Here is a 243,793-nt window from a genome sequence, read left to right on the forward strand (position 1 = left end):
CACAAATGGACTCCACAGTGGGATTATCAAAAAATAAGTATTTTTATATCAGGCTTAGAACAAGACCAAATAACGATAAAAAGGCCCACAATACTATTGGCAATAAGCAGTTCTTTGTTACAGCGTGTTTAAAAGTTCTGTGCGCTTCGTTCTTCTTAGTTCGGCCCGTATGGGGATGAATTGGCCTACAGACTGAGTCTATACGCGTTGCGGACGCTCTGGGGCGAAGCGTACACCCTACGGTGCGAACGTACACAGTACCTTAACTTTGAAGAGTTTGTCACGGATGCTGCGGTGAAGGCAATGCGTTGTACGCTGCGATGTCGTCCTTTCGCGGTGCGAACTTACGGCTTGTGGGGCCCTGAGTCGCGTTGCTTGAGGGGACGGGACGATGTACGGTGCTTCGTTGTTCGTTGCGGCGTACAAGCCGTACTGCGGGAGCGGATTTCAGTCTTTGGCTGCAATGCGGAGCATACGAGTGGTGCGTACTCCCTCCTTCGGTGCAAACGGCAGTCTTGACTTCAGCGCAGGGCGCGGGTGGTACCCACCAAGATGGTTCGATGAAGCGCAGCGTTGTACGCGGCGAAGTCAGCTAGTCACAGTGCGATCTACGGATCGTAGTACGCGTTGTTCGAAGCGGACAGGCGGGGTACGGTGCGTTGCAAGATGCGATTTGGTGGTACGAAGCGTACCAAGCTCCCGGCCTCGGAGAATGCTAAAAACAGCGTTTCCAGCAGCGGATTTCAAGGCGGATGAAGTCCACTGGTCCTGGGACTTCGTTCAGGGGGCAAGCTCAGTCACAAGCCCTTGGAGATCTTAAAGCACAAGTTGAAATAAAGTTTCTTAGCAATCTTTCTCCTCTCCTTCAGCCCTGTCACTCACAGAAACCAGACAGGCAGATACACATCACAGCAGAGGCGGGCTGAAATGGTTAGGCAAGCAAATACCAGCTTTCTAAAAGCGGTATTTGCAAACACAGAATATTAAAATAAACTTTACTAAAAGATGTATTTTATTATTCTGAGTTCAGGCATACTAAACTCGAATTTCTACCATGTTCTCTGGGTCTGTTAGGATCATAGGATGTAACAATTCTAACAGCCCATTCTGGCCTATGAGAACAGGTAGCCTTGCAATAGTGAAAAACGAAAAGGGCTGTAATTCACTATTAGGACATGCCACACACATCAGGGCTTGTCCTACCTTATGCTTATAATGCACCCTGCCCTTGGGCCTACCATAGGGTTGACTCACATGAAGTAAAGGGAAGGTTTAGGGACTGGCAAGTGGGTGCACTTGCCCAGTCAGCATGACAGTCGCAGACTGCACGCAGGTTCTGCAATGGCTGACCTAGACACATTTTACCAGGCCGCTTCTGTGGGTGGCACAACCAGTGCTGCATTTGTATTTACAAGCCCTGGCACTCCTGGTGCACTTTACTGGGGTCTGACAGTAAACCAAATAAGCCAATCATGGAATCCAACCAACATATACATTTTATATAGGGAGCACTTGCACTGTGGCACTGGTTGGCAGTGGCACAGTGCTCTGAGCAGCCAACACCAGCAAAACACATGAGGCACAGCGACAAAAAAGTGGAAGGGAGACTCACGCCAAGGTGCCAGGTCTAACACGTGTCCCCTCCAGCTGAAATGTGGGGAGAACTACCCTACCCCAGGGAGTTCCTCATCACTAAGGCAGAAAAATCTGGACAGACCATCAGCATTGGCGTGATCTGTACCAGGGCGATGTTCCACCATGAAATCCATACCCTGTAGGGAAATGGACCACCTCAACAGTTTAGGATTCTCACCCCTCATATGAATCAACCATCTGAGGGGCCTGTGGTCTGTCTGAACCCGGAAGGGAGACCCAAACAGGTATGTTCTTAGCTTCTTCAGTGCCCAGACCACAGCAAATGCCTCACGCTCAATAGCACTCCATCTCTGTTCCCGTGGAAGTAACCTCCTGCTAAGGAAGGCTACAGGTTGATCTAGGCCCTCTTCATTAATCTGTGAAAGAACAGCCCCCACACCATGCTCTGAAGCGTCTGTCTGAACGATAAACTCTTTGGAGAAGTTGGGAGCCAAGAGCACGGGCGCAGTGCACATAGCAGCTTTCAGGGCCTCAAAAGCTTTATGACAGGTGTCAGTCCAAATCACTTTCCTGGGCTGCTTCCTGGAAGTAAGCGCTGTCAAGGGGGCAACAATGTTGCCATACCCCTTGACAAACCTCCTGTAGTAGCGTGAGCCAGCCCCAGTAGGAAGGCTCTTAAGCTCTGGGGTACCACCAGCACACGGGCTGACCTAGGCTCAGCAACCTTAGGCTCTGTATACAGCCTGCTGCCGCATACCCACGAGAGAAGAGCATTCTTTCTGCACCTTACAAAAGTCCTCCCTGGAGGGGCCTCCTTCTTGCTGCCAATGGGTCAGCTCAGGCAGGTCCCCCAGTTCAGCTATCTGTTCCCCTGTAGGCTCCAGGGCATCCCCCTCAAGGTTTGCTTCCTCCTGGACCGTGGGAACTTCAGGGGCCGGTTTCCCGTGCCCCCTGCCTCTTCTCTCTACGGCCGGTCCCTGGGCCTCCCTCTCAGGCTCCAGGACCTCTTGAGCACCTCTACTTTTGCCATGGACCGTGTGGTGACACACGCCCAATCCGGCATACCCAACATCTCCAGGTGAGCACTCCGCTCCACCTTATCCCAAGGTGAGCTCTCCAAATCGTTCCCTAACAGACAGTCTACAGGCATGGCGGGCCTCACAGCTACCTGAAGAGTACCAGAGACCTCCCCACCCCACTCAAAGGGAACCTGAGCCACCTTGCAGTGACTCTCGGTGTTGTCAGCGGCAACAACTGGATAGAATGCTCCTGGGACCACCTGCTCTTGAGACACCAGGTGACACTTGACAGCTGTCACGCTGGCTCCTGTATCTCTCAGAGCTTCCACTCTATGGCCATTGATGGTCACCCACTGCCTGTATTTTTTAGTGTTATCAGGCAGCTGGGTTTGGGGAACCATCTCACAGTCTCCTAATGAGACAAGGGACATCTCTGCGGGACCCCACCCACCTTGGACTGCCCTCTCCTCCCCCAAGGCTACACTAGCCATCTGCCGGGGTGGAGCACCAGTGGGTGCTGGTTTACCAAACAAGGGACACTTTAAATCAGAGGCAAAATGACCCATGTTACCACACTTGTAACATTTTATGGGTCCCTTTAGAACAGGTGGACCTGTCGGGCCCCGGTCGGTTTCTGGGGTGGGGGAGGCTGAGAACCTTTCCCTTGGTTCCCTTGGGGATTACTTTGGGTCCTTCTTGGGAACTCCCTCTGGTAACCCCTGTCCCCCCCACTCTTCTGCTGGGGACCCTGCCCACCTTTGGCGGAGTCTCCCATTGGACCCTTGTGGACCCTGGTACTGACCCAGCGGTCCGCCTCCTCAGCAAGCTTTCTAGGGTTAGTCAGCCTACTATCAATCAGGTGCTGGCGTAGCTCAGGAAAACAGTTACTGGACAAGTGCTCCCATGCCATTAAATCAAGAAGCCCTTGAAAATCATCAACCTTGCTACCCTTCACCCAACCATCCAGTGCTCTGCAAAAAAAGTTACATACTCAACATACGTACTGTTTGGAATCTTTGTGCAACCCCTGAACCTTTGCCTATACAACTCAGGAGTCAACCCATACCTAGTCATCAAAGCTGCCTTCATATGGGGATAAGAATTATAATCATCTGAAGGCAAGTCTAGCAGTGTGTCCCGCCCCTCACTAAGGAACCGTCCCCACAACCCCGCTCCCCAGTCTTTATCAGGGACCCGGTGGGAAGACATGGCTATCTCATAGGCTTTGAACCACTGCCCTATGTCATCATTCTTAAAAAATTCTTTTACCACATCCTTTGGTATGTACACCCTTGATTCTACCTGCACTGGCGGTGTGCTGCCACCAGAGGGAGTAGACTCTAAACTCTTAGCTTTTAGATCTAATTCCCTCAACTTCATGTCATGCTCCATTTGGAATTTCCTTTCTTCCAGAGCCATCTTTTTGCTTTCCAGCTCCAGTTGCCCATTCAATTTGAGCTTTGCCATCTCCATTTCATGCATCCTGGTTTCTTTCCTGTCTGCCAACTCTTCTGGCGACAGGTCTCTGCCAAAGCTATGGACGCTTTCTGCTGGTTCCACTACTACCACATCCTCAGGTGACCTTGACTCAATCCAGGCCCTCAGCGCCTTGAGTAGATCTGCCTTGACCTTGCATCCAGCATGGGGAACTTTGAACTTTTTGCAGAAGCCCTTCAGCTGGACCTTGGCGTAGCTCTCTAGTCTCTCCTCTTCCCATTCTACTTCTTCGCTTTCAGAGACTACACATGGTGCTTTCTCAACAATGACTGAGCCAGGCATGATTTTTCAAAAATTGAGATTTCTTGGCAACGTAAAAAATCAAAAAGTATGTGGCTGCACTATGGTCTGAACTCACTAAGTGGTGTTCACCAATCACTGTACATGAATCACAAATGCAAATTCAGAATCCTCACCGCTGACCACCAATGTTAGAATTGGGGATCTCTGGTTGGCACAGGTAGGTGACAAGCAGGGACCCTCTCCTCTAGTCAGGGTAAGGGGTTACACTCCTAACACAACCCCTGCTCACCCTCTAGGTAGCTTGGCGCGAGCAGACAAGCCTTATCTCAGGGCGTTATGGTTAAGCATTTGTGACCACATACAGTAACTCAGTGACAACCCCACAAATGGACTCCACACTGGGATTATCAAAAAATAAGTATTTTTACATCAGGCTTAGCACAAGACCAAATAACGATAAAAAGGCCCACAATACTATTGGCAATAAGCAGTTCATTGTTACAGCGTGTTTAAAAGTTCTGTGCGCTTCGTTCTTCTTAGTTCGGCCCGTTTGGGGATGAATTGGCCTACAGACTGAGTCTATACGCGTTGCGGACGCTCTGGGGCGAAGCGTACACCCTACGGTGCGAACGTACACAGTACCTTAACTTTGAAGAGTTCGTCACGGACGCTGCAGTGAAGGCAATGCGTTGTACGCTGCGATGTCGTCCTTTCGCGGTGCGAACTTATGGCTTGTTGGGGCCCTGAGTCGCGTTGCTTGAGGGGACGGGACGTTGTATGGTGCTTCGCTGTTCGTTGCGGCGTACGAGCCGTACTGCGGGAGCGGCTTTCAGTCTTTGGCTGCAATGCGGAGCATACGAGTGGTGCGTACTCCCTCCTTCGGTGCAAATGGCAGTCTTGACTTCAGCGCAGGGCGCGGGTCGTACCCACCAAGATGGTTCGATGAAGCGCAGCGTTGTACGCGGCGAAGTCAGCTAGTCACGTGCGATCTACGGATCGTAGTACGCGTTGTTCGAAGCGGACAGGCGGGGTACGGTGCGTTGCTAGATGCAATTTGTCGGTACGAAGCGTACCAAGCTCCTGGCCTCGGAGAATGCTAAAAACAGCGTTTCCAGCAGCGGATTTCGAGGTGGATGAAGTCCACTGGTCCTGGGACTTCGTTCAGGGAGCAAGCTGAGTCACAAGCCCTTGGAGATCTTAAAGCACAAGTTGAAGTAAAGTTTCTTAGCAATATTTCTCCTCTCCTTCAGCAGCAAGGCAACCACTGCAGGCCAGCCCCCCAGGTCAGGGACAGTACTCCTCCTTACAGCTTTCCCGGTTCCTTCTCCTTAGGCAGAGGTTCTTCTTGTCAAGCAGGATCTAATTTCTTGGGAGCAGGGTCCCAACACTTATACCCCTAATTCCTTTGTTCCTCTGGGGTAGAGGGGCCTTTGCCCAGCCAGAACCAGTTCTTGAGCACTTTGTTGACATGACTCTGACTTTCTATTCAGGGTGCAGGGCAGAGTCATCAGCCGCTCCACAGGGGGTGGAGCCATCATTGTGGTGGCAGAGCACAGCCCTATTCAGAGTCCAGGTGCACTTCTCCCACCTACCTGGATGTCAATCTCTCTATTCACCACCAGGCTACCTAGCCCTGCCCCTCTGGAATTCCCCAGCCCTGTCACTCACAGAAACCAGACAGGCAGATACATATCATAGCAGAGGCGGGCTGAACTGGTTAGGCAAGCAAATACCAGCTTTCGAAAAGCGGTATTTGCAAACACAGTATATTAAAATAAACTTTACTAAAAGATGTATTTTATTATTCTGAGTTCAGGCATACTAAACTCGAATTTCTACCATGTTCCCTGGGTCTGTTAGGATCATAGGATGTAACAATTCTAACAGCCCATTCTGGCCTATGGGAACAGGTAGCCTTGCCATAGTGGAAAACGAAAATGGCTGTAATTCACTATTAGGGCATGCCACACCCATCAGGGCTTGTCCTACCTTATGCTTACAATGCACCCTGCCCTTGGGCCTACCATAGGGGTGACTCACATGAAGTAAAGGGAAGGTTTAGGGACTGGCAAGTGGGTGCACTTGCCCAGTCAGCATGACAGTACCAGACTGCACGCAGGTTCTGCAATGGCAGACCTAGACACATTTTACCAGGCCGCTTCTGTGGGTGGCACAACCAGTGTTGCAAGCCCACCAGCAGCATTTGTATTTACAAGTCCTGGCACTCCTTGTGCACTTTACTGGGGTCTGACAGTAAACCAAATAAGCCAATCATGGAATCCAACCAACATATACATTTTATATAGGGAGCACTTGCACTGTGGCACTGGTTGGCAGTGGCACAGTGCTCTGAGCAGCCAACACCAGCAAAGCACATGAGGCACAGCGACAAAAAAGTGGAAGCGAGACTCACGCCAAGGTGCCAGGTCTAACACACCACCTTTAGTTTTTCTCAATGATCGACCCTACGTGGCACAGACATGAACAGACGTTGGTCTCATAGAGACCTACGGCAAAGGGACTCCTGCTGCTGCCCCCTGGTGAGGCTCATTAAGGCTGGAAACAGTTTGAGGTTACTTGGATTCTAGATCCTAGGGGCGTGGCCTCAAAGTTCAGGATCAAATGGACTTTGTGGGTTGAGGCCATGGTTCATAAACACTCAGGAGATAAAACACACTGAATGGAATGAGGCCACAAATAGTTACTAAGGAATGAAGTTAATTCAAGCTGAAACTTTTCCAGCATTCAGAGAGCTAATAATGTTTTTGCCCAGTGTGAGTTCTCTCATGTCTAGTGAGAGTTATTTTCTGACTGAAGCTTTTCTGGCATTCAGAGCGCTTATACGGTTTGAGCCGAGCATGCATTCTCTGATGTACAGTTAAACCGGATTTGTGATAGAAACTGTTTTGGCATTCAGAGCACTGATACAGTTTATACCCAGTGTGGGTTCTTTCTTGTACAGAGTGGGATACCTTTAAGGGTGTCACATAAGGCTTGTACATAAAGATGTAGCACGGTGTAAAACATGCCTTGTGAGCCAAGAACTTCTCCCTTGAACGAAAGATACGAACAGCGGAAATATATCTGGGGTAGCTGCTTGAAACGAGAACACAATCACCCCTCTCCGAAAGGAGTAAAGAGAAGCGGTGGTCAGACTAGGAACACTACACTATCAAATACTAGCATGGCTCCTAGGGCCGTTGACCCCAAAGACCCCCAGAAATGCCAGTAGATCCCCGGTGGGAGAGATATTGAATGTACAAGCAGATATAAACCAGGCTTTATCATAGTACCACACATCTGTCTACTGGGCCGAGGAGGGAGTGCGAGCTCCCCAACTAGTATTTGAATAGACTGTCGATTCCCAGACTTAACCCCCTTCAGGGACATACACCAGATGAAACCCTGACCACTGAGGAAATTGGATTCATGATTGACTAGATCACGTGCAACAAAACTCCTGGGATGATCGGGTTCCCGGTAGACTTTTACTTCACCTACAGAGCAACCCTCTCTCCAAAACTACTCCAAATGTACCAACAGGCCCGGCAGGAGGGCACATTGCTGGGATCCCTATGGGAGGCTGTTGGAAAACGAGGCAGTATCTGTGAGGCTTGCACAAATACCATGACTACATTTGTCCTTTACTGGGAACCAAGCAACGGCGCTCCCCTACCTCCTCTTCCACACATGGGACCTGGAGTTGGGATCCCGGGACCCTCCCCCTCACACATCTTCACGGGGAGCACGACGGCGCTTCCCGGCTTCACGTTCAGCGGGGGCCACGGTGGTCTGCTGGCACCCCGCGGGGGTACCTTCATGGGGTGCGGGACGGCACACCCTGACTTCATTTCTTTGGGGGGCAGCCCCCAGGACCTGACCCTCCCCAGGGGCATCTTCTGGAACGGCGGCGGAGCCCCACGCGCTTCGTCGTCTGTCATGGCAGAGGTCAAAGGTCGCCTACCTTCTGGGGGGCATATCTCATCCCCCAGGGGTCCGATCTTGGTGATCTTGGCCTCTTCTTGCTCCTGGTGGCTCACCCCAGCCACTGGGAGCACTTTCCTTCGCCCTCCTGGTCTCCAAGAGGGTGGATTCAGCAGGGAGCTGTCTTCACTGGCTCCCTGCGCCAGCCTTTCGCCTGTGTCGCCTCCTGGGATTCTCTTCTCCCTGCGCAGAGGCACCTGCTTCTGCGCACTGGTCCTGGTCTCTTCTCCTGGCACTGTTCAGGATCTTGGGACAGTCAGGGGGTTCCTCCTTCCAACAGCCCATTGCGCCCGGCTCCAGCACCCTCTGCCTCAGCAGACCACACCCCAGAGAGAGCTTCTCTTCCTTTGCAAACACTTTTAAAGAATTGGGGAGGGGGCTGGTAGGAAGTCTCTGTTTGCCCTATCACTAAGCGACACATCACTTCTCTGCCCCTGCTCCCTCCTTCCTGCCCAGGCCTCTGGGTTTGTTCAAAATGGCGTCGGCCAGGGTCTCCTGCCACATGGTTTATGAGAGCCCCTTCCCCCCAGGCTACCTTCCCTCCAGAGGGGCCTGGTGCCTGGCACCAGGTGTCAGCTACTGATGGATGAACCTGTAGCTCCACCCATCTTCTCTTCTGGGCGTGGAGGCCCTCGCCCTTGGAATGCTTGTTGTGCTGGACTGGGCCTCTGAGGCCACGGCTTGGAGAGGAAGGTCATTAAATCAGCCTGGCAGAGTTAGCCCCCATCCAGGCCCTGGTTATGAGCGGACTCAGAGAAATATAACATTTCGGGATGACCCAGAAGCAGTAAAAATATGACTTTGGACTCTGCAGAATACTTCTTCTCACACAAGTTGCAGTGGACTTTAGTGCATGTCTGCAATTTGTAGGCCTTAGGAAAGTGTCACTCGCCCATGGGCTCCACATTCCCGTAGGAGAATAATGAAGTGAAAACAGTAAAACACACTGACTTTCCCTGGCATGTTTCTTCCCAGTGTATAAAGCCTATTCCATGTCACCACCTAATTCTGCATAAGTCCTGCCACGCCATTCACTTTGTAGCTGCTCCTGGGCTGCGCACGCCAGGAATCTCCCCTGCGCAGCCCATACACGTGTGCCCACGCATGTACACATGTGTCTGCATGTAACTAGCCCGGTGCCCCTTACTCCCGCTGCTGTGCAGCGTCCTAGTCAAGCTAGGGGGACACCAGTAAAACCCACACGCAGTCTCTTTCATCATGAGTTCACTGTGGGTGAGTCCCAACTTATGAGGCTCTCCCACAGTAAAAGCTCAACAAATAGGTGCTCAAAAAGCGAAAAGTCCGGGTGGCCCAGAGTGTCAGAACCACCTTCTAACAGAAGCTATGATATTGGTCCTGCCCAAGACCAACTGGGACCCCCTGGAGCTACACTCCTACTGGCCACTGTTCACCGACCACAAGATTTGCAGAAAGGTCCTTGCAAACAGGTTGCTCCCCTGCCTCTCTACATTGGCACCAAGACCAGAATGGTTTTGTTCCTGGGAGAAAAACGTGTCTAAACCTATGACGCCTCTCCGGCTGATGGAAAAGAATCTTCATGAATTGCCTCCATACACAGCACTCTCACTAAATATAGAGAAGGCCTTCGACACCCTGGGGCAGTTTTACTTAACGAAAGTGGTGATGCACATGGAACTAGGCCCAGAAATACTGCACTGGATAAATCTCCTCTACACAAACCCGCTGGAACGCATCCAGACAGGCAGAGATCTCAGTTTCTTTTGAAGCATGCGGCAAAGATGCCCGCTGTCGATTACTTTTGCCCAGCCATGGATCTGTTTGATGGCCAGTTTTGTTGGCCAGACCCAGCAATCGGTATACCGAGTGAGTCAAATTGAGAGGCTGTTGCAGGGATTCTGCTCATGCACAGAACTATGCGCAGGAAACCAGGACCTCAGTGAATTGCAGTGTACCAAAAACTCACCTCAGAACCCAGAACCCCTATCCGACTAGCATCAGTGTCTCATTCGTTCTCCGTATCATCTCGAAGCTACCAATGATTAGACAACCCAGAACAAGCGACTTAGAGTACTCTCAGGAATGGTGGGAATCAGAAACACCTTTTCGTTATTATTCTCATATCAGTCCACAACAAGAGTAATCAGAGACACATTATAGTTTAAAATGTTTATTTTTAACTACGTGCCCTAAGATGCAGTACTTTGGCTAACATAAGCAGACAAATTATTAAAAATATAACCATCAGCATTGTTACAATACCATATAAAATGAAGGGAGAAATCATGTTATAAATGATAGTGGATTACAGTCACCCTCCCTTCATATGGCAGCTAGTTTTATTAACCAAGTTCATGTATTGTCCATCTATATAATTGGTAGTGAAAGTTCCAAAAAACTCGTTTGGAAAGTGAAACGAAAGAAAAAGAAAAAAGACAAGAAAAAAAATATATATTTATATATATATATATCCTCGCAAAGGATTGACAGAGCCGAGACCTGGAGTAAAAAAAAACTCAAAAACTTGTGGTTTGACCATTGGAAAATGGACAGCTGCCAAGTCAATCCATCAATGTGTAAGCACAATAAGTAGCAACAGCCTCCAAGAGGAAGTCATTATAACGGTCTGTAAAAGATTCCGCCATCCAGTCTAACAAAGTGAACGAACATACATGGTCATCCATAACTGGAGCCTCTAGCACAATCAGAGGACAACTTGCGTGTTCTTCAAGATAACTTCTTGCCAAGAAGTCATACGCTGCCGTATAGATATCCCAATTCCCTAGGACTCCATGTGCCGCTCCACAGGCCATAATCCCGATACGAGAACAGTCCAACTCATGAGCCACTAAGGGACTCATGAGTCGATCATAATCCGGGGCAGGAGACACCGAGTTTGACAGGCACAAACCCAGAGCCCATTCGAAAGGACAATATAGGCAATGAAAAACAGGTTGCACGCAAGTAAAGTAGGAAAACCGGAAGGACAATCCATAGGCTATGCTTAAAGTGGCCAGTGGTAATGTTCCATAATATTCAAGCATCCGGTCACGAAGTTGAAGTAGCCGGGGGAGGCTGTCGTGTTATACAAATTGCGCAGCCATTACACAGCAAGCAGACCAACAGGAGCACACCTGCCGTCAGGGCGAGAATCAATGGGAGGCCGCCGAACACTCTGGAAAAAATAGAATGAAAAATGTCGGTATTACACCAAATATTGTCTGGAAGGAGGTCAAGAGGCCGGAGCCCACGACTTTGAAAAAATGTGCCAAGACAGTTGTTGACGAGGCATTGAATATAGTATGAATCAGAGCCCTGAAATGAAGGGGGAGATCAGTATTTAAAAGAGCATGCACCTCGGTGCGAGTGTTAGCCAATGAAAGGACGAATGTTTCACGGGAGGAAGTCAGTGCGACTTCTTCTTGAGACAATAGAGCCCTTATTCTGCTCATCTTGTTGAACTCTGCTTTCAAGGTTGGGCTGGAAGGCCAGATGGATACATCCAGTCACCCATGTGATGGCGGGAAAAGCACATTCTTACAGCAGACTATGCGTTGTGAGACAGTTTCAATGTACGGGATTCCTATGTGCATCCCGCAGCATGCCTCATTATTTAAAAGCAAATAACTACCGTTAGATAATAATGTAAAAGTCGGCGTAATTGCCGGCACAGGATTTCCCTTCAGAATGCAAGCTAAATTCGGTGCCTGAACGTTGCATGCGCCATGCAATTGGATGTGCCTACAAACAACCGAGTGGTCAGGTGTGGAAGTGCATTCCTCTCCTTTCAAATAAACTTCTTTACCCTCTCTCATGCACCTGTACATAAATGGGAGTGACCAAACTTCATGCAGGAAAGCAGTACCTAAAGGTTCATATCTGCCTAGGGCATCATGTTTCATACATGAACCAAACTTAAACAATGGAAACGCCAAGCTTATTAAACCCTGGATAAGCCACACAGCTGAATTTGATTCGGCCACTGAGAAAGGTAAAGGCTCTAACTTTTCAATATGTAGTAATGAGTATGTTGCATCTTTCATGGACATGAACTGTTGTTTTGCAGTCAGATTAAACGGCAGGAATAAAGATGATGTATTCATGTAGTCCCAGGGAACTTTCCCAGCCTTCAATATTTGCAAAGTCCATGCAAACTGCATAATCGAACGCAATTGATTTTGACCATGGTATAAAACAGACACATCATCTTGTATAATATCCACAACAGATTAAACAATATCATCTAATGTATAAATTCTAGAAGAAAGGGTATTAATGCTATTATCAATTACAGCTAGCACTTTCTCCAGATTTGCCTGATCAATAGCTCTTACTCTGGAAGCGGCCTCAATTTGCGATAATTTCCACACTTCGTTATAAATAGCATACACCCATCATTTGGATCTGGCACCCACAGGACCCTTAAAAAAATCATTCAAATCTGTCATTTAATTTGGACAAATGAATTTTACCAGATGCTAAAGTGGAATGCTGCAGCCAATTCTGACATAACTTCCCGACAGAATAGGTAGTAACAGAATGAGAAGATTCAAACCTAGGGTCAACCCTAACCTCTGTATAGCCAGGATATAGACCCAGAAAACGCCGTTAACAGGAATCTGAGCTCGTCTGCCATATCAACGATCCTTCAGGATCTAAGTTGGAAATATTGAAGGATGTATTAGAGATATAGGACTGCAACGCATCGATGGACGGATCTGTGTGATTACTCCAATTTGGATAAGCACCCAGATCAGGAACACAGGGTGAATTCATCTTTTTAGAAGTAGCCAATCCAAAGCAGGTGGTTTGAAAAATGGTAGAATTCAAAAACAACATGTGGTTCGGGATAAGGCAAGCACGATGCAGAGCCTCTGTACCTTGCACCTGCCACGTTTTGGAACCCCAAAGTGATTTAAGATCAATGGTATCTTTCCACAGCTCATAGCCCCTTATAGCCAATGCATCCATGAAGGATTTGGAATATAATAATTTAGTGTGGGTCAGTCTAACCTTAGAAACCGGCTCCGCAGCCATTTTAAAATAAAAAGCTTCAGGTTCAGTTACACTGAAATCAGTAAAATACGTACATTTTTTCACTAAAGTTTTAAAGCTGCCTTCAATGGGCGCAGGGCAATGTTCCCATTGTGTGTAATTGACAACATTTCTAAAAGCATTCGCCTTATGCAGGAAATGATTGCCATAGTGTTGGTAGGAAAACAACTCTCCATAGTTAGCCGTGTCTAAATATAAATCTTCCGCATCAAAAGCAGCATAATATTTCAAATCAGAAAACAATGCCTCTATGGCCTGGACGTCCCAATCATCAGAGTGGATGTTTTGTTTCACAACATCCCCCATAGAAACACGAAGGACATTGGGGACAATAATCACCTCTGTGGGACCATGAATTTGAAATTTAACAGCATCCCACACAATCCCATCCAACACAGGCCAGACAGTAATATTCACAAAAGTCTGGTCCCTTTTCATGATGTGTGATGAGGAGTGAGGAGCCAAAGTTCCATCAATTAATCTAATCGCAGATCTTTTGGTGAGATAGTGTCCATTTATAAGACGAAAAAACACCACCACAAAACCAATGGACATAAACAAAAAGATACTTATGAGCAGCAGCCAAATGTAAGTCCAGGGGGGAATAAAAAAATGTCTGTTAAACCGAGCAGCAAATACAGAAATTTTCGAAGGGGGATCGGAAGTCATAGAGTTAGTGTAAAATGAAAAAAGTGACTGGACAACTGCGGTTGATTGTAAACAAGGCAACGACACATCTGTGGGAAAAGTATACTCAGTATCTTCAGGTGGACCACCAGCCGGTGGTGGCAACAAAGGATTAGTAATCGTACACATCTCGATGGCACAGTCAGGCCCGGTGGTAGATGCCGGAGCCAAAACAGAATTTCTCAGCATCGCTGGACAAGAAACCGCTGGAGTCATACTAAGAAGAATCGGCCACTCGCTGTAGTTTGACATTGTCAATGGAGATGTACCTGTTATCCTTGCGACCAGGAAGTGGAGGTAAAATGACTGTTCTTGTACCCTGCACGCCAAGTACTGGTACTGGAGCACGATAAGAGGGGCCGAACTCCTTCTTGTTCTCCACCTACTCACGGACCAGATCACCAACTCGAGGTAGCCAGCCGACTACCGAGATCTGAAGCGCAGCATCAGTCGTGGAGGGCAAGTGTCCCTTTGCAAGACCGTCTCTGGTCTCTTGTAGAATCTGTAATACAGCACAGTGACCATCTATGTCAAAGGGTGCGGCCGAAGCCGCCATGTCTAGACCATCGAGGTTCGGGACAAACATCTTTATGCCAAAGAGCATTTCGTATGGGGTCCGCCCACCCAGAGACCTTCTAGGGAGATTATTAAGTGCACGTTGAACGTTATACAGATGGGCTAACCAGTTCCTGCCAGTGCCTAAAACCCTAGCTGTGAGGGATTGCTTTAAGTCACGGTTCATTCGTTCCCTCAACACTATTGCCCTCAGGCCGGTATGGAGACGAAAATTTGACTTGGACCCCCAAAGACCTCATGGCTTCTTTGTACGCCTTAGAGGCGAATGCAGGACCTTGGTCAGAATGAAGGGTACCGCATGCGAAAATTCCCACAAAGACACGCAAATCCCTGATGACAGTTCGAGCATCAGCACTCCTTTGTGGCCATACCCAAAGAAAACGTGTGCACGAATCTACTGCAACTAAGATGTACTTATACGCAGTATCACAGGAGAAAGGATCGCAGTGATCGAAATAAACGCATCCCCACGGTTTATTAGATATGTACAACTGCGTTTGTGGTGGGCGCGCAGCAATCGAAGGTTTAATCTGCTGGCAGATGTCACAATTAAGAACATAAGTACGAGTCTGTTTATACAACCCGCGCCTCCACTAACGTTGTTGTAGGAGAGTAACAGTCGCTGAAACGCCGGCATGTGCAGATGCCATGCCTTCGTGAGCCGCTGTTATCAAGGAAAGTCTGCAGTCCGCATTGGGAATCAATCTGTCACCAACGTTGTTAATTCACACATAGGGAACTTTATCAGGACTTAAATGATAAGAGTACTTAGAAGGGAAACCTCTCGGGTAATTACTTCCCTCCTCGGTTGCCATGATGTCATCATCAATCTTACTTTTGGATCTTGTAACCGCTGCTACTAAAGTTTTCGCTGCCTCGTCAGCCAAGTTGTTACCGACAGCATGGACACCAACACGCTGGTGCCCAAGAGTATGAATTACATTCACGAGAGACAGATTCTGTTTAAGTTCTGCAACTCGAACCCAAAGCATTTTATGCTTGATTGTGCTACCCTTAGAATCTCGATATTCATTCTGAGACCAAAAGAATAAATTGTCGTTAAAAGACTGAACACAGTAAAATGAGTCACTCACTATAAGAGTTGTAACTCGTGGATCAGCAAACTCCAGTGCAAGCACCAGAGCACGAAGCTCTGCCAACTGGGCGGTACAATCACCCAATGACTGCGTATGCACGACATCAGACTTGAATTTACCATTCACCAAAGTACCAGCCACAATTGCGCATTTCGCTGAATAAGCTTGCTTAGATTCCGTCGCTGGTTGCGCCGAACCGTCAATATAAATGACACTATGGTAATCTTCAAGCGGGCGCAAAGACAGAGGAGCTGGATGAACGAATTCATTCTGCAAATACTCCTGAGTCTGTAATGAGGCATCCAAGATGTAGGTGACATCTGGTGATGTCAAGGAAGTGGTCCATTGTATCCAACGGGGAAGCAAAGCTTTAGAATTAGGGACACTGGCCTTCGTCACTGCCTCTAGGGCAGGATAAGGTGTCACAACCAACATGCGTTTCCCTTGCGACAGCGCTCTCTCTCTCTTTCAGAATCGCCATCTGAACCGCAGTCAAAACTTTCTCGACAGTGGAAAAGTGCATTTCAGCCGAAGTGTACAAGTGTGATTTGTAAGCAATGGGGACTGTGTCGCCCTCATTGAACGTTAGGTATGTGAAACCCACTGCACCAGGCACAATTCTTATCACCAAGTTAGTGTGTTTATCACATGTCAGTAAGTATTTCGAAGCAAGAAGATCAGCCTGCAAAGATTGCAAGACAGCTGAATGTTCTAGCAGCCAGCTCGATTTGGAAAAATTAGGTTGTACCAAGGCATATAGTGGCTTGATATGCTGGGCATAATCAAGAATATAAGTACGTCCGAAATGTAAAAATCCCAGCAAAGATTGTAGCTTCTTCAGTGTTGTCGGAGCACACAAACATGCGCATTTCTCCAGGAAATGTGGGGCTAATCCTCGACCTTCATTGTTGAGTTCATAGCCCAAAAACAACACTGTATACTCTGCAATGTGTGATTTTGCAAAGTTGAATTTGTTACAGAAGTCCACAAACATGACAATGATGTGGTCAACACTACACAGATGCGGCCATAATTCGTTGTCTGTGAGATAGATATCATCAACATACGAGTACGCATCAGGATCAATGCTCTCTAACAGAGAGACTACACGTGCGGCAAAGACGCCTGGACTGGTTTTATAGCCCATGGCCAATCTTTTAAATTGTTTTTGTTTGCCGCCAGAAGTAAAGGCTATCCACTGACTACTAAGTGAGGACAGATTATGGCTATAAAAGCCATTAGATATGTCAAGTGTGGTCTTAAACCTTTTTCTCACAAGACAATCAACGAGGGCAGAACTGTGGGTATTCTGTATAGCACAGGTCCGACAATGAAAGTTCAAATGGCGGTAATCCAAAACTAGGCGGTATGACCCATCAGGTTTGGATACAGTGAATAGAGGATTATTCATGGGTGACACACATGTTTCAATAACACCTTGATATTCCAATTGTTCAAGGATGTCCGCGACATGAGATCGAGCTTGGCGGCGCATGGGATATTGGGGTTGCGGCTGCGGCATAGACCGTAAAGGAATCTCGTGGCTGGGTGACAATTTATCCCACCCAACCTGAGTACGGTACAGAGCCGGAGCAAGCACCTGAGCCCACTCCTCTGCAAAGTTCTGAGCCTGATCCTCCGGCACTGTGTGCGCAAAAGATGGGAGGATTACCTCTTCCCTTCTATGAGCGGCTAAAATGACAGCCGGGGGCCAGTCCGCCTCTCCCAAAAGAATATCATATGTAGAGGTCAGATTTTCCCCAAAAATCCCTTTTATGGTACGTTGTATGTCACCTTCAATTAAAAGGACTATGTCATATAGTCTGTCAGGGGGAGCCACTCTGTTGTCCGCAGTTTCTACAGTAATGAACGTGTCAGTTGCTGTCACCTCCAGATATGCAGGCAGTGCTTGCCGCACTACTGTAACCTCCGCCGTGCTGTCGAGCAGCGTTAGTGCCCATGTCAGGTTCTGAAGCTGCGTTCTCACTATCTGTGGCATACCTCGCTGTTAGTGCAGCAACTTTCTTCTTCTGAAACGGGGTCTTTGGCGTGCAAATTCATCCTGCTTGCCTTTACCGTTAGGCAGACGGGGCTGCTCACGTCCTTGTTGGGCACCCCGACCCTTGCCATGTTCTCCTCCACCGGACTGTGAGGCCGATGGGTCCTGTGAAGAATGAGGAGAACGTTGTTCAGTAACCAGAAATCTATCAGGAGACCTAATCCTAGTTCGATCGCGCAAGTAATATGTGCGCTCACCAGTCGACTGTATAGGCGACGTCGGACGAGACCTCTGTTTCTGTTGCTGCTTACCCTGCTTCTTAGATCGCCAACTTTGTTTAGGAGCAGCTGGACGATCGTCTTTGAAAGACGAGGCACCTTAGTTTGCTGTTGCACATCTGCGGTCTCAACCGTAGGCTTAATCCCTAAACTACTGCGGCCAATTGTTCTATATGCTGCCGCAATAATTTTAAGCAACTCCCGGGGTTTATCGACGTCGTCTACGAGGGCAAGACCATTTGCCACTTGAAATTGGACCGCATCTCCCTTGAGGTTACCAAGGATGAGAGTGGCAACCACGTCGAACACACCGACAAGCCTCATACCCAACTCGACCATCACCTCTGGACCGTGTTGATCTTGAACACGTTTGATCACGGAGGGCAGTACGGCCATAGACGGGGTGCCGAAGCACTTCGAGTAGACAGCTGCAAAAACCTTACCACAGTTATCACAATCGGCAATTTCTGGGACCAAGTCTTTCTGTAAACTGATGGTGAGTATCCTGTGTTTCTCCACGGGAGTGGAGTTTGGAAACACAGCTTCCAGCTGGTCAAATTTCTCAGCAAGCCAATAAGGCAAATCGTCCTTATTCTGGGGGCGCATGCCCATTACCGAATTAACCATGACGGGACTAATAACTATCCCGGCCGGGCCAGCTGGTTGCCCCTCAACAACAGGTGCCCCGACCTGTACATTGCGTGAAACGTATTGCACCAAAGCCCGATTTACTGTAATCAGCGCTGCATGCAATATACACAACTCATCCACCGTGGAATGTAAATACGAGGATGAGGCGTAAATCCGGCCAACACCGGCCAAGTGGCCCCGGCAATGGACACAGGGCCCATTCGAAACGGTTTAACCGTGTGGGGGAGGGCGCCATTAAACCAAATACGATGCTGCCAAGCGGAAACAGGAATCTCCTGCGTCCTATATGGCGTATAATTCGCCGGGACTGCTGTAGGAGTGTACCAATGAAACGTGTTATCGTCCGCATTCACCGCCGGCAAAGTAACCCAAGAGTAAAATAACTCATAGGGATAAGATGCATATGCACTCACTACAAAGATAATAGACATCCCATCGTCAGGCACTCCAAACTGAGTCAAATGATGCCGGAGAGGTGTGCGGCTATGCGCCGCGATACCGACTTCAGCCATAAGGACACAGAGAAGAAAAACAATTTTTATTAACAGTAGCACAAAAAGGGTATATATAAAAAACCTTTTTAATGGACAAGCTTCCTCGAACCTATAGTAAATATTAGGTAGGTTAAAGCCGTCACTCCCGTTATCCGGAAACAAGAGTGAGGGCGTTGTGGACTTAATATAAGCACTACTAAGGTGCGTCAAATCATGAACGTTAGGTGCGCCATGTTGCAGGGATTCTGCTCATGCACAGAACTATGCGCAGGAAACCAGGACCTCAGTGAATTGCGGTGTACCAAAAACTCACCTCAGTACCCAGTGTCATGCTCCTCCCCCCTCGAACATCGTACGTACCGTGTAACCCTCGACCTCGCTGAGTGGTGGTGGGGGCATCCATCAGGAAACCAAAGCAAAGGTCCTTTGGGGGTGGCTGACCGAGTGGTGGGGGCGACTCGAGGAAACAACGGAGACGGAAAGCCCGGACGGGGACAGGCGCCACTTAACCGAACTACAGTTCCCAGGTTTCCCGGCTCTCCGTTACTGACGCCGATCACGTGGGCGTAACCCGGAAGCAGCTCCAGTTCAAAACGCCGCTCGGCGTTTCACTCGCTGCTGGTTATTCTCCGAAGCAGCCGAGGACTTCTAAGCAGCTATTGATTTCCAGATCTCCACGCCGCCCGTGTAGGGTAAGGGTGCACCTGCACCATTGAGAACCTTGTGAGCCGTCCGGCTCTCGTAACTATAAGCGCGGAATAACGCGTTTGCTCTTAACAATTCATACGCTATGGGCGTTGTTCGTATTCCTGTATTTTGAGAACCTAAACCTTGTAAACCAGTTTGAAGTACCGATGCAAGCCTTGAGGGGGTTAGGTGATTAGGAAACCAGTACCCAGCAGATGCATCGTGACCCCAGTGACAATTGCAACGTTCATGGAGTTGAAAGATGTATTTTAACTCACCTTCCTTTGTGTGTATTAACAGGGGGTTTAAGAGGCGGCAGTCTGCTCTTCCCCTGTGACGTGAAGCACGGCATTAATTCTGGTGTGTATGGTTACCGGGCGAGGCTGAGAGTTGTTGCATGGGGGATGTGTGAAGGGAGCAAGTACTTACAAGGCCTCCTTTTTCTCCGTAGAAGCCATAGTGGCATCCAGAACATATTATTGATTGTGTGAAGTCCAGGATGATTACACCTGGAGAACAAGAGTTTTATTGATTTACAGGTGTGTTAGATACCATATCCCTACAGGCTTGAGTTACCTCCACAGTGTTCAAATGAGGCTAATGTATTAGTGTCTTTTCTTTTCAGATCTCCCTCCCTGCTGTTCCCATCCTTTCCTTCCCCCGCTTGACCATCCCGCTCTCCTGTGCTTTAACAGCATTCAGGGTTGGGGCTGTCGAGAGGTGGACCCCCTTTGGCATCGATCCGCTCCCGAGGAATCTTTGAGGCAACACCCAGAACCCCTATCCGACTAGCATCAGTGTCTCATTCGTTCTCCGTATCATCTCGAAGCTACCAATGATTAGACAACCCAGAACAAGCGACTTAGAGTACTCTCAGGAATGGTGGGAATCAGAAACACCTTTTCGTTATTATTCTCATATCAGTCCACAACAAGAGTAATCAGAGACACATTATAGTTTAAAATGTTTATTTTTAACTACGTGCCCTAAGATGCAGTACTTTGGCTAACATAAGCAGACAAATGATTAAAAATAAAACCATCAGCATTGTTACAATACCAAATAAAATGAAGGGAGAAATCATGTTATATATGATAGTGGATTATAGTCACCCTCCCTTCATAACAAAGCTAGTATTATTAAACTAATAGAAGGTCTCTAGGTTTGAATGGGGAACCCCATACCGTAAAGATCAGCATAGGTGAATCACATCACAGGATCAGCTCTGCTCTGTGTCTGGAAAAAGTTTTCTCCAAAATGTCTGAATCATGCATGCAAAATGCAATATTAAAGGCACTTGAGTTTCAGATATTTGCAGCTGTGTGCGTGTTATGTATAGAGTGTGGGTCGATCAACATGAATTCAAAAGCGTACATTGTTATTTGACCCTGACGGCTTCTGCACACAGTGTTCAGTCCAAGGTCACGGTGCACGTCTAGGGATGTGAACAACAGACCTTTCTCTTGTGAAGAAAAAGCAAGCAAGCAGATTTTCTTATAATAACAGCTACCTGCAGTGTCGTGTGCAAAAGCAGCAAAAGTGGCAAGATGGCGTTTTAAATCTAAGACACTTATGCTAACATAGCAATGTGTGTACCTGGAACTCCGTCTCCACTACAAGGCCATATCACTGTATGCTGATGATGCATTTGTGTACCTCAGGAACGTGCAGCCGTATCTACCGCAGGTGATGGAGGTTCTAGATGATTTTGGTAGGGCTTCTGGACTGAGGCTAAATTGGACCAAATCCAGCTTATATCCCATGCGCAAACTCACAACTTAGAACAGGAAGTGCAGCCCCAATTAGCACGGGGTGGCACCATGACATCTTCAGGTATTTAGCGGTGAACTTACCACACCGATGAAGAACTTATACAGGGCAACTTAGGTGATGTCCAATGTTTGCAGCTCCCTGTCGTTTTGGGGCTCGCTGCCACTATCGACCCATGGGTAGAGTGGAGTTGCAAAAATGCTGTTAATACATTTATACTGCTTCTTGACCCACCCCCCCACTTTACTCGCCCCGGCGCTTCTTCAGGAAATTGAACTCTGTTTCTTTTCTTTTGGACTTAATCTGGGGAGCGGGTCACAAGAGAGTCGCGCTTCGCAAACTATACTCTACCTTGGAAAGGGATGGAGGGATGTACATATAAAAGACTAATAAAGAACTACAAACTACTGTGTGACTTGGAAGCCTATTATTTCTCAATACAGCCCTTGTTTGTGATCTGGTTACAGTTCTCACATTATCATCCGCACTAGAAGAAATGGGAGCCTGGGGTGTCTGATCATAGATACTCATTTACATACAAAGGGGGGTGAAAGCCTGCTCACAAAGCACAACACAACTTGTTTATGTAAAAGTTTATACATTGCACAGGGAGTGTGATTCAGGTAACAGTGTGAGTGTTGTATGACAGGAGCGGGCAGTCTTAGTTGCTGAGACATGAATGTCTGAAGGGTGCATCTTTAGCTCTTTCAACTGTTTGAGAGTGTGGCAGTCTCAAATTCGGGGGGCACAGATACCAACAGCTTCCCTCATAATCTTTGCTTTTTGCATCTACAGTTGGTGCAGATGCCACCTAAGAGAGTAACCTTTCCAGCTAGGCAGTGTGCTTTCTGGAGTCAGCCTGCTTTGATTTTCCCAAACTTTGGTCAGCAAAGGTAAATGTGTCTTCAACTAAAGTGTTCTTAGGTCGCTTTTGGTAACGTGGCTTGAGCAGTATGGCCTAAGGCACGCTCGAAGGTAAAGCAAAATAGTGGAAGTCACAAATTTCAATACAGTTTATTAAAAATAGACAAGGAACTTTAAGATTTAAACCAAGTTTAGATAAAAAAGAATATGTAATAATTATTCAGAAGCAAAATCTAAAGGAGGGCTGTGATTAAAGGATTATTAATTAGCAAAAACACCTGTCAAAACCAAACAAAAAGGTAAATGAATAAAATAAAAGCTGTTCCACTGAATCAATCAGGAAGTCACATACAAAACTGTATCTGACTTCGCTAGCTATGCTCGAGGAGACAAAGGTAAGTTTAGTCTCTGGAGATGATCAGCAATTGAATTTGATGCGAGGTTTTTAGCTGAATCAGTCGTAGAAGGTGATGAGCTGCACAGAAGTGGCTTGAAGTACAAAATTTCCGCAGAGTAGAGTTTGGTCATCAATTTGAACCTGAATCTACGGCCATCAAAATCTAGGAAACTTTAGGCAGTTACACACAGCTGCGATCATCCCATTCACTCTAATAAAAGCCCAAGTGCCCGCATCCACTTGAGCGTTACCACAAAAATGGAATACTCAGGTCGAGATGGATGCCTCGAGGGCTATTCACAAAGGTATCTTACACCTGTGAGTAATCTATACGTGCAAGAAAGCTCTTAGAGTAACTTTGCTACTTTTAGCTATCCACCATTACATTAAAGTTACTCAAGTGTGGACTTGCACGTCTGCACACCCTTAAATAGATGTGGAGCAAAATGTACAAATGTAACTTACTGAAGCAAAAATGAACTATGGGCGGTGCTACATAAATGCAGCACCACGCATAGCCGAGCACTGGTAATGCCTTCTAAAACTGCATTTAAATCCAAACGATTGTTACAAAATTACCTATATTTTAAAATTAATTATTTCATGATAAAATTTGTTAACCTTTTAATAAATAAAATGTTTTAACTATTAAATAAATAATTTCAATTAATTCTATCCATAACTTTTTGTAAGGCAGTTCCGCCTCTGAACAGAGTTGCGAAAGGAAATTTAGTAATTATGAGTACATAATAGAAAAAACAAGGATTTTAGTTTAGATGGGATTTTTCATACAAACCTTTGAAAAAACATGTTTCAAATAATTAAATTTCAAGTTTGTATGGTCTGACCACTATATGGTGACCTTCTCTGTTACCATTAGCTGTCCACCGAATATTTTCTCTAATTCTACAGAATCTAGACTATCTAGAAATTGGAATAATTTGGACTTTAAGAAACTTAATTCATGTCTTGAGAATTCTAGACCTTTTTCGGAAGTTACTAGTATTGACGCAGCTGATGCTGTTAAAACCTGGTTGGCACATGCTGCCGACGCTTGCATACCGCAGCGTTTGCAAAAACACAACTCTCACCACCCGCCTGCGCCCTGGTTTACAGCTGCTCTAAAAAAAGAAAAAACCATCTGCAAAAACCTCGAGCGCAAATGGCGTATAAAATATGATCTGTGTTCCAAGCAAATTTACAAAGCTGCCTTAACTAAATACCATTCCTTATGCAAAACTGCAAAAGCTGAACATGTCAATCTAACTATCCTTGAGGCACAAAATCGTCCTAAAGCACTTTTTAAGGTAGTACAAAAACTCTCGGGTGCCTTGTGTCAGCCTAAACCACCTTGTCTCGATACCGCTCAGTGCAACTCTTTGGCTGAATTTTTTATCGCCAAAATTGATACCATATATTCTGATTTTGAAAAATCTGTTCCTCCTCCTTTTCCGTCTCACTTACCAGCCTTAACTACATCTTCTGATCGAGTGACTCCAAAGGATAGGTCCTATTTCCCTGCTCAGCTGACCCCCCCACAATACCTAACCTTACGACCCCCTGTGATTCAGGGGTCCTACGAGATACCTGTCCTCCTGCTTCACAGTTGATCGATACTTGGGACCCTCTTAATATCAATACTCTCTCTGATATTATCAGTAAAATTAAATCCGGCTCTCCATTGGATCCTTTTCCCCCTCAAATATTACAAATGTTGGACAATTCGTCCCTTGAACTTATTATGGATCTTCTTAACTCCTCCCTTAGAGAAGCTATAGTACCCCCTGCATGGAAACATGCGATGATAGTGCCTTTGTTAAAAAAGGCCAATGCCGACTCTAGCATTCCATCCAACTTCCGTCCTATTTCACTTCTCCCAGTTTTCTCTAAAATCATGGAAAAGCACATCAACTCTCAACTCTCCTCCCATGTTGAGTCAAGGGGAATTCTAGTCGCCGCTCCTACACGACGGTGTTTGCTACTGCGCTGACGACTCCTGTAAACGGAATTGGAGTTACGTCCTCTACTGAGTAAGTTTACGTCAGTACTTATCCGGTTTTCTAACTGTTGGAATAATACAGATTGGACTGTTCTGAAAAACCAGTGTCTTTGAATCACTTGTCATCGTTTACGCTTGTCCACCGGCCTTTTCATAACATTTCGACAACTCCGGCAAAAATACTCTGAAAAACAGAAGGTCTTTAGTGGTGGAGATTACAGTATACTCTACTACATAGACGACATGCTAGTTTTTAAAGACTTTATATATCGGGAACTCTCTGCATTGCTGTAACTGAATATCTCTGCGCCACTCAGTTCGACAGTTTGAATCTTTGCCTTGAAGAAGCCCATGTTTGGGCGAAACGCGGTGGCTGTGGATGTGACAACATCATTGTAATAAAGAAAAAACCTGAAAAGTTTACTAGTTCTGTGTGTATTATAAAATCTGTTTAGTACCACACTGTATTAGCTAATTCACTCTTGCGTTGCCTCTCATATCTCTTGTTTATCATTATTGTCTATGGTCTTTTAAGCGGCTGGCCATTTGAGGTGGGCAACACACGTATTACTCAAAAGTGACATGTTCAGGCAGTGCATATGTGCTTAACCTAGCTGCTTACTTCTCAAATTTCGAATTCTACACCCATCCCAATCCGGTTTTAGGTCAGGTTTCTTGACGGAATCCACTTTATTGGGGGTCTCTGAAAACATACGATGCCGAGTGGATGGGGGGAAACCGTGGCACTCATTTTGCTTGATCTGAGTGCCGCATTTGACACGGTTTCCCACCCCATTCTTATTAATGCCCTTAGATCATCTGGCATCACCGGCTCAGCCCTCAACTGGTTCGTTAGTTTTTTATCTAACCGTACTTTCCAAGTCTTCTCTTCCTCATCTGCCTCCCAAATTTATACATCGACGTACGGTGTTCTGCAAGGTTCCATCTTGAGCCCCTTGCTCTTTAATTTGTATGTCAGACCTTTGGCTACTATTGCGGAGCAAGCCGGGCTCACTATTTACTCGTACACCGATGATACCCAGGTCATTTATTCTCTTTCTACGGGTTCACATTCCTCCCCCTCTTCCCTCTGCTCAGGACTCAGTAACATCGCTGCTTGGATGCATGATAACAAACTGAAACTGAACGGGGGGAAAACAGAGCTACTTCTGTTTGGCCATAACACCACCTTATGGGGACCCTAACATTGGCCCTCTCAAATGGGCACTTTACCTATTCCATCTAAAACAGCACGCAACCTCGGCGTCATTTTCGACGACCAGTTATCTATGAAAAATCATGTGGTTAAGACTTCTTCCACTTGCATCACTATCATTAAGTGGTTGCGTAAGATCATCTGGATGCTCCCCCAGGATACTCAGAAAACCGTGGTCCAGGCCTTAATCACCTCTAGACTGGACTACGGGAACATTCTTCTCCAGGGAGCTTGTAAAGAGGTGACTCGTAAACTACAGACAGTCCAGAATATGGCAGCGCGACTGCTCTGTAAACTCCCCAATACATCCCCTAGCTCCAACTCTCTACGCACTCTGCATTGGCTCCGCATTGAAAGCCGGACAAAAGTTAAGGCCCTTTGCTTCATGTACAGAATAAATGCTGGTCTGGCCCCACCCTATCTTAACTCCTTGGTACAGCACTACTGTTCCCCCCGTACTCTGCGATCATCTAATCAGCATCTGTTCTCGGTCCCTTGAATCAAAAGATCCAGAATGGGTGGCCGCTCCTTCGCTTGGTTGGCCCCTTCACTCTGGAACTCCCTTCCTCTCCGGTTGCGAACTGAACCCTGCTACCTTAAGTTTCGTAGACAGGTAAAAAACTGGTTATTCAATATGTAACAGCCTTCCTTTCTGACTCTTCCCCTCTCATTTGGTTTCTAGCGCCGGGAAACCTACGGGTAGCTGAGCGCTTTATAAACTTAAATATAATAATAATAATAATAATAAGTTAATAGTGTTGTATCACTTTTATTTGTTATAAAATAAATTTACCTTTATATTTAACATAAAAATATTTTATTTTTTTCAAGTTTGATAAACTTATAAAATGTACCCTACATTTTTTACACAGGGTGAGCTTCACCCAAGTTGAATATATAAAAAATGGTATTCTAAATCCTAAATTAAAAGTTAAGTAATATTTTTATTATGTATTCATAATTATTAATTGTAACAAATGTAATTATACCTTATTAAAAATGAATGTTATATCAGTGTTTAAATGAAAAACCATATGTTTATTAAAATAATAAAAGGTTTTCTTTTGAGATTTTTTTGCAATTGAATTTGTATTTTTTATTTGTAACTAGTTGCAGTTCCAGTGGATGGCCATGTGTGATGTAGGATTTACTCCGGCTCTGAGCAGGAGTACATTTACGACTGTTTTAGGTACATTATGGCTGGAAAGATTTTATAAGTGGGGTTCGTAAATAGAAATGGGCATACTCCTTAGTGGGTGAGTGCCTGTCCTTCCCAAACCGCTCCCTATACTCCTCTTCACTCCTGCCTTAGCCCCTCCCCTTTATTCTTAAGTATTTCATATTTTGCAGGCACTCCCCTCTGTCACTGCCACATTTACTACTAAAAAGTATACTAACAAGTGCGGAATCTCTGCAGTCGGGGCAGACAACTCCACAAAGAAAAAGACAGGAGAGGCAGAATGAATGCACGTAGTTTGTGAATCGCATTTTCTTGTATTTTAGTTGTCCTATTGTAGTTTATGAATAGGCCTGATTATCTGTGAGACTCTCTTTGGTGTATCTGACGAAATTGTAAAGCTGGTGAAACTGTCCTCAGCAGATGGGAAGCAGGTTCCATTTGTAGCAAAAAGGACATGAAAAGAGGCCGCTAAAGTGGATCTTTGTAATACGAGGCTGTGTCCCATTGGAACAGAAGTCATTAGGAAAATCTAGGGTGGTGCCAAGAATAGTTTCCATATGGTTGGCCTCGTCTGTAGTAGTACAAAGACTAGAGAAAGATGGGGTGGTATGTTACTAAGATCAACTACCAGTCATTCCATCACCTTTAGTTTTTCTCGATGATCAGCCCTACGTGGCACAGACATGAACAGATATTGGTCCCATAGAGACCTACGACAAAGGGACTCCTGCTGCAGCTCCCTGGTGAGGCTCATTAAGGCTGGAAACAGTTTGAAGTTACTTGGATTCTAGATCCTAGCGGCGTGGCCTCAAAGTTCAGGATCGAATGGACCTTGTGGGTTGGAGCCATGGATTATAAACATTCAGGAGAAAAAACACACTGAATGGAATGAGGCCACAAATAGTTACTAAGGAATGAAGTTAATTCAAGCATTTCCATCCCTCGCTGTGCGCTTTTCTCAGTAGAGTTTGCAGGACAATCAATGGATTGATGTCTTTGTGGCTGCTTCATCTGAAGGTTTTGCGGTGCTGAAAGCTCCTCCTCAGGATTTACAGTGAGCACCTTTTATTCTCCCACATTGTCTCTCTCATGTAGAGAGGTTGCATTTACAACTGAAGTTTTTGTCACATTCAAAGCACGGATCATTTTCTTTTACGTTGTGGGTTCTCTCTTGTTGAATCAAACTGAATCGCCAGCTGTCGCTTCCCTGGCATTTAGAACAAGGACAAGGTTTTTTCCAGGTAAGTTCTTGCAGGTTGAGCTAGACCAGATTTCCGGCTGAAACTTTTCCAGCATTCAGAGAGCTAATAAGGTTTGTGCCCAGTGGGAGTTCTCTCATGTCTAGTGAGTGTTATTTTATGACTGAAGCTTTTCTGGCTTTCAGAACACTTATACGGTTTGAGCCGAGTATGGATTCTCTCATGTACAGTTAAACCGGATTTGTAATAGAAACTTTTTGGGCATTCAGAGCACTGATACGGTTTATGGCCAGTGTGAGTTATCTCATGTTTAATTAAACTGGATCTCTCATAGAATGTTTTCGGGCATTCAGAGCACTGATACGGTTTATGCCCAGTGTGAGTTCTTTCATGTACAGTAAGGCTGGATTTATGACTGAAGCGTTTCCAGCATTCAGAGCACTGATAAGGTTTTTGTCCAGTGTGAGTTCTCTCGTGTTTAATTAAACTGGATCTGTCATAGAATGTTTTCGGGCATTCAGAGCACTGATACGGTTTATGGCCAGTGTGGGTTCTTTCATGTGCAGTAAGGTGGGCTTTCTGACTGAAGCTTTTCCAGCATTCAGAGCACTGATAAGGTTTTTTTTCAGTGTGAGTTCTCTCGTGTTTAATTAAACTGGATCTCTCATAGAATGTTTTCGGGCATTCAGAGCACTGATACGGTTTATGCCCAGTGTGAGTTCTTTCATGTACAGTAAGGCTGGATTTATGACTGAAGCGTTTCCAGCATTCAGAGCACTGATAAGGTTTTTGCCCAGTGTGAGTTCTTTCATGTCTAGTGAGACTTTTTTTCAATCTGAACGTTTCCCGGCATTCTTTGCATTGATAAGGTTTTTGCCCCGTGTGAGTGCTCTCATGGTGAGTGAGAGCTATTTTCCGACTGAAGCTTTTCTGGCATTCAGAGCACTGATACGGTTTTAGTCCAGTGTGAGTTCTTTCATGTTGAGTGAGACCATATTTATGACTGAAGCTTTTCCAGCATTCAGAGCACTGATAAGGTTTTTGCCCAGTGTGTATGCGCTCGTGTTGAATGAGACTGGCCTTACAACTGAAGCTTTGTTGGCACTCTGAGCACTCATATGGTTTTAGTCCAGTGTGAGTTCCCTCATGACGAGCGAGACCAGATTTCTGACTGAAGCTTTTCCAGCATTCAGAGCACTGATAAGGTTTTTGCCCAGTGTGAGTTCTTTCATGTCTAGTGAGACTTTTTTTTCAATCTGAACGTTTCCCGGCATTCTTTGCATTGATAAGGTTTTTGCCCCGTGTGAGTGCTCTCATGGTGAGTGAGAGCTATTTTCCGACTGAAGCTTTTCTGGCATTCTGAACACTGATACGGTCTGAGCCCAGTATGGATTTTCTCATGTACAGTTAAACCGGAATTGTGATAGAAACATTTTTGCCATTCAGAGCACTGATACAGTTTATACCCAGTGTGGGTTCTTTCATGTACAGAAAGTTTGATTTTCTGACTGAAGCTTTTATAGAATTCAGAGCACTGATAAGGTTTTTGTCCAGTGTGGGTTCTTGTGTGTATAGCGACACTTGATTTGTGACTGAAGCTTTTCCAGAATTCAGAGCACTGATACGGTTTATGCCCAGTGTGCGTCCTTTCATGTACAGTAAGGTCGGATTTTTGACTGAATCTTTTACAGCATTCTGAGCACTGATAAGGTTGTTTCCCAGTGTGAGTGCTCTCATGGCGAGTGAGAGCTATTTTCTGTCTGAAGCTTTTCTGGCATTCAGAGCACTGATAATGTTTTTGTCCAGTGTGGGTTCTTTCATGTACCGTAAGGTGGCATTTCTGACTGAAGCTTTTCCAGCATTCAGAACACTGATGAGGTTTTTGTCCAGTGTGGGTTCTTTCATGCACAGTAAGGGTGGATTTCTGACTGAAGCGTTTCCAGCATTCAGAGCACTGATAATGTTTTTGTCCAGTGTGGGTTCTTTCATGTACCGTAAGGTTGGATTTGCGACTGAAGCCTTTCTGGCATTCAGGGCACTGAAAAGGTTTTTGTCCAGTATCAGTTCTATTATATTTAGTGAGGTGGGATTGATAACTAAAGATGTTCTCCCATTCATTGCACTTATTCGAGTTGTTTGTTTCTCCAAGTTGGGTTTGTTCCTGGATACATGTCATCTTAAGACTGAATTAGATTTCTGATTGTGTACTTGTTTATGTTACAACTGAGTATTAACTTCTAAACTACACTGCAGATGCTCTTCTTAACATATGTATTTAACTAATGATAGTTTTTACCTGGAGATCATTTTCTTACCTTTAAAGGCACCTATCTCACTTGTCTTATAAACTTTCACTGAGGAGCCCTTGTATTTACTAAGAGGCCTCCCATGGATTCATTTTCTCCAAGTTATTCCCGGGTGAATTCTCTCAAGTTTAATTAGTCTCATTTAGTGATTCTAGTTTATCACATTTGATTTAGGAGTTTTAAAAGCACTGATAAGGTCTTTGGGCTTTAGTGTTTGCCTGTTCGGTATGATTGTTCATACAAGTAATGACAGATGATTAGGGCAAGCCAGGGTGGTTTATGAATTATCAATAGCATAACAATGACTCCTTTAATACTTTCTGTGCCAGTCTATACTTTTTTGTTCAGTGGTTAAGACAGGTACATGATCCACTTTGAAGTTGCAGGACACTTCGAAACTACTCGGATCAACCCAAGAGACAGAGTTGGTGGGGGAAAATCTTCCTATATTGGAAATGATAATCCAGCATCTTTGCCGAAACGACATCTGAGAAAGAGTATTTACAATTTGTTTCTTTTAAACAATCTTTTCTTTCCTCTGAAACACAGGAGACGGAGACAAAAGCTTGAGCTTGTGAACCGGGGATATTAGTCTTTTTGACGGTTCTGTCACATCACAACACATCTACGGATGCTGATCTGTTGGGGAGGGTTTGGGTCTCCAAAGCATTTCTCATGAACCATCAAACAGAATTTACAGCACTGAGTTTTCTCAAGTGCCCGGCGTGGGGATCAATTGTGGCCAATATTCTCCTTAATCTCAGTTACTGACACTTGGTAAACATTTATGGTCATTTTCATTTACGGATTTGACAACTTTCACATTCACCAGTTTCTTCCGCTCCAACATCCTCACCATTCCTGCCACATAGAATGTGTTTCTTTTCTGGAGCTCGAGAATGTTTTAACTTTCCTTGAAATAATCCATTTCGTTGTGTTTCACTAAATTTAAACCTTCTTTTTTCTGTTCATGCTTCAGTCACCTGTAGAAATGGAGTCAGAGATTGTAAATGAACACAAAGAAAAATTATTTATGACCGGATAATTTGCACAAGAAAGTATTGACAAAAACAAGCTAGGAAATCAGTTGAGTAGCATTTCTGATAGTGGTGAAACAACTCTGGGACACTGTGTAGATCGGGAGCTTCGGATCACTGGAACTCAAGGACGTGAGAGCAAACGTAATTAATATTTAAGAAAGAAACACAAGTTGCACATATATTGTGGCACAGATTCTCAGAAGCAGCCAACACTATCAATTTACAAATTCTGTGGCAAAGGCTGGCATCACAATGAGATATTCGTAATACTTTTAATGAATTATCAGATGTTATTTACTTCTCTACCCACATAAACTGTTCATCAATTCATTTTCCCAGTTATTTATGAAGGTACATTTTATTGAACAATGGAATTGGCCTTGTTGCACTCAGTGCTTTAAATTAACCCTGGGCGTAGTTTGCGAAGTAGCGCTATGCGTAGCTACGCAAAGTGCACTTCGCACTACGCGAACTACGCGTAGCATTTCGCGAACTGCGTAGTACCCTGTTCACACTGCGCAAGATGCCGTTTTCATTGATTGCACAGTGCGGACAAGCATCCGGCACTGTGCAATTATTGAAAACGGCATCTTGCACAGTGCGAGCTGTAGTTTTCTGCCGCTCGAGTAGATTTTTACTCGAGCGGCAGCTTTCTCAATGCAAACTGGTAGTTTCTCATCGCGAGCGGTCGCGAGCATACGCGACCACTCGCAATGAGGAACCTGACCTCCCCGCGTTGAGAATCTCGCCGGGATGTTTATGATAACTTGATGTTGCTGATCGCGAACGAGGAAAAAGTCTCGCCGGGATGTCATTTTGCTTGCTCGTGGTCACCAACTTGACGTTGAGGACCGCGAGCAAGCAGAAAATGACCGCTGCACTATGCTACGCGTGTTTGCACTGTGCTACGTGCAATTCGTGTAGCGCAAAGCAGCGCAAACTTTGCAAACTACGCGAGCGTAGCGTAGTGCTTTGCCCAGGCTTACTTTAAATGCCACCGTAGACTGAGGCTGTGTCCAGTTAGCTCAGTGGAATTCACTATTTCAAATTTTGCGGATAATATTGGACTTACTTGGTGGTCCAGAACTCATCACGCTCCTCCGACAGGACCTGGGCACTGCAACGCCTGAAAAAGAGAAAAAAACAGCACAACCTTAAAGGAAACCAAAAAGGGTCAAGAAAAGAATAACACAAAACAGAGGAAAGAGAAAAAAAGGCTATCTTCCATTCTCACCACAGGGTCCAGCACAGGAAACTCTGCAGCAGATGCTTGTAAACCCATAACTTACTTCTAACCACAGTGCCCCCAAGGTCATCACCAGGTGCAGCTCCACCGGTCGCACCACCCTAAAGCAAGCCCTGTGTCCACGCATATGTACTGTGTCTTTTGCTTTTAGTAGACAAGATAGAAAAGGATAGGAGAACGCAAAAAGATGGAAGTCAGATCCAGAGAGAAAAGATGCCGAAAGAACAGACCGAGGGAGGATAGTATTATGTGGTGTAGAGGAGGAGACAAATGTGCTAATAGTTAAGGAACTGCTGGGCAAAACTGACCTAAAAAGGAACTGAGAATGATTTGCGCAGCTCAATGCAGGGGAGAGCGTCCCCAATCGCACTCCTTGGATTTGTTCAATAAACTTTAAACCATTGGTAAATGTTTTCAAAGCGCCAATTTTTATTTATCTTCTTTTGTTCTTGTCAATTACTTTCATCATTGACCTTGATAATGTGATATTCACTATATTTTTTGTTTTTGTGCCCAATGCATTTCGGGCCTCGCCTCTTCATCAATCAGGGGCTTAATCTGAAAACATAAAGGCAGATATTCACCACAGTCTACATTCAATATAAATGTGTGGTTGGTATTCAGTTAAAAGAATGGTTTATAACTCGATCAAAGACTGGGTAAATTACTTTCAGATTAAGCCCCTGATGAAGGGCGAGGCCCGAAATGCATTGGGCACAGAAACAAAAAATATAGTGAATATCACATTATCAAGGTCAATGATGAAAGTAATTGACAAGAACAAAAGAAGATAAATAAAAATTGGCGCTTTGAAAACATTTACCAATGGTTTAAAGTTTATTGAACAAATCCAAGGAGTGCGATTGGGGACGCTCTCCCCTGCAGGGAACTGCGCAAATCATTCTCATTAACTTTGTTCCCCAAACTCAGGGGGATAACCAATCACCACCAATCACACCTATACCTTTGAGCATACAGAATAGCCAGGAGTGCGAAGGTCCTTCCTCCATTTGGATCTAAAAAGGAACTGGACTATCACTACACCCCAACATGTTCCAGGAGGAATGTGGCTCCATCAGGTGATTATCAGAAGTTTGATAACAACAAGAATAGTGCAGAGAGGGAGTCAAATGTTAAAGCTGAAGAGACAAAAAAAACAGAGATCAAGAAAGGGAATAGAGAAAGAAGAAACCGGGGAAAAGGAAACTTGGAGTTATAAGAATCCTTACCTGACAGTTATATTATTTTTTGTTCCACCAAGGGTGGCAGCCACGTTGCACTGCCTGGTCATCCCAGAATACCTTGAAAGGAAGTAAAGAAATAGTTGAGCATCAGACGACAATCACACTTCATCCCATCTTCCAAATAACCGTCCTGAACTTCCAAAACAAAAGAATCTCTTGTTCTCTGGAGGCCATTGTCAAGCAACTCTGGTTATGAATAAATACTTTTTTTGGTTCAAGAACCACGATCCCTCGCTGGAAAAGGTCTCTGTGAATATGCAGTGCACCCACAGTCTCAGAGAACAGACCCCAACAACCCAGTCCACGTCTTCATAATGCACATCTTCCCATTTTCAGCCCATGAAACTTGCAAATCAAAACAATCTGGTTCACAAAAGGCATGTTAAAGTCCTTGTACATACTTCTGTGCACCGTTCATAAATCAGTCAACCAGACTCTTAGATTCATACAAACCATGTTCTCGGAGCAACAGCAGTTCAAGCTCAAGCTGGTGCAGAGTTCGAATGCTGAGCAATGGAAGCAGCAAAGCATCAATGTGTTGGCGCTTTTTATTTATAAATTATCTAAAGGTGTAATGCAGCGGGTCAGTGTCTTGTGAGCTCTATAGGGCGGTGACCCAAGGACTAGAATTTGGAATAAATCCTTGCAAGACAAAGCTTAGAACATTGGAATGTTGAAATCTCCACTGAAGACAACGGAGCAGCAGCGGCCTCTAAAACCTGATATAGGCCCGCTGCTCTCAACATTACAATGTCCTAATACACAGCCTCTGCCTCTCTCTTTCCCCTGCCTCTCCAAAATATATGGGTTGGGCAGGAGAAGGCAGAAGATAGAGCCAGCAGCAGGGCACACAGGAGCCTCCCCCCTTCTTCCTCCCGTAGCTCGCAGTGTAACTGGCATCTCAGACGGAAGAGGGGGGATTTCAACTCAGCTCCTGCATCTCCCTGGCTCCACTGAATGATGAAAAGCAGTTTAGCTGAGCTCAGGGAGAACCAGGGGCTGACTTCAGCCTCCTTTCACAGCTATTGCTGTGAATGTTCAACAATTAACCCCCGTGGTCCTGCATGCGGCTGGTAACGGTTCAACATTCACAGCAACAACTGTGAAACAAAGGTTTTGAAGAACCAGAGGTGTTTCAACCCCCTCGGTCTCTGGGACATCTTTGTTTTATTAATTAACACATTCTGCCCTCATGGGGCAAATGTTGTAATGACCTTAAAGTCAGCCTTAGCAGGTAATTATGTCCATTAAAGGATTGCCCTCTTGGTAAAGGCCCTTGCCTTTGGAGCTACAACAAGCTATAAGGCTTTATTAAAGGTTTAAAATAATTACTGAAGGCATAAACATGGTTACTCAGTCAGAGAAATAATCATCATAATATTTTCAGGAGGATCATATACAGTTAACCTCTAAAGTATATCAAAAGCCAGAATCAGAAATTACTACATAGACAGACCAAAAAAACAAACGTGTGCTAAGAAATAAGAAAACGTTTTTCTATAATATCAAACAGCAAACTGACATAGAATCTGCTTAGTTAAAAATCAAGGAAAAGTTCTTGAGTACAAAATCAGTAAGAGGACTGACATGTAGTCTGCCTTTTGGAAAAGGGTAAAATAAAACAATTCCAGCAAATATCGCAAAACAGTACATTTTATAAGTTTTTAGACGGAGAGAACACATTATTTGTAATGTAATGTAAGTAGTTTATTGTCTAGTTAACTAAAACTTTACAATTCCTCATAAAAAGAAAAGTTATAGCAGCAAAGTCAATAGTTTGAAACTAATTAAAAATAATATGCCATAAAATATCCGTGCATTATGCTAAAAGTAATGATACAATTATAAAAATTGTAGTCCAATACAATACAAGAAGACTTAAAATTTGATAAAACGAGTACTCAGTTCTCAGTGGAGGGGTAAGTGTGCAATTGTCAGTTGCTTTGTGGGCAGCGGCAGCAGTAAATTGCTGTTGACTGTTTGCTGGAGCTTATGTCATCCGGGTGAGGGGTACCCTAGGTATATGTTGTTTGCTGTGAGGTGTCACTGGAATATCTTTTTATTGCAATGGTGAAGTGTTCAATGATCCAAGTTTCTCCCCTACCGCTTCCATAAATTGCACAAAGCGGCACGCTAGCTGAACGTCTCCACCTCAGAGGCTTGCCATCACAGCTTGTCTGCAGGTTCTTATCCCCATCCTTACAAAGACTGGCTTCAGTAACTGACAACGTTCAGCTTGTAGTTCTCTGCAGATGCATAAAAGGTGTAATACACTTTCATTGGCTCCCTCACATAAACGGCATCTTGACTGACCCGGCGATCGTTTCCAAGGGGGAAGGTGCGGCAGTGCTGGTAAAATACCCATTCGAAGATGAACATATTTTTCTTTCTTCCTCCTGTTGAAACCTACGCCTAGGTAAGATTGCAGAGAAGACTTGACATAGCTTTGCACAACAAACCATCCGTGGTTTCTTTCTGTTAGTACCGCCTTGTCTTCTAATAGGGATAGGTTGTTCACTGTTTTGTTTACGATTTGTTTAAAACAATTGTAAGACCCTGAGACATTCCAAAGTTCCTCCAGACCCAGGCGCTCTTTTGATTCTATCAAATAGGTCATACCTGGACAGTCCCTCTTTCGATGTATTTCGTTCCATAGGTAGGAATTCAATGTTCTTGTACCAGTTCTTGGCATACGCTCCTTTGCGGGCCAAATCTTGGCTTTGTAGGCCGAATTCTAACCTTATTTGGACCGGTGAGACGTACATGGGTAGATTAAAAATCATTCTGGCTGCTCTTGAAACAGTGCTGTCTAATATGGCCGCATCTCTTCCCCTCAGGCACTCGCTCCCATAAGTAATTGCCGGAATGGGCTTCCCTTGCCAGACTTGTAAAAGTGGAGTAAGATTTGGGCCGGTGATTTTATGTTTGATAGATTTCATTGCTGCCGCAATAGAGTTGCCTCTTCTTTTGATGACATCTTTTTGTGAGTTAAGTGTGCCTCTATTGTCTATTATTACTCCTAAGTATTTGCATTGGTCAACTACTTCTATTGTTGAGTTAGCCAGGGGCCAGCGGCAGTTAGAGGTTTTCTTTCTCGGATGAATCCTCATTACCTTCATTTTGTCATAGTTGATGGTTAAACCATTGTTTGCTGAATATACTGGTTGTATCTAGTAGATGTTGAAGGCCAATGGGGGTTCGACTAACCAGAACGAGGTCGTCTGCATACAGGAGGTTGGAAAGTAGCAGCCCTCCTATTTTTGGAGCAGCGAATTACAGGTTTCCAGTTCTGATGATAGATCGGACATATACACGTTAAAAAGTGTCGGTGCCAGGACGCACCCTTGTTTGAGTCCCTTGGTTGTAGGGCTGTTTCGAGACAGGAACTTACCATCTCCTAGCTACACTTGTACCCACGTATTTGTGTGGAGAAAATTAACTAGTTTAGGAGAGGTGATGGTATTTACTTATCCTTGAGCTTGTGCCATAATTTGCTCCTGTCGATTTTATCGAACACTTACGAGTAGTCTATAAAACACATGAATAGGGGGTGTTTTGCTGTTTTCGCTCCATCTATCATTAGGGACAGGGCAAGTATGTTCGTTGTTGTACCCATGCCCTTTCAAAAGCCCGTCTGACTTACGGGTATAATAGATTTTTCATCTGTCCAGGTAATGAGATCTTCCAGAAGTAGACCAGCATAATATTTCACCTCGACATCGATTAAAGCCACAAGCCTATAGCTGTTTGCTAAGTTCTGGGCGTAGTTGACGGAGTACCATTACACGGAATTATGCAGAATTGATCAAAAACTCTGTGCATTCCGCTCTGCAACTCCATTCCGTATCACCACAATTTATAAAACAGAAACCTCATAAATAACTCTAATATTACATGCTAAAATGCATATAATCATCTCACAAAAGTAAAAATGAAAATATAGCAAGCAGTGAGAGAGGTGATGATTTTGATGTCCTCACAAACCTAGGGAGAGAACCAAGCAGATGCCTTGAACACAAAGATCACATCATGCTGAAGGATTGGTGGTGGTCCCAGCCCCCTAGGACCACCCCAAGCACAGTTATGGGCAAAAAAATACAATCCCAACCAAAGGCCCTGCAAAGCATTATGGGACGATATTCTAGAGTGCAGTGAATAATATAGTATGCAATATCAAAACATTCAAGGGGCAGGCTCTCGGGCTCAGCTGAGAGCTAATACTATAATATTCACTAAACTCTAGAATCTTGCCCCATAATGCTAGTGTAGATGCAAGATGTGGAAAATCCGTATTAATCACTGAAGGATTTTGTTGAAATCCTGAATTTGTTGAGAATTTAGCATTTTATTCTGTATTGGGCTGTGGGGCCATCGAGACTGAAGGAATGTTCCAATTTGACTGTCTTTGATTCTACATGCTCGTCACAGAGGCCAGTTGGGCTGGGACCATTGGCTGTGACATCCCATTCTGTGCCATCTGATTCATGTTCCCATTTACAAGTTTGCTGCAAGCATGGCAAAGAGTGTGTCTTATTCTGCACACTATTAATATTTTAGGTATTTATATTGCCATGGTTAGTAAAACTGATACCTTGAGAAAAGACATTTCTGGATGCAACGCTAAAAGACAGGCAGACACAAAACCACACGCGCCCTCTTTGTCCGGTCTTTGACTTTGCTATATTGTGTAAATCTGCACAAACTTGTGTCGCTCTCATTATTTTTAATCAATTGACTTGCTTAATCCTTTGTCTTTAAATTGAATGATCAACTCTTTATACTTTTGCACAACAATCTCTGGTTATTTTGAGGCGCTTCACTCTGTGGCTCCTCAACTGACCAGTTTACAACCAACTTTAAGTCATTCCAGAAATCTCTAGGGACAACAATTTCAAAGACCATATTCAAACCCATCCAAAGCACCTTCAAAACAGTTACAATCTTCCCCCTCTGAGCACCACTTTTCTGGCTGCTTCTAAGCTTGTGGAAATGTGTCCAGAATTTCAAAAGATCAGCTCTCGACCACGGCACATGCACATGCGCTCCTCCATGCACTTCTCAAAGGAAATTCTTTTACATCAACTGTTTCCGACTCTGAACCACATTCGTCAGCATTCCCTCTTTCTTTATTTTTCCTTTGTGATTTTCTCCCCTTCGTTGTAAATTTGTTTTTTATCTCTTCACATCATTCCAATCTCTTATTGTATTTATTAGTTCTCTCAGATGTGTTCTCAATGGTACAATTGTCACACTTCATATTGCTGAATTCACATTATGCTCTTTTGATAAATCCTCAAGTTTCTCATAACCGTAATGAGAAGCGTAATAAGCATAATGCTGTTCAAGCGGCAACCACAATCCTAGTCAGAGTAAGGGGCGCTTTCCCTCGCCAGTTATGTTGCAAGAGTATTCACTTTGTAGAGTTTTGGAGACTGTAATGTCCTCTCCTTGTTGTCACCATTATGTGCATCAGTACAGTGTAGTGAACCCGATTACAAAACATCACATTGATTAAAGTCTATGAAGGATACATCACCGTTTGTGTGTATCGGGCACAGTGCACAGTGAGGACTCGAGGGAACTGCTTGGATGACTCCTGCAGTTCTGTAGAGCTGGGTACAGAATCACCCATACTACTGGTTTTTACACGCGTTGTGCCCAGGATCAATGAGCCTTGAGCTTTAGAAGCACGCGGTCCCTTTTAATGTGTAAATGTAGGTGGCGGTACCCGTTAGTGGCTGTTATCCGGCTCTACCTTGTATCTGGGCGAGGAAGCCTCATGGGGTCTGTGGAGGAAGGCGGGTCTGTTGTGATGTAATGATCAGTGTTTGAGATTAGGACCTCAACTTCCCTGGAAATGGCAGCACATCCCTTTATGCCTAATGAGGTTCATGACATTACAGGAAATAATATCACACTACAATAGACCCAGTGTGGCTACAGTCGGCGATGACATCAGGAAAACAACATGAGAAGACATAGATTAAAGACTTACAAGGACTGCCTCAATGACACTTCCTTCACCAAGGTACGCGTGTAGTGAAGTGTTGGGAGCTTCAATAGCTGCGGCGAGGCAGGAAAGGTATGATATGGTGTGGCTCACTGGTTAGAGGCGGCAAACCCGTAAGCAGAAGTCGGCCCGGGACCACGGTTTGATTCCCGCCGCTGCAGGGTCTTGGGCCAAGGTCAGCGGACTCGATAATTCTCTCGGTGCCTACTCTAACCACGGATCCCACTCAGCAACTCTGGGCAATAGCTTGCTTATCTCCACTTACGGCCCCATCAGCGCCGGGGATGCTTGTCTTCACCTTGGAGATTCCCAGTAGGGATCATCTCACAGGGAAAGCCAGGATGGGTTCCCCAGTTGCGCGCAGCGCCGGGATACTCCTGAGTAACTGCGCGCTTTACAAATGCAATATAACATAACATAACATAACATATGGCTTTCTACTCTCCATTGCAGAGCCAGGCAAGGACCAGACTGCACAGCCCGATCTCCCTTCAGCGACATGGAAGAGATGGCAGTACAGCTGCACCAATATCTCTTCCGCTCCCTTGAAAGGCCTGATAAGGACCAGGATGCATTGCTTATTCTTTCACTCTTGCATGGCCTGGTATGGACCAGGATGCATTGCTTGTTCTTTCACTCTTGCATGACCTGGGAGGGCTAGGATGCTGAGCCAGGGCTTGGGGAGAACCAACATGTAAGCCAGGGCCTGGTGGGGACCAAGATGTGAGCCAGAGGCTAGTGACGACCAGGATGTGAGCCAGAGGCATGTTGGGAACCAGGATGTCAGCCGGGGCCTGGGGAGGATCATGATGTTGCTGGGGCTGGTGGGGACCAGGATGTCAGCCGGGGCCTCCTGAAGACCAGCGTATGAGACTGGTGAGGAGCAGAGCATGACCAGTGGCCTGGTGGGGACCAGAATGTAAGCCGGGGCCTGGTGAGGACAAGGATGTGAGCCGGGGCATGGTGGGGACCAGGATGTGAGCCAGGGTGTGGTGTGGACTAGGATGTGAGCCAGGACCACAATGTAAGCCAGGGCCTGGTGAGGACCAGCATGTGAGCCAGAGGCTGGTGACGACAAGGATGTGATCCATGTGATATGTAAATATTGAGGTACCCTGAGTGGGTATGTGCTGCGACTAGATCACAGACTAGCCAGAAGGGAAAGGCTGGACACTTGGACCCTGGAACAAAGGGCCAAGCATCCAATGACAAGGGTGTTGGGCCTTGTGAGCCAGCCCAGGGAGCTCCAGAGGTGCAGGAGGAAACTGACCCTGATAGGGACGATCTGGCATCTGAGGGAGGGACTCCATCCCTGCCAGAGCTGGCAGATTTGGCAGAACTGACAGGAGCAGGTGGGCCTTCCGGAGAGGAGTTCTGTAAGGGGCAGAGAGACTGTCCCGCCCTTGAGAGCTTGAGGCAGATTGCCTCTAAGCCGGAAGAAGGGGATGACAGTGAGTTTCACAGAATCTCCTGGGAAGATGGACTGCTTTATACTGAGGCCAGAAACCTCAAGGAGGGGGCCACCAGGAGGTTGATGGTGCCCCGGAAGTATAGAGAGTTCATCCTGACTTTTGGTCATGATATCCCCTTGGCAGCACATTTGGGACAGACAAAGACATGGAACTGGTTGGTGAACCAATTCTACTGGCCCCATATGTCTGCTCCTATGTCACCTGTCAGGCCAGTGGGAAGGCAGGGGGCGAGACAAAGGCTCCCCTAATACCGCTGCCAGTGGTTGGGGTTCCTTTTGAAAGGGTGGAGATGGACATTGTTGGTCCCCTGGACCCACCTACTGCATCATGGAATAGGTACATCTTGGTGATAGTGGACCATGCCACTAGGTACCCTGAAGCAATCCCTCTTAGAACCATAGATGCTCCTGAGGTGGGTAGGGCACTGCTTGGTGTGTTCATCAGAGAGGGTTTTCCTAAATAGATTGTGTCAGATAGGGGCCCAAACTTTCTGTCTAGCTATCTGACTGTGATGTGGGATGATTGTGGTGTCAACTACAAGTTCACCACCACATATCACTCCCAGACTAATGGTCTGGTGGAGTGGTTTAACAAGACCATGAAGGGCATGATCAATGGGTTGTCTGAGAAACTCAGGAGGAGATGGGATGTTCTCCTCCCATGCCTACTGTTTGCATACAGGGAGGTTCCACAGAAAGGGGTTGGTTTTAGTCCCTTGGAATTGTTGTTTGGACACCCTGTCAGGGGTCCATTGTGCCAGCTGAGAGAGCCTTTAGAGACGCCTCTGCAGAAGCAAGGACAAAGTGCTGGACTATGTGCTAGGCCTGAGATCTAGAATGGCCTAGTATATGTACAAGGCAAGCAGAAAACTGGAGGCTAGCCAGAGGCTCGCGAAGCACTGGTATGATCAAAATGCTACTATGCTTGAGAAGACTCCTGGACAGTTGACGCTGGAGTTGGAGCCTGTGGCTCCCAGGATCCTTGATGACAAATGGAGTGGGCCCTACCCAATCTTAGAAAAGAAGGGTGAGGTTACCAATGCGGTCGACATTGACAACCACAGGAACCCTCATAGGGTCCTACATGTGAACAGATTGAATCCCCACCATGACAGGGCAGATATGACCATGTTACTAGTCACTGATGAGGTAGTGGAGGAGGAAATCGAGCCAGTGCCTGACCTCCTCTCCAATAAAGTGCAAGATGGGTCAGTGGAGGGAGTGGTACCCTCTCCCAAATTGACAGGCTAGCAGCACAGAGACTGTAAGCAGGTGCTGGTGCAGCTTGCTGGCCTATTCTCTGTTCACCACATTGACACTGGTGACAGCCCACCTGTCAAAAATAAACTGTACAGGTTGTCTGACCATTTCAGTGCCAGCATTAAAGCTGAGGTAGGTAAGATGCTGGAGTCCAGGGTAACTGAACCTTCTGACAGTCCATGGGCCAGCTCAGTGGGGCTGGTGCCCAAGCCTAATCCACAGGGTGGAGGGGCAAAAGTGTTAAGGTTCTGTGTGGACTACAGAGGACTTAATGCAATCACAAAGACAGATGCTCACCCTATACCTAGAGCTGATGAGCTCAGTGATAGGGTAGGGGCTGCTAAGTACCCGAGTACATTTGATTTGACTTCAGGCTAATGGCAGATTGTCCTCACTGAAGGAGCGAAGACGAGGTCAGCATTCTCCACCCCAGAGGGACATATAAGTTCAAAGTAATGCCCTTTGGCTTAAAGAATGCAGCTGCCACCTTCCAAAGGTTGGTGAACAGGGTCCTGTCTGGGTTGGAACAGTTCAGTGCAGCTTATCTGGATAATATAGATGTGTACAGCTCCACCCGGGAGGATCACTTAAGCCAACTGAGGGAAGTGCTTCAGGCCATGCAGCAGGCAGGCCTGACTAATAAGGCAAGTAAGTTCCAAAAAAGGGCAGAGTTATGTGGTGTACATGGGTCACCTGGTAGGTGGAGGCCATGTACAGCCTCTCCAGGCCAAAATTCAAACTATTCTGTATTGGACGGCTCCTCTCACCCTGACACAGGTCAGGGCATTCCTTGGACTGACTAGGTACTATAGAAGGTATTTTCAGAATTATGGGACAATTGTGGCTCCCCAGACAGAACTTACTTAAGAAGATACCCAAGAAAGTGGATTGGACCCCAGAGAATCATAAGGCTTGTGACACTCTGAAAGCTGCTGTGTCCAGCACCAGTGCGGCTGACCCCTGACTACACAAAGGAATGGGTGGTTCAGACAAATATTTCAGAACATGGGATTGGGGCAGTGTTGTCACATTTAAGTAAAGAGGGCTTTGATTAGCCAGTTGCCTTCCTTAGCAGGAGGCTTCTTCCCAGAGAGCAGAGGAGGAGTGCCATTGAGAGAGAGGCTTTTGCTGTGGTTTGGTCCCTGAAAAAGCTGAGGCCATATTTGTTTGGGACTGACCTTCGTGTTCAAACTGACCACAGGCCTCTCAGATGGCTCGTGTAGATGTGAGGGGAGAATCCCACGTTGTTAAAGTGGTCTATTTCCCTAAAGGGAATGGACTTCTCTGCGGGACACAGACCTAGGGTTGCCCATGCCAATGCTGAAAGACTTTCCAGGTTTTTCCACTCAGCTGATGAGGACTACCAGGGTGTAAGTTAGTAACACATCACTTTTCCTTTGGGGGAGGGGGGCTATGCCGCAAAGTCATCCTGTGTCCTCGGCACCCCCATTCGTTTTGCTGACTGGTACTGGTGGTAACTGACTGTCCCTGGGCTTTGCCTAACCGGGCCCAGGGCCAGTGCTATGATGAAAACACAATAGGAATACAATGAAAACACCTACTTACACTAGGGCACACTATGGGTTAGGGTGCCCCTATGATTGGCATGGCCTCCCCTATAAGGCCCTAGTACATAATAGGGCTGGGGATTAAAACTACCTTTAAGTCCCTAGTACATAATAGGACACGGCACTTTAGAGGCCAGCATCATGCGTGCACTGCTGGAGCCAGAGGTCAGTTTGAAAGCCGCCCTGTGTTGCAGGTCAGTTTTTAACATGTAAATTGTGCCCAATCTCGACTTTGGTATTTTGGGCAGTGAAAAACAAATAAACTACAATATTTTGCCATATTAGGTACCCCCAGGGCCTCCCCTAGGTGTCCTAGAGGTGGGGGTGGGGTGGGGGCGGTCAGGTACTTATAAGGAGGACCCTTATTAAATAGGTTTTATATGCCTTGGGGTTAGTGAGATTGCACATTTCATTTCCACATTGTAGTAAAGTGCTTCTCAAAATCGACTTTTCTGCTAGGAGCACTGTGGAGTGAAGAGCTGCAATATTTGTACATATTCAGTACCCCTACAGTCTACCCTGGGTGTTCCAGGTGTGGGGGGTCATGTAGATATAGGCAGGGTCCTTATAAAAGATGTTTTATAAGCCCTGGTGTTGGAGAAATTGCCCAGTTCATTTGTCGTATTGCAGATCTCCAGCCACACAGGTTAACGTGGCATTCAGTGATTAATTATAATCTCCCGCACGGAAACAGAGATAAAATATCATTCAAGGACTCAATAGAATGGTAATGATAAATCCAAGAATATCCTATTGTTGGATTTATCCTAAAATGTACAGGCAAGAAGTTACACGTCGTTCTTGTCTGTAAGCCAACATTCAGCCCGCTAGTGCTCTCACCTGATTGGCCAGAGTTAAGTGGGTTAGCCAGGCTGCTTTGATGGAAGTGATAAGTAGCCCCTGGGGTGAAGGAGCCATTCTGGGAGGAGAGGGTTCTGCTGCATAGGAATGCACGAACAAGGGGGAGGGGTTGTAAACTATGATCTTCAAAAGAAGGAGAGGACAGGCAGAAGAAGCCACTTTCATTTACACCCCTACCCTCTGAACCCAGCCAGGTGGCAGACTTAAGGAAGGAATGTGCAGATGCCAGGGGGAGGGAGAATATGGAGATGAGCCATCCTGGAGGGTGGTTTAGTCAGCTCATGTCTCTCTTCAGAGACTTCAGCCATATTGAATTTTGGAGAAATAATGCTTTCTGGGAGACCATTGCGCCACACTTTGGAGGAAATGGTCATACACTAGGGCGTTGCCCTGCACCTCATTGGACAGGAGTGCCCTCCTGTACGACCCCAGAGAACACTGAATAAGTATCTGGTGCCACTCAGCTCTGCTGCTTGAAACTGAGAAAAGAAGAAGGACAGCCAAGCTGGACACTTGATTTGCACCATCAGGCCCTGCATTCTAAATGACTGCGCCTGCTGCATTACCTGAACTACAGCCCTTTGGATGTAGCTTGTTTCAAGAGGAATAAAGAGTGTGCTCCCTACAAGCTACAGGTTAACAGAGCTCACCTGCATCAACACCACCAACAGTCCCCTGCCTGGAGTGTATCCAGTGGACTTTTAATGGTGCTGTCCAGGTGCATTGTGGGAATTGTGGTCCCAACCTTTCAAGGACAATTTTGGAGATTCCAGACCCTTGGATTGTGTTTTGGACACTTTGGACCAACAAGAGGAACTTCAGGATGAAGTTCCAGACGTTTGGTGAACTTTTGTGAGATAGCTCCATAGGGAGACCAGACTCTCACAGAAAGGCAATCCGGCGAACCCTCACTGAATCCGGACTGCTGGAGGAGGTTGCACGACGTCTGGTGAGAAATCCTCCAGAAAAGTTTCTAAGTGTGAAGGTAAAATCTTGACCGGGGCCTCCCGCTTAGTGTATCCAACCAGGGATCCATCTCGGTCGGCCTCAAACTTTGACCTTGTCCCGGTCAGAGGCAACCAAATGTCCAGAAGTGACTATTGGTTTCTAAGCACTAAAAAGTGTTTAATCTTTAAAAATTTATATCTCTGGTTCCCTACATTAAACATTTTTTTGTTTTGATGTTATTTAAAACATAAACATATTTTCTATTTTTATAAATTGGTGTTGAATTTTTATTGTGGGTTGTGTCTTAATTAATTACTGAATTGGTGTTTTTAAATTCTTTACATACCTGTCCCAGATGTTAAGCCTGCCTGCTCACAGCCAAGCTACCACGGGTTGAGCATCGGAATACTCTTCTGAGACCTATTCTGAGCCCTATATCGTGTCCGTGGTATTATTGTCAGTGGTAGATATATATTAACCACTATTAATAATCCACTTTCCAACAACAGGCCTCACCTCCCCTGCCTGCTCTGGAGAGACCTCCTCCTTTCTGCACTCCCCTCCCCGTTGACAGGCCTCACCTCCTCTGCACCCTCCAGACAGGCCTCACCACCTCCGCAACCCTACTGGACAGACCTCATGTCCTCTGCACTCCTCCTAGAATCACCCCACCTCCTCTGAACCCCCCCAAGCACGGGACAGGCCTCCCCTCCTCTTCATCTCCTGAACAGTCCTCACCTCCTCTGCACCTCGTTGGATAGGCCCTACGTCCTCTGCAGCACCCGGACAGGCCTCGCCACCTCTTCACACCTTCTGGACAGGCTCCAACTCCTCCGAACCCCCAGTTCAAGACAAGCCTCCACTCCTGGACAGGCCTCATCTGCTTTGCACCCCCTGGACAGGTAAGGCCTCACCTCCTCTGCACCCTCCTGGACAGGCCTCACTTCCTCTGCAAACCCTGGACAGGGCAGGTCTCAACTCCCCAGACCAGACCCCCACCTCCCCCCCTGGACAGGTCTCCGTTCCTCTGCACCCCCAGGACAGGACAGGTCTCATGTCTGCATCCCCTCTGGACAGGCTGCACATTATCTGCACCCACAAAGCACAGGAAAGGCCTCACTTCATCTGCAACCCCCTGGATAGACCTTACCTCCTCTCCACTCCCTGGACAGGCCTCACCTCCTCTCAACACCCTGGACAGGACTCACCTCTGCACCCCCTGGACAGGCCTCACCTATGCACCCCTTAGACAGGTCCCACCTCCTCTGCACCCCGTGGTCAGGGCTCACCTACTCTGCACCACAGGACAGGCCTCACCTCAGCACCCCCTGAACAGGCCTCACCTCTGCAGTCCCTGGACAGGCCTCACATTCTCTGCACCCCGTGAAAAGGTCTCACCTTCTCTAAACCACCCCTGGACAGGCCTCACCTCCTCTGCACCTCCCTGGACAGGCCTCACCTCCACTGTATCTCGGACAGGCCTCACCTCCTCTGCACACCCTGCATGGGCCTCACCTCCCCTGCACCCTATGGAATGGCCTCACTTCCTCTGCACCCACTGGACAGACCGCATGCCTTCTCTGCATTTTCTGGACAGGCCTCACCTCCTCTGCACTCCCCTGAACAGGACAGGACTCACCTACTTTGCACCCTCCTGGACAAGCCTCACCTCCTCTGCACCCCACTGGACAGGTCTCACCTACACGGCACACCCTGGACAGGCCTCACCTCCTCTGCACTCCCTGGACAGGCCTCACCTCTTTGGCACCCCCCTGGACAGATCTCACCTCTTCTCTGCCCTTGTGACAGATCTCAGCTCCTCTGTACCCCTTGGACAGGCCTCACTGTTATGTTCTATATAGGTACCCTAATATAGGCCCGGGTAACATCATATACCTTCACCTACATTATTTCCCCTACACTACACAATAAAAAAGCTTTTAGGATTGAACCTTTACCTAGTTCTAGTCCTGGGTGCAAAAGGAGGGTGTTTCCCTGAACAATAGCCTCCTATAACTTCATCAATGGACTCACACAGTATGAATGAATATTCATGAGGGTTCTTGGAAACCAGGCAGAAGCTACACCACCTGCATAATATCTACGTGCAAGGTTCATCCCCTACGTCATCCTTAAATCCAACAATGGCTAATACAAGGGACAAGGGACAAAGAAACATTAGCTACTTTCTGTAGTTCTACAGCACATCAGAGAGAGGAGATCAGGACTTCCATGCCGACACACTGACGCGAGACGCGGAGGTTCCTGCATGCAGACAATCCAGCTCGCAGTGGTCTGAACATCCTTCGCGGTCCAGCTCAAGACCAGAACGGGGGTCCCACAGTCTCTCAATTCAGGTAATGGGGTTTGACTTATCCTAGGAGGATTCTTGGCTTAACACCTACACACATGCTAGGTACACTTAGATACATCTAGTTAGGATTACATCGTAGGAGTACACATTTATTACTATCATGTATTTTGTATGCTTGTATGCATTCATGATTTTAGCAGAATGATAGAAATCTATCATCCTTTTACGTTTCTAGTGCTTCTAGTTGTCTATATCCTGCACTGTCTATTGATTGTCTCAGCACATCTATTTTACACTAGAATAACGACTTTTCAATAAATACTTATTGACAACGTCCCAACCATTTACTCTGTGTATCTATCTGAACGAAAGTGAGCACGAGTGACTGAGTGAAAAGTGGTACATTATTTCCACGGTCCTGAGGGATCGGGGTGGTCATGTTCGCTAGTTGCCAGGAACTATCCCCTCCTTGGTAAGAGGAGTTTCTTGTGGCACTGTGAGCTAGCTGCTATACAGGCCAAAATACCCGATAGAGGTGTCCAGAATCAGTCTGACACCAATCCTATAGTCTATGTTGTCTAAACGTGCAGAACCTATAAAGGGATATAGGAACTACACAACATGGCGCCGCAAACGTTGGTTGGGTACTTATTTATTAATAGAATCTGAGTAGTTCAGTCGTGCTAATCTCAGAGACCCTTCTCACATATTCCAGAGACGTCTGGAGTGGGAGGGCACAAAAATTCCGGCACAGCTGAGTAGTCTAAATACTATTTATTGGCTGCTGGTTAATCAAGCTTGAAGGACACATTGCTCCTAGAATTGTGTATAAACACCTTATCTCAAAGCCTAACAAGGCCCTTCTTAATAAAAGCATTAAAAGGAGAGGCAGTGGAACAACAACTGCAGTTCAATGCCACAGATGATGAAAATTATGCAGATGCAATTCAAATGACACCAAACGTCAGAAATGCCGTCACCATAAAATTGGGTGCGTATGGTTTCACATCCATGGGTGGAACGGTAACATTTGTGATTGAGGTACACAAATCCTATAGAACAGAGGTATTCTATTCATGGGTTACAGTCCCAGCAGCAAATGCAATAACAAAAACATTTCATTTCTACACAGAAGATGAAGTGCCAAATGACTATAATCCTTACGAATATATTGAAATTCCACTAATTTACCAGGAACACCTATACTGGTTTAAAGGCGCCCTCCCCCATACTAGGAACAGAGTGAGACTGGGTCCGCTCGGAAGAGACAGAGCAACATGGACAGTATTAGCGGCCTATACACCACACCCTGACATTGAGACAATGCCAGCAGGAGATTTACTTATACTCCACAAAGAACTAATAAGACTATACAGAAACATGACAATTTGTAATGAGAACACTCACACTACAGCCAACACCGGCTATAACAACAACAGGACCAGTCCAGACTTCTAAAACCAAGATCACACCACAAACATGACATGCAGTAATGGACAAATTCCCACAAAACGTGAGCAAATGCCTTTCTGGATAGCTCAGAAAATAACACGGCTGGAGGCAGTGTTTCCACACACTACCCCGCATGAAAAACACAGAATGTTAACAACCTGCTTGCCAATGGGAGTAGCTCCCCTGATAGAGGTTTGTACCTCTTGGGGTACAGTTTTCGCTGCCATATATTCCAGAACTTATGGTAATCCCTCCTCAGCTGTAATACCAGATGTAGAGAGACAGATACAGAACGAGTGCGGAGCAGAACCTGCTCTGAATTTGGGGATGAAATTACTGGGTAATTATGCCCGGGTATCAGCTATATTATTAGCAAATATTAAAGGTGAGGCAGCATCAGTGGCAATATAATATAGAAAGATAAAACAAAAATATTAGAGCAAGAAAACGTAGCCACCAAGGGAATTAACCTAGATTGTCCCAATCCTTCTGTAGGACAAAAAAGTAGCGTAACAGAATCAACACCCACACTGATTAAACTTACCGAGTACCCATACTTAAGCTACCAAGTGTTCCCGACAACTTAAGCGCCTAGGATTCTCCATCTCAAGATCAACACAATAAATCATTGGAAAGACAGCTAAAAGCCCCTACGATTCTATCAAAGCGGAAACGTAAATGACTGAGAAAATCCAGAAAGCGCAAATAAACAAGCCAGGTATCAGATCAGTCCCTGGCAACATCAATTCAAACACCGCAAGAAGATATCGTAACCCATAGCAGTACGGAAGCGGCAACCCCCAAGGAGTAATCAACTTTTTCCCCAAATTTGCCTGTCACGTTCAATACCTCGAACCAAAACTTAAGGGAGTCGCCTCCGCCAAGGAAATTATATAGTTTATTCAAATCTGGAGCTGGGAAGGGAAAATAAAATTCTAAAACTCAGGCAACACAAGTATCAGTGAGATGCCTCAAGTCGGCAGCAAGGAAAATAAACCAGGGCGCGCCCACCTCGGTTGAAGAAACCGGTACCGACGTAAGGCGACCTGCGGAAACAAATGGGGGAGGCGCAAACCACCAACAAAAAAACAGATCAGAACCTCGGGATCCATCCCAGACCCCACGAGAGCCAATGGTGGCGAAATACACGGAAAAGATTTTGCATAATGAATTGGAGTACGATCCCCCAGTTAATAACAAAGTCGTCTTCAATCCACAATACGCCTCAAGGGGAACGCACAACATATTAAATAGAAATGTCTTGCTAAAATTATTCCAAGCTCTCCCATCCCTAAATCACATAAACACCAACGACATCGAAAGTATTGAATTTAATCAAAACCTGAGTTTCACCGGTCACGAAGTTACAATAGCCACATTTTCCAATAAAATGCACATCGACCTCATTTGGCAGCAGAAGGACACGTTTGCCAAATGGGGAATTGAGTTAAAAAAGATAACTCCCCCGCGTTATCCCAGCCCATTACAACCACTCCCTAATACCACGAGTCTCCTAAAAGGGGCAAAAGGCCCAGATCATCAAAGTCAAACGAGGGATAAAGAGCACCAGGCCAGGAAAACTACTATCACTCTTGATTACCCCGAAGCCGGGAAGCTTTCGACCCCTTGGGTATTAAATAGAGAAGGCACATCCTTGGGAATGGCATGAACATCTTCAACACTAGCCTCCCATTCACACCACGGATGTAACATCTGCTCCTGGAACGTGCACGGCCTTCACTCAAAATTAGAAGACCCAGATTTCATGGATTTTATCACACAATATAACATTCTCCTTTTTCAAGAATCTTGGCGGACAACTCCATCCCCAATAATAGGTTTTAAGGAATTTCTGAACCCAGCTAAGAGAGCCACCAAATACGGAAGAGCAAAAGGAGGTCTCTCTACTTTTATTTCTACAGAAATTCCATGGCAGGCTTCCATTGTAGATTTAGATTGCTCCTGGATGTTGTGCGTCAAAATAGACGTCCCGGAGACCTACACCCTGCTCATCCTCAACATCTATATTCACCCTGCATCTAATCTAAAGAAGCTAAGAATTGAACAATTAATTACTTCATTAAAAACATTAAAACTTGCCTATTTAGATGCTAAAATCATTCTGTCGGGCGACTTTAATATGAATTTACAATACGATAGGAGTAAGGGAAAAAAGGGCCCCATACAAGCCCCCAACCGACAGGATACTTCCTGCAAGAAATGCGCATCTCGCTTGAAAGACCTTTCAATGCGCATACTCAATGGCCAAGGCCCGGCCGACCGGCCCGCAGCATACACCAGGGTTACACAAAAAACACGCTCTACTATAGATTATACCTTTACAGATTACGACCTTTTTCCATACATCGCGAATTTTCAGATAAAAGATAGGGCAGAAAGTGATCATCAGCCACAATCTTTTACATTAGTAATATCTTTCAAAACCTCAGCGAAAGTAAATGCGCTATCATCTTTAACACAATGTTATAATTTAAAACGCCTCCGCTGGAATAAGAACAACATCGAGGCCATCGCAAACACTTACACCAGTCTTTTGGAAAAGTCCAATCCCGAAACACTAACCATAAAAACTTGGGAGTTTTTTATATATGAAATTAGCAATATATTTTTTAAAAATACCCATGCCCGCAAAGCTGGAAATTCAAGAGGGGCCGCCTGGTTTATCAATAATCTGAGGAAACAAAAACAACAACTAAATAAATACCTCAGACAATTACAATCTCGGGGACCAGAATGCCACCAGGAACTTCTACTGTTAATCGCAAAAACTAGAAAACAGCTAATAAATTACATAAAACTCACAAAAAAAGAGCACCAAGAACATATCTGGGCCAAACTTCATTACGCTTGCAAATTGGGGGATTCCAGGCTTTTTTGGGAACAAATAAACCAACTAACCAATGGCCGGAATCAACATCATCATTCGGATATACTGGAGGCCACATGGAGAACCTACATCGAACTCCTATACAACGGAGCTGCACCTCGATAGGCTTCAAACTGTGAAGCACTAACAGTGAAGGAGGCTGGAGGCCGAGATAAAGTTAATGGTATCAATAACCTCGAACCACTTGAGGATTCAGTGTTGTTCACAGAAATTCAAGTGCTAAAAATGATAAAGAACTTAAAATCGGAGGGAGCCCCAGGTCCGAACGGACTACCAAATGCCCTGTTTCGACATGACCCCGCATTCTGGTCCCAAGTTCTGACTCCTCTTTTTTCCAAAGTTACAGCAGATTGTTTGATCCCTGAGTCCTGGAGAGGAAGTGTCCTTAATCCAATCTATAAGTCGGGTTCCCGTTCGGACCCCTCCAACTACAGACTGATTGCGTTGATCGATGTAGAGGCGAAAATTTACGCATCTAATCTCTTAGTAGAATTAGAGGCTTGGGTTAGTCTAAAAAACCAAATACCTCCCACGCAAACCGGATTTCGGGCGGGGATGGGCACCCTAACGAACATCTCTGCAGTCACTCTTTTAGCTAATCAGGCCTTCATAAAACCAAGGCCCATGTATGCCTGCTTCGTGGACCTTAAAGCGGCCTTCGACAAAGTTTTGAGAGCCTCTCTATGGGCTAAGATGCAGGCCTGGGGGGTCCCGTCTAGACTCTTGGAGGCCATTATCAACCTGTACTCTCACACCTGGGCACAAATCAAGAAAGGAGACGGGTCCAGTGCCACCGGCAAGATCCCAACATTAAATGGGCTAAAACAAGGTTGCGTATTAGCGCCTTGTTTGTTCAACATTTATACGTCAGATCTTGACAAGTGCCTTCAGTCAATTCCAGCTGACCCCCCAAAACTGGGCAAATAACCAACGCCATGCCTTCAGTACGCAGATGACATAGTACTGCTAGCACAAACACCAGCTGGCCTGCAGAAACTGATCACGGGACTAGGAGCCTACACCACCTTAAACCAGCTTACGATCAATCACCAAAAGACTAAAGTAATGCGTTTTTCAAAACATAATAAAACACCGTCCAGGTATACCTTCTCCTGGAAATTGGGCGAACAACCATTGGCCCGCGTTACCTCCTACAAATATCTAGGCTTCGTGCTAGATAGCAAGCTTAACTTTAAACAACACGTGGAACAAGGAAGTATAAAAGCAAAACAACTGTTGTTCGCCTTCAAAGTCCTGAAAAAAAAGCTCATAGGTTGTTCTACCAGTCACCTGCTACAAGTGATAACTGCAAAATTTCTACCCTCCATCTCGTATGGCTCAGAAATCTTGAACACCAAAGATGCCACCACCTTAAATACAGTACAATCCATATTTTTCAAAAGACTGTTCTCAATCCCGTTACACATCTCACAAGACCAAATCCGTTTAGAATTTGGATTAAAAAAAACAGATTATGGCCAGACAAGGTGCTTTAGTGAAGTACTACTGGAGGATGAGGGAGGCATAAGATAACACTCTAGCCCACCGTTGTTGGGTTGAGATTGAAAGTCAAGCTCGACAAGCTAGCTCGACGACGACAATCCTGCAGGAATCCTTGTCGGCGTTACAGCTAGAGGAGTTCTGGTCAATACCAGTAACGTATTCTGGATTAAAAAACGCAGTGAATTACGCAATTAAGAGGAACTCCCTACTAACTGATAAAAAGACTTTTTCAAAAAACATACTGTTAAATAACACACGAGGTAAGTGAAGTTGGAAGCGTTGTTTATTCTTGTTCAAAGCACCCACGACCGGAGCCATCCAACCGTGAAGAAACCAACGTCCGGAATGACGTTAGTAAGGAATCTTCACAAGTGGATGACAACGATCCAGAATGCAGGCAAAGAGAAAACATGAGTCGCGTGAACCCACGCGACTCTAAAAGACATAGCATGAACATAGTAAAACATCTCTATAACACCTTCCCCTCTTTGAGGAACAATAAAAATAAATAAATGAATAAATATGTATAACATTATTCCAAAACATAGTCTGTCAATCTACACGAAATTCTTCTGAAACGTGATGATCTTTTTGCCGTTGCCACCGAAAATTCACCAGCCCCCATGGCACTGGGCTGAATTTCAGGAGACAACGGCAAATGTTCAGAGATAGCAGATTGAATCAGTTGACTCCCAGATGGTTCCAAAACACAACTTGAAGAAGGTATAGACAATGAATCACTGTCAGCAACAACAGGTTGAGCAATTTGTGTACCAGATGATACTGAAATACCAACAGAAGTAGGTTTCTCATAGGTCAAATCAAACCAGTCACAATGTTCAGAATCTGACTCTGAACAGGTATGTTGTCTAATAACATCAGCTTGAAGGGGAGATACCTTAACCAGAGCTCTCTTGTTCCACCATCCTTTGTTGTCAAGGAGAGCGGAACCTCTACTAACATGAATGACTAATGTAGGCGAAGAGAACTTAGATTGCCCCTTTGGAATCCTTTTGGGATTTTTGATGAGTACCCAATCCCCCCTTTCCAAGGGTTGATCTACAGAGTGTTTGCCAGAATCAAAACGTGCTTTCATAGCATTTTGCTTTACCTTAACATGCTCTTGTATGAAAGCAGGCTTAAGTGAAACACTATCATCTTTGTGAAGCCAAGTGGGATTGAGATGAGTATGCACTCTCCTTTTCCTAAGCAATGTAAAAGGCGCAATGCCAGTGGTGGAATGTGGTGTGGTGTTATACGCCCAGACCTTATCATGTACAAAAGACAAAGGATCTAATCTAGAAGATATTGCAGTCTGAATGCCCTCCTTAATTATCCGATTGCACCTCTCCACCAAACCATTGGAAGAAGGCGAGTATAAAGCAACCTTAAAGTGAGCAATGTCATGAATCTTGAGAAAAGAACACATCTTTTGTGACACAAAGTGTGTACCATTATCAGTGACGATGGTTTTAGGAAAACCTTCAACATCAAACACTGTTTGCAAAAATTTCATAGCATTATCAGTTGACGCTGCATTGCAAAAAGAATAGTATAACCATTTAGTATAGTAATCAATCAAGACAATGAGAAACTTGTTTTCATTAGGTAAAATATCATAAGGTCCAGAAAAGTCTAAACCAACTTTGTCCCATGGGCCTACCGGAAGAGGAACAGGATGCAACGGAGTGGAAAGAGTCTTCCAATGTTTGTCAGAAAGAAGACATTGAGTGCAATTGTCAATCATTCTCTTGACATGCGCATCCATGGAAGGCCACCAATAAAATTGTTTGATGCGTTGACATGTCTTGACAATACCAAGATGTCCTTGATGGGCCGAACGAATAATTGAATTTCGCAAAGATTCAGGTGGAACAAACAAATCATGACGCATAATCATATTGTTGACTAAAGAAAGTTCTTCGGAAACATTCGCAAAAGCTCTTAAATCTGGAGATAGATTTCTGCGCTCAGGCCATTTGTTTACAATAAAACTCTTAACCTTGGAAAGTGTGACATCATCATTATAGGCTGAATTCCACTCAGACTCAGATATGGGTGGACATTCCGCAATAGCATCAATCGCAGCGACAACACATTCAACATCGTCATCAACAACTGAATTTTCCTTCAAAGACATTCTTGAAAGACAATCCGCTCTGAAATTTTTTCCCCCAGAAATGTGTTTTATAACAAAGTGAAATTCATGAAGTTTTGAAAGAAGTCGAACAAGCCTAGCAGAAGCTCTGTTCGAGGTGCTGCTTGAAAGCATGTGCATGAGCGGTTTGTGATCCGTGTAAATTTCAAACTCACAGCTTTTTCTGTCTATTGTGTTGTGGCTCACTTGCTCTCAGTTTTCAGTCCTGCAGCTCAAATTTTTCAGCGATAGGCACGCTTTCATCTTTGCCTATTTCTGCAACATGGTCACCCCCAGTGCAGTTCAGTGCATATTGTATTCAGCGATCTGCACGTTCTTTACTTATTGAATCTTTATTGCGATTATTTTTTGCAATTGGTCAGTTTTATTTATTTATTTATTTATTTATTTATTTTTTTTCCTGTTTCTATCATGGCTTCATCCCAACAATTCCAAACACCAGCTCCATTTTTACAGACTCCCGGCAAACCATCTTTGGCATGGCGCCATTGGCTAAAGGGTTTCGAAAACTATTTGGTTGCCATTGATGCGGTTAAATATCCTCCTGCTCGCAAGGTTGCCATTTTATATGGTTGTCTAGGAGTCGCAGCTCAACAGGTATTTGAGAATCTTCCACCTATTCCTTCTCCTTCAGATTCAGGTGATGGTTGGGACACATACCAAGAAGCCCTGAGTCGTTTGAAAAAACAATATGATGATGAACCCAGTATTGTTTTGGAGCGGCATAACTTCTTTAAGCGTAAGCAGAGTGTTGATGAAAGTGTGGAAGATTATATTGCTCAACTCAGAATTCTCGCTTCCACTTGTGATTTTGGTCAAAGTACAGATACTTCAATTAGAGACCAATTCATTTTTTCTTGTTCGTCTAAAAAAATACAAGAACGTTTATTAAGTTGCAAAAACCCCACTCTTGCTGAAATAGTGGTTATTGCTAAAGGTATTGAACGTGCTACAATATCTTCAAGGATTTTACAAGAGAGTCAAGCCGCTCAAGTCAGCGTACACACGGTTGATGGAGTGGCTCCATCTGCTTCATGCTCTGTGAATCTCGTCAGTAAGCCTTTTAGACAATCATCCAGGAAAATCACCATTTGTTATAGGTGTGGGTCAAGAAATCATCTGGGAAATTCTCCTAGTTGTCCTGCATCTGGGAAAAAATGTTCCTTGTGCAAAAGAATTGGTCATTTTCCATCTGTTTGTAGAGGCGGAAAAAGGTTCACCAGAGTGAATAACCTTGAACTTGATGAGAATCTGGAGTGGTGTTCCAATAGACTCAACGATGTTTCACTGTCTATTGAATGTGATTCTATTGATTGTTCTAAAATCAAGGGTCCATTGTGTGAATTAATTGTTGGTGCTATTCCTTTACAGGTCAAAGCTGACTCTGGTTCACCTATCACTATTTTGTCAGATATTACTTTTCATTCAAATTGGGGTAGTAGCGTGTCTCTTTTTGTATCTGACGTCAATCCCAAAGCTTACGGCGAAAAAGATATTGACATGTTGGGATACTTCCATTCTAAGATTGAATGCCTTGGAAGAAAAACTTTTACTAAGGTGTATGTCGCCCTCAAAGGCAGAAATATCTTGGGTTGGTTGGATCAAGCAAAAATGGGTCTAATGCTCAAACCCGGGTCAGATCAACCCATCACCTTGGGTGATATCCCGGATGATTATTACTCTAATCTTGAAGCTGAAAACATTCAGGTTTCTGAATTATCTGTCTCTACTCATAAAGTTGATCATATACTTGATCGTTTTCCAAACGTTTTTCAAAATAAAATTGGTACAGTTTTGGGTTTCAAGCATGAAATCCGTCTTAAACCCAATGCCCAACCAGTCGTTCATAAAGTCCGTTCACTCCCTTTGAGTGCGAGGGATGATTTAAAAAAAATGTTGAAAAATTTGTGTGATGAAGGGGTTATTACACCTTGTGATTCATCTGAATGGGTTTCCCCCATAGTTTTAGTCCGCAAAAAGTCTGGCGAGATCAGATTATGTGCTGACTTGCGCTCGTTAAACAACAATATCATCGTTGATTGTCATCCCTTACCCAAGATTCATGACCTACTCGCTAATCTGGGTGGGTCTAAATTCTTTTCTCTTTTGGATCTTAAATCGGCCTATCATCAAATTCCATTGTCTCCAGAGTCCCAAGAATTAACAACTTTTGTTACACCATTTGGGGCGTACAAATATTTGAGGCTTCCCTTTGGTTTAGCCTCAGCTGCCAGCATTTTTCAAAAATTAATGGATAATCTATTCCGCGACATTCCTGGGGTACAGGCTTACCAGGATGACATTTTGATTTTTGCCAAAAATATTGCGGAACATAATCTAACTCTCTCTAGAGTGTTAGGGGTTTTAGAGAAAACTGGGATGACAGTTAGGCATGATAAATGCAAATTTGCTGTCCAAGAATTGGACTACTTGGGTCACACACTTTCGCCTAATGGCATTAAACCCAAATTTTCTTTGATAAAAGCTATTAGAGATGCTGCCCCTCCCAAAGATAGGGATGCACTTCGCTCATTCCTTGGCCTGGCAGAGTACTATGCCAGATTCGTTCATGGCTATGCTCAAATTGTTGAACCTTTAAGGAATCTTTTGAGAAAGGGCGTGAAGTTTGTTTGGTCACATGACCTACAATTAGTTTTTGAGCATGTCAAGAAACTCATTGAGGACTCACCAGCTCTTCATCCTTTTTCTGATGGTTCAAAATGTTTTATTACTGTAGATGCTAGTCTTACTGGCTTGGGGGCTGTCTTAGGACAATGGGTAGATGGTCTTGAACACACTGTTGCCTTTGCCTCTAGAACTCTTTTGTGGTGGGTGCCGGAAGAAATCCCGCTCGTCGCCAAGATGTTAAATAACACACGAGGTAAGTGAAGTTGGAAGCGTTGTTTATTCTTGTTCAAAGCACCCACGACCGGAGCCATCCAACCGTGAAGAAACCAACGTCCGGAATGACGTTAGTAAGGAATCTTCACAAGTGGATGACAACGATCCAGAATGCAGGCAAAGAGAAAACATGAGTCGCGTGAACCCACGCGACTCTAAAAGACATAGCATGAACATAGTAAAACATCTCTATAACACATACCACGCCTGGGATGTGATACAGACATATCAGAGGCTAAAACCGCAAAGGTACCTGATTGAACATATCTCTTATCATAAAAAGCATTATCTGATGTTGCTACGACTGGGATCATTCCCCTCAAAAGATTTAACCCCGCAGTGGAAATTCGTATGGCCATCGAAGGAATGTCGCCTTTGCTGTCAAGGGGAGGAGTCATCATTACATTTATTATGCATATGCCCTTTTTTACTGAAAACACGCAAATCCATTCTTCGGGAGATTTTAAGGAATGAGCAGATCAGAACATGTAGAGCTGCGGTCATTAGGTGTCTTGGAGGGCTCTCGACTCCACTCTCCTGTAGCGCCATAAAAAATTCTGGAAAACAGCAGCAAAAGAATTGGACACAATTTCTACAAGCCAAGTAGCTATTATACAACCCGCTGGCTGACTTCTTATTGTGGTCATGGTTCTTTTAAGGTTTTCTTTTTTGATTAATGTTTTAAAAAAAAAAAAAAATCATAACAATAATTTTTATGCACATATGCTCATTTTATGTTTAGAATCAGTACTTTATGATGGTTTGCCATCCTTTTATGATTTTTAAAGAATCAATAAAAGTATTTTTTGACTTTGACTTTGACATACCTGGTATCACCATGGTTGCAGCTGTGGATAATTACTGGGGTTTTATTCTTTCTTTTGTGGTTAGGCTTAGTTACTGTTTTCTACTTGCTTATTAGTTGTACTTATCTTAGACAGAGCTCTGCAGCTTCGAACGTGAACTTGATTTTAAAACCACATGTTTCTTCACGCCGTGAACAAAGAGACTTGTCCAATGTGAACATTACAGCGATTCCTATTCCTGATGGGATAGTTTGGGACAAGGTTGGCTATGATGTATTCGGACCTACGGAACTTTTAAAAATAGCACAAGTATTTAAAATTTTGTTAAATTACATCATTACCTCCAGTACATTTTCTGATGATTGGGACTCTGAAACTGTTAATAACATGTTGTCTGATTTAGAAAAAAAATGCCCCATTTCCGAACACCGAAATGTTAGAAGGTACTTCAGACTATGACACTTTGTACGGTTACCGACATTATGGTCATAATTTTTTTCACAAATCTATATCACCTAGAAATGATTTCGAGTACCACCAGTGGGAACATTGCCTTACACCACCAAAAAGTAGTTCGCAAACATTTGCACAGAAATGTTCATATTTTACAAGGTTTAACACTTCTGACCCGACCTCATATTATTATATAGTTGCACCCACATCGGCACTGAAAAATATGTTGACAAACACAAAACAAATTTACTCTGCTTCCTTTATTGCCCAACTGTCTGAACAGGGTTTCGACCTATGGAAGGACACAATAGACTTAAAATCAGTCCAGGGCTCTAGAGTCTGGCAAGTCCAGGAAACAGAAGCGCTATTTAGAGCATGCCTCATTCCACAGCAGCTGATGTTTCTGAATAACACCGTGCAACAGACATCCTGTCTTGGACTAGCCAAGAACAAGGACCTGAACACACCTCGGTTTCCAACACCGTCACAAATGGAGGGGGGAAAAATTCAACATCACAAGAAGGGGCAAAAATAGATTACATTTTTCAGTACAATAGATCAGACCCTGATTGGAAAGGATGGTTGGTTTGGCCTGTAGACACGAACAGATGTCAAAAAAGATTCTGGGGTACCACCGAAGGTTTCAGTAGCCATAGGTCAGACCCACGCTACGAAAAAAGAGAACATCCGGGGTGGTGACATCATACAGTGTTGGGAAGTTGTGCCTTGATTGGTTGAAAACACTCACACAGGTGAAACATCTCTTATCCCTACCGTCAGATGATGTGGACCTACGGGATTTTTTATCAGGTTCCAGAAAGCCATGTGACAAACGTTTCTTATATGATCTCTTTAACGAAATCTGGAAAATCTCCCAACAAGAAGCAGCAGAGAGACTTAGAGAAATAGACAGGATGAACCTAGAAAAGGCGTTAGCTGTAGTTGACAATGCTATGACGACATTAACATCCAGGATTTCTTTACTGGGCAACATTGCATCTTCAGCTATTGATGTACTAGAACAAGACTTGTCCATGTTACAACACGGGCAATCACAGCTACGTTTTATTATGGGTAAAGTCATAGCTCTATAAAAATGCATTAAATAAATAAATAAGCCTCCCATGCACCCCTAGACAGGCCTCACCTCCTCTGCATGCTCCTGGACAGGCCTCACCTCCTCTGCACCCCTGGACAGACCTCACCTCCTCTGCACCCCCTGGACATGCCTCACCTCCTCTGCCCCCTGGACAGGCCTCTCGTCTTCTGCACCCCTGGACAGGCTTGACCTCCTCTGCACCCCCCTGGACAGGGCTCACCTCCTCTGCCCCCCTGGACAGGTCTCACCTTCTCGGCCGACCTGGACAGGCCTCTCCTCCTTTGCACCCCATGGACAGGCCTCATCTCCTCTGCACCGCTGGCCAGACCTCAGCTCCTCTGCACCCCCTGGACATGCCTCACCTCCTCTGCCCCCTGGGCAGACCTCACCTCCTCTGCACCCCCTGGACATGCCTCACCTCCTCTGCCCCCTGGACAGACCTCACCTCCTCTGCACCCCCTGGACATCCCTCACCTCCTCTGCCCCCTGGACAGGCCTCTCCTCTTCTGCACCCCTGGACAGGCCTGACCTCCTCTGCACCCCCCTGGACAGGCCTCACCTCCTCTGCCCCTCTGGACAAGCCTCTCCTCTTCTGCACCCCTGGACAGGCCTCCCCTCCTCTACACCCCTGGACAGGCCTCATCTCCTCTGCTCCCCTGGACAGGCCTCACCTCCTCTGCACCCCTGGACAGCCCTCACCTCCTCTGCACCCCTGGACAGGCCTCTTGGTGCTTCTCACAGGAGCTCTCGGTGAAGGATTCTCATTAAGGACAGAGGAGTCCAGAGTTCATTCCACCACATACAGCTCCTCTGACTCCGCCCTGAGCCTCGGGGCGCAATGCACAGGCCCCGAAGAGAGACACTGCTCCCCTGGACAGGCCTCTCCTCCTCTGCACCCCCTGGACAGGCCTCACCTCCTGTACACCCCTGGACAGGCCTCACCTCCTCTGCCTCTGGACAGGCCTCACCTCCTCTGCACCCCCTGGACAGGTCTCACCTGCTCTGCACCGCTGGACAGGCCTCTCCTCTGCACCCCTCACCTCCACTGCAACCCCTGGACAAGCCTCTCCTCTTCTGCACCCCTGGACAGGCCTCCCCTCCTCTACACCCCTGGACAGGCCTCACCTCCTCTTCACCCCTGGACATGCAGGCCTCACCTCCTCTGCACCACTGGACAGGCTTCTCCTCCTCTGCTCCCCTGGACAGGCCTCACCTCCACTGCACTCCTGGACAGGCCTCACCTCTGCACCCCTGGACAGCCTCACCCCCTCTGCACCCCTGGACAGGCCTCTCCTCCTCTGCACCCCTGGACAGGCCTCACCTCTACTGCACCACTGGACAGGCCTCACCTCCTCTGAACCCCTGGACAGGGCTCTCCTCCTCTGCACCCCTGGACAAGCCTCACCTCCTCTGTACACCCCTGGACAAGCCTCACCTCCTCTCCACCCCCTGAACATGCAGGCCTCACCTCCTCTGCACCACTGGACAGGCCTCTACTCCTCTGCACCCCTGGACAGGCCTCACCTCTGCACCCCTGGACAGGCCTCACCTCCTCTGCACCCCTGGACAGGCTTCACCTCCTCTGCCCTGGACAGGCCTCACCTTCTCTGCACCCCTGGACAGGCCTCACCTCCTCTGCACCCCTGGATAGGTCTCACCTCCTCTGCCACCCTGGACAGGCCTCTCGGTGCTTCCCCAGGAGCTCTCGGTGAATGATTCTCATTAAGGACAGAGGAGCCCAGAGTTCATTCCACCCCATACAGCGCCTCTGACTGCCCGGAGCCTCGGGGCGCTATGCACAGGCCCCGAAGAGAGACACTGCTCCCCTGGACCTGCCCAGAGGCGCCGGGGGCAGGACTGTGGCTCGGACCGAGGCGCTTTAATACCACACACCAGGCACTAGGCGCTACACAAGAGGCACGTGTTCATCCCTCAGAATAAGGGAAATGACGGAAATGTCCTGATCCATTTCGCATCTTTCAGCCCCGGGACCTGGTTCCGGTGATGCTGCTACCCCCCCCCCCCCCCTCCACCCCCGTTCCAAAAATTGACCTTTAACCCGGAAGTGTCCTCTCTTGGAGGGGGCAGATCTCCTGTGGTATTTATGACTTGTGGTGATGATCGTGTCTTGTGCAGCTGACACTGCACCCCACTGTACCCCACTACTGATGTCTGTCCCTCTAGGGGTGTTATACTGTGTGTATCTCTTCTTGTGCTTAAAGAGGCGCCTTGATGTTATAGAGATGTTTTACTATGTTCATGCTATGTCTTTTAGAGTCGCGTGGGTTCACGCGACTCATGTTTTCTCTTTGCCTGCATTCTGGATCGTTGTCATCCACTTGTGAAGATTCCTTACTAACGTCATTCCGGACGTTGGTTTCTTCACGGTTGGATGGCTCCGGTCGTGGGTGCTTTGAACAAGAATAAACAACGCTTCCAACTTCACTTACCTCGTGTGTTATTTAACATCTTGGCGACGAGCGGGATTTCTTCCGGCACCCACCACCTTCTTCGAGCTATCTTCAAGAATTTCTACCGTGTTCCTCCGAGCAGCTGATCTCTTCTTCCTTCCACGTCAAGTCATCTTCAAATCAAGAGACTCTGCTCCACATCGTCCCTCACGACTTCGCACTGCTCAAAGGTCGTATATACATTTGGTTTTTTCCCTTTACTTTTCTGCATACGTCGGTTCGAACTCTTCCGGCTCCTCGCGCTGTGTCTGTTTCAATACTCCGCCTGCACGCACGTCTTACGTCAGGCCACGAGACAACTCCAACTCGTCACAGAAATCACGCACAGCTGTAACCATGGCCACAGCGTCAAGCGTCCATATTTGACCACAAGAAATGCTTTCCTGCCTACCGCGATAGACACGCTGGCACAAATGAAGCTGTCTTCTTCCTACAGCGATAGGCACGCTTACATAAACAAAGTGTTTTTTGTCTGAAGGAAATGCTTCCAGCCTATGATAGGCACCTTTTTACAAATTAAGCTTTTTCTGTCTATTGTGTTGTGGCTCACTTGCTCTCAGTTTTCAGTCCTGCAGCTCAAATTTTTCAGCGATAGGCACGCTTTCATCTTTGCCTATTTCTGCAACATGGTCACCCCCAGTGCAGTTCAGTGCATATTGTATTCAGCGATCTGCACGTTCTTTACTTATTGAATCTTTATTGCGATTATTTTTTGCAATTGGTCAGTTTTATTTATTTATTTATTTATTTTTTTTTTTTTTTCCTGTTTCTATCATGGCTTCATCCCAACAATTCCAAACACCAGCTCCATTTTTACAGACTCCCGGCAAACCATCTTTGGCATGGCGCCATTGGCTAAAGGGTTTCGAAAACTATTTGGTTGCCATTGATGCGGTTAAATATCCTCCTGCTCGCAAGGTTGCCATTTTATATGGTTGTCTAGGAGTCGCAGCTCAACAGGTATTTGAGAATCTTCCACCTATTCCTTCTCCTTCAGATTCAGGTGATGGTTGGGACACATACCAAGAAGCCCTGAGTCGTTTGAAAAAACAATATGATGATGAACCCAGTATTGTTTTGGAGCGGCATAACTTCTTTAAGCGTAAGCAGAGTGTTGATGAAAGTGTGGAAGATTATATTGCTCAACTCAGAATTCTCGCTTCCACTTGTGATTTTGGTCAAAGTACAGATACTTCAATTAGAGACCAATTCATTTTTTCTTGTTCGTCTAAAAAAATACAAGAACGTTTATTAAGTTGCAAAAACCCCACTCTTGCTGAAATAGTGGTTATTGCTAAAGGTATTGAACGTGCTACAATATCTTCAAGGATTTTACAAGAGAGTCAAGCCGCTCAAGTCAGCGTACACACGGTTGATGGAGTGGCTCCATCTGCTTCATGCTCTGTGAATCTCGTCAGTAAGCCTTTTAGACAATCATCCAGGAAAATCACCATTTGTTATAGGTGTGGGTCAAGAAATCATCTGGGAAATTCTCCTAGTTGTCCTGCATCTGGGAAAAAATGTTCCTTGTGCAAAAGAATTGGTCATTTTCCATCTGTTTGTAGAGGCGGAAAAAGGTTCACCAGAGTGAATAACCTTGAACTTGATGAGAATCTGGAGTGGTGTTCCAATAGACTCAACGATGTTTCACTGTCTATTGAATGTGATTCTATTGATTGTTCTAAAATCAAGGGTCCATTGTGTGAATTAATTGTTGGTGCTATTCCTTTACAGGTCAAAGCTGACTCTGGTTCACCTATCACTATTTTGTCAGATATTACTTTTCATTCAAATTGGGGTAGTAGCGTGTCTCTTTTTGTATCTGACGTCAATCCCAAAGCTTACGGCGAAAAAGATATTGACATGTTGGGATACTTCCATTCTAAGATTGAATGCCTTGGAAGAAAAACTTTTACTAAGGTGTATGTCGCCCTCAAAGGCAGAAATATCTTGGGTTGGTTGGATCAAGCAAAAATGGGTCTAATGCTCAAACCCGGGTCAGATCAACCCATCACCTTGGGTGATATCCCGGATGATTATTACTCTAATCTTGAAGCTGAAAACATTCAGGTTTCTGAATTATCTGTCTCTACTCATAAAGTTGATCATATACTTGATCGTTTTCCAAACGTTTTTCAAAATAAAATTGGTACAGTTTTGGGTTTCAAGCATGAAATCCGTCTTAAACCCAATGCCCAACCAGTCGTTCATAAAGTCCGTTCACTCCCTTTGAGTGCGAGGGATGATTTAAAAAAAATGTTGAAAAATTTGTGTGATGAAGGGGTTATTACACCTTGTGATTCATCTGAATGGGTTTCCCCCATAGTTTTAGTCCGCAAAAAGTCTGGCGAGATCAGATTATGTGCTGACTTGCGCTCGTTAAACAACAATATCATCGTTGATTGTCATCCCTTACCCAAGATTCATGACCTACTCGCTAATCTGGGTGGGTCTAAATTCTTTTCTCTTTTGGATCTTAAATCGGCCTATCATCAAATTCCATTGTCTCCAGAGTCCCAAGAATTAACAACTTTTGTTACACCATTTGGGGCGTACAAATATTTGAGGCTTCCCTTTGGTTTAGCCTCAGCTGCCAGCATTTTTCAAAAATTAATGGATAATCTATTCCGCGACATTCCTGGGGTACAGGCTTACCAGGATGACATTTTGATTTTTGCCAAAAATATTGCGGAACATAATCTAACTCTCTCTAGAGTGTTAGGGGTTTTAGAGAAAACTGGGATGACAGTTAGGCATGATAAATGCAAATTTGCTGTCCAAGAATTGGACTACTTGGGTCACACACTTTCGCCTAATGGCATTAAACCCAAATTTTCTTTGATAAAAGCTATTAGAGATGCTGCCCCTCCCAAAGATAGGGATGCACTTCGCTCATTCCTTGGCCTGGCAGAGTACTATGCCAGATTCGTTCATGGCTATGCTCAAATTGTTGAACCTTTAAGGAATCTTTTGAGAAAGGGCGTGAAGTTTGTTTGGTCACATGACCTACAATTAGTTTTTGAGCATGTCAAGAAACTCATTGAGGACTCACCAGCTCTTCATCCTTTTTCTGATGGTTCAAAATGTTTTATTACTGTAGATGCTAGTCTTACTGGCTTGGGGGCTGTCTTAGGACAATGGGTAGATGGTCTTGAACACACTGTTGCCTTTGCCTCTAGAACTCTTTTGCCAGCTGAGACTAGATACAGTACTATCGAAAGAGAGGCTTTAGCCTGTGTTTGGGCCATACAGAAATTTAAACCATATATTTGGGGTCGTGAGTTTGAAATTTACACGGATCACAAACCGCTCATGCACATGCTTTCAAGCAGCACCTCGAACAGAGCTTCTGCTAGGCTTGTTCGACTTCTTTCAAAACTTCATGAATTTCACTTTGTTATAAAACACATTTCTGGGGGAAAAAATTTCAGAGCGGATTGTCTTTCAAGAATGTCTTTGAAGGAAAATTCAGTTGTTGATGACGATGTTGAATGTGTTGTCGCTGCGATTGATGCTATTGCGGAATGTCCACCCATATCTGAGTCTGAGTGGAATTCAGCCTATAATGATGATGTCACACTTTCCAAGGTTAAGAGTTTTATTGTAAACAAATGGCCTGAGCGCAGAAATCTATCTCCAGATTTAAGAGCTTTTGCGAATGTTTCCGAAGAACTTTCTTTAGTCAACAATATGATTATGCGTCATGATTTGTTTGTTCCACCTGAATCTTTGCGAAATTCAATTATTCGTTCGGCCCATCAAGGACATCTTGGTATTGTCAAGACATGTCAACGCATCAAACAATTTTATTGGTGGCCTTCCATGGATGCGCATGTCAAGAGAATGATTGACAATTGCACTCAATGTCTTCTTTCTGACAAACATTGGAAGACTCTTTCCACTCCGTTGCATCCTGTTCCTCTTCCGGTAGGCCCATGGGACAAAGTTGGTTTAGACTTTTCTGGACCTTATGATATTTTACCTAATGAAAACAAGTTTCTCATTGTCTTGATTGATTACTATACTAAATGGTTATACTATTCTTTTTGCAATGCAGCGTCAACTGATAATGCTATGAAATTTTTGCAAACAGTGTTTGATGTTGAAGGTTTTCCTAAAACCATCGTCACTGATAATGGTACACACTTTGTGTCACAAAAGATGTGTTCTTTTCTCAAGATTCATGACATTGCTCACTTTAAGGTTGCTTTATACTCGCCTTCTTCCAATGGTTTGGTGGAGAGGTGCAATCGGATAATTAAGGAGGGCATTCAGACTGCAATATCTTCTAGATTAGATCCTTTGTCTTTTGTACATGATAAGGTCTGGGCGTATAACACCACACCACATTCCACCACTGGCATTGCGCCTTTTACATTGCTTAGGAAAAGGAGAGTGCATACTCATCTCAATCCCACTTGGCTTCACAAAGATGATAGTGTTTCACTTAAGCCTGCTTTCATACAAGAGCATGTTAAGGTAAAGCAAAATGCTATGAAAGCACGTTTTGATTCTGGCAAACACTCTGTAGATCAACCCTTGGAAAGGGGGGATTGGGTACTCATCAAAAATCCCAAAAGGATTCCAAAGGGGCAATCTAAGTTCTCTTCGCCTACATTAGTCATTCATGTTAGTAGAGGTTCCGCTCTCCTTGACAACAAAGGATGGTGGAACAAGAGAGCTCTGGTTAAGGTATCTCCCCTTCAAGCTGATGTTATTAGACAACATACCTGTTCAGAGTCAGATTCTGAACATTGTGACTGGTTTGATTTGACCTATGAGAAACCTACTTCTGTTGGTATTTCAGTATCATCTGGTACACAAATTGCTCAACCTGTTGTTGCTGACAGTGATTCATTGTCTATACCTTCTTCAAGTTGTGTTTTGGAACCATCTGGGAGTCAACTGATTCAATCTGCTATCTCTGAACATTTGCCGTTGTCTCCTGAAATTCAGCCCAGTGCCATGGGGGCTGGTGAATTTTCGGTGGCAACGGCAAAAAGATCATCACGTTTCAGAAGAATTTCGTGTAGATTGACAGACTATGTTTTGGAATAATGTTATACATATTTATTCATTTATTTATTTTTATTGTTCCTCAAAGAGGGGAAGGTGTTATAGAGATGTTTTACTATGTTCATGCTATGTCTTTTAGAGTCGCGTGGGTTCACGCGACTCATGTTTTCTCTTTGCCTGCATTCTGGATCGTTGTCATCCACTTGTGAAGATTCCTTACTAACGTCATTCCGGACGTTGGTTTCTTCACGGTTGGATGGCTCCGGTCGTGGGTGCTTTGAACAAGAATAAACAACGCTTCCAACTTCACTTACCTCGTGTGTTATTTAACACTTGACTTCCCCCGGCCTCGTTCACGCTTTATAGACATCCTAAAATAAATACAGAAGAAACCCCTCCCTGGGGAGACTGCTGCTGCCTCTCCCTGGTGACCCCTGTAGTAGGTTAGAAGGGGCCCCTCTGCTTCTGCTTGTGGGAGGGGCCCCTCTGCGTCTCATGTGGGAGGGGCCCCTCTGCGTCTCATGTGGGAGGGGCCCCTCTGCTTCTGCTTGTGGGAGGGGCCCTCTGCTTCTTCTTGTTGGAGGGGCACCCTACTTCTGCTTGTGGGAGGGGCCCCTCTGCGTCTCATGTGGGAGGGGCCCCTCTGCTTCTGCTTGTGGGAGGGGCCCCTCTGCGTCTCATGTGGGAGGGGCCCCTCTGCTTCTGCTTGTGGGAGGGGCCCCTCTGCGTCTCATGTGGGAGGGGCCCCTCTGCGTCTCATGTGGGAGGGGCCCCTCTGCTTCTGCTTTTGGGAGGGGCTCTCTGCTTCTCCTTGTGGTAGGGGGCCTCTGCTACTCCTTTGGGAGGGGCCCCCTGCTTCTGCTTGTGGGAGGGGCCCCACTGCTTCTCCTTTTGGGATGGGCCCTCTGCTTCTTCTTGTTGGAGGGGCACCCTACTTCTGCTTGTGGGAGGGGCCCCTCTGCGTCTCTGTTGTGGCAGAGAGAATGCGAAGTAGTCGGGTTTAGCTGGAACACTTTATTTCAGTCCGTAAAACAAGGGCCCACGAGCAGCCAGCAATCGCTTCAACGGCTCGCCGCGATCTGCCGGGCGTCCACTCCCCCCTCTGACATCACATCTACACTCTCCCCTGATTTGAGGATGAAGTCATGTGACATTAGGGAAAAGAAAGAACAGACTATGCCCGAGTTCTCTATGGCTCATATATTACATACTGTACATGTACAACATCTCCCTTCCTTAACAACAGAAACAATAAAACTTTTCATTCCATAACATACTCTTCATATGGCCTAGGCGCTCTTATTTCTCTTCCTGATCTACTAGAGATATAAGACCGTGGACATCCTACCGGGCATGTGTTGCTGTTACTTTGACTCGTGCCATGGGCACCCTGCTCGCTAGCCTGCCCCTTCTTAAGGCTATTCCCATTCCGCCCATTGATATTACCATTCTTTCTCACAACACAGTCACTTCCAGCACCATTGTCGTTCCCTGTCCCTTCAGTGATGGAGGTGCCCACGCCTCCCTCCATATTGTACACACTCCTGTTAGTATCCTCATCTTCTTGCCACTCTAGAATACTGTCGTCACCACTCGCATCGCGCTCAGGACTCCCTTTCATAATTATTTCTTCCTGGCCTGTTTTGAGCTTGACTACATCGTCCTTGCTACGCCATCCTTTACCTTCTAGACGTACTGCCCCTTTGGTCGCTTCTTGCACACGTACAGGAAGGCTAAACACAGACTCTCCTTTCGCCACTTTGTGCGGCTTCTTTACCAACACCCAGTCTCCCTGCTCTATTTCCTTCACCTTGGCGTCATTCGCAACATCAGCATACCTCTTTGTACTCTCTTGTTTGGATACAATTCGCTCCCTGACTCTTAACAACTCATCTTGTACCATCTCCGTTTTCTCCCTCACGTCGTACCACTTGTTGTACTTGGGTGTAAGTTCACTAGTACACCTTCTCCCTCTCATCAGATAGAATGGCGTGTGCCCTGTGACTTCATTCGGGGTGTTATGGTAAGTGCACGTCTTTTCAGCAATGAACTCTTTCACATCCAGATGAGACGCAATGGCAAGCTGAACACCCTCTTTGATAAACTTGTTCATTCTCTCCACCTGGCCATTACTCTTTGGGCTATACAATGGAGTTTTCTCCTGCTTGATCCCCAACTTGGCCAGGAAATCCGTCATCTGCCTGGACACTAGCTGAGTGCCGTTGTCAGAGACCATGATCTTTGGTTGACCTTCCAGTGCGAAGACCTTCTGTAGAGTTTTAATCACACGTTCAGTAGTAACAGCACAAACAAACTTATAATGCACCCATTCGGAATAGTAGTCAGTAAGCACTATAAGATATCTGCAGTCCTCCGGCAACAGGGTGAACGGGCCCGCAAAGTCAATAGCAATTTTACTCCAGGGGCCTATCGGTATGTCCACCAGCTGCAGTTCTCCCTTGCTGGTTTTCCAGTGCTTGTCGGCTCTCAGACACTGCTCGCACCAGTCTATGAAATGGCAGACATCACTGTTCATTCCTGGCCACCAATAATACATCTTCAGAAGATTCTTGGTTGCGGTGCTGCCCGGATGGCCCTTGTGAGCAATCTTGATTAGTTTCCCTCGCAGCCCCGCCGGTGGCACAAATAAGTTGTGTCGCTTCAAGAATCCATTTTCATTAGTTAGCTCTGCGCTCACTTGCTGGAAACATTTTAGCTCACTTTGTAAGTTACGAACGGGAGGCCACTGGGATGTCAGGTGATCCATCACTTTCCGAATAATCGTGTCCTCCTTTTGACTAGCCAGCCACTCATCTTCGGCAATGGAGCCATCACACATGACCGTTGCGTCCACCAACGCCACCACGCACTCTGTGTCGTCTAGAGAAGCGTCTTCCTTCCCACTCACCGGTAAGCGCGATAGGCAGTCCGCCCTGCTGTTGAGGCCGCCCTTTATGTGTCAAATCGTACAGTGATACTCCTGCAACTTGGACAGTAAGCGTAGCAGCCTCGAACTGGCCTTTCCGTTACCACGGCCTTCTCCATCCATCATGTACACCAACGGCTTGTGGTCCGTAACAATCTCAAACACCTTGCCCCACAGGTAATTTTTCAGTTTCTCCACAGACCATACGCATGCAAGCGTCTCGCGCTCAATTGTACTGTAGTTTCTCTCCGCGTCGCTCAACATTCGCGATATAAAAGCGATGGTATTCTCCTTCCGCCCTTGAAATTGACAAAAGACGGCTCCAACACGCTGGCGTCGACGGTGATCACGTTCCGTAGATCTTTATTGTAAGGCTGCAGTACCGGCACCACGGCGATGGCTTGCTTGACGGACTCGAATGCAAAGTCCTGCTCAGCTGACCAGAGGTACTTTTCATTTTTTCGCAGCAATTTCCGCAACGGTTCTACTGTGGTCGCGTACCCTTGCAAGAACTTCGAGTAGTACTCGCTGAGCCCCAGGAAGGACCTCAGAGCATCTTTATCGCCTGGACGCGGAGCTTCTCGGATCGCTTTCACCAGGTCGTCTTTCGGTGCTATGCCATCCGGAGTCAAGACGTGACCCAGGTATTCTATCTTGCTCTCCATGAACTTGCACTTGTCTTTGGATACCGTCATACCCTTCTCACCCAGAACCTCCAACACCTTGCTCAGCAATTTCAAATGCTCAGATTCGTCACTCGTGTGAATCAAGATATCATCTTGGAACGCCTCGAGACCCTCCATGTCGCAGAACAGCAGGTCCATCCGTTTCTGAAACGCCCCTGAAGCCGAGGCAAGCTCAAAGGGTAATCGGACGTACCTATATGCTCCGAACGGGGTAATGAAGGTGGTCAGCTTTTTAGAACCTTCGGTCAGACATACCTGATGGTATGCCGATTTCAAATCGATCAATGTAAAGTATCTGGACCCAGATGTGGACGACAGGATCTCTTGTATGTTAGGCAGTGGATGACAGTTAACCAGGATATTCTTATTGAGAGACCGTAGATCCACACACAGCCGGATGTCTCCTGTCTTCTTCTTTTTAGAAACGACAATTGCGGACACCCATTCTGAAGCACCCGCTGCTTCTATCACTCCTTCCAGTTTAAGTTTGTCTAGCACAGCTTTCAACTCAACCCTAACTGACAGGGGCACTGTCCTAACCTTATGTTTCACTGGTATCGACCCTTCCTTCAATTGTATGTCGTGCACAAAACCTCTCACACATCCAACTTCATTCTTGAAGACCGCATTAAACTTGTCTAGGACTTCTGACAAATCACCCTGCTCACCATAGTTGACCCAATCTTCGCGCAAGACGATGGGATCTGCAGCCCCTGGGACCAAGATCACACCCAATTTCGCTAGGTCTTTCCAGCCCACTAGGTTCCTCCCTTTCTCTGCCACATAAATCTTCGTATCGATCGTCCTACCTTTGAAGGTGAGAGTATCGCAGAAATAGCCTTTCATCTCAATGTCCTGCTCTCCAAACGCTTTCGGATTCACATCAGTCTCAGTCAACCGTACATCGCGCCATTTCACATCAAATGTTTTGTCGGATATCAATGTAATGGGGGAACCTGAATCAGCAGTAAACAGCAACTCCACCGCCCCAATCATTACCGAGCCTATGGGCCCCTTCACGCGGCCATCAGCCATATCAATAGATAGCACAATGTTCGCACACATTTCCACACACAGTAGCATAGTGACCCAATTTTTTACACTTAGTACATTTTTTGCTGAGCGCGGGACACGTTTTGCTGTCTGCCAGGTGATCCTGCGCCCCACAACTAAAGCAAGTAAGGGGTCTCCTGCCCACCGCTCTATCATTCCACGCCCTGTCAGGAGGCTTATGCTCATTCTTTTTCTTGACTGCAAATAAAACACATTCGGGTTATTGCTAGTACACGCAAGTTCTTTTGTAGACAAAAGTGACCTCTCAATGGCTTTCGCAATGTCCACCACTTCTTTGAGCGTGGGGTTCCTACACGCTAATAACCTTTCCTGCACCTTTTTAGAATGGCAGTAAAACACCACTTGGTCTCTAATGTACGTATCTGCCATATCTTCGAATTCGCAGTCTTGAGACAGGACGCGCAAACATGCAATATATTCCTCAATAGTCTCTCCCTCTTCCTGCTTTCGCAAAGCGAACTTATGGCGCCCCATGATAATGTTACTTTCTTCAGAGAATTTCGCTCAAGTCTTTTCACAGCCTCCTGGTACTCGTTAAGCGGAATGAACACCCCCGGCTGACTCTCATACCCAGGTAAGCTGTCGAAAATCTCCTGACCAGCCTTCCCAGCAGTCCGAACAGAAGCGCTTTTTTACGTTCCGCATCATATTTCTTGCCATCAATGGAAACTATATAGTTCTCGAAAGCCCGCAACCAGCTCTTCCACTTCGTACATGGCTTGCCAGGGTCTTCGAGGAAGAGGGGCGGCACACAGATATTGTTACTCTGCGCCATAGTAAGAATAGCACTCACTAATCGCCGCAGGGGCACTGGCAACCAGCAGACCGATGCACTTATCTCCCCTGACTTGCCGCAGAGCCAGGCAGCAGAGCAACCAACCCCCGGAGGAACAGTGCACCCCACTTGCAGGAGAAATCGATGCTCGAGGCTCCAGCACCTACAGGTGAGACATCAGCATTAATAGGGCATACCTGGACTCCCACGTGCTACACACGTGCAGCTCCCGCCCAGACAAACCGGCTGCACGTTCCTCGGGGCGTGTGGAAGCTGGCACTGCGATGCAGGCACAACCTGAATCGGGTCGCTGGAATCGTACAGCATGCAGAATGGAGCTCCCCAGCGGTAGCGCTCCGGAGGGCCGACGAGAAGAGTGCCCAGTACGCTGGAGAACGCCCCTTCAGGGATTTTCACGTGTGCTGGCAGTTGGGACCCCGCTCGCTCAAAATGGCGGCAGGCATTTGCGGCGCCGAAAGGCATCCACTCACGGTCGGGTCGTAGACCGGTGACCTCAATCCCGCTCCCAAATGCAGGATCCGTAGCACGCCGCCGGTTACGGCTCGCCTCCCACGCGGCTTCAGGACATGCCGCTCAACCACCCGACGGCCGCACGCCGTCTCGGATCGTCGCAAGATCACTCGTGGGCGCCTGGACACATTAGACCCTCGTCGCCATTTGTTGAGAGAATGCGAAGTAGTCGGGTTTAGCTGGAACACTTTATTTCAGTCCGTAAAACAAGGGCCCACGAGCAGCCAGCAATCGCTTCAACGGCTCGCCGCGATCTGCCGGGCGTCCACTCCCCCCTCTGACATCACATCTACACTCTCCCCTGATTTGAGGATGAAGTCATGTGACATTAGGGAAAAGAAAGAACAGACTATGCCCGAGTTCTCTATGGCTCATATATTACACACTGTACATGTACAACAGTCTCATGTGGGAGGGGCACCCTCTGCCTCTCCTTGTGGGAGAGGCCTCTCTTCTTCTACTTGTGGGAGGGGCCCCTCTGCTTCTCCTTGTGGGAGGGGCCCCCATTTTCTCCTTGTGGTGGGGATGGGCCCCCTGCTTCTCCGTATGGGAGGGGTCCCTCTGCTTCTCCTTGTGGGGGGAGCCTCCCTGCTGCTTCATGTGGGAGGGGCTGCTCTGCTTCTCCTGTGGGAGGGGTCCCTCTACTTAATTTTTAATTTAATTTAATAACGATTTCTAAAGCGCCTGGTGACCCAAGGGCATCCCCGCGCTATAAGAATTGTGATCCTGTTGAGGGGGAGGGAGAGAGGAGAGACACTAATTGAGGGACTCTATTTCGGGAATAAGTGTGTCTTTAATTTTTTGCGGAATACCAGGTAGTTGTGTTCAAGTCTGAGGGAGCGAGGAAGAGCGTTCCATCCAGCAGCTGCTTGAACGGAGAATCGTCGTCCTCCTGTGCGAGTCCTTTTGAATCTAGGAGTGTTGGCCAGGTTCTCATTCTGGGATCGTAGGGATCTGGGTGCTGTGTAGGGGGTGATCATGTTGCTAAGGATCGCCGGGCCAGATCCGTTGATCAGCTTATGTGTCCTCTGCTTCTCCTTGTGGGAGGGGCCCCTTGGCTTCTTCTGTGAGAGGCCCCTCTTCTTCCCCTTCTCATGTGCAAGGAGTCCTTGTCAGTCACACCTCAGACATGCTTCTGCCTCCCATACAAACACCTTTTACCTCATTCTACCAAAGGCCCTCTTCACAACCACCCAACCTCATCCACAACCACACACCAGACAGGGAGAACCACACATAAGACAGGGACAACCACACACCAGACAGAGAAGACTAACCACCAGACAGGGAGAACCACACACCAGACAGGGAGAACTACACACCAGACAGGGAGAACTACACACCAGACAGGGAGAACTACACACCAGGCAGGGAAAACCACACACCAGACAGGGACAACCAAACGGACAGCCATACACCAGACAGGGACAACCACATACCAGACAGGGACAACAACTCATTAGACAGGGACAACCACTTACAGGGACAACCACACACCAGACAGGGATAACCACAGACAAGACAGGGACAACCATACCCTGGACAGGGACAAGCACACATCAGACAGGGACAACCACTCACCAGAGAGGGACAACCACACAACAGAAATTGAGAACCAAACACTAGACAGAGAAGACCAACCACCAGACAGGTACAACCACATACCACACAGCGACAACCGCACACCAGACAGGGACAGCCACATACCAGACAGGGACAGCATACCAGACAGGGACAGCCACACACCAGACAGGGATGACCACCCACCAGACAGGTACAACCACATACCACACAGCGACAACCCCACACCAGACAGGGACAGCCACATACCAGACAGGGACAGTATACCAGACAGGGACAACCACACACCAGACAGGGATGACCACACACCAGACAGGGACAACCACACACCAGGAATGGACAACCACACACCAGACAGGGACAATCACATCCCAGACAGAGACAACCACATATCAGACAGGGACAACCACACACCAGACAGGTACAACAACTCACCAGGCAGGGTCAACCAGTCAGGGGCAACTACATACCAGACAGGGACAATCATACACCAGACAGGGACAACCACACACCAGAAATGGGCAATCACATATCCAACAGGGACAACCACACACCAGACATGAACAACCAGACAGGGACAACCACAGATCAGACTGGGACAGCCACATACCAGACAGGGACAGTCACATACTAGACAGGGACAACCAGACACCAGACAGGGACAACTATATAGAAGTGCAGAGCAGACAAATGAACATTCAGTAGCAAATGTTATGCTTTGTGTCCAGTCCACACTGCCTCAGAACATCTTTCACATACAGAAGCCAGTGTTTGAATTCATTCTCAATCAGCTTGCACATGCCACTGTTCATTTGTTTCCAGGGACACACAGGCTCTCCTAGGCACACAGAGGTACACAACTCACAGGCACTCAAAGGCACATACATGCACACATGCACATATAGAGGCACACATAGGCACACACAGGCACTCATAGGCATACACAGGCACACACAGGCTCTCACATGCATGCACAGGCACACACAGGCACTCATAGGCACACACAGGTACAAAACTCACAGGCACTCAAAAGTACATACAAGCACTCATAGGCACAAACAAGCACTCACAGGCACACAGAGGCACTCAGGCACTCATGGGCAAACACATGCACCCATGGACACACACATATGAATACACAGGCATAAACAGACACAAACAGGCACTGGTAGACACACACAGGCACACTCAGGCACACACAGCCACTCATAGGCATACACAGGCACTCATGCTCACACACAGGCACTCATAGGCATAAAAAGGCACTCATGGTCAAACACAGGTACTCACAGGCACGTACAGGCACTCATAGGCACAAGCAAGCACTCATAGGCACAATCAAGCACTCATAGGCATAAACAAGCACTCCTAGGCACTGCTGTTCAAAGGCATGAGGGCAGAACAGACACGTCAATAAAAAGCCAGGAAACACATTCTTGGTAAAAAGAAATATGAAATGAAACCAGAACAGTGTTGTATAATAGAATATAAAGAGCAGAAGATTAACAGCTTCCACATTGCACCATTCCTGAGCTACCTATAATTATGCGGTGACATTGTGTTATGTGGATAAATGAACTGAAATGCAAGAGAGTGCCTTTGGGAGTCAGTGGGAGGGGGCAGAGTGAGGAGGAGACGAGCTAAGAGGTGGGGGGGGCCCACAAAAGCAGATGTTTCCATCATGACGCCCACACTGCAGCAAGAGGAAGATGAGCGCAGATGAAGAGCCGCAACCACCCAACAACGGAGCCAGATAATGAAATAAATATCACAGAAAACATTTCAGAAGTGAGACGTCACTCAGGGTCTCAGGGCACGCGTTAGATACATTGACAAGGGCGTGGGATGTGCCCTTTATGATTGTAATAAAGGAAGGATGCAGAGAACCTGCGGTGGCTGCCATGATCCAAGGAGGAGGAGAGTCAGAGGACAAGGGAAAGAAGCGCCTGGATACCCTCACGGGTGACAAGAAGCGCTCTACGAATCTACAAATCTAATGATTGATTGAAAGAAGCTGCCGGGACCAGCATCAGCCACCAGAGGACAAGGGAACGAAGCGCCTGGATACCCTCATGGGTGACAAGAAGCGCTCTATAAATCTACAAATCTACCGATTGATTGATCGATTGAAAGAAGCTGCCGGGACCAGCATCAACCACCAGAGGGGAATTGAACAAAGCGCCTGGATACCCTCAGGGGTGACAAGAAGCGCTCTATAAATCTACAAATATACCGATTGATTGATTGAAAGGAGCTCCAGGGAACAGCATCAGCCACCAGACGACAAGGGAACAAAGCGCCTGGATACCATGATGGGTGACAAGAAGCGCTGTATGAATCTACAAATCTACAGATTGATTGATTGAAAGGAGCTGCCGGGACCAGCATCAGCCACCAGAGGGCAAGGGAACAAAGCGCCTGGATACCCTGATGGGTGACAAGAAGCGCTGTATGAATCTACAAATCTGCAGATTGATTGATTGAAAGGAGCTGCCGGGACCAGCATCAGCCACCAGAGGACAAGGGAACGAAACGCCTGGATACCCACACGGGTGATAAGAAGCGCTCTATGAATCTACAAATATACCCCTTGATTGATGGAAAGAAGCTCCAGGGAACAGCATCAGCCACCAGACGACAAGGGAACAAAGCGCCTGGATACCATGATGGGTGACAAGAAGCGCTGTATGAATCTACAAATCTACAGATTGATTGATTGAAAGGAGCTGCCGGGACCAGCATCAGCCACCAGAGGGCAAGGGAACAAAGCGCCTGGATACCCTGATGGGTGACAAGAAGCGCTGTATGAATCTACAAATCTGCAGATTGATTGATTGAAAGGAGCTGCCGGGACCAGCATCAGCCACCAGAGGACAAGGGAACGAAACGCCTGGATACCCACACGGGTGATAAGAAGCGCTCTATGAATCTACAAATATACCCCTTGATTGATGGAAAGAAGCTCCAGGGAACAGCATCAGCCACCAGACGACAAGGGAACAAAGCGCCTGGATACCATGATGGGTGACAAGAAGCGCTGTATGAATCTACAAATCTACAGATTGATTGATTGAAAGGAGCTGCCGGGACCAGCATCAGCCACCAGACGACAAGGGAACAAAGCGCCTGGATACCATGATGGGTGACAAGAAGCGCTGTATGAATCTACAAATCTACAGATTGATTGATTGAAAGGAGCTGCCGGGACCAGCATCAGCCACCAGAGGGCAAGGGAACGAAGCGCCTGGATACCCTGATGGGAGACAAGAAGCGCTCTATGAATCTACAAATCTACAGATTGATTGATTGAAAGGAGCTGCCGGGACCAGCATCAGCCACCAGAGGGCAAGGGAACGAAGCGCCTGGATACCCTCACGGGTGACAAGAAGCGCTCTATGTATCTACAAATATACCCCTTGATTGATGGAAAGAAGCTCCAGGGAACAGCATCAGCCACCAGACGACAAGGGAACAAAGCGCCTGGATACCATGATGGGTGACAAGAAGTGCTGTATGAATCTACAAATCTACAGATTGATTGATTGAAAGGAGCTGCCGGGACCAGCATCAGCCACCAGAGGGCAAGGGAACGAAGCGCCTGGATACCCTGATGGGAGACAAGAAGCGCTCTATGAATCTACAAATCTACAGATTGATTGATTGAAAGGAGCTGCCGGGACCAGCATCAGCCCCCAGAGGGCAAGGGAACGAAGCGCCTGGAAACCCTCACGGGTGACAAGAAGCGCTCTATAAATCTACAAATCTAACGATTGATTGAAAGAAGCTGCCGGGACCAGCATCAGCCACCAGAGGACAAGAGAACGAAGTGCCTGGATACCCTCACGGGTGACAAGAAGCGCTCTATGAATCTACAAATCCAACGATTGAGAATTGAAAGAAGCTGCCTGGACCAGCATCAGCCACCAGAGGACAAGGGAACGAAGCGCCTGGATACCCTCACGGGTGACAAGAAGCGCTCTATGAAACTACAAATCTAACGATTGATTGAAAGAAGCTGCCGGGGCCAACATCAGCCACCAGAGGACAAGGAAAAAGCACCTGGATACCTCACGGGTGACAAGAAGCGCTCTATGAATCTACAAATCTACTGATTGATTGAAAGAAGCTGCTGGGACCAGCATCAGCCACCAGAGGACAAGGGAACGAAGCGCCTGCAAACCCTCACGGGTGACAAGAAGCGCTCTATAAATCTACAAATCTAACGATTGATTGAAAGAAGCTGCCGGGACCAGCATCAGCCACCAGAGGACAAGGGAACGAAGCACCTGGATACCCTCACGGGTGACAAGAAGCGCTCTATGAATCTACAAATCTAACGATTGAGAATTGAAAGAAGCTGCCTGGACCAGCATCAGCCACCAGAGGACAAGGGAACGAAGCGCCTGGATACCCTCACGAGTGACAGGAAGCGCTCTATGAATCTACAAATATACCCCTTGATTGATGGAAAGAAGCTCCAGGGAACAGCATCAGACACCAGACGACAAGGGAACAAAGCGCCTGGATACCATGATGGGTGACAAGAAGCGCTCTATGAATCTACAAATCTACAGATTGATTGATTGAAAGGAGCTTGAAGTACCGGGGATTTTAGGACCCCAGCGGTGCCAGGGGTAGCACCCTATGACTTCGTTTTCCATGTTGGCGTAGTATTATAAAATTCCACTCCCATGGTAATGTAACAAAGAACTTGGCAAAAGAAGCTGAAATATGAAAAAGACATCTTTATTAAACTCAAATGAGTGAGACTACGTCGCACAGAAGCCTTAGCAACTGAATGAGGCAGTCTCCAGAACAAAAACCGGTCTTCTCTTTTATACAGAATATTACGCTCTGGGCAACACCGCCATTCTCTTGCAGTTGGTCATTCACATATTTTACTTCAAAGAACAAGCAGAGTCATGATTACAATCCCACATTTCAGTTCAGCCAGCCCGCAATTATTTACCCAGTGAGGCTCAGATCCCTCATCAGATATCAGCAGGCCCCAATAAACACGGGCACCTCCTGTTTGTAAAACAAGCCATAAAGCAGGAAGAGTCAGGTGTGAAAGAGATTAGTCAGGGTTCGTGTGGGAAGAAGGAATTTATGATGCCTCGGGCCCTGATGCTAATCCCATTTGGCCGCAGTAAAAGGAACCGGCCGGACAGGGCTGACCTCGGGCAGTGGAGTCAGTTTGCAAAGGTCACAGAGAAGTCAAAGGAAGGCGCATGTGTTCTAGAGGCCTGTATTTGTTCTTAAAGTGTAGCCTATGTGAGGGCAACTATAAGATGGCCACCGCTCCAAGATGGAACCCACGGAGTCAATGTATAATAACTGTTTGAGGGAGGCCCACCGGGTAGTCGGGGAGACTATTCCGGGGCACCTTCCTACCGCAAAGTTATAGCCGAGCGCCGCTGAGAAGCCCCCTCGGGGAGGTCTTTCTCCTATGATCGTACTAGGCCCAGTAACACCACCACACAGGACTCAATATCAGTTGCGTGACTTGGTTCTTTATCAGTAGTAATACGTTCAATATTTACAGTGGGATCGAGGGATCCTATAAGAGTCTCAATGTCTGTTAGAGGGATAGGGTAGCGGGACAGTCTTAGTACCAACCAGGTACGGGAGGGCTCTGCGCCAGACCTTGAGTGCTGGTCTCAGAGCGGCTCGGACGAGGGGAGCCGCGACGGCGTCTGCAGGGCTCGGGTGGTAGTTCCGCTTAGGTCGAGCCGCGACGCAGTCAGCAGGGCTCCGGTGGTAGGTCCGCTTCGGTCGAGCTGCGACGAGGTCAGCTGGGCTCTGATGGTAATGTTCAACAAGGTCGGGCCGCGACAGCGTCAGCAGGGCCCCAAAGGTTCGTGAAGTTCTTTAAGCACGGTGGAGCCGCGACGTCGTCAGCAGGGCTCAAATGGTGGGTTCAGGGTGAGTCTTCTTCCGTAGGGTCAGCCGCGATCCGATCAGCAGGGCTCTTGACTTCAGGATACAACTACTGTCCTGTTGTCGGGTCGCCCCAGATATAGGACGGGAGCCCTTTGATGTCCGGACCCTTGCGCCCGGAGGGGGCGGAGAGGCCGAGTAGGGAGCGGCCAGACGCCCAGCAGGAGAGGCGCCAGGCCCCAGAGAGCTGTGGGGCGATCGCACCTGGGTGTGGAAGGACGGTTGGGGGTCCCATCGATACTGCCCTCCGCCAGGAGTGGGAAGGCTCACGTGGTATCCCCCGGGCCAGGGGTTGGCGTCTCGATGTCGGGCCTCGCTGGGACCGAGGCCGGGTAGAGCAGGGTCACGCAGGTGGTCACGTGGAGTGACGTATAATCCAAAATGGAGGAGCCCCGATGTGCATGGGACCTCGTGCGGCTTAGCGCAGGGAAACAGGACCACGCCACGAGGCCGGCTTCCACATGCGTCCTGTCAGCTGAAGGCAGGGAGAGTCACCCATCTCCTTGGGGGTTCTCCTCGCCGAGGCAGAAGAATCGGGACAGGCCGTCAGCATTGGCGTGGTCGTTGCCGGGCCGGTGTTCTACAGTGAAGTCCATCCCTTGCAGCGAGATGGACCAGCGTAACAGCTTGGGGTTCTCGCCCTGCATTTGCATGAGCCACCGCAAGGGCCGGTGGTCAGTCTGGACCCTGAAGTGGGTGCCGAAAAGGTAGGGCCGGAGCTTCTTGAGAGCCCATACCACAGCGAAGGCCTCCCGCTCGATGGTGCTCCACCTCTGTTCTCGCGGCAGCAGTCGGCGGCTGATAAAGGCCACCGGTCGGTCGAGGCCCTTGGCGTCCAGTTGAGAGAGGACCGCCCCGACCCCGTACTCCGATGCATCGGTCTGGACTACAAATTCCTTGCTGTAGTCGGGGGCCTGTAGCACAGGGGCAGCGCACATGGCCGCCTTGAGAGCATCAAACGCGGTCTGACAGCGGGGCGTCCAGTGCACCGCCTTGGGCTGTTTCTTTGAAGTGAGTTCCGTAAGGGGGCCCACAATGCTGCCATAATCCTTGATGAATCGTCTGTAGTAGCCGGTGAGGCCTAGGAAGGCCCGGACAGCGGTTTGGGTTGCGGGGGGCTCCCACGCCTGGATGGCGTCGACTTTTAACTGGAGGTGCGCCACCTGGCCACTCCCCACCTGGTGGCCCAGATAGGTCACAGATCCTTGACCGATCTGGCATTTACTGGCCTTAATGGTGAGCCCGGCTCTTTGGAGAGCGGCCAGGACTTCCCCAAGGTGTCCTAGGTGCGCGGCCCAGTGGTCGCTGAAGACAGCAATGTCATCGAGGTAGGCCGCGCTGAAGGCTTCTAGTCCGGCCATGACCTTGTTTACTAGCCTCTGAAAGTTCGCTGGGGCGTTCTTCGTACCGAAGGGCATTACCCGAAAGTGGTAGTGCCCATCGGGGGTGGAGAAGGCTGATCGTTCTTGGGCGCCGGGAGTGAGCATGATCTGCCAGTACCCAGCGGTGAGATCAAAGGTGCTTAGGTAGCGGGCGGCCCCTAAGCGATCGATCAGCTCGTCGGCTCGTGGCAAGGGGTGGGCATCGGTCTTGGTGACTGCGTTCAGGCCCCGGTAGTCGACACAAAATCTGAGTTCGGGGGCCGTGCCGGGGGCGGCGGCCTTCGGCACCAAGACTACCGGGCTGGCCCACGGACTGTCGGAAGGCTCGATGACTCCGAGGGCGAGCATCTTGGCGACCTCGGTCTTTATGCAGGCTCGGACTCGGTCAGGTACTCTATAAGCGCGGTGTTGTACAGGGGGGCTGTCCCCCGTGTCAACGTCGTGGACGCACCAGGGGGTCACCCCGGGCGTGAGAGAGAAGAGGGCAGCGAAGGGTTGCAGCAGCTTCTGGCAATCATGGCGCTGTTCTGGGGTCAGGGTGGCAGAGAGGCGGACGCCCTCCAAGGAGCCGTCTTGGCCCGAGGACCCCAGGAGGTCTGGTAGGGGCTCGGAGTCACTTTCGCCCCCATCGTCGGTAGCCAGCAGTAGGCTTAGTTCAGTTCGGGCAAAGTGGGGCTTGAGCCGGTTGGCGTGCAGGACCCGGAGGGGGTTCCTCGGGGACTCCATGTCGACCAGGTAGGTGACGGGGCTCTTCCTCTCAACTACCTTGAAGGGCCCGGTCCACTTGTCCTGCAGGGCGCAGGGGTCCACGGGTGACATGACCCAGACTTGCTGGCCCGGCTCGAACTCGATGGCTGAGGCATTTTCGTCATACCAGCGTTTCATGTCTTCTTGACTGGCTTCGAGGTTGGCTTCTGCCAGGGCCCGGAACTTCCGAGTCTGGTTCCGCAGGGTCAGGAGGTACCGGTAGACGTCGGGGGGGGGCATCTTGGACGTTCGCCTCCCAGCCCTTCTTGACCAGGCTGAGGGGCCCTCGGACGGGGTGCCCATACAACAGTTCGAAGGGGCTGAAGCCCAGGGATTTCTGTGGTACCTCCCGATAGGCGAACAGGAGGCAGGGCAGCAGGACATCCCATCTCCTCCTTTGGGGCTCTTCCAGGCCCTTGATCATCCCCTTCAGGGTTCGGTTGAACCGCTCGACCAGTCCGTTCCCCTGGGGGTGGTAAGGGGTGGTGAATTTATATGTGACCCCACATTGTTGCCAGAGGGATCTCATGTACTTCGAGATAAAGTTCGTACCCCTGTCGCTCACCACTTCTCGGGGGAACCCCACCCTGGAGAAGATGCCCATCAGGGCCCGGCCCACCACTGGAGCTGTCACAGTTCGGAGGGGGACGGCCTCCGGGTACCGGGTGGCGTGGTCGACCAGTACCAGGATGAAGCGGTGCCCCAGGGCGGTTCGGGGGTCGAGGGGCCCCACGATGTCGATTCCCACTCGTTCGAACGGGGTGTGGACGGCTGGAAATGGTTGGAGGGGGGCTTTCACTCGTCCCCCAGTCTTCCCGCTAGCTTGGCAGTTCGGGCAGGACCGGCAGTGCTGGTCCACGTCTCTTCTCATTCGGGGCCAATAGAAATGGGTCACGAGGTGGCTGTAAGTCTTGTCCCGCCCGAGATGTCCGGCGAGGGGCACGTCATGTGCCAGGTTCAGGAGGAACTCTCGAAATCGGAGGGGGACCACCAGCACCCGGCCGGCCCCTAGTTCGGCGACTTTCTGCTCGCTATACAATAAGTCATTGTCCCAATAGACCCAGTGGGTTCCCGTGGGGTCCCCCGCAGCCTGGGCGGCCGCTTGCTGTCGGGCCCCCTAGAGGGACGGGCAGACCTTCTGCTATTGCTGGAATTGTTCGTGGGTGGGGCCCCCGTCGTGGCGCCACTGGGCCAGCTCGGGGATCTCGCTGAGGGGGGCAGCCTCGTTGGGAGAAAGTTCGGATGGCCCGGCCTCCTCATCAGGTTCCTCCGTGCCGGAGGAGGTGGATAGTTCGGGGCCCGTCGGCTTGTCGGGGGCCGTGGCAGCGGCTGGTTGGGCGGTCATGGACCGAGTGGTGGCGCAGGCCCACTCGGGTAGTCCTAGCATCCCCAGATGCTCTCGGCGTTCCACCTGTGCCCAGGGTGAGCTCTCTAGGTCGTTCCCCAGGAGGCAGTCCACCGGGGCGTCGTCGCGGACAGTTACTTTTAGGGTGCCGGACACTCCTCCCCACTCGAAGGGGATCCTGGCCATCCGGCACATGCTCTCGGTGTTGTCCGCGGTCCGGACAGGGCATAGGACATGCGGCAGGATTTGTTCGGGGGTCACCAGATGGCAGCGGACAGCGGTCACACTGGCCCCAGTGTCCCGGAGGGCCTCGGCCCGTCGCCCGTTGATGGTGACCCACTGTTGGTACTTCTGGGTGTTGCTGGGGATGGCGGCTCGGGGCACCATTTCTCGGGCCCCCAGGCATACAAGCGACATGGCAGCTGGTTCCCACTCGGGGGACCCGTCGTCGTGGTTTTCCTCCTCGTCTTCTCCCTCCCCCAAGGCTGCGGCGGCTATTTGGCGGGGAGGGGGCCCAGCGGTCCCGTTCCGTCGGTTCACGGGGCATGCCGGGTCACTTGCATAGTGGCCGGTCTGCTGACAGCCGAAGCAGGTCACTGTCGGTCGTGGTCCAGGCCGTGCGATAGGGGTCCCCCTTCGGCCCTGGGTCGGGGAAGTGTGGTTGGTTGCTTGACCTCGTGGCGGGCTTCTGGGCGGCCCGGCTGGGAATTCTCGACTGCGGTGGGACCCCCCTCCTCCGCCTCGCTGGCGGGGAGGTCCCGTGGTACTCCGTGTGTAGTCCCCCACGGGGTTCCGGGGGACCCGGGTGTTGACCCATCGGTCCGCTTCGGCGGCGAGCTTCCGGGGCTCGGTCAGTTTACTGTCCAGGAGGTGTTGCCTTAGTTCCACAAAGCAGTTGTTGGCGAGGTGCTCCCAGACAATGAGGTCGAACAGTTCATTATATGAGGTGACCTTGCTTCCTTTTATCCATCCTTCCAACGCTCGGCTGAAGAAGTCCACGTATTCGACCCATGTGGTACCGGGGAGCTTCTTGCAGTCCCGGAAGCGGTGCCGGTACATCTCGGCTGATAGTCCGTAGCGTGTGAGTAGGGCTTCTTTCATGTGGTCGTATGAGGTCATCACCGCGTCGGGAAGTTGCAGCAGGGTATCCCGGCCCTCGCTGAGGAACCTCCCCCATAGGCCGGCACCCCAATCCTTCCGGGGTACCCGATGGGAGGTCATGGCTACTTCGTACGCTTGGAACCATTGCTGGATGTCGTCATTTTTATAGTACTCCTTGGGGATGTGAACCTTTGGCTCGGTCAGGGGAAGAGCGTCCCGGGCTCCGGGGTTGCTGGTCTCCCCTGTTTTAGCTTTTAGTTCAAGTTCTTTAAGGCTCCTCTCGTGCTCGAGGGTTAGCCGTCTCTCCTCTAGTTCCCGATGCCTTTTCTTTTCCTCGATTTCCTCTTGCAGCCGTAGTTGCTCCAAGGCTATCTTCTTCTCCGCCAGTAGGAGCTCACCGTCCAGCCGGAGTCGGGCGAGGTCCATTTCGTGTGTTCGGACCCTTTCCCGTTCTCGTATTTCTTCGTGGGAAAGGCTGGTGTCTGGGACGGTTCGATCCCCATCTGTCGGGGTTGTGGTCGGCAGGTTTCCGTCCCGGGCCGAGGTCCCTTCGGCTCGGGGTGGAGGGGTCTCGGGTTCTGCCCAGGCTTTCAGGGCTTTCTGCATTTCCTCCTTGGTGCCCAATCCTGTGGTTGGGATCCCTTTGTCCTTGCAGAATTGTTTGAGTTCTTTGTGGATGTATTCTTCCAGTTTTTCCAACTGGAAGGTTGCGGCCACGGTTGCTTCTTGGCCATCCATGGTTCCCTTTTTCTTTTCCCGTCTGGTCAGGTAGTGGGTGCGTTACTTGCCTGTACGATTGCGTCTGGCTCGGATCCCGTCGCTGGCCACCAAATGTTGGAGGGAGGCCCACCGGGTAGTCGGGGAGACTATTCCGGGGCACCTTCCTACCGCAAAGTTATAGCCGAGCGCCGCTGAGAAGCCCCCTCGGGGAGGTCTTTCTCCTATGATCGTACTAGGCCCAGTAACACCACCACACAGGACTCAATATCAGTTGCGTGACTTGGTTCTTTATCAGTAGTAATACGTTCAATATTTACAGTGGGATCGAGGGATCCTATAAGAGTCTCAATGTCTGTTAGAGGGATAGGGTAGCGGGACAGTCTTAGTACCAACCAGGTACGGGAGGGCTCTGCGCCAGACCTTGAGTGCTGGTCTCAGAGCGGCTCGGACGAGGGGAGCCGCGACGGCGTCTGCAGGGCTCGGGTGGTAGTTCCGCTTAGGTCGAGCCGCGACGCAGTCAGCAGGGCTCCGGTGGTAGGTCCGCTTCGGTCGAGCCGCGACGAGGTCAGCTGGGCTCTGATGGTAATGTTCAACAAGGTCGGGCCGCGACAGCGTCAGCAGGGCCCCAAAGGTTCGTGAAGGTCTTTAAGCACGGTGGAGCCGCGAAGTCGTCAGCAGGGCTCAAATGGTGGGTTCAGGGTGAGTCTTCTTCCATAGGGTCAGCCGCGATCCGATCAGCAGGGCTCTTGACTCCAGGATACAACTACTGTCCTGTTGTCGGGTTGCCCCAGATATAGGACGGGAGCCCTTTAATGTCCGGACCCTGGCGCCCGGAGGGGGCGGAGAGGCCGAGTAGGGAGCGGCCAGACGCCCAGCAGGAGAGGCGCCAGGCCCCAGAGAGCTGTGGGGCGATCGCACCTGGGTGTGGAAGGACGGTTGGGGGTCCCATCGATACTGCCCTCCGCCGGGAGTGGGAAGGCTCACGTGGTATCCCCCGGGCCAGGGGTTGGCGTCTCGATGTCGGGCCTCGCTGGGACCGAGGCCGGGTAGAGCAGGGTCACGCAGGTGGTCACGTGGAGTGACGTATAATACAAAATGGAGGAGCCCCGATGTGCATGGGACCTCGTGCGGCTTAGCGCGGGGAAACAGGACCACGCCACGAGGCCGGCTCCCACAATAACGTATACATAGTGCATTCATAGCTAAAACGTTACACAAAGCACTTGTACATACTGCATTGACCATTCGCGGTTCGCTAATAACGGGATAGACAGGGGTAGGGCCCTGCCTCCTACGCGGACCAGCATCAGCCACCAGAGGACAAGGGAACGAAGCGCCTGGATACCCTCATGGGTGACAAGAAGCGCTCTATGAATCTACAAATATACCCCTTGATTGATGAAAAGAAGCTCCAGGGACCAGCATCAGCCACCAGAGGACAAGGGAACGAAGCGCCTGGAAACCCTCATGGGTGACAAGAAGCGCTCTATAAATCTACAAATCTAACGATTGATTGAAAGAAGCTGCCGGGACCAGCATCAGCCACCAGAGGACAAGGGAACGAAGCGCCTGGAAACCCTCACGGGTGACAAGAAGCGCTCTATAAATCTACAAATCTAACGATTGATTGAAAGAAGCTGCCGGGACCAGCATCAGCCACCAGAGGACAAGGGAACGAAGCGCCTGGATACCCTCACGGGTGACAAGAAGCGCTCTATGAAACTACAAATCTAACGATTGATTGAAAGAAGCTGCCGGGACCAACATCAGCCACCAGAGGACAAGGGAACGAAGCGCCTGGATACCCTCATGGGTGACAAGAAGCGCTCTATGAATCTACAAATATACCCCTTGATTGATGAAAAGAAGCTCCAGGGACCAGCATCAGCCACCAGAGGACAAGGGAACGAAGCGCCTGGAAACCCTCACGGGTGACAAGAAGCGCTCTATAAATCTACAAATCTAACGATTGATTGAAAGAAGCTGCCGGGACCAGCATCAGCCACCAGAGGACAAGGGAACGAAGCGCCTGGATACCCTCACGGGTGACAAGAAGCGCTCTATGAATCTACAAATCCAACGATTGAGAATTGAAAGAAGCTGCCTGGACCAGCATCAGCCACCAGAGGACAAGGGAACGAAGCGCCTGGATACCCTCACGGGTGACAAGAAGCGCTCTATGAAACTACAAATCTACTGATTGATTGAAAGAAGCTGCCGGGACCAGCATCAGCCACCAGAGGACAAGGGAACGAAGCGCCTGCAAACCCTCACGGGTGACAAGAAGCGCTCTATAAATCTACAAATCTAACGATTGATTGAAAGAAGCTGCCGGGACCAGCATCAGCCACCAGAGGACAAGGGAACGAAGCGCCTGGATACCCTCACGGGTGACAAGAAGCGCTCTATGAATCTACAAATCTAACGATTGAGAATTGAAAGAAGCTGCCTGGACCAGCATTAGCCACCAGAGGACAAGGGAATGAAGCGCCTGGATACCCTCACGAGTGACAAGAAGCGCTCTATGAATCTACAAATATACCCCTTGATTGATGGAAAGAAGCTCCAGGGAACAGCATCAGCCACCAGACGACAAGGGAACAAAGCGCCTGGATACCATGATGGGTGACAAGAAGCGCCCTATGAATCTACAAATCTACAGATTGATTGATTGAAAGGAGCTGCCGGGACCAGCATCAGCCACCAGAGGACAAGGGAACGAAGCGCCTGGATACCCTCACGGGTGACAAGAAGCGCTCTATGAATCTACAAATCCAACGATTGAGAATTGAAAGAAGCTGCCTGGACCAGCATCAGCCACCAGAGGACAAGGGAACGAAGTGCCTGGATACCCTCACTAGTGACAAGAAGCGCTCTATGAAACTACAAATCTAACGATTGATTGAAAGAAGCTGCCGGGACCAACATCAGCCACCAGAGGACAAGGAAAGAAGCGCCTGGATACCTCACGGGTGACAAGAAGCGCTCTATGAATCTACAAATCTACTGATTGATTGAAAGAAGCTGCCGGGATCAGCATCAGCCACCAGAGGACAAGGGAACGAAGTGCCTGCAAACCCTCACGGGTGACAAGAAGCGCTCTATAAATCTACAAATCTAACGATTGATTGAAAGAAGCTGCCGGGACCAGCATCAGCCACCAGAGGACAAGGGAACAAAGCGCCTGGATACCCTCACGGGTGACAAGAAGCGCTCTATGAATCTACAAATCTAACGATTGAGAATTGAAAGAAGCTGCCTGGACCAGCATCAGCCACCAGAGGACAAGGGAACGAAGCGCCTGGATACCCTCACGACTGACAAGAAGCTCTCTATGAATCTACAAATGTACCCCTTGATTGATGGAAAGAAGCTCCAGGGAACAGCATCAGCCACCAGATGACAAGGGAACAAAGCGCCTGGATACCATTATGGGTGACAAGAAGCGCTCTATGAATCTACAAATCTACAGATTGATTGATTGAAAGGAGCTGCCGGGACCAGCATCAGCCACCAGAGGACAAGGGAACGAAGCGCCTGGATACCCTCACGGGTGACAAGAAGCGCTCTATGAATCTACAAATGTACCCCTTGATTGATGAAAAGAAGCTCCAGGGACCAGCATCAGCCACCAGAGGACAAGGGAACGAAGCGCCTGGAAACCCTCACGGGTGACAAGAAGCGCTCTATGAATCTACAAATCTACAGATTGATTGATTGAAAGGAGCTGCCGGGACCAGCATCAGCCACCAGAGGGCAAGGGAACGAAGCGCCTGGATACCCTGATGGGAGACAAGAAGCGCTCTATGAATCTACAAATCTACAGATTGATTGATTGAAAGGAGCTGCCGGGACCAGCATCAGCCACCAGAGGGCAAGGGAACGAAGCGCCTGGAAACCCTCAGGGGTGACAAGAAGTGCTCTATAAATCTACAAATCTACCCCTTGATTGATGAAAAGAAGCTCCAGGGACCAGCATCAGCCACCAGAAGACAAGGAAAGAAGCGCCCGGATACCCTAACGGGTGACAAGTAACGCTCTATGAATCTACAAATCTAACGATTGATTGAAAGAAGCTGCCGAGACCAGCATCAGCCACCAGAGGACAAGGGAATGAAGCGCCTGGATACTCTCACAGGTGACAAGAAGCGCTCTATGAATCTACAAATCTAACGATCGATTGAAAGAAGCTGCCGGGACCAGCATCAACCACCAGAGGACAAGGGAACGAAGCGCCTGGAAACCCTCATGGGTGACAAGAAGCGCTCTATAAATCTACAAATCTAACGATTGATTGAAAGAAGCTGCCGGGACCAGCATCAGCCACCAGAGACCCTTACAGGTGAGTAGCGCGTTTTACAAATGTCTTGATTGATTGATTGATTGATTATGTCTGCTAAATATTGAAGCAAAGCTTTTAGCCAAAGTACTGGCAAACATACTGATCCCGCACCTCACAGACTTGATCGATCCCGACCAGGCTGGATTCATGCCTCAAAGATCGACCCGACAAAACATCCGTAGACTCCATAATGCCATTGCTTCTATTGATCGTATAGATGCCCTGCTCTGGTATACATGGACAAAGCATTTGATTATGTGAGTTGGACTTATAAGTTCATCTTATTGAGGCATTTAAACATGGGTCCCTGCCTCATTGCATTGATTAGATTGTTATTCACAGACCTTACAGTATCTGTGCGGGTGGCCGGAACTACATCAGTCCATTTTCCTATTAACCATGGCACCCATCAGGGGTACCCCTTTTCACCTCTAATATTTGCCCTTGCCATCAAGCCGCAAGCAGCCTGGGTACGACGTGATGCACTCTATCGTGGGCTCGAGTTGAATTCGGACATTTCGGATCGTATAGCTTTATATGCAGACAACAACCTATTCTTCTTGAATGATCCCCACCGGACAGGGCCCCGAATACTCCAGGTCATGTGCATCTTTGGAGAGACGTTGGGCCTACACATGAACTCTACTAAGTCTCAAGTATAGCCACTCAGAGGGTCTCTGGGGAGCGGGAGATGGGCCGATGGTCTGAAAATCTGGAGTAACTACAACCAAAGTCAAAGCTGAGATGAAAACATGGGCCTCACTCCCCCTCTCACTCTATGGAAGATCGGCCATCTTCAAGATGGTCTCTTTGCTGAAATTACTATATCAATTACAATCTCATCCTTATCCGATTCCTATGACCTGGGTTTGGCAAATTAATGCAGCATTGGGTCAAGTTATGTGGGGTAGCACGGCTAGAGTCACCCTGCGCACATGTATGCAATCTACTTACTGCGGCTGCATCGCCACTGCAGACATACACTCCTACCACGCAGCATCACAACTACAGGTCTTGAATGAATGGTGGTATGGGCCTAGGGATGAACCTGCATATAAGATCGAACGGCGGATTATCGGAGAACCATCCCTATACCCACTCCTGTAGCAGATCGGCCCCTAAACTCCTTCCCCCGTAACACAGGTGATAATCATGTCCTGTCAACAGATGTTGCGTCGCATGGGTTGGTGGGGGTGCCTTACGCAGGAGACCTCATTGTGGCAAAACTGTCTACTCCTTCAGGTAGCAGACCTACAGGGGTTCAGCGGCTGGGATCGCATTGGAGTATCAACTCTTGGGGATGTCATGAGGGGTCACACCCTAAGGTCCTTTCATGACGTCCAGGGGGAGTTCTCCATTCTCAATTCTACAAATCCCTACAATTCAACCACAGAGTCCTGGTTATCTTGATTTTCATCATCTGACCCAGACACTGTAATTGACCCACCCCCTGATTCAGACCTATTAGCTCCTAGAGCTAATCTAAGATCATCTGCTGTCAGCAGATCTATCAGGTGTAGTGTGGAGGGACTCTGTCCTAGCTTCAGGTGCCTTGCAGCACACATTGCTTTCAAGTCAAAGAAAGTCATGTCCTTGTACTGAGGCTGGGTGGACCCACTGGTTCCAACCCTTAAGGACATTCTAGTGTTGTGCAGTGTTGTACTACCTACACTAGTTTGTGGCCTACTGATCCTAGCTTGAGCTGTAGAGAGGGTGTGCTATCCCTTGACACACAGCTCTAAGTTCAGTAGAACTTATTGATACTAAGCTTGACTTTATATGTACCTTGAGTACCTATAGTGGTTTTCAGTTAGTAATTCAAATAGAGATTTTCTGGTAAAACAATGGCAAGCTGGAATCCCACACGCTGCCCACCAATGTGAGAAGTTGGCCTCGTATATGCTGTTCACTAGTTAAAGTGGACACCTTGCCCCAGTACAATTCGACTCTTATGGTAGTAGGTTTAAGACAACCTTTCAAAGAAAGCTATCCTAGTGGTAGCTGTGGAGAGCATCCTTCAGGCTAAGTCTTTAGAGGAATGTCAAGCAGCTTGTTTTACCTTATAATCTCTTGAATTACTAAATGAAAGGACACCACACATTTATCTATATCAAATATATATTACTAGACACACTACTAATATCTTTATGAGATTTGAAGTCAGGAACATATGCACAAATCAACGTTTCACAATAAATTAAGCACAAATATGGCTGGGGCCCTAGGGGCGTACCAGACCATATACTTAAAAAGAGACTTAAGAACAACAACTTGAGAAGGGACAAGGCCTAGGGCCTTCAGAAGCGCTGGGGCCTCACTAATCCACCCAAGGCAGGTAAGTAAAGGACCCACGGTAGACGCGTGCAGTGTGAGAACACAGCCGCGGATCCCAACTGACATCAATGAAGCAAGTCGCGGTTGGAATTTTAGAGTTTTAGGATACTTCGGGAGAGTCTACAAGCAAGTCACTTACAGGGTATGTAGTTCTAGAGCCAACACACACAGGAGCACCGTAGTACTTGAGTTACCGCACCCTGGGAAGCCGGGCGCATAGGTGTCTTTTGGTGTAGGGCTGCGGCGTCGTTTTCAGTGGGAGCCAAAGAAGACTTGCTGCTTGTGAAGACAGGACAAGTGTCCGGTGGAATCCAAGGCTGGATTTAGAAGAAAGAAGACCTGAAAGCAGAGGTGACAGTGTTCAAAGTCACTTGGAAGTGACCCGGGGCAAGGAAGATGGATGCCCAAAGTCGTCGGGTGATTTCAGGTGATCACATGTGTCTTGACTCTTCAGTCACGAGGTCCAGGAGGTGTTGACGATGACCAGGAGCTGGATTCGGAGTGTCCCATGAGTCTTCAGCTTACTGCGGTGTCGGAGACCAAATTGGAGCCAACAAGCCTTGGTAACAACAAGTCTCGTGGAAAGGAGAAAAAGTCAGCGGTGCAGACCAACAAGGTCTGAGGGACTCACCCAGCAAGGGTAAGTCAGGGCAGGCCTGGTGCAACCAGGGGAGCCATTTGGAACTGTAGAAAAGTCTTTTGGGGACCCACAAGCCAGCCGGCAAGGGATCGCGAAGACGCCTCAGGAGGATTCGCTCAACAGGGGCCCACGGTCACTCGGGATGGGGTAGGCCTCTGATCTTCGGTGGAAATCCTGCTGGAGGCTTGGGCCACACGTGGTTCAATGCACAAGTTCGTAGAACGTCGTGAACGGGTTGCACTCGAAAATAGTGTACGGTACCCAGGGATTGCGGTTCCTCATCACTCGTGGGGTCCACTTGCCTCACCGTCACTGGGGACTCACGATGGCCTTGGAGAAGTCAGGAAATCCTCTTCCTGGGCTGCAGGGACTTCGGACTCCGGCAGGAGCGGGAAAGTTTGTGATCGTTGATGCAATGTTTTGGTGCCTGCCAAGCGGGGGAGTCACTCCTTGACTCCAAGGGAGATTCTTCTGTCTTTCAGAGGTAATGGAACGTCGATGGTCCAGGATTCTTCTTCAGAGCGTCATCCACGGATATCTAGTTTGCAATGGAAAGGGTTCCTAACTTATACTAGAAGAAAGGGAGGTGCTAGCTCTATGACCCCTCCTATGGGAGGGTCAGGGGAGTGGGTGGTTACACCTACTTCCCTTTGTCCAGTTTTTGTGCCAGAGCAGGGGTAGGTAGCCCCGGAGCCGATTTGAACTGGCATATGCACAGAGGAGCCTACTGCTCCCCCATTGCAGGACTTCAAAGCACTCTAGGAGTGCACCCACCCAGCCCCAATACACTAAACCCTGTCTGGGAGGTGGTCTCACCTCCCTGTGACAGGAAATCTATTGTTGGGCCTCCTCCACTGTGAGTTTCGGTCATCAGCAGGAGGGCAGCCCAGTGTCTGTGACTGGTGGCATCCATTTTGTGATGCCAGGGCTCTTCAGGATTTTACCGTGTTTCCACAGTAGCTACATGTCTATCCCTCTAGAAGGGTGGGATCATACTCCCACACCAGTTACTGGTGTGCAGGTATGATTCCAAAGCATTTGACACCAAACACAACATGTTTTGATGCACCCACCCCTAACCATTATACAATTCATCATTAGAAAATGCAGCTGATTGCTCTAGATCTGAAAGCAAATTATGCACAGTTTCAATGTCCCAATCATCAGAGAAAGTATTAGAGGTGATGATATCATTTAAGGAAATTTTAAACAAATATGGAATTTTCAATAGCTTATTCGGACCGTATACATCATATGATACCCTGTCCCAAACTATTCCTGCCGGAACTGGAACTGCTGTATTCGTCACCAGGGACAGGTCTCACGGTGCGATGATGTATGTGGTTTCAGAACCAAGTTCACAAGTTGTACTGCAGAGCTTTCTGGGAGATAGTGTCCAATCTGGATCAGCAAAAAGACAGTCACCAAACCAATCAAGAGGACCAGAAACAGTAAAGTGATTGTTATCCAGAGATGTATCCATGGAACAACAAAGTATGTCTTTTTGAGCCAAAGACAGAGAGTATCACTCGTAGCATGAAAAGGAGAGGCATTGGTGGCAGTTCAGAATCCGATGAGAAGTCGCCATAATGCACAAAGTAGCCATACGCCGCTCTGACTATTTTAGGCAGCTCAGCAGGTTTTGTAGAACTGGGAGATGGCTCGATCTGTGGCATGTTCACATAGACGTCGTCAATTTTTAAAATTGACATTTCAGTACTCGTCGACTGTACATTTTCAGTTGTTTCAACTGGAAGAAGTATAATTTTATCATTGTGTACACCTTCTCTTTGCAGAGGGGAATCTTCTGTAGTTATTTAAGATTCCATGTGAACTTCCTGAATGGTAGCGAGAGGAGTGTGGTGGCTACCCAGGAGCCCAAGCAGCTTATTGTTGAGAATCAGCCACATAGTGTGGTTTGATCAGATCAATGAGACAAACCTTTTGTCTCTGCGAACGGCAAGTGGACGAAGAAGTACAGTTACAGTACCTTCGACAGCCAGGACAGGTACAGGTGCTCTGTAAGATTGCCCAAATTCTTTCTTGCTCAAAATGTTCTCTCTGACTAGGTATAAATCTTCGGGATCGAGGCTGGTCTTGCCGGTACAACCTTCACTTCTCCAGTGGCACTGCATTTTTCTTGACGTTGCTTTGTGCACCCCGGAATTCATTGAGTTCCTGTAAAACAGCCAAACGTTCATTGATGTCAAATGGTGTTCTCACCGCCACTGTGCTGATGCTAAAAGGTCGGGTTTCCACATTCTCACACCGAGCAGGAGTTCGTAAGGAGTACGACCCCTTAGGGATTTTCTTGGCATTTTATTGAGTGCCCTCGGGACCCCATATATGTAATTGAGTCAATTACCACCTGAGCCTAATACCCTTGCTGTTAAGGACTGCTTTAAGTCATGTGTTTTCCTCTCAAGTACAAGGATGGTAGGGGGAGGAGTACAGCAAGGCCACACCCATACTTCCCATGGTTTCTTTGTAAGCCAGAGAGCTAAACGCTGGGCCCTGATCAGAATCTAGTACGACAATTGCGCATGTAAAAATGAAGATTCGCAAATCCTTTATAACAGTTCGATCATCAGCCAAGTGCTGTGGCCAAACCTACAGGAATCTGCATCATGGATCCACTGACAACAAGATGTACTTGTAAACCCCGTCTCAGTGTAAGGGCCGCAGTGATCCAAATAAACAACCGCTAAAGGCTTGTCTGAGATCAGTAAGGGTGTCTGAGGTGGACGTGCTATGGTTGAGCATTTCATCTGCTGGCAAATGTCACATTTGAGGACGAAGTCCTTGGTCTATTTTGTAAGACCATGCCATCAATAGCGATACTTCAATAATTAAACTGTATCTGCGACCCCTGTGTGTGCTGACCCCAGACCCTCGTGAGCAGCCAATATTAAACCCAATCTGTGAGCAGTGTTTGGTATTACTCTATCCCGCACTCCTTGAATTTCAGTATAGGAAAAATTTGGTGCATCTAACTTGTGGAGTACTTGAGTGGAAAGCCTTTCGGCAAGAGGGTGTCATTACGAGCAGCATTGACAGCCACCATGATGTCTCTGTCTATTCTCGTACTCGAACCAGTGATTTCAGCAACGACAGTAGTGCAAACTGCTGCTTTAGTAGCTTCATCAGTCATGGAATTCCCTGCAACGTGAACGCCAACATGTTGATGAGTCAATGTATTAATAACATGAGCCCGCGGCAGGTCTTCTTTCAGCATTGCCACCTGTCCCCAAAGCAGCTTGAGCTTGATAGAACAACCTTTGGAATCTCAAAATCCAATCTGGCCCCAGTAGTGAAGGGATTCATTATAGGACTAGACAGAGTAAAATGAATCACACACTATAAGTGTGGGGAGTTCATGATCCGTAGTTTGTAGTGTCATAATCAGAGCTTTGAGTTCTGCCAGCTGCGCTGTACAGTCCCCAAGGGACTGAGTGTGTGTTTTTTTAGGATGTAACTTTCCATCATGCATGCGCCCCTTTACAATTGCACATGCCGCAGAATATTGCTATTGTGTTCCTACGGCAGGCTGGGCCATTGGTATAAATAATATATATATATAGCAATATAGAGACATTCTTTCATTCGGCAGAGGATATTCTTGTTCATTCTGCAGAAATGCTTGTGTTTGTAATGTAGAATTGAATCTGTAATCTATATCTGTTGCAGTGAGAGAGTTGGGCCATTGTATCCATCTTGGATGTAATGCTTTGGCATCTAGAATGCTTGCTTTTGTCAAAGGCCTTGAAAGTCGGTACTGGGTTAATGACTATTACTCGATTATCCTGAGCCAGCGCTCTCTCTCTCTCACTACAGCAGTCTGTACCATGGTGAGGATTTCCTCAGTACGTACAAAACGCAATTCAGCGTTCTTGTACAAACGTGATTTGTATGCAATCCGTACGGTATAACCTTAATTGCAAGTGATATATGTGTACCCATTGGGTTCAGCGACTATGTGGATCACCAGGTTAGTTGTGTTTACACATGTGTGCAAATGTTTGGAAACTATCATTTCAGCTTGTACAGAACGTAAAATGTTTGTATGGTCCTGTGTACAATGGTTGATTAAAAAATCAGGTCTAATTAAGTCATAGAATGGTTTTACTCGTTCTGCTTAATCCAAAATGTATGCTCTGCCAAAATTTAAAAAATCCTAAAAAGGATTGTAATATTTCTAAGTTGTTGGAGGTTGGAGCAGTGCACATATTTGAGAAAAATGTGCTGTCAGGCTTTTGGCTTCACTTGACAACTCATTTCCCAGAAACAGGACATTGAGGTGGGCAATTTTAGATCTTTTTAAATTAAATTTGTAACCCAGGTGAGCGAACCCAAGGGTTATGTGGTTCACTCTAGCCAAGTGTTCCATTAGCTCATCGTCCATCAGATAAATATCCTCTACATAGGACAATGCTTCCTCATCTAAATTTTGAAGTAACTCAATGACCCTGGCTGAAAACAGCCCCGGGCTTTTCTTATATCTTTGAGATAAACGACGAAATTGATGCTGTGAACCTAGCACTGAAAATGCGGTCAAATATCTGCTTTCAAGTGCTATATTCCGGCAGAAAAATCAATTTGAGATATCTAGGGTTGTTTTGTATTCATTCCGCAAAAAGTTATTCATTAGCATGGCACTATGTGCATTTTGCACTGTAAATGTGCTTGTGGAAGTGTTCAAATGTCTATAGACTAGACAGTATGAATAGTCTGGTTTCATTATGGGAAACAAGGGATTATTCATGAGGCAGGTGCAATTTTCTATCCACCCTGATACTAAAGTTGTTCTAGGATTTCCCTAACTTGCATTTTAGCTTCATGTTTTATTGGATATTGTCTCTGCAGCTGAGGAACAGATTTTAATGGTATTTTGTGAGGAGGAGACTCATCATCCCACCCAACATGGTACCGGTGAAATGCAGGAGCTAGCCCTAATGCCCACTCCGGCGCGTATGACTGTTTGACTGATTCTGGAATTCCATTACTTACTCAGGAGGCCAATCCTTTTCAGGCAAAAGAAAGTCATAACCATGTATCGGGTTCTCCCAAAAGAGAGCCTTAATCTTCCTGGGTATGTCCCCCTCCATTTGGAGCATTATTTTGTATAAACGATGTGGGACACTTACCCTTGTATCAGGCATTTCCACCGTGATATGCTCATTCAGTGTTACTATCACCAGAAAATCCATCAGGTTCTGGAAACCTATTGCGACTTCTGCCGCGCTGTCCAGCATCGTCAGTTCTCACTCCCCATTCAGAAGAAGAGTCCTCAGTAGTCTGGGCATGTCTTATTTTAATTCCTGCTACCTTCTTCTTTTTTAATTGAGGTTTTTGAGTCTTTTGTTTGTCCTCTTTCAGGATGTAATCTGAAGTGTGAATCGTTTCCCTTTTGGCTTCACATGCTCTTCTGATCTGTGCTCTGACCGTCCACCTATCTCCGAACCTCTATCGGATGAATCCTGAAAGGAACCAGAGGATTGTGTATCAGTATCCTGATACATGTCAGGTTTTTTAATGTTATCACGGTTTCTCAGATTGTATTTTTTGTCAGTGGATTCATGCTGAGGAGACCCACCCTGTGATTGTGTGTTATTCTGTTTATTTTTTTAATCAATGTATCATTTCTTCCTGGAAGAATTGGGTGCTTGCTTAGATTTATCCTTTTCAGAATTACTCTTAACTTGTGTTTTCCCAGATCTGGCTCCCAAATTATCGCTGTCTAGCGTAGCATAGGTTTCCTCGATAAGTCTAGGTAATTCCCACTCCTGCTCTGCAGGAGTCAAATCCCTCAGGCATTGGTGTATAGCCGATGCTGCTGCTTCCCCTTTTATGTTACTTAACATAATGGTCGATACTGCAGAAACATTTCCATCAGTTTCATCCCTAAGTCCAGGGCGGGTCCTGCCCCGTACTCATTCTGTACCTGTTTCAGTACATCAGGTAGAACTGCTATTGAAGGGGTACCGTGAGTTCTGGTGTAGACTGCAGCGAAGACTGCACCCCAAGTGGCACAATCCTCACCAGAGGGGGCCATCCTCATTGACAAGCCAATTGCTAATATTCTTTGTTTATCCTGTGGTCCTTTATGGGGACAAAACACTTCAAGCTGGCTTGTTCTCTGTGCAATCCAGAATGGAATTTGCTCTTGACTGGTGAGAACTTTTCCCATAACGGCATTCAGCGTTTCAGGGCTGATACCCGTAGCAACCAATTGAGGTTGTGCAGCTTGAGCCATCCATGCAGAGGTAACTGTCAGTGTTCTCATGCTGTACTGTGTGAGATTTCTGTAAATCTTTACTAAATCTTCATATAGTGTTGTTATTTCTGCTGCATCTAAATTGACAAGATTAGGATGTGGTGTATAAGCAGCTAGGACCGGCCAAGTCACTCCTTTACTGAGCGGACCGAGGTTCACATCTTCTATGGCATGGGGGTGGGCGCCTTTAAAGTTTTTAAATCAATTTATATGTTCTTGGTAAGTTAACAGAATTTCTATGTCCACATGTGGAAAATATTCCTTGGTATCTCATTCAATGTAAGTGTGAATCAATTTCGAGCGAGCATCCGCAGGTGGGAATTTAACCCAAGACTAGTATACCTCTGTTCTGAATGCTTCATGTGCCTCGACCACGAAGTTAACGTCACCACCCGTTTCCGGGGGGCCGTAGTGTAATAATTTCAGAGTAATTGCACGACTACAATTTTCTGTAATATTTTAAGTTACTACATCCTCTCCACCGGCCATTGTGTGAAGAGAGTAGAATTTTATGGAGGTTAATTTATGGAGATAGTGTTTTGCACAATATGGGAACATTTTATCCTACAAGCTTGAATAACCTACAGTCAATAAATAGGGTATACCTACTCAGCTGAGGCAGATTTTCCTTATCACCACATATGTCTCCGGTTTGGAGGTGAGTAGTATTCACTGAGAAAAGCACAACTGAACTACTCAGATAGACTGTTAAATAAGAGCCCAACCAACATTGGTGGTACCATGTCGTGCAGTTCCCACCAATCCATAGTAGCTGCGCGTTTGTTCGGACAACATGAATTTTGGGCGAGGTGCCCAGACTGATTCCGGGCACCCCCGCAGGATATATTGGCCTAGAGACCAGCTAGCTCACAGTGCCACCATAAACCCCCTAAACCTTACCAGGGAGTGAATAGTTTCTGGCAACCACTGAACGTGACAACCCTGACCCCTCAGGGATAGTGGAAACAGATCAGAACCTTTCGATCAGTCACTCGTGCTTACTAGTACTCAGAGAAATATACAGAATACACAGTGGGACGCTTTCAATATATTTATTGAACCAATGTTATTCTTGTATAGAATACATGTGCTGCGATAATCAGTAGACAGAAGATCAAAGTGATTACAAGCACCAAAATAGTAAATAGTAGGTACAGCTCTACCATGGTGCTAAAACAGTGTATGTATGCAGGCATATAAACAAGGCAGCAATCAGGCACAATCCTACTATGCAAAACCCTACCAAGTCCAAGACTCATCTGCAACCACCGCACCCAATGGCTCTAGTCCCCAGCAGAGTTTGACCACCCGGACCACCCTCACCTCTGACGACACACTCAGGATCATGAAGAGCCTCCACTCCAGAGCCCCCTCGGACCCCTGCCCTCACCACATCTTCAACAGAGACTGCACCTCCATAGCACACAAGCTCTGCTACACCATCAACTACTCTATCGAGTCCGCCACCTTCCATGAAGACTGGAAACATGCAGAGATCAACCCCCCTGCTGAAGAAAACCTCTGCTGACCTGACAGACTTCAAGAACTACATACCCAACTCTCTGCTCCCCATCCCAGCCAAAGTCATTGAGAAAGCCATCAACACCCAACGCTCAGAGTTTATCAAAATGAACAACATCCTGGAACTCACCCAATCGGGCATCAGAAGCAACCACAGCACCGAGACCACTCTCCTCACCACTACAGATGACAGTCACACCCTCTTCGACCGAGGCGAGACTGCTGCCCTCATCCTCCTAAACCTCTTGGCCGCCTTTGACACCGTCTCCCACCACAACCTCTGCGCAAGACTCCATGACGCCAGCATCCGCAACAAAGCCCTAGAATGGATCCACTTTCTTCCTTACCGGCTGAACGCAACCCAACAGAGATCACCTGCGGAGTGCCTCAGGGATCCTACCTGAGCCCCACCCTCTTCAATATTTACATGGCTCTGCTTGCAGCCATCTTCAGAAGCCACAGACTCACCATCGTCTCCTATGCTGACGACATCCAGACGATTCTCTCCCTCACAGATGAACCCACAGCTGCCAAGAGCAACTTCCACAACGGGGTGAAGGCAGTCGCCACCTGGATGAAGGACAGCTGCCTCAAGCTTAACTCAGACAAGACAGAAGTCCTAATCCTGGGCTCCTCTCCCTCCACCTCGGATGGATCTTGGTGGCCCACAGCTCTCAGAATCCCCCCACACCCACAGACCACGCACGAATCCTCAGCATCATCTAGCACTCCTTGCTTTCAATGAACCACCAAATCAACGCTGAATCATCCTCCTGCTTCCACACGTTCCGCCTCCTTCGTAAGATCTTTATGTGGATCCCCACTGAGTCCAGGAAAATGGTCACCAATGCACTCGTCAGCAGCAGACTAGATTACGCCAACGCATTCTACGCCAGCATCACCCAGAAACTCCCAACAAAACTGCAGACCTCCCAAAACGCCTCCGCCAGACTCATCCTGAACATCCCATGCTGCAAGCACATCACTGGCCACCTCAGAGACCTTCACTGGCTACCTGTCAATAAAAGAATCACCTTCAAGCTTCTCACGCATGCCTACAAACCCTCCACAATACCATACCTGCATACCTCAACCACGGCTGGAGGAAGTTCCTTCTCCTACCTCGCTGCGAAGACCTGGAGCTCTCTGCCTCTGCACCTCAGGCAATCACCGTCACTGCCGCAATTCACAAAGGACCTCAAGAGCTGGCTCTTTGACTGAACTGCAGGTCCACCCCCTCCCACACACACTCAGCACCTTGAGACCCTCACGGGTGAGTACTTGCGCTTTATAAGATTACTGATTGATTGATTGATTGATTGATTAATATACCTTGGCAAAGCTGTGATAGAGAACAGCCAAACACCGAGGGAAGGTACGCTGTGCGATCCATCTTAAGAAACTCGATTCCCAGGGTTTCTATGTGATGCTTGTGCTACGTTTTAGCATAGAGCTTGGAAATAGATCTAGGGTGGTAGGATGAAAGAACTTTCCAGCCATATTAGAAATGTTCATATTTTTTTCCCAGACCAAGTCATGCACTACTACATTTATTTTCGCATTCTGTGTGGTTACCGTTCATATTTTATGCACAACACTTGGGTTTTACAAGTACATATTTTAAAGCATATCTCATGCTTCTTAATGCAATTTTGAGTGTTATTCACTTATGAAAGAGGGTTTGGAGTTTCACTTTGTCCCTAAATCATCTAGTGGGAATGCTAACGACCGGAAAACACTTCCTGCACAGCACTGCACAGTGGGAAGTGTATGGACACAGTTCAATGTGGTTTACAATTTGTATTGGTGTCCTGAACTGAGTCCGTGCCCAGGGAGTTTGAAATTCAACCCTTGCGAGCCATGGGAGGGTGGGGGCAAGACTGTGACACTTTCATTCTTGGAAGTTTGAATGTTCAAAGCATCACTCGACTACGCTTTCCTGTTACACACTAAAGGGCACATTGATCTGCCTAGGGTGTTTACCAGCCAGGACAGAAAGTGTGGGTGTTGGAGCCTGTGGTCCCAGCAGTTCTCCAAGACAAATGGGGTGGACCCCACAATATTGTTGAACAGAAGGGAGAGGTTACCTACTTAGTGGACCTAGGAACTCCCAGAAGTCCCCATAGGGTTCTCCATGTCAACAGGCCAAACGCATATGTAGACAGGACTGACATGGGCTTGCTCATGGCTACTGATGAAGGACAGGAGGAAGAGAGTGACCCACTTCCTGACCTACGCTCACCGAACCCTGATGATGGGTCAGTTGATTGTGTGTCCTTGGCAGGCAGCCTCACTGCCCAGCAACAAGCTGATCGTAGACAGGTGCTCAATCAGTTCAGAAACATGTTTTCTCTGACTCCATGTCAGACTACCTGGAGCACTCATGAAGTGGACACTGGAGACAGTCTGCCTATTAAAAATAAGATTTATAGGCAACCTGACCATGTCAGGGACTGTATCAGGACAGAAGTCTAGAAAATGTTGGATTTGGGAGTTATTGAACCCTCAGATAGCTAATCCAGTGGTCCTTGTGCCAAAACCTCACACCAGTGGTGGGAAAAGAGATGAGGTTTTGTGTGGACTACAGGGGTCTCACTACAGTCTCTAGGAAGGATGCCCATCCAATTCCAAGGGCAGATGTGCTTATAGATACTTTGACCTCAGCCAAGTACCTTAGCACATTTGACTTGACAACTGGCTACTGGCAGATCAGATTAGCTGATGATGCAAATCCAAAAACAGGATTTTTGACCCCCAGTGGGCATTACCAATTTTTGGTGATGCCCTTTGGTTTGAAGAATGCACCTGCCACTTTCCAAAGGTTGGTGAATACAGTTCTCACAGGTCTGGAAGTCTACAGTGCAGCTTATCTAGATGATATTGCTGTCTTTAGCTCCACCTGGAAGGATCACCTGGTCCACCTAAGGAATGTTTTGGAGGGCCTGCAAAAGGCAGGCCTTACTATCAAGGCCACCAAGTGCCAGATAGGGCAGAGTAAGGTTGTGTACCTGGGCCACCTTGTGGGTGGAGGACCGGTTCAACCATTGCAGAGCAAAATCCAGACCATCATGGACTGGGTTGCTCCAACCACCCAGACTCAGGTGAGAACCTTCTTAGGCCTGACTGGGTACTATAGGAGATTTGTCAAGGGGTATGGATCAATAGTGACACCCCTGAATGACTTAACTTCTATGAAAATGCCCAAAAAGGTTCAGTGGACTGCTAGCTGTCAAAAGGCATTTGATGACCTGAAGCAGGCCATGTGCACTGCTCCCATTCTACAGAGTCCTGATTACTCAAAGAAGTTCATTGTCCAAACAGATGCATCTGAATTGGGGGTAGGGGCTGTACTGTCATAATTGAATGATGAAGGTCAGGATCAACCAGTAGATTTCATAAGCAGAAGGCTGACCCCTAGAGAGAAACGTTAGTCAGCCATTGATAGGAGGCCTTTGCTGTGGTTTGGGCTCTGAAGAAGTTGAGGCCATACTTGTTTGGTACTCACTTCCTTGTTCAGACAGACCATAAGCCCCTCTTACGGCTAAAACAAATGAAGGGTGAAAACCCCAAAACTGCTTAGGTGGTTCATTTCCCTACAGGTGATGGACTTTACAGTGGAACATAGACCTAGGAGTTGAAGAAAATGAGTTTTTACTAGGTTCCATTAATTTCCTTACATTCCTCCATTTCCTTGCCATCTTGTGACAAAACCCTGCTTACAGCCTCCATTTCTGCTGACGCTCAAAACTATCGCATACCCAAATCCCCCTGTTCTTTACAGATAGCAAATTCATCAACAGAAAGCCATGAGACACCTACGCCCTGTGTAAACAAGCTTGTTTTTCATCTTCTGCTTCCTGCTTGGTAAACATCCTTGACACCTTGATCAGGTTATCTGGACAATGGTCTGACTGACCGAGCCTTGATCAAGCTGATTGAACAATGGTCTGAATGCCGAGCCTTGATCAGGTCATCAACTACAAACACTGCGTTGATCAGGTCATCAACTACAAACATCGCCTTGATCAGGTTATCAACTGCAAACACCCCCCTGATTGAACAAGGGACTGAATGCCAAAAGAGTGGAGTAAAAATGTATATAAGGCTTGTTCGCTGTGGAGTAAAGCAGCAGCCTACTGGGTTTTGTCTCTGACTAGCTTGGGACTCTGTTCCATAGCCCGGGCTATTGTAATAAAGGAGGTTCTCTCTGCAGACGAAGGTTTCCGGGTCCACTTTATTATATAAGGAGGGTAAGAGTAGGCTCGGGTGATTCCTGCACCGCCAAGCCCCCACTCCTCCTTGGGGTGGGCTTTTCTTGGTTCTACAAATGGCGCTTGAACAGGGACACCACGGGGACGTAGGTCTGGCCCGGTGGTCGTGAGGGGGCCTGTGGTGGAAGTCCGACGGAGGTACCCTACCCAAGGGACCATTTTGAGTCCGGTAGACCAGAAGTCTTGCACATGGTCTTCCCCATCCGGTCTGGGCCACCTGACTGCGTCCCGCTGGTGTCCCCTTAAGTGCGGTCTCTGTCTGAATCTGGACTCGTGCCTACGTCTGCAGAAGAGAACAACATTTTCGGGTGAGGGTGGACTGATCATCCACCACTTGTGCTCTGTTTTCTGTCTGTTTTGACTTTTGCAAAAGCCAAGCCAGTGAGGTGAGTGTTTTTCTCCCACTGTTGTCTGCCTGAAGTAAAAATATGCCAGTCAGTAGTAAGTTCCGAAAGTTATGTTGTTGCGTATGTACAGAGGACTCCCTTCTGGAGGCAGCCTGCCCGCTTCCTCCAGAAGGAACTCCAAGTTATGAGATGTATGTTAAATATGGGCCATCTGCTATCATGTTTTCTTCCTTATGGGTAAGATATACGAAACGAAGCAATGTTGAATTATAGTGGGCACAATTTGGCTCCTTTGATCTCCAGGCCCTTTCGAGCCTGGAGGAGCAGCTGCTCCGCAAATGGTCTCGTCAAGCCATGTTTGATGCCACTGTGTGTGGAGGAAAGAAATAGATCAAAGAATAAGAAAAAAGCAAGCGTTGAATAAAAAGAAAGGGAGGATGTCTATGGCTGATCATGAGAAAGCGCATTTAGAAAATAAGGTTCAGGAAGGGGTTGAAATCGCAGATAGGCATCATAGGGCTAAGGCGACAAAATGTTACTCCGCTCGTTCTCCCAGGGACCTTGAGGTTGAAGGAGAAGAGGGGAACTCATTGTTGAATGCTATTCTTGAAGGTCCACCTCCTGCCTATGCTCCGGCTCCTATGTATCCCGCACTTCCTCAAAATGTTCCTAACGCTCCACCCCAACCAAAGGTGGTTCAGGCTGCCTCACCCATTGTACCACTGCCTGATCCTTTGACTCCCGTCATCCTGCCAGCACCCCTCCCTCCAACAGTTCATACCGCCCCACCTATTGACCCAACCCCGACCATACATTCCCGTCTGCTTGATAATCAGTCTATTGGTACCCCTGTTGGTGACCCTTATGCCACCCCGGACCGAACGAGACGGTCCTCTCTTATGCCCAATACCCTGTTTGGATTCTCCAGAACCCCTGGGAAGGAGTCTTTGAGGTCTGCTAAACTCGCTGGGGGTAGTGAAAGGGACGCTATGCGAAAAAAATGTGCACTTTGGATAAATAATGGTAATATTTATGGCGTTAAAGATATCTGGCCGACGTTTAGACAATGGACGGCCATACAACAAACAGACATGGCCGAGTATATGTGCACACTTATAATGAAGAGATAGGAAGCATTGTTCATAGATACTCCCCGGGGATTGATTGATTTAAAACTAACTATTGCCAAGGGTCATGTTCAGGGAGATGATATGCATGAAGCTCTTGTTACGATGAATGCGTTCAGAGACACAACGGCTTTTCTGCCACCTCCGAATGACAAAGCCATGCCTATGAGAGAGACAGCTCCTGTCTTTATCCCTGCAGTGCTCGCCAATAACCAGGGTGTTAGAGCAGCCCCAGCCCACTGGCGTAGGATGTGGGTGCATGTCCCATGGAAAAGAGCGGATGTTCTTCAATTAAAATCCCAAATACCAGACCCCCGTAAGAATCCAGCTCTTTACTATCAGGAATTAGGTCAGATTGTTTCCTCTGGTGTCCTTACCTTAGAGGATATTGACTTATTGCTCAGGTCAGTAGTACCACCCGACATATGGGACAAAATACGCCATGTCAACCATAATGCTGCTTTACATGTTGACTGGCCTGACTTTGAGAGGATGAAGAATGACAGAGAGGGAGGGACTAAGCCCGATCCTGCTATTCTGGGTCTCCCAGGCCTTCTGTTGCAACCCATGAAGACCCTTTTGCCCGAAATAGCTGTTAATTGGGATAAGATAAATGCATGTAACCAACGTAAGGATGAGTCTGTTGCTGATTTTTTCACCCGCTTCGAAACTGAGTACAAAAGTCACAGTGGATTGGACCCTAGAGCCCCTGGCTCGGGTTCAGTGTTTATTGATAAATTTGTATCTAATTTATTACCGGATCTCTCGGCCCGCCTTAAGAAGGTTGAGAGTACATGGTCAGCTCAGACTATGGCAGGCATCCTTGCCATGGCTCATTATCATGAGAATAGAGAGAATGAAGATAAAGACAAAGAGGTTAGGAAGAACAAGGACCTTAAAACGAAAGTTTTGGGAGCGCTAGGTGGCGCCTGACCGTCATGGACGCCTTTCACTGAGGCTCCCGGCATCGGTCCCCGCAAATCCTGCTGACTCCTCTCCTGCACTGCCCTGGCCGGCTCGCTCGGAGTGCGGGGGTCCGTGAAGCTGCCCTGCTGCTCCACACCGAATCCTGGGGAGCTGCGGGCACTGGGAGCCTCCCTAGCCGTCGTGGAACCGGACCGACGGCGGGACGTGGCGGCCGTGGAGCCGCGGCTCGGGCGAGCTGAGAACTTTAGCCCGCGGCGCCCACGAGGGGCGCAGGCCTGATCCTGCTGGAGCGGAAGACGCGGTGGCCGCGGGGTTGCCGCGGGTGCTGCTGGCGCTGCCCGGATGCTGTCAGGAGCCCCGGGAATACTGGAACGGACCCCCCCAAGCGGCACGGAGCGACAAATCAGGCGGTGAGTGCAGCTGGCTGCGACCGCTTCAACGGGGCTACTGTGGGGCTGGCTGTGCAGGGGAGTCCCCCCCATCGGGCCGTGTATCGGCGGCCGGGGGGCCCGGGCCCCCAGCCCCCCCCCCTTTTCTCCCTCCCGGCTCCATCAGCCCCAGACTGACCGCGGACTCCGGGTGCGGGGGGGCCCTCCCTGATTCGGGCCGCATACCGGCGGCCGGGGGGTGTGTCTGCTGTCCCCCCCTCTCCCCCCCCTCCATCACTTGGGCTCCCGGCTGAGGACCCCGTCGAGTGGCACCGTGCCCCCCCCTGGGGACTGCGGGGAGACTGGCCTGGCGAACTGTCCCCTTGGAGAAGTGGGCCGCGACGGAGGTTGCGGCCTCGCGACTACCGGCTGGGGGGCCCCCCGAGTGGCGGACCAGTGGCCTGGAACTTGAAAATACATTGCTGGACCTCGCTTTGCTGAGGGGAGCCTGCGGGCGCCCCTGCGACCAGGGGTTGGACGAGCGGTCCCACTGAGATGCCCGGCGGGGCTTGACCGTTGAGGCTGGTGCCACCCAACCGCTTCCAGCCGCGGGACCTCCCGGACGGGCCTCCGCTGGCCCGACTGCCCGTTGCAGTCCCACAGGTGTATCGCCAGCCCGTTGCCCTCCTCCGCTGACGGCCGCTCCAGAAATGGGTAAGGACAGGGCCGCCAAGCCGGCGTCCGGGGCCACCCAAACCAAGATAGACAAATTTACGACCTCCGACAAGGGGCCCGGCCCCACGGGCAAACAGGTCCCGGCCCCCGCTGCAGACCTGGCTGCCATCCTGCAGGCCATCAACTCGTCCCGCGCCTCACTCGAGGGCATGGTGGGAGAGGTCAAAGTGGACGTCGCTCTTCTCCGGCAGGATTTGAGGAATGCCACCGCCCGCATTTCGGAAGCCGAGTCCCGGATCTCCACGGCTGAGGACGACATCCGCCATCTACAAGATCAGGTTCGGTAGCTGACCACCCACTCTAAGGAGTTGCACCGCCGGGTCGAGGATGCAGAAAACCGCGCTCGGCGCAGCAACCTGCGCTTAGTGGGATTCCCGGAGGGGGTTGAATCGGGCCGGGCGGACGACTTCATGGAGCGTTGGTTCCGATCCTGGATGCCGGCGGACACCCTGTCGGCTTCGTTCGTGGTGGAGAGAGCGCACCGCTCCCTGGCCCCCAGGCCCCCAGGGGCACCACCCCGGCCGTTCATCCTCAAGCTCTTAAACTTCCGTGACCGCGATGCCATTCTCCGCGAAGCCCGGCGCACTGGTGCCCTCCACTATCAGAACCACAAAATCATGGTATTCCCGGACTACACCCGCGAAGTCCAAGAGCTGCGTCGCTCCTACACTGAAGTGAAACAAAAGCTACGCTCCCTGGGACTCCAATACCAGCTACAGTTCCCGGCCCGCCTCCGGGTCGTCTTCCAGCAAAAGACTCTCTTCTTCGATACACCGCGGGCGGCCTGGACCTGGTTGACGGAGGAGCATCCCCTGCAGCGCTCTGGGCACGGATCGCCTCTGGGTGCACGGGGGAGGCGGGGGAGACCCCGGACATCGAGGACCCGTCGGCGGCATCGCACATTACCCCGGGAGCGCACAACGGGGGAGGCGACCACAACGCGCTCTGGGGGCCGGCCACGCCAGGGATCGAGACCCTCCTCTGCCTCTTCGGCTGCACACGCCAGTCCCGTGGCGGATGGGCGGCGGGCCGCGTCACCTCTGCTCACGGGCCCTGCAACCCACCCGGTCGAGTTGGTGGACACTTCGGACCTCTCTCGCAGCCCTACCATTTGACTTTCTCTGCCTTTTTTTTTTGGGGGGGGGATGGGAGGTGCCTGGGCGGGGGTGGAATGCTCCGCTGTCAGTGTAGCTCTGGGCCAGGGCAGGTAAATCAGGCTTGACTTTTGTTGTAGTAGGGGTCCCCTAGCGCTCAAGCCCAAGCGTTTTAGTTTGGTGGTTCTTCCATTTGGTTCGGGCGACAGATGCTTCCGTTTTCGAAGTATAGGGTGGGGGGTGGGGGGTTGGGGTTGGTTTGGGGTTGTTTCTTCCTCGTTGGGGGATTCTGTTGGTGGGGGATGACTCCCTCTTATCTGTTGTGCTAAGGTATCATGTACTGTTTGTCCTGCTCTCTCACCCGATGCTCCGCTGTCCTTCCTCTCTAGGAGCCTGCTCAGACGCGCCTCCACTGGCCCCCTCTTCTGCCCTCGACTATGGCTGACCCACCTGTCCCTAGGGCCGCCATGCGCATACTTTCCTGGAACGTCAATGGTCTTCTGGACCGTTTTAAACGCATGGCGGTCCTCAAATATGCACAACGTGCAGAGATCGATGTGCTCCTCCTCCAGGAGACTCACCTGTTGGGTAACAACTGCCCCTTCCTTGGCCGTTACGGTTATGACAGGGTATGGCATTCAGGTTTTGCTCGGGGATCCCGGGGGGTGGCCATATTGCTTCGCAAGTCCTTCCCCTTTGTCCTGACCCGGGTGCTTTTAGACCCCCAGGGTATGGTAGTGGTGGTAGGTGGCACTCTGGAGGGGCGACCCCTTACCCTGATGTCCCTCTACGCGGCGCCGTCCCTCCTGTCGTCGGCCCTCTCCCACGCAGCGACTATCCTCCCGACATTCCCTGCGGGTGCCCTCATTCTCGGCGGGGACTTCAACGCTGTCTACTCGCCCCACCTGGACTCGACGGGTCCGGTCTCCTTGACCCGCGTCGCCCGTGCAAAACAGCTCTCATCTTGGGCGGAATCACAGGGCCTCTGCGATGTCTGGAGGATCTGGCACCCGCAGACGCGCCAATACACCCACACGTCGGCGGCCCATCACTCCCATGCCCGGATCGACCTCATCTTTGTGCCCTCCACCGAGTCCGCGGGGGTGCGGGACGTACGCATTCTCCCGAGGGGCCTCTCGGACCACTCGCCAGTGCTCCTCGCTCTCGGTCCCCCCCCCCTCTCCGCCCGTCCGATATGGCGTATGAACGCCTGGTTCCTCCACGACAAGGCTTTTCGGAAGGCGGTCGGAGGCGAGATAGCCGACTACTACTCTCATAATGAGGGCTCTGTCATCTCCCCCGCCGTCCTATGGGAGGCCGGCAAGGCGACTGTTCAGGGCGCCGCTAAAGGGCATCTGCAACGCCAACGGCGGGCTCAATCCCAGAAGCTCGCGGAATGTGAGGCCCAAGCCTTAGAACTGGAGCGTAGTCTGGGGGACTTAGATGATGCCGCACGGTCTCGTCGCTTGGCCTTCCTGCGGGAAGAGATTCGCCTACACTCCCTGGAGGCGGCGAAGATCCTATGGCGCTCCTCGGTGGCCCGGGTGTACGGTTGGGGAGACAAAAACGGCACTCTTCTCCACCGCCTGGCGACCTATCCCCGGGCGGGCAGGATCATTCCAGCCATCGCGGACCCTGCGGGTGGCGTCCGCACGGTCTCGGTGGCGATAGCCCAGGCATTCGCTGACTATTATTCCCAGCTGTACCGTCTCCGTCCGTCCACGCTCTCCCTGGAGGAGTTGCTGGGGACGGGCGGGGCGACGCTTGCGCGGTTGCCGCCCGAGGTCTCTGAGACCCTTGACTCACCGATCGAGCTGCAGGAGATTGAAGAGGCGATCGGCCGTCTGGCACCTGGGAAGATCCCGGGGCCCGACGGGTTTCCCCAGGAGTACTACGCTCACTATCGGGAGACTCTGGCCCGAGGCTTCGGGACCTCTTTGCGGCCGTGGTGGAGACGGGTTCGTTCCGGCCCGAAACGGATACAGCAACCATAGTTGCCCTCCCCAAGACACAGCCTCCCTCGCGGTCCTGCTCCGACTACCGGCCGATATCCCTTATTAACACCGAACTCAAAATCTATGCCACGGTCCTGGCACAGCGGTTACGCCCATCGCTCGCCTCCCTGGTCCACCCGGATCAATGTGGCTTTATGCCGGAGCGGGGGACCAGACACTGCCTGCGGCGCCTCCACCTCGCGATGGCGCACCGCGGCCGCCTTTCCCCCTATCTGGCCCTCCTCTTGGTCGATTTTGAAAAGGCCTTCGATTCCGTGGGATGGGCGTACTTAGGTGATGTCCTGGAGCGTATGGGCTTCGGTCCCCGGTTCCGGGCCATGGTAATGGTCCTCTACGCGCACCCGCGGGCCCGTGTGTTGGTCAATGGGGCACTATCTCGCCCGTTTCCCATAGGTCGGGGGACGCGCCAGGGTTGTCCGCTCTCGCCCCTCCTTTTCGCTCTGGCGATGGAACCCCTGGCGGTGCTGATTCGCGCGGACCCCGTTCTTCGCGGATGGGAATGGCCAGATGTGGCCCCCGACAAGATCGCCCTGTACGCGGACGATGTCCTCCTTTATCTCTCGGACCCAGCGACCTCGGGACCCCGGGTCCGCCGGATCCTCCATCGGTTTGGTCAAGCGTCGGGTCTTCATCTGAACCCCAAAAAATCCGTTCTAGTCCCGCTACACCCGTCGCGGGAATGTTTCGACTGGCAGTCGGACATTCCCCTCCGGAGACTCTCCTTTAAGTACCTGGGGATCTGGGTCACCCTCCTTCCGGAACTCTGCTGGGCCCTCAATGTGGCTCCAGTAGTTAACAAAACCAGGTCAGATATGCTCCGGTGGCAGTCCCTCCCATTGAATCCGCTGGGGAGAGTCGCTCTATACAAGATGATGATCCTCCCCAAGTTTCTCTACATGCTACAAAATACTCCATGCCCCTTTCCGCGCCCGTGGTTCCGAGACCTGGATAAAATGGTGACCAAATTCCTCTGGGGCGGCGGTAGGCCTCGGCTGGCCTTGGACCGCTGCAGGGTCCCCTCCTATGACGGCGGCCTGAGCATGACCAACCTTTATCTTTATTATCTGGCCACCCAATTACTGGTGATCCATGACTGGTTCTCGGGAGGCTGGGGCGACCCGGCTTATCGACTCGAGGTGCACTGCCTCGGGTTCTCCTCCATCCAAAACATGCTCTATGGCACAACGGTCCCCCTATCACTCCCCGACGTCGTGCGGGCTCCCTTTCTCGCGTGGCGCGCGGCCCTGCGGCACACTAGATGGTCTGGGACATCCACGCAACTCACTCCGCTTTGGCACGGGACGTGGCTGCGGGAGGTGGTGGGACTAGCGGGCTTTCGGCAGTGGGATCTTCTTGGTATCTCCTGTCTGGGCGATTTATGGCGCGGGAGCCGCATGTGTTCCTTCCAGGAGCTTCAGACCCGCTTCTCGCTGCAGCCCTCCCAATTCTACCGCTACCTTCAATTGCGCCACGCGGTCCGGGCTCACGTCCCTCTAGACTCCAGACTGCCTTCCCATAGCCCACCTGAGGCTCAGGTGATGTTAGGGTATCTGGGGAAGGGGGGTATATCCCGCATTTATAAATCCCTGATTAACAATACCCCAGTGGACTGGAGCGGGCTCAAACAGCGATGGGAGGCCTGGGTGGGACCCCTGGATGAGGCGGACTGGAGGGACGCCCTTATGGGCCCTCGGTCGCTTACCACCTCCGCTAGGCTGCGGCTCATCCAAATCTACTACCTCCACACCGCCTATCTGACTCCGGACCGCCTGTATCGGGCGGGCCTCCGTATGGACGCCTCCTGCTCTCGTTGTGGGGTGGCTCCGGCGGATTTTTTCCACATGGTGTGGTCTTGTTCCCATCTAGAAGACTACTGGGCAGCGATCGAAGCCGAGCTAGCGGAGGTCCTGGGATGGGAGGTTCCCCACGAGCCTAGAATGGCCCTGCTGGGCATCATGGACGGGATGGACGGGTCCCGTAACGAGAAGTACTTCCTCACCACTGCTCTTATGGTGGCTAAGAGAGATATAGCGGCAGTATGGTCACAACCGGACCCGCCCAGAGTGGCTACCTGGAGTAGAGGGGTGGATTGGTGTGCGGCCCAAGAGCGGTCGTTGTATGCTGCACGGGGCTGCCCCAACAAATTCCGCAAGATATGGGGGAAATGGCTGGGGGGCCTGGTTTGAAGGGTGGGGGCGCAGAGGGTGGGGACGGAGGATGGGGAAGGGTGGGAGGGTCTTTGCAACTGTTTATTGATGCTTCCCCGATTGACGTTACTGATGCCTTGTTCAATGCACTGCTGTATATCATTCTTGATACTGTTCTCTATGCCGCAAAACACAATAAAAATTTGTTTATCAAAAAAAAAACGAAAGTTTTGTTACAACAAGCTTATCCACCCCGGGGACAAAATGCTAGAGGCCAAGGTCCGCCTTCGGACCAGTTCCAGAGGCTGCCCCAGCGCCCCCTTCAGTCTCCTTTACAGAAGTCCATCAGTTCGGCAGGTCCCGTTGATAAAGACCAGTGTGCCTACTGTAAGGCTTAAGGCCACTGGGTTAGTGAATGCCCGGTATTAGCCCAGAATATTCAGTCAGGAGAAACTAGGCCCCAAACCCAAAGGGAAGGATATATGGGACCTCCTAGCCAGAGACGTGCACCAGATCCTAATGTTCGACCCCGTATGGGTCCGTCCCAGGGTACAGTTAACAGATTTGACAACAGGTATGAGGCCACTAGGACATACTTTAACGATGAATATGATGAGACCGATGAGACAGGTTTCTACCAGCCATAGGAAAGCCAGGAAAGGGGTAATGTAAGAGTGCCGATTCCTGTGGATCAGCGAGGTCCTTATGTCCGGATGTCAGTTGCAGGGGATAAAAAGAAGTTTCTCCTAGACACCGGGGCTACTAGATTCTCTGTTGCGCCCACCTTGATACCGGAGGCACCCCTTTCTGGCTCTCTCAATGTCTCCATGGGTTTTTCTGGGGTACCTGTCACCAACCCCGTCTCTAAGCCTCTCCCGCTGGATCTCGGTCCAGCTCATATGGATGCTCCTTTGATTCTCACAACTGGATGTAGTGAAAGTTTGCTGGGTATGGATTTGTTAAAGGCTTTACATGCTACTATTTCTTGTAGTCCTGATGGCGTGTCCCTTACCATATCACCAGATTTCTCTGCCACTATGTTCCTCTCTGGACCCCTCCCTCCCGTTCTGCAGGCCATACCCTCATCACTTTGGGCCACTTCTGACACTGATGTAGGACTTCTCGACATTTCTCCGCATACTGTCCGTATCCACCAAGGTGCCCAACTGCCCCGGCTTCACCAGTATCGCCTTCCCCAAGAAGGTGAGGCTGCCCTATTATCTATAATATCAGATCTCGTGAAGATGGGAGTAGTTGAGGAGACACGTGGTAATAAGTGTAACAGCCCAATTATTCCAGTTCTTAAAAAATGTATTGATCCCTCTCCCGCGGCCCCCAAAATCTATCGGTTTGTCATCGATCTGCGGGCTCTCAACAAAATTACGGTCTCACAGTATCCCATTGTCCCTGATATCACAGCCCTCTTGACCATGGTCCCAGCGACCGCCACTCATTTTTCTGTTATTGACCTAAAGAATGCGTTTTTCAGCATTCCCATACATCCGGACAGTAGACATCTTTTTGGTTTCTCCCTTGGAGGGCGGAGTTTCCGGTTCTGCCGCGCCCCCCCAAGGTTTTACTGAAAGCCCCAGCATCTATAGTCAGGCTCTCAAGAATCAGTTGGACTCCCTGATGCTCCCAGCAGGAGCCACTCTGTTGCAATATGTAGATGACCTTTTAATTGCAGCCACTTCTGCTTCACTTTGTGAACAAGCAACAGTACGTCTGCTTCACCATCTTGCCTCCCACAATCATAAGGTTTCCTTGAACAAATTGCAATTTTGTCGAGAGAAAGTGACCTACCTCGGCCACTTTCTCTCGAAGGAGGGAAGACAACTTACCGCTGACCGAGTGTCCCTTATTACCTCCATGCCTTCCCCTTTGACACAGAAACAAGTACGTGCCTTTATAGGCCTCACTTCCTATTGCAGACAATGGATCCCTAACTTCTCAGCCATTGTCAAACCTCTTTTAGCTCTCACTACTAAAGATATGCCAGAACGAGGTTTTCCATGGACAACTGAACATGTGGCTGCCTTTCAGACACTCAAAGATGCCTTATGTACAGCTCCAGTGTTAAGCACCCCAGACTATGGCAAACAATTTTTCTTTTTGTCCATGAGACACATGGCTGCGCTTGCGCGGTCTTAACTCAGATTTTTGGAGACAAACATCGCCCTTGTGCTTATTTCTCGGCTACACTTGACCCAGTAGCCCGAGCCCTCCCTGGATGTTTACGCGCAACTGCTGCTGCTGCACTTATGGTCCGCCAGAGCGCAGGTATTGTTATGTCTTCACCCTTGACCTTAATGGTCCCACATGCAGTAGATACCTTGTTCACCAAGACACAACACCTTACCAGTGCACGACTTACAGGTTATGAGCTCACTCTTTTTACCAGTCACATTGACATTAGGAGATGTAATATTCTAAACCCAGCTACACTACTCCCTACTGAGACACAAGGGAAAAATTCTGACCCTCATGACTGCATATTACGGACTGAAGAAGAGACAAAGGGTCATGTGGATCTACAAGACACCCCCCTAACAGACGCTGAGGGAACACTGTACATAGATGGTTTATGTCTTAAAAGATCGGATAGAACTACATCTGCTGCATATGCCCTCGCCACTCTTGTTACAGTAGTTGAGACAGCACAAATTCCACAGGCATCGGCCCAAGCGGCTGAATTAATGGCCTTGACACGAGCTTGTGAAATCAGTAAAAACATGACTGTTAATATCTATACAGACAGTCAATACGCCTTTGGGGTGGCTCACAATTTTGGCAGACTCTGGAAAGAAAGACATTTTCTCACCTCACATGGGACTAGAATACAACATGGTCCCCTGATACACATACTTTTAGATGCCTTGACACTACCTAGACAAGTTGCAGTGATTAAATGTAAAGCCCACCAGAAAGTGACTGATGATGTAGGGGAAGGTAATGCCCTTGCAGACCAAATAGCAAGACAGACTGCTCTAAGTAAATCAGATCGAATGTTTGTGACAGGACCAGCCAGATGGGTGGTGGAAGGAGAAATGTTGGAAAATACTAGTCAGAGTGTGGTCGAGATTCAATCTCATGCCACTGCAAAAGAACTGCACACGTGGGAGGAACATCTGGCAGAGAAAGAGATAGAGGGATGTTGGGTACGTATATCCGAAGGAAGGCAATGGATGTTACCAGACAGTCATGTCCCCCCGGTTGTCACTATGGCCCATGGCCCTGCCCATATCAGTGCGAAGGGAATATGCAAGTTACTAGAGCCAACATGGTATAATGAAAAAATACCGCTATATGCTGACCGAGTGGTTGTCATGTATGATCTGCCTTATGCACAATCCAGGAAAAGGTACAGTTACCCCCGCTGGTGGCTTCTCCCCTCCTACGTTTCCTTTTGAGGCCATCCAGATGGATTATATCCACATGGACAGGTGTGCGAATTTGAAATATGTCCTTGTAGTGGTCTGTGCCTTCAGCAGATGGGTGGAGGCCTACCCCACCAAGGATTGCACAGCTATTACAATGGCTAAAGTTTTGTTGAAAGAATACTTTCCCCGATTTGGGTTGCCCTGTTTGATTTGGAGTAACAATGGCCAACATTTTCCAGCCAATGTGGTCCAGTTTGTGTGTTCCGGGCTTGGTGTCAGACAAAAGTTTCATACTGCTAATCACCCCCAGTCAGCCGGGTTGGTGGAGAAATACAATGGGGTACTTAAATTAAAATTGGCCAAAATAGTGGCGGAAACAGGTGTTACCTGGGTAGATGCCCTACCCCTTGCTCTCTTGTAAGTAAGGACGACTGCCCACTCAAGGATAGGATTATCTCCCTACGAATTGGTATTCGGTAGACCAGCTAATGTATGGGGTGTACCAAGGCCAAAGAAATTGTCTGATGTTGAGTTCCCAGTATTGACCGATTCCTTTCGAACTCTTTATCATCAGGTACACGCTGCTATCCCCGACAAGAGCGAAGGTCCGGGTCACACCATCCAGCCAGGTTATTGGGTGGTGATCCGAAATTTTCAGCGTACCAAGTGTCTGGAGCCCCGCTGGTCGCACCCCGACAGGTTCTTCTGGCCACCCGCACTGCTGTAAAAGTCGAAGGAAGAAAGAACTGGATTCATGCTACCCACTGCAAGAGAGTGCCTCTTCCCCTTCCGTACAACCAATGGGTGAAAGAAGGACTGCCAGATTGCGACACAGAAGTAGTATCGACCTTTATCCCTTTCAGTGATGCTTGACTTCATTACACCACTACGGAAGCCGAAACTGATCGAATCTTGGGGGGTCCAGTCGTCCCTCCTCTGCAGGATCAGGGGAAGGAACTAGAAGCTCTCTTTCCAGACCACTCCATACCTTCTTCCACTCGCTACAACTTTAGACCAAGAAAAGGGGATGGCCCTTGACTCTGTTTGGTGTCTATAGGCTGTAGGGCTGTGATACCCCGGCTGAGACCGGTGCTGGTATGCTGGACCAAGGGGATGTCCATAGGACTCTTGGTATCCACATCCAGTGAAGCAACCACCAATCACAGACAGCCGCTAGTGAAAACAGGCAGAGCACAATGGCAGCAGTCCGAGGATCTGAAGCGCACAAGAAATATGTTAAACTTCTGAACAATAAATGTTTCCTTTCCACAATAGTTATACTTTTTGCCCTCCTCATCCTGCTTGTTGTGGGATGGCTTCTGTTACTGACCTCTCCCCCAGCTCCTCTGGCTACGACACCGACACCTGCGGAACATCTCCACGCCACCTTGTCACCCCATGAACTACCACGACGCCTGGAATTCATGAACAATATTTTTGTACAATTATTGCACCAGCATCAGCTTGTGATTAATACTTCGAACTGTTGGGTATGTGGGCTAATGCCACACTCTTTGACACACACTGTCCCCTATTTCGTCTATCCATTTTCTGTTTTTGGGTCCTGTCTGGCTTGGAGGATGCTCATCACCGATGCATATACGATCAATGGAACAACGAGCTCCATCATTGGCGATTTTTATGACACTTTCACCCGAAACAGAACAGGCAATGTCAGTAATCCTTTCTGCCCTACTACGACATCTGGAACATTTCTCGTGCTGAACGCAATGAGATGGTTGTGTTCAACACCTCGAGTAGAATCATCTTTTCTCGCTTCCGGTCCAGACACAAAGTTCCCACCAAATTGCAGGCTTTCAATGTGATCAGCACGCATGGCCAGGTGTGCCTGAAAGGATTGGGGACCCGGGAGGTAGGAGTCAGTGACTGCGCAATAGTCAGTACACCAAATATTACCTCACCACCACTCCTAATCGCTTCTCTAAATACATATTTTGTTTGTGGACAGTCTGCTTATACCTGGCTTCCCGGAAATTGGTCAGGTGTGTTTTATTTGGCCTTTCTACTCCCCCCTACCTTTACTGCTGTTGGGACGCATCACTTGACCAATCCCCACCTCCACCATCGTATGCCTAGGGGAGTAATTGAAGCCGATGACACTGCAGGACAGGAGGCGGGGGACTTCTTCAAAGGTTTTCTGCCGTTCTTGGGTCCTATGGTCAACAGCCGCAACATACGACACCTTACCCGAGTGGTGAAGGCAACCATGAATGAAACAGCAGGAGCGTTGGACAACATCACCGCGGAGCTTCAGGCGGACCGCCTGATGACGCTACAACATCGAATGGTGCTTGACATCATCCTTGCTGACCATGGTGGTGTATGTAAACTGATCGGCTCCAGCTGCTGCATTTACATACCTGATAACGCTCCATCAGTCTATCAAGCTATCCAACGTCTGCATAAACTTTCCTCTGAAATTAATCAACAACAAGACGACTGGTCCCTCATGGGCTGGATTTGGGGCCTCCTTTCCAGATGGGGATGGGGTTCCTCATTTTTCTTGTCTTGTGAATAGCAGTCATTGTCTCATGCTGCCTGTGTATCCAGTGCTTGCCTATGCTTTGTGCTATGTGTACACAGGCCCTTAAAAGTTCCCCGGTGAGTACACGTGACACCAACGTAAGGATAATGCTTCAACAAGACATTGGCGACCTAATGCAGATAGACATTTCCTAAGAAACATGTCTTGCCACTCAATGGCAAAAGGAGGGTCTGAAGAAAATGAGTTTTTACTAGGTCTATTAATTTCCTTACATTCCTCCATTTCCTTGCCATCTCGTGACAAAACCCTGCCTACAGCCTCCATTTCTGCTGACGCTCAAAACTATCACATACCCAAATCCCCCTGTTCTTTACAGTTAGCCAATTCATCAACAGAAAACCATGAGACACCTACGCCCTGTGTAAACAAGCTTGTTTTTCATCTTCTGCTTCCTGCTTGGTAAACATCCTTGACACCTTGATCACGTTATCTGGACAATGGTCTGACTGACCGAGCCTTGATCAAGCTGATTGAACAAAGATCTGAATGCTGATCCTTGATCAGGTCATCAACTACAAACATCGCCTTGATCAGGTTATCAATTTCAAACACCGCCCTGATTGAACAATGGATTGAATGCCAAAAGAGTGGAGTAAAAATGTATATAAGGCTTGTTCGCTGTGGAGTAAAGCAGCAGCCTCCTGGGTTTTGTCTCTGACTAGCTTGGGACTCTGTTCCATAGCCCGGGCTATTGTAATAAAGGTGGTTCTCTCTGCAGACAAAGGTTTCCGGGTCCACTTTATTATATAAGGAGGGTAAGAGTAGACTCGGGTGATTCCAGCACCGCCAAGCCCCCACTCCTCCTTGAGGTGGGCTTTTCTTGGTTCTACAGAGTAACCATGCCAATGCAGATGGACTCTCTAGGTATTTCCACTTAGAACATAAAGACTCAACAGGTCAAGGTTAGTTTAATGTCCCTGCGTTTGGGGGGGGGTGTTGTGTAGGAGAGTAGGATCTGCTTCACATGGGTACCCCCACTTTTTGCTGGTGTTACACTGTTTATCGACCTTAGTCTGGCTGTGGCCCTGCTAATCAGGACCCCAGCCTAGCTGCTTCCTCTCTAAAATGGGTTCCATGTACATTAGGTACATTTCTAATTGGATTCTGGAGTGCCTTATAAGCCCCTAGTATATGGTATACTATGTACCTAGGGCATAGATACTCAGAGGCCTACCAGGGGCTGAAGCATGTATTATGCCACCCCTGGGAAGCACTCCAAAATGACACCACAAGTCTGCTACTGCAGCCTGGGTAAGGTGGTGCCTACACCCCTTACTGTGGTATAAGCTACCTATATCACTACCATTGCACACATATATAAAAGTCACTCCTATGGCATGCCTTAACAATCCTGAAGGCAGAATGCTTGGTTTTTATTTGAGAGGGTGCCCCTGCATGAGCATAGCCCCTCTGCAGCGTTCGGAGTATCTCCTCTGATGCTGTTTGTGGTGCAGCCTGACCATATACTCTTAAGTGCATTATAACCTCGCGGTAAATGCTAACTGTGGACTGGCTTCACGGAAACATGTTGTGTTTGGTGTCAAACGCTTTGGAATACTACCCCCCTGCCAGTTCTGTCGGCGTGGGTAGCATTCCACCCTTCTAGAGGAAGTGACATGTTCACACTGGTCTATCCCGGTAAAGACTTTCTACAGCCCTGACATCACAAAATGGATGTCACTGCCACAGACACGGGTCTGGCCTCCTGCTGCTGACCAAAACTCCGGCAGGGGAGGCCTGGACAATAGGTTTCCTGTCCCAGGGAGGTGTAACTACCTCCCCAGACAGGCAGATGTGTATTGGGGCAGGGCAGGAGCACTCTCTGGTGCTTTGAAGTCCTGCACTGGGGGCACATTTGGTGTCTCTGTGCCTAGTCCAGTTCAAACCAGTTGCAGGGGCTACCTGCCCCTGCTCTGGGGCAAAACTGGACAAAGGAAATGGGTGTAACTGCCCCTCTTTCCAAACCCTCCCATAAGTGGGTCCCTAGAGTATGTCCAACCCCCAATCTTTGTATAAGTATAGGAACCCAGTCCTTGCGACTTTAGATTAGCGTGGACGAAACTCTTCAACATATAACCTGGACCTTCGACGTTCTACTTTAACTAGAAGACTGAAGAAATCTCCCTTGGGGTCAAGGAGTGACTCCCCTGCTTGGCAGGCACCAAAGAAGCAACTGACCGGTCTGCAATTCTGAAGATCCCGCCGGACGCCGAAGTCTCTGCATCCCCAGAGGTGGATTTCCAGAGTTCCCCGAGGCTACCCTGAGTCCACAGCAAAGCTGAGGCCCGTGGCTATCGTGGGTGACTTGGAACCGTGACCCCTGGACACCGTGATCTTTTGCTGATCCATCAACTTCCTGGTCTTCCTTGAAGTTGTGCTTTGGGCTCCGAGTAGCACCAGCCTTGAGCATCTCCTGCACCGAAGATTGCTGGCATACACACCACGAGTGACCTGTGGGCCAGTTTCAAGTGCGACCACTCGAGGCTCCTTCGCCATCGCTAGCCCGTTGGCTAGTGGGTCCCCACGAAGGTGACTCCTCTTCTGATTGGGCTTTCCTGGTTGCTCCAGACGTGCCCCGACTTACTCTCACTGGTGAGTCCCCCAGACCTTGCTGGTCTGCACCGACGTCCTTTCTCTGTTTCCTAGTGACTTGCCGTTGCCAAGGCTTGTTGGGTCCAATCTGGTCGCCGACACCGCAGCACTCAACCGACTTCGTGAGACAGCTTTAATCCAGCTCCTGGTTGTCGTCGACGCTTCCTGGACCTCGTGGCTGAAGAGTCAAGACACCCGTCAACTCACCTGAAGCACCCGAAATTTGTGGGCATTGGACTATCGTGCCCTTGGTCACTGGTAAGTGACCCAGACTCTGTCCCCTCTGCTTTCCGGTTCCTTCCATCCTAGATCCGGGCTTGGATCTCTCTGGACACTTCTCCTCTTCACAGCAGCAGCACTTCCTGAGCAGCTTCCATTGAAAACAGCGACGCGACCCGACACCATTTGACACTTATGCACCCGGCTTCCCTGGGTGAGGTAACTCGAGTACTCCAGTGTTCCCGTGGATGTTGGCCCTAGAGATCTCAAAGTCCAAAAGGGTTCACTCGCAGTCATCCTCTAAGTGTCCTTAAACTCTTAATGTCCAACCGCAACTTTCCCCATAGAAGTTAACGGTGATTCGCGGCTGTGTTCTGACACTGCACGCATCTCCCGTGGGTCCCCTGTGTCACTACCTTGGGTGGTTCCTTGTGGTCCAAGCACTTCTACAGGCTCTAGGCCTTGTGTCTAGTTCAGTCGTGGTTCTTATACCATTTTATTGGTATATGCTTTGGTACGCCCCTAGGGCCCAAACGTGTATTTGTGCTTTTACTGTTGAATACTGACTTGTAACTTAAGTACTTCGAACTCCAGTCTCATAAAGAGACTAGAGTGGTGTGTTTTATCTTAAATACATTTATTTTGATCATATACCTGGTGTGGTTGTCCTTTCATTTGATCAATCAAGAGATTATAGACTGGTAAAACAAGCTGCTTTACATTCCTTCAAGACTTAGCCTGAAGGCTGCTCTCCATAGCTACCACTAGGATAGCTTTCAATAAAGGTTGTCTTTAACCTATCACCATAAGGGGTTGTTTAGACTGATACAAGGTGCCCACTATAACTAGTGGACAGCATATATCAGGCCAACTTCTCACAGCTATGAAGAAGTTTCTCCCTTCCACGCTTTCTGGATGACAGGGGTTGGGGTCCCATTCCACCAGGGAAGGCTTTCTGCCGTTTTACAGAGTGCGAACCAGGTGGAGGGAGGCATGGGCTTCCGCTCGTTGTTCAGGCATTTCAAAGAGCAGAAGATAAAAAAATACCCAGAAAAAAACAGGAGGAGGAAGCTCAAAAACGTAAATTGCACTGGGTAGCAGCGCTGAGAAAAGCAAGCACTGCTACCTTACAGGAAGGCAGCCGTGGAAGCTCGGCTGGACTGCCAACAAACACCAGGGCGCACACGTAGGACTCCGAGACACATGCACCCCGTCACTGTGACCCATAGATCAGCTATGCTCTGAAAGGGAAGTTACCAGAGTGATCATTTAAAAGCACGCGCTCTGTGCCCGTCATCATCCCATCACAGCTTCTCAACTCCTACACCAGTTAAACAGTGGTATAAGACGCGCACATTCATCTGTGTGCCTTTAGATATTTCTGCCAATCTGTTGCTGTGTCGGTATGCACAGCCCCCCGCCAGCATATGCGTTGCCATTCTTGAATGCAGGTACAGGCTGCAGAGGCAGGCAGGCAAAACGAAACGGCTCGGCAATAAAAAAGAAAAGAAACATGACAAAGTTATCAGGTTTATGTAGCAAACCTTTCAAATGTGGCAGGTCCGGAGGTCGTTTAGGAATGTTTCCAGTCTGAATTGCACGCATTACGATCGCCCAAGGAACACCGCATTCTTTCCTTATGAAGACAATGGTTTACCGCCCCTCGCTTCGCAGCAGCCGCACCATGCGCTGCGGGAGGTGAAGCATTTTGTAATGGCTTGAGCTGGCATTCACTGAAGCGTGGCAGCCATGGTAGTGTGAGAAAACAAGAGAGGAAAGCCAGATGGAGCCTGTGCGAGAGGAAAAGCCAGATGGTGCCTGTGCGTGTAACCGCGCACGTAACCGCACGCTTTAGGCCACACAAAAAGCGTATGGTCGGATTTTTGAAGCCCAGTTACTAAAAGTCTCGCCAGACAGCGCATGCACTGGCTCAGGCGAGACTTAAAAAGGCGAGACTTAAAAAGGGAAGGTTTGTGCCTGGCAAAATGGTTATTTTGCCAGGTCGACATGTACACAGAGTCTGTGCAATGGCAGGCCTGAGGCATGGTTAAGGGGATACTCAAGTGGTTGGCACCTTCAGTGCTGCTGGCCCAATAGTGGCATTCAATTTACAGGCCCTGGGTACCCATAATACCACCTTACTAGGGACTTATAAGTAGATGAAATATGCCAATTGGGGATAAGCCAATGTTACCATGTTTCAAGGAGAGAGCACAAACACTTAGCAATGATTAACAAGTGCACAGAGTCTCAATAACAGCAAAAACGAGGTCAGAAAAATGGAGGAGTTAGGCAAAAAGTTGGGGGGAAGAGTACCCTAAGGCTGTCAGCTCTAACACACACCAACCCACATACAACTTCGTAACCTGGAATGTCCGGGGCATTGACACTACTAGGCAATGTCATTTAATACAGTCAGACCTACAGCGCAGACAGACCCACATTGCTTACTTGTAAGAAACACATATGTTCAGACCCCAGCTCAAGATGCTGACCTATGCTACAAGGCCCTACGCAACGAAGGACCACCATACATTAACAAACGCCTGACTCTCCACCAACCGACCAGACACCTTCGACCAGCTACCCTCTCCCTCGCAGACACCCTACGATCCGTCGAGCCACCAGCTGAGAACGCTTCTTCTCGCACCTGGCAGCTAAGGCTTGGAACAAACTCCCCCTACACCTCAGGATCACACCGTCGCTCCAGCAATTCAGAAGAGAACTAAAGACCTGGAAGTTTGAATGATCAAACCTCCACACAGCAGCAAACAACTCTAGTGGGTCAAGACCCTCGAGGGTGATTTGCTGCACTCTATAAATGTTTGATTGAGGGATTGATATGTCCACCACAGAACTCGCCATGGTACAAGATAGGTGAAGAGGCCAGGTCATTGGCATTTCATACTCAACATACACAAGTGGGAGGTTCTCATATGGATCACCCTAACAGTACCACTGATCACACAACGCACAGTAGTCGACCCTGAGAGTAAGTATGTAGCAGAAGAGGGTTTACAAGGCGGGGCGCCAATCAGCCTGCTTGTGCTATATATGCGTAATAGCAACCCGCACCAATTTCTGCTGAGTAGCCTCGCCCACCTTCAATCAATCAATTACACATTATAAAGCTCAGCAAATCACCCTTGAGGGTCTTGAGGCGCTGGAGCTGTTGACTGCTGTGTGGAGGTTTGATTGGAGAGTTGATGTCCTGAGGTGCAAGGGTAGGTTGTTCCAAGCCTTTGGTTGCCAGATGTGAGAAGGAGCGCCCTCTGCTGTTGGTGCAGCAGATCTGTGGGGTGTCTGCGAAGGAGAAGGAAGCTGATCGAAGGTGCCTGGTCGGTTGGTGGAAGGTCAGGGGTTTGTTGATGTATGCTGGTCCTTCGTAGCGTAAGGCCATGTAGGCATGATCCAGCATCTTGGACTGGCATCTCTTCTGAATCGGGAGCCTGTGTAGTTTGAGATGGGGTGTGACGCGGGTCCTTCTGGTAGGTTGAGTATGAGTCTTGCCACTGAGTTCTGTATTGTCTGGAGTCTCATCTGGAGGCGTGCAGTGATTCTTACGCAGATTGTGTTTCCGGAGTCCACTCTGCTGGTGATGAAGGCTTGCATGATGGTCCTTCTGGTGTTTGCCTGGAGCCACCTGAAGATCTTGTGGAGCCTGCAAAGGGTGGGGCAGCAGGTGGATGAGACGCCACTGACTTGTTTCTTCATGGATAGCCTGCTATCCAGAATGATGTCGAGGTTGCGGGCATGGTATGTTGATGCGGGGGGAGGGGTGCCGAGCTCCGTGGGCCACCATGTGTCGAAGTAGGAAGTCTCTGTTTGCCCTATCACTAAGCGACACATCACTTCTCTGCCCCTGCCCCTGCTCCCTCCTTCCTGCCCAGGCCTCTGGGTTTGTTCAAAATGGCGTCGTCCAGGGTCTCCTGCAACATGGTCTCTGAGAGCCTCCTCCCCCCAGGCTGCCTTCCCTCCAGAGGGGCCTGGTGCCTGGCACCAGGTTTCAGCTACTGATGGATGAACCTGTAGCTCCACCCATCTTCTCTTCTGGGCGTGGAGGCCCTCGCCCTTGGAATGCTTGTTGTGCTGGACTGGGCCTCTGAGGCCACGGCTTGGAGAGGAAGGTCATTAAATCAGCCTGGCAGAGTTAGCCCCCATCCAGGCCCTGGTTATGAGCTGACTCAGAGAAATATAACATTTCGGGATGACCCAGAAGCAGTACAAATATGACTTTGGACTCTGCAGAATACTTCTTCTCACACAAGTTGCAGTGGACTTTAGTGCGTGTCTGGAATTTGTAGGCCTTAGGAAAGTGTCACTAGCCCATGGGCTCCACATTCCCGTAGGAGAATAATGAAGTGAAAACAGTAAAACACACTGACTTTCCCTGGCATGTTTCTTCCCAGTGTATAAAGCCTATTCCATGTCACCACCTAATTCTGCATAAGTCCTGCCACACCATTCACTTTGTAGCTGCTCCTGGGCTGCGCACGCCAGGAATCTCCCCTGCGCAGCCCATACACGTGTGAACACGCATGTACACATGTGTCTGCATGTAACTAGCCCGGTGCCCCTTACTCCCGCTGCTGTGCAGCGTTCTAGTCAAGCTAGGGGGACACCAGTAAAACCCACACGCAGTTTCTTTCATCGGAGAAGTGTGGCTCAGGGGTTAGAGGCGGCAGACCCAGAAGCTGAGATCGGTCCTGGATCAGGGTTCAATTCCCCGCCTCGGCGGGTCTTGGGATAAACAAAATTCCACGGACTCGATAATTCTCACCCCGGTGCCTCCTCGACTCACAGGTTCACACTCTGCGACTCTGGGCAATAGTTTGCTTAATCTCCACAACGGCCCCTCGCGGCGGGATGCCTGACTTTCACCTTGTGGATACCCTGCTATCTCACAGGGGAATACCAGGACGGGTTCCCTAAGCAAGCGCCGGGAAACCCACTGCGGGTAGCTGTGCGCTATATAAGCTCAACTACATTTACATTTACATGAGTTCACTGTGGGTGAGTCCCAACTTATGAGGCTCCCCCACAGTAAAAGCTCAACAAATAGGTGCTCAAACAGCGAAAAGTCCGGGTGGCCCAGAGTGTCAGAACCACCTTCTAACAGAAGCTATGATATTGGTCCTGCCCAAGTCCAACTGGGACCCCCTGGAGCTACACTCCTACTGGCCACTGTACACCGACCACAAGATTTGCAGGAAGGTCCTTGCAAACAGGTTGCTCCCCTGCCTCTCTACATTGGCACCAAGACCAGAATGGTTTTGTTCCTGGGAGAAAAACGTGTCTAAACCTATGACGCCTCTCCGGCTGATGGAAAAGAATCTTCATGAATTTCCTCCATACACAGCACTCTCACTAAATATAGAGAAGGCCTTCGACACCCTGGGGCAGTTTTACTTAACGAAAGTGGTGATGCACATGGAACTAGGCCCAGAAATACTGCACTGGATGAATCTCCTCTACACCAACCCGCTGGACCGCATCCAGACAGGCAGAGATCTCAGTTTCTTTTGAAGCATGTGGCAAAGATGCCCGCTGTCGATTACTTTTGCCCAGCCATGGATCTGTTCGATGGCCTATTTTGTTCGCAGGACCCAGCAATCGGTATACCGAGTGAGTCAAATTGAGAGGCTGTTGCAGGGATTCTGCTCATGCACAGAACTATGAGCAGGAAACCAGGACCTCAGTTAATTGCAGTGTACCAAAAACTCTCCTCAGAACCCAGAACCCCTATACGACTAGCATCAGTGTCTCATTCGTTCTCCGTATCATCTCGAAGCTACCAATGATTAGACAACCCAGAACAAGCGACTTAGAGTACTCTCAGGAATGGTGGGAATCAGAAACACCTTTTCGTTATTATTCTCATATCAGTCCACAACAAGAGTAATCAGAGACACATTATAGTTTAAAATGTTTATTTTTAACTACGTGTCCTAAGATGCAGTAGTTTGGCTAACATAAGCAGACAAATTATTAAAAATATAACCATCAGCATTGTTACAATACCATATAAAATGAAGGGAGAAATCATGTTATAAATGATAGTGGATTATAGTCACCCTCCCTTCATATGACAGCTAGTTTTATTAACCAAGTTCATGTATTGTCCATCCATATAATTGGTAGTGAAAGTTCCAAAAAACTCGTTTGGAAAGTGAAACGAAAGAAAAAGAAAAAAGACAAGAAAAAAAAAATTATATATATATATATCCTCGCAAAGGATTGACAGAGCCGAGACCTTGGGAAAAAAAAAACTCAAACTTGTGGTTTCACCATTGTAAAATGGACAGCTGCCAAGTCAATCCATCAACGTGTAAGCACAATAAGTAGCAACAGCCTCCAAGAGGAAGTCATTATAACGGTCTGTAAAAGATTGCGCCATCCAGTCTAACAAAGTGAACGAACATACATGGTCATCAATAACTGGAGCCTGTAGCACAATCAGAGGACAACTTGCGTGTTCTTCAAGATAACTTCTTGCCAAGAAGTCGTACGCTGCCGTATAGATGTCCCAATTCCCTAGGACTCCATGTGCCGCTCCACAGGCCTTAATCCCGATACCAGAACAGTCCAACTCATGAGCCACTAAGGGACTCATGAGTCGATCATAATCCGGGGCAGGAGACACCGAGATTGACAGGCACAAATCCAGAGCCCATTCGAAAGGACAATCTAGGCAATGAAAAACAGGTTGCACACAAGTAAAGTAGGAAAACCGGAAGGACAATCCATAGGCTATGCTTAAAGTGGCCAGTGGTAATGTTCCATAATATTCAAGCATCCGGTCACGAAGTTGAAGTAGCCGGGGGAGGCTGTCGTGTGATACAAATTGCGCAGCCATTACGCAGCAAGCAGACCAACAGGAGCACACCTGCCGTCAGGGCGAGAATCAATGGGAGCCCGCCGAACACGCTGTAAAAAATAGAATTAAAAATGCCGGTATCACACCAAATATTGTCTGGAAGGAGGTCAAGAGGCCAGAGCCCACGACTTTGAAAAAATGCGCCAAGCCAGTTGTTGACGAGGCATTGAATATAGTATGAATCTGAGCCCCAAAATGAAGGGGGAGATCAGTATTTAAAAGAGCATGCACCTCGGTGCGGGTGTTAGCCAATGGAAGGACGAATGTTTCACGGGAGTAAGTCAGTGCGACTTCTTCTTGAGACAATAGAGCCCTTATTCTGCTCATCTTGTTGAACTCTGCTTTCAAGGTTGGGCTGGAAGGCCAGATGGATACATCCAGTCTCCCATGTGAGGGCGGGAAAAGCACATTCTTACAGCAGACTATGCGTTGTGAGACAGTTACAATGTACGGGATTCCTATGTGCATCCCGCAGCATGCCTCATTATTTGAAAGCAAATAGCTGCCGTTAGCTAATAATGTAAAAGTCGGCGTAATTGCCAGCACAGGATTTCCCTTCAGAATGCAAGCTAAATTCGGTGCCTGAATGTTGCGTGCGCCATGCAATTGGATGTGCCTACAGACAACCGAGTGGTCAGGTGTGGAAGTGCATTCCTCTCCTTTCAAATAAACTTCTTTACCCTCTCTCATGCACCTGTATGTAAATGGGAGTGACCAAACTTCATGCAGGAAAGCAGTACCTAAAGGTTCATATCTGCCTAGGGCATCATGTTTCATACAGGGACGCAGCCGACCGGCGAACGCAGGCACGGGAAACAGGGCCTCAGAGACACCAGGCTGGTCTCACCGCCGCAGGGCCTCCGCAGTGGGACCTCGGCGAGGGCTGCATGTCGCCTCTCCGGCCGGGGAGGGGAGGGAAAATCGCCGCACGTCAGCCTCCGCGCAGTGCCAGCGTCCAGGGCCCAGTCAGCCCGGCATCCACGGTGGGCTGAATCGTCGCTCAGGGGGCAGGTATGCGAGTCGCTCTTCCCGGCACCGCGACACCCCAGGGGGCCCTAGGTCACCGTTTCCCGGTGCAATAGAAACACAGCTGCAGGATATTGGGCGGATAATGTGGCGGGCTATCGGAGCGCTCAGTTCAGGCAGCCATCTTGGTCGCGCGCTAGCTCCGCCCCCGAAACGGCAAGGTTATTAAACCCTGGATAAGCCACACAGCTGAATTTGATTCGGCCACTGAGAAAGGTAAAGGCTCTAACTTTTCAATATGTAGTAATGAGTATGTTGCATCTTTCATGGACATGAACTGTTGTTTTGCAGCCTTCAATGTTTGCAAAGTCCATGCAAACTGCATAATCGAACGCAATTGATTTTGACCATGGTATAAAACAGACACCTGGGTGCCGATCACAATCCGGTAAAAACCGGGTACGAACCGTCGGACGGAGCATATTCTCCGTCCGACGCGTACCCGGTCGTCAAAATATACAAACATGGAATTACGATTCGCACGGGTACACCATTACCGTACGAATCGTAAAAAAGACCGACCGAACAAAAAACACCTACCAATGCGATCCGGGAAAGCGCCGACCTGACGTCGGGACGCACGCAGCCAGCCATTCACGACCCAGGAATCACGATTCGCACCGACGTCACCCCGCACGGTGAATATTTTGCGGCAGCCAAAAACTGCCGGGAAATCAGGACGACGCGAACAAGGACCACCAGTACGCGACGGACAGACGACGACGCGAACAAGGAGGACCAGTACGTGACGGACAGACATGGACCCGAACCTACGAGTCATCCCTGCCCTCATAGCAGTCCACCTCCTCTACAGGTTACGACGCAGATGCCGCAGAAGGTCAGAATAACTAAGGGAGGGGGGAAAGTGGGGTGGGGTGGGGGTGGCACTACCAGGGCAGGCCACAAAACAACCACATGAGTGACACACTACACATGGCCTGGACATACCTGACTCCCATGCCCTGGTCACCACGAGGGGGTGGGGGCGTGTCCTGATAATCCAGCGACCGCCACAACGGAAGTCCGTCACCACGCGAACCGGCAACACAACCAGACAGGTACGTCCCGTACCCACGCCTGAAGAGCGTGGGTACGAGTCGGACCACGCCCACACACGTCACCCCAACAATGGCGGGACGGATCGCACCCACGTGGCAAAGGCCTGGGTACGGGCCGCACAAACATCACATAGCGTGGGGATGGATATGTACGGACCCTACCCCCACCCCGTATGCAAGGAGCGTACCCCCCACCCCAACAGTGAAAGTACGACCCGTACCCCCACCCGCGTATGCAAGGAGCGTACCCCCCTGCCCAACAGTGTAAGTACGACCCGTACCCCCACCCACGAATGCATGGAGCGTACCCCCCATGCCAACAGTGTAAGTACGACTCGAACCCCCACCCACGAATGCAAGGAGCGTACCCCCCAGCCCAACAGTGTAAGTACGACCCGTACCCCCACCCACGAATGCAAGGAGCGTACCCCCCACCCCAACAGTGTAAGTACGACCCGTACCCCCACCCGCGAATGCAAGGAGCGTACCCCCCTGCCCAACAGTGTAAGTACGACCCGTACCCACACCCGCGGACGTACGGAGCGTACCCCCAGCCCAACAGTGTAAGTACGACCCGTACCCCCACCCGCGGACGTACGGAGCGTACCCCCAGCCCAACAGTGTAAGTACGACCCGTACCCCCACCCGCGGACGTACGGAGCGTACCCCCAGCCCAACAGTGTAAGTACGACCCGTACCCCCACCCGCGAATGCAAGGAGCGTACCCCCCTGCCCAACAGTGTAAGTACGACCCGTACCCCCACCGACGAATGCAAGGAGCGTACCCCCCACCCCAACAGTGTAAGTACGACCCGTACCCCCACCCGCGAATGCAAGGAGCGTACCCCCCACCCCAACAGTGTAAGTACGACCCGTACCCCCACCCGCGAATGCAAGGAGCGTACCCCCCTGCCCAACAGTGTAAGTACGACCCGTACCCACACCCGCGGACGTACGGAGCGTACCCCCAGCCCAACAGTGTAAGTACAACCCGTACCCCCACCCGCGGACGTACGAGCGTACCCCCAGCCCAACAGTGTAAGTACGACCCGTACCCCCACCCGCGGACGTACGGAGCGTACCCCCAGCCCAACAGTGTAAGTACGACCCGTACCCCCACCCGCGAATGCAAGGAGCGTACCCCCCACCCCAACAGTGTAAGTACGACCCGTACCCCCACCCGCGAATGCAAGGAGCGTACCCCCCTGCCCAACAGTGTAAGTACGACCCGTACCCACACCCGCGGACGTACGGAGCGTACCCCCAGCCCAACAGTGTAAGTACGACCCGTACCCCCACCCGCGGACGTACGGAGCGTACCCCCAGCCCAACAGTGTAAGTACGACCCGTACCCCCACCCGCGGACGTACGGAGCATACCCCCAGCCCAACAGTGTAAGTACGACCCGTACCCCCACCCGCGAATGCAAGGAGCGTACCCCCCTGCCCAACAGTGTAAGTACGACCCGTACCCCCACCGGCGAATGCAAGGAGCGTACCCCCCTGCCCAACAGTGTAAGTACGACCCGTACCCACACCCGCGGACGTACGGAGCGTACCCCCACCACACCAGTGTCAGTAGACTCGTACCCTCACCTCTAATGCAGTGTGCGTAACCCCACCGTGTATGTGCCAAGCGCACATATCCAGAAATCGGAGGTGTGTGTGCAGAGTCCACCCAGCAGTGCCCTGAGACAGGAGTGGTGGGTGTGGAGTCCTCCCAGCAGTGCCCTGAGACAGGAGGGGTGGGTGCCCATCACTCCCAGCAGTGCCCAGAGACAGGAGGGGTGTGTGCAGAGTCCTCCCAGCAGTGCCCTGAGACAGGAGGGGTGGGTGCAGAGTCCTCCCAGCAGTGCCCTGAGACAGGAGGGGTGGGTGCCCATCACTCCCAGCAGTGCCCAGAGACAGGAGGGGTGTGTGCAGAGTCCTCCCAGCAGTGCCCAGAGACAGGAGGGGTGTGTGCAGAGTCCTCCCAGCAGTGCCCTGACACAGGAGGGGTGGGTGTGGAGTCCTCCCAGCAGTGCCCTGAGACAGGAGGGGTGGGTGCCCATCACTCCCAGCAGTGCCCAGAGACAGGAGGGGTGTGTGCAGAGTCCTCCCAGCAGTGCCCAGAGACAGGAGGGGTGTGTGCAGAGTCCTCCCAGCAGTGCCCTGACACAGGAGGGGTGGGTGTGGAGTCCTCCCAGCAGTGCCCTGAGACAGGAGGGGTGGGTGTGGAGTCCTCCCAGCAGTGCCCTGACACAGGAGGGGTGGGTGCAGAGTCCTCCCAGCAGTGCCCTGACACAGGAGGGGTGGGTGCAGAGTCCTCCCAGCAGTGCCCTGACACAGGAGGGGTGGGTGCAGAGTCCTCCCAGCAGTGCCCTGACACAGGAGGGGTGGGTGCAGAGTCCTCCCAGCAGTGCCCTGACACAGGAGGGGTGGGTGCAGAGTCCTCCCAGCAGTGCCCAGACACAGGAGGGGTGGGTGTGGAGTCCTCCCAGCAGTGCCCTGAGACAGGAGGGGTGGGTGTGGAGTCCTCCCAGCAGTGCCCTGACACAGGAGGGGTGGGTGCAGAGTCCTCCCAGCAGTGCCCTGACACAGGAGGGGTGGGTGTGGAGTCCTCCCAGCAGTGCCCTGAGACAGGAGGGGTGGGTGTGGAGTCCTCCCAGCAGTGCCCTGACACAGGAGGGGTGGGTGCAGAGTCCTCCCAGCAGTGCCCTGACACAGGAGGGGTGGGTGCAGAGTCCTCCCAGCAGTGCCCTGACACAGGAGGGGTGGGTGCAGAGTCCTCCCAGCAGTGCCCTGACACAGGAGGGGTGGGTGCAGAGTCCTCCCAGCAGTGCCCTGACACAGGAGGGGTGGGTGTGGAGTCCTCCCAGCAGTGCCCTGAGACAGGAGGGGTGGGTGCAGAGTCCTCCCAGCAGTGCCCTGAGACTGGAGGGGTGTAACACATGTGTGTGAGGCCAGAATTATCCACATGCATACTGGCTACAAGGGAACATGTCCCCATGAACTCATGTCAACAGACTCCACACACAAGTACAGTGATCACCAAGGATGCCACGATTGTCGCAGGTGGAGACATGGCCCTGCATGCATGGCCAAAGTAGAAGGGCTCCGTCACACACACAGCTCATGTAGACACAGCTCTGCGCTAAACATTGGGAACACCCTGCAGGGAAGAAAGCTGGGTACACAGAGGAAGGAATACACCCTTGGACAAGTGCACCATGCAGTAACTGCCTACATGAACAAAGAAAGTTAGCCAACACCTTGTGATGGCACACAGATCACAGGGTCCCACCAATGAGCAGTACACTACTACATATCCCACACACCCAAACCCTTACACACCACCCAAAACCATGTAGCAGCCCCACCAACACCAATACCAGCATAGCAGTAGTGTGATAATGAAAACAAAATTAAGCTTTATTCTGCAGGAGCACAATGTCCGTGGATCGCAGGCAGTTCAATCTTCACAAAGCCCATAGGGCAGTCAATGATTCTCAGCTGGATGGGGGACACAGTGGGATGCGTGTCCCCTACCTTGCCTGCACAGTCAAATGGCATCGTCTTCCACACTGGTGAGGGCATCAGGGGGGGGGGGAGCAACAGGCACCGCAGGGACATCAGGGCAAAGGGGCGGCGTTGTGGGTGCAGGGATGGAGGAGTCCACCACAGGGGGTGGGTCAGTGCCAAAGGCGGAGGCCAGGATGGCACTACACACCTTTGCAAGGTCATCCAGGGAGTCCCCTGCACCCGAAGGGACCTCAGGCCCCAAGGAGGGGGGGGGGTCAGAGGGATGGGTCGCAGCGCCACCGGGGGAGGGTGGAGACAGGGGGGGAGACTCAACCACCCTGACCGGGGACCTCCGTGACCGCTTGCGTGGTGGTGTAACTGTGGGGCTCAGGGACAGAGCGGCCATGAAGGAGTCCTTGGGGGAGATGTGGCCAGGAGAGCTGAGGGGAGGGGATTTGGAGGGAGTGGACTGGGTGGAATGCGGACTCCCACTATGGCTGCGTGTCACACGTTTGCCCCCCGACCCAGTGGGTGTGCCTACCTCACCCTGTGTGTGCGTGTCAGGAGGAGTGCGGTGGACCTTCCCTGCTGGTGTGGTGCCCGTGTCCGTTGATGTGGGTGCATGCCGACGTCTGGGTGTACGTGTGACAGGCATGGGAGTGGGAAGTGTGGATGGGGCAGGGGTAGGTGGGGGGAGGTCGCGCTGCAGGAGACCCACTGCTGCAGTCAGTGTGGAGTCGATGGACCTCAGCAAGTTGCGTTGGTCAGCCTGCGATGAATGAATGCCCTCCAAGAAAGCCTCGATGTTGGTGAGGGTTTTGCCGTGGGCATGGAGGACATTAAGGATCGCAGCCTGACCAACCTGCAGTTGCCGCTGGATGTCCACAGACTCTGCATTGGCGGCAGCAGTGGAGACAGGGGCAGGGGGCGCGGTGCCTGGCAGGAAGGAGACATGCTGTGACCGGGCACGCTGGGAAGGGACACGAGCAAGTGGGAGGCGGCTGGTGGAAACTGAGGGGGCGGTGCGAGGTGTTGTTCCGCTGTCAGCTGCTGGTGCAGCCTCCGCCCACTCGGAGACATCGTCCCCGGACCTGTCAGCTTCGTAGTCTGATGTGCCAGTCGACAGGTCCTCGGCCACACTCTCCTCCGCCTCTGTCCCACTCGATGTGCCAGCCCCGATGTCACGGCTGGCACTGGTGCTCGGTCCCTCCGCCTGGTCTGTGTCCATGTCTCCCTCTGTGTCCCCCGACGATGCTGTGGGCAGGGTGGAGAGACAGAAATTATTCAGACACCTGTACACATCTGTCACATGAGTCCAATCTACATAGGTAACATTGCATGGCCTGAAAAGGAAGATCCCTAACATCTACTGAACAGGGTACCGATGTAGGGCATGCAACACACAGTTGGTTGAGCCACCATGCCACTGAAATACCATGGAGAGCATGAGACAATAGCGAAACACAGGAAAAGGAGTCTGACATAGCACCCAGGTCCTGGGGACAATCCAGCACTGCATCTGCACCACACAGCGTTTGCGAAAATACCGATGACCAGGGACCATATCCATGAACTTGAGACACATGCTGCATAGGTAATGCTGAAAACATGCACAACATGACTCGGTCACTGCACATTGCGTGTGTGTCCAGGCACATCACACACTGCCCAGACCCAGCAAGTGGTAATCAGGATTTAACACATAGGCATTGCCCGCCCCAACAAGACCCTACACGAGGCAAATTGTGGAGACACAGGTGGCACCAACATCTCATGGTCTGGGTGATACACACAGGGGCAGGCAAAAAGCAAGATTGGACGCCAAACAGCCAAGGTGCGCCTGTACAAATAATGAGGTACCAGTGCCCATCCTCAGATGAGTATAACAAGACACACAGGCACTGGCAACTGTGAGTATGAAGAAGGACAATCAGGTCAGGCTGCACAGTGGACACCTGTACAAATTAGCACGTCTATATACATGGTGACAGGGGACAATGGCACAGAGCACAACTTACGCTGTAGACACTGACAGTGGCCACGTTCATGATGACACATACACCACTGAGGAAAAGGTGCCCCAGGGGACAGTAGTGGGCACGCAACTACATGCTACTGAATGGTAATGACAGCAACACACGTCACCATCCCTGCACTATGTGTATCGCACAGTCATGCACATCATGTCACAGGCCACTACATAGGACATGCGCGCTGTAAGGCATGACACATGAGAGACCAACTCCCATGTCTGGAGTCAGCATCAGTGCCAACTGACATGGAACCCACATGCAGTGAACTTGACAGTGCACAGGCAAGGTCCCACAACCTGTTACACACCACCCCCACACATGATGCTACAGACATTGTTCCCGTGGACAAAGCGCCAGCCTACATTACCCTGGGAAGGAGTGACTACACACAGACCAGGGAACACATTGCAAGGAGGGGAAGGGTGGCAGGGGCACAGCGCTATACTGGGCCAAACAGGATCTGCACAGCACCTTTAAACCCTGCCAGTGGATTCATGCTACTGTGCCCTTACAAATGCCGGTGACACACAACAAACACACATGTACCTACCCCCTTCCGGCTGCTGCATCGCCTGTAAGCGCCTCTCCAGGTCTGGAAAGACCACCGGCAGCACACGCCTGTGGAGGTGGCTCAGACGGCGGCGGCCGCGGTTCTTGTGGCTCTCAGGTGAGTCCCCCAGCAGGAGCCGTGCAATCCTCCGCGTCCAGCACCGGATATCCTGCCAGCGTTTCCTCACCTGGGCCAGGCGCCGCCTCCGACCATCCACACCCCTCACGGCACTGACGGCGGTCAGCCAGATCTGCTCCTTGGCAGTGGCGCCTACCTGTGAGGAGGAACAAGTGACACCACATCAATACACCAGCCACATGTCACAGAGAGACATATGGGTACAAATTAGCTGGTAACAACAAGGCATGTCATGCAGCCAACGCATTGCACCTTTGTCATAGGGACATCATCCCCTGGTGAGGGAAAAAGCAGTACGTGCCACAGTGGGTACACAGGTGGAATGATGGCAATGTCACAATCAATGATCTAGGCTCACACTGTGCATCACACCCACCCCTCCTGGCTCAGGGCACTGCTGTGAGGACTCCACACCCACCCCTCCTGTCTCAGGGCACTGCTGGGAGGACTCTGCACCCACCCCTCCTGTCTCAGGGCACTGCTGGGAGGACTCTGCACACACCCCTCCTGTCTCAGGGCACTGCTGTGAGTGATAGGCCCCCACCCCTCCTGTCTCAGGGCACTGCTGGGAGACATCAGGCACCCCCCCCCCTGGGACCCCCCCCGACAGTACATGGCATGTGTGTTACACCTGGACGCAATGGCAGAAGTCACAGTCACCACATAGGGACAGTCTGTGGCAGTGGCCTATGCACTCACCTGATAACCTGGTCGCCCATACAGCATGGAGTACTGTGGGAGGATCACATCCAGCAGAGCCATGTTCTCCTCCAGGGTGAATGGCTGTGTCCTCTCCACAGCCCTTGACATGGTTCCAGGGAATCAGTAGCAGCAGCTGGGTCGACGAATGCAAAGATGTGCAGGCAAGTGCTCCCTCATGGGACCTGGCTGCCTTATATGTGCCCTTCTGCCCAGTCTCATGCACAGGAGTACAGAGAGATTGGTCACTCACATTTGCATCCTATGTTTCCACCAATCCCTTCAAACCTAGCAGTCTGTGGGTTCTCTATCGGTTTCATTCTCCTGCATGATGTCAGCCCCACAAACACATTGCAACAAAGTAGACAAATCCCAACTGACTTCTGCTGTGCACCTTCCAGAACAATTTCCAATTTTGAACTTGGTCTCCATGACAACCAGCATGCATGTAGGCCTTAATACTTGTCCCCCATGTAATTTGGAGCATCACACACAGGTACGGTGCGTGTGGGGGCCCTAGGGCACCCCAAATGCATGGCAACGGCCCGTACATGCATGCCTACGCTCTCCATCACTTTTGGTCTGCACGCGTATGCGTACTCGTAGTGGTACGGACCGTACACTCGCATCTACGCTCACTATCACTATGGGTCTGCACGCGTATGCGTACCCGTAGTGGTACGGACCGTACACTCGCATCTACGCTCACTATCACTATGGGTCTGCACGCGTATGCGTACCCGTAGTGGTACGGACCGTACACTCGCATCTACGCTCGCCATCACGATGGGTACACATACGGCAGCACTCCCACAGTGATTTGGGAACATGCACAGGCCCTCTCAGCAGCAGTACGGCGGATTTTACACATCACTGTGGTGATAGGCGACACACATGTCGGAATAGGGCGGACATACTTGTCCATGGATGGACATACTTGTCCAGGAATGGACACCAAGGCATCGTCTGTGCATTACCACATGTGTTGGGCACAGGTGTCACAGGCTGTGATGTGGAACATGCCTCCTGAGTGGAGAAGGCACCAGATGTATGATGAGATGTGTACATGTGTACTGTGTGAGGGTGCAATGTGTGCCAGGCATGCCCTTGACTCCTTTGACATGTGTGCATGTGGGACTGCGCACTTGGGGTGAGCGTCACTGGCATGGCACGGACACCAACACACGGAAGTGTCCCATGATGCCCGGTACAGGGGTCATGACACATGACTCATCACTACCCACAGTGCACAATGTGACTATGCCATATATGTGTCCGGGATTTACATCGGGTTGATGTTGTTGCACCCTCAAAAGCTGCAGCCGTTGCAGCAACCAACATGTGGCTGTGTGTAGATTGTCATTGCACACTGTTCCCAACACCATGCCACATGTGTTACCGGATGTGAGGTGCACATGTATGCAAGGGACACGGAGTAGCGTGACAAGGCCATGTCAGCAAACTCACAAGGAATGTGTGGGGAGTCATGACATGTGCACCTTCATGGCAAGGTGTGTGGGCTGGACTAGTGTAATGTCATGTGACCTGTGGCTCAAGTGTTCCGCTGCCAGTCTCTGCAATCAGCATCACACTTCTGCTGATGTGTGGGTGTATGTCACTCCTGTCTTGCGTCGGGCAGTGCACTTGCACTGGGACACAGCTATTCCCATGGCGTGGCATGGGGAGGTTCTCAATCACCGTGTGTAGCTGGGTCTTGGAAGGAGTGTCACCTTGCATCCATACGTGTCCTGGGCATGTAGCACATGCCTGACTCCCTATGTGGCATGTGTGTATTGGCAGATTTACATGTGCTCAGTAGACATGAGTTGTTCTCGTAGTGCACTCACTCTTCCTTGTCACTTCCAAATTACTGCAGAGCGCCTCCTGTTGCCCGAAGAATTCCAGACTTGGCCACCATGCAGGAGAATGACAGGATCCGGCTCTACCGCTTCACCCAACCGTTGATTCTGGAGCTGACGGCGAGACTGGCACCACACCTGCAACCGCAGCACAGGTATCCTACGGCACTGACACCCCAGCTGAAGGTAATGGCTGCCCTACATTTCCTTGCCACGGGTACCTTCCAATATACCATAGCTCATGTTGGTGGCATGTCCCAGAGCATGTTCAGCGGTGTGCTGCATGATTTCTTGGAGGCCATGTTGATTCACCTGGATGACTTCATCAAGTTCCCAACCCCTGAACAGATGACTGAGGTCAAGCGTGGTTTCTATGCCCTGGGAGGGATGCCCCATGTCATTGGGTCCATAGATGGGACACATGTAGGTTTGGTACCACCACACGCACGGGAGGTGGCGTACCGCAATCGGAAGCACTACCACTCCATTAATGCCCTTGTGGTGTGTCTGTCCAACATGGTGATTTCACATGTCTGTGCTCGTTTTCCAGGATCAGCACACGATGCCTACATCATGAGGCGTAGCGGGATGCCTGATATGATGATGCAGCTGCGCAACGAACGTGCATGTGTTGTTGGTGGGTACAGTCTGTCTGTCCTGTATTCTGTTTGGCCGAGCAGCACTACCGCTTCGCCAGTTCTAACGATATCCATGTGCTTTCCATTTAGGGGACGCTGGCTATCCCAACATGCCTTGGCTGCTGACACCTCTCCGCAACCCCATCACGCCGGCCCAGCTCCGCTACAACACCGCCCATGGCCGGACAAGGCGAGTGATAGAGAGGACGTTTGGCATGCTGAAGAGCCGATTCCGGTGCCTCCACAAGACCGGCGGCGCACTCCCATATGCCCCGGCGAAGGTCTGCAAGATCTTCATGGTCTGCTGCATGCTGCACAACATGGCAGTTGAAAGAGCTGTGCCCCTCATCCTGGATCAAGATGACGAGGACCATCCACCCGTGGAGGACGAAGGGCTTGGCAATGGGGCTAGTGATGTGGAGGATGTGGAGCCACAAGAGGACATCCGGACTCGGCTCATACGCGACTTCTTTGCTTAGTGGTGAGTACCAGGGTCTGAGTGTGCACGCATTGGTCCCCGTGTGGCATGCGTTGTGATGTGTGTCTCCACCTGCATGTATGGCACGTGGGTCAGAGGTGTGTGTGGGTGTGTCACTGGAGTGATGGTGGCAGTGATGGTAGTATTTCCCCAGGCATAATTGTGACCTAGCATGTTGTCATACATACATGTGTCGAGTAAATGCACATGCAAGTGGCTGTGCTTCTTGTGGCTGACTTCTTGTGTGTCTCTCTTCCCCAGGTACCTGCGCATGCCGTTTGCTGGTTGCATTGTTGTGGCACTGCTATTCCTCATGGACATGGCATCGTGGGCTGACTCAGCGTTACAGGCACGGACACGTTTGGAAGTCTCCATGGGGTAAGGGATGCATCTGGGGTGTATTGGGTGTGGCAGTTGTTCACGATGTGTGCACACTGCCCCGGTCGGGGTTTGGGTCCTCTGCAGACATGTGGCATCCCCATGGGACACGACATGCAGCTGGGTACACCTGAATAGATGGGCTGCCTGGTTGTCAGTCATCAGTGATGGGATGGTGGATTGTGATGAAGGCATCAATGTGTGTGACACTGCCCTCGGACACATACGGTTAACATTGTCTTGACATGGCGTGGGACTTCCACATCAGCGGATGTATGGTGTATGGCAGGCTCTCCGTGAGCAGCTGTGGGTATTTAGCTATTATCCGACACTTGTGTGCCAGTTCCATGGCTATCACGCATTTGTGCTGCAGAAGGGGGGTGCCAGTGTTGGAGCCACATGTTACTCCACATGATGTGTTCATGTGTACTTCAAGTTGCCTCTGCAATCCCAAACACATGACTATTAAAGGTGTCCCTATGCCTCCAAGGTGCCTCTTCTCAGTCAATGCTGGTGTGTTGGCACGGTGCATCCTGCATGTCTGGCATGGTATTCCCTGATTGTGGCTATGTGTCAATGTGTCGAGTGGCAAGATGCAAGCTGTGTGTGTGTGCTGAGACTGTGTAATGGGCATGATGTCCATGACTGTGTGGGTATTGTGACATGTGCCATCCCCATGCATCCAACGTTGTCCATGACCCCATTCTCTGCATCCACCGGACTCAAGCTTGCAGGACATGGTTCTGCCACCTGTCTACACGTACCTGGGTGCCCCCCAGGACACGGGCCAGGATCCCTGACCTCTGCGCATGAGTGTTGCTGTACTCAATGTGTCTGTCAGCACGGTTGTTCGGCCACCCCCTCAGCTGGTTCTGACCATCACGGGTGTGTATGGTGCTCCATGTCTGTCTTGCCTAGAAAACTGTGACCCATGTGTCCTGTGCCAGACTCAGGCCCCAGGGTGTGGATGGTTGAAGTGAACAGATGACTCAGGCATGTTTAGACTGTACAAGACACATGTTAGGTAATAATGCTACCAGCAGGCATCTACTCTTAATAGTGTGATTTATTATTGGGGGGGGGGGGCCAAGTGAGGGCCTTTCCGGGATTAGGGAATCCAAAGTTCAGTAGGGGAGTTGGTGTCCTTGCCATTGGAAATCCTCAGAGTCCATGCCACAGTCTTTGTCAACATTGGTCAGCCAGTGACCAGCAGGGCCATGTGGCAGAGAATGTCTCTTGATGCTGTGATGCTGTTGCTCCAGTGGGCCAGGTGCCAGGCCAGGTGTCCTGGGAGATGGTGATGTAGCAGCCACCCTCACGGTCCTTTCCGTGGACGACCCGGCTTCCTGCGGGGAACCTCAGCAGCAGGCCGTGACGACGTCTGGGATGCTCCGTCGGATGTTTCCTCCTCCTCCTCATGATCCCTCCCTGTGGGTGGTGATGTTCTCCGCCTTCTGGCACAGGGAGGGTCGGCCATGGTGTCGGCCATCCGACGGAGTTCAGCGTGAATCCCCTGGGACGCCGTCACTTGCTGAGCCTGTCTGTCCTCCATCCTCCGTTGGTGTAGCTGTAGACAGGCTATTAGCTCCGCATGTTGCTGGGCCTGCTGGACCTTGATCCCCTCGAGGACGGACACAACCTGGGCCATGCCCGTGGTGTCCTGCCGGTATGAGTCCAGGATGTTACGGACATGGGAAAATACCGGATCCCCAGCCAACTGGTCAGGCTCGCGCCTCCGCCGCTCTCCACTCCCACCACCCCTGCCCACTTGCGTCTGGCCTGCACTTGTGGGCACATGGGGTCTCCGGGACCCCTGAGGGGTGGCATTGGCGTTGTCGCCTGCCTCCTCCTGGGTGCCCGGGACACCGTGTCCCTCCTGGCGAGCCTGGCTGCATTGTGGTGTTGGGGCAGGGATCCTGGGTGTCTCCTGGGATGTGGCAGGAGTGGGGGTGGTGGTTGGCACGGTTGTACCTGACGCAGGTGCTGCAGGTGGTTGGACACCAGAGGGGCCAGGTCGGTCGGGGTCGTCCGCAGAGTGGTGAGAGTGGTCGCTGCCGGTGGGATCGGTCTCCTGCAGATCCGGGTCCTGTGAGTGTTCCCCCCCAGTGTTGGGGGGTGCAGCACGACGTTGACCTGTGTGTGAGAGAGACAATGTTAATTTTGATCCATGCAACATCCATGTTTCATCCGTTACAAAGTTGGCACATTTCCTCTTGGAATTAGGATCTGTCTTGCATTCCACTCACAGTGCACTTGTGCATGTGTGTGTCCCTTGGGCACCAATTTGGCCCCTTTAACTATGTGTGGCACAGTCTTACTTGCTGCGTCAAGTGTGACTGCAGTCAGCAGTGGAGTGTGCATGTGTGCCGAGCTATGCGTTTGCGCCTTCCTTGTAGCACTGTACATGTGCACATGGAGTGGATCCACACACTCATATGATGCAGGTGGCTGTCCTTGTGCTCGTGTACAGGTTGTAACATGGCCCTGCGTTTTGCCATGATGAAGAGGGGGGGTTCTGGCACTGGGCACCCTTGTCTACATGCACGCAGTCCACCTGCTGATGAGCAGACATTCCCACACACCAAAGGACTGATTTGCTCTCCCTGTGTCTCCCTCCTTCTCTGTCCCCCTCTCCCTCCCTCTCTGTCCCCCTCTCCCTCCCTCCGTGTGTCAGCCTCCTCCCTCTGTCCGTCTCCCTCCCTCTCTGTCCCCCTCTCCCTCCCTCTCTGTCCCCCTCTCCCTCCCTCTCTGTCCCCCTCTCCCTCCCTCTGTGTCCCCCTCTCCCTCCCTCCGTGTGTCAGCCTCCTCCCTCTGTCCCCCTCTCCCTCCCTCTCAGTCCCCCTCTCCCACCCTCTGTGTCCCCCTCTCCCTCCCTCCGTGTGTCAGCCTCCTCCCTCTGTCCGTCTCCCTCCCTCTCAGTCCCCCTCTCCCTCCCTCTCTGTCCCCCTCTCCCTCCCTCTGTGTCCCCCTCTCCCTCCCTCCGTGTGTCACCCTCTGTCCCCTTGGCCCAGCTTCCTGGGCACACACTGTTAGCAGATCTTTGAGTGGCCCTTGGCCTGTTGATGTGAGTTTGTTTCTGATCTCCAGGCACCCATTTTGTCTGCTGTGTGTCTGTGCGCTGCTGCTGTGGTGGTGTGTGCTGCCACTCTTTCACACTGTTGGCTGTTCATTAGCTGCTGGCATGTGCAAAACAGTGCCTTCACCCCCATGTGTTGATGCAAGGCGTCCGCCATTTGCTGGCAAGTCATTCCTGTGTTGGGACACAGTGTTTGTCTGGCTGTGACCTAGGCCATATGGGCAGAGGGCATTGTTGTCTGCTTTGGAGTCGCACTATGTGATTCTTGGTGCCCAGCCTCCCGCCATCCGGGTTACCGTGTCATGTGTTGTTGTCTTCTGTGGCCTGTGACTTGACATTGTCCAGCTGGGTGCATGGGGCATGGTGGCAGCAGTGGCATGTGCCTGCTCATGGAGTGTGGTTGAGTAATGCGATGGCTTGTGGTGGTTGCGTGCCTGTTATTGATTTTGGTTGTGGTTGCAGTTCCCCCCATGTGAGGTGCGTTGTTTGTGTACTCACCCGGGTCTCGGAGTCCTTCTACTCCTTCAACTGCCTCCACCGGCAGTATGGCCATCACCCTCTCCTCCCAGGGATGGTACTGTACGGCTCTGCGGGAGGGCCCTCCTCCGGTGGCGTTGGCCTGGTCGTGTTCCTCCTGCCTCTTGGCTCTGACCCTCCTCCGCAGATCGTACCACCTGTTCTGGCAATCCTGCTTGGTCCTCCTGGTGTCCGCAACAGCATTCGCAGCATCGACGATGGTCTGCCACATGGCTGTTTTGGCTGCCTGGCTGGTGCTTCTGACCAATGTTCCAAAGATCTGTGGCTCGACTCTGAGGATTTGATCAACAAGGACCTCCAACTCTCGGTGACTGAACTTTGGATTCTTGGTAGTGGGCATGGTGAGGGGTGTGGGTGGGGATGGTGTGGGTGTGGGGGGGGGTGTGGATGTTGGGGGGGGGTGTGGATGGTTGTGTGTGTGTGTGAATGTGATGAGAGGGTGTTTGTGAGGGTGGTCGTTTGAAGGTGTGCAAGTGTAAGGTGTGGTGTAGCTTGTAGTCTGGTTCTGTGGTGTCTGGCAGCAGTGAGTCTGTTGGAAAGGCTCATGGTTTGTGTGTGTGGGCCCTTTTTATTGGTCCATGGGTGGGTGTGGCAGTTTTTGAATTTTGGGTGGGTGTGTTATAAGGAGTGGTGGTGTATTGGGCCTCTGTTTGTTTTTGGCAGTTGCAGGTCAGTGATTGTGTTATTTAAGTGGTTGTTGGCCATGTTTAGTGGCTGTGTGCCTTTCGACTGGTGTATTCTTGTGTTGTTTTATTTTGTCCTGGTTGTGTACGTGCGTTTTGAGCGTGTGTACGGTGTGTACATGGGCCATTTGGTTGTACGATTTTGTCCTTGTGTGTGGCTTTGTAAGACTCGTACATGCGGTTGTGATGTTGGGGCATGGGGTGCGCTCCGTACTTAGGAGGTTGTGTTGGGGGTGCGCCAGGAACGTACTGGGGTGGGGGTACGACTGGAACGTACTGGGGTGTAGGTACACGGGGGGTACGACACGTCCTGGGGTGGGGGTACGACTCGAACGTACTTGGGTGTAGGTACACGGGGGGTACGACACGTCCAGGGGTGGGGGTACGACTGGAACGTACTTGGGTGTAGGTACACGGGGGGGTACGACACGTCCTGGGGTGGGGGTACGACTCGAACGTACTCGGGTGTAGGTACACGGGGGGTACGACACGTACTGGGGTGGGGGGGTGTACATTGACGGTGGTACGACACGTACTGGGGTGGGGGTACGACTGGAACGTACTGGGGTGTAGGTACACGGGGGGTACGACACGTACTGGGGTGGGGGTACGACTGGAACGTACTGGGGTGTAGGTACACGGGGGGTATGACACGTCCTGGGGTGGGGGTACGACTCGAACGTACTTGGGTGTAGGTACACGGGGGGTACGACACGTCCAGGGGTGGGGGTACGACTGGAACGTACTTGGGTGTAGGTACACGGGGGGGTACGACACGTCCTGGGGTGGGGGTACGATTCGAACGTACTTGGGTGTAGGTACACGGGGGGTACGACACGTACTGGGGTGGGGGGGTGTACATTGACGGTGGTACGACACGTACTGGGGTGGGGGTACGACTGGAACGTACTGGGGTGTAGGTACACGGGGGGTACGACACGTACTGGGGTGGGGGTACGACTGGAACGTACTGGGGTGTAGGCACACGGGGGGTACGACACGTACTGGGGTGGGGGGTGTACATTGACGGTGGTACGACACGTCCTGGGGTGGGGGTACGACTGGAACGTACTTGGGTGTAGGTACACGGGGGGGTACGACACGTCCTGGGGTGGGGGTACGACTCGAACGTACTGGGGTGGGGGTACACGGGGGTACGACACGTACAGGGGTGGGGGGGTGTACATTGACGGTGGTACGACACGTACTGGGGTGGGGGTACGACTGGAACGTACTGGGGTGTAGGTACACGGGGGGTACGACACGTACAGGGGTGGGGGGTGTACATTGACGGTGGTACGACACGTACTGGGGTGGGGGTACGACTGGAACGTACTGGGGTGTAGGTACACGGGGGGTATGACACGTACTGGGGTGGGGGTACGACTGGAATGTACTGGGGTGTACATAGACGGTGGTACGACACGTACAGGGGTGGGGGGGTGTACATTGACGGTGGTACGACACGTCCTGGGGTGGGGGTACGACTGGAACGTACTTGGGTGTAGGTACACGGGGGGTACGACACGTCCAGGGGTGGGGGTACGACTGGAACGTACTGGGGTGGGGGTACACGGGGGTACGACACGTACAGGGGTGGGGGGGTGTACATTGACGGGGGTATGACACGTACTGGGGTGGGGGTTCGACTGGAACGTACTGGGGTGTACCTAGACGGGTGGGGGTATACATACACGGGGGGTACGTGTCGGACGTACGGGGGCTGGGGGGAGTGTTGGGCGCGTATGCGGGCACATGTCTCCATGGTTGCTATGGGTGTTCGGTGCGGACGGTGTTTTTTCCATACGGTTGTACGCTCGGACGCACGGGATGGATCGTGATTCCTCGGTCGGACTTGGCTTTTCACGTTTGTAAGGTAAATCGTCCGAGGACGTGTCGGACACATTTTCCGACCCGAGGACGTGTGGGGAATGATTCCCAGTGCGGTTCGTATGGACTTTTTACCATGCGAATCGTGATTGCCAGTTCGTACGGCACTTGTACGATTCGTACGGTAAAAAGACCCGATACGAGTCGCACGGGGGAATTTTTTACCGGATTGTGATCGGCACCATCATCTTGTATAATATCCACAACAGATTAAACAATATTATCTAATGTATAAATTCTAGAAGAAAGGGTATTAATGCTATTATCAATTACAGCTCACACTTTCTCCAGATTTGCCTGATCAATAGCTCTTACTCTGGAAGCAGCCTCAATTTGCGATAATTTCCACACTTCGTTATAAATAGCATACACCCATCGTTTGGACCTGGCACCCACAGGACCCTTAACAAAATCATTCACATCTAATCTGTCATTTAATTTGGACAAATGAATTTTAACAGATGCTAAAGTGGAATGCTGCAGCCAATTCTGACATAACTTCCCAACAGAATGGGTAGTAACAGAATGAGAAGATTCAAACCTAGGGTCAACCCTAACCTCTGTATAGCCAGGATATAGACCCAGAAAACGCCGTTGACAGGAATCTGAGCTCGTCTGCCATTTCAACCATCCTTCAGGATCTAAGTTGGAAATATTGAAGGATGTATTAGAGATATAGGACTGCAACGCATCGATGGACAGATCTGTGTGATTACTCCAATTTGGATAAGCACCCAGATCAGGAACAGAGGGTGAATTCATATTTTTAGAAGTAGCCAATCCAAAGCAGGTGGTTTGAAAAATGGTAGAATTCAAAAACAACATGTGGTTCGGGATGGTTGTATGACATAATTTCGACAGACAGAAAATCGACCTACAAATATATCGCAACAAAAATATCGATGTCAAGAATATCGACATCCTATCTACAACATGGTAAGTACAAAAATATCGAAATTTAAATATCGATGTCAAAAATATCGTTATTAAAAATATCGTTTTTTTTTTACTTTAAAATATATGTAAAATAAACCAAATAATACTTAGAAATTAAATAAACATAATTAAATATATTGTATAATATTTAAAATGTATAATTAATATATATAATTTAATAAAACTTTAATTAAACAGATACATATAATATATAATATATATACTTACTTAATAATTAATTTTAATAATAATTTCTGTAACGTATAAATTATTAAATGTTTTTAAAAATTACCAATACATCTATACACATAAAACAATAATATCAATAAATATTTAATAATTACATATAGCAAATAGTAATCAATATTTTTAATGTGAATAATTTTTATTATTAATGATATATTACAATAGCTAAAATAATACAAAACATATTAAATATCAGACACAATAAAACTACTAGTCCAACTCCAACAAAAACAACAGTAAGGAAAATGTTGGATAGCGTAGGGGTAAAAATTACTATTCCAACTCCAAAGAGTCCAACAGTAGGGAAAGCGTTGGATAGCGTAGGGTTAAAATTACTATTCCAACACCAGAGAGTGCAATAGTAGGGAGAGTGTTGGATAGCGTAAGGGTAAAATTTACAATTCCCACTCCAGAGAGTACAAGAGTAGGGAAAACGTTGGATAGCGTAGGGGTACAAATTACTATTCCAACTCCAAAGAGTGCAACAGTAGGGAAAGCGTTGGATAGCGTAGGGGTAAAAATTACTATTCCAACTCCAGAGAGTGTAATAGTAGGGAAAGCGTTGGATAGCGTAAGGGTAAAAATTACTATTCCAACTACAGAGAATGCAACAGTAGGGAAACCACTGGATAGCATAGGGGTAAAAATTACTATTCCCACTCCAGAGAGTGCAACAGTAGTGAAAACGCTGGATAGCGTAGGGGTACAGATTACTATTCCCACTCCAGTAATTGAAACAGTAGGGAAAGCGCTGGATAGCGTAAGGTAAAAATTACTATTCAAACTCCAAAGAGTGCAACAGTAAAGAAAGCGTTGGATAGCGTAGGGGTAAAAATTACTATTCCAACTCCATAGAGTGCAATAGTAGGGAAAGCGTTGGATAGCGTAAGGGTAAAAATTACTATTCCCACTCCAGAGAGTGCAACAGTAGGGAAAGTGTTGGATAGCGTAGGGAAAAAATTTACTATTCCAACTACAGAGAATGCAACAGTAGGGAAACCACTGGATAGCATAGGGGTAAAAATTACTATTCCCACTCCAGTGAGTCCAACAGTAGGGAAAGCGTTGGATAGCGTAGGGGTAAAAATTACTATTCCCACTCCAGTGAGTGCAACAGTAGGGAAAACGCTGGATAGCTTAGAAGTATAAATTACTATTCCCACTCCAATGAGTGCAACAGTAGGGAAAACATTGCATAGCGTAGGGGTAAAAATTACTATTCCCACTCCAGAGAGTGCAACAGCAGTGAAAACGCTGGATAGCGTATGGGTACAAATTACTATTCCCACTCCAGTAAGTGAAACAGTAGGGAAAGCGCTGGATAGCATAGGGGTAAAAATTACTATTCCAACTCCAGAGAGTGCAACAGTAGTGAAAACGCTGGATAGCGTAGGGGTACAAATTACTATTCCCACTCCAGTAAGTGCAACAGTAGGGAAAGGGCTGGATAGCGTAGGGGTAAAAATTACTATTCCAACTCCAAAGAGTGCAACAGTAGGGAAAGCGTTGGATAGCGTAGGGGTAAAAATTACTATTCCAACTCCAGAGAGTGCAATAGTAGGGAAAGCGTTGGATAGCGTAAGGGTAAAAATTACTATTCCCACTCCAGAGAGTGCAACAGTAGGGAAAGTGTTGGATAGCGTAGGGGTAAAAATTACTATTCCCACTCCTGATAGTAAAACAGTTGGGAAATCACTGGATAGCATAGGGATTCTATAAACATAATAACCAATTGAATAATTAGTTATAAAAAAATAGCATGTTAATAATAAATTTACAAAATAATAATTATTAAATACCAATTATTTAAAAAAAATATTTACATAAATAACTTTGAATTACATCCCACACTATTCCCCCTTTAACACACAACACACTACACATACAAAATACACAATACATTTAAATATCAATGTATCTATTATTTACAATTAATAATACATTCTTTATAATTAATATAGTTATTATTTACTAATTTATACATATTAACTACCAAATTACAATTATTCACAAATTAATTATTAATTAACAATACATTAATTAGCAATAACAAATAACATGAAATAATAAAATATTTATATTTACTATATTTAACGTACTAATAACAATTAATTACCAATTAATAATTAATTAACAATTAATTATTATTAATTACAAATAAATAAAAATTATCATTAATTATTTTAATTTAATTACATCCCACCCTATTCCCCTATAAACCCACAACCCACTACATATAAAAATTCACATAATTAATTTAATCATCAATTAATCACCTAATAAAATTAAATCACCAATTAATTAGTAATTAACAATTAATTAATTAACAATACCAATAAATAAATATTAATATTAAACTAATTACAACTTATATAATTAACCAATTAATAAAATTAATTTACAATTAATAATTAATTAACAATTAATTAATCAATTAATATATTTAATTTACAATTAATAATTATTTAACAATTAATTAATCATAAATACCAATTAAACAATAGATATTAATTCATTAATTATAATTAAATTACTTCCCACCCTATTCCCCTATAAACCCACAACCCGCTCTGATACTAAAACGCTAAATTAAATCTTAAATAATTATTAATCTCTAAACATTTATTTTTAAATGTATTAAAATACATTACAATAATCTTTAACATACAAATAAAATACATATTAAAATACATTACACCAATAAAATATCTATATTATTGACCGAAATTTTTGCTTACGATATTACTTACATCTATATTTATGACTTCGATATTATGAACTTCGATAATACTTACCTTGGGGTCGATATTCTGTCCATCGATATTCTTGACTTCGATATTCTTTACCTACGATATTAACAACTCGATATACTTGTAGGTCGAAATTTAAAACTCGATATTTAGACTGCTCACCGTTCGGGATAAGGCAAGCACGATGCAGAGCCTCTGTACCTTGCACCTGCCACGCCTTATAACCCCAAACGGATTTAAGATCAATGGTATCTTTCCACAGCTCATAGCCCCCTATAGCCAATTCGTCCATAAAGGTCTTCGAATACAATAATTTAGTGTGGGTCAGCCTAACTTTGGAAGCTGACTCAGCACTCATTTTAAAATAAAAGGCCTCGGGTTCAGATACACTGAAACCAGTAAAATAAGTAAATTTGTTCACTAGAGTTTTGGAGCTGCCTTCAATAGGCGCTGGGCAATGTTCCCATTGCGTGTAATTAACAACATTTCTAAATGTAATCGCTTTATGAAGGAAACGATTGCCATAGTGTTGGTAGCAAAACAACTCCCCATAGTTAGCTGTGTCTAAATATAAATCTTCAGCATCAAAAGCAGCATAATATTTCAAATCAGAAAACAGTGCCTCTATGGCCTGGACGTCCCAATCATCAGAGTGGATGTTTTGTTTCACAACATCCCCCATAGAAACACGAAGTACATTGGGGACATTAATCACCTCTGTGGGACCATGAATTTGAAATTTAACAGCATCCCACACAATCCCATCCAACACAGGCCAGACAGTAATATTCACAAAAGTCTGGTCCCTTTTCATGATGTGCGATGAGGAGTGGGGAGCCAAAGTTCCATCAATTAATCTAATCGCAGATCTTTTGGTGAGATAGTGTCCATTTATAAGACGAAAAAACACCACCACAAAATCAATGGACATAAACAAAAAGATACTTATGAGCAGCAGCCAAATGTAAGTCCAGGGGGGAATAAAAAAATGTCTGTTAAACCAAGCAGCAAATACAGAAATTTTCGAAGGGGGATCGGAAGTCATAGAGTTAGTGTCAAATGAAAACCGTGACTGGTCAACTGCGGTTGATTGTAAACCAGGCAACGACACATCTGTGGGATAAGTATACTCAGTATCTTCAGGTGGACCACCAGCCGGTGGTGGCAACAAAGGATTAGTAATCGTACACATTTTCATGGCAAAGTCAGCCCTGGTGGTAGATGCCGGAGCCAAAACAGAATTTCTCAGCATCGCTGGACAAGAGACCGCTGGAGTCATACTAAGAAGAATCAGCCACTCGCTGTAGTTTGACATTGTCAATGGAGATGTACCTGTTATCCTTGAGACCAGGAAGTGGAGGTAAAATGACTGTTCTTGTACCCTGCACGCCAAGTACTGGTACTGGAGCACGATAAGAGGGGCCGAACTCCTTCTTGTTCTCCACCTACTCACGGAGCAGATCACCAACTCGAGGTAGCCAGCCGACTACCGAGATCTGAAGAGCAGCATCACTCGTGAAGGGCAATTGTTCCTTTGCAAGACCATCTCTGGTCTCTTGTAGAATCTGTAATACAGCACAGTGATCATCTATGTCAAAGGGTGCGGCCGACGCCGCCATGTCTAGACCATCAAGGTCCGGGACAAACATCTTTATGCCAAAGAGAATTTCTTATGGGGTCCGCCCACCCAGAGACCTTCTAGGGAGATTATTAAGTGCATGTTGAACGTTATACAGATGGGCTAACCAGTTACTGCCAGTGCCTAAAACCCTAGCTGTGAGGGATTGCTTTAAGTCACGGTTCATTCGTTCCACAACACTATTGCCCTCAGGCCGGTATGGAGACGAAAATTTAACTTAGACCCCCAAAGACCTCATGGCTTCTTTGTACGCCTTAGAGGCGAACGCAGGATCTTGGTCAGAATGAAGGGTACCACATGCGAAAATTCCCACAAAGACACGCAAATCCCTGATGACAGTTCGAGCATCAGCACTCCTTTGTGGCCATACCCAAAGAAAATGTGTGCACGAATCTACTGCAACTAAGATGTACTTATACACAGTATCACAGGAGAAAGGACCACAGTGATCGAAATAAACGCATCCCAGCGGTTTATTAGATATGTACAACTGCATTTGTGGTGGGCGCGCAGCAGTCGAAGGTTTAATCTGCTGGCAGATGTCACAATTAAGAACATAAGTACGAGTCTGTTTCTACAACCCACGCCTCCAGTAACGTTGTTGTAGGAGAGTAACAGTCGCTGAAACGCCGGCATGTGCAGATGCCATGCCTTCGTGAGCCGCTGTTATCAAGGAAAGTCTGCAGTCCGCATTGGGAATCAATCTGTCACCAAGGTTGTTAATTCACACATAAGGAACTTTATCAGGACTTAAATGATAAGAGTACTTAGAAGGGAAACCTCTCGGGTAATTACTTCCCTCCTCGGTTGCAGCAATAGCTGCCAAGATGTCATCATCAATCTTACTTTTGGATCTTGTAACCGCTGCTACTAAAGTTTTCGCTGCCTCGTCAGCCAAGCTGTTACCGACAGCGTGGACACCAACGCGTTGGTGCCCAAGAGTATGAATTACATTCACGAGAGGCAGATTCTGTTTAAGTTCTGCAACTCGAACCCAAAGCATTTTATGCTTGATTGTGCTACCCTTAGAATCTCGATATTCATTCTGAGACCAAAAGAATAAATTGACGTTAAAAGACTGAACACAGTAAAATGAGTCACTCACTATAAGAGTTGTAACTCGTGGATCAGCAAACTCCAGTGCAAGCACCAGAGCACGAAGCTCTGCCAACTGGGCGGTACAATCACCCAATGACTGCGTATGCACGACATCAGACTTGAATTTACCATTCACGAAAGTACCAGCCACAACTGCGCATACCGCTGAATAAGCGTGCTTAGATTCCGTCGCCGGTTGCGCCCAACCCTTCAATGTAAATGACACAATGGTAATCTTCAAGCGGGCGCAAAGACAGAGGAGCTGGATGAACGAATTCATTCTGCAAATACTACTGAGTCTGTAATGAGGCATCAATGATGTAGGTGACATCTGGTGATGTCATGGAAGTGGTCCATTGTATCCAACGGGGAAGCAAAGCTTTAGAATTAGGTACACTGGCCTTCGTCACTGCCTCTAGGGCAGGATAAGGTGTCACAACCAACATGCGTTTCCCTTGCGACAGCGCTCTCTCTCTTTCAGAATCGCCATCTGAACCGCAGTCAAAACTTTCTCGACAGTGGAAAAGTGCATTTCAGCCGAATTGTACAAGTGTGATTTGTAAGCAATGGGGACTGTGTCGCCCTCATTGAACTTTAGGTACGTGAAACCCACTGCACCAGGCACAATTCTTATCACCAAGTTAGTGTGTTTATCACGTGTCAGTAAGTATTTCAAAGCAAGAAGATCAGCCTGCAAAGTTTGCCAGACAGCTGAATGTTCTGGCAGCCAGCTCGATTTGGAAAAATTAGGTTGTATCAAGGCACATAGTGGCTTGATATGCTAGGCATAATCAGGAATATAAGTACGTCCGAAATTTAAAAATCCCAGCAAAGATTGTAGCTTCTTCAGTGTTGTCGGAGCACACAAACTTGCGCATTTCTCCAGGAAATGTGGGGCTAATCCTCGACCTTCATTGTTGAGTTCATAGCCCAAACACAACACTGTATACTCTGCAATGTGTGATTTTGCAAAGTTGAATTTGTAACAGAAGTCCACAAACATGACAATGATGCGTTCAACGCGACACAGATGCGGCCATAATTTGTTGTCTGTGAGATAGATATCATCAACATACGAGTACGCATCAGGGTCAATGCTCTCTAACAGAGAGACTAAACGTGCGGCAAAGACGCCTGGACTGGTTTTATAGCCCATGGCCAATCTTTTAAATTGTTTTTGTTGCGCGCCAGAAGTAAAGGCTGTCCACTGACTACTAAGTGAGGACAGATTATGGCTATAAAAGCCATTAGATATGTTAAGTGTGGTCTTAAACCTTTTTCTCACGAGACTATCAAAGAGAGCAGAACTGTGGGTATTCTGTCCAGCACAGGTCCGACAATGAGAGTTCAAATGGCGGTAATCCAAAACTAGGCGGTATGACCCATCAGGTTTGGTTACAGTGAATAGAGGATTATTCATGGGTGACACACATGTTTCAATAACACCTTGATATTCCAATTGTTCAAGGATGTCCGCGATGTGAGATCGAGCTTTGCGGCGCATGGGATATTGGGGTTGCGGCTGCGGCATAGACCGTAAAGGAATCTCGTGGCTGGGTGGCAATTTATCCCACCAAACCTGAGTACGGTACAGAGCAGGAGCAAGCACCTGAGCCCACTCCTCTGCAAAGTTCTGAGCCTGATCCTTCGGCACTGTGTGCGCAAAAGATGGGAGGATTACCTCTTCCCCTCTATGAGCGGCTAAAACGACAGCCGGGGGCCAGTCCGCGTCTGCCAAAAGAATATCATATGTAGAGGTCAGATTTTCCCAAAAAATCCCTTTTGTGGTACGTTGTATGTCACCTTCAATTAAAAGGACTATGTCATATAGTCTGTCAGGGGGAGCCACTCTAGTGTCCGCAGTTTCTACAGTAATAACCGTGTCAGTTGCTGTAGCCACTAGATATGCGGGCAGTGCTTGCCGCACTACTGTAACCTCCGCCGTGCTATCGAGCAGCGTTAATGCCCATGTCAGGTTCTGAAGCTGCATTCTCACTATCTGTGGCATACCTCGCTGTTAGTGCAGCAACTTTCTTCTTCTGAAACGGGGTCTTTGGCGTGCAAATTCGTCCTGCTTGCCTTTACCGTCAGGCAGACGGGGCTGCTCACGTCCTTGTTGGGCACCCCGACCCTTGCCATGTTCTCCTCCACCGGACTGTGAGGCCGATGGTTCCTGTGAAGAATGAGGAGAACGTTGTTCAGTAACCTGAAATCTATCAGACCTAATCCTAGTGCGATCGCGCAAGTAATATGTGCGCTCACCAGTGGACTGTATAGGTGACGTTGGACGAGACCTCTGTTTCTGTTGCTGCTTACCCTGCTTCTTAGATCGCCAACTTTGTTTAGGAAAAGCTGGACAATCGTCTTTGAAAGACGAGTCCACCTTAGTTTGCTGTTGCACATCTGCGGTCTCAACCGTGGGCTTAATCCCTAAACTACTGCGGCCAATTGTTCTATATACTGCCGCAATAATTTTAGGCAACTCCTGGGGTTTATCGACGTCGTCTACGAGGGCAAGACCATTCGCCACTTGAAAGTGGACCGCATCTCCCTTGAGGTTACCAAGGATGAGAGTGGCAACCACGTCGAACACACCGACAAGCCTCATACCCAACTCGACCGCCGCCTCTGGACCGTGTTGATCTTGAACACGTTTGATCACGGAGGGCAGTACGGCCATAGACGGGGTGCTGAAGCACTTTGAGTAGACAGCTGTAAAAACCTCACCCCAGTTATCACAATCGGCAATTTCTGGGACCAAGTCTTTCTGCAAACTGATGGTGAGTATCCTCTGTTTCTCCATGGGAGTAGAGTTTGGAAACACAGCTTCCAGCTGGTCAAATTTCTCAGCAAGCCAATAAGGCAAATCGTCCTTATTCTGGGGGCGCTTGCCCATTACCGAATTAACCATGACGGAACGAATAACTATCCCAGCCGGGCCAGCTGGTTGCCCCTCAACAACAGGTGCCCCGACCTGTACATTGCGTGAAACGTATTGCACCAAAGTCCGATTTACTGTAATCAGGGCTGCATGCAATAGACGCAACTCATCCACCGTGGCATGTAAATAACGAGGATGAGGCGTAAATCCGGCCAACACCGGCCAAGTGGCCCCGGCAATGGACACAGGGCCCATTCGAACCAGTGTAACCGTGTGGGGGAGGGCGCCATTAAACCAAATACAATGCTGCCAAGCGGAAACAGGAATCTCCTGCGTCCTATATGGCGTATAATTCGCCGGGACTACTGTAGGAGTGTACGATTGAAACGTGTTATTGTCCGCATTCACCGCCAGCAAAGTAACCCAAGAGTAAAACAACTCATAGGGATAAGATGCATCGGCACTCACTACAAAGATAATAGACATCCCATCGTCAGGCACCCAAAACTGAGTCAAATGATGCCGGAGAGGTGCGCGGCTATGCGCCGCGATAGCGACTTCAGCCATAAGGACACAGAGAAGAAAAACAATTTTTATTAACAGTAGCACAAAAAGGGTATATATAAAAAACCTTTTTAATGGACAAGCTTGCTCGAACCTATAGTAAATATTAGGTAGGTTAAAGCCGTCACTCCCGTTATCCGGAAACAAGAGTGAGGGCGTTGTGGACTTAATATAAGCACTACTAAGGTGCGTCAAATCATGAACGTTAGGTGCACCTTGTTGCAGGGATTCTGCTCATGCACAGAACTATGCGCAGGAAACCAGGACCTCAGTGAATTGCAGTGTACCAAAAACTCACCTCAGTACACAGAACCCCTATCCGACTAGCATCAGTGTCTCATTCGTTCTCCGTATCATCTCGAAGCTACCAATCATTAGACAACCCAGAACAAGCGACTTAGAGTACTCTCAGGAATGGTGGGAATCAGAAAGACCTTTTCGTTATTATTCTCATATCAGTCCACAACAAGAGTAATCAGAGACACATTATAGTTTAAAATGTTTATATTTATCTACGTGCCCTAAGATGCAGTACTTTGGCTAACATAAGCAGACAAATGATTAAAAATAAAACCATCAGCATTGTTACAATACCATATAAAATGAAGGGAGAAATCATGTTATATATGATAGTGGATTATAGTCACCCTCCCTTCATAACAAAGCTAGTATTATTAAACTGATAGAAGCTCTCTAGGTTTGAATGAGGAACCCCATACCGTAAAGATCAGCATAGGTGAATCACATCACAGGATCAGCTCTGCTCTGTGTCTGGAAAAAGTCTTCTCCAAAATGTCTGAATCATGCATGCAAAATGCAATATTAAAGGCACTCGAGTTTCAGATATTTGCAGCTGTGTGCGTGTTATGTCTAGAGCGTGGGCCGATCAACATGAATTCAAAAGCATACATTGTTATTTGACCCTGACGGCTTCTGCACACAGTGTTCAGACCAAGGTCACGGTGCACATCTAGGGATGTGAACAACAGACCTTTCTCTTGTGAAGAAAAAGCAAGCAAGCAGATTTTCTTATAATAACAGCTACCTGCAGTGTCATGTGCAAAAGCAGCAAAAGTGGCAAGATGGCGTTTTAAATCTAAGACGCTTATGCTAACATAGCAATGTGTGTACATGGAACTCCGTCTCCATTACAAGGCCATATCAATGTATGCTGATGATGCATTTGTGTACCTCAGGAACGTGCAGGCGTATCTATCGCAGGTGATGGAGGTTCTAGATGATTTTGGTAGGGCTTCTGGACTGAGGCTAAATTGGACCAAATCCAGCTTATATCCCATGCGCAAACTCACAACTTAGAACAGGAAGTGCTGCCCCAATTAGCACGGGGGTGGCACCATGACATCTTCAGGTATTTAGCGGTGAACTTACCACACCGATTAAGAACTTATACAGGGCAACTTAGGTGATGTCCAATGTTTGCAGCTCCCTGTCGTTTTGGGGCTCGCTGCCACTATCGACCCATGGGTAGAGTGGAGTTGCAAAAATGCTGTTAATACATTTATACTGCTTCTTGACCCACCCCCCCCCCCCCCCAGTTTACCCGCGCTTCTTCAGGAAATTGGACTCTGTTTCTTTTCTTTTGGACTTAATCTGGGGAGCGGGCCACAAGAGAGTCGCGCTTCGCAAACTATACTCTACCTTGGAAAGGGATGGAGGGACGTACATATAAAAGACTAATAAAGAACTACAAACTACTGTGTGACTTGGAAGCCTATTATTTCTCAATACAGCCCTTGTTTGTGATCTCGTTACAGTTCTCACATTATCATCCGCACTAGAAGAAATGGGAGCCTGGGGTGTCTGATCACAGATACTCATTTACATACAAAGGGGGGTGAAAGCCTGCTCACAAAGCACAACACAACTTGTTTATATAAAAGTTTGTACATTGCACAGGGAGTGTGATTCAGGTACCAGTGAGAGTGTTGTATGACAGGAGCGAGCAGTCTTAGTTGCTGAGACTTGAATGCCTGAAGGGTGCATCTTTAGCTCTTTCAACTGTTTGAGAGGGTGGCAGTCTCAAATTCAGGGGGCACAGATACCAACAGCTTCCCTCATAATCTTTGCTTTTTGCATCTACAGCTGGTGCAGATGCCACCTAAGAGAGTAACCTTTCCAGCTAGGCAGTGTGCTTTCTGGAGTCAGCCTGCTTTGATTTTCCCAAACTTTGGTCAGCAAAGGTAAATGTGTCTTCAACTAAAGTGTTCTTAGGTCGCTTTTGGTAACGTGGCTTGAGCAGTATGGCCTAAGGCATGCTCGAAGGTAAAGCAAAATAGTGGCAGTCACAAATTTCAATACAGTTTATTAAAAATAGACAAGGAACTTTAAGATTTAAACCAAGTTTAGATAAAAAAGAATATGTAATAATTATTCAGAAGCAAAATCTAAAGGAGGGCTGTGATTAAAGGATTATTAATTAGCAAAAACGCCTGTCAAAACCAAACAAAAAGGTAAATGAATAAAATAAAAGCTGTTCCACTGAATCAATCAGGAAGTCACATACAAAACTGTAGCTGACTTCGCTAGCTATGCTCGAGGGGACAAAGGTAAGTTTAGTCTCTGGTGATGATCAGCACTTGAATTTGATGCGAGGTTTTTGGCTGAATCTGTCGTAGAAGGTGATGAGCTGCACAGAAGTGGCTTGAAGTGCAAACTTTCCGCAGAGTAGAGTTTGGTCATCAATTTGAAACTGAATCTACGGCCATCAAAATCTAGGAAACTTTAAGCAGTTACAAAAGCTGCGATCATCCCATTCACTCTAATAAAAGCCCAAGTGCCCGTATCCACTTGAGCGTTACCACAAAAATGAAATACTCAGGTCGAGTTGGACGCCTCGAGGGTTATTCACAAAGGTATCTTACACCTGTGAGTAATCTATACGTGCAAGAAAGCTCATAGAGTAACTTTGCTACTTTTAGCTATCCACCATTACATTAAAGTTACTCAAGTGTGGACGTGCACGTCTGCACACCCTTAAATAGATGTGGAGCAAAATGTACAAATGTAACTTACTGAAGCAAAAATGAACTATGGGTGGTGCTACATATATGCAGCACCACGCATAGCCGAGCACTGGTAATGCCTTCTAAAACTGCATTTAAATTCAAACGATTGTTACAAAATTACCTATATTTTAAAATTAATTATTTCATGATAAAAGTTGTTAACCTTTTAATAAACAAAATGTTTTAACTATTAAATAAATAATTTCAATTAATTCTATCCATAACTTTTTGTATGGCAGTTCCGCCTCTGAACAGAGTTGCGAAAGGAAATTTAGTAATTATGAGTACATAATAGAAAAAACAAGGATTTTAGTTTAGATGGGATTTTTCATACAAACCTTTGAAAAAACATGTTTAAAATAATTAAATTTCAAGTTAATAGTGTTGTATCACTTTTATTTGTTATAAAATAAATTTACCTTTATATTTAACATAAAAATATTTTATTTTTTTCAAGTTTGATAAACTTATAAAATGTTCCCTACATTTTTTACACAGGGAGAGCTTCACCCAAGTTGAATATATAAAAAATTGTATTCTAAAGCCTAAATTAAAAGTTAAGTAAAATTTTTATTATGTATTCATAATTATTAATTGTGATGTAGAGAATTAATTGTAATAAATGTAATTATACCTTATTAAAAATGAATGTTATATCAGTGTTTAAATTAAAAAACATATGTTTATTAAAATAATAAAAGGTTTTCTTTTGAGATATTTTTGCAGTTGAATTTTTTATTTGTAACTAGTTGCAGTTCCAGTGGATGGCCATGTGTGATGTAGGACTTACTCCGGCTCTGAGCAGGAGTACATTTACGACTGTTTTAGGTACATTATGGCTGGAAAGACTTTATAAGTGGGGTTCGTAAATAGAAATGGGCATACTCCTTAGTGGACGAGTGCCTGTCCTTCCCAAACCCCTCCCTATACTCCTCCTTACTCCTGCCTTAACCCCTCCCTTTTATTCATAAGTATTTCACATTTTACAGCCACTCCCTCTGTCACTCCCACATTTATTACTAAAAAGTATACTAGCATGTGCGGAATCTCTGCAGTCGGGGCAGACAACTCCACAAAGAAAAAGACAGGAGAGGCAGAATGACTGCACGTAGTTTGTGAATAGCATTTTTTTGTATTTTAGTCATCCTATTGTAGTTTATGAATAGGTCCGATTATCTGTGAGACTCTCTTGGGTGTATCTGATGTGATTGTAAAGCTTGTGAAACTGTCCTCAGCAGATGGGAAGCAGGTTCCATTTGTATCAAAAAGGACATGAAAAGAGGCCGCTAAAGTGGATCTTTGTAATACGAGGCTGTGTCCCATTGGAACAGAAGTCATTAGGACAATTTACAGTGGAGCCAAGGATGGTTTGCATATGGTTGGCCTCGTCTGTAGTAGTACAAAGGCTAGAAAAAGATGTGGTGGGATGTTACTGAGATCAACTACCAGTCATTCCATCACTTTTAGTTTTTCTCAATGATCAGCCCTACGTGGCACAGACATGAACAGATGTTGGTCCCATAGAGACCTACGACAAAGGGACTCCTACTGTAGCCCCCTGGTGAGGCTCATTAGGCTGGAAACAGTTTGAAGTTACTTGGATTCTAGATCCTAGGGGTGTGGCCTTAAAGTTCGGCATCGAATGGACCTTGTGGGTTGGAGCCATGGATTATAAACACTCAGGGAAAAAAACACACTGAATGGAATGAGGCCACAAATAGTTACTAAGGAATGAAGTTAATTCAAGCATTTCCATTCCTTGCTGTGTGCTTTTCTCAGTAGAGTTTGCAGGACAATCGATGGATTGATGTCTTTGTGGCTGCTTCATCTGAAGTTTTGCGATGCTGAAAGCTCCTCCTCAGGATTTACAGTGTGCACCTTTTATTCTCCCACATTGTCTCTCTCATGTAGAGAGGTTGCATTTACAACTGAAGTTTTTGTCACATTGAAAGTATGGATCATTTTCTTTTACGTTGTGGGTTCTCTCTTGTTGAATCAAACTGAATCGCCAGCTGTCGCTTCCCTGGCATTTAGAACAAGGACAACGTTTTTTCCAGGTAAGTTGTCGCAGGTTGAACGAGACCAGATTTCCGGCTGAAACTTTTCCAGCATTCAGAGAGATAATAAGGTTTGTGCCCAGTGTGAGTTCTCTCATGTCTAGTGAGAGTTATTTTATGACTGAAGCTTTTCTGGCATTCAGAACACTTATACGTTTGAGCCGAGTATGAATTCTCTCATGTACAGTTAAACCGGATTTGTGATAGAAACTTTTTGGGCATTCAGAGCACTGATACGGTTTATGGCCAGTGTGGGTTCTTTCATGTGAAGTAAAGTGGGCTTTCTGACTGAAGCTTTTCGAGCATTCAGAGCACGATAAGGTTTTTGTCCAGTGTGAGTTCTCTCGTGTTTAAATAAACTGGATCTCTCATAGAATGTTTTCGGGCATTCAGAGCACTGATACGGTTTATGCCCAGTGTGAGTTCTTTCATGTACAGTAAGGTTGGATTTATGACTGAAGTGTTTCCAGCATTCAGAGCACTGATAAGGTTTTTGTCCAGTGTGGGTTCTTTCATGACTATTGAGGTTGGATTTGCTACTGAAGCTTTTCCAGCATTCAGGGCACTGATAAGGTTTTTGTCCAGTGTGAGTTCTCTCGTGATTAATTAAACTGGATCTCTCATAGAATGTTTTCGGGCATTCAGAGCACTGATACGGTTTATACCCAGTGTGGGTCCTTTCATGTACAGTAAGGCTGGATTTATGACTGAAGTGTTTCCAGCATTCAGAGCACTGATAAGGTCTTTCTCCAGTGTGAGTTCTTTCATGTCTAGTGAGACTTTTTTTCAATCTGAACCTTTCCCGGCATTCAGAGCACTGATAAGGTTTATGCCCAGTGTGGGTTCTTTCATGCACAGTAAGGTTGGATTTCTGACTAAAGCTTTTCCAGCATTCAGAGCACTGATAAGTTTTTTGCCCAGTGTGAGTGCTCTCATGGCAAGTGAGACTTTTTTTCAATTTGAACCTTTTCTGGCATTCTTTGCATTGATAAGGTTTGTGCCCAGTGTGAGTGCTCTCATGGTGAGTGAGAGTTATTTTCCGACTGAAGCTTTTCTGGCATTCAGAGCACTGATACGGTCTGAGCCCAGTATGGATTCTCTCATGTACAGTTAAACTGGAATTGTAATAGAAACTTTTTGGGCATTCAGAGCACTGATACGGTTTATGCCCAGTGTGGGTTCTTTCATGTACAGTAAGGTTGGATTTGTGACTGAAGCTTTTCCAGCATTCAGAGCACTGATAAGGTTTTTGTCCAGTGTGGGTTCCCTGATGTTGAATCAGACTGCTCCTAAAACTGAATCTTTTTCTGCACGTGGAGCACTGATATGGTTTTTGTCCAGTGTGGGTTCTTGTGTGTATAGCGACACTTGATTTGTGACTGAAGCTTTTCCAGCATTCAGAGCACTGATACGGTTTATACCCAGTGTGGGTCCTTTCATGTACCGTAAGGTCGGATTTTTGACTGAATCTTTTACAGCATTCTGAGCACTGATAAGGTTTTTTCCCAGTGTGAGTGCTCTCATGGCGAGTGAGACCTATTTTCTGTCTGAAGCTTTTCTGGCATTCAGAGCACTGATAATGTTTTTGTCCAGTGTGGGTTCTTTGATGTACCGTAAGGTGGCATTTCCGACTGAAGCTTTTCCAGCATTCAGAACACTGATGAGGTTTTTGTCCAGTGTGGGTTCTTTCATGCACAGTGAGGCTGGATTTCCGACTGAAGCGTTTCCAGCATTCAGAGCACTGATAATGTTTTTGTCCAGTGTGGGTTTTTTCATGTTCCGTAAGGTTGGATTTGCGACTGAAGCCTTTCTGCCATTCAGGGCACTGAAAAGGTTTTTGTCCAGTATCAGTTCTATTATATTTAGTGAGGTGGGATTGATAACTAAAGATGTTCTCACATTCATTGCACTTATTCGAGTTGTTTGTTTCTCCAAGTTGGGTTTGTTCCTGGATACATGTCATCTTAAGACTGAATTAGATTTCTGATTGTGTACTTGTTTATGTTACAACTCAGTATTAACTTCTAAACTACAATGCAGATGCTCTTCTTAACATATGTATTTAACTAATGATAGTTTTTACCTAGAGATCATTTTCTTACCTTTAAAGGCACCTATCTCACTTGTCTTATAAACTTTCACCGAGGAGCCCCTTGTATTTACTAAGAGGCTCCTCATGGATTCATTTTCTCCAAGTTATTCCGGGGTGAATTCTCTCAAGTTTAATTAGTCTCATTTAGTAATTCTAGTTTATCACATTTGATTTAGGAGTTTTAAAAGCACTGATAAGGTCTTTGGGCTTTAGTGTTTGCCTGTTCGGTATGTTTGTTCATACAAGTAATGACAGATGATTAGGGCATGCCAGGGTGGTTTATGAATTATCAATAGCGTAACAATGACTCCTTTAATACTTTCTGTGCCAGTCTATCCTTTTTTGTTCAGTGGTTAAGACAGGTACATGATCCACTTTGAAGTTACAGGACACTTTGAAACTACTCGGATCAACCCAAGAGACAGAGTTGGTGGGGGAAAATCTTCCTATATTGGAAATGATAATCCAGCATCTTTGCCGAAACGACATCTGAGAAAGAGTATTTACAATTTGTTTCTTTTAAACAATCTTTTCTTTCCTCTGAAACACAGGAGACGGAGACAAAAGCTTGAGCTTGTGAACCGGGGATATTAGTCTTTTTGACGGTTCTGTCACATCACAACACGTCTACGGATGCTGATCTGTTGGGGAGGGTTTGGGTCTCCAAAGCATTTCTCATAAACCATCAAACAGAATTTACAACACTGAGTTTTCTCAAGTTCACTGCGTGGGGATCAATTGTGGCCAATGTTCTCCTTAATCTCAGTTACTGACACTTGGTAAACATTTATGGTCATTTTCATTTACGGATTTGACAAATTTCACATTCACCAGTTTCTTCCGCTCCAACATCCTCACCATTCCTGGCACATAGAATGTGTTTCTTCTCTAGAGCTCGAGAATGTTTTAACTTTCCTTGAAATAATCCATTTCGTTGTGTTTCACTAAATTTAAACCTTCTTTTTTCTGTTCATGCTTCAGTCACCTGTAGAAATGGAGTCAGAGATTGTAAATGAACACAAAGAAAAAATGTTTATGACCGTATAATTTGCACAAGAAAGTATTGACAAAAACAAGCTAGGAAATCAGTTGAGTAGCATTTCTGATAGTGGTGAAACAACTCTGGGACACTGTGTAGATCGGGAGCTTTGGATCACTGGAACTCAAGGATGTGAGAGCAAACGTAATTAATATTTAAGAAAGAAATACAAGTTGCACATATATTGTGGCACAGATTCTCAGAAGCAGGCAACACTATCAATTTACAAATTCTGTGGCAAAGGCTGGCATCACAATGAGATATTTGTAATACTTTTAATGAATTATCAGATGTTATTTACTTCTCTACCCACATAAACTGTTCATCTATTCATTTTTCCAGTTATTTATGAAGGTACATTTTATTGAACAATGGAATTGGCCTTGTTGCACTCAGTGCTTTAAATTAACCCTGGGCGTAGTTTGCGAAGTAGCGCTATGCGTAGCTACGCAAAGTGCACTTCGCACTACGCGAACTACGCGTAGCATTTCGCGAACTGCGTAGTACCCTGTTCACACTGCGCAAGATGCCGTTTTCATTGATTGCACAGTGCGGACAAGCCTCCGGCACTGTGCAATTATTGAAAACGGCATCTTGCACAGTGCGAGCTGTAGTTTTCTGCCGCTCGAGTAGATTTTTACTCGAGCGGCAGCTTTCTCAATGCAAACTGGTAGTTTCTCATCGCGAGCGGTCGCGAGCATACGCGACCACTCGCAATGAGGAACCTGACCTCCCCGCGTTGAGAATCACGCCGGGATGTTTATGATAACTTGATGTTGCTGATCGCGAACGAGGAAAAAGTCTCGCCGGGATGTCATTTTGCTTGCTCGTGGTCACCAACTTGACGTTGAGGACCGCGAGCAAGCAAAAAATGACCGCTGCACTATGCTACGCGTGTTTGCACTGTGCTACGTGCAATTCGTGTAGCGCAAAGCAGCGCAAACTTTGCAAACTACGCGAGCGTAGCGTAGTGCTTTGCCCAGGCTTACTTTAAATGCCACCGTAGACTGAGGCTGTGTCCAGTTAGCTCAGTGGAATTCACTATTTCAAATTGTGCGGATAATATTGGACTTACTTGGTGGTCCAGAACTCATCACGCTCCTCCGACAGGACCTGGGCACTGCAACACCTGAAAAAGAGAAAAAAACAGCACAACCTTAAAGGAAACCAAAAAGGGTCAAGAAAAGAATAACACAAAACAGAGGAAAGAGAAAAAAAGGCTATCTTCCATTCTCACCACAGGGTCCAGCACAGGAAACTCTGCAGCAGATGCTTGTAAACCCATAACTTACTTCTAACCACAGTGCCCCCAAGGTCATCACCAGGTGCAGCTCCACCGGTCGCACCACCCTAAAGCAAGCCCTGTGTCCACGCATATGTACTGTGTCTTTTGCTTTTAGTAGACAAGATAGAAAAGGATAGGAGAACGCAAAAAGATGGAAGTCAGATCCAGAGAGAAAAGATGCCGAAAGAACAGACCGAGGGAGGATAGTATTATGTGGTGTAGAGGAGGAGACAAATGTGCTAATAGTTAAGGAACTGCTGGGCAAAACTGACCTAAAAAGGAACTGAGAATGATTTGCGCAGCTCAATGCAGGGGAGAGCGTCCCCAATCGCACTCCTTGGATTTGTTCAATAAACTTTAAACCATTGGTAAATGTTTTCAAAGCGCCAATTTTTATTTATCTTCTTTTGTTCTTGTCAATTACTTTCATCATTGACCTTGATAATGTGATATTCACTATATTTTTTGTTTTTGTGCCCAATGCATTTCGGGCCTCGCCTCTTCATCAATCAGGGGCTTAATCTGAAAACATAAAGGCAGATATTCACCACAGTCTACATTCAATATAAATGTGTGGTTGGTATTCAGTTAAAAGAATGGTTTATAACTCGATCAAAGGCTGGGTAAATTACTTTCAGATTAAGCCCCCTGATGAAGGGCGAGGCCCGAAATGCATTGGGCACAGAAACAAAAAATATAGTGAATATCACATTATCAAGGTCAATGATGAAAGTAATTGACAAGAACAAAAGAAGATAAATAAAAATTGGCGCTTTGAAAACATTTACCAATGGTTTAAAGTTTATTGAACAAATCCAAGGAGTGCGATTGGGGACGCTCTCCCCTGCAGGGAACTGCGCAAATCATTCTCATTAACTTTGTTCCCCAAACTCAGGGGGATAACCAATCACCACCAATCACACCTATACCTTTGAGCATACAGAATAGCCAGGAGTGCGAAGGTCCTTCCTCCATTTGGATCTAAAAAGGAACTGGACTATCACTACACCCCAACATGTTCCAGGAGGAATGTGGCTCCATCAGGTGATTATCAGAAGTTTGATAACAACAAGAATAGTGCAGAGAGGGAGTCAAATGTAAAAGCTGAAGAGGCAAAAAAAACAGAGATCAAGAAAGGGAATAGAGAAAGAAGAAACCGGGGAAAAGGAAACTTGGTGTTATAAGAATCCTTACCTGACAGTTATCTTATTTTTTGTTCCTCCAAGGGTGGCAGCCACGTTGCACTGCCTGGTCATCCCAGAATACCTTGAAAGGAAGTAAAGAAATAGTTGAGCATCAGACGACAATCACACTTCATCCCATCTTCCAAATAACCGTCCTGAACTTCCAAAACAAAAGAATCTCTTGTTCTCTGGAGGCCATTGTCAAGCAACTCTGGTTATGAATAAATACTTTTTTTGGTTCAAGAACCACGATCCCTGGCTGGAAAAGGTCTCTGTGAATATGGAGTGCACCCACAGTCTCAGAGAACAGACCCCAACAACCCAGTCCACGTCTTCATAACGCCCATCTTCCCATTTTCAGCCCATGAAACTTGCAAATCAAAACAATCTGGTTCACAAAAGGCATGTTAAAGTCCTTGTACATAATTCTGTACACCGTTCATAAATCAGTCAACCAGACTCTTAGATTTATACAAACCATGTTCTCTGAGCAACAGCAGTTCAAGCTCAAGCTGGTGCAGAGTTCGCATGCTGAGCAATGGAAGCAGCAAAGCATCAATGTGTTGGCGCTTTTTATTTATAAATTATCTAGAGGTGTGATGCGGCGGGTCAGTGTCTTGAGAGCCCTATAGGACGGTGACCCAAGGACTAGAATTTGGAATAAATCCTCGCAAGACAAAGCTTAGAACATTGGAATGTTGAGATCTCCACTGAAGACAACGGAGCAGCAGCAGCCTCTAAAACCTGATATAGGCCCGCTGCTCTCAACATTACATTGTTCTAATACACAGCCTCTGCCTCTCTCTTTCCCCTACCTCTCCGAAATATATGAGTTGGGCAGGAGAAGGCAGAAGATAGAGCCTGCAGCAGGGCACCCAGGAGCCTCCCCCCTTCTTCCTCCCGTAGCTCGCAGTGTCACTGGCATCTCAGACGGAAGAGGGGGGATTTCGACTCAGCTCCTGCATCTCCCTGGCTCCACTGAATGATGAAAAGCAGTTTAGCTGAGCTCAGGGAGAACCAGGGGCTGACTTCAGCCTCCTTTCACAGCTATTGCTGTGAATGTTCAACAATTAACCCCCGTGGTCCTGCATGCGGCTGTTAACGGTTCAACATTCACAGCAACAACTGTGAAACAAAGGTTTTGAAGAACCGGAGGTGTTTCAACCCCCTCGGTCTCTGGGACATCTTTGTTTTATTAATTAACACATTCTGCCCTCATGGGGCAAATGTTGTAATGACCTTATAGTCAGCCTTAGCAGGTAATTATGTCCATTAAAGGATTGCCCTCTTGGTAAAGGCCCTTGCCTTTGGAGCTACAACAAGCTATAAGGCTTTATTAAAGGTTTAAAATAATTACTGAAGGCATAAACATGGTTACTCAGTCAGAGAAATAATCATCATAATATTTTCAGGAGGATCATATACAGTTAACCTCTAAAGTATATCAAAAGCCAGAATCAGAAATTACTACATAGACAGACCAAAAAAACAAACGTGTGCTAAGAAATAAGAAAACGTTTTTCTATAATATCAAATAGCAAACTGACATAGAATCTGCTTAGTTAAAAATCAAGGAAAAGTTCTTAAGTACAAAATCAGTAAGAGGACTGACATGTAGTCTGCCTTTTGGAAAAGGGTAAAATAAAACAATTCCAGCAAATATCGCAAAACAGTACATTTTATAAGTTTTTAGACGGAGAGAACACATTATTTGTAATGTAATGTAAGTAGTTTATTGTCTAGTTAACTAAAACCTTTACAATTCCTCATAAAAAGAAAAGTTATAGCAGCAAAGTCAATAGTTTGAAACTAATTAAAAATAATATGCCATAAAATATCCGTGCATTATGCTAAAAGTAATGATACAATTATAAAAATTGTAGTCCAATACAATACAAGAAGACTTAAAATTTGATAAAACGAGTACTCAGTTCTCAGTGGAGGGGTAAGTGTGCAATTGTCAGTTGCTTTGTGGGCAGCTGCAGCAGTAAATTTCTGTTGACTGTTTGCTGGAGCTTATGTCATCCGGGTGAGGGGTACCCTAGGTATATGTTGTTTGCTGTGAGGTGTCACTGGAATATCTTTTTATTGCAATGGTGAAGTGTTCAATGATCCAAGTTTCTCCCCTACCGCTTCCATAAATTGCACAAAGCGGCACGCTAGCTGAACGTCTCCACCTCAGAGGCTTGCCATCACAGCTTGTCTGCAGGTTCTTATCCCCATCCTTACAAAGACTGGCTTCAGTAACTGACAACGTTCAGCTTGTAGTTCTCTGCAGATGCATAAAAGGTGTAATACACTTTCATTGGCTCCCTCACATAAACGGCATCTTGACTGACCCGGCGATCGTTTCCAAGGGGGAAGGTGCGGCAGTGCTGGTAAAATACCCTTTCGAAGATGAAGATATTTTTCTTTCTTCCTCCTGTTGAAACCTACGCCTAGGTAAGATTGCAGAGAAGACTTGACATAGCTTTGCACAACAAACCATCCGTGGTTTCTTTCTGTTAGTACCGCCTTGTCTTCTAATAGGGATAGGTTTTTCACTGTTTTGTCTACGATATGTTTAAAACAATTGTAAGACCCTGAGATATCCCAAAGTTCCTCCAGACCCAGGCGCTCTTTTGATTCTATCAAATAGGTCATACCTGGACAGTCCCTCTTTCGATGTATTTCGTTCCATAGGTAGGAATTCAATGTTCTTGTACCAGTTCTTGGCATACGCTCCTTTGCGGGCCAAATCTTGGCTTTGTAGGCCGAATTCTAACCTTATTTGGACCGGTGAGACGTACATGGGTAGATTAAAAATCATTCTGGCTGCTCTTGAAACAGTGCTGTCTAATATGGCCGCATCTCTTCCCCTCAGGCACTCGCTCCCATAAGTAATTGCCGGAATGGGCTTCCCTTGCCAGACTTGTAAAAGTGGAGTAAGATTTGGGCCGGTGATTTTATGTTTGATAGATTTCATTGCTGCCGCAATAGAGTTGCTTCTTCTTTTGATGACATCTTTTTGTGAGTTAAGTGTGCCTCTATTGTCTATTATTACTCCTAAGTATTTGCATTGGTCAACTACTTCTATTGTTGAGTTAGCCAGGGGCCAGCGGCAGTTAGAGGTTTTCTTTCTCGGATGAATCCTCATTACCTTCATTTTGTCATAGTTGATGGTTAAACCATTGTTTGCGGAATATACTGGTTGTATCTAGTAGATGTTGAAGGCCAATGGGGGTTCGACTAACCAGAACGAGGTCGTCTGCATACAGGAGGTTGGAAAGTAGCAGCCCTCCTATTTTTGGAGCATGCGAATTACAGGTTTCCAGTTCTGATGATAGATCGGACATATACACGTTAAAAAGTGTTGGTGCCAGGACGCACCCTTGTTTGAGTCCCTTGGTTGTAGGGCTGTTTCGAGACAGGAACTTACCATCTCCTAGCTACACTTGTACCCACGTATTTGTGTGGAGAAAAATTAACTAGTTTAGGAGAGGTGATGGTATTTACTTATCCTTGAGCTTGTGCCATAATTTGCTCCTGTCGATTTTATCGAACACTTACGAGTAGTCTATAAAACACATGAATAGGGGGTGTTTTGCTGTTTTCGCTCCATCTATCATTAGGGACAGGGCAAGTATGTTCGTTGTTGTACCCATGCCCTTTCAAAAGCCCGTCTGACTTACGGGTATAATAGATTTTTCATCTGTCCAGGTAATGAGATCTTCCAGAAGTAGACCAGCATAATATTTCACCTCGACATCGATTAAAGCCACAAGCCTATAGCTGTTTGCTAAGTTCTGGGCGTAGTTGACGGAGTACCACTACACGGAATTATGCAGAATTGATCAAAAACTCTGTGCATTCCGCTCTGCAACTCCATTCCGTATCACCACAATTTATAAAACAGAAACCTCATAAATAACTCTAATATTACATGCTAAAATGCATATAATCATCTCACAAAAGTAAAAATGAAAATATAGCAAGCAGTGAGAGAGGTGATGATTTTGATGTACAGTGAATAATATAGTATGCAATATCAAAACATTCAAGGGGCAGGCTCTCGGGCTCAGCTGAGAGCTAATACTATAATATTCACTAAACTCTAGAATCTTGCCCCATAATGCTAGTGTAGATGCAAGATGTGGAAAATCCATATTAATCACTGAAGGATTTTGTTGAAATCCTGAATTTGTTGAGAATTTAGCATTTTATTCTGTATTGGGCTGTGGGGCCATCGAGACTGAAGGAATGTTCCAATTTGAATGCCTTTGATTCTACATGCTCGTCACAGAGGTCAGTTGGGCTGGGACCATTGGCTGTGACATCCCATTCTGTGCCATCTGATTCATGTTCCCATTTACAAGTTTGCTGCAAGCATGGCAAAGAGTGTGTCTTATTCTGCACACTATTAATATTTTAGGTATTTATATTGCCATGGTTAGTAAAACTGATACCTTGAGAAAAGACATTTCTGGATGCAACGCTAAAAGACAGGCAGACACAAAACCACACGCGCCCTCTTTGTCCGGTCTTCGACTTTGCTATATTGTGTAAATCTGCACAAACTTGTGTCGCTCTCATTATTTTTAATCAATTGACTTGCTTAATCCTTTGTCTTTAAATTGAATGATCAACTCTTTATACTTTTGCACAACAATCTTGGGTTATTTTGGGGCGCTTCACTCTGTGGCTCCTCAACTGGCCAGTTTACAACCAACTTTAAGTCATTCCAGAAATCTCTAGGGACAACAATTTCAAAGACCATATTCAAACTCATCCACAGCACCTTCAAAACAGTTACAATCTTCCCCCCTCTGAGCCCCACTTTTCTGGCTGCTTCTAAGCTTGTGGAAATGTGTCCAGAATGTCAAAAGATCAGCTGTCGACCAAGGCACATGCACATGCGCTCCTCCATGCACTTCTCAAAGGAAATTCTTTTACATCAACTGTTTCGACTCTGAACCACATTCGTCAGCATTCCCTATTTCTAAATTTTTTCTTTGTTATTTTCTCCCCTTCGTTGTAAATTTGTTTTTTATCTCTTCACATCATTCCAATCTCTTATTGTATTTATTAGTTCTCTCAGATGTGTTCTCAATGGTACAATTGTCACACCTCATATTGCTGAATTCACATTATGCTCTTTTGATAAATCCTCAAGTTTCTCATAACCGTAATGAGAAGCGTAATAAGCATAATGCTGTTCATGCGGCAACCACAATCCTAGTCAAAGTAAGGGGCGCTTTCCCTCGCCAGTTATGTTGCAAGTGGATTCACTTTGTAGAGTTTTGTAGACTGTAATGTCCTCCCCTGAAAACATTGCTAGTGTTCTTGTTGTCACCATTATGTGCATCAGTACAGTGTAGTGAACCTGATTACAAAACATCACATTGATTAAAGTCTATGAAGGATACATCACCGTTTGTGTGTATAAGGCACAGTGCACGGTGAGGACTCGAGGAAACTGCTTGGATTGTCGTACTTTACTTTCTGGGACCGCGTAGGGGACAGGGCTCTACCCCTGTCTATCTTGGTACTAGCGAACCGCAAATGGTAAATGCGGCATGTACGAGTGTTTTATATACCGTTCTAGTTATGAATGCACTGTGTACACGTTATTCTGCTTCGCTACGCGGGTTCCATTTTGGAAGCAGTGGCCATCTTGTCATTGCTCTCACATAGGCTATAATGGAGCAAATACGGGCCTCACAGTACATGGGCTTTCCTGTGACTTCTCTGTGACCTGGGCAGCTGGCTCTGCTGCCCCGGGTCAAACCGGTCTCACGAGCTCCCCTTCCTCCGTCCACCTGTGATTAACATCAGGGCTTGACCCATCATAAAACCCTTTCATTCTACCCTCAACCTCCGGCTGATCTCTTCCACACCTGCTTGTTCCTGCTTTATGACTTGTTGCCCAAAACAGGAGATGCTCATGTTTATTGGGGGGTCTGCCAACATCAAATATGGGATCTGATCCTTACTGTGTAAATCATTGTGGGCTGGCCGAATTGGAATGTGGGATGGTCATCATGACTCTGTCTTTTCTTTGTAATATATCCTTGTATATGGCCGTATCATAAAACCCAGGAATGTATGCTTGCGGCCAGAAAAGGCCTATTTAAAGTGAAGTCCGTTTCCATGATTTTCAGCAGTCTCCTGAGAACATACACGCTGTTGTACTTCTAGGATACCTGTCATTGGTCTGCAGCCAATAAACGATTCTTTGACTTCACCCAGAAGACTCTGTGTTTCTGTAGGTCCGGAACAGGGTGAAACCCAGAAGTCATAGGGTGTGTGCCCCTGCACCGCTGGGTCTAAAATACCCAGTACTTCAGTTTGGCGCCCAACGTAGGGCGATTTCAGCGGTACCAGTCCAAGCCAGAGGTTCGTGAGGAGCTTCGTGTGGAAATTCCGGAGGAAGGCCACCACTTCATCGACCCCTGCATGTCGACGTGGTCCGAAAGTCTTTTCTGCGAGGTTCTCCGCGTCCCGACGGCTACGAAGGACTGCTGCCCTGATTAATCGACCTGTTTTGGACCCTTGACGAGTTTGAGAGAGCGAAACAATCGAGAGAGTCTTCTGGTGACGCCATTGAACAGCAATACTCAGTTAAGTATAAGTGGAGCGTCTCCCATTTGTTTTTGGTATCCTTCGGGATCATTTGGTAATTGGGTAATTTGGAGTTTGCAAACCCCAAAACCAGAAGACTCGTGTATTCACGAGACTATCGTAATCGATAATCCTTTGACGTTTGGATCTAGACTAGTGAGCGAAGATGCCTGGTTCTGGAATATTAAATTGTTCAAGAAGAAAGCCCGGCCGGCGATGTTTGACTCTTTCCGCTTATGGCGAAAGGAAGCCAAACAGAAGGAAATTCAGCTAGCGAAGAAGAATAAAAGAGAGAGAAGTATGACAGTAATGCAAGCAGCTGTACAATTTAAAGATAATGAGGAGGAGCAAATGAGTGAGCAATTGCACAGGCAGCGCAAGTTAGGTATCGACAAATGTTACCCAGCTTTACCACACTCTAAGCAGAATGAGTCCGAAGAAAAGGAGAAAGATCCCTTGATGTCACATTTGTTGAGTTCGCCACCCCCGTATGCTCAGAATGCCATTGCGCCTCCCCAGCTTGTAAATATGCCACCTCCAGTGAATATACTACAAGCCTTGCCACAACCGCCAGCTGTGTTCCCGACTGCCCCCGCACTTCCTGCGACTTTGCCTAGTTCGGCAGCTGCCTCTTCTGACACTATTCCTTGCACTACTTCAGTACCTGTTCCTACATCCTCTTTTCTTCCCTCTGTTTTTCCCCCTGTTTTCGCTTCAAATTCTCCTTCGGCGCGACAGCGTTTAGCTAATGTGGTTACTACGTTAATGTCGCCTCTCTTTGATTCGTCTGGTCCCACCCCTGGCTTGCAGCGTAAGCAATTGCGTAGTCAGTTGCCTAACCCTGATGAGAAAAAGGTAATAGATCGCATGGCGCGCAGATGGATTGTTTTCCCTTCATTGTATGATGTGGAGTCAGTGGTTAATGTCTTCCATCAGTGGGATGCCCCAAAACAGAGATATGTGTTTGAGAAAATGTGTGAAATTCTCTGTGAAGAATTGGAGGATAGTGGTAAGAATCCGAGCCCACAGGAATTGTGTAGAGTGAGGTCCGATTTTGGAACTGGTATAATTGTGGACCGCGGAATAGATAAAGCAGTTGCGGTGGTATTGTCCTTCAGGAATGATGATTGTCAACAGTCGTTGTTTGAACCTGATGTCCTTGTGGGGAAAAAGGTAAAAGCGCGACAATACCCTATGAGGGAAGTTCCCCCGGTATGCAAGGAAGCGGTTGCAGCTGCCGGTGGTAACCCCGCTGTGGCAGCGCATTTCCAGCGTGTTTGGGTGCATGTTCCATGGAAGCGCTCTGAGGTGTTAGCGCTTAAGCAGTCCTTACCCGATCCCCGTAAAAACCCAGCAGGTTATTATAAAGAGTTGTCACAGACGGCAGGGTCATGCGTTATGAATCTGGCCGACATAGACATGTTGTTTGGTAATGTTGTTCCACAGCCTTTATGGGGGTCAATCCGTAATGTAGATCACGATGCAGAACTAGGAGACACATGGGCTAACATTGTTGCTGCTGACGCTAGACAAACTGGTGGTGCGAAACCTGAGCCTTTAGTAGCTGAATTGCCTGGTAGAATTATTACGTATATGAAGACAATAATGCCTGTGATGCGCGTAAACTGGGACAAGTTATCTGCATGCAAACAGAAGAAGGATGAGACAGTGTCAGACTTCTTCACCAGGTTTGAAGAGACGTTTATTGACCACAGTGGGCAGGATATGAGTACTGAGGGTGGCCAACGGTTATTTGTGGATAAGTTTGTGCAGAATTTACTTCCTGACCTGTGTAAAAAGTTGAAAGATTCAGAGAGTTCTTGGGCTGTTTCTTCTTCAGCGCAAATACTGGCTACTGCACAGTATTACGAAAATCGGGATAAAGACGAGAAAGATAGGACAGAAAAGAAAACGAAGGAATTGAAGACAAAGGTCCTCTTACAGCAGGCCTATCCACCACGTGGAGGTCAGAATAATTATAGGCAACCCCAAGGTGTCTATCACCAACCCCAACAGTTTCAGAACAATCAGCAAATGAATGGGTATTATCAACCACGTGTCCCTGTAGGTCCCAACCAATGTTCATACTGCAAAGAGGAAGGTCATTTTAAATATAGTTGCCCTAAACTAATGCAGCGGAACGGTAATATGTATGGCGCAAGAGGTAGAGGTGGTCAGCAAGCTCCTAGAGGTAGAGGGCGTGGAAATGTTCCCCAGAACGCGCGTCCTCTGCCGCCTCAAAATACCATCAATAGCTTTGATCAGCAAGCTAATGCGACTAGTAATACGGCCCAGTACTATAATAATGATTATTATGCAGAGGATGGTGATGCGGAAAATAATGATTACTAGGACAGCCGTAGACAGAGAGAGGGAGTTGTTTCAGTGCCAGTGGATCAGAGTGGACCGTATGTTGAGGTGACTACAGCAAATGTAACGGAGCCTTTTCTGCTAGACACTGGTGCTGCAAAGAGTTCAATTATGCATTCAAAACTCCCTGGCGCACCTTTGTCTGGCGACATCAATGTTTCAGTAGGTTTTTCTGGCGCCCCTGTTAGGAACCCGATTTCTAGTCCTATGTCACTTTCTGTTGGACCTTGCGAGCTGAAAGCACCCCTGATTCTGACAACAGGTTGTGGAGAGAATTTGTTGGGATTAGATTTGTTGAAGAGATTGCATGCTACGCTGTATTGTTCTCCTTCGGGAGTACAACTTACATTAGGCAAGAAAGTGATTTCCCCGATGTACTTGTCCAAGAATACAATGCCGCCTGAATTGTCATCCCTTCCGGATGCCCTTTGGGCTACTGGTCCCAATGATGTGGGCCTCTTGGAGATACCGCCATACGTGGTGACTCTAAAGGCTAATGTCAGACTGCCACGTATTCCCCAGTATAAAATCTCTAATGAAGGCCAGAAAGCATTGTCAGACATTGTCAGCGACTTGATTAATAAGGGTGTGATTGAGGAAACAAGAGGCAACGTTTGCAACAGTCCGATTTTACCTGTCTTAAAACGAACGGACCCTTCACAACCACCTGTTTACAGATTTGTGATTGATCTTAGAGAGGTTAATAAGATTGTTGTGCCACAGTTTCCAGTTGTCCCTGATATAACTGCCTTGTTAACGATGATTCCAGCTTCTGCTGCATGGTTTTCAGTGATCGATTTGAAGAATGCTTTCTTTAGTATCCCAATTGCGGAAGAGAGCAGAGACATTTTTGGCTTTAGTCTGGGAGGCCGAAGCTTCCGCTTCAAACGCCCTCCCCAGGGCTACTGTGAGAGTCCATCCATATACAGTCAAGCTTTGAAAGCACAACTTGATGCACTTGTTTTACCTAGTGGCGCTATCCTGATTCAGTACGTGGACGATTTACTAATCGCTGCGGATACTGAAAAGATCTGCAAAGAAGCTACATTGTCATTGTTGCACCATTTATCCGCTTTCCATCACAAAGTGTCTCTCTCTAAGCTGCAATATTGTCGACAAGAAGTGACCTACTTAGGTCATCTCTTGTCGAAGGAGGGAAGGAGACTGACCCCAGAGAGAATTCAAGCTATTGCACAGTTGAGTGTGCCAAAAACACAGAGAGAAGTGCGTGCTTTCTTGGGAATTACCTCATACTGTAGGCATTGGATCCCTAGCTTTTCCTTGCTGGCAAAACCTTTGTTAGCATTAACATGTAAAGACACACCGAATCCTATCCCATGGTCTGAAGAGTGCCAAAAAAGTTTTGTGGAGTTGCGAAATGCATTGTGCTCAGCTCCTGTGTTGGGTACCCCTGACTACAGTAAGCCTTTTACATTGTATGTTCACGAGAAAGATGGTTGTGCGTTGTCAGTGTTAACACAGCCTTTTGGCGACAGACCGCGCCCGTGCGCATATTTTTCATCCACCTTGGACCCTGTAGTGAGGGCATTGCCAAGCTGTCTGAGAGCGACAGCGGCTGCAGCTATGTCTATCCGACAATCTGCTGGTTTGGTAATGGACAACACATTGATTGTTATGGTTCCACATGCTGTAGACACGTTATTAAATAGGACCAAGACACAGCACTTGACTAGTGCGCGATTATCAGGTTACGGGCTTACACTGTTAGCAAATCACATACACATAAAGAGATGCAATACACTGAATCCAGCTACGTTATTGCCGATTCCAGCAGACTCAGATGAGATTGAGCAACATGATTGTCTGTTCAGAACGGAAGAAGAGACGAAAGGGAGAGTGAATCTGAAAGATACTCCCCTGACTGAGTGTGATGGTACTTTATGGGTGGATGGTTCATGCTTCAAGCTCCCTAATGGTGACACGACTGCTGCATATGCTATCACGACTTTGCACACAGTTGTGGAAACTGCACGAGTGCCACATAACTCGGCCCAAGCAGCAGAATTAATCGCCCTCACGAGAGCGTGCGTGTTGTCTGAAGGAATGAGGGTGAACATATACACCGATAGCCAATACGCCTTTGGTGTGGCCCATAATTTTGGGCGACTGTGGAAGGAGCGTGGGTTCCTGACGTCACATGGTGCTAAAATTCAGAATGGCAAGTTGGTGAATGATCTCCTTGAGTCACTGACCCTACCGTTGCAAGTTGCGATCATGAAATGCAGTGCGCACAGGAAAGTCACAGATGATGTTGGTCGTGGGAATGCGTTTGCTGATGAGACCGCGAAAGAAACGGCACAGAATGTGAAGACTAGAATGTATGTTGCAGGCCCCGCAAGATGGGTTAATGATGTTGGGATGTGTGAAAACACAATAGAGAGTGTGAAGTCGCTTCAAGCTGAAGCCACAGAGGAAGAGTTAAGCAAGTGGAGAGAAAGTATGGGTAAGTTGGACGAGAATGGTTGCTGGATCGATCTGACAGAACATAAGCGATGGTTGTTACCTGACGCATATGTGCTTCCAGTAGTTACTATGGCACATGGAATGGCACACATCAGTGCGAAAGGTATATGCAAGTTGTTGGCTCCAGTATGGCAGAATGCTGGGATTCCCAAGTGTGCAGAGAATGTGGTCAAGAATTGCATGGTATGCTTGAAGTACAACCCTGGTAGGGGAACCCCAACTCCAGCTGGTCACTTTGCACCCCCATCATGTCCATTCGAAGTTTTGCAGCTGGACTTTATTCACATGGAAAGATGCAACAACCTGAAATATGTACTGGTGGTTGTTTGTGCTTTCTCAAAATGGATAGAGGCTTATCCTCTGAAAGATAACACTGCCCTATCCACCGCCAAAGCCCTTGTGAAGGAATTTTTCCCTAGGTTTGGAATGCCAAGAATGGTGTGGTGTGATAACGGAAGTGAGTTTGTGGGTAAAGTGATGAAGAATGTATGTGAAGGATTAGGTATCCAGCAGAAATTCCATGCTGCAAATCACCCCCAATCAGCTGGATTGGTAGAGCGCTACAATGGAGCCTTGAAGCTCAAGTTGGCCAAAATCCAGGCGAGCACCGGTCTTAAATGGCCTGATGCTCTGCCTCTAGCACTCCTGTCCACCAGAATGACCGTACACTCACGAGTGGGACTTAGTCCATATGAGGTAGTTTTTGGCCGTCCGGCCAACATATGGGGTGTACCGAGGCCTACGAAGTTCAGTGAAATAGAGCATCCAGTACTGCTCGATTACCTGTATGATTTGACTGTTAAACTGCGTGTTTTGCACCAACAGGTACATGATACTCTCCCTCAAGCCTCTGAGACTCCTGGACACCCTATCAACCCTGGTACGTGGGTGCTAGTCTGGAATTTCCAGCGCAAGAGCAACGACGAGCCTCGCTGGATCGGCCCTCACCGTGTTCTACTGTCGACAAGATCAGCAGTGCGAGTGAAAGGGAAGAAGCACTGGATCCATGGCACCCACTGTAAAGTAGTCCCCTTGCCTCTGCCATATGACCAGTGGGTCAAGGAGGGTATCGCCGACTCTGAGACAGACACTGTACCTCGTTTCATACCATTCAGTGACGCACGCCTAAGAGGCACAGTTTCAGACCAAGAGAGTGACAATATTCTGCAGGAAGCTGTGCCGCCATCAAATCGACTGGACACCACTCAGCCTGAACTTTTGTTTCGAGACCAAACAGCACCTGGTCGTCTCCGTTATAATTTGAGACCTAGGCCCATGGACAAATAAAGATTTCCTTACTATTTCCTTTTTGACATTTTTGGTTCTCCCATCTAAAAGACTTTCTTGATTTTTTGTTTTTCGAACCACCATCCGGGTTCTGCCGCAGGGTCGCGGTGCCAAGACTTTGGGGTACAGGCCGAAGACGTTAGATCGACGGTTCTGGTTGGTCTAGGGCGTTTCCCTGGACTGACAGGCATACTCCTCAGCAGAAGAAACTCATCCGCCGCGAGCGGCCCGAGTAGAGGATGGAGTTTTTTATGATGGAGAGACCCGTTGAGGAAATGAACTTTAAAGCAAGGATATGTAAAATTATGAAAAGTAAATGTTTTGTCTTTTTGTGCCTTTTTACACTGTGTAGTATAGTAATGTTTATTGTGGGATCTGTGTTTTTCTCCGCTCAAAAGCCCATTGCACCCACTCAACAGCCTATATCTTCTTCTACTGCCTCCTCTCACTCTTTTCACCCTTTGCCCGAGCACGAGCAGACTAGACGATCAGAGTTCGTAAATAACTCGTTTATCCAGCTCTTGCACCAGCACCAACTAGTAATGAATACGACCAATTGCTGGGTGTGTGGGATAATGCCACATACCATTAACAAGGGTATTCCCTACCTGGTGCTGCCGTATAGTTACAATGGATCGTCATGGGCATTCCAGACCATGTTTCTCTATGCTCTAGATACGTACTCCCCTCGCCAACCGCGTTCCATCAGACCCATCACCAATAATAAGGCTTTGATGAAAGGAGTTGCCGATATGAGTAGAGATATCGACGCATACTCGTCCATTCCCAAAGAAGAGTTGAGACCTTATGTAGGATGGAACGCGACGGAGTATAGTATTAGTCTGGGTGAAAGACAGCGGAAAATCTCCTCTCCAATCTGGGTCGTACCCCACATGGGTCGGTTCTGCTTACAGGGTAATGGTCAGAATCCTAGAGCTCAACTGGGAAGAAGTGACTGTACTGAAACGTACACTTTCCCGTCACAGTTCTCCCCTGCGTTTCTAGCTGCCAAGGGCACATATTTCATCTGTAATGACCGAGCATATACATGGCTGCCCCCTGATTTCTCGGGCACATGTTATATTGCGAATTTGTTACCGCCGACATTCACTGCCGCCTCCGACTATCACAAGACCAGAGTTGTGAGAGGCGTGATTAGTAAGGAGGACACTGCCGGTCAGGAAGCAGGAGACTTCTTCTTGGGTTTCCTACCGTTTTGGGGACCTATGGTCAATAGTAGAAACCTGCGACAACTGACGCGTGTGGTTGAATCCACTATAAATGTAACGGCTGGTGCCCTTAGTAATCTGACAGCTGAGCTCCAAGCGGATCGCCTTATGACTTTACAGAACCGCATGGTTCTAGACGTTATCCTAGCAGACCGCGGTGGAGTATGCAAGGTTATCCAATCCAGTTGCTGCATTTTCATACCAGACAATGCTCCAACAGTGTATCAAGCCATCTCCAAACTCCATAAGATATCTGACGCCATACACGTGGATAAGGGAGATTGGTCAGTGATGGGATGGTTCTGGGAACTGATATCTGCCTGGGGTTGGAAAGTTCTGATGGTCATTGGAATGATCTTAGCCATCCTTTTCCTGTTCTGTCTGTGCATACAGTGTGCTCCTGCGATATGTGGCCTCTGTGCTACCTTATGTGTAAGGAAACCTGTATCGAGGGACGAGCTAAGTAATAGGATGATGCTACAGCAACATCTCCATGACTTTGCGGACATTGACCTAGACTCGGATTGAGATGGGTATAGTGATTGCCTATGTAAGGGCAAAAGGAGGGTCTGTCGTACTTTACTTTCTGGGACCGCGTAGGGGACAGGGCTCTACCCCTGTCTATCTTGGTACTAGCGAACCGCAAATGGTAAATGCGGCATGTACGAGTGTTTTATATACCGTTCTAGTTATGAATGCACTGTGTACACGTTATTCTGCTTCGCTACGCGGGTTCCATTTTGGAAGCAGTGGCCATCTTGTCATTGCCCTCACATAGGCTATAATGGAGCAAATACGGGCCTCACAGTACATGGGCTTTCCCGTGACTTCTCTGTGACCTGGGCAGCTGGCTCTGCTGCCCCGGGTCAAACCGGTCTCACGAGCTCCCCTTCCTCCGTCCACCTGTGATTAACATCAGGGCTTGACCCATCATAAAACCCTTTCATTCTACCCTCAACCTCCGGCTGATCTCTTCCACACCTGCTTGTTCCTGCTTTATGACTTGTTTCCCAAAACAGGAGATGCTCATGTTTATTGGGGGGTCTGCCAACATCAAATATGGGATCTGATCCTTACTGTGTAAATCATTGTGGGCTGGCCGAATTGGAATGTGGGATGGTCATCATGACTCTGTCTTTTCTTTGTAATATATCCTTGTATATGCCCGTATCATAAAACCCAGGAATGTATGCTTGCGGCCAGAAAAGGCCTATTTAAAGTGAAGTCCGTTTCCATGATTTTCAGCAGTCTCCTGAGAACATACACGCTGTTGTACTTCTAGGATACCTGTCATTGGTCTGCAGCCAATAAACGATTCTTTGACTTCACCCAGAAGACTCTGTGTTTCTGTAGGTCCGGAACAGGGTGAAACCCAGAAGTCATAGGGTGTGTGCCCCTGCACCGCTGGGTCTAAAATACCCAGTACTTCAGGATGACTCCTGCAGTTCTGTAGTGCAGGGTACAGAATCACTCATAATACTGGTTTTTACACGCGTTGTGCCCAGGATCAATGAGCCTTGAGCTTTAGAAGCACGCGGTCCCTTTTAGTGTGTAATTGTAGGTGGCGGTACGCGTTAGTGGCTGTTATCCGGCTCTACCTTGTATCTGGGCGAGGAAGCCTCATGGGGTCTGTGGAGGAAGGCGGGTCTGTTGTGATGTAATGATCAGTGGTTGAGATTAGGACCTCAACTTCCCTGGAAATGGCAGCATATCCCTTTATGCCTAATGATGTTCATGACATTACAGGAAATAATATCACACTACAATAGACCCAGTGTGGCTACAGACGGCGATGACATCAGGAAAACAACATGAGAAGACATAGATAAAAGACTTACAAGGACTGCCTCAATGACACTTCCTTCACCAAGGTACGCGTGTAGTGAAGTGTTGGGAGCTTCAATAGCTGCGGCGAGGCAGGAAAGGTATGATATGGTGTGGCTCACTGGTTAGAGGCGGCAGACCCGTAAGCAGAAGTCGGCCCGGGACCACGGTTTGATTCCCGACGCTGCAGGGTCTTGGGCCAAGGTCAGCGGACTCGATAATTCTCTCGGTGCCTACTCTAACCACGGATCCCACTCAGCAACTCTGGGCAATAGCTTGCTTATCTCCACTTACGGCCCCATCAGCGCCGGGGATGCTTGTCTTCACCTTGGAGATTCCCAGTAGGGATCATCTCACAGGGAAAGCCAGGATGGGTTCCCCAGTTGCGCTCAGCGCCGGGATACTCCTGAGTAACTGCGCGCTTTACAAATGCAATATAACATAACATAACATAACATATGGCTTTCTACTCTCCATTGCAGAGCCAGGCAAGGACCAGACTGCACAGCCCGATCTCCCTTCAGCGACATGGAAGAGATGGCAGTACAGCTGCACCAATATCTCTTCCGCTCCCTTGAAAGGCCTGATAAGGACCAGGATGCATTGCTTATTCTTTCACTCTTGCATGGCCTGGTATGGACCAGGATGCATAGCTTGTTCTTTCACTCTTGCATGGCCTCGTATGGACCAGGATGCATTGCTTGTTCTTTCACTCTTGCATGACCTGGGAGGGCTAGGATGCTGAGCCAGGGCTTGGGGAGAACCAACATGTAAGCCAGGGCCTGGTGGGGACCAAGATGTGAGCCAGAGGCTAGTGACGACCAGGATGTGAGCCAGAGGCATGTTGGGAACCAGGATGTCAGCCGGGGCCTGGGGAGGATCATGATGTTGCTGGGGCTGGTGGGGACCAGGATGTCAGCCGGGGCCTCCTGAAGACCAGCGTATGAGACTGGTGAGGAGCAGAGCATGACCAGTGGCCTGGTGGGGACCAGAATGTAAGCCGGGGCCTGGTGAGGACAAGGATGTGAGCTGGAGGCATGGTGGGAACCAGGATGTGAGCCGAGGCCAAAGGGAAGGTCAGGATGTGAGCCAGGGCTGGTGGGGACCAGGATGTGAGCCAGGGCCTGGTGTGGACGAGAATGTGAGCCGGGTCCTGGTGTGTAAAGGGATGCTGAGCCGGGCCTGGGGAAGACCAGGGAACTGAGCTGCTCCTGGTGAGGACTAGCATGTGGGCAGGGCTTGGTATGGACCTGGATGAGAGCCAGGGGCTGGTGAGAATCAGGGTGTGACCCGTGGCATGGTGGGGACCAGGATGTGAGCTGGGGCCTGGTGAGGACCAGGATGTGAGCCGGGGCCTGGTGGGGACAAGGATGTGAGCCGGGCCTGGTGAGGACCAGGATGTGAGCTGGGGCCTGGTGAGGACAAGGATGTGAGTCGGAGCCTGGTGAGGACCAAGATGTGAGCCAGGGCATGGTGGGGACCTGTATGTGAGCCAGGGTGTGGTGTAGACTAGGATGTGATCCATGTGATATGTAAATATTGAGGTACCCTGAGTGGGTATGTGCTGCGACTAGATCACAGACTAGCCAGAAGGGAAAGGCTGGACACTTGGACCCTGGAACAAAGGGCCAAGCATCCAATGACAAGGGTGTAGGGCCTTGTGAGCCAGCCCAGGGAGCTCCAGAGGTGCAGGAGGAAACTGACCCTGATAGGGACGATCTGTCCTCTGAGGGAGGGACTCCATCCCTGCCAGAGCTGGCAGATTTGGCAGAACTGACAGGAGCAGGTGGGCCTTCCAGAGAGGAGTTCTGTAAGGGGCAGAGAGACTGTCCCGCCCTTGAGAGCTTGAGGCAGATTGCCTCTAAGCCGGAAGAAGGGGATGACAGTGAGTTTCACAGAATCTCCTGGGAAGATGGACTGCTTTATACTGAGGCCAGAAACCTCAAGGAGGGGGCCACCAGGAGGTTGATGGTGCCCCGGAAGTATAGATAGTTCATCCTGACTTTTGGTCATGATATCCCCTTGGCAGCACATTTGGGACAGACATGGAACTGGTTGGTGAACCAATTCTACTGGCCCCATATGTCTGAACAGGTAAAAGAGTTTTGCAGCTCCTATTTCACCTGTCAGGCCAGTGGGAAGGCAGGGGGCGAGACAAAGGCTCCCCTAATACCGCTGCCAGTGGTTGGGGTTCCTTTTGAAAGGGTGGAGATGGACATTGTTGGTCCCCTGGACCCACCTACTGCATCATGGAATAGGTACATCTTGGTGATAGTGGACCATGCCACTAGGTACCCTGAAGCAATCCCTCTTAGAACCATAGATGCTCCTGAGGTGGGTAGGGCACTGCTTGGTGTGTTCATCAGAGAGGGTTTTCCTAAATAGATTGTGTCAGATAGGGGCCCAAACTTTCTGTCTAGCTATCTGACTGTGATGTGGGATGATTGTGGTGTCAACTACAAGTTCACCACCACATATCACTCCCAGACTAATGGTCTGGTGGAGTGGTTTAACAAGACCATGAAGGGAATGATCAATGGGTTGTCTGAGAAACTCAGGAGGAGATGGCATGTTCTCCTCCCATGCCTACTGTTTGCATACAGGGAGGTTCCACAGAAAGGGGTTGGTTTCAGTCCCTTTGAATTGTTGTTTGGACACCCTGTCAGGGGTCCATTGTGCCTGCTGAGAGAGCCTTTAGAGAAGCCTCTGAAGAAGCAAGGACAAAGTGCTGGACTATGTGCTAGGCCTGAGATCTAGAATGGCCTAGTATATGTACAAGGCAAGCAGAAAACTGGAGGCTAGCCAGAGGCTCGCGAAGCACTGGTATGATCAAAATGCTACTATGCTTGAGAAGACTCCTGGACAGTTGACGCGGGAGTTGGAGCCTGTGGCTCCCATGATCCTTGATGACAAATGGAGTGGGCCCTACCCAATCTTAGAAAAGAAGGGTGAGGTTACCAATGTGGTCGACATTGGCAACCACAGGAACCCTCATAGGGTCCTACATGTGAACAGATTGAATCCCCACCATGACAGGGCAGATATGACCATGTTACTAGTCACTGATGAGGTAGTGGAGGAGGAAATCGAGCCAGTGCCTGACCTCCTCTCCAATAAAGTGCAAGATGGGTCAGTGGAGGGAGTGGTACCCTCTCCCAAATTGACAGACTAGCAGCAGAGAGACTGTAAGCAGGTGCTGGTGCAGCTTGCTGGCCTATTCTCTGTTCACCACATTGACACTGGTGACAGCCCACCTGTCAAAAATAAACTGTACAGGTTGTCTGACCATTTCAGTGCCAGCATTAAAGCTGAGGTAGGTAAGATGCTGGAGTCCAGGGTAACTGAACCTTCTGACAGTCCATGGGCCAGCTCAGTGGGGCTGGTGCCCAAGCCTAATCCACAGGGTGGAGGGGCAAAAGTGTTAAGGTTCTGTGTGGACTACAGAGGACTTAATGCAGTCACAAAGACAGATGCTCACCCTATACCTAGAGCTGATGAGCTCAGTGATAGGGTAGGGGCTGCTAAGTACCCGAGTACATTTGATTTGACTTCAGGCTAATGGCAGATTGCCCTCACTGAAGGAGCGAAGACGAGGTCAGCATTCTCCACCCCAGAGGGACATATAAGTTCAAAGTAATGCCCTTTGGCTTAAAGAATGCAGCTGCCACCTTCCAAAGGTTGGTGAACAGGGTCCTGTCTGGGTTGGAACAGTTCAGTGCAGCTTATCTGGATGATATAGATGTGTACAGCTCCACCTGGGAGGATCACTTAAGCCAACTGAGGGAAGTGCTTCAGGCCATGCAGCAGGCAGGCCTGACTAATAAGGCAAGTAAGTTCCAAAAAAGGGCAGAGTTATGTGGTGTACATGGATCACCTGGTAGGTGGAGGCCATGTACAGCCTCTCCAGGCCAAAATTCAAACTATTCTGTATTGGACGGCTCCTCTCACCCTGACACAGGTCAGGGCATTCCTTGGACTGACTAGGTACTATAGAAGGTATTTTCAGAATTATGGGACAATTGTGGCTCCACAGACAGAACTTACTTAAGAAGATACCCAAGAAAGTGGATTGGACCCCAGAGAATCATAAGGCTTGTGACACTCTGAAAGCTGCTGTGTCCAGCACCAGTGCGGCTGACCCCTGACTACACAAAGGAATGTGTGGTTCAGACAAATGTTTCAGAACATGGGATTGGGGCAGTGTTGTCACATTTAAGTGAAGAGGGCTTTGATTAGCCAGTTGCCTTCCTTAGCAGGAGGCTTCTTCCCAGAGAGCAGAGGAGGAGTGCCATTGAGAGAGAGGCTTTTGCTGTGGTTTGGTCCCTGAAAAAGCTGAGGCCATATTTGTTTGGGACTGACCTTCGTGTTCAAACTGACCACAGGCCTCTCAGATGGCTCGTGTAGATGTAAGGGGAGAATCCCACGTTGTTAAAGTGGTCTATTTCCCTAAAGGGAATGGACTTCACTGTGGGACACAGACCTAGGGTTGCCCATGCCAATGCTGAAAGACTTTCCAGGTTTTTCCACTCAGCTGATGAGGACTACCAGGGTGTAAGTTAGTAACACATCACTTTTCCTTTGGGGGAGGGGGGCTATGCCGCAAAGTCATCCTGTCATCCTGTGTCCTCGGCACCCCCATTTGTTTTGCTGACTGGTACTGGTGGTAACTGACTGTCCCTGGGCTCTGCCTAACCGGGCCCAGGGCCAGTGCTATGATGAAAACACAATAGGAATACAATGAAAACACCTACTTACACTAGGGCACACTATGGGCTAGGGTGCCCCTATGATTGGCATGGCCTCCCCTATAGGGCCCTAGTACATTATAGGGCTGGGGATTAAAACTACCTTTAAGTCCCTAGTACATAATAGGACACGGCACTTTAGAGGCCAGCAGCATGTGTGCACTGCTGGAGCCAGAGGTCAGTTTGAAAGCCGCCCTGTGTTGCAGGTCAGTTTTTAACATGTAAATTGTGCCCAATCTCGACTTTGGTATTTTGGGCAGTGAAAAACAAATAAACTACAATATTTTGCCATATTAGGTACCCCCAGGACCCTTATTAAATAGGTTTTATATGCCTTGGGGTTAGTGAGATTGCACATTTCATTTCCACATTGTAGTAAAGTGCTTCTCAAAATCGACTTTTCTGCTAGGAGCACTGTGGAGTGAAGAGCTGCAATATTTGTACATATTCAGTACCCCTACAGTCTACCCTGGGTGTTCCAGGTGTGGGGGGTCATGTAGATATAGGCAGGGTCCTTATAAAAGATGTTTTATAAGCCCTGGTGTTGGAGAAATTGCCCAGTTCATTTGTCGTATTGCAGATCCCCAGCCACACAGGTTAACGTGGCATTCAGTGATTAATTATAATCTCCCGCACGGAAACAGAGATAAAATATCATTCAAGGACTCAATAGAATGGTAATGATAAATCCAAGAATATCCTATTGTTGGATTTATCCTAAAATGTACAGGCAAGAAGTTACAAGTCGTTCTTGTCTGTAAGCCAACATTCAGCCCGCTAGTGCTCTCACCTGATTGGCCAGAGTTAAGTGGGTTAGCCAGGCTGCTTTGATGAAGTGATAAGTAGCCCCTGGGGTGAAGGAGCCATTCTGGGAGGAGAGGGTTCTGCTGCATAGGAATGCACGGACAAGGGGGAGGGGTTGTAAACTATGATCTTCAAAAGCAGGAGAGGACAGGCAGAATAAGCCACTTTCATTTACACCCCTACCCTCTGAACCCAGCCAGGTGGCAGACTTAAGGAAGGAATGTGCAGATGCCAGGGGGAGGGAGAATATGGAGATGAGCCATCCTGGAGGGTGGTTTAGCCAGCTCATGTCTCTCTTCAGAGACTTCAGCCATATTGAATTTTGGAGAAATAGTGCTTTCTGGGAGACCATTGCGCCACACTTTGGAGGAAATGGTCAGCCACTAGGGCGTTGCCCTGCACCTCATTGGACAGGAGTGCCCTCCTGTACGACCCCAGAGAACACTGAATAAGTGTCTGGTGCCACTCAGCTCTGCTGCTTGAAACTGAGAAAAGAAGAAGGACAGCCAAACTGGACACTTGATTTGCACCATCAGGCCCTGCATTCTGACTGACTGCGCCTGCTGCATTACCTGAACTACAGCCCTTTGGATGTAGCTTGTTTCAAGAGGAATAAAGAGTGTGCTCCCTACAAGCTACAGGTTAACAGAGCTCACCTGCATCAACTCCACCAAGAGTCCCCTGCCTGGAGTGTATCCAGTGGACTTTTAATGGTGCTGTCCAGGTGCATTGTGGGAATTGTGGTCCCAACCTTTCAAGGACCATTTTGGAGATTCCAGACCCTTGGATTGTGTTTTGGACACTTTGGACCAACAAGAGGAACTTCAGGATGAAGTTCCAGACGTTTGGTGAACTTTTGTGAGATAGCTCTATAGGGAGACCAGACTCTCACAGAAAGGCAATCCGGCGAACCCTCACTGAATCCGGCCTGCTGGAGAAGGTTGCACGACGTCTGGTGAGAAATCCTCCAGAAAAGTTTCTAAGTGTGAAGGTAAAATCTTGACCGGGGCCTCCCGCTTAGTGTATCCAACCAGGGATCCATCTCGGTCGGCCTCAAACTTTAACCTTGTCCCGGTCAGAGGCAACCAAATGTCCAGAAGTGACTATTGGTTTCTAAGCACTAAAAAGTGTTTAATCTTTAAAAATGTATATCTCTGGTTCCCTACATTAAAAATTTTTTTGTTTTGATGTTATTTAAAACATAAACATATTTCCTATTTTTATAAATTGGTGTTGGATTTTTATTGTGGGTTGTGTCTTAATTAACCTCTTCAGTGCCCATGACGAGCTGGACTCGTCATGGGCCGCGGTTGCGCTGTGCCCATGACGAGTCCAGCTCGTCATAAACCCCGCCCGCTAATGCAACGGCCGGCACAGGGCGGGGAAAGGGGCGGGCACTTAAGGGGTTAATTACTGAATTGGTGTTTTTAAATTCTTTACATACCTGTCCCAGAAGTTAAGCCTGCCTGCTCACAGCCAAGCTACCACGGGTTGAGCATCGGAATACTCTTCTGAGACCTATTCTGAGCCCTATATCGTGTCCGTGGTATTATTGTCAGTGGTAGATATATATTAACCACTATTAATAATCCACTTTCCAACAACAGGCCTCACCTCCCCTGCCTGCCCTGGAGAGACCTCCTCCTCTCTGCACTCCTCTCCCCGTTGACAGGCCTCACCTCCTCTGCACCCTCCGGACAGGCCTCACCCCCTCTGCAACCCCACTGGACAGGCCTCATGTACTCTCTATCCTCCTAGACAGGCCCCACCTCCTCTGAACCCCCTCCTCCCCAAGCAGAGGACAGGCCCTCCTCTTCATCTCCTGAACAGGCCTCACCTCCTCTGCACCTCGTTGAAAAGGCCCTACGTCCTCTGCAGCCCCCGGACAGGCCTCGCCACCTCTTCACACCTTCTGGACAGGCTCCAACTCCTCTGAACCCACAGTTCAAGACAAGCCTCCACTTCTGGGCAGGCCTCATCTGCTTTGCACCCCCTGGACAGGTAAGGCCTCACCTCCTCTGCACCCTCCTGGACAGGCCTCACCTCCTCTGCACCCTCCTGAACAGGCCTCACTTCCTCTGCAAACCCTGGACAGGGCAGGTCTCAACTCCTCAGACCAGACCCCCACCTTCCCCCCTGGACAGGTCTCCGTTCCTCTGCACCCCCAGGACAGGACAGGTCTCATGTCTGCATCCCCTCTGGACAGGCTGCACATTATCTGCACCCACAAAGCACAGGAAAGGCCTCACTTCCTCTGCAACCCCCTGGATAGACCTTACCTCCTCTCCACTCCCTGGACAGGCCTCACCTCCTCTCAACCCCCTGGACAGGACTCACCTCTGCACCCCCTGGACAGGCCTCACCTATGCACCCCTTAGACAGGTCCCACCTCCTCTGCACCCCTTGGTCAGGGCTCACCTACTCTGCACCACAGGACAGGCCTCACCTCAGCACCCCCTGAACAGGCCTCACCTCTGCAGTCCCTGGACAGGCCTCACATTCTCTGCACCCCGTGAAAAGGTCTCACCTTCTCTAAACCACCCCTGGACAGGCCTCACCTCCTCTGCACCTCCCTGGACAGGAATCACCTCCTCTGCACCCCCTGGACAGGCCTCACCTCCACTGTATCTCGGACAGGCCTCACCTCCTCTGCACACCCTGCATGGGTCTCACCTCCCCTGCACCCTATGGAATGGCCTCACTTCCTCTGCACCCACTGGACAGACCGCATGCCTTCTCTGCATTTTCTGGACAGGCCTCACCTCCTCTGCACTCCCCTGAACAGGACAGGACTCACCTACTTTGCACCCTCCTGGACAAGCCTCACCTCCTCTGCACCCCACTGGACAGGTCTCACCTACACGGCACACCCTGGACAGGCCTCACCTCCTCTGCACTCCCTGGACAGGCCTCACCTCCTCTGCACCCCCCTGGACAGATCTCACCTCTTCTCTGCCCTTGTGACAGATCTCAGCTCCTCTTTACCCCTTGGACAGGCCTCACTGTTATGTTCTATATAGGTATCCTAATATAGGCCCGGGTAACATCATATACCTTCACCTACATTATTTCCCCTACACTACACAATAAAAAAGCTTTTAGGATTGAACCTTTACCTAGTTCTAGTCCTGGGTGCAAAAGGAGGGTGTTTCCCTGAACAATAGCCTCCTATAACTTCATTAATGGACTCATACAGTATGAATGAATATTCATGAGGGTTCTTGGAAACCAGGCAGAAGCTACACCACCTGCATAATATCTACGTGCAAGGTTCATCCCCTACGTCATCCTTAATTCCAACAATGGCTAATACAAGGGACAAGGGACAAAGAAACATTAGCTACTTTCTGTAGTTCTACAGCACATCAGAGAGAGGAGATCAGGACTTCCATGCCGACACACTGACGCGAGACGCTGAGGTTCCTGCCTGCAGACAATCCAGCTCGCAGTGGTCTGAATATCCCTTGCGGGGTGTCCAGCTCGAGACCAGAACGGGGGTCCCACAGTCTCTCAATTCAGGTAATGGGGTTTGACTTATCCTAGGAGGATTCTTGGCTTAGCACCTACACACATGCTAGGTACACTTAGATACATCTAGTTAGGATTACATCGTAGGAGTACACATTTATTACTGTCATGTATTTTATATGCTTGTATGCATTCATGATTTTAGCAGAATGATAGAAATCTATCATCCTTTTACGTTTCTAGTGCTTCTAGTTGTCTATATCCTGCACTGTCTATTGATTGTCTCAGCACATCTATTTTACACTAGAATAATGACTTTTCAATAAATACATATTGACAACGTCCCAACCATTTACTCTGTGTATCTATCTGAACGAAAGTGAGCACGAGTGACTGAGCGAAAAGTGGTACATTATTTCCACGGTCCTGAGGGATCGGGGTGGTCATGTTCGATAGTTGCCAGGAACTATCCCCTCCTTGGTAAGAGGAGTTTCTTGTGGCACTGTGAGCTAGCTGCTATACAGGCCAACATACCCGATAGAGGCGTCCAGAATCAGTCTGACACCAATCCTATAGTCTATGTTGTCTAAACGTGCAGAACCTATAAAGGGATATAGGAACTACACAACATGGCGTCGCCAACGTTGGTTGGGTACTTATTTAATAATAGAATCTGAGTAGTTCAGTCGTGCTAATCTCAGAGACCCTTCTCACATATTCCAGAGACGTCTGGAGTGGGAGGGCACAAAAATTCCGGCACAGCTGAGTAGTCTAAATACTATTTATTGGCTGCTGGTTAATCAAGCTTGAAGGACATATTGCTCCTAGAATTGTGTATAAATACCTTATCTCAAAGCCTAACAAGGCCCTTCTTAAATAAAAACATTAAAAGGAGAGGCAGTGGAACAACAACTGCAGTTCAACGCCACAGATGATGAAAATGATGCAGATGCAATTCAAATGACACCAAACGTCAGAAATGCCGTCACCATAAAATTGGGTGCGTATGGTTTCACATCCATGGGTGGAACGGTAACATTTGTGATTGAGGCACACGAATCCTATAGAACAGAGGTATTCTATTCATGGGTTACAGTCCCAGCAGCAAATGCAATAACAAAAACATTTCATTTCTACACAGAAGATGAAGTGCCAAATGACTATAATCCTTACGAATATATTGAAATTCCACTAATTTACCAGGAACACCTATACTGGTTTAAAGGCGCCCTCCCCCATACTAGGAACAGAGTGAGACTGGGTCCGCTCGGAAGAGACAGAGCAACATGGCCAGTATTAGCGGCCTATACACCACACCCTGACATTGAGACAATGCCAGGAGGAGATTTACTTATACTCCACAAAGAACTAATAAGACTATACAGAAACATGACAATTTGTAATGAGAACACTCACACTACAGCCAACACCGGCTACAACAACAACAAGAGGACCAGTCCAGACGTCTACAACCAAGATCACACCACAAACATGACATGCAGTAATGGACAAATTCCCACAAAACGTGAGCAAATGCCTTTCGATAGCTCAGAAAATAACACGGCTGGAGGCAGTGTTTCCCCAAACTACCCCGCATGAAAAACACAGAATGTTAACAACCTGCTTGCCAATGGGAGTAGCTCCCCTGATAGAGGTTTGTACCTCTTGGGGTACAGTTTTCGCTGCCATATATTCCAGAACTTATGGTAATCCCTCCTCAGCAGTAATACCAGATGTAGAGAGACAGATACAGAACGAGTGCGGAGCAGAACCTGCTCTGAATTTGGGGATGAAATTACTGGGTAATTATGCCCGGGTATCAGCTATATTAGCAAATATTAAAGGTGAGGCAGCATCAGTGGCAATATGCCAGAGACTAGGAGAATTTTCTCCTTTACAACAAGAGACAGAACTACCTAAAATAATTGAAACTGCTTATGCAGAATTAGGTAGAGATAGCCTGGGAGCTAGACCAGTGAAACCACAATTGGTGGGTAGTCCTGGAAAGGATACCCCTAAGCAAGCACCTGCTTCTTCAAAGAAGAAGTGGGAAAATAAAAAACAACATAAAGATAAGGACATTAGATCTCAGTCCAGAGGTAGGTCTCCTCAACAGGAGCCCTCCGAAAGAAGGTACAACCTTAGGAATAGGGACAATATTAGGAAACCTGACAGGTATCAGGACACTGAAACACGTTCCTCTCGTTCCTTTCAGGGTTCATCAAAAACCTTAGAGAGGGAAGGATGGTCAGAAGGGGTGGGCGGAATTTGCAGAGTCGCGCTACGCAAAGCTCTGCGAAACGGTAAAAAGTCTTCGCAAACATGCGGAAATGCTTGTTCCGCCCGTTCGCGATGCTTTTTTCCTGTTCGCAAATGCTGTTTGTGTGCTCGGGGGGAAATATCTTGTGAACACGCATTTTGAAAGCGCAAACAATTCCGCGAAGCTGCGGATTGCAGAATTTTTGGCAAATCCGCATTCTCTGCAGAACGCAAAATTACCCAAATTCCACAAGCGGAATAGAATTTACAGCCCAGAACACAGACAAGAAGAGCGTACAAAGTCCAGAGACAAGCAACGCCCTACGGACTACGCACCTAAACAAGAAGACAAACAAAAGTCAAAAGCTCAGTTCAAAAAGAAGAAGGTAGCAGGTCTCAAGATCAGACATGCCCAGAATTCTGAGGACTCATCTAATGAACGGGGAATGGGCTCTGACGATGCTAGACAGCGCAGTGGAAGTAACAATAGCTTGCCAGAACCTAACGGAATTTCTGGTGACAGCGGACTTGAGTGAGTATATCACGGTTGTTAGACCTGGCACCATTGGCGTGGGTATCCCTTCCATTTTTCGCTTTTGTCTCCTCTGTTTCTGCTGGTGTTAGATGCTCTGGGCACTGTGCCACTGTCATTCAGTGCCACAGCGCGAATGCTCCCTATTGTAGAATTGACGGTATGAATTGGTATACCCATAATTGGCTCATTTGGTTTACCTGTTAGTCCCTAGTATAGTGCACCGGTCGTGCCCAGGGCTGGTAGACCGAATAATGCTGGTGGGCCTGCAGCGCTGATTGCGCCACCCACAGAAGCAGCTTGTAAAGTGTGTCCCAGACCTCCCATTGCAGAGTCTGTGTGCAGTCCAGAACTTTGAAAACAAGGAGAGGGGCTCATTTAAGTCCAAAGGGACAGAGCACCAGAATCAACTATATAGTTAGAAAAATTCCCTTTGAACTATAAAAACACACTTTACTTAAATCGGCACTAGGAGACCATGCAGTCAAATGTATCATTCAGTCAAATACATCACAAGCTAAGAACAATTCAAAATGAGATGTGAGAAACCTAACACTAGATTAAATAAAATTTATTAACACATTAATGATCCAATTCACAGCAATAGGTAATCATAAAAAACATATAATGACACAAATATGTATCTTTATTAAAAAAACATGTAAATGTTCATACAGAAAATACAAATTTAAAACAATTTAATTAGTTCGAAATCTCATAAAAAGACAATGAGTAAACATCACATGGAAGGAGAATGTGTAAAAAGAGCACCAAAGTTGTGCCTTAACAGTGTTAATTTGTAACCTATATGGACCAGAAATAACCGGGAGCAATTCACCCTGATTTTAATAATTCTAGTCCCAAGACAAATTCAACCAAAAACTTTACGTCTACGCTTTTCGGTGGAATAAAAAGATAAAACCACCTTCTTCAGGACTGGTATAATATTCCTTCCTTTGGTACACGTGAATGAGCATACCTAACACAAAATATAATACAAAATATATGTAATTAAAAATAAAAAAAAACATGAAAGACATACATATTAATCAAAGACATTGAAAATCTTTCGTTTAGTAGTTGAAAACATGCTCTAAATGCTCCGAGATTCAAGAATCTTTCAAAATAATTGCTGTCACAGGATCAATGAGAAAAAACACACATTTGAACAATGTAAATAGTCTAATAATTAAATACTTATTGCACAAAGTTGGCAATATGTAGATTTCTACACATCCCACTGAGAGTGTTCCATATTCTACCACCTATCTCTTACACATCTGTAATTCACACATTTTGGCATTCATGTATTAACCAGAGACGACTGATACTACACAGCTTTAATAAAATAATCAATAATAATCATGATCCCATTCATAGATAGAGGCCAGTATTCCCCTGTGTCTCGCTACGTCAGTCACTAATCAAGATTCAGACATGTGTCTCCCAGAAAGGTGAGTAATGCATGCAAACCATCATAAATATATCAATACCTCAGCCCATATCGTTAAATAATAGCTGGCAGTGAACCTCTAGGCTTCCGGCAGCAGGAATTACTATGAGGAAATATGTCTGTCAAAAAGCAAGAGGATGTAGCTAATTGTTAATCCATTAGGGGACCATGTATAATTTAACATGATGCAACAGTTTTGGGAGCTAAACTAATATTGAATTCTCACCTTAATGTATTCGAAGTAGGCTCGTTTCACATATTTATTTTAATTTGATTTGATCGATCTGTTTTTAATCACGCTCTGTGAATGAAAATAAATCCATTATCTCTACTAATATAAATATTTATAGCTCTATTACTCTGAATATATATGAGAATAACAGCAATTTACCGAGAGTTAAAAAGCACTGTCTCGAAATTATAGAGACAGAAAGATGCAACCAGTAATCATCTTGTATAGTATTATATTGCAAAGGTTTTCCGTTTTCAATTCGGATCCGGGTAGGCTATAAAGATAAAGGATTTAACCCAATGAGAATGCTATGTTAGTCACAATGCCGATGATTTCATACGTGTTAAGTTACTCAAAACGAAATGAAAATGGTTTAGGCAATGACACCATTGAGGAGTCACCAGCACGGAATGAAGGACTATGCAATAATTCCATGGAACTCGTCCCTCTTGGAACTGAAAATCAAACCGATATCTATGTCAACATGCCTCGACAAGATCAACCTCCAAGTTCAACAAAACCTGCTAAGCTACCAACAATTGGTCGAACAGCATCTGGCTATTTTGAGGACTTTGATTCCTTTTCATTGGATCCAAGTGAACCTGAAACGACGTTAGCCCCAAAATCACGTAATCACTTAAAAAGACATACCTGGTTTGCAGCAGTAGACTCCAGTTGTCGGGCTCCAGTTGCCGGGTTTTGAAGTTCGCTGGTGCCGGAGCGGACCACCGAACACCAGACGCCGGAGGCTCTGCTCCCTAATTCATTTGTAAACCTGTGGCCCCCCCCCTGCTGCTGGAGGATCTCTCCTGCTGGTGGTGCCCGTGATTTTGCTGTTTCCGCCGCCGCCGCCTGCCGCCTACTGCCTACCGCATCCGAGCTGCACAGGAGCAGCCTGCACAGGAGCAGCCTGATTTGGTTCTAGCTGGTGTCGGCGGCAGGCAGGCAGCGAGGTTGTGGACAAGGGTGCAGGAGCTCTCAAGCATTTCCCCAACAGCGTCAGGAGGTGGTGTGAGCTGAAGCGGCCAGCAGGTGGGGAGCTGTGATTCCCCCGCAGCAGCAGGAGAGGAAGCGAGGAAGCGAGGGGGAAGTCACAGGAGCGAGGAGCAAGCCACAAGAGTAGCCCAGGGGAGTGTGTGAGCTAAAGGCCCCAGGAAAGCTGTGGATTGAGGAAGAGCAGAGGTGAGCAGAGAGAGCTGGGGTACACTCAGAAAGTAACTGTAAATAACAGTACAAGCCGCGTCACATTGTGGGACCGCCCTCGAGTCCTCGAGCATATGACTGTATTTAAGCAAATCAGTTTTAAAAAAACATTATCCTAACTCTCAATTCTTAAATGCGTACTAGCTCACAAAAATTTCAAAAAGCACATCTTGTGGTCTCTCTCTCCAAAAAGCAAACACTCCGTAATACTCTGCTTTGTTCCAAAAACCGCCAAAACCGTTTGCCGTTGCTGGTTAGACTCTACAGCCCGTTAGAGTGTCGGCCCAAATAACCGACAAAAAGCAGATATGCGGTCAGGGAAAATAAGAGGAGGGGGTAAGAAAGAAGAACACCCCCCACCCCCAGCCCCAGCAAAAAAAGGAAAAGATGAGGACAAGGAAGGAACTTGGGGACCGATATCACAACTCAAAAGCGTAACCCTTCTGATATGTCCTCCGTAGATTTGGGCACACAAAATATAGAGGGCAAAGATGTAACAGATATCATCGAAGCAGGAGGAGTACGGCATGAGTGCAGACCAACAACTGATGTACCAAACTTTATTGCAAAAGCCTTGGAAACAATAGAAACAACTTCTACAGAGGCAGCCTTACAAGTTAAGTGCATCAATAGTAAGAAGGCAAACCGCACGACCCTCAATAGGCATAACTCCTGTCCAAATAGCAGCAAACGGGCATTGATAACGGACTTCCTAAAAGTAGCTACTAAAACAACGGAGGAAATTCGGAGTCGTCATGTCATGAAAGCAACCAATTATACTAATTCAATAAAAAACGATAAAGTCTCACAAATTAAAAAAGAATCAAATTTGACCCCACCAGGTGTTAGAAACACAACAAATACTGAGACAGAATGGAAAGAAAAGAAAAATGCGGGTTTAGGTATCTCGAGTGCTGAAATTCAAGAAAACCAGAGCCTCCAACAACCATCTTCTAAAAACCTCTCTGCCCTGGAGATTCATCAAAGGAAAAATTCCCAGGTAACCGAGGTTCTAATTCATCACCCTCAATCGCAATCTCACCCGGATTCTCCATACCAGTCTCAAGAACACCAAACTCCACCAGGATACAGTGGTCACAATGGTCACAGCGACAAAGCCAATCACCACATCAAAAGTAACTCAAAATACCAGTACAATAAAATCACCTACAGTCCCACGGGCACGTTCGATTCACAGAAGGGGGGCTATAACCCCACTAGTCAGGGGATAGCCAATTTAAATTTTGACATCCAAGCCCTCGCCGATCCATTCTCCCATACGTCGGAAATGGTAGAATACCTTTGGCAGGATAAACAAAACGATACACAGAATTGCCACTCAAACTACACGGGATCAGCCTCTAAGATATATATCACTTAACCAAAAAAAGGCATCACCCATCAATTCCCCAGCTCGTTTAAGCGAACCATTCCCAGGGCAACTGCCCCACTCGGACCACAGTGCCAACTCAGCTCCATCAACATCTACCGTATGGCCCCACTTGCTAAGTACAATGGATACAATTGGTAAAGCAATGATTTTATACGCAGACAAATTAGATACCCAAGTAGACCTTCTAAATATCCTTGCAATCCATGTTCAAGGGGTCGAACAAAAACTGCAAAGCTTCAATGAGAAGACCCTGAAGGTACAGCAAGAACTAGCCTCAGTTCCAACCATACTTACTGAATTACTGAACACAACAAGGGAAGTTGCAACTAAGCCTACAACCCCAACTAAGAAAGATAAAACAAAAATATTAGAGCAAGAAAATGTAGCCACCAAGGGAATTAACCTAGATTGTCCCAATCCTTCTGTAGGACAAAAAAGTAGCGTAACAGAATCAACACCCACACTGATTAAACTTACCGAGTACCCATACTTAAGCTACCAAGTGTTCCCGACAACTTAAGCGCCTAGGATTCTCCATCTCAAGATCAACACAATAAATCATTGGAAAGACAGCTAAAAGCCCCTACGATTCTATCAAAGCGGAAACGTAAATGACCGAGAAAATCCAGAAAGCGCAAATAAACAAGCCAGGTATCAGATCAGTCCCTGGCAACATCAATTCAAACACCGCAAGAAGATATCGTAACCCATAGCAGTACGGAAGCGGCAACCCCCAAGGAGCAATCAACTTTTTCCCCAAATTTGCCTGTCACGTTCAATACCTCGAACCAAAACTTAAGGGAGTCACCTCCGCCAAGGAAATTATATAGTTTATTCAAATCTGGAGCTGGGAAGGGAAAATACAATTCTAAAACTCAGGCAACACAAGTATCAGTGAGATGCCTCAAGTCGGCAGCAAGGAAAATAAACCAGGGCGCGCCCACCTCGGTTGAAGAAACCGGTACCGACGTAAGGCGACCTGCGGAAACAAATGGGGGAGGCGCAAACCACCAACAAAAAAACAGATCAGAACCTCGGGATCCATCCCAGACCCCACGAGAGCCAATGGTGGCGAAATACACGGAAAAGATTTTGCATAATGAATTGGAGTACGATCCCCCAGTTAATAACAAAGTCGTCTTCAATCCACAATACGCCTCAAGGGGAACGCACAACATATTAAATAGAAATGTCTTGCTAAAATTATTCCAAGCTCTCCCATCCCTAAATCACATAAACACCAACGACATCGAAAGTATTGAATTTAATCAAAACCTGAGTTTCACCGGTCACGAAGTTACAATAGCCACATTTTCCAATAAAATGCACATCGACCTCATTTGGCAGCAGAAGATCCCTTTTTCTTCAATAAAAATCTCACCAAAAGTGTTAGCTTCTTTAGCTGGATTCAGCTCTTTGTTCATTGGCAAGTGCCCAAAAATACTATCTCTGTTAGACATCTTATAATCTACTTTCCCTAACAAATAAAAAACACTACTTAAAATACTACAAGAAATACCATATGTAGCTGGTAAATGGTGATAAGTAACACCTTCTGAAACAGATGCAGGTAATTGCATGCAGACATAGCAATCCCTCACTTCCATTGTTTTCACATATTCATATAACAGTTTAGAAAAAACATTACTAGAAAAATTGTTAATTGACCTATCTTTGTGTATGTAACTACCACCTCTAATTGGGACTACTTTCTGTGAATTTTTCTCTATAATAGTCATATTTTCTGTGTCCATCCCAAATTCAACCTTAAAAGTAACTAATAAAACTAAAACACCCCATAGAAGCATTAATATTCCAGTACAACAGCAGCACATCTTGCACCACCTCTTAAAGAAGGCACATCTATTTTGGTTATTCTCTATGTTAGCCATTCTGCTTTAACTTCTACTCCACTACTGTAATTAGAACTTTTCAAATCTCCAACGTTTGTTCCAAACTTTTCAGCTTCTTCAATGATCTTTCTGTTCACTCAGTCCAAGTGAATCCTTCTTTCACTCAGTTTGGATACTCATCATTTTTCACTCCAATTTCTTCAACATCAAATTGTATCAGATCTCCAACACTTGAATCCTCAGTATCTGACTCTTCTTTGATGTCAGTCAAGAGTACTTTCAGGATTTCACCAGTTTCTTCCTCAACCACTTCTTGTACAGTCTCCTCTGGATTTCCTTGACTTTCCACCTCTTCACCTTCAGGCAGTGTCACATACGTCCATTCCGGCGACCTATACTTTTGGTTGGGTCTCTTAACTCTTTTTACTTCTACTGGTTCTTTTGTTTTCTTTGATTCTTCTTCTTCAGCTTTAGAAGTTTGAGTGGATACTTCAGCTTCCGATGTATTTGCTCTTATTATCCTGTATCTCAGTCTTTTCACTCTGTTGTTAGGCCAACGATCTCTTTTCACAACCTTTTTCGGCTTCACTTCTTTAACACTCTTCTCTCCAATCGAAGTTCTCTTTCTCAGAACTCGACCTTCTGTTTGTTCATTCTCATCATCCGATTCTGTTTCAATTGCCTTTTGCTTTCGTTTCTTAGCAGTTTTCTTTTCTTTCACAGATTCTTTCACCACTGTTTGAGACTTCCCTACTTCTGTCCCTCCTCGGGTCTCCGACACGCAATCTTCTTGCTGTCTATTTGTCCCTTTACCTAGCTCCTCATCAATGTTCCCTACACCTCCTCGGGGGTCCTCCGCAATCTGTCCCTCTCTATCTTCTTCTGACCCTGTTTCTTCAAGAATAATCTCAAGTGGTTCTTCAATCTCCTCCTCTTCTGATTCAGGAGTAGTCTCTATGTGTTTTCTCTTTTCTTTTCTTTTTCCTCCACTGCTACTTGAAACTTCAGGCTCTTTCACAGAATCAGAATCTGATCTTCCTTCTGATACTCGCAGTGAATCCCTTGAAGCTCTCTCTGCTTCTCTTCTCACTGATTCTGTATCTTCAGGATCTTCACCATCACTGGAATCTGACTCTTCATAATACTCTTCACCAGTTCCCTCTCTCGGACTTGGAATTCTCAGAGTATGACTTGCATGTACCCAGTGTCTCACTCCAGCACACTTTACTGCAGTCGTTGTAGTTAGAATAACTTGTCTTGGCCTTCCCCACCTTGGAACCAAGCAATTTCTTCTCCTGTGCACCTTAATCCTTACCCAGTCACCTGGACTCAGATCATGGGCTTGCTTCTTCTCAAGTGTGGTAGCTTCTTCTCCAACCTGGTGAAACACAGAATGAACTGCGTCAGCCAGGCCTTTACAGTAATCCAAAATCATGTCATCAGTTATTGTCATCAATTTATTCACAGGTACGAATGCATGGCGCATTGCACGTCCCATAATGATTTCATGCGGACTTAAACCTGTAGTTCTATCTGGAGTAGATCTCATAGTCATCAAGACTAGAGGTAGAACGTCTGGCCATTTCATGCCAGTGGCTAAGCACATTTTCCCAATTCTGTTCTTGATTGTGCCATTAATCTGCTCAACCACACCAGAAGCCTCTGGTCGGTATGCACAATGTAGCTTCTGTTGTATTTTTAATGCTTCACAAATTAAACCAATGAGTTCATTTTGAAAGTGTCTACCTCTGTCAGATTCAACTGTAACTGGAAACCCAAACCTAGGAATCAACTCCCTCAACAGTAATTTTGCCACTGTTAATCCATCATTCCTCCTTGTCGGGTAGGCCTCCACCCATCTTGAAAACAAACAGACTACCACTAGGACATACCTTAGTCTGTTCACCTGGGGCATTTCAATGAAATCAATTTGCATTCTTGTGAAAGGACCTCCTTCTCTGCCAATTGTCCCTAGACTCACCACTGTCTTTTTCCCAGTGTTAAACTGCTGACAAATTAAACACCTCTGACAAATGCTCTCCGCAATTGCCCTAAACTTTGCATTGTACCAGGTTTGCTTGAAGGACCTAATCATCGCGTCCCTCCCCAGATGTCCCTGGCCATGATACATCCTTGCCATTGACGACAAAATTGAGTTTGGCATCACTGGTCTGCCATCCCTGTAGACCCAAACATGGTCTGTTTCTCTTGGAGCACATCCTGCCTTAACCCAATCTTGTTTTTCCTCCTCTCCTGCCTCATCTTGTAACTGTTTCACTTCATCCCACGTTTCTAGGACATTAGTAAACATCACAGAAGGGAAAGACATTTCCTTTTTTTCTCTGTCCCTATTAATCGACTGATTTAACTTCGCACAGTACTGTGCGACATCGTTAGCATATCTATTGCCAACAGTGATAAAATCCTCTCCTGAAACATGTGCTGCACATTTTACAACTGCTAACTCCTTAGGCAGCTGTATCGCCTCAAGCAATTTTCCAATCAGCTCAGCATTCTTTATCGGAGTTCCACCCGATGTCAAGAAACCTCTTTGTAGCCACAGTTGGCCAAAATCATGCACCACTCCAAACCCATACTGACTATCAGTCAACACTGTTGTTCTCAAATCTTTCCCAATCTCACAAGCTCTTGTTAATGCCACTAATTCAGCAACTTGCGCAGATTTTACTCCTTTCAATGGTGATGCTTCCATAACCTCTGAAACTTTGCACACTGCATATGCTGCACATAACACACCATTATCATTTCTCAGGCATGATCCATCCACAAACAGCACATGATCATTCTCAGGCAAAGGAACATCCTTGATATCTGGTCTTGGTTTCGTACAGTACTCAAGCACATCCAAACAATCATGATCATCTTCCATTCTTATACCCACATTCTCAATGTCTGGCAAAAGTGTCGCTGGATTCACATTCGTACATCTTTCAAGAGTCACATTCGATGCTCCCAGAATCACTTTCTCATACTTAGTCAACCTACTATTTGACATATGCTGAGTTCTGCTTCTTGTCAAAAGAATTGCCACATTGTGAGGTACGAATACCCTTACAGGATATCCCATTATGATCCCCTCACTTTGTTCCAAGCTTCTGCATGTTGCAGCCACAGATTTTAGACAACCTGGTAAACCCACAGCTACAGGGTCAAGTGTCGATGAGAAGTACGCAATAGGCCTTCTCAATTGTCCATGTTTCTGGATTAACATTGAAAGTGCACATCCATTTCTTTCACTGCAGTACAGTTCAAACTCTTTTTCATAGTCTGGCATACCCAGAGCTGGAGCTTCACACATTTTTGTTTTGAGCTCTTCAAATGCTGCCAATTGTTCTGCATCTAGATCCAATGGATCTGTCATGTCATTTTTTGTCAATTTAATCAATGGCTTTGCTATCAGGGAAAAATTAATTATCCACTGACGACAATATCCCACCATACCCAGGAACATTCTCACTTCTCTCTGAGTTTTTGGAGCTTTCATTTCTCTGATTATTTTGATCCTGTCAGTAGTCACTTTTCTCAGACCTTTCTCAATATTATGTCCAAGATAATGCACCTCTTTCTTACAAAACTGCAATTTGGCTGGGGATACTTTTAACCCTCCATCTGCCAGATGATTCAGTAAAGCTATGGTATCCACTTCACAAGCTTCACGTGTCTTTGATGCCACAAGCAGGTCATCAATGTATTGCACTAGCACTGAGCTTTCAGGCATGATCAGACTTTCCAACGATCTTTTCAATAACTGATTGAATATCGAAGGACTCTCCGTATACCCCTGTGGAATACGACACCATGCTAAAATACGCTGGCCAAACCTAAATGCAAAAATCGGCTGGCTGTCATGATGCAATGGAATTGAAAAGAATGCATGACACAAATCAATCACTGTATACCACTCAGCATCATGTGGAATTTGATACAGAATCACTGATGGATTTGGCACGATGGGACAACATGCCACCACAATCTGATTAACCTTTCTCAGGTCCTGTACGATCCTGAACTTGCCATTAGGCTTTTTCAGTCCCATTATCGGTGAATTACACGGACTACTCAATAGTTCTCTCAGGACTCCTTGCTGAATCATTTTCTCAATTATAGGAGTTATCCCTTCAATTATCTCTGGTGTCATTTTGTACTGAGGAATGTTAGGATATGCAATTCCCTCTTTCACTGCAATTTTCACTGGATCTACATTATTCATTAATCCCACATCCTCTCCTGTAAAATCCCAAACTGCTCTTTTCACTGTATCTCTCAGCACTTGAGGCAGATCCTCCGGATTGAACACTGGAAATGCACCAATTAACTCACTTTCCCTATTTTCTAAAGTCATTCGATAGAAAACATCATCATCTGGTGTCTCAAAAGCTATTCCATCTGATGTACAGAAAATCGTGCAGTTCATTTTGCACAATAGGTCCCTACCTAACAGGTTCACTGGACTCGTGTCACAGACAATAAATCTGTGCATGTCTGAAAATTTCCCTATCTGGACTTTCACTGGTTCAGTGAGACGTGTTCTGATTTGTGTATTGGCTACACCAACTACTTGGATTGCTTCATCCGAGAGAGGAAGATTTCTAACATCTGTTGACCTGACAGTTGATCTTGTCGCACCTGTGTCTACTAAAAAAGTAACACCCTCTTCATTTATTTTCCCATCCACAAATGGTCCTGCCTGGTCTATTTCTAGAGTTGCACCAAGTATGCACTCTTCTTCCTCTCCTCGGCACCGTCAGTAATCACCTTCAGACTCACTCCCTTCACTTTTTAACAAGTACTGCTGTACCTTGTTAGTACGTCTTGGTTTGTTTACCTGCTCATCATTGAAGAATCCCGAATCCTGACTGTACTTTTGTACCCCTCTATTCTGCGGTAAAGGTGGTTTTGGCTCTTGACTCTGCTGCTGTCTCACAACTTTCTGCTGTTGTTGTTGTTGCTGCTGGTGGTTATTCCCCTCATTCTGCACCTGTTGATTCAAGGATTTACCCTCATTTAATGGTGGATTAGGACATTCAGACCTCCAATGTCCCAGTTGGCCACAGTTGTGACATGGGAACTTTTTCTTTGCTTCCTCAAGACTTCCCCTTCCCTTTCCTGCAAATCTTGGTCTATTCCCTGTATTATTTCCTGGATTATTTGCCTGTTCCACCAACTGTGCTTCCTGTCTTTCTGCAACTTTCACCTGTGCCCACATTGCTTTTTCCTTCAGCTTTCTTTGCTTTGCTTCAATTTCATCACTGAAATATTTTGCATGTCTCAGAATCTCATCTACTTTCTTACTCTGCCAATCCACTGTGTTTTCACGAATTCTCTCACCAATTTCAGGTCTCAAACCATATACAAATCTGTATACAAAATGACTCAAATCCTTGTCACCTAGGTGTTCATCTCCACTGAATTGTTTAAAAGCCAGTATCAGCCTTTCGTAAAAAGCATGAACTGATTCTTTTGCTTCCTGTTGTGTTCGATCTATCTTAACCCAGTCTGTCTCTTTTGGGGGAACTTTACTCTTCAGGTATACCATCACCTGATCGTACTTCCTCATCACTTCTGGATCTGGTGCCCCTGTTCTCGGGTCTCTTGGATATTCCTCACTAGGCCAACTCACAACTATTTTACACTCAGTCCACAAGTCTGCTGGAACAATTATATCAAACAGACTATTCAGGTCAACCCACAGCACTTTTGACAATTTCACAAACCTATCTACCTGCCTATACCACTCGACGGGCTTTTCTCTCAATCGAGGGAAATCATTCGTAAATGATAAAATATCCTGTCTGGTCCATGGAACATGTACATATCCTCCTCCAGGTATTTCTCTCATGGGAAACTGCTCCACTGGTTTCTCTTTTTCTCTCACTGGAAATGCTGAGTAAGTTGTTCTATCTTCAGATTCATCTCTCTTTTTATACCACCTATCCTTCCACTTTTCTACATCACCCCATCTACGCAATAATGCCACCATTTCTTTAATCTGTCCTGTTCTACCAGAATTATTCAAATTCTCTATGTCTTTCTCTGTGAAATCCATTCTGTACGTTTTCTGCAAAGCCTTTACTTTATCAATGTCAACTCCTTGCTCATTTGCTATCGCTCTCAGTCTATCATGTGTATTTTTCGCTCTCCATGTTATACTTTTACACATGAACAATAATTCACCATCATGATGACTTTTCAGGATTTCTGTCGGGATTGTTCCTGTCACAAGCTCTTCTAATTCTATACGTAATTTAACCACATCAACAATTGGTGCATCTTTGTCTTTTTTCTGAAGAACTTTCATCCAGTCATTTAGGTCATCAACTGTTATTTCTGCTGTCTTTCTCACTGGAACCCCTTTTCTTTGTGGTTCTAAAATTGGCATTCCTGAACTACTAGAATCACTAACATCCATTAATTCACTACCTGTGTCATGTCTTGATTGTCTCAGGTCATTTCTCCCTGTTCTTTTACCTGAGTCTCCTGAAGGACCAGCTGAATTATTTGCAATATATGGAACTACCAGCCCATTTTCACCTGCTCTTTGTCCGTCAATCATAGGAATTATCGGACCTATAGTAACTGGCACTGTAACAGCTTCCATATTCATTGTTAACTCTCTAATTTTCTCAGTCAGTTCTGTTGTCGTCTTCGCTAATTGTCTAGCATTTCTGGCATTTTCCTCTCTAAAAGAATTACTATTTCTTGATTCAGGTGTCATTTTTTCCTTCTCAACTGTATCTCTTGTCGGAGAAACAACTGGTGTACTCTCTTCCGATTCTGATCTATATGGAGGTGGTCTCTTGTACATCATATCATTCAAGACCTCATCCTCATACTCTCCATATCTTCTCCTATCTGTCTCAGAAACCCTTTCTTCTGAAGGAGCAGAAGCTTCAACTGTTCTCATTGGATATAATCCTTCTGTCATACAAGCATCCCGCCATCTTTTCATTCTTTCCTGATGTGTCTCACTATCATGTCTCCTCCCAAACATGTACCTGTAGTACCCTCTAGACCTTTGCTTTTCTCTGTCATGAACTTCTTCTTCCCATTCCACTAAAGCCTCGAACTGTGTAGGTCTCGGCTTCGGGTCCAAGCATAACATCTTTTCCCGTAAATTTCTCAACACAGCCATATTAAATGAACCATGTTCTGGGAATGCTAAAACACCATCTTCTTTAGTATACTTAACCCAATTCTGCAACCATATACAGGTATGTAATCCATATTTCGCAACCATGAAGGATGCAGGTGTTTTCGTTGGAGGCAGCAACTCACCCTCTCTTGTCTTAACCTCTTTATCCTTACTAAACCATTTCTTAACCTTTCCAAAAAACGTCTTTTTCTTTTTCTCTTCTTGATAATACATTTTACTAACACTTATTAAACTCTCTATTTTTTTAAAGTTTGAAAACTTAATTCTCGTTAACGCACCAGTCCTGGGGCGTCTACGTCACTAAACAGCTCTTCCAATCCCTGCGCGACTCACACTAACGCACCAATCCTAGCGCGAACTCTACTCTCAGTCACTATCCAATCAGTGCGCGAACCTCCTGACGTCAGCAGCCGCTGCAGTCTCTGTCTCCTGTCTCTGTCACTCGTCTACCCCTCCTTTACAAAAACTCTCAGTAGACTTCGTGTGTCAAAATTTCTACAAAATCTATTAGTTACAACATAAAAACATTTCCATTGTCTGCTTCGCTAACCACAGAATAGAAAAGAGAGTCTATTTCTCAAGAGTCAACAACTTTACATACATCTCATAACTGTTTCCTCTAGGACGTATCCAAAAGAGTCTTACAATCAATAAATGTATATGCATTCACGCACATTCATACGGGAAAAAATATAGTACATACACACAGAATCCTGCTTTTTGAGAACAGCGCACAATCTGCCTCTGTACAGAATTATAACTGACAACAACTAAGCAGCTTACCTCTGCCCAGTTCTGCAAACAAGCTCAGAGAATACCTATTACTCCTCCCGCAATAAGCTTTAACGGCAATCCTTACGGATCCCTGGGACTTAAGACCAGAGTTTCACAGATAACCTTCACTACGATACATACTCCTTATATACCAGAAATTTCTAATAGTAACATACAATGTCACTGATTCCGAACCCAGACAATGAACGCGCAACTTCTATTGTCACACGTAATTCCTTACAATCCCGCCTTTCCCGAGAGCAGCATATACACCTTCCCCTGCCCTACTACGGAACTGCTTCCAGCTTCCAAGTTCCAGAAGCACTACATATAACTCAACATTACGACTCCAACATTTAGTATTAGTACGTATACCAAAAACATCAAAATAAATCAATAATCAATAAGCTAGTTTACAAGCAATCTTATCTTATCTTATCAGATCAAGACAACCATCTAAAACCATCCTCTGCTACCAGAGAAATTGATACAGATCAGGGTATCAGAAATATGCCCACTACCACAGATAAAGTAATCTTCACAGTTACACGCACATGCATTCATCATACACTAGGGCCCATTTCACTAACATATGCTCCGATACTCTATCAGCAGCAAACCTGTGGGAAGAAAACTCCTAAACACCCTGCATCTATATCTAGGCGATAGGACCAGTTTTAGTGGCTGTCTAACATAATATAAACAATCTATAAACAATAATCAATGAGTCTTCAATAAACGACAAGGAAAGAAACAACCAACACCATGTTTAAAAGTTATATTGCTTTATCTAAAATTAGTCAGAATAAAATCAGAATAAATCATTTCTCATAGTTACCTATTGTAACTAGTGTCAGAACGGGTCAGGACCAGTCTCTCAAAAAGTCTTTTAGGATTAGGTCCTCAGCATCGGTCCTCAGCAACGCAAGTTCACGCAGCAAGGCGACGAAAGAAAGAGTGGGGAGAGCCCTCCCTAAGCTAACATTTTATAATGCAAAATACAATGAAAACCCACATGAATTAATTGTATCACTGAGCAGAACGAGAAGGAAGGGATGTAACTTAGCAACATCCTGAAATCTCCGCTCAAGAAAAGTCATAATACGCAAACCTCGGAAAAGGAATCAATATTTGAAACTATTAAAGTTTATTTCCTCGGCAAACCGGCTTTAGCACAGAGTTCTTTCTGAGACTCTATTGTTCACCAAGGGCAAATCATTTCTTTTGGAGATCCTCCAAGCTTGCTGATGTCCTCCCGGAAATCTCCATATAAGGACTACGGTTAGATTTTCTGCAACCGAATCCAGCAGGGGTCTCCCTTGTCACATCATAGATTTCGCCTGCACCACAGCTCAGCCAGGCTTCAAATTATTCTCAGTTATTTTCATAAAGGCCTCCATAGGCCACAATAGACCATCTTTAATTAAAGAGACAAAATAAAGATTACTAAATCATAATGATTAGACAGTGTTAACCCCACTAATACCCTTATGTGTATGCATTTATCTAGCTTTGCGACATATAGAGCATTAATTCAGACAGCGTTTTGTGCTCAAAATAAATAGCACACAGCAACGTTTAAACATGAAAACTTGCACGTTATTGTCAATACATAAACAGCAAACACATGCTAACCCTTGTGTAACCTTCTCTTATGTTAAGACAAACAGGTTGGTTAATGAGACTCACTTGCACAAGACAAATAATTAGTTGTTAATTATTAATTAATTAATAAAACGCATAGACATGCCAGAGCTTCAAAAGCCCCAGAATTTTCTAACAGAAAACTCTGCTCCAGCACAGGCTTCCATTGTAGATTTAGATTGCTCCTGGATGTTGTGCGTCAAAATAGACGTCCCGGAGACCTACACCCTGCTCATCCTCAACATCTATATTCACCCTGCATCTAAACTAAAGAAGTTAAGAATTGAACAACTAATTACTTCATTAAAAACATTAAAACTTGCCTATTTAGATGCTAAAATCATTCTGTCGGGCGACTTTAATATGAATTTACAATACGATAGGAGTAAGGGAAAAAAGGGCCCCATACAAGCCCCCAACCGACAGGATACTTCCGGCAAGAAATGCGCATCTCGCTTGAAAGACCTTTCAATGTGCATACTCAATGGCCAAGGTCCGGCTGACCGGCCCGCAGCATACACCAGGGTTACACAAAAAACACGCTCTACTTTAGATTATACCTTTACAGATTACGACCTTTTTCCATACATCGCGAATTTTCAGATAAAAGATAGGGCGGAAAGTGATCATCAGCCACAATCTTTTACATTATTAATATCTTTCAAAACCTCAGCGAAAGTAAATGCGCTATCATCTTTAACACAATGTTATAATTTAAAACGCCTCCGCTGGAATAAGAACAACATCGAGGCCATCGCAAACACTTACACCAGTCTTTTGGAAAAGTCCAATCCCGAAACACTAACCATAAAAACTTGGGAGTTTTTTATATATGAAATTAGCAATATATTTTTTAAAAATACCCATGCCCGCAAAGCTGGAAATTCAAGAGGGGCCGCCTGGTTTATCAATAATCTGAGGAAACAAAAACAACAACTAAATAAATACCTCAGACAATTACGATCTCGGGGACCAGAATGCCACCAGGAACTTCTACTGTTAATCGCAAAAACTAGAAAAAAGCTAATAAATTACATAAAACTCACAAAAAAAGAGCACCAAGAACATATCTGGGCCAAACTTCATTACGCTTGCAAATTGGGGGATTCCAGGCTTTTTTGGGAACAAATAAACCAACCAACCAATGGCCGGAATCAACATCATCATTCGGATATACTGGAGGCCACATGGAGAACCTACATCGAACTCCTATACAACGGAGCTGCACCTCGATAGGCTTCAAACTGTGAAGCACTAACAGTGAAGGAGGCTGGAGGCCGAGATAAAGTTAATGGTATCAATAACCTCGAACCACTTGAGAATTCAGTGTTGTTCACAGAAATTCAAGTGCTAAAAATTATAAAGAACTTAAAATCGGAGGGAGCCCCAGGTCCGAACGGACTACCAAATGCCCTGTTTCGACATGACCCCGCATTCTGGTCCCAAGTTCTGACTCCTCTTTTTTCCAAAGTTACAGCAGATTGTTTGATCCCTGAGTCCTGGAGAGGAAGTGTCCTTAATCCAATCTATAAGTCGGGTTCCCGTTCGGACCCCTCCAACTACAGACTGATTGCGTTGATCGATGTAGAGGCGAAAATTTACGCATCTAATCTCTTAGTAGAATTAGAGGCTTGGGTTAGTCTAAAAAACCAAATACTTCCCACGCAAACCGGAATTCGGGCTGGGATGGGCACCCTAACGAACATCTCTGCAGTCACTCTTTTAGCTAATCAGGCCTTCATAAAACCAAGGCCCATGTATGCCTGCTTCGTGGACCTTAAAGCGGCCTTCGACAAAGTTTCGAGAGCCTCTCTATGGGCTAAGATGCAGGCCTGGGGGGTCCCGTCTAGACTCTTGGAGGCCATTATCAACCTGTACTCTCACACCTGGGCACAAATCAAGAAAGGAGACGGGTCCAGTGCCACCGGCAAGATCCCAACATTAAATGGGCTAAAACAAGGTTGCGTATTAGCGCCTTGTTTGTTCAACATTTATACGTCAGATCTTGACAAGTGCCTTCAGTCAATTCCAGCTGACCCCCCAAAACTGGGCAAATAACCAACGCCATGCCTTCAGTACGCAGATGACATAGTACTGCTAGCACAAACACCAGCTGGCCTGCAGAAACTGATCGCGGGACTAGGAGCCTACACCACCTTCAACCAGCTTACGATCAATCACCAAAAGACTAAAGTAATGCGTTTTTCAAAAGATAATAAAACACCGTCCAGGCATACCTTCTCCTGGAAATTGGGCGAACAACCATTGGCCCGCGTTACCTCCTACAAATATCTAGGCTTCGTGCTAGACAGCAAGCTTAACTTTAAACAACACGTGGAACAAGGAAGTATAAAAGCAAAACAACTGTTGTTCGCCTTTAAAGTCCTGAAAAAAAAGCTCATAGGTTGTTCTACCAGTCACCTGCTACAAGTGATAACCGCAAAATTTCTACCCTCCATCTCGTATGGCTCAGAAATCTTGAACACCAAAGATGCCACCACCCTAAATACAGCACAATCCATATTTTTCAAAAGACTGTTCTCAACCCCGTTACACATCTCACAAGACCAAATCCGTTTAGATTTTGGATAAAAAAATCAGATTATGGCCACACAAGGTGCCTTAGTGAAGTACTACTGGAGGATGAAGGAGGCAGAAGATAACACTCTAGCCCACCGTTGTTGGGTTGAGATTGAAAGTCAAGCTCGACAAGCTAACTCGACGACGACAATCCTGCAGGAATCCTTGTCGGCGTTACAGCTAGAGGAGTTCTGGTCAATACAAGTAACGTATTCTGGATTAAAAAACGCGGTGAATTCCGCAATTAAGAGGAACTCCCTACTAACTGACAAAAATACTTTTTTTTAAAAATACCACGGCCTGGGATGTGATACAGACATATCAGAGGCTAAAACCGCAACGGTACCTGATTGAACATATCTCTTATCATAAAAAGCATTACCTGATGTTGCTACGACTGGGATCATTCCCCTCAAAAGATTTAACCCCGCAATGGAAATTCGTATGGCCATCGAAGGAATGTCGCGTTTGCTGTCAAGGGGAGGAGTCATCATTACATTTATTATGCATATGCCCTTTTTTACTGAAAACACGCAAATCCATTCTTCGGGAGATTTTAAGGAATGAGCAGATCAGAACATGTAGAGCTGCGGTCATTAGGTGTCTCGGAGGGCTCTCGACTCCACTCTCCTGTAGCGCCATAAAAAATTCTGGAAAACAGCAGCAAAAGAATTGGACACAATTTCTACAAGCCAAGTAGCTATTATACAACCCGCTGGCTGACTTCTTACTGTGGTCATGGTTCTTTTAAGGTTTTCTTTTTTGATTAATGTTTAAAAAAAAAAAAATTCATAACAATAATTTTTATACACATATGCTCATTTCATGTTTAGAATCAGTACTTTATGATGGTTTACCATCCTTTTATGGTTTTTAAATAATCAATAAAAGTATTTTTCGACTTTGACTTTGACATACCTGGTATCACCATGGTTGCAGCTGTGGATAATTACTGGGGTTTTATTCTTTCTTTTGTGGTTAGGCTTAGTTACTGTTTTCTACTTGCTTATTAGTGGTACTTATCTTAGACAGAGCTCTGCAGCTTCGAACGTGAACTTGATTTTAAAACCACATGTTTCTTCACGCCGTGAACAAAGAGACTTGTCCAATGTGAACATTACAGCGATTCCTATTCCTGATGGGATAGTTTGGGACAAGGTTGGCTATGATGTATTCGGACCTACGGAACTTTTAAAAATAGCACAAGTATTTAAAATTTTGTTAAATTACATCATTACCTCCAGTACATTTTCTGATGATTGGGACTCTGAAACTGTTAATAACATGTTGTCTGATTTAGAAAAAAATGCCCCATTTCCGAACACCGAAATGTTAGAAGGTACTTCAGACTATGACACTTTGTACGGTTACCGACATTATGGTCATCATTTTTTTCACAAATCTATATCACGTAGAAATGATTTCGAGCACCGCCAGTGGGAACATTGCCCTAAACCACCAAAAAGTAGTTCGCAAACATTTGCACAGAAATGTTCATATTTTACAAGGTTTAACACTTCTGACCCGACCTCATATTATTATATAGTTGCACCCACATCGGCACTGAAAAATATGTTGACAAACACAAAACAGATTTACTCAGCTTCCTTTATTGCCCAACTGTCTGAACAGGATTTCGTCCTATGGAAGGACACTAGACTTAAAATCAGTCTGGGGTTCTAGAGTCTGGCAAGTCCAGGGAACAGAAGCGCTATTTAGAGCATGCCTCATTCCACAGCAGCTGATATTTCTGAATGACACCGTGCAACAGACATCCTGTCTTGGACTAGCCAAGAACAAGGACCAGAACACACCTCGGTTTCCAACACCATCACAAATGGAGGGGGGCAAAATTCAACATCACAAGAAGGGGCAAAAATAGATGACATTTTTCAGTACAATAGATCAGACCCTGATTGGAAAGGATGGTTGGTTTGGCCCATAGACACGAACAGATGTCAGAAAAGATTCTGGGGTACCACCGAAGGTTTCAGTAGCCATAGGCCAGACCCACGCTATGCAAAAAGAGAACATCCGGGGGTGGTGACATCATACAGTGTTGGGAAGTTGTGCCTTGATTGGTTGAAAACACTCACACAGGTGAAACATCTCTTATCCCTACCGTCAGATGATGTGGACCTACGGGATTTTTTATTAGGTTCCAGAAAGCCATGTGACAAACGTTTCTTATATGATCTCTTTAACGAAATCCTGAAAATCTCCCATCAAGAAGCAGCGGAGAGACTTAGAGAAATAGACAGGATTAACCTAGAAAAGGCGTTAGCTGTAGTGGACAATGCTATGACGACATTAACATCCAGGATTTCTTTACTGGGCAACATTGTATCTTCACCTATTGATGTACTAGAACAAGACTTGTCCATGTTACAACACGGGCAATCACAGCTACGTTTTATTATGGGTAAAGTCATAGCTCTATAAAAATGCATTAAATAAATAAATAAACCTCCCATGCAACCCTAGACAGGCCTCACCTCCTCTGCATGCTCCTGGACAGGCCTCATCTCCTCTGCACCCCTGGACAGACCTCACCTCCTCTGCACCCCCTGGACATGCCTCACCTCCTCTGCCCCCTGGACAGGCCTCTCCTCTTCTGCACCCCTGGACAGACCTGACCTCCACTGCACCCCCCTGGACAGGGCTCACCTCCTCTGCCCCCCTGGACAGGTCTCACCTTCTCGGCCGACCTGGACAGGCCTCACCTCCGCTGCACCCCTGGACAGGCCTCACCTCTGCACCCCTGGACAGCCCCACCTCCTCTGCACCCCTGGACAGGCCTCATCTCCTCTGCACCGCTGGCCAGACCTCAGCTCCTCTGCACCCCCTGGACATGCCTCACCTCCTCTGCCCCCTGGGCAGACCTCACCTCCTCTGCACCCCATGGACATGCCTCACCTCCTCTGCCCCTGGACAGACCTCACCTCCTCTGCACCCCCTGGACATCCCTCACCTCCTCTGCCCCCTGGACAGGCCTCTCCTCTTTTGCACCCCTGGAGAGGCCTGACCTCCACTGCACCCCCCTGGACAGGGCTCACCTCCTCTGCCCCCCTGGACAGGTCTCACCTTCTCGGCCGACCTGGACAGGCCTCACCTCCACTGCACCCCTGGACAGGCCTCACCTCTGCACCCCTGGACAGCCCCACCTCCTCTGCACCCCTGGACAGGCCTCATCTCCTCTGCACCGCTGGCCAGACCTCAGCTCCTCTGCACCCCCTGGACATGCCTCACCTCCTCTGCCCCCTGGGCAGACCTCACCTCCTCTGCACCCCATGGACATGCCTCACCTCCTCTGCCCCCTGGACAGACCTCACCTCCTCTGCACCCCCTGGACATCCCTCACCTCCTCTCCCCCTCTGGACAAGCCTCTCCTCTTCTGCACCCCTGGACAGGCCTTCCCTCCTCTACACCCCTGGACAGGCCTCACCTCCTCTACACCCCTGGACAGGCCTCACCTCCTCTGCACCCCTGGACAGGCCTCACCTCCTCTGCACCCCTGGACAGGCCTCTCGGTGCTTCTCACAGGAGCTCTCGGTGAAGGATTCTCATTAAGGACAGAGGAGTCCAGAGTTCATTCCACCACATACAGCGCCTCTGACTCCGCCCTGAGCCTCGGGGCGCAATGCACAGGCCCCGAAGATAGACACTGCTCCCCTGGACAGGCCTCTCCTCCTCTGCACCCCCGGACAGGCCTCACCTCCTCTTCACCCCTGGACAGGCCTCACCTCCTCTGCACCCCCTGGACAGGCCTCACCTCCTCTAACCCCTGGACAGGCCTCACCTCCTCTGCACCCCTGGACAGGCCTCACCTCCTCTGCACCCCTGGACAGGCCTCAGCTCTGCACCCCTGGACAGGCATCACTTCCTCTGACCCCTGGACAGGCCTCACCTCCTCTGCACCCCTATACAGGCCTCTCCTCTCCTCCTCTGCACCCCTGGACAGGCCTCTCGTCCTCTGCACCCATGGACCGGCCTCACCTCCTCTGCACCCCCTGGACAGGCCTCTCCTCCGCTGCACCCCTGGACAGGCCTCTCCTCCTCTGCACCCCCTGGACAGGCCTCACCTCCTCTACACCCCTGGACAGGCCTCACCTCCTCTGCCCCTGGACAGGCCTCACCTCCTCTGCACCCCTTGGACAGGTCTCACCTGCTCTGCACCGCTGGACAGGCCTCTCCTCTGCACCCCTCACCTCCACTGCAACCCCTGGACAGGCCTCACCTCTTATGCCCCCTGGACCGGCCTCGCCTCCTCTTCACCCCTGGACATGCAGGCCTCACCTCCTCTGCACCACTGGACAGGCCTCTCCTCCTCTGCACCCCTGGACAGGCCTCACCTCCACTGCACCCCTGGACAGGCCTCACCTCTGCACCCCTGGACAGCCCCACCTCCTCTGCACCCCTGGACAGGCCTCTCCTCCTCTGCACCAGTGGACAGGCCTCACCTCCACTGCACCCCTGGACAGGCCTCACCTCTGCACCCCTGGACAGGCCTCTCCTCCTCTGTACCCCTGGACAGGCCTCACCTCCTCTGCACCCCTGGACAGGCCTCACCTCCTCCGCACCCCTGGACAGCCCCACCTCCTCTGCACCCCTGGACAGGCCTCACCTCCATGCACCCCTGGACAGGCCTCACCTCTGCACCCCTGGACAGGCCTCTCCTCCTCTGTACCCCTGGACAGGCCTCTCCTCCTCTGCACTCCTGGACAGGCCTCACCTCCTCTGCACCCCTGGACAGGTCTCACCTGCTCTGCACCCCTGGACAGGCCTCTCCTCCTCTGCACCAGTGGACAGGCCTCACCTCCACTGCACCCCTGGACAGGCCTCACCTCTGCACCCCTGGACAGGCCTCTCCTCCTCTGTACCCCTGGACAGGCCTCACCTCCTCTGCACCCCTGGACAGGCCTCACCTCCTCCGCACCCCTGGACAGCCCCACCTCCTCTGCACCCCTGGACAGGCCTCACCTCCATGCACCCCTGGACAGGCCTCACCTCTGCACCCCTGGACAGGCCTCTCCTCCTCTGTACCCCTGGACAGGCCTCTCCTCCTCTGCACTCCTGGACAGGCCTCACCTCCTCTGCACCCCTGGACAGGCCTCTCGGTGCTTCTCACAGGAGCTCTCGGTGAATGATTCTCATTAAGGACAGAGGAGCCCAGAGTTCATTCCACCCCATACAGCGCCTCTGACTCCGCCCGGAGCCTCGGGGCGCGCTATGCACAGGCCCCGAAGAGAGACACTGCTCCCCTGGACCTTCCCAGAGGCGCCGGGGGCAGGACTGTGGCTCGGACCGAGGAGCTTTAATACCACACACCAGACACTAGGCGCTACACAAGAGGCACGTGTTCATCCCTCAGAATAAGGGAAATTACGGAAATGTCCTGTTCCATTTCGCATCTTTCAGCCCCGGGACCTGGTTCCGGTGATGCTGCTGCCCCCCCCCCTTCCAAAAATTGACCTTTAACCCGGAAGTGTCCTCTCTGGGAGTGGGCAGATCTCCTGGGGTATTTATGACTTGTGGTGATGATCGCGTCTTGTGCAGCTGACACTGCACCCCACTGTACCCCACTACTGATGTCTGTCCCTCTAGGGGTGTTATACTGTGTGTATCTCTTCTTGCGCATAACTTGTGATAATAAATATTTAATACGAGGCGCCTTGACTCCTCCCCCCCCCCGCCCCCAGGCCTCGTTCACGCTTTATAGACATCCTAAAATAAATACAGAAGAAACCCCTCCCTGGGGGGCTGCTGCTGCCTCTCCCTGGTGACCCCTGTAGTAGGTTAGAAGGGGCCCCTCTGCTTCTGCTTGTGGGAGGGGCCCCTCTGCGTCTCATGTGGGAGGGGCACCCTCTGCCTCTCCTTGTGTGAGGGCCCCTCTGCGTCTCATGTGGGAGATGACCCTCTGCTTCTCCATGTGGGAGGGGCCCCTCTGCCTCTCCTTGTGTGAGGGCCCCTCTGCTTCTCATGTGGGAGATGACCCTCTGCTTCTGCTTGTGGGAGGGGCCCCTCTGCTTCTCCTTGTGGGAGGAGCACCCTACTTCTGCTTGTGGGAGGGGCCCCTCTGCTTCTCCATGTGGGAGGGGCACGCTCTGCGTCTCCTTGTGTGAGGGCCCCTCTGCTTCTCATGTGGGAGATGACCCTCTGCTTCTGGGAGGGGCCCCTCTGCTTCTCCATGTGGGAGAGGCCCCCAGCATCTGCTTCTGGGAGGGGCCCCTCTACTTCTCCTGGTGGGAGGGGCCCCTCTGCTCCTCCTTGTGGGAGGGCCCCCTCTGCTTCTACTTGTTGGAGGGGCCGCCTGCTTCTTCTTGTGGGAGGGGCCCCTCTGCTTCTCATTGTAGGAGAGGCCCCTCTTCTTCTACTTGTGGGAGGGGCCCCCATTTTCTCCTTGTAGGGGGGAGGGCCCCCCTGCTTCTCCATATGGGAGGGGTCCCTCTGCTTCTCCTTGTGGGGGGAGCCCCTCTGCTGCTCCATGTGGGAGGGGCCCCTCTGCTTCTCCTGTGGGAGGGGTCCCTCTACTTCTCCTTGTTGGAAGGGCCCCTCTGCTTCTCTTTGAGGGACCCCTCTGCTTCTCCTTGTGGGAGAGGCCCCTTGGCTTCTTCTGGGAGAGGCCCCTCTTCTTCCCCTTCTCATGTGCAAGGAGTCCTTGTCAGTCACACCTCAGACATGCTTCTGCTTCCCATACAAACACCTTTTACCTCATTCTTCCAAAGGCCCTCTTCACAACCACCCAACCTCATCCACACCCCAGACAGGGACAACCACACACCAGACAGAGAAGACTAACCACCAGACAGGGAGAACCACACACCAGACAGGGAGAACTACACACCAGACAGGGAGAACTACACACCAGACAGGGAGAACCACACACCAGACAGGGACAACCAAACGGACAGCCATACACCAGATAGGGACAACCACATACCAGACAGGGACAACAACTCATTAGACAGGGACAACCACTTAGAGGGACAACCACACACCAGACAGGGATAACCACAGACGAGACAGGGACAACCATACCCTGGACATGGACAAGCACACACCAGACAGGGACAACCACTCACCAGAGAGGGACAACCACACAACAGAAATTGAGAACCAAACACTAGACAGAGAAGACCAACCACCAGACAGGTACAACCACTGTTGGAGGGAGGACCACCGGGGAGTCGGGGGAGACTACTCCGGGGCACCTTCCTACCGCGAAGTTACAGCTGAGCGCCGCCGAGAAGCCTCCTAGGAGAGGTCCTTCTCCTGTGATCGTACTAGGCCCAGTAACACCACTACACAGGACTCCGTATCAGTTGCTTAGCTTGGTACTTTATCAATGGTAGCACATTCAATATATTTACAGGGGGATCGAGTGATCCAGAAGAGTCTCAATGTCTTTGTGGGGGTAGGGTAGCGGGACAGTCTTAGTACCAGCCTGGTACGGGGAGGTTCTGCGCCAGACCTTGCGGGCTGGTCTCAAAGCAGCTCGGACGTGGAGAGCCGCGACGGTGTCTGCAGGGCTCGGGTGGTAGTTCCGCTTGGGTCGAGCCGCGACACAGTCAGCAGGGCTCCGATGGTAGGTCCGCTTCGGTCGAGCTGCGACGAGGTCAGCTGGGCTCTGATGGAAAGTTCAACAAGGTCGGGCCGCGACAGCGTCAGCAGGGCCCCAAAGGTTCGTAAAGGTCTTTTAAGCACGACGGAGCCGCGACGTCGTCAGCAGGGCTCAGAGGGTGGTTTCAGGATGAGTCTTTCTCCGTAGGGTCAGCCGCGATCCGATCAGCAGGGCTCTTGACTCCGGGATACAACTGTCGTCTTGTTGCCGGGTCGCCCCAGATATAGGTCTGGAGCCCTTTGATGTCCGGACCCTTGCGCCCGGGGGGGCGGAGAGGCCGGGTTGGGAGCGGCCAGACACCCAGCAGGAGAGGCGCCAGGCCCCAGAGAGCTGTGGGGCGATCGCACCTAGGTGTGGAAGGACGGTTGGGGGTCCCATCGATACTGCCCTCCGCCGGGAGTGGGAAGGGTTCACGTGGTATCCCCCGGGCCAGGGGTTGGCGCCTCGATGTTGGGCCTCGCTGGGACCGAGGCCGGGTGGAGCGGGGTCACGTAGGTGGTTACGTAGAGTCACGTACAATCCAAAATGGAGGAGCCCCGAGGTGCATGGGACCTCGTGCGGCTCAGCGAGGGGGAACAGGACCACGCCACGAGGCCGGCTCCAACAACCACATACCACACAGCGACAACCACACACCAGACAGGGACAGCCACATACCAGACAGGGACAGCATACCAGACAGGGACAGCCACACACCAGACAGGGATGACCACCCACCAGACAGGTACAACCACATACCAAACAGCGACAACCACACACCAGACAGGGACAGCCACATACCAGACAGGGACAGCATACCAGACAGGGACAACCACACACCAGACAGGGATGACCACACACCAGACAGGGACAACCACACACCAGAAATGGACAACCACACACCAGACAGGGACAATCACATCCCAGACAGAGACAACCACATTTCAGACAGGGACAACCACACACCAGACAGGTACAACAACTCACCAGACAGGGTCAACCGGTCAGGGGCAACTACACACCAGACAGGGACAATCATACACCAGACAGGGACAACCACACACCAGAAATGGGCAATCACATATCCAACAGGGACAACCACACACCAGACACGAACAACCAGACAGGGACAACCACAGATCAGACACGGACAGCCACATACCAGACAGGGACAGTCACATACTAGACAGGGACAACCAGACACCAGACAGGGACAACTATATAGCAGTGCAGAGCAGACAAATGAACATTCAGTAGCAAATGTTATGCTTTGTGTCCAGTCCACACTGCCTCAGAACATCTTTAACATACAGAAGTCAGTGTTTGAATTCATTCTCAAGCAGCTTGCACATGCCACTGTTCATTTGTTTCCAGGGACACACAGGCCCTCATAGGCACACAGAGGTACACAACTCACAGGCACTCAAAGGCACATACATGTACACACGCGCATATAGAGGCACACATAGGCACACACAGGCACTCATAGGCATACACAGGCACACACAGGCACTCACATGCATGCACAGGCACACACAGGCACTCATAGGCACACACAGGTACAAAACTCACAGGCACTCAAAAGCACATACAAACACACATGGGCACATATAGGCACACATAGGCACACACAGGCAATCATAGGCATGCACATGCACAGAGAGACACACACACAGGCACTGACATGCATGCACAGGCACACACAGGTACTCATAGGCACACACAGCCACTCATAGGCACACACAGGCACACATAGGCATACATAGGAATACACAGGCACTCAGGGGCACCCACAGGTAGACCCAGTTACGCACAGGCACCCACAGGCGTGCAAAGGCACACATAGGCACACACAGGCACACACAGTCACACATGATAGGCACACCCAGACACACACAGGCACATACAGGAAGACACAGGGACTCACAGGCACACAGAGGCACTCAGGCACATGCAGGCACACATAGCCGCACACAGGCACTCATAGCCACACAGGCACGCCAGACACACTGAGGCACACCAAGTCACTCATAGGCTCACCCAGGCATACAAAGGCACACACAGGCAATAATAGGCACACACAGGGGAACACAGATACACAGAGCTACACACAGGCACTCAGGCACACCTAGGCACACTCAGGCACTCATAGGCACATACAGGCCCACACAGGCACTCATAGGCACACAGGGACTCAGGCACACGCAGGCACACAGAGGCATCCAGTCACTCATTGGCACACAGGAACTCATAGCCATACCCAGCCATACAAGGGCATACACAGGCCCAAAGAGGCACACGTAGGCACCCACAGGCACACACAGGCACTCATAGGCACAGCCAGGCACACATATGAACACAGGCACTCACACACACACACACATGAATACACAGGCATATACAGACACAAACAGGGCCTGGTAGACACACACAGAAACACATAGTCACTCACAGGCACTCAAAAGCACCGAAAAGCACAAATGGGCACCCACACAGGCATTCATAGGAACACAGTCCTATATAGGCACCCATGGGCACTCATAGGCACACACAATCCCTCATAGGCACACACAGCCAGTCATAGGAACATACAGCCACTCATAGGCATACACAGGCACTCCTTGGCACGCACAGGCACTCCTCGGCACATACAAGCACTCATAGGCACAAACAAGCACTCACAGGCACACAGAGGCACTCAGGCACTCATGGGCAAACACATGCACCCATGGACACACACAGGCATACAGATGCACACAGGCCCTCACAGGCACACAGATGCACACAGGCACTCGCATATGAATACACAGGCATAAACAGACACACACAGGCACACTCAGGCACACACAGCCACTCATAGGCATACACAGGCACTCATGCTCACACACAGGCACTCATAGGCATAAAAAGGCACTCATGGTCAAACACAGGCACTCATAGGCACGTACAGGCACTCATGGGTGCATACAGACACTCATAGGCACAAGCAAGCACTCATAGGCACAAACAAACACTCATAGGCACAAACAAGCACTCATAGGCACTGCTGTTCAAAGCCACAAGGATGGAACTGACACGTCAATAAAAAGCCGGGAAACACATTCTTGGTAAAAAGAAATATGAAATAAAACCAGAATAAAGAGCAGAAGATTAACGGCTTCCACATTGCACCATTCCTGAGTTACCTATAATTATGCGGTGACAGTGTATTATGTGGATAAATGAACTGAAATGCAAGAGAGTGCCTTTGGGAGTCAGTGGGAGGGGGCAGAGTGAGGAGGAGACGAGATACGAGGTGGGGGGACCCAGAAAAGCAGATACTTCCATCATGGCGCACACACCCCAGCAAGAGGAAGATGAGCGCAGATGAAGAGCCGTAACCACCCAACAACGGAGCCAGTTAATGAAATAAATATCACAGAAAACATTTCAGAAGTGAGACGTCACTCAGGCTCTCAGGGCACGCGTTAGATGCATTGACAAGGGCGTGAGATGTGCCCTTTATGATTGTAATAAAGGAAGGATGCAGAGAACCTGCGGTGGCTGCCATGATCCAAGGAGGAGGAGAGTCAGAGGACAAGGGAAAGAAGCGCCTGGATACCCTCACGGGTGACAAGAAGCGCTCCACGAATCTACAAATCTACCCCTTGATTGATGAAAAGAAGCTCCAGGGACCAGCATCAGCCACCAGTACTACAAGGGAACGAAGCGCCTGGATAACCCCACGGGTGACAAGAAGCGCTCTATGAATCTACAAATCTAACGACTGAGAATTGAAAGAAGCTGCCTGGACCAGCATCAGCCACCAGAGGACAAGGGAACGAAGCGCCTGGATACCCTCACTGGTGACAAGAAGCGCTCTATAAATCTACAAATCTACTGAGTGATTGAAAGAAGCTGCTTGGACCAGAAGTCCACAGGTGATTTCACATAATATTTCCAGTGGTACGCCTGGAGACCAGTGCCCAGTGCAGCTTTCCAGTAGTACTAGAGTTAAACTTTACAAGCACTACATTGTAACTCTGCACCTGTACATTGGAGAATTGTCACTGTGTGCAAAGATGCTGTGTCTCGCAAATCACATTTCATCCTTGAGTAATAATTCCACTGGTTTCCTTGTTCTGTGTGTGTTCTAATCCCTCCCAACTTCCAGGATAGAATGCGCAGATTCTCACAACCTTTCGCGTGTGAACATTTGTAGATTCTTAATATTAACTGAGGACAGGACTTCCGGGTGCCATGGGAGCCAGATCCAGTCTCTCACAACAGAGGGTTGGCCTTTGCTCTCTTTCTTCAACCATCTTGCAGCGTCCCATCGTATTGTAAAACTAGACACACTGTGCACGACCAAGGTGGCTATATCCAGATAGTGCCCTTTATGCCCGTACGTGAGGAGACAAAAGACACACAAATGATGGATGGAATGCGGAACATATCAAACATTCACCCCCAGTCAAGAGATCTGGGTTAAATCCATTCTTCTTTTGCTCACCATGGCATCCTAGTTTAGACCTGGCTATATGCAAATCAGTCTTGACCCTGCTTCTCATGGAAAAGTCCAGCCCGAACTGCCAAGCCAGGTCCTCCTTCGACAAGAAACAAGCATCCTAAAACTGGTTACGTGGTGACACCTCTCATCAGCCAGGCTATCTTGAATCCAGTGGCACTGTGAGCCCGGGACCTACGTCTGGACATACCCAGAGCACTTAGGGCAAGAAATCTAAAGGCACACAAATGATGGACGGAATGTGGAACAAATCAAACATTCACCCCCAGTTAAGAGATCTGGGTTAAATCCATTGTTCTTTTGCTCACCATGGCATCCCAGTTTAGACCCAGCCATATGCAAATCAGTCTTGACCCTGTGCCTCAAGGGAATAGTGCAGCCCAAACTGCCAAGCCAGGTCCTTCCTGGACCAGAAACAAGCATCCTAGGACCAGTTTCGGGGTATCACCCCTCATCAGCCAGGCTAGCTTGATTCCAGTGTCGCAGTGAGCCCGGGGCCCCATGTTTGTACATACTCAGCGCACTTAGGGCGAGAAAGCAAAAGACACACAAATGATAGAATGCGAAACAAATCAAACATTCACCCCCAGTCAAGAGATCTGGGTTAAATCCATCGTTCTTTTGCTCGCCAGGCCACCCCAGTTTAGATCCAGGAAAATGCATACCAGTCTTGACCCTGTGCCTCATGAGAAGAGTCCAGCCCGAACTGCCAAGCCAGGTCCTCCCTGGACCCGAAACAAGCATCCTATGACCGGTTTCAAGGTTTCACCCCACATCAGCCAGCCTTTCTTGAATCTAGTGTCACAGTGAGCAAGGGACCCATGTCTGGGCATACCCACCCTAATTAGGGCGAGAAAGAAAAAGAAACTCAAATGATTGACGGAATGCAAAACAAATCAAACATTCACCCCCAGTCAAGAGATCTGAGTTAAATTCATTGGTCTTTAGCTCACCATGCCACTCCAGCTTGGACCAAGCCATATGTAAATCAGTGTTGACCCTGCTCCTCATAGGAACAGCCCAGCCCGACCTGCCAGGCCTGGTCCTCCCTGGAGCGGAAACAAGCAGCCTGGGACAGGTTTTGGGGCCTCACCACTCATCAGCAAGGCTAGCTTGAATCCAGAGGCACAGCAAGCAAGGGACCCACATTTGGGCATACTCATCCCACTTAGGGTTAAAAGTCCTGCAGCAACAAATGATGGACAGAATGCTGAATGAATCAAATATCCACCCCCACTCAAGAGATCAGGGTTAAATCCATCATTCTTTTGCTCACAATGCCACCCCAGTTTAGATCCAGCCATATGCAAATCAGTCTTGACCCTGCTCCTCATGGGAATAGTCCAGCCCAAACTGCCAAGCCAGGTCCTCCCTGGACCAGAAACAAGCATCCTAACACAGGTTTCGGGGAATCACCTCTCATCAGCCAGGCTAGCTTGAATCCAGTGCCACAGTAAGCCTGGGACCCACTTCTGGGCATACCCGGCACACTTAGGGCGAGACTATGGGCCAGATTCACAAAAGTAATCTGAGACAAAATCCTTACTTTATGACTTTCGGTATTCACAAAAGGCATTTAGGAGTAGTAAAGCTAGGATTTTGTCTTAAGTTTGTCTTAAGTTTTGGTCTTAAGACAAAATCCTAACTTAAGTTAAGTTTAGCTTCTTCTAGTTTCTATCTTCTGTGATGTTACGAGAAGTGGTTTTGACGGGGGGTCTGAGGACCTAATAAAAAATCCCTGAGATCCATGTAATCTGAAAGAAGGGACAGGTGTTGCTTCATCTGGGAGAGTGTTGAGGTTTTTAGCCGATCAAGGCATAACTTCCCAACACTATATGATGTCGCCACCCCAGGGTGTTCTGTTTGTACATATCGTTGATCAGCCCTATTGAACCAAAACCCTTCGATGTAACCCAGGATTCTAGATTGACACCCGTTTGTGTCCGCAGGCCAAACCAACCACCCCTTCCAATTGGGATCTGATTAATTAAAAGAACCATTACGTATCATGGTATCTAGTGTATCCTCACTGTTGTGTGTTAAGTGCTGCCAGTTCTCAAATCGTGAAAATGAGGGAATGCAATGCGTGTTCAAATCCTTCATCTTGGCTATTCCAAGAGAGGAAGTTTGTTGCACTGTTTTATTCAGGAAAATTATTTGATGTGGTAGGAGGCATACTCTGAATAAGGCCTCAGTTCCCTGAACCTGCCAATCTTTTGTCCCCCAGACAGATTTTGTGTCTATGGTTTCTTTCCAAAAGTCGAAACCCTGAACAGACAGTTGGGAAATAATGGAGGCACAGTATATCAGCTTGGTGTTTGTTAGCATATTTCTCTTCGCTGGTGTAGGTGCAACCCTGTAATAATAAGAGGCTGGGTCTGTTGTGTCAAAACAAGGAAAATAGACCTCTGTTCATCCTAAAGACCAATATGCTTGTATTGTAATTGTTTGTAATTGTTTTTACTGTACTCGCTTTTCGCCCCTTCATTCCCCCTGTTTCCGCTGTGCCCCTCTTTTCCCTACAGTAACCTTCGCCGATCCCGGTTTCCCGCTGCTGCGTACCCTGCAGCCCTGCCCCCCGATCCCATTCGGCCACTCCCTCCCACCTCCCTTTCTTATGGCAGCCACTGCACGATGAAGGGAGCGACCCTTGACCCTGTTTAGGAAGGTCGCTCCCCACGCCGCACAGCATCACCTGTGTGTTGCGCCCTTGAGCCCTGCTGCCGCTCTGCCGTGAGTTCAAGGCCCTCCTCCAACCGCAGGCTACCACCAGCGCCTCATCTCTGGTGGCCAGTGGTAGGCCATAGGCTTTTGCTTGCATGCTTTGTTTTGCCTGTATTGCAATTGTTTGTAATTGTTTTTACTGTACTCGCTTTTCTCCCCTTCATTCCCCCTGTTTCCGCTGTGCCCCTCTTTTCCCTTCTGTACCCTTTGCCGATCCCGCATTCTCGCTACTGCGTCCCCTGTGGCCCCGTCCCCCCGCTCCCATTCGTCCGTTCCCTCCTCCCAGCTGCTCCTCCCTCCCACCTCCCCTTGTTATGGCGGCCGCTCGCACCGGGCGCGCGGCTGGCGTGCCGAAGGCGCGCCTAAGGCAAGCCCGTCTGCGCCCGTCCATGCCTGGACTGCGCCCAGCTCCAGTCCAGTCCAGCTGCGGCATCACCACTGCAGACATACACTCCTGCCACGCACCATCACAACTACAGGTCTTGAATGAATGGTGGTATGGGCCTAGGGATGCACCTGTATATAAGATCGAATGGCGGATTATGGGAGAACCATCCCTATACCCACTCCTGTACAGCATATCAACCCCTAAGCTCCTCCCACCGTAACACAGGTGATAATCATGTCCTGTCAACAGACGTTGCGTCGAATGGGTTGGTGGGGGTGCCTTACGCAGGAGACCTCATTGTGGCAAAACTGTCTACTCCTTCAGGTAGCAGACCTACAGGGGTTCAGCGGCTGGGATCGCATTGGAGTATCAACTCTTGGGGATGTCATGAGGGGTCACACTCTAGGCTCCTTTCATGACCTCCAGGGGGAGTTCTCCATTCTCAATTCTACAAATCCCTACAATTCAACCACAGAGTCCTGGTTATCTTGATTTTCATCATCTGACCCAGACACTGTAATTGACCCACCCCCTGATTCAGACCTATTAGCTCCTAGAGCTAATCTAACATCATCTGCTGTCAGCAGATCTATCAGGTGTAGTGTGGAGGGACTCTGTCCTAGCTTCAGGTGCCTTGCAGCACACATTGCTTTCAAGTCAAAGAAAGTCATGTCCTTGTACTGAGGCTGGGTGGACCCACTGGTTCCAGCCCTTGAGGACATTCTAGTGTTTTGCAGTGTTGTACTACCTACACTAGTTTGTGGCCTACTGATCCTAGCTTGAGCTGTAGAGAGGGTGTGCTATCCCTTGACACACAGCTCTAAGCTTGACTTTATATGTACCTTGAGTACCTTAAGTGGTTTTCAGTTAGTAATTCAAATAGAAATGTTCTGGTAAAACAATGGCGAGCTGGAATCCCACACGCTGCCCACCAATGTGAGTAGTTGGCCTGGTATATGCTGTTCACTAGTTAAAGTGGACACCTTGCACCAGTACAATTCGACTCTTATGGTAGATAGGTTTAAGACAACCTTTTAAAGAAAGCTATCCTAGTGGTAGCTGTGGAGAGCAGCCTTCAGGCTAAGTCTTTAGAGGAATGTAAAGCAGCTTGTTTTACCTTATAATCTCTTGAATTACTAAATGAAAGGACACCACACATTTATCTATATCAAATATATATGTATTTATTACTAGACACACTCTACTAATATCTTTATGAGATTTGAAGTCAGGAACATATGCACAAATCAACGTTTCACAATAAATTAAGCACAAATATGGCTGAGGCCCTAGGGACGTACCAGACCATATACTTAAAAAGAGACTTAAGAACAACAACTTGAGAAGGGACAAGGCCTAGGGCCTTCAGAAGTGCTGGGGCCTCACTAATCCACCCAAGGCAGGTAAGTAAAGGACCCACGGTAGACGCGTGCAGTGTGAGAACACAGCCGCGGATCCCAACTGACTTCAATGAAGCAAGTCGCGGTTGGAATTTTAGAGTTTTAGGATACTTCAGGAGAGTCTACAAGCAAGTCACTTACAGGGGAAGTAGTTCTAGAGCCAACACACACAGGAGCACCGTAGTGCTGGAGTTACCTCACCCAGGGAAGCCGGGTGCATAGGTGTCTTTTGGTGTTGGATCGCGGCGTAGTTTTTAGTGGGAGCCAAAGAAGACTTGCTGCTTGTGAAGACAGGACAAGTGTCCGGTGGAATCCAAGGCTGGATTTAGAAGAAAGAAGACCTGAAAGCAGAGGGGACAGTTTTCAAAGTCACTTGGAAGTGACCCGGGGCAAGGAAGATGGATGCCCAAAGTCGTCGGGTGATTTCAGGTGATCACAGGTGTCTTGACTCTTCAGTCACGAGGTCCAGGAGGTGTTGACGATGACCAAGAGCTGGATTCGGAGTGTCCCATGAAGTCTGCAGCTTACTGCGGTGTCGAAGACCAAATTGGAGCCAACAAGCCTTGGTAACAACAAGTCTCGTGGAAAGGAGAAAAAGTCAGCGGTGCAGACCAACAAGGTCTGAGGGACTCACCCAGCGAGGATAAGTCAGGGCAGGCCTGGTGCAACCAGGGGAGCCATTTGAAACTGTAGAAAAGTCTTTTGGGGACCCACAAGCCAGCTGGAAAGGGATCGCGAAGACGCCTCGGGAGGATTCGCTCAACAGGGGCCCACGGTCACTCGGGATGGGGTAGGCCTCTGATCTTCGGTGGAAATCCTGCTGGAGGCTTGGGCCACACGTGGTCCAATGCACAAGTTCGTAGAACGTCGTGAACGGGTTGCACTCGAAAATAGTGTACGGTACCCAGGGATTGCGGTTCCTCGTCACTCGTGGGGTCCACTTGCCTCACCGTCGCTGGAGAAGTCAGGAAATCCTCTTTCTGGGCTGCAGGGACTTCGGACTCCGGCAGGAGCGGGAAAGTTTGTGACCGTTGATGCAATGTTTTGGTGCCTGCCAAGCGGGGGAGTCACTCCTTGACTCCAAGGGAGATTCTTCTGTCTTCCAGAGGTAATGGAACGTCGATGGTCCAGGATTCTTCTTTAGAGCGTCATCCAGGGATATCTAGTTTGCAATGGCAAGGGTTCCTAACTTATACTAGAAAAAAAGGGAGGGACTAGCTCTATGACCCCTCCTATGGGAGGGTCAGGGGAGTGGGTGGTTACACCTACTTCCCTTTGTCCAGTTTTTGTGCCAGAGCAGTGGTAGGTAGCCCCGGAGCCGATTTGAACTGGCATATGCACAGAGGAGCCTACTGCTCCCCCATTGCAGGACTTCAAAGCACTCTAGGAGTGCACCCACCCAGCCCCAATACACTAAACCCTGACTGGGAGGTGGTCTCACCTCCCTGTGACAGGATACCTATTGTTGGGCCTCCTCCACTGTGAGTTTCGGTCATCAGCAGGAGGGCAGCCCAGTGTCTGACTGGTGGCATCCATTTTGTGATGCCAGGGCTCTTCAGGATTTTCCCGTGTTTCCACAGTAGGTATATGTCTATCCCTCTAGAAGGGTGGGATCATACTCCCACACCAGTTACTGGTGTGTGGGTATGATTCCAAAGCATTTGACACCAAACACGACATGTTTTGATGCAGCCATTCCAAAGTTAGCATTGACCGCGAGGTTATGATGCACTTAAGAGTATATGGTTTGACCGCATTCACAAACAGCCCCAGAGAATAGACGCTGAGAGCTGCAGAGGGGCCCTGCTCAGGCAGAGGCACCCCCTCACATGGAAACCAAGCACCCTGCCCTCAGGATTGATAGGTCCTGCCTTAGGGGTGACTGATAGGTTTAAATGTGTGTGCAGGGTGAGATATAGTGAACCTATATCTCTGTGAGGAGTGCTAACACTACCTCACCTAGGCTGCAGTAGCAGGCCTGTGGTGTCACATTTAGTCTGCTTGCCAGGGGTGGCATAATACATGCTTCGGCCCCTGGTAGACCTGTGACGTACCTATGCCCTTGGTACCTAAGGTACCATATACTAGGGGCTCATAAGGTACCACAGTATCCAATCACTATTGCACCTAATATGCACTCCAAGTCGTTTAGAGAGAACAGAGAGGCTGGCGCTCTGATTAGCAGGGTCCCAGCCAGACTATAGCCAGAAACCAGTGTAAACATCAGAAAAAAAGTGGGGGCAACATAAGGTGCAGATCCTACTCTCCTACACCCACTCTCAATTCTACAAATACTTACAATTACATCATGCCTTGCAATCTTACATTAAGGATCGGACAGCCTTACCTGAGTTTAGTCCACTAGAGGGGAAGCTCCTGATGGGCGACCTTAGGGACCATAAAATCTCCAAAATCTATCAAAGCCTAGTGATGAACAGCCCTACAACCCTTGCTACCCTATGGGCCTCATAGGACATGGACATAGGACCTATAGACTACAATGACTGGTCCGAGGCACTTCAATCACCATGTGGAGCTGCAATCTAAACCCGCCTACGCTATATTCAATTTGAATACCTGCATAGGGTGTACTACACCCGACATAGATTATGGCAGGCTGGACTGATCGCCTCTCCTCAGTGCTCCACTGTCACTCTAAGGACGGCACCTTCCTACACACAGTTTGGACGTGCCCCACTCTCGATCGTTTTTGGTGAGGGGTGCTTCAAAGCCTATCTGCAGTATTAGCATGGGGCATTCCCCAGTCTCCCAAACTCACGTTCCTGACATACGAAATTGGGGGTAATCATTACAAAAGACATTTATTATTTTTGGGCCTGACCCTTGCAAAATGGGATATTGCCAAACATTGGAAGGCTGATACCCCTCCTCATGTATCGACAAGGAAGGGAGGCATAGATTATGCTCTGTAGTTAGAGCCACCGGTATTCATAGCCCGTGGATGCCCACGGAAGCACCCCAAAATATGGAAACGGTGGGCCATATATAGAACCATTCCCTTGGAGACGCACAACACAGAGGATCGCCAATCAATGAATGAAGTCATAGCATCCAATAAAGATGGAGGGTTTATACCAATATCACACGCCTATATCAGAGACGCGAGTAACCAAGAACAGAATGCACAAGACTAGGCGCAGAGTTAGGACCTGTGTGATGCAGATGTTTTTGTTTTATGTGTGTAATCATATGATACATAAGATGTGGACTGTAATTTCCCTTCTATATATGATTTATATGTCTATCATCATGTGGAAACCCTGTGTTGACTTTCACAAACTCAATAAAATATGTTTTTAAAAAAAGAACAAGAAAAATAATCAAATGTTTGTTCAAACGTTTTTGAACTACCCTTTGGCGGTGTTGGGCAATGTTCCTATTGAGTGTAATTATAAACAGCGCGTGGGACACTAGCATTATGTAAGAAATGGTTACCATAATATTGTTAATAGAACAAGTCTGGGTGGTCAATTCCGTTCCACTCGCGGAATTTGGGTAATTTTGCATTCGCCGGAGATCGCGGAATTGCCAAAGATTCCATGATCCACGGCTTCGTGGAATTTTTTGCTTGTTCGCGCTTTCAAAATGCGTGTTCGCGAGATATTTCCCCCCCCGAGCACGAAAACGGGGCTCGTGAACAGGAAAAAAGCATCGCGAAATGGCGGAACAAGCAATTCCGCGTGTTCGCGGAATTTCGGCGTGCTCGTGGAGATTTTTTACCATTTCTTGGAGGTTTGCGTAGCACGACTTCGCAAATTTCGCCCACCCCTAGCCATTATACAATTCATCATTAGAAAATGCAGCTGATTGCTCTAGATCTGCAAGCACATTATGCACAGTTTCAATGTCCCAATCATCAGAGAAAGTATTAGAGGTGATGATATAATTTAAGGAAATTTTAAACAAATATGGAATTTTCAATAGCTTATTCGGACCGTATACATCATATGATACCCTGTCCCAAACTATTCCTGCCGGAACTGGAACTGCTGTATTCGTCACCAGGGACAGGTCTCACGGTGCGATGATGTATGTGGTTTCAGAACCAAGTTCACAAGTTGTACTGCAGAGCTTTCTGGGAGATAGTGTCCACTCTGGAGCAGCAACAAGACAGTCACCAAACCAATCAAGAGGACCAGAAACAGTAAAGTGATTGTTATCCAGAGATGTATCCATGGAACAACAAAGTATGGCTTTTTGAGCCAAAGATAGAGAGTATACACTCGTAGCATGAAAGGGAGAGGCAGTGGTGGCAGTTCAGTTCACTAGAATCCGATGAGAAGTCCCCATAATGCACAAAGTAGCCATACGCCGCTCTGACTATTTTAGGCAGCTCAGCAGGTTTTGTAGAACTGGGAGATGACTCGATCTGTGGCATATTCACATAGACGTCGTCAATTTTTAAAATTGACATTTCAGTACTCGTCGACTGTACATTTTCAGTTGTTTCAACTGGAAGAAGTATCATTTTATCTTTGTGTACACCTTCTCTTTGCAGAGGGGAATCTTCTGTAGTTATTTAAGCTTCCATGTGAACTTCCTGAATGGTAGCGAGAGGAGTGTGGTGGCTACCCAGGAGCCCAAGCAGCTTATTGTTGAGAATCAGCCACATAGTGTGGTTTGATCAGATCAATGAGACAAACCTTTTGTCTCTGCGAACGGCAAGTGGACGAAGAAGTACAGTTACAGTACCTTCGACAGCCAGGACAGGTACAGGTGCTCTGTAAGATGGCCCAAATTCTTTCTTGTCCAAAATGTTCTCTCTGACTAGGTATCAAATCTTCGGGATCGAGGCTGGTCTTGCCGGTACAACCTTCACTTCTCCAGTGGCACTGCATTTTTCTTGACGTTGCTTTGTGCACCCCGGAATTCATTGAGTTCCTGTAAAACAGCCAAACGTTCATTGATGTCAAATGGTGTTCTCACCGCCACTGTGCTGACGCTATAAGGTCGGGTTTCCACATTCTCACACTGAACAGGAGTTCGTAAGGAGTACGACCCTTTACGGATTTTCTTGGCATGTTATTGAGTGCCCTCGGGACCCCATATATGTAATTGAGTCAATTACCACCTGAGCCTAATACCCTTGCTGTTAAGGACTGCTTTAAGTCATGTGTTTTCCTCTCAAGTACAAGGATGGTAGGGGGAGGAGTACAGCAAGGCCACACCCATACTTCCCATGGCTTCTTTGTAAGCCAGAGAGCTAAATGCTGGGCCCTGGTCAGAATCTAGTACGCCAATTGCGCATGTAAAAATGAAGATTCGCAAATCCTTTATAACAGTTCGATCATCAGCCAAGTGCTGTGGCCAAACCTACAGGAATCTGGATCATGGATCCACTGACAACAAGATGTACTTGTAAACCCCGTCTCAGTGTAAGGGCCGCAGTGATCCAAATAAACAACCGCTAAAGGCTTGATGAATATAGGCCCCAGCTAGGCCCGCAAGACGCAAGGGTTCGCTCTCCTGTAACAGAATCTATAAGGAAGTTGGCACGGAAACTGCAAAGTACAAAAACAGCATTTATTAACCCTTAAGGGTGGTCCTACAATCCACACAACACTCTTCAGTATTGCATAGAGTAGCACAAAGAACTTGCGTACATGGTCCCCTTTTATACACAATAGAGGGGCTCATAAGTGGGTGGATACAACATGAGGCCGAAGAACATTACCATTTATGGTCATTTTCGATACGGAATCAATACGTGGGCGGAGCTAACACACTCCTTGAGCCCGCGAACACATGGTCAAGCAAGGCTAACTGATAACAGATGTGGTCAAGTCTGGGCATGCGCCAGATGGCGGAAGGGCTATTTATAGACTGTTACTGGGCAGATTACAAGAGCAACTAACACAGAGGTTGGACTCTTCTCGTGGTGAACACGTGGCAGCCTGACAATACAAAATGGAGTCCAAACTTCGGTCAACATAACGAAGAAGACATGATCCGAAGGGAAAGGATTAATGTCTTTAGTAAATGATTAATCACATTGCTGTTTTAATTTACAACAGACGACCCTTTCAGCATTTACTGAAGACATCCGGTTTACCAGAATAATCATCATATATGTCAATTGTCATCATTCCTTCGACTTCTTTAGCTAAACGCTTCTGGTGAGCAACATCGGCAATAGCTTTCTTATCTGGGATGCAGAACGAAATGCATACAGAACAGAACAATGGTCCACATTGAACACACATACAGAAAAGGAACAGAATTGCTATAATAATACAGAGACCAGTTAAGACCTTCCATCCCCAGGCAGTAACCAATGCCCAAAACCATCCAGAAAAGGACCAAGTGCCGTTTTCTGTGTGGATTTCAGCTGCTATTTTATGCAATTTATTAATAGCGTTATAAACTGATGGTGTATGATCAGGGATGAACACACAGCAGCTACTTCCAATAATTTTACAAGCTCCACCTCGATCAGCTAACATTACATCTAATACCATACGATTCTGCAATGCAACAATCCTAGTGATTTGCAACTCTTCCGTAAGATTCCCAAGAGCAGCAGCAGTTTGATTTGTCACAGCTTCTACCACTCTTGTTAATCTTCGGATCTTCCTACTATTCAAGGCGGCTCCAACAAAGAAAAACAGTCCTAAGTTAAAATCAATATACTGCTGCAAGCTGGTATCAGTCTGATCCACATCATCAATCGATAGAGTACGTTTATACCTATTTACAGTCACATTATTCAACAATTTCAAATCTTTATGATAAGATGCGGGTGCTAGGAATACGGGAGGTAATAGGAATGATACATAGCATACCCCAGACCACCCAGCCGGCAAACGGTAATAACCTTTATTTCCACACACAAAGTAGGTATTATGGGACGCTAGGAAGGTACTATTATTCAATCCATCAATGTTCAAGACAGTGATGCAATCACTGACACCAACAGGAATAAAACCCACACTCTGGACACACAGGTCCGCTTGAGCTTGTGCCACTTGGATCACAAATTTGTCCTTCCCCACAGTGTCTCTGGTGTTCGTGAAGATATAGGGAATGGATTCATTGTCTGGTCGGTACTCTTCCCATTCCCAAATTGTCCCATTCGCTTGTGGATATCCATTTTTATCCTGATGACATTCTTTATTGAGTCTGAAAAGCAATCGTCCCACTGTCGGTTTCCGAGTGGCAAACAGCAAAGTGTACCATGCTCTGCAAGAGCCATTATGAGAGAAAGGAAGTGGTATGAATGGCGTTCCTCCTTTCTTCTGATGGGCTGGCATCATCCCACATATCCAACAGTTCGTAGCGTTCGTAGCAACGTGGGTATGATGCAGCATCTGAATGAAAGTGTTATTCAAATAAGACTGTCGATGCTTCAACTCTTGATACGGTAAGGTATAAAAGTAGTGCTCCGCAGGCACTGGAGTCGTCAACACAAGTGTTTTCCGAGCAGGAGTTACCTCCTCCACAAACCATGTGGTTATCCCAACAATAGCTACTGTTAGCATGAACCCTGATGCGCAAAAGATTTTCTTCTTCTCCATGTCAAAAAGAACAATACCCTGATATCTTCCTGAAACTTAAAAGGTCTGTCAGAACTCTTCCCCTTGGGCAGCGGTTGATTTCTTCACCAGCGGGCCAAGACGGGTGTCACTACACTAATGCAGGGCTGATCCCCCCCCCTTGCCTCATCGGCTCTCCGTTTCACTAACCCAAGGGCCGTTCTGACAGTATGTCCCGGTACTGGAAAACTCACTTCCTTGGTCGAAGATGATATCGCCTTCCTCCAGGAGTCGCGTGGTCCGGAAAGAGCTCCTCAGTGACGTTCGGCTCCGCAGCACGGCCTGTCTCTGCTGCCAGGATCTCTCGTTGATCGGTCAGCACGGCCGGCTCCACCAATCCGGGCGGTACCTTTCGACAGTGCAAGGAATGGATCCAATTCTTCCTGTTCGAGACTCGCACAGCTGTCCTCGTCGCGAGGAGGACCTGCTCAGGGCCCACCCATCTCGGCTCCAAACTGTTCGTTCTGTCGAAGACTTTCACCATGACATGGTCACCAGGCCGGAGACCATGTCCTTCGCCGGTAGATCGATCAGGGAGCGCCTCTCGGACCTGTTGATGAATAGAAACCAAGTTATCCGTTAACTGTGCCAGATAATCGCTCATCATTACACAAGGTACATCATACACAGCCTTAGGCCTTGGTGGACCCCAAATGTTCATTGGGCGTCCAAATACGATTTCATATGGTGTAAGGCCAGTTCGGGAATGCGGTACTGATCTGATTGACAGTAATGCCAGTGGAAGGGCGTCTGGCCAAGTCAAAGACGTTGAAGCTTGAATTTTAGCGATCTTAAGCTTCAGTGTACCATTATACTTCTCGACCAGTCCTGCAGACTGAGGGTGGAACACGGCGTGGAACTTTTGAGTGATGCCTAGGCCCTTCAAGACATACTTTATAACATCCGCTACAAAGTGAGGCCCATTATCACTCCACAGAAGTCTACAGACGCCGTATCGAGGGAAAAACTCTTTCAGCAGTAGCTTCGCTGTAGTCATTGCAGTATTGTCTTTCGTAGGGTACGCTTCAACCCATTTACTGAAGGCGCAAACCACTACTAGAACGTACTTCAGATTGTTACAGCGTTCAAGCTGGATGTAATCCATCTGCAGAACCTCAAAGGGTGCAGTGGGTGTCGCAAATCCTCCTGCTGGAGTTCGAGTACCCTTTCCTGGGTTATACCTCAGGCAGATCATACAGGTCTGCACCACCCTCTTTGCCGTGCTAGCAATCTCTGGATGCTCCCAGACTTGGGTAAGCAACTTCACAATTGCGGAAGCTCCAACATGTGCTAGCCCATGTGCCATCTGAACCATAGGCTGTACAAAAGCCGTGGGTAATTTCCATCTATCCATCTGCTTATTTCTCCAGCAGCCTTCATCATCCAACTCCCCCTCTCTAGCCCATTGCTCCCGCTCTTTATCAGAAGCGGTCCTTTGCATTTCTCGCACTTCCTCCTTCGCATCATGCCATCTTTCCACCTGCGACTTCACTACATACATGGCAGTAGCGCCGGGCTGCATCGCAGTCTCCCGCGCCACTCGATCCGCTAAAGCATTTCCTTCTCCAACTCTATCAACTACTTTCCTATGGGCGCTGCACTTAACGATAGCAATTTTCTTTGGGTATGTCAATGCGGTTAAAAGATTGTGAACTAACTCTCCATGCATTATCTGTACCCCATGTGACGTTAAAAACCCTCTCTCCTTCCAGAGTAGGCCGAAGTCGTGCGCTACTCCGAAGGCATAGCGACTATCTGTATAAACATTCACACACAATCCTGTACTGAGCTCACATGCTCGTGTTAATGCTATCAGTTCCGCTGCTTGAGCTGACTTCTGTGGTATGCGTGCTGTCTCCACTATCGTTTGTAACGTGGTAATTGCATATGCTGCTGAAGTCGTACCATCTGGTAGCTTCAGGCATGATCCGTCCACCCACAGTTCTCCATCTACATCTGGAAAGGGCGTATCCTGGAGATCAATACGACCCTTTGTTTGTTCCTCAGTCACAAGAATACAATCATGCGCTTTCCGCGCCTCAGGCTGGGTCTCGGGGTATGGCAACAATGTGGCCGGGTTTAACGTTACGCACCTTTTCAACGTAATATGAGGAGCCAAGAGCGTCAACTCATATCCCGTTAAACGGGCACTAGTCAAATGCTGCGTCTTTGTTTGATTAAGCAGGGCATCAACAGCATGGGGAACTAACACCAACAGCTTATGGGATAACACAATTCCTTCACTTTGGCGTATTGACACAGCTGTCGCCGCAACCGAGCGAAAACA

At 47.9% G+C, this 243,793-nt stretch overlaps 1 protein-coding gene and 1 pseudogene across 2 annotated transcripts; both read right to left on the reverse strand.

Annotated features, from left to right (window-relative positions):
• Positions 1 to 20,793: 20,793 nt before the first annotated feature.
• On the reverse strand, positions 20,794 to 221,010 carry LOC146839138 (uncharacterized; annotated as a pseudogene). Its single transcript, XR_014960787.1, has 4 exons — positions 220,836 to 221,010; positions 34,289 to 34,360; positions 32,886 to 32,939; positions 20,794 to 31,756 (listed from the first exon to the last, which is right to left on the reverse strand). The product of XR_014960787.1 is annotated as an uncharacterized LOC146839138 (transcript).
• Positions 163,050 to 238,704, reverse strand: LOC146839139 (uncharacterized). The gene is made up of 5 exons (XM_085603145.1): positions 238,667 to 238,704; positions 200,708 to 200,782; positions 171,437 to 171,508; positions 170,033 to 170,086; positions 163,050 to 168,903 (listed from the first exon to the last, which is right to left on the reverse strand). The coding sequence occupies exon 5, from the start codon at positions 167,787 to 167,789 to the stop codon at positions 166,014 to 166,016; it is 1,776 nt and encodes a 591-aa protein (XP_085459271.1). The 5' UTR covers positions 167,790 to 168,903; positions 170,033 to 170,086; positions 171,437 to 171,508; positions 200,708 to 200,782; positions 238,667 to 238,704; the 3' UTR covers positions 163,050 to 166,013.
• Between the last annotated feature and the right edge of the window lie 5,089 nt (positions 238,705 to 243,793).

This window comes from Triturus cristatus, chromosome 4_2, assembly GCF_964204655.1.
Source record: "Triturus cristatus chromosome 4_2, aTriCri1.1, whole genome shotgun sequence".
Taxonomy (NCBI): Eukaryota; Metazoa; Chordata; class Amphibia; order Caudata; family Salamandridae; genus Triturus; species Triturus cristatus.

Coding starts and splice junctions, on each gene's coding strand:
- LOC146839139 (XM_085603145.1), bottom strand. CDS start 167,789: ATGACATGTATCCAGGAACAAACCCAACTTGGAGAAACAAACAACTCG.